Source organism: Rhizophagus irregularis, chromosome 11, assembly GCF_026210795.1.
Source record: "Rhizophagus irregularis chromosome 11, complete sequence".
In the NCBI taxonomy this organism is placed as follows: Eukaryota; Fungi; Glomeromycota; class Glomeromycetes; order Glomerales; family Glomeraceae; genus Rhizophagus; species Rhizophagus irregularis.
In genome coordinates this window covers 270534-509098 of record NC_089439.1, presented here as the reverse complement: position 1 = coordinate 509098, position 238565 = coordinate 270534, and the positions used below count along the sequence as shown (strand labels likewise).

Genomic DNA, 238565 nt, shown 5'->3' with positions numbered 1-238565 from the left:
GTTCAAGATTATATTACTCTAAGTGAAAATGAAGAGTCCAGTGATGAAGTTACAGAAATTGCTCTAATACTAAAAAGAGGATGACCTAAAAAATTATCTAGGACACTTGGAAAATAAAGGATGATAAGTGCTAGTAAAATAAGTTAACTGTACTTGAATTAACAAGTCAAATATCAAATAATCCAAATCCATTTAAACTAACTACTACAATGACTAAACCACAAACAAAAGTGAGTTGGGTATGGGAATATTTTGTTAGAAAACAAAGTGAAAATGGAGAAATACGCGCATATTGTCAGTTTATATCAGATAATGGAGAAAATGTACAAAAAGTTATAAATATGATGGATCTGTTGTTAAGCATGGAATAACACCACCCACAGAACACATTATATCTGAAAACAAATCAATAATAAATGCCGCGAATTTAATATATTAAATTCAAATTATGTGACAAATCTTGTGACATAACTTAAAATTTTTCCTTGTGGTTAACGAATAATTAAAACAATAAAAAAAAAATATTTAAAGTAATCATATATAATATTTTAACTCATCTGAAATATATGAAATGTTATGATTTAAATTTTTTTAAAATTTTTTTTTATTTTTTATCCGGATTCCGGGTCAATCTGACCATTTTTTATCCGGATATTTATCCGGGTAAAAACCATAATTATCCGGATACCTAAAAAAAAAAATTATCCAGGTTTATCCGGTTGAACCTGGCAACGGATCGAAACACTAATTATGTACATAATAAATAATTTCATGTAAAGTGTGGGAAAGTGAGTGTAAAAATTTACATGCAAAAAAAATAAGTAAACTCAATTAACTATTATGTTACTGATTTTTTATTCTTTTAGAAGGATTTTTTTTAAAAAAAAAATAGTAAAGTAGTACCAATATTTCATGCCAAAATTTAAATTCATCGGGGTTATTATTGTTCAGCAGGATTAATCTTTACAAATAATAAAATAGTCTGCTATTAGACTATCAAGTAATAATTAAATAGTATTAAGCTATTTTCTCAGTTTGTAGTATACATATATATAATAGTTATGTATAAGTCGTATTAAAATTTGATCTGGAATAAGAGGTACTAACTATTTAATCATGTGCTGCTCTCTGAATATTGACTTTTGTACGAGGTTGCTTTGCAGTATTAGTAGGTCATTTTTTAAGCAGTGGTCTTCTTATTATCTTGTTATTAGTAGAATATGGCTCAACATCATAAATGAATATGTATCTAGATTTTTTTATTTTGCATATACTGTATAGTTTCTATTATTGTTACTTTGTTAGTTATTGTTTCGATTACTATCTAATTTATGATTAATAAATTATATTTTATTGCCAATTAAAAATACTTTTTTATTTATTTGTCATAATTAACGTTATAGGTCGTCCTTATTCTATCATACGTATTTTAATTATAATGATTATGTGCACAGATTTTGCGAAAAGACGACTACTTCTACTTTAATTAATAACGTGACTAATTGGTTCATCTCAATAAGATCTTGGCCGAAAACAATATGACCTTTTTTGTCAAATTATGTAAAATTATACGTGGGATTTTTCATTGGTAGTCTTTTTTTAATGACTGCCATACAAAATATATTTTTTCAATGTCACATGGTAAGCTGAAATATTTATAAATACAATCTATTGTTTGTTCATTATACTTATCTATTACTAACATTTCAAAAAAATTTTATTCTAAAAAAATAAATTCTTGAATATTTAAAAATATTATATATTCGACGACGGATTTAGTTTGATGCATTTAATTTTAAATTCGAGAATGGGTAACTGAAGGAAAAATTTTTAATTTACGCAAAAAAAACAGCTCCAAATTTTGTATGTAATACTTTTATCGCTAAATGATTCACTTTATTTATTAACTTTTCATAATACAAGAAAGAAAGTAACTTAGATAAGTTTTTTTTAATTGAATTAAATTTATTCAATGTATTAGATATTCATGTTTTAATTTAATTCCAAATATACTAAAGTTTTATTAATATGGATACCTCGTACTAGGAAACGGAAACTGTTGTAAGTCTGGAACGAAAAAAGATAAACTAAAATTTGCGATTTATTGACGATCACGTGATGGACAGAGAAATTCACATGATCGATTTTTTTTTTCATGGCATCTGAAGGGATATCAATCAAGGAATTGCGCCGTAATCCATCGAAGTTTCATTTATCTCATAAAAATAATAAATAGTTATACAAGTCATTGTAACTTATTTCCTCAAGTATTTTATGCAGTAGACAAACGAATATCGTATTTATTAATCATTTGGTAATTATAAATGAAATTAGCAAATTATGCAGTTGATTAACATTTATTACATTTGTATTGTGAAATTTATATACAAGAGTTTTTTTGTTGAAATTATAAATTATTTACAGTCCCAAATCAGTCAAACATTAAGAACTAGTGCAATAATTACTAAGCAACTATATATAATTTTACCCTAAAGGATTATTTTTAGTTGATGGCACCTTGGTAAGACTTTATTAAACTTAGTTTCTTTTTTATCATCATCCATAGCTTCCACATAAATGTAAGGAGAATCTTATTAGGAATGAGTAGTGCATCTTAATAATGATTTAAGAAATTGAGAACCCTTCTCATAGGTTCTTTGAAGCTTATTAAATTCTCTGGAAATGATGTTTCAAACTTTTCTCTCACTTCTACCAGTTCTAGTCATTCTCCTTAATGAAACACTGCATTGCTTTTTCTCTTAAAAAAGGACTATCAACTCAATGTCTTCAATGGTCAAATTAAATTTCTTCAAAAAATTCTGTAACTTTGAAATAAATTCTTCTTAGGCTGCTCCAATTTGATTGTTTGTTTAACATCCAGAATTTATGAAGAGTTTGAGGGGGGAGGGGGTCTGCAATAAATAAACAAACATAATATAACTTTTGGGAAAATTTGGGAAATTCGGGAAATTCTGGAAAATCGTAATTCAAATTTAGGGGGATATTTAAACATATTTATTACTATATGTTTAATAGGATCCAGATTTTTGAAAAAATAGAGGGGGAGGGGTACATTAAACAAATAATTAAATTGGAGCGACCTTATTGATAGCAGATTCCACTTTATCCAAACCCAAGCACCCACACCTGCTCTAACATCAACAAAAAAAATCAGAAATAACATCTCTGTAGATGGACAAAGCTTCCATACTTTCCAACTTCTTTATAACCTTTTCCGACTCCTTTACAACCTCTTCTAAAAAAGACAGCACATCACTGTTCAACTTATTATACTATTCTATGGCTCTACTTACATTTTTTGCACTTTCACCTAGGGCCGCCAATTTTTATAAACAATCATAATTAATGTTATTGTCGTTCCACATCTCATTAATATTGACTCGTTGTGAAGAAAATGCCTCAACGAACAAACTCTTAAGTATTAAATCTCTATTTTTGAATTCGTTCAACTTTGAGGTATATGAGGTATACATATTTTAAAAAAAAATTATTTATTTATTTATTTAAAAAAATAATTTTTTAATTAAAAAAAAGTAAAAAAAAAAAATTTATCATCGGGGAAAAGCCCCTTATTTATATAAAATTATGTATCACATGTATCACGTGATAATCCGCAGTTTGATCAAACTTTTTTTTTTACTTTTTTTTCAAAACTTTTTTTTTATTCTTCCCTTTTCCTTCGTTCGCCCTTTCACTTCCCTTCATACCTTTCGCTCTCCCTCGTTCTTTCCTCTCCCTTCCCTTCCCTTTTCCCTTCCCTTTTACATTTCCCTTTTCTTTTTTTTCTCTTTTAGTTAGATGCGAACTTCGGTAAATTTGTCTTTTTTTTTAATTGCTTTATTTTTTAACAAATGATTTCTAATAGTTGTGTTTCTTACTTTTTTTAGACAACTTGGTTCTTCGGCTATTTTGACGCGCCAGAATTGAGCCACAAACATTTTTAATAGCCTCATACCATGTAAGCCAACGTATTTCATATAATCTCTTGATCTTAAAAATTGGATCATCCAAAATATTTTGAATTTCTTGTAATTTTTGAATGCGTAAACAAATGAATTTATTAAATAATTATAGATCTTTTTACTTTGAATTGGATTAGACAAAAACTCATAGTTACCTCTCCTATAATTGGTTCTACAACTGTTGAATCTTAAAGCACTTGAATTCAAGTGAATATTAAATTTAAATGTGTTTTTACATTTTAAATAAGTATATGTATAATTATCACAAAAATATTTTTGCAATTTTATAATTTAATAATAAAGTTTCGTTCTACTGTACGTCTCTATAGGTTATTCTTCTATATACAATATATCTAGAAAAAATCAGCTGTTCGTCCGATCCAAATTTATTTTTTAATACAAATACCTAAATTTACATATCTAACGGTGTGAAAACATAAATTTTTATAATTATTAGAAAAAATGACGAGAGGTAAAACATCAATGCTTACGAAATCCCGACAGGTACGAAATCCCGAACTAATGCTGGTCAAGCACATCACGTGACTCTGCATAATTCTGCATAACGCGGGTCATTTGTCACCATTCGGGATTTTGGACCGTCGGGATTTTGTACGGATCCCAATACCAAGGAATCCCAATATTACAAAAATAACCCTATGATATTAGAGTGAAAAGTACGATACGAATGTACGATCAATAATTTACAGGTATCATACGAATGAGTATAAATGTATAAAGTTACGATTGATTTATTCGCTGATCTCAATTCGATTGAATGAACCATATTCATTGTAAGAAAAATTTAAAAAATTGGGAAGAATGACTTTATTATTAAAAAAAAAATCTAAATTATCAAGTTTCATTAAAAAAAAATATAATATCAAATATATTTTTTTACAGTATATAGATTATATAGTACGTAATGTATAAATAAATGGAATTATTATTTTTTGAAATTTTAATCAATTGCTTTCTTGTCAGTTGGACGCAGTTTGAAAACCTTGTTAATAATCAGGCTTGTTTTATTACAAGTACGATTTTTATATATTTTGGTTTCGTACTGTACCTGTAAATTTAATAGTAGTATCGGTAAAACAGCAGGTACATACAGTATGATTAGTAAATTAATTATCATACCGGCGTAATAATTTAAATATCTTTTCCCACATTTCAAAAATATTTCTGTAATTTTTGTTTAATCTTTTATTAAACAATTTATAATTTTCTTTTTCATTGAGTTGGGAGCCGTTCAAAATCCTGACAATCAGAATTTCGCCACAACACAAACCCGACGCTCACAATCCCACAGAATCCCATAATCACATTATTCCCGACATTCATCGAAACTATCCTCCTAGCAATTGAAATATAATGACATATATAATATAGAAATTCTAAAAAATGATTTATTAAAATCTTTAATCAGTATATTAAAAAAATAAAAAAATCATTATATCTTTATGACGCAATAATTTAAATTTTTATTGAATTTAAAAGCAAGTTCTTTTTATAAAAAAAAAAAATTAATCAAAATAAATAAAATTTACAAAAATTTATAATTTGCATTTTTACAATAAATCATTAATATCTGCGAAGTGATTCTTAATTTTTGTATTATTAAATTCATTAAAATATTAATAAAAAAAAGGAAAAATATTAATTTTACAATAAAACATTAATATTTGCGCAGTGATTTTGCAAATCATATTTGCGAAGTGGTTTACAGATTAATAAAAACATTAATTGTTACTTAATTTTTGCGATGTATTATTAAATATTAATAAAAAAAAATAAAAATAAAAACATTTTATTTTTGCTAAAATTATTAAAAATTAAAAAAATTATTGATTTTTACAATAGAAGTTATAATTTTGCGATATTTTAAAAATTATTACATATTTATTACAAAATATTTACAATAATGTTACATCTATAAAAAAAGTAATAAAAAAAATAGAGTATCAGGATAATAAGTGCCGGGATAATGAATGTCGGGATAATAAATGTAATGTGGTTACGGGATTCTGAAGTTTCGGGATGAGCGTCAGTTTGTGTTGTAGCGGGAAGATTTCGTAGTAAATCCCATTGAGTTTCCTCAAACTTTGAAAATCTAATATTTCTTTTTACGATGATTTACAACTCTTTTCGATTTTTACGATCCATAACTATGAATAAACATTTTTACGTGATATCCGGCGCAAAAAAATCTAAAAACATGTAAATTGATGCTTGTTCTTGGCCAGATGTATGGTAAATTAACCTACAACTGTTTCTCCTGAACACCACGTAGAGGTGACAAGCTTCGTTCAGGTAAAAAAAAACCCACTTACCTCAAAACTTACAACCAGTTTATAATTAATAGAGTTAAAAAAAAAAATATTATTTGAGTTATTAAGAACAAAAATTTGAGCAGAGACGTTCGGACATATAGATATATAACAATATAACACAACTTGACCCTTTTTCTATATGTAAACTGTGTTTTTTTAGTTATGTTCTGGCCCCAGATACAACTACTTATGCGCAAGCACATCAAAATAACAAGAAAGAACAAGAAAGAAAATTATAAAAAAACGTAAAAATCAAAACAAATAAAAAAACAAATAAAAACAAATGCACAAGCGCATCAGAACAAGAAAGAAATTATTTTTGTAAAATCAAAAATAAGCTTTCTCATCCCCCCATCTAATTATTTGGTTTACATATATACACAATACGTACTATGTACATACATACATAAAATACGTACGTATATATACGTAATGTGGGAAAGTCGATCGAGCAATAAACACAGGTTTCTCTACTCAAATTTCATTAAAAATTTGTTTAAGTATGGTTTTTAACTTTTAACGATTTTTTCAGCTTTTTCAAACGTGGAGTTGGTCGGTTTTAAAACGTGACGCGTAGTTGGTTGTACCTTACCTTTACCATACTTAACAAAAAAAAAATAAAGAAAAAGAAAAGCGAAAAGAAATAAGAAAAGAAAGAGTGGTTAAAGAGAATAAAGAAAAAAAAGTAACTATTTTATGTATTACTTAAATCGTGATGACTGATGAGTCATGGATCATGATTAATTGACTATAATGAGTAAGATATAAATAATATAATAGACAAAATACAAATATTCCCACGTCATTATATTCATGACGACATGACGTCATATTTAGATAATATAATAATATTTCAGTATTTACATACTTTGAAAAATGGTTTATCAAACTACTATGTTGTGTCACGTGAAGGGTAAAATAACACAAATGGCGCAGTAATTTATTAATCAAAATAGTTTAACTACATATAACTACATATAATATTAAAACGTTATGCCATCCTTAGTATGTAAAAGTTCTTTAAAAGATAATCGATATAACTGAATAAAATATTAATTTATATATTCTTAAATTATTTCATAATTATTGAATAATCAAGAAAAAATAATACTTTTCTAAGTCAGTCATGGTTATAACTGATAACTTTTTTGAAGAAAAAATGAAATTTCTAAAGTACGATGGAAATATTCATATTCATCCAAATAAATGGATAAAATATTGTTTTCTTAAAATTGCAAAAATGATGATCGATCCTGACTAGACGAAAATAGACGAAAATTCATATGGCTTGACGTATCAAATTTTCGAACTTGTTAATGTATTAAAAAAATAAATTTCATTACTTTTATTGCGCTTACGAATTCTTTTAATTAACAGTACTTTTTATCTCCTTTGTTTACTCTTCTAATTTATTTAAAACATTATTAACTAAATTTATTAGAGGAAGTTAGTGACTTATTAACTGGCATTTCTGCTTTCATATCGTTATATATAGTACGTAAAAAAATCAAAACTTGAAAACACACAAGTGCATATGTACCAAGTTTATACGGCGAATGGCGTGATACTAAAAAAAGTTTATGTAACCATAAAGTTTCAAATACCTGCACGGCTGCACCCCTAAATAGAAAATAAAAGTTGTATGACAAACCAAAAGGCTATATCAAATTAACTGTAATTCTATTATTTATCGATAAATGCAACTTTCTCTTTAAATGCACCCTTGTGTTCGGTCTCAAAGGGCGGTGTTAGTTGTTCGTCGGTCACGTGATCATCGCCGTTTTCCGAACTTTGATTCTGTTGTTGTGAATAAAATTTGTCAGTTCATGTTCATTAGGTCGTAATTCAAGTTTCTTTGTTTCTGTTGAAGTATCCGAGTCTTTAGGAGCAGAAGTCCAATTTTCTGAGATATAATTTGCCAAATGGTGCTATATGTTTGTCTTGAGAGAACAAACTCCCTGTTGATATTTCCTTAAAGAAGTTTTCGAATGGAAAATTTATTTTCACCCGTTTTCTTCGCACGTCATACATCTGATTTTTTTTAAATATAATTAATATAATATAACAAGTATGTATCTGTCTGTATTGAAGGATTGTATACTTACGAAAAACGTTTAATTACTGAGGATAATCAACAATTCGTTAAGTAATATAACAAATTATTCAAAATTGACCATCTGCATAACATATACATAAATTTTATTCAACATTAATTTTTAAAAAATTTGTATTTGTACATTATTACCTAATTATTTACAATTATGTTATAATAAAACAAAAGAAACTATTATTATAAATCTGAAGCGAAAAATGCTATTATTTAATTATGTCAACCTGACAAGAATAAATATATTTTATAGTTAATTTTAAAATAATTTGACATGACCGGTGAGGTCATTGATCTTTCGTTTCGGTCAAAATTAGAGGGAGCGGTATTTATTTAGTTTACCTCTTGTTTTACGGGTCTTCATTTCACCGACAATCATTTCGCCATTTTACCGAAAGTTATTTCGCCGAAATTTTATCTTAACCTTATCCTAACTCTATTAACGATGATTCGGTGAAACATTTGTCCGCGAAATGACCCTGTCAATGAAACGTCTGTCAATGAGATAATTGTCGGAGAAGGGCCTGTTTCCCGATTGGCTAAACATAATCTACTTATGACATTTTTGGCAAATTAATACCGATAAATACAAATAATAATCGGGCGAATTTTTGATATAACGAATTTTTATGATACAACAAATCTTTAGTGTGGTACCGATTCTACATAGGCGCACCTGCCACAAAAATGTGGCACACTTTATGAAAAAATTCTCGTTATACGAGATAACCCGTTGATTTTCATGAAATTTTTCTCAAATAAGCAAATTTATTACTACTATAATCTATTTTATCAAAAGATGGATGATTCATGTTTCGCCTCATGACGTTTTACAAATATATAGATTTCCTATATTTTACCGCATTATACCAAATTTTCCCACTATAGTGATTTCATACCGAATTTTCTCGTAAAAAACTTTTAATATGTAGTGCAAAGTATGGCAGAGCATCATGTTTTTTTATTTATTTATTTTGACTTGACGCAATTATTAAGATTATCAAGCAAATATCTTTTTAGAGATTTCAAAACTTTTTACATTAATTATATAAGTAAAACAAAACATATAATAATTACAGGAATGAGATAATCTGTTTAATGACATAAATTACGAATTAAGATCATCTTTAAAATAGTCTAATAATGGCAAAAATTCCCATTCATGGCAGGTGGAGATGATCCATAAATCGATAGTATCTATATTAGGCAGCAGATCATCGGGTATCGGATTTTATTCATAACATTAACTCCCTGTAAGACATCCAATTAAAAAGAATTATTACAATTAACAAAAATAGATACCCATTTCTATAATATATGATTAAAAAAGGTTTAAAAAATGTAAATCCAATAATTTATAATACATTATGTCACAAGTTATGTCATATGTGATAAGAACCGGAATTCATGTTTAATAATCCAAATTTTTAATTTAATTGACTTCATTTTTCAAATACCTATTTTTTTTTTTAAAAAAATTATTAATTACAAATCATGCAGATCATTTCATTGTAAAAATAGGGGGAGTTTTTTATGATTAGTTTGTCTTTCATTTATACTAAAATTAGTCTGGTCTTTCGGTAAATACCAAAGGCACAAGATTCATCAAGGCTTCTACCGACATGCCGATGCGCTGATTACCGAAATTCCGAAATAATAATATAAATAATGAAGCATGACTCATTGTAACAAAACATTAGATGTAACTTTAATCAGTTACACGGGTTTTATAAACAAATCGGTTATACAAAGCACTATGTTTATCAACTATTAAAAATCAAACTTACAAATTATAAATTTTTTTAAATAATAATAAAAGGTAATAAATAGTAAAAAATTTTATATAAAAATCGAAAAAAAATCTTTCGAATTTTTTTTTACTTTCAAAAAAATAATTGAGAAAAAAAAAAATCAAACAAATTCAACTATTTAATGATTAATGACCCCTTTGATTCAAAATTTTTTTTTAAATTTCGCTTTTCGCCAATTAATTTCACGTAAAATTAACGTAAAATTGTATATAAAGTTACAAAAAAAAAATTTGATCAAAAAATTCACAAAATTAAAAAATATTTTTAATTAATAAACATTTTTGGACATTTTAAAATGAATTTTTAAGTCAATAATAAAATATATAATTTGTTAATTTCAAATATTGAAAAATTAATTAAAAATATTTACTGTTCCGTCTTCAATAGATGATCGACGAACCGTTTTGAAAAGGTTATTTAGAAATAACAACCTTTTAAACAAAAATCATTTAAAAATTTTCATTCAATTATTATCGTATATTTTATTTCCATTTTATACTCGGACGTTCAGGTAAAATGAACATTTTTAAAAATCATAAAATCATAATATTATAGTATTTTTGATAGTATTTTGATGCGCGTCATGTGTGTCCGAAGACGTAAACGAAAATGGAAATGATGACCCTTTCAAAACAAAACGGAACAATCTTTAAATAAAACAATAAATATTTGAATAATATGAATAATTCTATAATTTATAAGTAATTTGTTTTTATTATAAAATAATTATTATAAACATTATGAGAATATTAGATACAAGTATTATCAAAGTCGAAAGCTTCAAGAAAACATTATTTAAAAAATCCTTTTTTTCGCCATTGTTGAATAAAATTTTAGCTATAATCTGCCTATCTAAACTAAAAAAAGGTTACACAATTGATTTGATTGATTCTCCCTTTTTTGTGTACCCTATAAAAAGGTTTATCCGTGATTTCCGAAACATTTACGAATAAATAACTCAACTTGGATAAATTTCCATGTTTTGAGGTTATAAATTCCGGGAATATGATACATTTACGGAAATAACATGGAATAAAAAAAAACATGGAGTAAATTTTAGATACTTTGTCAATATTTATGAAAATTATAAAAACAATTGTCTCTAACTTTTATTAAACCTATTGTAACAAATATTTGAAAACTAAGAAAATACAAATATAAATTTATAAGATAAATATCTAACTATAGAAATTTGTGAATAAAAGCTTGTATTGTTGTAAAATTGTAGATTTGTATAATAAAAATTAATCATAAGAAATAAAAAATAAAAAAATAAAGTTAACCATAAAAAAAACTTATTCTTATACATAATTATGAAAGGTAAATAGTGATATTCAAAATCCAACTTAATCGGAAAATTGGAAAAGTAAATTATTAAAAGATTCCCCATAATCCATTCCTAAAGGCAATACCAAAGATTCAAAACTTTTATCATCACTAAAACTATCCCCATTATAAAATGAATTTCCGAAAGGGGTATTTGCCTTTTGAGGTCCATTTATTTGAAAAATTAAATTAAGGGTATCATAGTTACGGTATTCATTTATTCTATCCGCAAGTTTGATCAGATAATTTTTTTGTGACGTTTTTAAATGTGACCAAATTTCATTTGTTGTTGAATTAACAGAATCAACATCAATTATATCGCGTTTATTATCTAATAAATACTCCAAACTCGGCTTAAGTAAATCTTTTCCTTCTAAGATTTTACTAATGGTTCCGTTCTTCACTTTATCAACAGTTTCGTTTAATTGGTCATTACTAGGAAAAAAATTATCCATATTGCTACTATTATATATATATGTATGCATATATTTTTTACTGTTTTTTTTTTTGAGAATGATGGCTGTTCATAACCCCCCATATTTATAACTGTTTTTTTACAATAGGTTATTAAAATAATTATTTAATTATATAATGACCCAATAAATTTTCCATCGTTAATGTCCGTTTAATCGAAGGAAAAAACCGAACAAATATTTATCAATGAATCAATGAATTTGAGATTTGGTAGATAAATAAGGTTAATTATTTTGGGTCATGAGAAATGATTTATAATAAGTATTACAGTATTATGTAGGGGTTTATTGGTTTTTTAAAAATGGGAAGTATATTAGATCGTCAGAACGTGTTTGTGATAATATACACAATATCACATAACTTTATAGAGTGATGTTAGAGTGATTTAATAAGATCGGAGTTTTGTAACAAATTGCAAAAGGAATCTAACCATCGTTCACGAGTCATAATCAGTTATACGCATCATTATTATTGATCATCATAATTCGGACCAAATTAGGAATTAATGTTACTCGATGATTTCGTGTGTTAATTCTGGCCAAAATTATAACTTGGCCGGAATTACTGCTGATCAATTATGATCATGTGCGTATGACTGCGTATGATTGCGTTGGAGTTACTGTAATTTATGAAAATAATGTTTTCAGAGCGCCAAAAAATTTTAATATGCAAGAAAATGATGTAAATTATAAAGAAACAAATGTTGAAATTTTTATAATTATGAATTATCACAATAAAAAATTTTAATTCTAATATAAATCAAATTCGGTCATTTCTACACTAGTCCACGACAATTGAAACTGGGTTACTCATTTGGCGGATAAAAGCGCTCCCGAATTTTATTAATTAGAGAATTGGACGTATCATTACTATATGTTTTATATAATATCCCTATAAGAAATATGCATACGGAAAGGATACGTTTTGTATACATTTTATGTACGTTTCTATAGATTCCGTATACAAATTCCGTATATTTAATAAGAAATTCATTTTTGAACATTTTTTAAAAAAACTAATATATACGGATAAAATTAATCATGCGGAATGTATACGGAATTTTTAAACTTCATATTTTTAGAAGATAATTTTACAAAAATCCCATCATAACACGAGATCACGTGATTGTTTATATGATACGTTTGTAAACCCTTACTTTGATGAGTTTAATCTTCCGATCTTCCTTTCTGTCTTTCCTTTCCTTTCTCTTTTCTCTTGTCTTATTTTTGTTATTTTTTCTAAAATTTTCTTCTTTCTTCGTCACCCCCTTTTTTAAAAAAAAATTTTTTTTTCGTACCTCACTTTAAAAAAGTTTTTTTTTCGTTACTCTCCTTTAAAAGAAATTTTTTGATTTTATTCTTTTATTCCACTCTTCTTTTTTTTAAAAAAAGTTTTCTTCTTTCTATTTCTATTTCCTCTTTATAAAAAATTTTTTATTTTTCTAACTTTGACGTCCTCCCTTTAAAAAAAAAATTTTTTTAACTTTCCTAACTTCGTTATCCCTCTTTTTAAAAAAATATTTTTTTTTGATTTATTCTTTATTCCCCTTTCTTTTTTATTTATATTTATCCCTTTTTTTTTATTTCATAGGCCAGCAGATTTTTTTTTTGTGAGAAGATTCAGTTTTCTTTTTTCTTTTTTGTAGATCAGTTTGGAAGTCCTTTCCTTTTTTGTAGGATGGTATACTCTGATGACAATACATTATTTCCGGATGCCAATAATATTACCTTTATATCATGAATGAAAATATGAGAGAGTTGATCATTGATATAAGATACATTAATAAAAAAAAATCTTACATTGTAGCCTCTTTCAGCCAATATCGTAGCAATGTCTAGTATTGGTTTAACATGACTTCTTCTGCCCATAAAAGAACCAAACAAAATATTTTTAGGTGAGCAATCTACTGTATAACAACTCCTTTAGAAATATCGTTTTGTGCTGCAGTAATGAAATTGACACAAAAGACTAGGTTTAATAGGAAGGGTACCAATAATAATAAAATTGATTTTTTTTTTTAACCATTTTTTTTGATAAATTTACACTCACAAAAAAAATGATTTAACTCTTTATATATAATAATTCGAATTCCGGGGAGTTTATCCAATGGACATTTTCTTATTAAATTCACATGCAAGTTATTTGAATGTATGCATCTTTATTTGACTATTGATTTATTTACGATTGTTATTCCATTTAATTAAACATTTTTAGTTTAAAACCGGTTAATTAACGTGCACCTACTTAATTTATCAAATAAAAGCTTGGTGACACATATTGTTCAAAAAAAAAAATTTAGCTATAGTAATACTAGAATGTATGACCAGTAGATAGCTTTAACCGGTAAACATTTAACCGGTTCCGACCTTGACGAAGATCATGCGCAGTACTATCTGTATATATACCTCGTACACGTTCATATTTATGCTTTTGCGATACTTTTCTTGGATAGGAAATTTCCAACCAATTTGGAACCTCTCTTCAAAATAACTTATTTACACCACTAAAATATTTGTTGGCTGCCAAAGTTAGCATCTTAAAAAGGAAATAACTCAAAAACTAATCTTATGTTAACAAAAAAGTTAACGTTAACGTTAACATAAACGTAATGCTAACCTGTCATTTCATTGCAGAAAGATGACGTTAACGCATCACCTACCCACCCTAAGAGACACACTTTCTTTTGCTAAAAATTATAAAAATTTCAGAAAATCATATGAAAATTAAATAATAATAAAAGAATTATGTGGTCTAACGGTAAGTGGTAATGATTTTTTATTGGCATTAGGTTGATTTCTTTTAGGTTTAGTCAGTTCTGGGATTTTTCTTTTTCAGGATTGGTTCGTTGCTGCGATTACTGCTGCGGCATTATGTTAAATAACTTTGGCGTCAGGGATTAGTAATATTAAGTTATTAATTAATTTTTCTTTCTTTTTCAGTTCTGTCACTTTGGCTGAGAATCAGCTTATTCATTGATCGGCAATTAAATTATACTTAAATTAGTATGATTGAAGTCCTACTTTGTTTAAGTATGTATAAAAAATGCTAATATATTTATAGTTAGAAAATATTTATTATACAATTTCAGCCAATTCAGAATATACTATACGTAAATCATCATCAAATTTTTTCAAATCTTTATATAAACAGCCATTATTCGTAAGAAATTGATTTGCAATGGACATGATTTTGTTATAATGAACTGCAATGCAGTAAAATGCTATAAATGTACAACAGTGCAGTAAAACATAGCACATACAGTATTAAAAAAGGACCCTTCCTTTTTGGAATGCACCATTTAGGATTTAAATTTTTTAAATTGTTAACAAATAAAACTATTTATTAATAATGTCAACTTTTACTAATATCAAAAATTCAAGTGATAACATTAATTGGTTAGAAAAATCAGCAGAGAAGGGTAATGAAGGGTCAATGCACAGTCTTGCCTTACGTTACTACTATGGTGAAGGGATAGAGAAGGACTTGGAAATGACCTTTCACTGGTTTCAGAAAGCAGCAGAGAAGGGTTATGAAAGATCAATGCATGGTCTTGCCTATTGTTATAAAAATGGTGAAGGGACAGAGAAAGACATGGGAATGGCCTTTCACTGGTATCAGAAAGCGGCAGAGAAGGGTTACGAAAGGTCAATGCACAGTCTTGCCTTACATTATGAAAATGGTGAAGGGACAGAGAAGGACTTGGGAATGGCCTTTTACTGGTATCAGAAAGCAGCAGAGAAGGGTTATGAAAGGTCAATGCACTGTCTTGCCTATTGTTATAACAATGGTGAAGGGACAGAGAAGGACTTGGGAATGGCCTTTTACTGGTATCAGAAAGTGGCAGCGAAGGGTAACGAAGAGTCAATGAACAGTCTTGCCTTATGTTACTACAATGGTGAAGGAACAGAGAAGGACTTGGGAATGACCTTTCACTGGTATCAAAAAGCAGCAGAAAAGGGTTATGAAAGATCAATGTACAATCTTGCCTATTGTTATGAAAATGGTGAAGGAACAGAAAAGGACTTGAGAATGGCCTTTTACTGGTATCAAAAAGCGGCAGAGAAGGGTTATGAAGAGTCAATGCATCATTTTGCCTTATGTTACTATAAGGGTGAAGGGACAGAAAAGGACTTGGAAATGACCTTTTACTGGTTTCAGAAAGCAGCGAAGAAGGGCCATGAAAGGTCAATGCATAATCTTGCCTTATGTTACTATAAGGGTGAAGGGACAGAAAAGGACTTGAGAATGGCCTTTCACTGGTATCAAAAAGCAGCAGAAAAGGACCAGAAAATGTCAATACACAGTCTTGCCTCATGTTACTACTATGGTGAAGGGACAGAGAAGGATTTGGAAATGGCCTTTCACTGGTTTCAGAAAGCAGCAGAGAAGGGTCATGAAGGGTCAATGCTTTACCTTGCCTTATGTTATGAAAATGGTGAAGGGATAGAGAAGAATTTGGAAAAAGCCTTTTATTGGTATAAAATGACTCCTGATAATTTTAAAATTAACAACTTATGCAAGAAATGCAACCAACCATATATTGATTTCAAATGGTGCCAACAATGTAATATTAAACAATTTCAGCAAGATTTTTCAAAATGGACTAGTAAAAATAAATTTATTGATAAATTTATTCAAGAAGCACAACTAAATGCTAAAAGTAGTTATGAAGTTTTAGAATGGATACCTTATAATAAATTAAATAATATTAATTATTATGATAAAGGAGGATTTAGTGAAATTTATAGGGCTATCTGGTTAGATGGACCTATTGATAGTTGGAACTTTGATGAACAACAATGGAATAGATGGGCTGAGAATGAGGTTATTCTTAAAAATCTTAATAATTCATCAAGTTTAAGTGATGAATTTTTAGATGAGGTATAGTATTTTTATTTATTAGATACTAATTGTATATTTTATTTTATCTTATAAATTAATAATTTTAAATATTTACTATATATAGTGGAAACATCATTATAATTGTCAGAAAAAATCATTTTCAAAATTTATTCAATTCTTTGGAATTTCCCAAGATCCAAATAATTTAAATTATATGATAATAATGAGTTATGCAAAAAAAGGAAGTTTGAAAAAATGTTTATCTAATATAGGTAAATTTAAATGGCAAACTAAATTGCAATTATTGAAAAAAATTATTTTAGGACTTAAAGTAATACATGAATCAGAACTTACTCATTGTGATTTTCATGATGGTAATATCTTAATATCAGACGATTATAATGAAATATATATTATTGATTTAGGATTATGCAAACCTATACAACATTCTGATGATAAAATTGATAGTGTTTATGGAATTATACCTTATATGGCACCTGAAATATTAAGAAACAACCCTTATACTCCAGCAAGTGATATCTATAGTTTTTCAATGATAATGTGGGAATTTACATCAGGTATTCCTCCATTTAATAATAAAGCCCATGATGTTGAACTTATTTTAAGTATTTGTGAAGGAGATCGCCCTGAAATTATAAAAAATACTCCAGAATGTTATATAGATTTGATGAAAAAGTGCTGGGATTCAGATCCTTCCAAAAGACCAAATATAGTAATTATTGAAAATACTATATCTGAATGGCTTAGAAGTATTAATGAATATTATATATTAAATGGTGAAGATGAACCAAGATATGAAGTTCCTAATATTGATAATAAATTAAAAAGTGATATGTATAAATTTATAAAAGCAAATAGAGTTTTAACACAAGAACAAGCTAATATTTCTGTTTCACAAACTCATCCACAAGCATATTATACAAGCCGCTTGCTTACTGAAATTTTATATCAAAATAATTCTGAGTGTTTGGATTGTATTATTTAAATTTAAATATAAAAATTGTTTATTGTTCAAGTAAATTTATTTTTTATTTAAATAAAAGATTAAAAATGGATGCAAATTTGTTTAATAATAAAGTTAATCAAAATATTAAAGAAATAAATTACATAATCTGTAATGATGCAATGATATCAGGATTCCGATTTGTGACAGTTATCAAATTGTATAAAAAAATGAAAACAAAATAAACAATTAGAAAATGTATTTATTAAATATTCCAGATATACATTAAGTATACATTATTAAAATCATAAATAATGAACTTTAACCTTTTTTTACATCAAAATTAATTTAGTCACTTTTTTAGCAAAGATCTAAACATGTGATCAAAAATGACGATCAACCAATTTATACATACTCGCAAACCCGATGTAAAGCAATATGGCAAGCCGTTCAAGTCAAAAGTCCGCTGCTATTGCAGCAGGTACCTGCTAGATTTGCGGCAGGTACCTGCTGAATTTGCAGCAGGTACCTGCTAGAATTGCAGCAGATACCTGCTAGATTTATATGGCAAGCCATTCAAGTCAAAAGTCCGCCGCTATTGCAGCAGGTACCTGTTGCTTTCGCGGCAGGTACCTGCTAGATTTGCAGCAGGTACCTGCTGAATTTGCAGCAGGTACCTGCTGAATTTGCAGCAGGTATCTGCTGGATTCACGGCAGATACCTGCTAGAATTGCGGCAGGTACCTGCTAGATTTGCGGCAGGTACCTGCTGAATTAGCGGCAGGTACCTGCTGAACTTGCAGCAGGTACCTGACAGGTTACAAATATGGTATTTTATTTTTTCTGGGTCAAAAAGATTTTTTTGATTTCCATTTATAGTAATCTACCGAATTATTGGATCTAAGTTAGTTTATTTCTTTTTTCAGAAGTGATCTTCATCTCATAATTCGGCCCATTACTTTAAATTTTGCTAAAATTAATGATATATAAGGAATCTATATTTGATTAATTATAAATAAATTTTTGAAAAGATCGTTTAATTGAAAAAGATTACTGCAGAATACATTTTACAATAAGCTTAAAAATCAAACTATAAAATTTATATTATTTATTTTTTATATACTATTATTTTTATTGAAGTTTTGCTTTATATATCATTATTAGTTGAATTTATAAGAGTTATGACAATGGGATTGACATAAAATGAGTCTTTGTCATATTCACACATCTGCTCATAATTGTTTTAGATTTTCTGCCCAAATTCAAAATAAAAATAAATAGTTTATTTATGATTTTTAGCAAATCAACAGACATTTCTATAAAAAAAATATACATATAATGAGCTATCAATAAAGTTAAATTTACTGAAGTTGCTTTTTTTTAAAAAAAAAATATTCCCTATATGTAAATTTTTGTTCATTAGTTCTTTTAATGGTTTTGCAAAGATTTCATAATTTAAAATTTTTTTTCTAAATGATCAGAGATTTCCAGCCATAATCCACATATAAGAAAGGGTTTTGTGATATTGGTTTAAAATTAAAAGAATAATATTAATGATAGTGGCATCAATAAATTTAAACCAATATAGTTAAATTGGGTATATAAATAATAATATTCTGGTAGTGTATTTTGTTATACTAATCATTTAATCAAATTGTAAATTTTAAAATTATTTAAATTGATTTTTATATTGCTCATTTGAATTTAAAAATTTTATAATAATTTATTATTAATTCTTTCATTTATAATTTTTTTTATACTTAAAAGTTGAGTTTCAAGTTATTTTTTACATTAAACCTTATTTTAAAAAATACTTTGAATTTACAATATAAATTAAAACTATTAAAGATTTTAGTATTGATTATACGATTAATTCTAGCCAAATTTATAGTAATGGGCAGAATTATGAGATGAAAATCACTTCTGAAAAAAGAAATAAACTAACTTGGATCCAATAATTCGGTAGATTACTATAAATGGAAATCAAAAAGATTTTTTTGACCCAGAAAAAATAAAATACCATATTTGTAACCTGTCAGGTACCTGCTGCAAATTCAGCAGGTACCTGCCGCAATTCTAGCAGGTACTTGCTGCAAATCTAGCAGGTACCCGCCGCAATTCTAGCAGGTATCTGCTGCAATTCTAGCAGGTACCTGCTGCAAATTCAGCAGGTACCTGCCGCAAATCTAGCAGGTACCTGCCGCAATAGCAGCGGACTTTTGACTTGAACAGCTTGCCATAGATTTACGGCAGGTACCTGCTGATTTCCATTTATAGTAATCTACCGAATTATTGGATCCAAGTTGGTTTATTTCTTTTTTCAGAAGTGATTTTCATCTCATAATTCTGCCCATTACTATAAATTTGGCTAGAATTAATCGTATAATCAATACTAAAATCTTTAATAGTTTTAATTTATATTGTAAATTTAAAGTATTTTTTAAAATAAGGTTTAATGTAAAAAATAACTTGAAACTCAACTTTTAAGTATAAAAAAAATTATAAATGAAAGAATTAATAATAAATTATTATAAAATTTTTAAATTCAAATGAGCAATATAAAAATCAATTTAAATAATTTTAAAATTTACAATTTGATTAAATGATTAGTATAACAAAATACACTACCAGAATATTATTATTTATATACCCAATTTAACTATATTGGTTTAAATTTATTGATGCCACTATCATTAATATTATTCTTTTAATTTTAAACCAATATCACAAAACCCTTTCTTATATGTGGATTATGGCTGGAAATCTCTGATCATTTAGAAAAAAAATTTTAAATTATGAAATCTTTGCAAAACCATTAAAAGAACTAATGAACAAAAATTTACATATAGGGAATATTTTTTTTTTAAAAAAAGCAACTTCAGTAAATTTAACTTTATTGATAGCTCATTATATGTATATTTTTTTTATAGAAATGTCTGTTGATTTGCTAAAAATCATAAATAAACTATTTATTTTTATTTTGAATTTGGGCAGAAAATCTAAAACAATTATGAGCAGATGTGTGAATATGACAAAGACTCATTTTATGTCAATCCCATTGTCATAACTCTTATAAATTCAACTAATAATGATATATAAAGCAAAACTTCAATAAAAATAATAGTATATAAAAAATAAATAATATAAATTTTATAGTTTGATTTTTAAGCTTATTGTAAAATGTATTCTGCAGTACCGTATAGCGCTGCATACAGTACTCCCCTCAAATAGTACCCCCCCTAAATAGTACCCATGTATTATTCAAGTTTACATTCGGGTATTTCTGAATAGTACCCCGGTACTAATCAAAATCCGATTTTGAATAGTACCCGGTACTAATCAAATACCGGTATATAATTACTAATAAAAATTCTTCATACTAACTAGGAAAAGGAAACCGATCGCACATCATCACGTGCCAGATGTATAACAAACATTTGTGAAACCGATACGAATAGTATATAGTCCTTCGTTACACTTCGGACTAATAAAAAATGTTTACAAGCAAATTTTTATTCCATGTGTTTTAACCTTGATTTATAAATATACTGTATAGTTCAATGTATACAGTATATGTACACTTTCATATAATTAATTGTAATAAAAAAACAATTGCCGTAAAATGAAATTTTATTAACAAACCATCAATTAGCAATGGTTACACAATCAAAGCCACCCATTTTACTCATCCCATACATTAACGTAATTTGTTCCTTGTTCATCATAATAACCTGAATAGCCATCATCCTCCACCTCCTCATATTCACTCTCATCAGATTTATCCTCTTCATTTCCATGTTCCTCATCACTTTCATCATTTTCAGATTCCTCATCACTTTCATTATTTCCAAATTCTTCATCACTTCCGTCGGTTCCATGTTCCTCTTCACTTGTATCAGTTTCGTATCCCTCATCACTTGTATTTTCGTCCTCTTTATCTGATTGTGGTGCTACTTCATCATTAGGTTTGCTTGCTTGTTGTTCAAGACGATCATAATTAAAAATCCAGCCATCTTCAGTTCCATCACGATTGTTAGAAATGCCACAGCATTTAAAGGATCGCTGAATCAAATTAACATCAACAGCTTCCCACGAATCTTTGACCCAATGTGCTACAGTTTCATAAGTGGGTCTTTTGATGATGCCAGTTGGTGTTAAATCTTTTATAGTTTCCGCCATCCACTCATTGTATCTTCTTCGCATCTATAAGGTGAAAATAAAAATAAAATGTTTTTTAAAAAAAATAGAGTCGCCCTAGAAAATGGAGAGAAAATTAATAATTATTACCTTTGATTTAAATGATTTATTCACTGAAACATCCAAAGGTTGTAGGCGAGATGTCAACCCTCCAGGAATAACTGCAATATCAGTTTTTTTTTCGATGAAACGCCTTTTAACAGAATCCACGATGTGAGCAGAAAATGAATCTAAAACTAATAATGATTGTGGATTGGAAAGCCTTTCACGTTTAACCCATACATTTTCAATCCAAAAGAGCATCTCATTCTCATTCATCCATCCTTTTTGGTTTGTTCGAATAATAACTCCTGGGGGAAAATTTCCTCGTGGAATATTTTTGAGTTTGAAAATTATGAGTGGGGGAAGTTTTGTTCCATCTGCCATACAGGTTAATACAACTGTAAAATTTGTTCTTTCATGACCTGTAGTGCGGATGCTAACTGATCGTGCACCCAGTTCATCAACAGTTGTATTGGTGGGCAGATCAAATGATACTGGCGTTTCATCCATGTTTCCTATATATGCTAAGGGATAATCATGTTGTATGCGGCGGTACGTGACGAATGCCAAAAATGATTGCTGTTTTTCGATTAAATCTTCAGGTAAACGTTGTGCAATTGTAGTGCGACGACGATTACTCAATTTATTTCGGCTCATGAAACCATCTAACCACTTATTACTAAACCTAAAAGACCTGATACCAGAACACATAACTTGCCATTGACGTTGTTGTGCAAGGGTCTGGGCTTTTATTTGAATCATACTTCGTGTGACAGCATTTTGATTTTTTCTTTTTTCTTTAACCCAGGTAACTAGAGCAGTTTCTAAAGCTGGATATTTTGGTTTTACTCCTATATTTAAACATTTTACACCCAGCTGTACCTTTAATAACTGTGGTTTTTTAGATATCCAGTCACGAAGTTGCTTTGCTTGAATGTTGAACTTGTCTGCTGTCTTTCTTTTACTATGGCCGTTCTCATGATACATAATAATTGCAATTTTTTCACGCGCGTTCCATTGTCTTCGCTTTTTTTCTGTCATTGTTGAGCGGTTAATTCTTTTGTTTGCGCGGGGACCCATTTTATATGAAATAAAAGTTGCAGAATAAAAACACGAAAAATGTGATTGAATTTCATGATTTATTCTGATCTGAATTACGATCATCATTACAATAATTTCCGAATTTACAAAATTTTTACATTTTACATCTGAAGTTTTTTATTTTATTTTAAATTTTGCGGTTGAAAATTGTTAGAGTTCTTTTGATTACTTAACTGTTAATAATATTATCACATGATTAGTACCCCTTTACAATGTACCCCTTTTTATAGTACCCTCCTCCTCACATAATACCCCCCCGGGTACTATTTAATCTAGGCTGGTGTTTTTGAATAGTACCCCGGGTACTATATGCAGCGCTATACAGTAATCTTTTTCAATTAAACGATCTTTTCAAAAATTTATTTATAATTAATCAAATATAGATTCCTTATATATCATTAATTTTAACAAAATTTAAAGTAATGGGCCAAATTATGAGATGAAAATCACTTCTGAAAAAAGAAATAAACTAACTTGGATCCAATAATTCGGTAGATTACTATAAATGGAAATCAAAAAAATCTTTTTGACCCAGAAAAAATAAAATACCATATTTGTAACCTGTCAGGTACCTGCTGCAAATCTAGCAGGTACCTGCCGCGAAAGCAACAGGTACCTGCTGCAATAGCGGCGGACTTTTGACTTGAACGGCTTGCCATAAAGCAACGGCTACTGCTAGTTCGTTATTAAAAAAAAATTTAATTCTATATAAATAAACTATAAAATTTTAAGTAATAATATAAAAGGAAAAATTTTTTTTATATATTGTCACAGTATCACATGTGCAATCGAATCTAGTTGAATTTGGTCAAAAATCTATTACAAATTTTAATTAGAATATTCCCTTGTTAACTTGAAAAATTTTTCATTCTATTATTTTTGTACTAACTAACAAACTCGAAAATAAAGTTTATTATTATTCACCCAAATGCATTAGGTCTGGTGGCAAAGGATTATATCCTTGTGGGAAATTTTGTGGGACCAAGTGTTGCACCACTAAAAAAAAAGTTATTTAGAGATTGGCCTTCAGCCAACAATTTTTATTTATACTTTACCGTAAATTGATTTACGACTCTTTTTTACTTTTTCTTTCAAAATATATTAAAAAGAAAAATTATTACAGTTTTTCACTAGATTGAGTAATAATTATATTGAAATTTTAAATGATGATGAATATTATGATATAACGATTGAGATCCAGATGTAAAAATATTCCATGCGCACATGATTATCCTGTGTTACCGCTCTCCATTTTTACGATGAACTTTAACGTTAATTTCAAATAAAAAGAATAACAATGGTATTTTGGCTCATATTAAATTATCAGATATCTCACCAGAAATCTTTCAAATTATTTTAAAGTCAAATTTGTACTAACTTTTATTAATAATTAAATATTAAATATTTTATATTTAATAAAATTTTTATAATACTAGATATATTTATGGTGGCATAATTTTTTTTAATGAGCAAAAAACTTTAGAAATTTACAAAGTATTAGTTGCTGCTAATCAACTTCACCTAGTTGACTATTTACAGAAATATTTAATTGAAAATAAAGTTGAATTAAAAAAACAAAATTTTGGATTTGTTTATCAGCGGAAAAATGTAGAGGAGAATGAAAGGGTAAAGTCATTGAGTAATCTCGTGAAGGAATAGATAGGTGGATAGACGATAACTTCATGTATTACGGGTAGACCGAACTTTTGTATTTATTCCTTGCGTGTATCAAATAAAAAATTTTTAGTAGATGAGGAAATACCTCATGGTGTCTTGACATGAGATTACATGAAGATAAGTGTTCAGGTGGATGTGTGACCTGCTGAATACTCACGTAATTTTTGATCGTGAACGGTTGTACCTATGATGTGATAATGGCTGAGAAATAAATCTTTGATCATAGGGCGGAGTCGACTTTTCACATACTCGAAGTCAGTGAAAAAATATATATTTAGTATAGTAGCTTTATTTAGCATAGAATTTATTTTGCATGTATTAATAAACAATTTTTATTGCAAATTTTGCTAACGGGCCATTACAAACGGAATAATGTAATTTATTTACAACATCAATAAAGAATTCAGTTGAAAGGCTATACATTGCATCAAGCGTGGGATATACTGTATATGTAGAGATGTATGGTGAATAAAAAAAGTGAGACCTAAAGTCCCACTTGATAAAATAAATCACGTCCTATATGAAAGTTGTAATCTAATATGCTTGATAAATAAATGTGCGGTAACGTCAGTATCGCGGGAGCAAATTGTATTTAATTTATTCTCAAACTTTTCCATATATATTCAAAGTTTTACGTGTATTAATAACAATAAAAAGACCCCTTGTTGAATTTATAACGTCAAAGTTCTTATTTTGAGCTTTTTGAGCGAATCTGTTGATCAGATTTTCGTGATGAGATCAAGTTAACATATAAAAAGGTGAGACCCTAGTTAGTGATTCCTTTTATCCGCCTTCAAGTAATCAAAATCAAGCGAATTATTTAACTTACCTTGAATCATGAACTCAAACTGCTAAATGAGAATAATCTGAAAATAAAATTATTATACCCACTAGCCACTTCGAATTCTTACATATTCTTACATATATGCTTACAAATCTTCCAGTTTCATAGATGTTCATGAAATACTTCGGACATACTACTATTCTTATATTATATTGACATTTTGATATTTGCTGAGAAAATCGTAATAATCATAGCCATGTATTTAATCGGCGGAGGGTATAATGTAGATAGTTGAAAATTTTGTAAATACGAATGGGTGCGTAGTTAGCAACATTAGCAATATTAGCAATAGAAAAAAATTAGAGAGCAAAGAAATAGTATGATGCAGGGCCTCGCATCATATGACCTAGGTTTCGCGTACTCTCTCCCTTGAAAGCATGTCATATATTTGTTTAGTTATATTGTACTCTATTATATATATATATAGAGAGAGAGAGAAAGCGATTAATTGAACTTGGTACATTGGCACAAAACAAAGAAATTGAAGAAATGATGAATTCAGAATTTAAACATTAACTCTGATCCTTTCCTTTATTAATTATATGATTTGATTTATACAGTGCAAGTATGAAACTTATTTTGAAAAAATAAAGCATCATCTATATCAGAGTATCCTGCAAAGTTTTAAAATTATATTACATGAAATTACTAATCTACAATTAAAAAGCTAGCTACTAATTTGCTCCGTTCATATTATAATTCCTAATAATATTTTTTTACAACTTCGATCTTTGTTTTTGCTTCTGGTGGAATTCTTTTAACCCTATTATATAGATCATTTTCATCTTCAAATGCTCTTTCTTTTCTTTTAAGTGTTATTTCAAATGCAATTGCTTTTCCTATTCCTCTGATAGTTCTTAACTCATATTCCTTCGCAGTATTTGCATCCAATTTATCGTTGGCTGTGAAACAAGTAAAAAATAACTGAATATTTATTATTATAAAAAATAAATTATGCAAATAATAAATTTTATATATATTAGCTAATATTTTAGGGGGTGAAAATGTAAAAATTATGTAATGGTAAATGTGAGAATAAGTGAGATATCTTATAACATAAAGTTATCAACTCATACCTGTAGAGAATTCAGCATGGGATGAAAAATATAACCATAGAAGGCCTTAAAATTTCCACAATCTACCACGAAACAGTTTTCTGGTAAAGATTCAAAACAATCATTTGTACAAGATCCATTGGTGCATATAAAGAGAATCTAACGCTTAATGGGACATTTGCTTCCAAATGAATCCTCGAATTGTTTATATCCAATTTCAGCTTTTTCATGCTCAGCCTTAATCATACTTTTAGACAAAGTCTGAGGTTGTTCCGTTCACTGGTCGAAGTGGGATGATTTGCATGAAGTTTATGCCCATAAATAGCTTATAAATTTGGTGATCTCAATTACGATTAGGAAATCTCCATCAAATTTAATTTATAGATTGAAACAGTAAAATTTATTGTAAATTTTATGATTTTAAAATTAATTCGCTAATTTATAATGTATAAATTCTGAATAAATTTTAATTAAATTTAATATCAATGTATATTACACATATTATAGCTTGAAATTTACTTGAAATATGATATTTAATTTGCGACAAGCCATCTACTTAAATTTTGCTATTACTTAAACAAAGTTTTATATCATTGCAAAATAACAAAAATAGCAGAGATAAATCATAAACTTCGTAGCCACGCTCAATTAAGGCAATGTATTACTGGACCTACACTAAAGATGACTTTAGCAAGGCTTTCTTTATGAATTAAAAGAAATTTCATACACTTTGCCAGCTGGTGAGAAAGCTTATGAACTCTGATAATTTCAAGTCAATTATACTAAAAAACCCAGAATATAAATTTTTCTAGGATTTTTTTTTATATTAGATTGGTATAGTATAATGAATAGATATAAAAATTTTTTTGGAATTTTTTTAATAATAGATTGGTATAAATATATTTTGAGATTTTTTTTAACAATAGAGTCAATAGAATAATGGATAGATATAAAAAGTTTGCTGGAATTTTTTAATACAATAAGTTGTTTTGCAAGAAATAATAACTAATTTGTCTGTTTATTATTTTGAAGAGTATAAAAGAAAAAATGCAAAGAAATTAAAAAAAAATTGATTAAAAATAGTTAAAATAGTTTAACGGCTTTAACGCGTCCATCGCATCCTACATAAAATTAATGTCACGTGTATCACGTGATATAATGAAACTGATAGGCGCAGTTCAATGATAATCTTTAAAAAAAAGTTTACATTCTTGTCCTTCTTTCCCATAATTCCTTTCCCTCTTTCTCGTTCATTAATTTCTTTTTCACAACAGTAACATCAACAAGCTATTGATATAAACAACTGACAAAAAATTAAAGGAATGAACAATGTTCCCAATGGTTTGAAGTTGAGGTTCAATTGAGAACGAACTGAACATTTCCACAAGTTAGTGCTCTCTTAGGTGATTTCTGATTTCTTTTTTATTTTTATCGATTATTAGATTTTTTTTTTGTTTTATTAACTAATAAATTTTCTTTTTTTCTTTTTATTTTTCATAAAAATTTTTCCAAGCCTATGATAGCTGGACTTTGGAAATTAGTTTATAAACCATTGATTAGGCTACTGAAGAAAACAAAAGTAAAAATTATACTTTACAAAAAACAAGAATCGGAAAACTAAAATAAACAGTAAGTTATTAATTTTGTTTTAATAGTTTATCATTAAGTGTTAGGAATGAATTTTCTTTTTTATTTCCTTCTTTTTTTGGTAGGTAATATTCTCTGGAGGAACTTTTGGATGGTAAGTAAATTTTTTGGGGAAGAGTTTCGCCATTATCTATGAGGAATGTATTAAATTTTCCTTTTTTATTTTTTGTAGGTAATAACTTTCTCTGTGGAAGACTTTTGGATGGTGAGTTATTTCTTTTGAGAGGATTTCGTCATTTATCTATAAGAAATGTCTGACACTTCTTTTTTTAATCTTTATAGGTTCTGTATTTCCAGACTCCAGTAAGCTATTTGAGTTCGGAATTGACTTTAAGAAACCTACTTTAAAAGAATTTTATTAATGAAACTTTTCTTTTTTTTATTTTTTAGCCTTAGGTTAATGTATTCTTTTAGATGACTGATATGGTACTTCGGATCTTTGAAGCAGAATTTTGACAAGGGAAGACAAAGAAGTTTTTCACTTATTTTTAATGCTAGATTTTTTTGATACATGGACTTCTGGTAATTCTTTTTTAAAGTTCTTTTTTTTTAATTTAACGAAAGAAAAAGTGACTTTTAAATTATTCTAACAAAATTTTTTAAACTTTTTATTTTAACATAACATTAACTTAATGACTTCATTTTTCGTTATTATTTAGATAAATCTTCAGCTTGCTCTTTGGATGCTGGTTTTGGTAAGATATTTTTTACTTTAATGTTAACAAACAATTACTAACTTTTTTTTCTTTTATACTGTAGACAACTTGCTCTTTGGCTTCCAGGAATATCTTTGAACACAAATTTCGTAAGTTCAATTTTTTCTTTAATTTTTTCTTTTAACAACCGAATGATCACTAATATTCATCATCTTTCTTTTTTCAGATGGTTGGTTCTTTGACTCTTTAAATGCATGAAAAACTTAATAAGATTTTGTTTCTAATTATGCATTTCAATGAAATGTTTTTACTAATGTTTAATTTTCTCTTTTTTTAGATGGTCTAGAATGTTTAGGAATCTTGTAAAAAAAAGGGGTTTAAGGTTAGAGATCATAGGCTTTCTCACCAGCTGGCAAAGTGTATGAAATTTCTTTAATTCACAAAGAAAGCCTTACTAAAGTCATCTTTAGTGTAGGTCTAGTAATACATTGCCTTAATTGAGCGTGGCTACGAAGTTTATGATTCTTTAATAGGACTTTTGTCAAGTATCTTATTATACAACATTTTGTTTTATTAATTTTACAATGCATTTAAAGTGTTAGCGAAGTTTCTTTATAATATACATAAAATTTATATAGAATTTATAATAATTTATTGTATTTATTGTTAATATTTTAGCTATATATTTGCAAATATGAGCAGAATTTCTTTAACATTTCTTTATAATGCAAACAATTTCATTTTAATATGTTGTAAATTTAAATGATGTATAAATATGTTTTATTGCAATTTAAAATACATTTATATAATGGAAACTTGCAAATTTCAAAAGATATATACACTTCATGGAAATTGGACAAGTTTACAACTAATTTCTGTGACATACATTTTAATCGGATTCAATTGAAATTACTAGTAAATCAATATGAAATGTGACGTGTGCGTAAAATTTCTCTGATGTAAATATATTGCACATCACCCCACTTTGACCAGTGGTTGTAGCATCCAAAGATTTATACTGAATGAAAACAAGGAGATCATCTAGGAAAAAAAAGTGATCAGCACATGGGGCTCCTTTGCCATTCTTATACATGATGCCAGGTGATAAGTTCTCTATTTGCACATTGTCAGGGAATTGAGATTTAAGTATGATATAATATAAGTCTACAGTAGGTAGCTGAATCTCATAATTTAAATGAGGGCAATCAACAGCATGATATGCACCTTTTAAGAGAACTTGTATTTCTATTTTTTTCATATAACAATTTGAGAAGTTGAAGACGTAGAATCCAAAATCGCCACATTAAAGTCTTCAAATGCCTGCCACAAGATATGGGATTCTTGGTCAATCATCACATCCCAAAATTTACCTGCTCTGAATTCCTTGAGCGAAGTTAATATCCATACCCACATATATGGCATGCGGACATAGAACAATGTGTCATCAGGTACTGCCTACAAACTTATGATACCTTTTGATGGAAGATCAACATAATTCACAGGATTATCCTTATTCACAGGAATGTTAAGAATAGCACGCACAACTACTTGTTCCATAATTTTTGCATAACCTCTAAATGGATATTTTTCCTCAAGTTCAAATTTGACTAGATTCATTAAAAATACATAATTTACTGTATGTGTATATTTTTTGATTAAGTTTAATAATAAATTATAGAAATATTCCAAAGCCTTGACATGACCGCTGAGATCACTAATACAGCATTGAACAATTCTGCTATTTTTATTAATGTAATTCTTCAGTTCTTCATGAGTATTTATTGAATATACACTAATTGCATTCACTTCTTCATTTGAAAGAAGGTGAAGTGGCAAGCGTAGAAGTTTATATGTCGATTCTTGAATAAGTTTCTCAAGAGGACCTTGAATGGTTCCAGCCAAGATTGGTACATAGAGCATCTTTTTTGTAATACAACTTAAGCTTCCAACAGCATGTATGATGTCACGAACTGGTCTTTGATCACCCTTTGCTAGATTGTGCAGGACATTTAGCTCATCAATGCCAATGACAAAAAAATCTATATTTCCACCAACATCCTTAAGAACAACACCACACGCAGTTTCAATTTCAAAAGTTTTCCAATCTTTACCATTTTTACCACACATTCCCATAAATTGTTTAAAATCTAATGTTTTGCTACCAGAGATAAAATAATCATAAAGAATTCACAGTGCAACTGATGCTGGACCAGCAGATGCATCTTCATCTGATGCAGAAGTAACTGTATTAAATGTAATATTTATAACTAACATTTTTAAATTATCAATTTGACTTAGATGTTCATTGCGATATTGTTCTAGGAGAGTCAGAAGTTCTTGGAGAAACCGACTTTTCCCTGTGCCTGGCCCATTAGCCAGGATGGGAATATGATGGAGTTCATTGTCATATCTTATTGCATCATTATAAACAAGTCTTTGACGAATCTTATTTCGCGTTAGGTTTAATATTTGAAAAGTTTCGTCTCGCCCTTGTAAAGGAAATTCAGCGCCAAAGGAACTTACAAACTAACATGAAGTTAGTACGTGGCCAGAAAACTAAAGGAAATAGGTATGAAACAAAAAATACCTTGGGCTTCCGATTCTCATTGGGTTGTTTTAACTCTTTTATCCAGTTGTAAACTGAATCAATATTACTCCAATCAACCGTGTCTACATGTATTAGTAGTGGTGGGTTACCATCGGGAATGATGGTGATGATGGAATTTACAGGTATATAATCTTCATCACCATCTAATTTATCTAATTCATCTCGAAAATATGTACTAAATCGTTGATCTAGTTCCATATCTTTTCCTTGAAGTTTTTGTACGTCTTCTTTGGTAGAAATATTTTGCTCTTTAATATCTTTAATCGTAACACCACTAACTTTCCAAAGTTTCAAATTGCTTTTGTCGGAATCACCAACCTCTTTAATACTACAGACATGGTCCCTGAGGTGCTTAACGTAGAGTTTATTGAGTTCATTTAAGTGGGTCTTTTCATCATCAAAGTTGACGTACTTTTTTTTATCATTATCGTCTTTGTAAATATTAACCGTAAGAAAGTCACAACTGTCGCTTTGAAGTACGTAAAGTTTGAATATCGTTTCCATCGCTATAAAAAGTTATAAAGGGGATAAAATATTTAAGAGAAAGTTTAAAGAAAAGTTTAAGGTTGAAAAGATGAGGTATATATATACTTTTCTAAATACATCGTGATAGACTCTTGCATAAACTTTTTGTGGCTTATTGATGTAATTGATGTAATACAGCAAATAATATAGATAGAATTAATAAGCATAGTTAAAAATCAGTTAAGTCACTACACAAAAAAATGATTAATAGTTTAATACAGTTATATCATTACTCATTAGATTTTGATCCTCCGACGATTTCTCAGGTAATTTTAGGTCACATGATTGACCGTATTTGACTAATCAGTGTGGCTTTTTTAATAAGCGCAGTAATGCAACGGCGTTACAGTATTTATGTATGAACACGTGAAAATAAACAGTTAAGTTTTACCTAGACAAGTTTTCAATCTAATTCTTTATTAGAACTTCAACGATTTTGTATAGATTGTATGACTAAACATCCTCAAAAAATGTTCAAGTCACTTAATTTTACTTCACTTTCTGAAAAAGCTTTGGTTTCACTTATTAAAAGGGATGATTTACAAATGAAAGAAGTCGAAATTTGGGAACATGTTTTAAAATGGAGACTTACGTAAAATTCATCTCTTATTTCAGATCCTAATACTTGGACAGATGATGATTATGAAATAATGAAAAATACTTTACAATCTTGTTGTTTATCATCTGAAGAATTTGCGCAAAAAGTTCGTCCATACAAAAAACTCTTGTGACGCCAACATTTTGAGGAATTGTTAAATTCTAATTTTTTCTAATATTGAACCAAGCGATAATATTTACTTCCCAGATACAGGAATGTTGATGAAATTATTGATTCAAAAATTGTTAATTTAAATAGATTTCAAGATGGGTAGATAAAATAGATATTAAAAGCAAATTTGTTTATACAAGAGAACTATATTTACCATATAAATTTAAATTATTATTAAGAGGAAGTCAAGATGGATTCTCTCCTAAGATGTTTCATGAATTATGTAATAATATATTTCATACCATTACATTCATTAAAGTAATAGGAACAGAAGAAATTATTGGAGGATATAATCCTTTGATTTGAAAAGTTTGGATAATAAATATGGTGAAACAAAAGATAGTTTTATATTTTCTTTTAAAAGTAAGGATAACTTCAAAGATCCAATTTTGAGTCATGTAAATCTCAAGAATATAAATAGAGCTTTATTTTATCATACTAGAAGTGGCCCTGCATTTAATCGTGATCTTTATATAGGCGTAGAAGGACCAGCAGATAATTCAAAAGAATATGATTTTAGAATTTGTGTAAAAAATACTTAAAAAAAAGAGATAAGGAATACAAAAGATGTATTCTCAATAGAAGACTATGAAGTATTTCAAATTGTGAAAAGTTAAGCTATATAATTTGTATTTAATTTTGTTCTTAAAGTTGTTACAGAATTATATAAGATTTTTGTAAACGTACATTAAAATAAATTCTAGGCTTGGGTTATAATTACTCAAGTTCCAATTTATTCGAGAAGTTAATTTCAAATAATTTCAAGTGTCAAATGCAAAGAAGTTTATCGAACTGATTACAAAATGCAAGATTATATACTGTAGAATCAATCAAATTAAGGGCTTAAACTTATAAATAAATAATCATTGCCTATTTGGTAAAATATTTTTTTGCTTTGATTTAGAAAGTGATAAAAAAAAATAAAATAGTTGAAAAAACTTCAAAAGCAAAATTTCATCATTAGTACTAGTCGATTTCGTTAAAATGGTTTCAGAAAAATGTGATGTCAGCAAAATAACAAGTCGGCAAAATTACATTGGCAAATTTTATGTCGGTAAAACAGATATCGGTAAAATGGGTAAATACGTAAGTTCATCTACCAACTATCAATAATTTTAACTAGAATATGCGATTTGCTGGGGGACTTCGTCCCCCAAATATAACATTTATAATTAAAAAAATTCTTTGATATAAATAAATTGAATTGTTACCGAATAATAAAATTTTATTATAATTAGACCCTATAAAAAATCATGTTTTAATAAGATTTATACAATTTTTTCTTAAAAATAATGTATCTAAACTATATATAAGGATATAGGAAAATGCACAATTCCATATCACAAAAATGCACCATTTGTATGATTGACCATAATTTATACTGAATTTATATTGATTTGATCAAAGAAATTACATAATTTGAACATAAAATTTACAAGAATTGGTCAATGAATTTACTGCTTAAATTATAATTATTAATATTAATTGCATTTATATGAATTTAATTTTAAATAATAATATTTTATTAAATTATTAAATCAAATATCATGTGATTATAATTAGCCAATAATATAAATTAATTTTTATAATTTAAAATAATGACATAAGGAAAAAAAAAACTCTTTCCCCTTTTTTACGTTTTATTAATTTTCCGCAGTAAATATAGCAATTTTGCTTTGGTTATTTTTTCAGTTTTCTGTTGAAAACTAAAGGGGTAGAGGCCCAGAGAGGGTGCCTCGGGCATAAGGCGAGGTTTTTTGTTCGTATATACATTATATAAATATAGAATATGACCTCTTCTAACTTTATACACATAGACTTTAACGTCCCCAGTTCGTACCCACATTTTACAAATAGCAATACAGTCTCTACACCTATCAACCACAACAAAAGTGATAATAATATACGAAATAATACATTTCCGACTTCTACTCCTAATTACATACCCCCGTACTCGACTAACGGCCTTCGCAAAATTCCTTCCAAGACGCTTGAGAATAAAAAACCTTTGAAAATTTTTTTTTCAAAATTTCACGTGACTAACCCGAATCGGGCAGGATATAACAAGATCTATGAAATCAGACGATCAAGATGTTACTTTTTTGAGTTAAATGATCTTCCTCTTGACACCAATGAAATTAATTTAACGATTCACACAAATGATTACCATGTGAAAAGTTCTCCAATAAGTTATTATAACACAAGCACAACGCCGAATGACAAATACAGAATAAGCTGTATGCTCACGCATTTTTTTTCCTCACAAAGAGTAATTCCACGACGTATTCAACAAAAATATTTTAATTTTATTCGAGATAAATTATTGGCTCGAAAAGAAATCATCCGATCACGTGCTAATACTCACAAGTCACGAAATATTCATACTCGTACTTTTTTTAATTTTACATATAAGAAATATCATTTTTATTTAGGATTATATATTCCCTGTCATCAATTATTACCCACTCCTGGCATAGGTCCACGTCCAAGTTGTTGTGCGGTTCCTGCACCTTTAGTTATGTCAAAGTGTAGACGAGCATGCGTTATGCATCAACACACGTTCTTCAAATCAAATTTATATCACAATATTCGAACTGATAATAATAATACTAGAACAATCAAAGCTAGTGGTGTAGTAAACTCTAAACAATCACATGGAAACCTGTTACATCAACGATGGAATAATCGAGTAAAGAAGAAAATTTATTCAAATAGATTGGGCATTTCCTATGATTCCTCCTATCATGCTCGCAATGTCAGTTCAGTACTTAAACATAATAATACACATATGTATAGGAAACGTTTAGATAATTTCTCACCTAAATATAGTGATAATGACAAAACAAAAAAACGACAAGAAATCCAGTTTGCACGCCTTTGTAAACGTATCTTCAACAAACCTGAACATAATCGACGTAATACTACACGTCATCAATTAAACACAGCACGACGCTACAGATTCTTATTTCTTCCATCACAATATATTAACAAACCGATCAAACATTTGATATATACTCATGGTTTAGACCACCCAAACTACGGTTTTGTCACTCCTTACCGTATTGATCGAGAGGATAATGAAAAAAAGTTAATATCAAGTATGACGTTTACGAATAAGTACTCACCGGAAGTCTATCATACAGTTGCACCATATCGGCCATACCCAGATATGTTCATTCTGCACAAATATAGGAATATTATACCTAAAGATCCGATCTATGACAATACTGGGAATTTTATTATTCCAGGATCAAGAGAATGGTTCACTTATATGCACAATCTACATCGATCAGGTACTATACCGATACCTATTCTTACAGGTCAAGTAACTCAATATGAATATTATGCAGAACAAGCTGCAGAACAAGATCGCATCGCTAAAATCGAACGTGACAAGGAGGAATTTCGTATACACATCAAGAAAAATTTTGGAACAACATATTTACGACATATAGATCGTACTAGAGAAATTAATCGACTTTTCAACAAGTCTGAAGAATTTGATTTTAAGATGAGACATTTCACGTCTGATTTACGACAATTTGGATCTGATAGGGATCACCGTGCCTATATCAATCACGAACTCAAGGAATTTAATGAACGCTATAAAGCCAGTACTTACAGTAAAAGTTATGTACTAGAATCAGAACTTTCCGATAATACCAAAGAACTCGAACGACGCCCTAATAAACGTAATCCTACGATGGTTCCTAACAATTTCTTCACAAGTCAAGAGAATAGATACAAACGAAGGTTAAACCCACCTGCAGAAGCGGATGACTCACCAGAAGCAGGTCCTTCAGTGTTCAATAATTTACGTAGTTTACATGCCAAGTACCTTTTTTGAGTCAAAAATACCCCTTTATATAGTTTCTTTTCTTATAAATATATTGTACACATTTGTACCAGGTTATTTTAACAAACAAACAATTTAGAATAGTGTGAATCAATCCAACCATGACAGTATTTACGGTTGGCGACCTTCGGGTTGAAAGAAAAATACGGATCGTTTTTTTTAATGATTGTTTTTTTAGATAGCCGCTAGTCTCTCGGATGGTTTTTTTTATGGTTCCCATTTGATTTTTTAGCGTAGTCCTACTTTATCAAAGAGTACAGATCGAAGAGTGGGGTCCCGTAGGGGATGACGAACAAAGGTCTATACACATATATTAGCTTTAAGTATTTTCGAATTCTTTTTTTCTTCTATTTGTAATAGCCTGGGTTTTAACACTCTTTTAGTAATAAAATAAATAAATAAATAAATAAATAAAATAATGACATAAGCTGTAATAAGTGTTCTAAAGTTAATACAGCTACAAAAAAATGAAATCTTATGAAAACTAATATTCAAGTAGTTTCAACCTGCCTGAACAACTTTCAATTAATAAATAAAGTTGATTTCATTTGCCCAAAGTGGAAATATTACGCTCTAAGTTAAAACACAAAAAAAAGAGTTAATATCATCAAGAAAAATGCAATTTTCTCTAAGCACCACACCTACATTCATGAAAATTAATATTCAAGTTGTTTTAACCTGCCTGAACAACTTTCAATTAATAAATAAAGTTGATTTCATTTGTCTAAAGTGGAAATATTACGCTCTAAATTAAAAAAACAGAAAAGAGAGTTAATATCATCAAGAAAAATGCAATTTTCTCTAAGCACTACACCTACATTCATGAAAATTAATATTCAAATAGTTTCAACCTGCCTGAACAACTTTCAATTAATAAATAAAGTTGATTTCATTTGCCCAAAGTGGAAATATTACGCTCTAAGTTAAAAAAACAGAAAAGAAAGTTAATATCATCAAGAAAAATGCAATTTTCTCTAAGCACTACACCTACATTCATGAAAATTAATATTGAAGTTGTTTCAATCTACCTGAACAACTTTCAATTAATAAATAAAGTTGATTTCATTTGCCCAAAGTGGAAATATTACGCTCTAAATTAAAAAACAGAAAAGAGAGTTAATATCATCAAGAAAAATGCAATTTTCTCTGAGCACTACACCTACATTCATGAAAATTAATATTCAAGTGGTTTCAACCTGCCTGAACAACTTTCATTTAATAAATAAAGTTGATTTCATTTGCCCAAAGTGGAAATATTACGCTATAAATTAAAAAACAGAAAAGAGAGTTAATATCATCAAGAAAAATGCAATTTTCTCTAAGCACTACACCTACATTCATGAAAATTAATATTCAAATGGTTTCAACCTGCCTGAACAACTTTCAATTAATAAATAAAGTTGATTTCATTTGTCTAAAGTGGAAATATTACGCTCTAAGTTAAAAAACAGAAAAGAGAGTTAATATCATCAAGAAAAATGCAATTTTCTCTGAGCACTACACCTACATCCATGAAAATTAATATTCAAGTAGTTTCAACCTGCCTGAACAACTTTCAATTAATAAATAAAGTTGATTTCATTTGTCTAAAGTGGAAATATTACGCTCTAAATTAAAACACAAAAAAGAGAGTTAATATCATCAAGAAAAATGCAATTTTCTCTAAGCACTACATCTACATTCATGAAAATTAATATTCAAATGGTTTCAACCTGCCTGAACAACTTTCAATTAATAAATAAAGTTGATTTCATTTGTCTAAAGTGGAAATATTCCGCTCTAAGTTAAAAAACAGAAAAGAGAGTTAATATCATCAAGAAAAATGCAATTTTCTATGAGCACTACACCTACATTCATGAAAATTAATATTCAAGTAGTTTCAACCTGCCTGAACAACTTTCATTTAATAAATAAAGTTGATTTCATTTGCCCAAAGTGGAAATATTACGCTCTAAATTAAAAAACAGAAAAGAGAGTTAATATCATCAAGAAATGCAATTTTCTCTAAGCACTATACCTATATTCATGAAAATTAATATTCAAGTGGTTTCAACATGCCTGAACAACTTTTAATTAATAAATGAAGTTGATTTCATTTGGCCAAAGTGGATATTATAGTATATTTGGAAAAAGAAGTTTAATTTAAAAAAATTTTATATAAAAAATAAATGTAATATAAAAATTAAGAACTGAGATGATAAAAATTTGAAAATGACCTGACATAAATTTTTAATTAATTTTTTCATTAATTATAAATTCAAGTAGTTTAAAAATAAAAATAGTAAGAAAAAATATTTTTTATGAAATATCACATTATTTTCTAAAAAAAATACACTTAAATACACTTATAAATTTAATTTGTGATTATGTAATATCCAAATATTTAATCTTACAAATAGAAAAAAATGTAAAAAAATTTATAAAAAAAGAAAAATTTTTGAAAAAAATTTTCGTATAACACTTTTTTATTTTGATTATCACAAGATCTACATGATCATCTACACGTTTCAATTTTTTTAACGAAAAAGAAATATATTTGAATCTATTTTTATTGAAAATCAATAAAGATCAACAAAATCAAATACAAATATAAAACTTATTGTTTGATGCCTCAAGTTAATATGTAGCGAAAGTGGCACAAAAATGAATATTTTGTAATTTTATTCTAATGATATCAAAGAAGCAATATTGCAATAACAACGTCTATAGCTATATAGCTATTGCAATTGCAATTGCAATAGCAATAGCAATAGCAATAGCAATTGCAATTGCAATTAGCAATATATATAGCTATATAAAATTGAATCAAAAAAGTTCACATTGAGCATTTCCGAAATTATGAAAAAATGCATGTAGATCGTATGACAAACTACAAATTAAGCGAAAAAGTGAATAAATTTGGAAGATGATCGTCAGAAATTTATCATCCAAAAGCATACTATCGCTAATAAGTCAGGACCTTGTAAAATATTCAATTCAATATTTTCATATTTTCACAGTATATAAACCTAGTATAATTTACACAATAAATTTGACATTTCAAAATGATATTAAATAATTATGGTGAAATATTTGATTTTTCTAAAAATAAATTTTCCATCTCTTTTCTCTAGAAGATGCAGTACGAAAATATTGGGACAGCACACAAAATATTTTAATGAAACATGAATTTTCTTTAATACTTTGTTCTTCTCCAGCATAAATAATAACGTCATATCCAATTTCTGTTTAAATAAGTTTCATAGTCGCTAGATAGTAACTCTGCCCAAAATTTCGAAATCATTATTTACTTTATATAAATAATAAGAAAAGCAAAGTTTGGAGTTGTATTTTATATCAGAATTCTAAACTATATTAATTTAAGTTTATGTAAATTTTATAGATTGCAGATGAAAATTAAAAAAATAAAATAATTTATTAAACAGAAATAAAAGAATTTAATCTCACATGAATTATATTCTAATTAAATGCCGTGAGTAATATAAAATAATCAAATTGGAGCACGTAGAGGATGTGAAATTTAAGGAAAAATAAAGAGACCCTGAACAACCCATTAGGTAATATTAAAGATTGGAAACTTTCGTTTTCATAGAAGTTTGGTCCATTAAAAAAATTATCTTCGAAAGAACTGTTTGTAATTTGTGATGTATTAATTGTATAAATTCGAGAGATTTGATTAATGGTATCAGAGTCACGAGTGTTATTTATATTACCCACGAGATGCTCTTTCTTAAAATAATTTATACACAAAATTTATTTTTTAATTATTTGAAATACTTCATAATCTTCTACTATAAAGTCTTCTGGAATTCCTGTGTCATAATAAGAAATCCCAAAATGACGCTGTTTATTAGACCAATTATTCTTAAAGCAGTATAAATTACCCATAGTTGGTCCATTAGTATCATAACAATAAACAGCATACTTCTTATTATTAACATAACTTACTTTTGAAGTAGAAATATTTTTTCTATTTGTAAAATTAAAAATAAAGCTATCTTCTGTAGTTTTCCAAACGCAATTACCATTCCAATCAAGTGGATTATACCCTCCAATTATTTGTGTAGAATTTTTAATTTTTGCTACCCAAATAGTAGCTCCTTTATTGTCACAATTTTTATGAAAAGTATTAGTGTCAATTCCATCACGACTTGAACGATATAATAATTTAAAATCATATGGAATATTTTTCATATTATAATGTGAAGAATCTTTTCTATCAATCCATGAAGCAAAAAGATGAATATGTTTTGATTCAATCAAGGTTGAATCGAGATGATACTTTAAATTTGGTTTTCTTGAAGGTGGTAAATTAGTTTTAGTTTTTATATTAGGAACTATGTGAAATTCTAAAAGATTATGAATTAAATCTTGTGGTAAAACGTCTTTGTAACAATAAACTTTGTAAAAGAAATCTGTAGGTTCAATATCATAAAATCGAATTAAAGGAATAAATCTATATAATTCTCTTTCGACTCTTATAATATCTTCTTTACTCCATTTTGTTGAATCATTCTTTATATTTTGTTGAGCAAAACACCATTTTAATAAATTCTCCCAAACTTCAATTTCATCCATATATAAGTCATCCCTTTTTAATAATAATTCTACTAAAGGAGCTTTTAAATTAATGAAATTATCAGAGCTAAATAAAATTTTAGGTTCTTCACAAATTTTTTCAAGAAAAAAATTCCATAAATCCGTAAATGCTTCATGTTGATAAACGGTTTCAAGAATTCCAGTTGGATTTTTTTGCAAAAATTCAGTTTTATATTCAATTAAAAATTCTTGAATGTGGGAAACTAATGAATTGATATTTAGTTCATCCACAGCTATCAATAAATCCAATACATCAGGACCTTGTAAATTCTTTAATTCAATATTTCCACAATAAATGAACCTAATATATTTAATAGTTAGAAAAATTTAAATTATGTGAACAAAAAAATTTATCATAAATTATATAAATTATTAGATTATTACCTAAGAATAATATTAAATAATTGAGGTGAAATATTTGGTTTTTTGAAAATAAATTTTCCATCTCTTTTCTCAAACCATTCATTAGAAAATGCAGAACGGAAATATTGAGACCTAATACATAAAATATTTGAATGTGCATGAATTTCCTTCATATTTTGGCCTTCTCCAGCATAAATAATAACATCATATCCAATTTCTGTTTCAAAAAGTTTTTCATAGTCGCTAGATAATTCTGCTAAAAATTTTGAAGACATTATTTTTTTTAATGTAAAAGAAAAAAAAAATAAATAAATTTAAAGTTTAAAAGCCACAATTAATTTTATGTCGATTGTGTAGTTTGTGTACAGTGAATTTCTAGAAACAGTTACTGTGTTCACTTTTTCTAAAATCATGTGACAAATTATTACAAATGTCATAAATAAAAAGTCTAATGGTCTATTTTATTAAGTTATTGAATCTCTTTACTGATATTCAGTAAATAGACGAATCACATTTTTATCAGAAGTTTACATATCATAATTATCATATTGTAAATACCTAAAATCTTATGATGTAAAAAAGTGATTTTAGATATAGCAAATTGTTTATTAGCGACTTATGTATGATACATTTATTTTTTTTTTTGAGACTGGTAGGAAATGTGTGCGCAAAATTAGAGGCGAGCTTCAGAAAAAAAGAAGTATTCAAATGAATTAATTAATCGAGATAATTAACTTGAGTTCTTTATCTTGCGAACAATCATTTCAGTTTGTTAAAATAGATGGTTATTTAATGGATTAATTATTAAAAATTTCTCGCAAATTCTTTTTTTTAAAAAAAAAATTTCAAAAAAAATATAAAATTTTGATCTTATTGTGAGGTTGTCAAACGTAAATTCCAAATTTCATTCGTTGCTGGATCAATTATATCATTATTAAATTGCAACCTATGAACTTCATTCTTTACGAAAGTATATTATCAACATCCATGTGATTAAATACTTTTGAATATATATTTTAATAATACTGATTAAAAAATTTCTTATTTTATTTATTTACGTTAGCAAAATGAGAGAAAATATTTTATCGTAATTATACGTTACGATAAGATTTTGGAGCAATCGTCATCAATAAATATTTCTTATTGTGTAACGTAAAAACTAAAATGAAATTATAAATTTAGCAATGATGAGTACCCAGGTAACAATTTTTTTTGGTAAATTTTCTGCATTTGTCACACAATAATACAAACGTATCCCCTGTTTCACAAATATTTAAACAAAGTTATTTAAACCTGTAAACTTATGAACAAGTATCACAAATTGACAAAATATTCTTTTATACGTAAAAAGAATTTCTTTAAAAATTTAGCAGGTTATATTACCAATAATTTAAGAATTACGTATGAAGGTGTAACATTACTATATTTTTAAGAAAAAATAAATGTTCTCACGTATGAAATTTCCATTTTTATTTTGTCATAAGACTAACACGAATAGTTTTAATAAAGTAATCATTTGTCCAATGCTTATTTTAAAGGTGTATGCAGCATACAGTACATACGTTAGCATGTCTGAGTCTATTTTGTGGAACCTTTATTACCTGATCAAAACACCGTTTTAATACATACTCGTTTACCTGGTAAACACTCGAGTCCAAAATGGAGATAAAATTACGACAATAGTAATAATTAATAACGTTTTCAAAAAGGTTCGTCGATCATTCAATTATAGTACGAAATATTTTATACATATTTTTTGCTGCGACTTAATGAATAGTCATTCATAAAGTATTTTATATTATTATTTATTTTTTAACAAGTTTTAATTTTGAACTTTACGCAATTTTACAGTAGTGCGAGATTAAAAAATTTTGGACAAATTCATTAAGTTGATTTGAATTTGAATTTTTTCTTAATTATTTTTAATAAAGAATTTTTTCTGTTTTTTAAAAAAAATTTCGAAATAAATAATCTGGTATAATTATATCTCATTTACATTATTTTGTTTACACTTCAGGACTTTGGATGAACAGGCATGGGCGCTAATAAAAACTTCTAAATCGGCGGAGATTGATATCCAATATTTTGCAGTTCTTCGACTTAGGTTATTGCTACGGTATAAATACAATGGTCGTCATACTTGATTAATAAATAAATTTTCTGTATTAATTAAGTCCAAATTAACATTTCCAACCAGCGCATGGTCAGTTTTCCGAATGGGCGATACACTTGTTCCAATCTCCACTAAAATCATAAATACGGCTTAGATAGAAATAGATTTACCAAAGTTATCATATACTATAGTTTAAAACATAGATCATAGAATAAATATATGTATTCTTTAAGATTCTAAAAGCTTTATCGTGAGTAATTATTTATAGTTATGATAATTTTATTTTTAAATATTAAATTTTAAATTTACATTTAGCTTGGCGCGATCGCAAGTTGGATAATATTAAATTTTGTACTTGAGTAACTTCATTACGATCCGATTTTGGTCCATAACGAACTTTTTCTCAAATCGTCTATAATTAATTTTATCACTATTAATATACCTATTACATATGATGAAGCTTAATTATAAACCAGTCATCGCAGTAGATCACCTGACATTTATGAGTTTCAATAATTCAATTTCGGATTTCAATTGTATTGATACTATAAATATATATTAAAACGATAATGATAAAGTACGACTTTGTAATATATTTTTAGATATATTGAATTTTTATATTTTTTTAACATATTAAATCGGTATAATAAAAATATTATAACGACCAAAATCAATCTGACTGTATTTAGAATACAAGGTAGATGATAATTGATAATCTTTTTATGATCATTATAATGGCCTTAAAAAATGTGTAGATCCTTCCTTTTTTTAGATAATACCGGCTTGTTATCCATTTATATCATTTATATACTGCTCGTGTTCTGAAACTGTTAACCTCGATAATAAAAACTCGATATAACTATAAATCATTTACTTTTTCACCATATATGAATATCGGTATAATTTTGATATTTTTCATAGATTTCCATATAAATCCTGTCATATCGTTATATCGGAGTTTGTACACGAATAAAAAAAATGTAATTCCGGTATTCCGGTGATTATATGTCATACAACAAGAAATTTTATTTAAATTACTGTAGAAAATGTAGATCATTTAATTTGTTTTCCTAATAAATTAAATAAGGGGCTATTAAAGTGATTCAGCTTCACTTTCATCATATATCTCAATTAGTTAATCAAAGCTCACCATTGAAGTTCTGAAGTTCTATCGGCCGAGTGGCGAACGGGTATAAGTATAAGCGAAGCGCAAATGATGCAAATAATAAAACTGATAGAATCATTTGTCGTATAAATTTATTAATTGATGTAACGTAACTTTATATAGTTACAGATTAAATAGTAAAGGGCGTTATTATAATATGTTTAATATGCTTTTTAAAAAAGTAAATAGATTTTTAAAAAATTATATAAACTCCCATAAAGTTTTTATCTACCACTGTTATTAAAAAAAATAATTAGGATAAAATATCGATCTACTTACCTACTTAATGAATTATTTGACTCTAATCTTTTTTATTTCATCCAATTGTAAATTTCAAAAACTTTGACCGCTTATTTTATCTTCGTTTTAGCTTGTACAATCGCGTAAAATGAACATTATTTATTAAAAATCATATATATCATAAATTTAAATTATTTAAAAATTGCACCGCGGCGATACCCGTAATGTGAAAGAAAAACTCAAAATGGAAATGATTGCCCTTTCAAGCAAAATGATCGAATTTTAAAGGTCACAGAATTTAGCGATTCTGCAACTTGTATCTTCTGTAATTATTTTTAGAATAACTTGTAAAATAATTAAGAATATAAAAATAATTGTTTTCGAGACAAAAACTTCAAGTTATGGGTGAAAAAAGCTGTAATATTTTTAATACTGTATTTTTATTAATAAAATCATTTAAGTAAGTTACAATATGTTTATCCCAACTAAAAAAAGGTTACATAGTTGGTTTGTATTTTTTTTTGTGCACTAATTTATGATAGAGAAATCTTATGATAAAAAATTTGTAAAAATTGTCGAATTTTGTAAATTTATCCATATATATAATAATAAAAAGAATGAAAAAAATTTTAATTTAAATCTTAAAAAAAAAAAAGCTTAATTCCTAACGTGAAGCTTAAGGGTAATATTGAGTTTAAAACATACTGTAACGGAAAATTGAAATTTTACTGAAAAGGGTGAATCAAAAATTCAAAACCTTTGTCATCATGAAAACTCGTACCGTTTAAAATAGAATTTTCTAAAGGAGTTTTTGTAATTTGCGGTGTATTAATCCGAGCAATTAATTCGATAGTAGTAGCATTTCGAGCTTTATTTACATTATCTGCAAGGTTCTTAAACTGCCATTTTTGTGAAGCCGATAAACGTGAGTTCCAAATTTCATCCGTTACCGAATCAATATCAATTATATGACGTTGATTATCTGACCGTAACTTGAAATCTAAACAAATCTTGAGTAATTCTTTTCCGGTCGATATTTTAGGAATTGTTCCATCCCTTGCTTTAATTGCAAGCTTTTGTGCTTGTTCATTTACATTAAGAAATGTAAATATGTTGTTGTAATCTATGAGACTTAAGAATCTGTCCATATTTATGATATTTTTTTATTTTTATTTTTTTTTTTGTAATTTCTGATTTTCGCTCGTATATTTATATTATTTTTTTATATATATTGTATATACTATACTTTTCTTGCTTTTATGTATCAGATATGGTTAAAAAGTATATGATTTAACAATAAAATACGGTAATTAATGCGTGTAAGGACATGAATCATACTTGGCGCCTAATCAATAAATGAGCACTTTTATTATTTCGTTTATATATATAATACAAGTCGCCAGAAACCGAAATATTAAAACTTTTGTTTACCAAAATAATGGTTTATTTAATTATTTAGGGTTGCCATGTAAAGAAAGTTTAGAAAAGTACAATATTTGGGGTATGCTAGGGTATTATTTTACGCGTATATTAAAATAATGTTGCCATGTATATTATCACGTATACTAGGTTTAGGCTAGGCCGATATGGTATTATTTTATGCCATCTATTATCACGTGTATTAGGAGTCTACCGCGTGACTTTTGTCTGGAATTATCACTTCTCCGGCATCATCAAAATCTCACGTGATTATAGAGAAATATTTGTCACAATGTTTGTGTAACGTTACGTGATACAAGCGGGTAATTCAGGCCAAAATTGCGATGCAGGCCAGAATTAACGACTTAAACCGGTTACTGAAACCAGTTCTATCGGTTCGGCCACTCCGACCCACTCCGGTTCCCTGAACCGAGTCGTTTCCATGTCCCCTCGGTTTCCGATTTTACTATTTTATTGGAAGACTTGAGTATCATTGGCTGAATTTCATGTACCCGAGCTTCTTTTTGATTGTTACGCTGGGGAGTTCTGGAATTATGGCATTAACTGTAGCGTTTTGCGTAATATGTGATAAATGAACTTCAGCGAAACCAGATTTTAGATAAGTATGGGGAGAGTGTGTGTATACTTAATATTTAATTGTGAACGTTTCTAACGTTACTTTCTTGTTCATTTGATTGTAGTAGTGATCTAGTTTGAACTGATGAATTAATTTTAGCATTTCGGTAATGCAATACGGCATTTTGGCTATTATAAGTGCGGCGAAACTTGGTGGTGCAACTTTATTTTTGATTTGGGTGATGATCTTTGGTTAATTCTTAGTTTTTCTTGGGTGTTTTTTTATTGTGGTGAACTTTAGTAATAACTTTACTGTTGTAATTTTCATTTATATTTATTGTATCAAAGGTATAAATTTTATTTAATAAAATTCAGTGGCAGGTCGTTTTAAGCATTATACAGGGAGTCTAGATCTATATTTACCAAAAAAAAAGAAAAAATACTTGTTTACAGAGTTGGACTCGATTAAGTTGAATCATTAAATCATTCATAATTTTATGCAGCACGGACCAGGAATAATGCTAGTTAATTTTTTAATCGTCATATATGGATAATTACTCCGGAGCTAGATGTATCAAACTGAAAAAAGAATGAAATTTAAAGTAATAAAGATGCATTTAAATTTGAAGGGAAAAGGTTGGATTGAATAATTGAATATGTACAATTTTATTTATAAGTGTATAGAAATCATAGAGGAATACTGTTAACGTCAGTTCTTTAGTTGCTTAAAAAATATTAAGCAGTAAGTTTAATTAAAAATATATTAAGCAGAAGGGTCGGAGAGGTCAGGAATTAAGATGACTAACATAAATCTTATACAAAACAATCAATTCTAACAAATCCGACCAGATGCGAATAAAGTATAGCTTCCCAATTAGCCTATACGATCAGACGCAAATGAAGGATTTACAAACAGTCAAAAATAAACAATAAGAAATAAGAAATAAAGTGTATAAGACATAATTCAAGGACAAGGTGTATATTTAGAATATAGACTTTATTATCATCATTAAACTTTAGGACTTTTGACCCTTAATACATGGTATGAGTGCGCGCCTTTATTAAACCTTGCGAATACTATCTATTTATAATAAAATTTACACTATGTACTATATAAAATATATAAAATATATAAACTATATGAAATATATAAACTATATGGAATATATAAACTATATAAATTATATTTAATATATTGCATTTATCCATATATTCAACTAGTGCTTCGATCCGGATGAAATCCGTCATCCGGATTACACAAAAAAAAATCTGGATTATATCCGGTTTGATCCGGATTGAAATCCGGGTCAGAAATCCGGGTGAAATCCGGAATCCGGATCAGATTTCATATATAAAATTTTTTAGATTGCATATGACGATCCATATTAGAGATAATGGTACTTATTAATACAATTTGGTAGGTTTTTTTTAATTTTTGTAGCCTTTTTTCCGATTTGATTATTGAATTTGAATTAGCTTATTTTATCGTAATTCGGGCCGGCACTATTAATTTGGCCTGAGTTACAAATTTTATTCAAATTTTGATAAAATCAGGCTTAAAAAACAATATCGCGTCTTAAATTATGATTTTACTTAATAAGATTAATAAAAATGTAAAAATAATTTTCACTTTAATTATATTAAATAAATTAATAATAAATAAATAATTTTTTACTAATCATCAATTTATCATTGTTCATGACAAAATTTATATACAGTCGTCCCCCTCTATAGTCACACCTCTTGGGACCACACAATGCTGTGACTATAGAGAGGTGTGCTTATATGAGACTTTTACAATATAGTCACATATATATAAAATTTTTGTATTAGCGTGACTATAAATTTTTTTTTTATTTGTTATTTTTATATAATAATCTTTATTTTAAAATTAAATATAATTATATAACATGATAAAAATAAAGCACGTTGCCTTCTAATATGTATATCAAATCCGATTTTATTATTTTACGCTATTATAACTATTATAACTATTATAACTAATAAAAGTATTACATCTCGCAATTATTAAAAATTATATTAATGTTATTTACCTATCAAAAAAACCATCAAGTGTACTTTGCTTTTTTGCATTGATCTCTCTAACTCTAATTACTCGTAAGTATTTTCTAAAAATACGCAAATCACCAATATTAAACTCGGAATCTTCTTGTTGTTCAAAATAATTAACAAAAGTTTCCAACCCATTAATTGCTTTTTTCACTGATATCAGAGGAATTTCTTCATTTTCGTCATCATCTTCACTTTCTTCTACTTGATTTTCTTCATTTCGCACCATATCAATAATTTGCTCTTCAGTAAGGTGCTCTTCAGTTGGAATTTCACGATCAAGCAACTGAAAATATTCCAATACATCAGCAGTTTCTTCCGGCAAATTAATAAGAAGATTTTCAAGTTCATCATCATCTAAATCTTCTTCATCCGTATTATCATCATCACAAGATGGAAGTATACCTGTTTTGATCCAACAATTTTGAATTGTTGTTGGAGTGACATTATTCCATGATTCAGCAATATAATCAATTGCCTCCTTAATGTTTAACTTATTTCTAAATAAAATAATAAATTAATAACATTAATAGAAAAATAATGTTAATTTTTTAAACTTACTTAACATGATCAACTCCAGAATCAAACTGCCGAATTAAATGTCTACAAAATTCTTGTTTATATTTAGCTTTAAAACTATGGATAATACCTGCATCCATAGGTTGGAGATGAGCGGTTGTATTTGGTGGAAGATAAACAAGCTCAATATTAGTAAGATCAACAGCAGGTTTTTCTTTTTTCTTTTGTTTTTTAGATTCTTGTTCGTCATCAGATTCTGAAATTTCTTCATCATCCATATCATCATTTTTTTTAAATCTTTTTGGATTAAAGTGGGATCCTGCATTATCAATAAGAAGTAAAACTCTTCTATCCATTGTGCGAAAGTAATAGTCAAGGTGTTTAAGCCATTCAATGAAAATATCAGATCTCATCCATGCTTTTGAATTGGCTCGATAAATGACTGGAAGAGTTGACTTGTTGAGATTTTTAAAACATCGGGGATTTAATGATTTTCCAATTACCAAAGGACGAATTTTATGAGATCCTGTAGCATTAGCACAAAATAAAACAGAAACTCGGCTTTTGTCCTACAGAAAATAATTATTTTGTCAAAAAGTGATTACAGAAAAATAAAAAACATTTAAAGAGTTATTTTAACGAAAAATTATTACAATAAAAATTACCATTTTACGCCCCGCAACTGCACCAGTACTCAATGTTTGGTTTGGCTCCATTCGGAAAAAAAGCCCAGTTTCATCTGCATTATAAATATCTTCCTTGTCATACTTAGCTAAAAGTGCACGAAGACGTACACGTTCTTCTGGAAGAGTTTCTATAGGGGCACTATTAGCCTCACCTGAAAACTTAACTCTTTGAAGTCCATTCCGTTTTTTGAATCTGTACACCCAACCATTAGTAAATTTTATTTGATTTTCTCCAATATTTAACATTTGTGCAAGTTCTATTCCTTTTTGTTGTAAAATCATATCAGTTAAAGGAAGTCCAGCGGTCACTGCTTGTGCTGTCCAAATTTGCAAGGCCTTATCAAGTTCTGGATACTGAACTGAGCGATGACGAAATGTACATGCAGTCTGTGAAGTTGAAAGAACTGCCATCCACTTTTCACGATTTTGCCATATTTTTGATACAGTTGATCTATCAATGTTTAATTCATTATATTTTGTATTAAAGTAAAGTGCAACTTCTTCCTGTTTCACATTACTATTTGCCATTATATATTCACATATTTCTTTTTTTATTTCATTACTAATGGCAGAACGAATTCTCCTTGCTTTTTGTAAACGTATAGGTGGCATTATATTAGATATAAAAAAAAGTGAAAAAGATAGTTTTTGTAAAAGGATGAATTTATGTAATGAAAAAAGTTTGAAATCGAAAAATAAAACATTTTCAAATAAAAATTGTAAAGAAAAAGTTCGAAACATGTGGTGATTATCAACTTAAAAGGAAAATTCATTTTATGCACAAAACGTGCGATATATTTTCCGAATACATTGTTAATCACGTGATATGACTATATAAGGGGAAATTTTCATATGTTAATTATTATATCGGGACTAACTATTAGTGTGATAGTGACTATAATCGATTTGTGACTACAAAAGGGGCATTTTAATATTTAAAAAAACGGGACTTGACAATGATATGACTAAATAGGGGGTGTTCTTATATAGGGGGTGACTATAGAGGGGGACGACTGTATTACAAAATTATTTATCAGTTGCGAAACTAATAGACTATTTATTTATTACAAAATCTATAAAAAATATTAGAAAAAAATTTTTTTTTCTATCCGGATTCCGGATGAATCCGGATATTTTTCATCCGGATCAAAATCCGGATCAAAACCGGATATCCGGATGAAAAAAAATCCGGATTCATCCGGATTCATCCGGATGGACTAGAAACGGATCGAAGCACTATATTCAACATTCGCAACATAGATCGTCATCATGTGATCATGAACTTATTCTTGTGTAACAATACCATTAACATGGTGTGTTTTTTTTATTTATTTGTCATATTTAACATAAAATGAAAATAATATTAATCATTCCTTTGTCTCTATAAATAGACTATGTTCAATTTAAACAACTTCATCATCATGTCATTCAAGTTCCCTAAAATGACCATTCTAACGGAACTTGTTTCGAAAATTTCAAGTACAGTATAATTATTTTTTCAAAAAAAAGAAATGGAAAATTTGGTTAAATTAATTAAAAGGAATCGATAATATATTAAAATAGTCATCTATATTATTACTCTGCTATCCATTTTTTTTTATTTTTGCAGTCGAGCTCAATGCACTTATTATTACAATATATATATATATGGTATTGCGGTGTAGGGATGACATTAGTTTGGGTGAAACCGGTCAACAGGACCCAGAAATATATATATAAGGGTCGGGTTTGAGTTTGTGTACTTTGAACTAAAAAAATCATGAAAATCTTTCCTTTTTTAGATAATTTTTGATAATTCCAGTTAGAATTTTATTTCCTATTATAGTAACCGACTGACATTATCATAATTCTGGCCCTGAAAAAATGCGTACAGCTCATAGTAAAAAATTTTTTTTCGTCACCTGACCCCTATATATATATTTCTGGGTCCTCGGTCAACCGTGGTTTGGAATCGGACCGATGCAAGCGGGTTATTAAACCAAAAGTTTATACTAGTGGAGTAGTGGTTCAAAGCGATTAGCTATTTAATTTAAAATGTATAAACTGATCTTAAATATCATGAATGTACGGTCGTCGCCCAAATCGCTGGTTTATTGATCAACATCATGCATTCTTTGTAAGCAGAACCGGAGAGAGCGTCCCATTTCTATACGTTTGACTGCATCTTTAGCATTTTTTATTCAGTTAAATCAATATTCTTTGTTAATAAAATAAAATTTACCTTCACATAACACAAATGTGAATTGTGCATATGTCGGTTAGACCTCAGAGGCTTAAAAAAAAAGTTCAAAAGAAAGAAAGAAAAAGTAAAGTAAAATCTATAGTGAAGAAAATAAAAAAATTTAAAATAAAATCTAAATTGCATAAACAAAGTAAAAGTCTATTACAAATGAAACAAATAACGAAATTATCTTTAATGAAATAAATTTTCCTTTATTTTATCAGAAGTCAGAACTATTCGTTCCGTTAAGGAAATCATTTTCTAAAGGATTATTTGTTATTTATTGTTCGGGTATTTGAATAATAATATTTATATTATTTGTAAAGATTGCAAGATTTTCTTTGATTAAACGTAGCCAAGTACTAAGAAACGGAAACCGTTATCAAGTCCGAAGCGCAGTTATCATTGTACATAATCACGTGCCAACAGGACATTTGTGAAACCAATACGAATCTTTTTCGTTCCATTTCTTGCTTGATCGTCGCATTTGTCATCATGAGGAAGCGAACACATTATTTATTTGTAGACATAACTTTATGCATTTTAAAAGTAAAAAAAACGTTGAAAAAAAATGAGAAGAGAGAGTTATTTTTCAAATGATAAACTTTCAACCAAAGGTATTTTTTTTTTGCCATATCGAACTAGCTCATATAGGATTAATGCATTTTGTGATTAAATATTAAGCACATCACAGGAACAATCACCCCTGCCAAAAGATCGACATAGTTTCTGGGCATATAGCTTATAAACTACCCATGGGCCACGAGATCTGATTTTACTGCGACTTAATGAATAGACATTAAATCTAAAATAAGTTGCTAAGCATAAAGTATATTATATTTTTTAACAAATTTTATGATCAAATTTTTTGTAACTTTATGCAATTTTATAGTGGCGTAAAATTAAAAAATTTTGGTCAAATGTCATTGAGTAGGTTGGTTTAATTTGATTTTTTTTTCTTTTTTCTTTTATAATAAATTTTTACTTTGTAAAAAAAAAAAAAAATTTTAAATTTTTTTTTCTTAATTATTTTTTTCAATAAAGAATTTGTTCTGCCGTGGTTTTAAAATGACCTCGAGGTCCGGCTTGAGCAATATATGTATAGGTAACGACGATCATAGCGTCGCCTCCAAAAAATGGTAGCCAGATTTAGCATTTTAGGACTAGTGTTAGGATTAGGTAAGGAGATTAAGGTCAGTAATTTGTCACGTAGTGCCACATTCTAGCTGTTCTTCAATTTTATAATTATTCTGTGGACAAAATATGTAAAAACTCTAATTGTCGCTCACATCCATAATATTATACGTAACACAGCAAAATGAATCCGGCTACCATTTTTTGGAGGGTGGTTTATAGGTAACAAAAATATCATTTTGCTTAGTCACATGCTGTTTTGGTTGTTTTAGCCACAGTTAGAGATTGGGTTTGCGTAAAATTAATTGCTGTCTTATTTTTCATTTGCTTATTTTCGCAAAATTTTTAAAAGTTATATAATGCATTATTAGATAATACCAAAAAATAAGCAATTGTAATATGTAAACATTTAACATAGTTTATCATATTTAGAAGCAAAATTTTAATTGATGGTAATATGTAAAAGTTAATAAGGGATGAAAAGAATTATTATGATGGATATTTTAATTAGCAGGAAGATATTGAAAAATGAAATGTTGTAAATCGCAAAAGCAAGAAAATTGATTAAATTGTTTTTGTAAAAAAAAAAAAAAAAAAAAATTATTAAAAGGCCATACGGATAAATTGCTTATTTTCTGGGCAATTTGCGAGGTCATATGTTGAGTTTTCCTATTTATCTTAATAAAAACCTTGCGACGTAGGACTATTATAAAAATTTTGTCCTTTCTTGTTACCTATATATATATATGTATTGCTCGGGTGAGTCGGTCCTACCATCGATCCTGATACAATTATATTTCATTTACATTATTTTTGTCTACACTTCGGGACTTTGGATGAATAGGCATGGGCGCTAATAAGTACTTCTAAAACATAACTTTGCAGAAGCGGGTATGATGAAAACAAACTAATCATGATAATTGTATGAAATGATCTACCTTCAATTTTTTTGTGTTTGTCAAAAAAAAATAAATAAATAAATAAAAATAAAATAATAATAATAAATAAAATATAAATAGAATTTTTACTGTCATAAAATAATGATAAATGCTAAATATATTATTCTTTTTAAACATTATATTCGAAATTTCGATTTATTTGTTATTTGAACTTTCAAATAATAAACGAAAATGATCTGAGACATTTTATATTAATAAGATATCGTTTCCTCACCGGTTACTGAAAGTCCACAAATATTTCTTTTAATCGTATTCAATGAATTTTTTATGATAATTATATTTCTTTTTAAAAACAATGAAATATTGCAGGAAAATAATCTTGTTTGTAACATGTCAATTACTGTTGCGTAGTTTGGGTAATACAATGGACGTCATAGTCATCATACGTACAATTAAAGCCCAAAATTAAGCATTTCCGGCCAGCACATAGTCAGTGATCTGTATCACGTGATTTAGTGCCGGCCGACATTTCTGGATAAAATTACGGACGATGCAGTTCTAATTCTATTAACTTTTGTTCCAATCTATACTAAAATCAACTATTATTATCATAAATACAGCATAAATACGGTTTAGATGAATAAATCTTTAAAACAACATAAAATTATATAAATGAATGTACGATATGTATTAAATCTTTTTTATCGTGAGGCCACGATAATATTTTTTTTTTTTAGATATTAAATTTTAAATTTACATTTAGCTTTTCGCGATTATAAAAATATTAATTAGATAATTTTATTTAAATTAAAATTTGTACATGAATAACTTCATTATTTAGGAAAACAAGGAAGTAAATTAAGAGACGGGAAACGAACGATAGAACATTTTCAGATAATTGATCATCTCATACTTGATTATCTATTGTCTATATAAAATGTATAAATGTATAATTTAGTATAATAAATCATTGTCAAATGATTATCATTGTCAAAATAAAAATCATTATTCATAAGAAATTTTGTGAAATAATTATTATTTTTTCAAATACACGATTATAAAGGTTAAAATGTAATTCCAGTGATTTGTGTTATCATATCACAATTGTCACACATGAAATTGGAAATTTTTTAGTTTAAATTACTTTGAATGTAGATCATTTAAAGGGGCTTTGTGCGATTCAACTTAGCTTTCATCATTATCTAAATTTGTTGATCAAGACAACCATAAAAGTTCTATCGGCGAGTGGCGAACAGCAAATTATGAACCTGATAGAAACACTTGTTGTATAAATTAATAATTGATGTAACGTAAATTTAATAGTAATGGTGGTTAAAGGACCTGAGCAAGAGTTTGCGTAGAATGAACCAGAGCCAAAAATTACGGGTAGATCCTTCCTTTTTTTGACAATGCCAGACGGCATTATGTGATTCTGGCCCTGAAGAGACTCGTAGAGCTAATGGGTAAATGAGTGCCGACCTCTTGTTACCTATTAATGGTATAAACTGCTTGGGTCCTGTCGTTAATTCAATATTTTTATTAAAAAAAATAGTTGATTATATCTAATCTATCTTTAAAAATTTATATAAAAACACCAAAAAATTTTTCGACAAACCGTTATTAAAAAATTAATTAGAAAAAAAATCAAACCAAATCGATCTATTTTCCTACTTAATTAATTTATTGACTCCAAATTTTTTTTTTTTAAATTTCACGCGATTATAAATTACACAAATTCAAAAAAACTTTGATCAAAAAATTTATTAAAACAAAATGTAGTCTTAAAGATTCATTGTAGATATTCCAAATGTATATCAATCTTTTATCATTATATTAATTAAATTATAAATTGTAATAAAATATCGCATATTTTTATCTCCATTTTTGGCTTGGACAATGAACATTTTTATTAAAAAATCAAATATATCATAAATTCAAAATTACACCGCGGCGTTGTACGGGCGAAAAACTCAAAATGGAAATGATTGCCCTTTCATACAAGCAAAATGATCGAATTTTTAAAGGTCACAGAATTTAGTAATTCTGTAATTTGTATCTTCTGTAATTATTTTAGAATAACTTGTAAAATAATTAAGAATATAAAAATAATTATTTTCGAAGCGAAGGTTTAGCTTCAATTTATGTTGTTTAAGTGTGAAAAAAAATGCTTAATATTATTAATGATATCATTTAAGTAAGTTACAATGTGTTTATCCCAACTAAAAAAAGGTTACATAATTAGAAATTATAGGAAATATTAATAAATTGTAAATAATGATAATTTAGTTAATATTTATATGAAACTTATTTATTTAAAAAAAATAGGCTAATATTATTGGTAGAACAATTTCTCTAAATTTACTAAGCTTCATGTAACAAAAATATTTGAAATCTAAGAAAATACAAATACAAATTTATAAGATAGAGAAATTTTGTGAATAAAATTTGTAAGATTGTCGAATTTTGTAAATTTATCCATATATATATTATAATAAAAAAGAATGAATTTAAATCTTAAAAAAAAACTCAATTCTTAACATAAGCTTAAGTGTAAAAATTATTTAATGAAATGTATATTTTTTTACGAAAATGAGGACTTTCTTTAAAGAAATTAGAAAAGATAAATATCACTGTAACGGGAGGTGAAATTTTACCAAAAGGACCCACCATAAGCCACACCTAAAGGTAGAAAAGGTTCAAGACTTTTGTCATCATGAAAGCTCGCTCCGTTAAAAAAAGAACTCTCAAAAGCTGTTGTTGTAATTTGTGGTGTATTAATCAGAATGATTAATTCGATATTCTTGGCATTTCGAGCCTTGTTTAAATTATCTGCAAGATTCTTAAACTGCTTTTTTTGTGAGATCGTTAAACGTGAGTTCCAAATTTCATTCGTTGCCGAATCAATATCAATTATATCACGTTGATTATCTGATTGCAATTTGCAATTTAAACAAATCTTAAGCAATTCTTTACCAGCTAACATTTGAGAAATTGTACCATCCCTTGCTAGCTTATGCACTTGTTCATTTATATTAAGAAATGAAAATATGTCGTTGTAATCCATGTGATTTAAAAATCTGTCCATATTTTTTTTTTTTTTTGGAATTTATGATATTATTATCGCGTTTTTTTGCCTTCACTCTGTACTATTTATAAGCGTTTCGTCCTATAATTATGACGTGTACTGCATACCGTTCTTTTTAGCCATTTCTGATATATAAAATTTACATAAAAGTAAGAAAAGTATATCTGATATGATTATAACGCTAACATATGTCAACGATTCATGCATATACGGTAAAAGCCATTGAAGTAGATAGTATTACTTGGCTGAATAATATATGATATAATAAGTCTCCAATTCCGATAATTAAAACTTTAATATGAAACATTTTATTATGATATGAAGAGTTTCAGTTCATTGTCATTATATCTACTAGTTAGACTTACTAATTCGGTTATCAGGTTAAACCCCCGAATATACTTTTGTTTACCAAAATAGCTTATTAAATCATTTTGGTGATGCTGCTGTATAAAAAAAGTTACCAATATTTGGGTACCAATTAGGCAATTACTAGACTTTATTTTATTGTGATTACGCGTATATAATGAATTGTGATAAAATGTATATTATCACGTATATGACGATCCTTTCCGATGTTTCCGCGGAGTAGTATCACGTGATCATAATAAATATTTGTCATTTTTTAATTTCTTAGCCGTAATGCTACTCCACTTTAGACAACCATATATGGGTAATTTACTCCGGTATCAAACATGAAGTCGGTCATTGTCAATATCAAATAATAGCCGTCCTGGTTCGGACCAAAAGCCTAACAAATAAATCGAAAGGTATGCGAGTTTAATTCATCTAATGTATAATTTTAAATTATAGAATTCAAGTAAATTGAAATGAAGAAAGGATAAAATTTAAAGTATAAGACTAATTTTAACTCAGGGTGATTTAACCTGGGTGATTTAACCTACTAGTAAATTTTATATAATTATATAATTTTGCCCAAATTTTCAAAAAAGAAATGCAAATTATGGTCACAATCAAAAACAAGAAACATTGTCAAAATGTAAGAAAACTTGGTCATTATACTCTATATTCTATAATGTCCAAATAAATAAAATCTATATAATGTGAAATGAATAATATTAACACAAACAATTTTTTTTAAAAAAAAAAAATGGTTGATGTAAAATATAAATTTAGGGGGAGGATTTAACCCAGATAATTTAACCCAGGGGGCAAGTTAGCAAAATTCAAATTTAAAATATAACGATGCATTCAAATTTGATAAGTCCCAATTTTCGTTTATACGCTTAGATGGTTAGTAGTGTTCCGAAAAGGTCTAACTGGGTCGGATAAAAACCAAACTCGATAAATATTCGGATTTACATTTATGTAACTCAACCCCTGACCCGACCTTAACTCCCAAATAACCTGGGGATAAATTTCAGTTTATGATCAGCAAGACAATAAATAGGTCGCACAACTTTTACAAATAAATTCGATAATTTTAAAAATTTCTATTATAGTATAATTCTAAAATTTATAACTGTAATTATTTTTCATTACTTCCCCGCTTATTACTACCAAAATTTTTTTCAATTATCTTAAGTATCATTAAACAAATCAACAAACTCTTTACTTTTTTCCTTAATAGAGCGTGAAAAAAATTGAAACAATGGGTATTTTACTATAATCACGTGCCCGGGCTTTTTTTGATTGCACTGTGGTGTGCTGTTACACACTTACACCTGCATTGTCATACGTTAAAAATAATATAAAATCCACGTTTGTCCCCAAAAAAATCTTCGTGTTTTATATATCATATCACAAAAAAAAAAAATATTTTTGTCTATTATAAATTGTACCAAAATGAAATTGGTAATTACTACTTATTTCTATATCGGCGAATTAAATTAATTAAAATGATTATTATTACAATTTTTTAAAATAGCATCCTTTAAAGTCGTAATCAAATTAATGCAAATGAATTTCTTAATAGATTGTGGATTAGCTTCTTGTGATATTATAGGATCAAAAGCACGAACAACATGTATCAGTTTCTGTTGAGGTTTCTTCCAATATATCAGATCATTCAGATCATACGTCGATGCTATATCAGAAAATAAAGAACATGACAGGAAACATCGTAAATTGGATCATTTAATTGACTGGTAATGGTAGTGGAGTTGCAGGTGGTGGGTTCGTCATATGTTGGTTTTACCTTATATTATCGAATATACACCTACAATTTTATTTGGAAGGTAAAATAACTTTCAAATATTTAATAATTGAAGCTATTTTTATTTATTAATCGTATTTTTTTTTATATAAACAGACGATGAAGGAATTGGTGCATTTCTTTGGTGATAGTGTACTTAAAACTCGAACTCATTCACAACCTGGATCTACTATTATTTTTACCGCCGTCACTGACTCTGTAATATTTGAAGAACATCTGGTGAGTTTCGCTAATACATATTTTTTCAGTAATTGTTCGTTATATAACTTCTAACGTATTCAGTAGAATTTATATGAATTTGAAGCGTTTAGTTCAGGTTATTGTCTTGGTAGTGCTAATTGGATGATTGATTGTGGAGGTGAAAAGGTAACTTAACATTTAAAGTTATGGATATGTTACTTAATTAATTTTTTACTTATTATAAAAAAATTGAATCTTTTTTAATAGATTAGTATAGTGTCATCATCATACATCCTTTGCCTTTAATGAGACGGTATTCAATAATGCTGATGTTATCATTCTTAACGACTTGCGTGATAAGGGTGGAGCTAGATTTGAAACTATTCTTATTGAAATTGGAAATTGTGTATTGTGTTGATACGAATAAAATATAATTTAAGCTTAGCATAATTTAATTTAAATATTATAACTAATTAATTATATTTATTAGCCAACACTTTAAAAAATAAAGGAAATGTTTTATTCCCTTGTACGATGAATGGAATTATTTTTGATATAATAGGTTTTTTTAAGTCAACACTTAAGTGCCGTAGGATTACGTGGTATTCCCTTCTATGCAGTATATCCTATGGCTGAGGAATCCCTCAAATATTCTAATATATGTGGGGAATGGTACGTTAAATAATTGTTATTAATAATGAAACAAGAACCAGATATTTGTTAATACTATCTTTATGTCATTAGGATGTGTACCGAGAGACAGCAAAAAATGTACTTGACCAGATAATCCGATGCATCATCAAGACATGATTGAGCAATCGTTATTATATTATGCATCTAGGGCTGATAGTTCATTACAGGAAAAATATCAAGAACCATGTTTTGTCTTCGCTGGATATCCGTCATTACGGCCATTAATTTCATTAGAAAGTGGGGGGAAATAATTCAAACAATTCAATAATATTTACAGTGTAATAATTATTATTATATTACTTTTTAGCGTGACTAATTAATGAGAAATTTAAAAAAGAATCCGAGTATGATTGTGAGGAGGTGATGAAGGTTTACAAATAAAACCTATAAATCTTCCAATTGACATTCGATTAACAGTCAATGAGATAACAAATATGTTGAGAGAAAGGAAACCACCTCAGCATGTTTAGAATCGGGCAATATAAAGCCGAATTTACCGAACTCATTGATGAGTGTTTAGATATCGTTAATATTTTTATTAATTCGCAATTTGTTAGGACTGTTATGACAGAAAATGTAAGTTTATTAGAGAATTCAAACAAAACATGTAAATAATTATTAAACATCAAAGTTGTTTTATTATTATTTAAGCTTGCCTCAAATATTGAATTGGTTACTAATCTTGGAAAAGATTCGCTAATAGCATCATTGAATGGAACACTTAATATTCATAATACAAAAACATCGTTAACTTTAGCGGAAATCAATTAAATCAACAAAGATATGTTTGTGGGGAATTCAATGTCTCAAAACTTATTAATGAATTAACTGAACAAATAGTAAGTTTTAAACAAAATAATCTATTTTTAATAACGAAGTATATTAATAATTTTCATTAATTTTATTAGTATGGATATAGAATAGATGAATTTGAAGAAGATAAGAGGAGTTCAAGTTATAAAATTAGTTCAATATCACCAAAAAGCAATGATTTATTTGAATAATGAAAATTTTAAAATTATTACAACTGATAATCAAACTAGGATTAAATTGACAAAGATCTTGATCGAACAATTAATCGTATTATGAGATGGTGTATTCAAATAAATTGTATTAATAAAGTTATTAATATTGTGATTTGTTAAAAAAAAAGAACGATAAAAAACGTAAAATTTCTATATTTTACAAATTAAGCTGAAAATACAAAGTGATTTTTTACATGAAATTTATTTTGAAACACTTAAAAGTTTATTATAATAATAAAATAAATAATGAATAATTTCATTATTTTCGCGAGAAAAAGAATTTCTCATATCGTGGCATATTTTAAGGTTTTTGACCAACTCTGTAAAAATTTTATCCGTGAATATGATACGAAAAAAAACATGGAATAAATGTTTTATATGCCAGCCAAACTGGGGGACAAATTTTATTTCAAAGTCTTTTTCATCTAAAATCATATTTGTTTTTTTTAGAAATGTAAATTCATTTTATATACAAACTTGGATAAACTTTTTTTATTTCTTTATTTATTTTGATATTTTGTTTAGTTAACCCTACGAACTTTTTTTTTCTACTTCTCTTTATTTAATACTATTTTCTTTAAAAATGTCGACCACTTTTCACATTTTAAATAGCCTAATAAATAATATTATGGATTTCTATTCAAATCTGATATATTAGATCGCTAAAATGTTTTAATTATCTTAATTTTTTGTTCGCTTAACATACAGTAAATATAAGGTAAAAAACTTAATATTTTAATAATAAAATCTAATAAAATTTATCAGTTTTTGTTATAATTATGATTTAAATCTTTTCTTTCATCCATTTTATGGGGAATATAAAAATATCAAGTATTAAAAATTTAAAATCCCGCATATTTCCAATCGAAATGAAATTTTACCATAAGAGATAATCTGACATTCATTTTACATGAAAATTTTCATATATTATTTATTTTTATTATACTGTAATAAAATTAATAATGGATATGTTCATATTTCATGTTTCGTTCTTCTGTTTTATATTACATATATCAATGCAAAAAATAAACCCCCAAAAAAACTTGATGAAGTTGAAGACCCTAAAAAGTCAAAGATGAAGTCCCCCAAAAAAGAAAGTTTCTTACTGCTGTGCAAAAAAAAAAGAAATTTGTTTAAAAAAAAATAGCAACACTTTTTTTTAAAACAAAAAGACTTAGCTAATGAATATAGTAGTGTTAGCGAAAGAAGTGACATTTTAAAGCAAAAGATTATTAGCTTTCTGTGGATAGTGACTCGTTTAAGGCGTGAAAGAAAGATACCTTTTCCTATTATTGAAGAAGCTTTAACCCTACTTGTGTAAAGATAAATTTAAGGGATCAAATGGATAAGTTGATGATTTCAACAAACGCTACAATTTAAAGCAATATAATATTCGTGGGGAAGCGGCAAGTACGCCACTTCAGAATCTTGATTACCAAGTAATAAATTTACGTTGCGCAAAACATAATACGGCACTTAAATATGAATTCTATAATATTAATTAAATTTAAAAAATCAAACTTTAATAAAAAAAAAGGTTTTTTATACCAAAAAAAAAAAAAATTTTTTTTTATGTTATAATTGAATTTCGATTGAAAATTTTTTTTTTTAAATTTAATAAATGATCAATAATAAAATTAAATTCTACCAAAAACCTACAATTTGATGGTTAAATTAATATGACATAAAAGTACCACAGGAAGCTCTAAAAATACTCCCGGAAAAAATTTTCATACCAAATATAAATCCACTGACTACTATGATCAACAAGTTAAATTCCTTGTTTTTTCATTTAAACATTATGATAACGCCTTTATCTATAACCCGAAAATTTTTTTTTTATATAAAATATTACATGTCAAGGAAACTATGAGAATCAGATCATCAACTAGTATACCTAAAAAAAGTTAGGTTGAAATCACGTTAGAATGATCTAGACTCTAATCTTACCCAGTATCACCGACACTTTTTCCACCCCCACGTGATTTTGTAATATTCATCACTGCCATCACACCCCACCGCGTTTTCACTGTTTATATTTATCTGAGGGACTTAGTTTTTTTTGCCTCGCAAAATTATTATTTTCACATCCCTTTAAATGTCACCGGTCGGTCACGTGGGGGTGGAATTCTAATTATAAAAGTGTCGGTGATACTGGGGTAAATCTAGACTCCTAAAACAAACAAAAACAAAAGGATTTATCCGGAACCATATCACATGTACTGTGTATCACCTTAAATGCAGAAAAAAAATATATATATAATAACAAAATAACAAGGATGCTAAAGAGATTGAAAAATCAAAAAAAAAAAATTTTTCATGAAAAAATTCTTATTCCCGTATTTATCACATATTTATCGGACTTATCGAATATCGATAAAATCAAGAACTTATATTTTATCGGATTTATCGATCATAACTTATATCTAAATTTCGAAATTAAGAACTCTATTTTTCTATCTATATATATTTATTTAGAAATGCGATAATATTTCCAGGATTTTTTGAATAGGTTAAAAGGAAATTTTAATTTAATAGCATATTTTTACCTGAGTATACATACTGTATATCATACTACTGTATATATATTTAAAAACTAATTCGTTCTGAAAATTTGATACCTCATTTATTTTATATCAATATAACCCGATAGTCGAAAGAAAACTATGAATACTAATAATTCATCACCAAATAATTTTAGTAACAATGTCCACGAATCTAATTTGCAAACAACAACTACGCAAGCATACGATACATACGATACATATACATATAGTAATAATGTTAATAATGCGATTTTTGATCAACAATCCATGTCGGACAACACCGTTTCTCATCAACAATATCAGCAATCCAATGTCGCTTCACCTAATCATAATCATCAGCAACAATATCAATATATTCATCAACCCGGCATTCCCAACAACACTGTTACTATTACTCCTGATCACAATCGCCACCACAATAATCAACAACCCATGTCAAACAATAACGTTACTATTTCTACTGATAATAATCATCACGCTTCAAACAATATTCCTCATAATAACAATCAGCAGCAATCCACGTCCAATAACGTTTTACCTCCGCAACAAAATCAACCTAGCGATTCATCTCAATCTAATATCATTCCTCTACTTAATTCGTTTGGTATTAATATTAGTTCTCCTCAGGCGACTATTATTATTATGCCTACAACTAATTCGGATATTCAAAATCAGCTTCAGCAAGTTCTTACTTATTTGAATCGTTCTCAACAATAAATTCGTAATATTCAATGAATAGGATTTCATGTTTCATAATATTCTTTATCCTTTATTTATTTATTTATTTGTATTTAATGGATAGTAAAGTTACTACTGTCGCGGTATAAATATATAGTATAACTAAACCATTGTATCTTTTAACATTATTTAATAAATATTATTATCTTATAAAACCTTTAACGAGAACTATACATTTTTTGAAATTTTGATTACAAGAATTTATATCGCAGTACGATTCTCTGGTTAAATAACTAAAGTTTTTTTATTGAATGATAGCGATATATGCAATGATACAGTGAATGAACATAATGCAAACACACCACATTTCATTCATAAATTATCTTTATTTATTCAATTATAATAATTTAATTTATTACAATTCTTTCACTTATTCTTTCAAAAGGCAACGCCAACGAAAAATATCAAAAATTTTTCTGTAAATTCCCTAAACTACTTTTTAAGTCGAAATTAGCTTTTTATAAGTTAAAACCTTTTTTATGATGGATCGTGAGGAATCGTACCGGCAATATTATCCACCTTTAGTCAAATATTTAATACTTTTTAATTTATTATATGATATCCATCCTATTATATTATCCGGTGAAATTGTTTCCGTTTGACATTTTTGAATCAAGTTATCAATTTTTTCATTTCAAGATGTCCATTTTGAAAAATGGGTTTTTAAATAATTTCGGGCACAATGCTCACAGTATAATTTAGCTAAACATTCTTCTTGACTATTTTCACACTTTATTTTTGTTCCTTCATCATCAAGAATTTTAAATCCATTAAAATTCTTACTTATTATATTTATCGCTTCTAATTTTTTATCATGTGTAAGTGATTCGTCATTAAGAATGGTTTGTTTTACAGATTCATATTTTTTATCATAATCCATTAATAAATATGCTTTATTAATTGCATCACTAACTAATTCATTTCTAATAGAAGACATATTATATGTATATATTATTTTTTAGGAGCGATAACTTCCCACTCAAATATTTATTATTATTTGTTACACAATGTTAATGTTCTATTTACAACAGCCGATCGTGTTACGTACGGGAACAGAGTATTGTTGAACAGACCTATTTATATCAAATTTTTTAATTACTGTAATATAAATTCTAATTATTTAAACACCTTTATTTGTAAATTTCGAACATATTTATATAATATTTACAGTCCGGATTTTCCGATAAAATTCGGTCGGAAAATTTTCAATTTGGTCACATTTACAGCTGTTTTCATAAGACCTGGGACAAACTAAATTTTTGAACCCGATCCGCCGATCCGGTATTTTTAGCTGGGCACGTGATCCTGATTTGATAGTTTGATTTGTAAAATAAATAACATCTGAACCGGATCGGTGGGTCGGCGGTCAGGTTCAAAATTTAATTTGTCCCAGGTCTTATGAAAACAGCTGTAAAAAAATTAATTTCCGGAGTTTTAACGGAATTTCCCGAAAAGCATGACTAGGACATCATCATTTTATCACTTCAATTTTGCCGATCATTTGCCGATCATTCATTACTTTTGTCACGGGATATTTTTTTATTTCTATTTTTTTTATTTTTATTGTTTTTATTTTTATTTATTTCTATTTTTATTTTTTTGTTATTTTTAGTTATTTTTAGTTATATTACTTGTAGTTGTTTTTGGTTGTTTATAGATTAGATAAAAAGCGGAAGCTTAGCGATATAAAGTGGCTGAATACAAGTGGCTGTATAGACAAATGTGCCCAGATCGCCACAATTGGCCGGGAAACAATATTGGCCGGGAGACGATTATGTCCGAAGGACAGAATCGTCCTAAAAATTTAATGTTATATAAAGGACCGGTGTTGAAAGATAGATAGTTCAGTTTGAATTCGTATAGTTTTATTGTTATAAGATAGATATCGGGATATTACAGAGCGCCGGTTGAGGCAGTAATATTGTATTCTTTTTATTAATGAATAAACTTGTCGATTTGCTTCTGAATTATTGATACATATTTTATTACATTGTTTATTATCGTTTTATTATCATTTATTAACTTTCGTTATACATCGTTAATTTACTATACATATTTGCTAATTAATTGTTATATACACACACCACTTGATCCACCTTAATTTATCGCATCATTTATTATCAATCCTCGGTCATGTCACGAGAAGTGTTGATTACTAATTAAAATTTGTGCAATAAAAAATGATCTGCACAAACGCTTCTAATGTAACATGGTTTTCTCTCAAACAACCTTTATACAGACCTTAGAAAACTTTTGTTCTTTAGGCTTTTTTCTGCTTATTTTAACGTTTATTTTGACCGTACAATACTTGTATAAAAAACTTACATTAGGTTAACTTCTCCTATTTTTTTGACTTTAACCCAGAGATGCAAGTTTGTATGAAAACTAAACATCGTTTTAATAATGCGGATATATGTATTTTTTTATGTAGAATCAAAAAACATATTGCATAAAAGGCAAGTTAATTATTAATTTTTATAGAAAATTCAAGTTTTTTACTTTTTTATCCAATTAGCTTATATTAAACTTATCAAAATTACATAAATAAGTTCTATTTTAATAGCATAAAAAGAATATTTGGTGCAAATTACATCTTATAATCAATAACTATTATATATTTTTTTTAATTTAATAATTTTTTTTATTAGATAGAAGACTTTAAAAGTTGTTATTAATAAAAGTAATTCAATAATAGTTTAATTTTAATAAAAATTAATGTGGGATAATTTCAAGATATTGTAAAGATATGTTTAAAATTTCAAAGTATATTGTTATGTAAAATATTTCGTACGGGGCAAAAATTTACTGGAATTTACTGTTACACAAAATATGTTGATCATTTTATAATAAAAAGTCCCTATGCCGATCCGTGACATGACCAATGATTGTTATCGTTTATAATCGTTCATTATCGACTATTCATACATACACTTTTACCTTACCGATTGTTATATATCGCCATATTACCTTACCACTCACATACCGATCCTTATTCTTCTTTCTGTTACTACCTACCAAACGTCATAAATTGGTGGTAACACTTTCATATATCAGACGTTCACATAAACGTCCACTTGATTCTGTCAAACCAACCTTAAAATCATAAACTTCTCAATTAGTTTTACATTTTTGTGTTTATAATTAAAATTCCTTTTATATGGTACTTATTTGAAACGTCACAAATGTAAAACTTATTTAAAATTTTAGCAATCTGTAATAATAACAGCAGTGGATCTCAAAATGTAAGATCTGAAACAAAAAAAATAATTCACTATAATTGTACGCATTTATTCAGATTCGGAATTATGTTAATACTAATCAGCCTTATTAAGTAACAAATTTTCCGTTGCCATTATATTATAATAAAAGACGTGCATGATTATTTGCATCTGCTGATAACCTAAAAATTATATTGATCATTATTATTAACTGTGCTACATAATCAAGCTTAGTAATAAACAATAACAGATAATGCTGTATATCGTTGGTATTATCTGTTATCCATTAATTTTATTATCATTACCATCTTAGGAATTTATTAATACGTAGAAAATATATAAATAAATAAATGGGATCAAGAGATAATGCAGGAATGTAATTAGAATAATTTTGTTTGTACAATATTTACGATTAAAATTAATAATTTTAACCAAAATCATTAATATATTTTTACTAAGAATTTTTGGATTCTTGCTCATGATTGTTTATATTATGTGTTCAGGTCAAATACTAGCCATCTTCTGTTCAAATATTAATAATTTCTTCATATATAGTATGGGACGAAAAAGAGAAAATTGTCACACGAAAAAATGAACTACTTGACTGCAAATTGTACCCAGCTAAATATATGTATTTGACAACCTTTGTGTTTGTTAACGCCCTTTAGTCTTGCGCAACAAAAAAAATGGCGGTAATTGAGTTCTTATTACATTTGTGAGATAATTACCAAAGCACACAAACAAAAACTTATTAAGTGAACATGAAAACTCAATAACTAATACAATAAAACTATTTTTACTGGCTTTTCAACCCTTTTGAATTACTCTGAAATGTTGGTGTAAAGAGATATGCGGAATGGGATAGTTTAAGATCGTAATCACGTGATTATAATTACTAGTTTTAGCCAGAATTATTGATATGTTGATCACGTTATCAAATTTAATGTCATTTGTTTGCTCCTAATACGGTAAGATTTTTCGTGATTAATTTGGCTTTCATCAATGGAATTAAGGTCCCTAATAAATTAAAGAAGGAAAGTTTTGTGTAATGATTTGCTTTTTAACATATTAAATTAGTTAGGTTGGGCTTTGCGAACGGGCATAAAAAATTTTTAAGTTTAAAATAGATAATTTTCATGTCAAATGAAATCATCACAAATTATCAGGAACCTCTTTTATAATAATTTATTAGCGGTTTTATAAAAATTCTATAAAAATATAAAATTAACCAGTTAAATTCTCATCATCAGCCGGATCAGAGAAAAGAAAAAAAAAAATAATTGGTAATGTGATTTCAATCACAAGTGTAAAAATAAGTTTTTGAAATTTTATTATTCGTTTATAAGTCGACCGAACGGCTAGTATCTCTCATATGCAGATATTTAAACTTATCTTTTTTAAATTCATTTATTTCCAACCCAATTTATTTATTTATTTTTCTAAAAATAAATCATTGTAAGAATCAAATATGTTCTCATTCAAATTAATTTGAATCGTCGAAAACTTCGTAAACATGTAACATAACACAGCTTGTGTGTAACTATGTAACTAATTATAATTCAATGTTATATTAATTAATTATTAAAGGCTAATGGTCGCTATTGTTCTTTACATACAATATTTTTAAAATTCGTGTGTAAAAGCGCCACAAAGCTTTTACGATCATCTTATTAATAATTATTTTATTGACACAAAAAAATTTTTTTTTGTTTGACATATCAAGTTAACCGAAAGCTTAAATTGCATTGATATATTTATTTATATTTAACCCACAATATGTAGTTTATCTCGACTAAAAAAAGATTTCTAGAAATTTTCTATTTAAATAAAGTTTTATTCGTCATGATTATATAATGGTACAATTTTTTTTTGTAATACATAATTTTTTGGATAAAAATACGATGATAATTAATTTAAAATAATTTATTTATATATTATATGTTATAATAAAAAAGAATGAAATAAATATTAGATTAATCTTAAAAAATACTTATAACCCTTAATATAAACTTAAGATATTTGTAAGATAAATCACGTAACGCGTAAGTTGAATTTTTATTGAAAAGAATCAAAAGACCCTCTATAAACCACACCTAAAGGCAAGATCGAAGATTCGAGACTTTTGTCATCATGAAAGCTTGTTCCATTAAAAAAGAGATTTTCAAATTCAGAATTTGTAATTTGTGGCGTATTAATTCGAGCGATTAATTCGATGGTATTAGAATTTCGAGTTTTGTTCACATTATCCGCAAATCTCGTAAGCAGCTTTTTTTGTGAAATCGTTAATTTTGAGTTCCAAATTTCATTCGTAGTCGAATCAAGATCAATTATGTCCCGTTGATTATCTGATCGCAATTTATTTTCTAAGCTTTGCTTAAGCAATTCTTTCTTGGTTAACATTTGCGAAATTGTTCCATCCCTTACTTTATTTGCAAGTTTTTGTACTTGTTCATTTATATTAAGAAATGAACATAAGTTATTATAATCTATTTGATTTGTGAAATTATTCATATTTCGTTATTTTTTTTTTTTTTTTTAAAAAAATGATTTTTTGATATCGTTATCCCATAAATTTTTTTCACCGTTTTATATGTTTTCGCTCTACTATACATACTATATATCTTTCTTTTTGAATGCTTGTCTGACTAGGTCGCGTTGTGCCGACAGACCCATAACTAAAAAACTAAAAAAGTGATAATTGTCGGATTTTGTTTTGATAATTGTCGGAGTTTTGTTTTATCATATTATAATTATATATTTATAATTTTTCATCTTCCTTTTTTGGCTGATAAATTACTATTTCGACTGACCTATAAAACTCATTATCTTATAGTAAGAAAGTATCCCGAAAATTACGTTTTATTCGATTACTAAAAATATCATGTATTTTATTATGTATGAATAAATTTATTTACGTACGCGTAATTACAATCAATTGTATAGAAAATAATGCCAAAAATTTCATTACATGTGGCGTGGCAATACTTTATCCATAAAAAGGTTCTTGTTTGTTATCTTAAAATGGCATAAACCACATTGTTAAACGCTGTCTTGATTACAGAGTTTCAGAGCTCGGGCATTGCTCGGGCATTGCTCGGTTGAGTTAAGTCAGGATTTTCATGAAACCGTCCATAATTTTTTCCCAGGATTACCATATGTGGAATTATATAATTTACCAACCACTTATATTGCCTAAATATCATGGGCATCCTTACCCTTATCGTAAACCAGGGTGTACAATAAGATATATATAATATATAATTTCTTTTGATTCTTTGATGTTTTTCACTCCGTTTGCTTACAGATTTATTAGTTTATTATAATAGCAGATAGTAAAAGATATATTTTGCATAACATTTATTAGACTGTATAGCTCAAATTTTGAAGAAACATGTTCATTTATTATTTTTAACATTAAAATTTTTTTTTATATACGTATTTTTGTAATCAAAAAACAATAAATAAAATAAATTGTTAAAATTATTCTAGATAAACGCTTCTTTAGTTCATCTTTGCTCTTTTTATTATGTAAAACACTGAAGAATTTTTAAATAATATTTTAATGCTTTTATTTTGAAAACCATCGCATAATTTTTCTAAGATAAATGCAGATTAAAAAAAGAGAACGTGTAAAACAAATTTCAATAGTAACAAAATTACGTCACTTTAATTATAATATTATACTAATGCTCTTGATTCACTCATCTTATTATCTAGAGTTTGGGCTCAAAATCAGTCGGATTGAGAAATTTCATGAAAACCGTTTGCCCAGGATTACCATATGCGGCGGGTAGACCAGGGCTACGTATAATTTAACAATCAATAACTAAATTGTTTATACTATATTAACCAAATATCATACTGTACGTGTGTCTGTAAAAACCCTTTCTCCTCTAAAATTTTTTCCAAAAAATACTGCGGAAATATAAAATAAAGAGAAAATGGGTAACAATAAGAATAAGTCTAAGTCTAAGACACTAAGTTCATACATACCCATTCAAGAGTTTGTAGATAACTTCACTACTTCTGGGTGTGGCTCCTGTACTTGGAATGTGCAAGTAGGTTAGCTGGTGAATTTTTTTAATACATAGAAGAAACATACTAACATTTCTTCTATTTTCTTTTTTTTCTTTAGGTTGCCAGACTCTTTAGAGTGCAAGTAGATTAGCAAGTAGCAACTTAGCGGGAAGTGAGGGTGAATTTTTTTAATATATAAAAAAGAAATGTACTAATGTTACTGAGACACTTCTTATTACAAGTGGATAAACACTCTACAGAACATGAATATACAACGCTGGTTACAAAGACTCTTGTATAGGAGGAAACATTGTTAACCCTCATACATAATTATGCTGATACTTATCCAACAGGTCCTCTTTCTAGTATGGTTATGTATGGCATAATATTAAGAGCCCGTTTTAAAGCTTACCAACAGTTGAACTCATTGAGCTCTAGATACCAGAATGCTCTTCCAAAGTGGTCTAAGGTACAGCAGCCACAGCTGCAGAAAAAGGGAAAGTAACTATCCAATCACAGGCGTATATGTCTAAAGATACAAACATCAATCTACTGATCGATGAATCCATGAACGCAGATGGAGATGAAGATCTGAATTTCACCACATCTCAGTCAAATCAGAAAGGTGATCTCAATGATCAACAAATTTCACTATCTATATCAAAGCCCATTGGTACATCAATTCCAGCTGAATAATGCAAAAATAAAGGTAAAATCACAAGATTAACTATGAACAAAGAGCTTTTGTTTGGTTTTTTTGTGATTCATTTGCAAAATTAAGAGATTTCATCTAGGGTCTAAGAGTGTGGCTATTATCCTTTCATTTTGAGATACAATCCAATAATGGTTTATTTATTGCTGTATATAAAGCCAGTTTAACCTTCTCAGTTAAATCTTTACAGTCTCGTGAAATGTTTGTTGAAATTTTTTGCCATTTTGGATGATCATCAACTTCATCATCATCAGAGTCCTCAATACCAACATCATCAAAGACTGTAGTAGGATAAGTGAAATCAATATTAGGCTCTGCATTTTAAGTACTTTGAACTCCATTCTTAATTGCTGTAATTACATCATTCATAAAATTATTGTTGCATATTTACTTCCCTCAAGAAGTTTAGTTGCTGATGCAAAAGGCTCTAGTATATCCATCAATTGTTTGATTGCAGTCTATTCAACATTACTAAGATTAATTTTACTAAGTCTTTGACCATCTTTTCATGTCATAGGATCTGAATCTCTAGACATAGTTATTGTCATTATATCAATATAATCATGGATTTTTTCTAGTCGCTTTGGCACTTCCACACAAGGAAAGTTGAGTTCCATTATGTGCTTATGTCTGAAATAACCTGAAGGTAATGATCATTCTCACTTAAATCCTAAATTAATAAATTTAACAAATTAAATTAAAAAACAATGAAAAAATCCAATAGGTACAATAATATTATTGCCGTTTTCAAAATTACTGACAAATTCCGATTTGCGAGGTTTGATATATGATTTTTCGTATAACAAAAGTGAATCACATTTTTACACGAATTTTTAATATTTTCATGTCAAATTTTTTTGTGAATCATCAAATTCAAGATAAAATGTGTATCAACGCAAAATTTCAGCATATATTTAATATAAAAATTTTGGACTTTTACTATGAAGATATCATTTATTATAGTCATTTATATATAAAAATAAAATGAATCACATTTCTGCATGAATTTTTAATATTTTTGTGTCAAATTTTTTTTGTGAATCATCAAATTCAAGCCAAAATGTGTATCAACGCAAAATTTCAGTATATATTTCATATAAAAATTTTGGACTTTTATTATTTATTACAGTTATTTATATATAAAAATAAAGTGAATCACATTTCTGCATGAATTTTTAATATATTTATATTAAAATTTTTTTGTGAATCATCAAATTCAAGACATTATGTATATCAAGGCAAAAGTTCAATATATATTTCATTTAAAATTTGAACTTTTCTATGTCACTATTTTTATATGTAAATAATTGCAATAAATAATATTAACATAGTAAAAGTCCAAAATTTTTATATGAAATATATGCTGAAATTTTGCACTGATACTCATTTTGTCTCGAATTTAATGATTCACAAAAAAAATTTGACATGAAAATATTAAATATTCATGTAGAAATGTGATTCACTTTATTTTTATATATAAATAACTGTAATAAATGATATCTGCATAATAAAAGTCCAAAATTTTTATAAGAAATATATACTGAAATTTTGCATTGATACACATTTTGACTTGAATTTGATGATTCACAAAAATAATTTGGCACAAAAATATTAAAAATTCATGCAGAAATGTGATTCACTTTATTTTTATATATAAATGACTATAATAAATGATATCTGCATAATAAAAGTCCAAAATTTTTATATTAAATATATGCTAAAATTTTGCGTTGATACACATTTTATCTTAAATTTGATGATTCACAAAAAAAAATTTGACATGAAAATATTAAAAATTCGCGTAAAAATGTGATTCACTTTTGTTATACGAAAAATCATATATCAAACCTCGCAAATCGGAATTTGTCAGTAATTTTGAAAATGGCAATAATCTAAACTTTACCTCTTGTTGGATATTTCTCATATTTTTTTGAGCTTCAATTAATCTTTCAGTTTGTTTTGGTGTAGTAAAAAAACTAATTAGACATTTTTCTCTTGCAACTAATCTTTCAGCCAGAAGAAGGCCTTTTTCAACAACAAGTTGTAGTGTATGGGCTGTGCAAGGAATACATGTAATATTATTATAATCTTTAAATATTTTCCAGCTTTCACAACATTACTTCCATTATCGGTAGTAATGGTGAAAACATTTTCATTTAGATTCCATTCCTGGATTATTTGAGTGAGGCAATCAACAATAATATTGCTAGTATGTGAATATTTTAGATATTTAATTGACAAAATAGTTTCATGGAGTTCAAATTGGATATTTACAAATGAACAAGTTACACCCAGATAACCATCTTGACTTCTTGATGTCCAGAGGTCTAAGGTTAGGGAACACTTGCTTGCAATAATTATAGCCTTTTACTGATAGTTCCTTCACTTTTTTGTCACTTGGTAATTCATAAAAAGGGTTTAATTCTTCTACAAATTCCTGAAACCCTTCATCATCTCAAATGCTTATGGTTGATTATCTTTTATGATAATTCTAACATATTTTTTATCCAATCAAAATCTAAGTCAAGCACTGTTCACTCGCGTTGACCAAAATTATTATGACTCATTTACCAGCAACAGGTCCTATGACAATGCGAATGTGTTTTTTGGATGGGTTTGCTTGATGATAAGAAGCAGGAAAGAAAAGCACAAGATTAATTAAGTATTTGGTATTATTGGCAAATATGACAGAAAGCATCATTATTTTATGCTTAATAAAATCTGTGACAGAACATACCAAGCTGTAAGACATTTTTCAAACAAGTAAACACCTCATCTTCATCATTACAGGTAGAAAGGAAAAGCTCTGCTTCCTTTTTTTTAACTGGATTATTAACGAAGAAAACGCATAGGGCAGTTCTTTCATCTTCTGTAAAATCGGGAGTTCCGATTGCCTTATAGATGATAAATACAATTACTTCTTGATAAAAGAAATTGTTGGATGATATACTGTATGAGAAATAGATTGTCGCACAGATAGATCTGATTAATTAGTTGATCATTTACGCAATTGGCTGATTTCAAAGTCACATGACTCTGAAGGATAGTGTCATGTGATCATCATGTGCCACTCCGGAATTGATCGATGTTGCAAATGTTTAACATGATTAACATGTCGAACATAATTAATATGCCGAACATGATTAACATGACGAACCTAACTAACATGTTGGATCTGATCAACATATTGAACATGTTAGTCATATTATACATAGTGAATATATTGAATATGTTAGATTTCTTAATATATGTATAATTTATTATAAATATAGGACAATTTTCTTGTTGTAATGTTAGGGAATAAATAAAGTTTTATTTTATGTTATAAAAATTGTCTTTGTTATATTTTGAATAATTTTTCATTGTGTAAAATCCTTTATTCGTGTTTGGAAGTATATGCCGACGTACAGCGCTATACAACACGTCTGATCGGATAATTTTTGATACATTGTTTAATTATACACTAATAAACCTTCTGCTACCTAACCATATAAATTGCTTAACAATTTTAAGCGTAAAGAACTGATACAACAAATTGGTGCCTTCTGCCAGAATCCCGATTTCCCATTTTAGTCCCCTTTTATGTTCCAAAACCATTTTCAACGCAATAACATACACGACGCTATACATAGACAATTAGGACTAAATAATATAGCCGCTTATCATCGTGATTCATCGTGTAATAACTGTTATCCATCTGAAATTCCCTTAACCCCACCTTTCAACACTTTTTGGATTGGATTTCTTCTAACTACCCAGTTATAGAATACACCCGATACACTCAACAATACTTTGAAGAGGTTGCTTATTCAATTACTAATGCGGATATTGACAACGCCATACATAACCTATTGTTCAGTATCCGATATACTGACATAGAACCAATAGATTATACGCTTCTGCGTCAAGACCTTATCAACGCCTATAACTTAACTAACGGATTTCAACAGGACCCTAACAAAGTCCTTTATCAAGTCAGTGAGACTACCACCTCACCAGAACCTGAAGTTTTAAGTGACACCGAAACTGAAAATTCCGAGGAAGATATTCCCCGATTTCACATTCCATTACCACCTATATACGATACACCAAATAACCCAGCTCCAGTAGCCCTACCGGTGATTAACATGGCACAACCTAACCAACAGGACTTTCAGCAATTACGCGCAGCAATTGCTGCATTGACCCAAGCATTACCTAACACCAACAATGCTTTGGCCGGAAACACACAGGCCATTGCCAACCCACCTAGACGAGAAGAAAAGGTGGCCGAGTTGCCATATTTCTATGGTGGCAACCAGGACCCAGTCACGTGGTTAGAGGATTTCACCAGATCCTGTAATGCAAATGGTATTGCAAATGTACGAAAATTAGAAGTCGTACCAGCATACCCAAAAGGAGCTGCCTCTACTTGGTGGAATGCCAATCAAGCATTACCAAATAATAATCTGAATAAGATTGTTGCGTGGACTGGCAACAATAATAATACGGATTTTATATTTAATTTCCCGGCTGCCTTCAGAACGCAAACCTTGATCGAAATCTGGACCACAGAATTGGAATTAAGGAGACAACAGCCCGGCGAAGACGTAAATACATACGCCGCTGCTCTCCAGGAATTGTATAGAAGGGTAGAGACTAACGCCTTTGCATATCCAGAAGCTATTAAAGCTCGTAAATTTGTAAACGGGTTGTTGCCTGACTTGTACGTCACCGTAAAACTACATAACGATCAAACCTGGAACGCCACAGTAGACAGAGCGAAGGCCTATGAGTTAACCCATCAAGACCAACATGCGGTAAACGCCTATCTTAATAAATTCGCTCCTGCAGGCACTAATACTCAAATGGAAGACCTATACAAAGCCATTCAAGATTTGACTAGACAGGTACAACAGTTGAGTACCAGAAGTAAGGGATACAGGGGAAACAATTATCGAAATCCGCAGCAAGTGATGCCGCAGCCGCAACAATCATTAAATAGAAGGATTGTTTGTTACTCTTGTGGACAGCCTGGGCACATAGTAAGGAATTGCCCTGACCGAAATAATAACAATACGACCTCAGTCGCAAACAATGGTGAAGGAAGATCTAATCCTCAACCAACTAGTGTGGGCAATTCCAATAATAATCAACTCGCCCAAATTCAACAATTACTAGCCCAATTAGTCCCACAATAAACTGATAAGGATCAGTCTTTAAACTAAAAGGCGTACTCATGAGGGTGAGAGTACAAGCCAACATACAATTCCCTCGAATCTTACATTATTAGAAACTTATCCCACCACTAGAACTACGAGGAGCAAGACCAGGTTAAATCCTCTGGAAGGAATAGCAAAGGATAAAACGGTCGAAGAGGACGAAGCTCAGATACGGGCTACACAATTTTATCCGAAGAAGAAACAACCCGTAAAAACTGCAGAGCCCAGAAAAACGGTATTACAAAAGAATACCAAGAAAAAGCCCACCACTACCGCTCCTATCAATAAGATGGTTGAGCCTTATACTCCTCAATAGTTCTTTGATCAGGTAGCCAACATCACGAATGGACAACTTTTGGCGATGAATCCCAAGTTCGGTTTAACGGTAGCTAAGCAGCTAAGAAAACTGGTTATACGAAAAAAAGATGAGGATTCTGAGAAAATTCAAACCAAGAACACTGTTAATAACGAGACACCAGAAAATGGAGGTATAGCCGAACTGCAAGATTTGATGCAGGCGAATACATCAAGTGATAGCAAGTCCTCCGCCTTGTATTGTGATGCCTCGATCAAACATATACAATTTCTGTTGATCTTGGATTCTGGATCCGCCGGTAATATTATCTCCCTGTCTTTGTTAAAAGATCTAGATATGGAGATAACTAGAGCATCAAAAACGGTGATGGTAAACGTAAATGGTGAACGGCGAAGACCACTAGGAGCCGTATCAGATATTCCTTTAAAAATACATGATCAGATCATCCCTATGGACGCTATCGTGACTGATGCTGATTCTTACACAGCAATAGTCGGTAATGACTGGTTGCGAAAAACTAAGGCCATCTTGGATTATGATAATGATACTATGACAATTAAATGGAAAGGTGATGTAATTAAAGTATCAACCGAATGTCGGGAGACGCCACATCACATCATCAGTATTGAAGTACCGGATATAGAACCCGATAAGGAACCAGACGAAGAACTGGATGATGAAGCTATAGAAGATTCTGATGAAGAATACGAGAGTGAAGATGAAACCACTCAAGAGCAGCTATACTGTCATACGCAGTTCATCACCCAAAAGGAAGCTCAGGAAATCGAAGATGGATTAAGAGGAACGGCTCTAATCAAAAATGATTATTATTACCAGTATAAGGAAACTGAGATCGGAAAGTTCCATACCGGAAATCTGGATGAAGACCAGCAACAGAAGTTTGATGAATTTATAAAAAAATATAATAATCTGTTTGCGTGGAATTCAAATGATTTTGGTCGGACATCGGTGGTCACACACAATATCGATACCGGAAGTGCGACCCCTATTAAGCAAAGGTTTTACCGGACGTCACATCAGAATCAGTTGTTCATCAAAGAGGAAATACAACGACTCTTGGAGGCCGGTTTAATTGTGCCATCAAGTAGTCAATAGACTTCTCCCGTGGTTGTAGTAGAAAAGAAGAACGGGAAGAAGCGCCTTTGTGTGGACTATCGGAAGCTCAACAAGATCACCAAAAAGGATTGCTATCCTTTACCACGAATAGACGATATGTTGGAAACTTTATCAGGGTCTCGATGGTTCTCATCCTTAGACCTTGCCAGTGGCTTTTGGCAGGTCGAACTGGACCCAAAAGACCGAGAAAAATCAACGTTCATCACCAGGTTCGGGACGTATGAGTTTACCGTGATGCCTTTTGGCCTCTGTAACGCTCCCGCAACCTTTTAACGTCTAATGGATATGGTGTTACAAGACATCCTGTGGCAGTTCACTGTAGTATACATCGACGACATTAATGTAGGATCAAAAACCTTCGAAGAGCATTTGGTGCATCTGGAACAGGTTTTCTCATGTCTAGAGAAGGCCGGTTTAAAATTAAGTCCTGAGAAGTGTTTCTTTTTTAAAGAAGAACTTCCTTTCCTAGGACATGTGGTGAGCCGAAAAGGCATTCATACCGATCCTGAAAAATTACGCACCATCAACGAATTTCCTATTCCGAAAGACTTAACGCAATTAAGGGGATTCATTGTGCTGGCCTCATATTGCCAAAAGTTTGTGAAGAACTTCTCGTCTATCGTTGAACCGTTGAATAGGTTATTAAAGAAAAACATCCTGTATATTTGGGATAAAGATCAACAAGCCGCGTTTGAAAAATTGAAGACTTGTTTAACAACGCCACCTATATTGGCGTATTCTAACTTCGAAAAACCGTTCTTATTATATACCGACGCCTCTACTTTTGCGTTGGGCGCAATATTATCCCAAAAAGATGACGATAAAAAAGAACGCGTTATTGCTTATGCGAGCCAGACTCTAAATAAGCATGAACGGAACTATAGTGTTACGGAATTGGAGTGTCTTGCGGTTATTTGGGCCGTCAAGCACTTCCATCATTACTTGCATGGACAACGATTTACCGTTGTAACTGATTACGCTGCTTTAAGATACTTAATGAACATGTCTAATCCTGTTGGTAAGCTCGGAAGATGGTTGATGACTCTTAACGGATATGATTTGGAAATAATTAATCACCCCGGAAAACAACACACCAACGTCGATACACTAAGCCGAATAAGAGTTTAATACAACCCATATTTTAATTTTTTTTTTTATACACCGGATTACGCCTTTTTTGACGCCACTTTACGGATTTTCCATTATTGACTTAACGGAATGGATACCACCACATATTATTCACTAATACGATTTTTGACGGATTTATCATTACCAACAGACATGACGAAAAAACAACAAGATGCAATAAGACGAAAAGCCTGATACTTTATTGTATTGAATGATCAGTTATACAAAAGGAATAAAAACAACCCAAATAGACCTATTAAGGTTGTGAAAGAAAATGAAATTGGAGAAATTTTACATTTTATCCATTCGGATCCGCTGGCCAGACACTTTTCATTGGATGAAACCTATAGGCGAGTAAAGGTTCGCTATTACTGGCCGCAGATGTACGAAGACGTTCGTAGATATGTACGAACTTGCGACGAGTGCCAAAGAAGGGGGAAAAATTGGCGTGTAGAACCTCTACACCCGATCAAAGTTGGAATGCCTTTTGATAGAATAGGCATAGATATCGTAGGACCCCTTCCCATAACAAAGAAAGGCAACAAGTATATAGTTGTTGCCACTGAGTATCTTACCAAATGGCCCGAGGCACGAGCCCTTCCTGATGCAAAAGCCTCTTCGGTTGTGTCTTTTTTCTATGAAGACATAATCTGTCATCACGGGTGCCCAAAAGAAATACTAACCGATCATGGGTCCCACTTTGTTAATGAAATGCTAAATTCATTATGTAATGAGCTTGGGGTAAAACATCGATTATCAACTGCCTATCACCCCCAAACAAATGGTCTTGTGGAGCGTTTTAATAGGACATTGTGTGAGGCGTTGGCGAAATTTTCAAATGAAAATCATGATGATTGGGACATGTATGTGTCCTCTGCCCTGTTTGCATATCGTGTAAGAAAGCAAAGCACCACGCGTCATGAACCATTTTATCTCATGTATGGAAGAGATGCTGTTCTACCTGTGGATTTTGCAGTAAAGACTATGCAAGCTGAACTGCATGAAGGAGATTCACAAGATGATTTATTGGCTAGAATACGTATGCTTACTGGAAGAGTCACAGAAGACAGATTGATGACTCAAGACGCCATATATGAAGCACAACAGCAGCAGAAGCAGCGTCATGATGAAAATCTTGTGAGAATATATTACTAGATTGGTGATCTTGTATTATTATATAAAAGTCAGCTGAGGGGGAAGCAAAAGCTGCAAGACCGTTGGAAGGGTCCTTATTACATTCACGAGGATTTGGGGAACGGAGTTTACAAATTAAGAACATTAGAAGGAGATATTTTGAAAACCCCAGTAAATTCAGAACGTTTGAAACTTTACAATCAACGGTGATAACGTAATGCATATATGTACATAATGTATTACAAATAATTATGACCGAAGATCATTTTTTTTTTGGGGATTAATATGTTTAATGAAAATATATATATATCTATATACATTTTTTTTTATTTTATTATTTTTTTTTATTGTTATTATTAGTATGGAACCCTATCAAAGCATTTTAGAAGATTTACTACAAACAACCCCAGTTGAAGTAACACCTTTCCCACTTCCCTATGAACCTAATATGAAGCCTGAAAGAAAATTTGAGATTCTTTGTGAGGCTTTGAACCGGATTAAGCATTTTAACAATCGACTTTTGTTGCTTGTTCACTTATATTATTTGGGTCGATTTTTGGAAAAAGAGACAGAATCTAGTGTGCAGCGCAGTTATTTTGTGCGACAGTTAACTGCACATTACAGGACCTCCGCTACTAGGATTTTCTATATTTTTGAAATTCCAGGAGCTAGACAAATTATGAGAACTAAGAAAACCAACGTAACATTGTTAAGAGAACTCAACACTCAAGAATATCAAGGTTTAGTTCTACGAGCTTCGGAAATTTTCAACGGAGTTGAAAATTCGAGAGGGAATGATGTCATGTGATCATCATGTGCCACTCCGGAATTGATCGATGTTGCAAATGTTTAACATGAATAACATGTCGAACATAATTAATATGCCGAACATGATTAACATGACGAACCTAACTAACATGTTGGATCTGATCAACATATTGAACATGTTAGTCATATTATACATAGTGAATATATTGAATATGTTAGATTTCTTAATATATGTAGTCGTCGGTCTGGATGTGTGTCTCGCTACCGCTCCACCCACCTCGGACTCACGTCCTCGCAGTACCTACTTGGGCCTTAATGGCCCTGGAATCCCCATATATCCGCCACAATCTGGGACAACATATGGAACAAATATATATACCAAATAACTAGAAAACAATAGAAAAGGAAGGAATAACGGATATAATGAGAGGGTTGTCCCGGATGTGGCAGATGTGGCAGATGTTTCAGAAAAAATATGAGAGGACATCCCCCCAGAAAAAGTTTTATTTTTACCCCCCCAGATCCGCCACATCCGGAACATCTGGAACAAGTCAGGATTCCGTCTAATAATCTATTGGAAGCAGTGAGACAGCAAACCAGGTAAATTAGTAGGTAAGCCCCTAGAAGGTCTATAGAGCCAGTAAGACCAACCCCGTTCTGCCCCCGTCAGAAAAAATAAGTAATTGAACAATGGGTATTGAGAATAGAGCATAACAAGATAAGTTTAGAAGACAGTACTAATCCGTCTTCCTCTTTTTTGCCTCCTTAAGGCATTTATCAATACACTGTTTACACGCATCATCAGAATCTAAGATTTTCTGTCCAAGTTTTTTGCATTGCCGATTGTAAGCCGTCTGCTGTCTCTTAGCAGCGGTTTCTTTCTTTTTCTCCTTAGTCTTCTTCTTGATCATCCAGTCTATTCCAGTAAAAGTATTCTTATGCATACCACAAATTGTGCAGTCACCATGCAGCCGGTAACGCCCATTTGTAGTCATATCTTGTATTTCACTAGCCGTTTCAGTTTCCTTCTTGCACTTTAGGCAGTAAAAACGTGTCATTTTAAGATTTGAAGTCTAAAACCATTCCTTTAATTTGTTGTAATATGTCACACTTAGAGAATTACTATAAGTACTACAATCTCTCCGGAGTACCAGCACGAATTCTAAAAGGTGAAGAGCACTACAACCTATACAAAAAGCCCCTAAAGGAAAAGTCAACAGAACGCCCAAAGGTAATTGTATGGAAACCAAATGCAACACATCAGGCAGATCTTGCAGAAATGCCAGTTGACCCCAAAGGATTCCACTATTTTCTCGTAGTGGTGGAAGTTGCAGGAAAGAGAGTTGATGCAGAACCCCTAAAGGATAAGACTGCAAATAGAGTTCTAAACGGGTTTGTCAAAATCTACAGAAGAAATCGTATTAAGCCACCAACACACAGACTGGAGACAGACTCCGGATCAGAATTCACTAACGACCAGGTACGTGATTTTTTCCTGAACAGCCTAGGGGTAATGATGAGGTTCGGAGAGCCAGGAAGGCATAAACAGCAATCTTATGCTGAAAGAGCTATCCAAGCCATCCAAGAACCCCTTCTTAAACGAATGGTAGCACAGGAGTTGAAAACCGGGGTGACATCCGTGGAATGGTCAGAAGATTTCCATAATATAGTGAGTAAAGTAAATGAACTCTGGCAGAGAAATCCCCCAGACATTCCGACAGGATCACCCAAAGTGTCAAAAAAGACGGATCTCCTCTCTGAAGGAGCACGTGTCAGAGTCAAGTTAGATGAACCTATCTCAGTACTCGGTAATAAACTTCACGGAAAATTCCGTACAGGAGACATAAGATGGAACCCAAACATTCGTGTAATCAAAAAAATGATACTCTCACCCGAACAGCCTCCTACATATCTCCTTAATGGACCACATGGTCGATTAGGTGTATCCAGATGTGCATATACCCGAAAGGAATTGCAAGTAGTTCCTATTAATGAAAAGCCTCCACCTGACTCTGTGATAAGAGGACAACCTGAAAGATTTATTCCTGAGCAGATACTTCGGCATCGCATTAGAAAAGGTCAAGACCAGTATTTGGTTAAGTGGGAGCGCTATCCAGACACTGAGGCTACTTGGGAACCTGCTGACCGGTTGAAGGAGGATGTCCCTGACTTAATTCGCAAATTTTGGGAATAAAAAAAATAGAAGAATTAAAGGGTCTTATTTTTTATCCCCTCGATTAGCATCAGGAACTATCGGGATAAAAACATTCTTCCCATCACAGGTAAAGGCTATATGTTCACGTGATTCATGGACATCATAATTGTAACGTTTCAGACACGTTCGGCTTAACCCAATTTCCCTATGCTTGTAACCACTTAAGACTGCAAGGTCCTCAGTGATAGCATAATCAGGGGTAAGTTTGATTGTCACTCCCTTTACCATGCCGAATGTCCTACCTGTTCCTGAAGCACCAGATATGTTATATGTAATACTCTTGTCAATATCCAACCCTAATTCCTCAGCAGCTTCTCTCTGAATAAAAGACGCATTAGCACAAGTGTCTGCTAAACACTGAATTGCTATTCCATTAACCTCCCCATCCAGTGCTAAAAGATCTTTAGTATTCTCTAAACGAGCTATGTCAATATCCATAGGATCATCTACCCTGATATCCTCTTCTTGTTCCTCCTCAACTAGGTCCTCCGGAATCTCTGTGACTTTTCTAGCAGACAATAACTCCTCCTGAAGAATCTCACGGAGTAATTTCCTAAAGTCTGCAGACCTTAACAGGCTTAATAAGTCATTCTTAGTAACAGCTTTTGCAGGTGTAGACTTGCTACCAGTAACTTTCACAGGAATCTTAACAGGGGTTGCTTTGCCTTTCAATGGCACACTAGAAGAGCTAACTGCTGTCTTATTTGGGGACGACTTAAGAAGTTTTGAGATACTCGAACCTACTTTTTTTTTGACCCAACACGAACCATATAGACATCACCATCTTTTTCTCTCAATTCTACCTTTTCACCAAAACTCGCAGTATCAATGTCCATAGCATCATCATTAAGATCGAGGTTTCTCATTGCTCGGGCCAAATCCAGATCATCATGTCTATCTTTAGCCTTCTGAAGTTGTTTTGTAAGTATTTTAGACGTCCCACGTTTATATCCCATAATAAGATCAATAGCATTTTGATGATCATCCAAAGTCCACTCAGGAGCATCAGGGTCATCACCAACATCATGATCTACATAACCATCATCCCAATCAGGATCCTGAGGATCCTGAACAACACGTCTCTGTGGTTTTGGTCGAACAGGTTTAATCTGCTGTCTATAGACTGGTGGATTACGAACTGGCCGAGCCTGTAATTGTTTAAATTGCACCTGAAAATTCTTGGTAAGTTCCTCAGCTTGAGCCTTAAGTAACTCTTGTAATTGTTCTTGAGTAACCCCAGATGACTTTGATGTCAGTACGACAGGTTCCTGTTTTCCTAACGGAGGTTGAGTTACATCACTGTAATCTGCTTGAAGTCGTCGATTTCTATCTTGTAACCCCAAGCGCATTTCAGCCCTTCTCCGTTCTAAATTTCTCAGATGTTTAACCAAGTCATCAGGATTAAGATTACTAAACCTTTCTGCTTCAAAAATATTATCAGCCGAAAGACCTCTAAAGAACTGGTCGATAATAAGATCATCAGTTAGTTTTAATAATTTTCCAGCCCTCTTTACAGTTCTATAAAATACATCGACTGGCTCATTTTCCTGATAAAGACTGTTAAAACGGATACGTTTCTTTTCATCTAAAATAGTTGGGAATTGTGTTCTAAGCCAATAAAGTGCCTGATTAGGTTTAATACCTGGAAAAACTATAGAACGATTATTATTAGCAGCAACACCAGCATCTGCAGTAGCTAGAGCAACTCTATCTGTCAGACGAGCACCAGCTCTTCCCCAAGCTTTATCTCCACCTATTAAATCATGGGTAGGAATAAATGCTGCTCTAATAGTTACTAATGCATTAGCTGCATCTGTAGCATAAACATGTGCTTCAGACCCATTTACATAGGTACCTACATTCGGTCCTCCTGCACCTTCTGGTATCACTAATGCTACAAAAGCAGCTAAATTAGCTCCACCAGCTGAAGTGATACCAGAAAGTTCCCAATTTTTTCCTGTAATTTCTCGATCAAACCATTCAGCTGCTTCACCGGCCATGCAGCTTCTAAGTATACCCATAGCTCTTTTCCAAGACTCTGGTGGCCCTCCAGCAGCATATGGGTTAAGATTAATAGTATCAAGATAACCCATATAAAGCCTAACAAATGTATCAATATCATCAGTAGCTTTACCCTCAAAAATTGGCAATCCTATCGCAGTGGTAGCCATATCGTCTCTAGTGGATTGTTTAAAAGAGGTGGAGGAGGGTTCAATTGTCTAATTCAAAACCATTGTACCTGAATTCTAAGAGCAGCTATCTGTTGGAAAAGTCTATTCCTAAGTCTCCCTAATGTCTGAATCCCAAAACGCACCCTATTATTAGCATGTGCTAGCTGTACATTAACCTGTCCAAGTTGTGCATTAGCCAATACAAGTTGTCCTCCAGTCCGAGTAGCCCTCAGCCGCCAATGATTTAAAAGGATATTACCACGATTCACAGCATTTTGAGCCTCATTACGATCCCTTACTGCTTGAGTATAATCTGCTTGTAATACATTACGTTCATGTCGTGCCTGATTACGTTCACCTATAGCCCGTCGACGAAGCTCTACCATAGTATCATAATCTCTTTGCAGGTTATGGTTTTCTTCTATAAAATTATCATTGGCAGCACGTATAATAACTAATTGACGTTCTAAATTAGTAAACGTTTCATCAAATGCATTTATCTTACCTTGTGCAAAAACTAACAAATCTTTTGTAATACCAAGTTCTTCATGTTTTGCTTTACAGCGATACATTAATATATTAATAATATGTTTGATTTGATTATTTGCCTCCTGTATCTCTGAATCAACAGTTAAACGACCCCTGGTAGTCAATAAATTTGCATGAGCCTTTAGTATTCTAACTAATTCATCATCGTCTTCTTCATTAGCCAAGTGTGCAGGAGGCGGTCCAGTAGGTTCTGAAGGAGTATAAACTGGAATTGGTGTTGATGTCGACATAGTATTTAAACTAAGTTAGAATAAAATTCAAATGGATCTTTATGTATACAATTTGGATGAGTACACGACCGACTCAAGACAAGGCAATGAGTTTGCTCCATCATGGCCCTTTCGATTAGCCGTAGCAGGTAGCTCAGACTCAGGTAAGACAACTATGATCATTAATTTGTTAATGGGTGACAAGAAAGCAAAGGAGAATGGTAATCGGTATGTACTATGTGATGCAGTACTTTTAGTTGGCAGATATCTTGACGAGCCAAAGTGGGCAGTTGTACATGATTTTTTCGAAGAGGAGAAGATCCCATTCACTGCAGTAACCCATAGTGAGATTCCAGAGATTGACTCCTTCGACCCTACTCAAGCTACTGTGGTAATCTTCGAGGATCTGATGGATGCACCTAAAAAAATCCAGGATCTTATCACTGGTTACTTTACACATGGACGACACAAAAATATTTCATGTATTTATGTAGCTCAAAGATTCTTTGCCATTCCTAAGGCTATTCGAGAAAATGTTAACTACATCTCACTGCATGGAGGTCATGGGAGCCTTACAGATACTAAGAGAATCATTCGCCTATATACAGAAGAATCAGAGTCATTAGCACCAGTAATTGATGATCTTACTTTGCAACGTGAATTTGTAGTGTTTGATCTTAGACGGTCTAAAAGTGATCCACTGTCCATTCGAGTAAGATGGGATACTAGTCTCAGTTCGATCACAGAGCAATCTCAGTTCAATCCTAGTTCAATCTCAGTTCAATCTCAGTTTGATCCAAGTTTGAACCCAGTTCGATCTCAGTCTGAACCCAGTTCAATCACAGTTCGATCCAAGTTTAGTCCCTATGGTCAGAAAGCTGTATCTGAAGCAAAAAAAGGTGGACACTTGATTGAATTTGCTCGGGTATTTCCATCCCCTAAAGAGCGTCAACATTTACTTGTACCTGGTGTCTTAGCCAAGAATACAGATACCTGGATTAAATTTGTCTTTCGGGAAGCTTATGGACTCTCTGGTAAGACCCTAGGAGCTGACTTTCAGGACTTCTTAGCAAAAGTACAGGGTAGGACTGCAAAGACTGAAACTCTGAAAACTGAGAATGTGAAGGAGTTATTCTCCCGATATGAAGCCCTGAAGTCTAGTCGCCCTCTGGATAATAAAAAAATAATAGAAGGTATTGAAGTCCTTCTACAGATCTTTTCTAAGAGCCACATGGACCGTCGAGCATTACAAGTAGGGATTAATAGTATCTTGTGAGAATATCAAGTAATTCGTCTGCAGAAGCTCTAAGAATCATAGCACTTTTTTTACGGCCTTCAAAGTCAATCCTTAACATCTTAGCCTTCAACCCTATTGCTCCTAAAGCACGAGAAGCAAAGTTCTTAGTCATTGGATTACTTATATGATTTACATAGTTCTCATAGAATGTAGTGAAAGGCTCGTCAATACCATCTGGATATGTATCTCTTAGAAATTGATATAAAGCAATTTCTCCACTGTCACAACCTATGGCTATAAGCTGTTCGAGAAGCCACTTCCTAATATCTTCATATGGCTCTCCATCCATAATTTTCATATCCAGTCTTTGTGTAAACAATTGTGTAAAGTCCACATTACTTCCCCGACGAATGATCTGAACTAACTTATTCCTAGCAAGTCCCAAGGCTTGTAGAGGGTCATTCTCATTACTAATCTTCTTTATAATCTGTCTGTATAACACGCTGGATAATCCTCTATGTGCTGTTTTTGGAGTGATTACTCCACAGTTTTGGCACTGGTTTATTACGATTGATGTTGACATGGCTATCTTTCTTTATGTAAAAAAGAATTATTCAAAATTAAGTAACTATTCGGAGCAGTCCTTGCACAACTTGTCCGTTAAGTCACTTGGGCTTACAGGCATGAGACATTCCCTACACAACTCAATATTAAGCTCTGCAAGTCTCGGGGTATGGTCCTCCAAAGTTCGTGGATGACCGGAAGGACCAGAGGAAGGTGTTCCGTTAGTCGTATCTTGCTGTAAGATAAAATCATCATATTCATCTTGGTCAGCCTGAATAGCGGCCCTGATTTGTTGTATATCATTGAAAGTTAACCGCTGCCCATCAAGATTTTCCTCATTATAGCGTGTTTCATTGATGATTTCCTCTATAAGCGCCTCTTCTTCATAATGGACAAGGTAGTAATCCTCAACTACCTCATAGTCACTCTCAATCAGTCTATGATATGTTCTAGTACCACGTCGAACATAACGTCCTGTATCTGTATTTAAATATACAGGTTGCTCTTCAGGTGGAGGTGCAGTTTGTCTACGGACAAGCCTTCCATCAATATAATCATGGGATTCCATAACTATTCGATTAAAGGTATCTCCACCGATAATAATTGGACGTCCAGTTATAGGGTTAGCTATATAAGGGTAAGACATGTCTTTTTTCTGTATGTGTCTACATACCTAATAGTTTTCTTCAATTTACAATAACCAAGTGACATGGTCATCAGTCCTTGTCGAAAAAAAATGCAAGGATACCTGATGATAAAGTTACATGGTCATCAATCCTTGTCAAAAAAATGCAAGGATACCTGATGATAAGGTTACATGGTCATCAATCCTTGTCGAAAAAATTCAAGGATACCTGATGATAAGGTTACATGGTCATCAGTCCTTGTCAAGAAATATGAGGATACCCGATAAATAAGCTACTCCTGTTGAGTCCATTCATTCCACTTCCAGTCCAGTCTCCAAGGATCGCCTCCCCATCTTTGTTCACTTAATGCATGCTCTATGGTTTCCCTCTCTTGGGGGTCCACGACCATCCCATTCCTAAGCATTTTCTCCATAATATAAAGCTGATCCTCGGTGAGGCGGTCTATCCATCTTTTATAGAAGTCGTTTACATCTTCAAATGATATCCAGTCAATATTCCCTTTTTCAAACGGCTTTCCAAGAGCTTGGACATGCCCAATTGTAGTAGCGTAATTTTTCCATCTCTTATATGCTTCTTGACGAACTTCCTGCCACCACACACTATCTACTTTACTCGCTGCAATAAGGTCAGTATCTGGGATCTTTGCAACAATGCGTTCGACTATTTCTACTGGTAATCGGTCCAACATGATGTTATGTTACTTATACTATAGCCATCTTCAATTACTGTATGCCCATTACAAATGGATAAAAAATATAAACTAAATTCGTACAGGAGCCGCTTATGCAAGAAGTTCTGCTAAGGTTTTCTCAGCCTCGTTTTTAGTAATAGCTCGCTTTGGGGGACCGGTTGATGAGTCCTTAGTCGCATTATAATACAATTCGAAGAGGGCCTCAAGTTTGTCTAAAAGAGCTTGTTTATTCTTGTATGATTCACGAATCTTTGCTATCTTAGCAGTATATGCTGCATTATCTGGGAAGAGTTTTCTGGCCACGAACTTCACATATGATACAGGAGAATTTGCCGTCTGGATTCGCTTGATATACTTCACATGATCCTGGACAAGGTAGCTGGTTTTGCTAAACCCAGATACTAATGCGACTACTATAGTGTCTTTCAATGCACGGATAATCTTGAGGACAGTTTCATCAGAGACAATGGTGAACTGATTGTGTGATGCATCATAAATAACTTTATCACTAATGCTGTCAGTGCTGTTAATAATGCTTGCTAATTCGGTATATGTTGACATGATTCCTTATACTTTTTTGTACTTTGTAATAAATAGGAATCTTCAAATTGACTTTACATTCAAGCAAGAAAAAATATATATACCTACTGTAAATCCAACCGCATTCTTGGCAATCATGTCCAGATAACCTTGTTTGCATTTTTCACATGGCAGTATCCTGCGGTTTCAAACTTGAGAGCTTTCAATGCTTTGGATGCATTTTCTGGACAAGTGATAAGTGTAGGACTACTCGGCTGTTCCTCTAGAATAAATCCATCTGTATGGATGCGTCGTACTTTATCCTTATATAGTTCTAATAACTCTGAAGTCGTCTTCCGTCCATGTGCTAATAAGAATGGAGCGATCCTAGGATACTCACCCTTGAAGGGACTACCTGGGTTTGTGAACTGGAATCGCCACTGGTCAGATCCTACTGGTACGATGGAGTCAAGTGTGTGGCCTTCTGGAAACTTGAATGGATCTGTTTGATCTGTGGTGAGTGTCTTGTAATTGCGTTTCCTCTGGCAGAGTGCTCCCCATAGTGTATTGAGAACTCTCTTTGCAACACGACCGGCCACGCCACCCTGGTTCTTTATATTGAAGAGAAAGTGGACATACTCACCAAATATTACAGTCCCAGGAATTCTTGCTTCTCTGTCATATATCAAGGCATTTGGCTTTCCATCCTGGATTAACTGTATATCGAGTCCAAGTTTCTTTGCTCGTTGTAAGTCAATGAATGTATAGACTCCCCTCTTATTCTGTCGGAAGAGAATGTCATTACCACTTACCTTGCCCTTGGGCGCTCCCTGGGAGCTAGCACGAAATAATCCATACAAGGCATAACCTCTATGGTCTACAAAGTCTTTGAGTATTTGAAACTTACCTTGTCGGATTGGAAAGTTTGCATTTGATTGCTGAATACTTGGATACAAACTTGTCACGTCGTATTGCCTTCCATAGCCCTTCCATTCATTGTCTGCCCAGATAAGACCTCCCATCATTGCATCACTTATCCACTCTGCTTCGACTGGGTCAAGAGGATCATTGGCTGGAACCCCTACACTAAACCGTTCAAAAAGCCAGAGTGCAGTTCTCTTGTACGACCAGTTGTGGTAAGATAAGTCGATTCCTAGACCGAACTTCTTTGTAGCCTGTAGGAAGGAATCCCGCTCTTCATGGATCCTCTGGTATGTTTCCTCAAGTGTTTCATATATTCCAGTTTTACAATTCTTCTCGATAGGGATGAAGGAGTAACTATCAGAGTTCTTACCTTTCTGAAACTGTCCAACTGTAAGAGACTTAACTGTCTTACCATTGTATATTGTTACTACATTATTAACCCCATCTTCACGATAAACAAAGGGAGACTTTTGTTTTCTATCTAATTTGCTAGGGTGGAGTCTTCCGGGATTCAGTGCAAGAGAGTAGTGGCCTTCAGACAGGATAAGTGTTGCACGTCTGTCAGATTTGCTCTTGGAAATTCGAGTGGAATCCCCTACAATATTAAGTGCAAGGCTTCCTGCAAGTTGTTCAACCTTATCCATATATGAGACTGGAACTGGAGCATCACGATTGAGACCTAATGCCTTTTTGATATACTCGGGCTTTTTGATTGACTTTGGCATTTTAGAGAATGTGCCGTAGATATATTTCAGGCATTCATACAGGCAATCATTTAGCTCCCCGTTGCAACCCCCTGCAACCGGTGGGGCATCTCTCACATAAATTATGAATCGTTCAAAATAATCAGGGTCTGCATCATCCGGTAGTTGTGCTTCGTCGTAGTGGTCCAAGAGTGAGAAGAGGCTGGCTGGTTGGTTTCCTGATGTCCATCCACCGGGTTTCCAGTTTTCATAGGGAAGCAGAATCTGAAATTTATGTGTCGGATACCGGGATTGGAGTTGCTGTCCAAGTCTGGCAATAGCTCCTCTAGAAAATCTTGCGCCTGAATACTGTAGTTCTTTGATATCTGGTCTTGTAGGCAAAGCACGTGCAATTTTTGAATAGGCCATTTGATATAACTATGAATTGTATTCAATTGTAATATAGGTTTTTTATATAAAAAATATAAGATAACTAAGAGGCGCTTATCTTATTAAAAGGAGTCAATCATATCACAGGCCTCATCAATATCCAGCTCGTCTACAAATCCATTAGCGGCTTCCCATTCACGTTCCATATCAGTTTTTGGACGTTCCTCTGGGATTTCTCGTGCCTTACCCTTATTCATCTTCATAGTTTCATAACCGGAGGTGGTAGGGATAATCTCGGCATCATGATCCTCCTTATATGCTCTTATTAGATCTGCGAGTTCTTTACGGCTAGGTGTTTTAGGTAAGTACCCATTATATTCTATCCAGTCCTTGAAGCGGTCTACTACCTCCCTAAGGTAGTACTGGTACTCGTCCTCAATACGTGTTGTGGGACATTCCTCTACTTCAAACGCGAGTATTTCCCAGTCATAGTTGTCTGACACGTCTTGGTACTTAGCCCATAAATCCTTACCTGTATTGTGGAGATCATTGAAGACCTGGTCCTTTGAATTCTTGACCCATGGCTTACGATCCCATCGGTGCCTTTCATGCCAAGCCCAGTGTGCTCGAGTACCTTCCTTTGGTTCAGGGTCCCAGTCAACTTCTAGTTCTGTGTCGGGTTCTGGGATAGGTTGCTCTTTAGGAGCCGGTTCTGGGTCAGGCTTAGTGACAGATGCAGAAAATTCTGCGGGAGACTCGGGTTGTTCTTCAGGAGCCGGTTCTGGGTCAGGCTTAGTGACAGATGCAGAAAATTCTGCGGGAGACTCGGGTTGTTGTTCAGGAGCTGGGTTCACAGTTGTAAAATCTGAGTCAGATAGCAAGTCATCTAAGACGTTATAGTCATCAACAGCTTTAAGTGCAGGTTCTTCAGCAGGCGGCTCATCTTCTTGATCAGGTTCCTCATCAGATAGATAACAGTCTGAGAAGCTATCTATAGGTTCATCAGTATCTGACTTTATAGGAGCTGGAGATTCCTCAGGAATAGGATCCTCATTGATGACAGGTGCGGGTTTTACCTTCAAGCAATCGGGCTTAAGTGGTACTGGTGGTGGAGTCTTTTTGGTCTCTTCAGTAGGCTTCTTCTTGACAGGAGCGGGTTTTTCCTCAGCAGGTTTCTCTTGTACGTCTTGTGGATTATTAGCAGGAATGCTATATATATTTGCCAAGAACTTTTCTAAGGCTTTGGGATCAGATGCGGGCTTCTCGGGAGTTTCTACATCTATTCCTTCTATATTGATTTCATCTGTTTCGTGGATCCATTTTTTGGTGAGAAACTTTTTGTAAAGGTCCTCCCTAGATATGCTGTAAACTCGTGGTGTTGTCTTACCTACACGTATTTTTCTGCTATTTATACCCAACTCATTTGATAGGATTCTAGAAGCGTTTATCTTTGATAGGGGTGTAATGCAATGAGTTTCACAGTATGAAGTATATACCCTATAAAATTCTTGAACAGGTAGGTCGGTTATATGATTTTTTACTATGAGGTAAATGTCCTTTATGAATTGAAATAGGGGTGGGAGAGTTGATATGATGTGATCCTGCTTAGATGTTGTCATAGGTGGTGGATTCCCATTGAAGTCTGGGTAAGCGTCTGCAATGGCTCTCAAGTAAGCATAGAATGCCTCACTGGCACCTGGGTATTTCATAGCGTCACTGAGTTTTTTAAAGTAGTTGAGGTCTCCCTTGCGGGATGGTGACACATCCAAGAACACTGTGCGCCTATCATCATTATCCACTCTGAGAGCATTTTCGTTGGTTAGGACGATAGTAGACATAAAGTTTTTATAATGTGTTGGTGTCTTGTATTTTTCATGGATTTCCATTATGTCACTCGTTACCTTATCCTTTAAAGAGCGATACAGATTATTCCACTGGCTTTTTTCCGTGGGCATTTCCTCGAGAAGAAGAAGAATCTTACCCTGTAATTGCCCATTGAAACTTCCACGAATCGTCTCAGGATCGCTGGTCTTATAAACGAGTTGAGTGCCTAGGACGCTGCGCTGAATGAAATCTGTTATAATGCCTTTGCCCCAACCCTGTCCAGATTTCAGGTAAAGGATCGAATACATTTTCCTTCCAGCTGCCACACCGGCCAACCACTTTATGATATACTCAGTAAGATTCCAATCGCCTGAACACCAGATATCCTGAATGTGGGAGAAGATAAATTTAACCGCGAGGTGGGTTGTAGATTCAAAAGTGGATATCGGACGCAGGATATGGAGGAATCCTGGAAAGATATTGAGATAAAGTTGGCCACCTAGTTTAAAGATACGGGATTTTTGAGGGTCACAGGTAGCTACACATACAGTACTATATTCGATCATAAACCATTTGTTGATATTAAATTCAACCTTTTGTGAAGGACCCTGTTCAGATTGTGTGTAAAAGACTTTGGTAATTGGACGGATAAGTTTATTAATATTTTTATCAGGGATGTGCTCGAGGTTTTTGATTTCTGATCGCCACATGAAGACTCCATGTGGGTTGGAGCAGGGGATAAAGTAACTGCAAAGATAACCTTTAGCTTGATTGAGATCCCTCATATTCTTTGCAGCGTTAATGAGCCGTTTAAGCTCATCAATACTAAAAGCCTTCTTCTGTTCACCGAACTTGGGGATAACTTGAGCTTGAGTGCTAGTTTGGGCAGTCATTTTTTGTTCTATCAAATCGAGTACTAATTTATAGTTACCTAATCTTCAATTGCCGAATATTTTTCCAAAGATCTGCACTCCTACCAATTTACCCTCCTGTAGTCCTATGGTCCTGCGATTCTGCGGTCCTCTGGTTATATCTGGTTATCTTCTAGGGGTAAAAAAAAAAACTATAAACCACGAACCTTTACGACTGCTCTAAATCTTCCCTTCCCCTTTTTCAAACTACATATATCTGAAATCCAAACCGCTCAAGAGCTCCTTTTACTATAGTTAGCTTTTTTCTAGTGTCCGTTAACTCTTTACAAGCCTTTTGATACGCCTTCCATTCAAGTTCACGGAGGGTACCCTCCTCCTCCAATGATTGGCCAAGAGCATCGTTTGCTTTTTCCTTCTTTTCTACTGCCCTGTCGTATGCCTCCTCGGCTTTTTTATGCCGCTTCCAGAGTACTCGTTCAGCTTCGGCTTTCCAGATTGGGCTGACTTCTAAAAGACGTGGCCCGAAATTGCTACTTGGAATGTGTTCCAGGATATGGCCTACAAGTTCAGGAATTACTGATACTGCGTGCGGGGTATACATGTTATCTGTCCTTATAGGTTACTTATGGTATACCCATTGTTCAATTACTTATTTTTTCTGACGGGGGCAGAACGGGGTTGGTCTTACTGGCTCTATAGACCTTCTAGGGGCTTACCTACTAATTTACCTGGTTTGCTGTCTCACTGCTTCCAATAGATTATTAGACGGAATCCTGACTTGTTCCAGATGTTCCGGATGTGGCGGATCTGGGGGGGTAAAAATAAAACTTTTTCTGGGGGGATGTCCTCTCATATTTTTTCTGAAACATCTGCCACATCTGCCACATCCGGGACAACCCTCTCATTATATCCGTTATTCCTTCCTTTTCTATTGTTTTCTAGTTATTTGGTATATATATTTGTTCCATATGTTGTCCCAGATTGTGGCGGATATATGGGGATTCCAGGGCCATTAAGGCCCAAGTAGGTACTGCGAGGACGTGAGTCCGAGGTGGGTGGAGCGGTAGCGAGACACACATCCAGACCGACGACATGTATAATTTATTATAAATATAGGACAATTTTCTTGTTGTAATGTTAGGGAATAAATAAAGTTTTATTTTATGTTATAAAAATTGTCTTTGTTATATTTTGAATAATTTTTCATTGTGTAAAATTCTTTATTCGTGTTTGGAAGTATATGCCAACGTACAGCGCTATACAACACGTCTGATCGGATAATTTTTGATACATTGTTTAATTATACACTAATAAACCTTCTGCTACCTAACCATATAAATTGCTTAACAATTTTAAGCGTAAAGAACTGATACAACAATAGGGATAGGAATCAATTCTAATTTTGAGATCGATTATAGAATCGACTAATCACGATTAATCGAATCTCAAGATTCGATTTAAAAATTTGATTTTCAGTTTCGATTAATCGATTCTAATTGATATTATGTACATAAAAATCATGACATTTGGGATGTCACAATTTGGATGATCATGGTTTTTACGTAAAATTGAATTTTTTTTATTCTTTTAATATTTACATCATGATTGTCACTCTTGAAAATGGTTAATTTGGCCTTGAAGTAGCTAATAATCATGAATTTTCATTCAATAGGCCAAATCGACCACTTTCTAAGTCAAATTGACCACTTTTAACTATTAGAGATAGTTTCGTTTAAGCAAAAGCCTTTGTGCAGTAACATTACACAAAATTTGGCTATAGCTACTTGTAAACGCGTGTATTCCCTATTAATTTGTATAAGTTTTGTACCACCTTGTAACCAAAAAATTCTAAGTTACACGAAGTTAATTCCGGCCAAGCTTTAATGCCGGCCAGAATTAAAATTTTATTTAATCGTTAAAACACAAATTTTTTAGGGTATTGCTAAATCTCACCGGTGGTGATTCTCACCGGCGGTGATTTTCACCGTTATTAATGTTGGCAGAAATTATAATTTAGCCAGAATTATAAAAAATTTTTTTGCAAATTTTTACCGAGAAAAAAAATTAAATGTAAGTAGTTTTTTTAAATATTGAACATGTTTTACTTAATAAAAAAACTTAATTTATTTGACCAAAGTAAGGAAATTACACTTTAAATTTAATAGACAGAAAAAAAAAATTTGAAAGTTAATACTATTATGAGAAATGCAATTTTTTCCAAAAGTAATACATTTACACTCATGAAATTTGATACACAACTAGTTTTAATCTTGCTGAACAACGATTTCATTTGACCAAAGTGGTGAAAGTACACTCTGAAATTAACAAATAAAAAAGAAAAATTCGAAAGTTAGTATCATTATGAAAAATGCGATTTTCTTCACAAGTATTACACTTACATCCATGAAATTTTATATACAACTAGTTTCGACCACGCTGAACAACTTTCACTTAATAAAGAAAGACGATTTCATTTGACTAAAGTGGTGAAATTACGCTCTGAAGTTCACAAACGGAAAAAAAAAATTCGAAAGTTAGTACCGTTATGAAAATGTGATTTTTTCCACAAGTATTATACTTACATCCATGAAATTTTATATACAACTAGTTTCGACCTCGCTGAATAACTTTCAATTAATGAAGAAAGACGATTTCATTTGACTAAAGTGGTAAAATTACGCTCTGAAGTTCACAAACGGAAAAAAAAAAATTTGAAAGTTAGTACCGTTATGAAAAACGTGATTTTCTCCACAAGTATTAAACTTACACTCATGAAATTTGATATACAACTAGTTTCAACCTCGCTGAACAACTTTCACTTAATAAAGAAAGCTGATTTCATTTGACTAAAGTGTTGAAATTACGCTCTGAAGTTTACAAACGGAAAAAAAAATTCGAAAGTTAGTACCGTTATGAAAAACGTGATTTTCTCTACAAGTATTAAACTTACACTCATGAAATTTGATATACAACTAGTTTCAACCTCGCTGAACAACTTTCACTTAATAAAGAAAGCTGATTTCATTTGACTAAAGTGTTGAAATTACGCTTTGAAGTTGGTAAACAGAAAAACAAATATTTAAATGTGTTTTTTTTTTCATAAATATTATATCTAACTTTATGAAATTGAAATATACTCCTATGGGTTTAATAGTGTAACAAAAGTAATATTTTTTGTATTAAAAACACGTAAAATATTAAAAGAAAAGCAAAGCAAGCAAAGCAAAAACAAATTCCATAAATATGATAAATATATGTTATGTTGTGTAACATAAGTAATCACATGATCACATGACCGGTGAAAATCACCACCGGTGAAAATCACCACCGGTGAAAATTTGACAATTCCAATTTTTTATATTATTTTAGGCCAAACATCAATGGAAACAATTGAATAAGATCATAAAAGGTCATAAGAATGAAAAAATTGTTTAGGCGTCAGATTCGATTTTTTCATGCGATTTTTGATTAATCGATTCAGAAACGATTTTCAATTAATTCGACTATCACAGAATCGATTCCAATCTCTACTGAAGGGAACAAAGAAAAAAAAATTCGATCTGTATAATACAATAATCCCACTATAAAGTGAACACTTTTACATATGAAAAAATTGCATATAAACATGATTTATTTTTTTTTGTGTACTGTGAATTAATTTTCAGTAAAAATGTTAGAGAAGTGAATGAAATGTATGATACTATCAAAGAGGAGTACGCCATTTAATGCGAGTTCCAGCATCAAGTTATTTCTTTGCTCTCTCAAATTTCAGATAAATTTCTATAGCTGTTTTTGTTTCTATCGCTACTAACTAAAAGATTCTCATCCCACACTCTTTTTCTATACTAGATTTCTGAAATAAATTGTCCCACTCATATTTACAGAATTTTTGACTATCTATATCTCTTCCAAACATACAGATTATGTAAATAGTAATATTCTCCACAATGAAACTTCTCCAAGATTAAGTAATTTCGAATCTACGGTATAAATTCTGGAGATTAGCAACTGGGTTAAAAAAAATATTTCCGATTCACACTTACCATTACTATTAATTTTTGCAACATTCCACCCGAAATTTATTACATAATGCATTACAGTAAAGGTAATTCGACATTTTTTTGCCGATACGATACTGCGCCAAAAACCAAGAATTTGGCACATGAAGATGTTATAAATGTAAAAAACATTAAAATAAAAAAAGTTTTAATCATCATGTGATTCCAAAAATCCGCGGATATGACCTCTATTGCATCTATGTAGAGATTTTGATCACGTGTAACCAATCATTTATCTTATAAAACGTGTAACCTGAGACTTTTCCTCTTATGTCATACGTGACCATCCAAATTACTTCTAAGTTCTAACTCAAATGTCATCATTGGCTCTTAATAAATTGGTTTTGTGTGATTAATTTGGCTAAATTAGTTGAACAAAACAACAATGGAATTGAATTCATCTTTCTTAAAATTAATTCTAACCTAATTCTTTCTAGTCATTTGTAGATCATTTCGTTTCTCGCCCCTAATAAATTAAAGAAGGAAAGTTTTGTGTGATGATTTGGCTTTTATATCTACTAAATTAGTTCATTGTCAATGAGGTATCAGGAAGGGCGTAAATTTTTAAGTGTAAACGTAAAATAGTGAATTTTAATGCCAAATGAAATCACAAATTACCAAAAACACTGATTAACCTTTTAATGCACTTTTACTACGGATTTATATAAATTCTATAAAAATATAAAATTAAACGGTTAATTCATCATCATCCGGGGTATGCTTTTGTCGCGAAAAGAAAAAAAATAATTGGCAATGTTGATTGCCAATCATAAATAATTTTTTTTTTTGGAAATTTTCTTATTAAATCATTCGAACGGTCAGGATTTATCATATGCCGATAATCATTTTAAATTCATTTCTAACCAAATTTATTTGTGTTTTTTTAAAAAAAAAAAAATTATAAGAATCAAATATGTTCTCATTCAATTGTTTGTTCCAATTTAATTGAAAAAGGATGTTTTTATGGGGTTGGTTTGGCTTTGACTTTCATTTATCTAAATTAGTAATAGTTTGAACTGTCGGTAAATGTTGAACGAACAAAATAAACTTCGAAAACGTGTAACATAAATAGTGTAAATAATGAAATCACAGCCGATAATTATTTGAAAATTATGTGTAACTAATTGTAATTCAATGTTATATCAATTAATTATTAAAGGTTAATGATGGTCGCTATTGTTCTTTATATCTAATATTTTTTTAACAAAAGTATGCTGTACTACTGTAATCGTGTGTAAAATACGCCACAAAGCTTTTACGATTCTTAATTATTTATTGACCCCAAATTTTTTTTTAAATTTAACATATTAAGTTAATAAAAAATTTGAAAAACAATATGTACAATAAAATGATTTATTGTTGATATCCATTTAATCGGTACCAATAAGTTATAATAAATTCAATAAATTGTATTGTATTTTATTCGTTTTGGGATTCGAATGATAAATGTTCTTGTTAAAAAAATTAAAAAAATTGCATGATATATAATTGAAAGGATTAATGAGTCAAAATTACAGTAGTATGCAATTTAATGGACCAAGATGATGACACTTACAAACAAACAAATAATACTGTAATTTATGCTAATTGCAAAATAATTTATATATTATTAAAAAAATTAAAAAATAGATAATTAAACAATATGCTAAAAAAGGGTTTTTAGAGATTTCTAATTAAGTAAAGTTTATTCGCCATGATTATATAATACAGCACCACTTTTTTAGCCTTTTTTTTTTTTTTTTTTTTTTTATAATACATAATTTTTTGGATAAATACGTGAATACGATAATCTTTCATGGTGGTAATTTACTTATTCATAAAAATTTAAATTTGTAAAATTGTCGAATTTATTCTATATTTTAAAACTCAAAATATTAATTTGAAGGTAATAATGAGATAAATGAATTTAAAATCTATATGTAACGCGAAAGTGAAATTTTTATCGAAAAGACCCTCTATAAACAAACCTATTAAACGACACCTAAAGGTAAGATCGAAGAATCGAGACTTTTGTCATCATAAAAGCTTGTTCCATTAAAAAAGAAATTTTCAAATTCAGATTTTGTATTTTGTGGCGTATTAATTCGAGCGATTGATTCAATGGTATCAGAATTTCGATTTTTGTTCACATTATCCGCAAAGCTCGTAAACATTTTTTTTTGTGAAATAGTTAAGCGTGAGTTCCAAATTTCATTCGTAGTCGAATCAAGATCAATTATATCCCGTTGATTATCTGATCGCAATTTATTTTCTAAGCAAAACTTAAGAAATTCTTTCCCGGTTAACATTTGCGAAATTGTTCCGTCCCTAACTTTATTTGCAAGTATTCGTGCTTGTTCATTTATATTAAGGAATGAGCGTAGGTCATTAAAATTTATTTGATTTACGAAATTATTCATACTTCGTTATTTTGTTTTTTTTAAAAAAAAAACGAAAGAATTTTTGCGATATCGATATTGTTATTTCTTCGCCGATTTTATATATTTTCATCCTACTATAAATACTATATACCTTACTTTTTGTATACTTGTCTGCTAAGGTCGCGTTTTGCCGACCGACCTATAACTAAAAAACTAAAAGTGATGATTTTCGGAATTTTTGCTTTGTCATATTATATAATTCTTTATCGCATGTTTGGGCTGATAAATTACTATTTCGAATATATATGAATTACTATTTCGAATATATATGTATGAAACCTAAAAAAAATCATAATTATCGGAGTTTCCCATAAATTTTTACGAGAATTCTTACGAGGAAAGTTTAGCATTATAAATGAAAGTAAGTGGGCTAAAACTCATTATCTCATAGTAAGTATCAAAATTTACTAATTTGGTTAAATAGTTTTAGGAAATATCCGAAAATTACGTTGTAATGTAATGTATTTTATTACGAATAAATTTATTTAGTACGCGTAATTACAATCAATTGTATGAAAATAATGCCAGAAATTTCTATAAATATTATCACATGTGACATTGTGACATGGTTAAATATTTTATCCAAAAAAAGTTTCTTATTTGTTACTTTAAACCAAATCTTAAAAATTTTAAACGTTGCCTTTTCACTAATCCTTGTCTAGAGCTCGGGCATTGCGCAGGCTCGAAATCAGTCGGGGAGTCAGGATTTTCATGAAATCATCCATAATTTTGCCCAAGATTACCAAATGCGGTTAATTTGGGCAAAGTACAAACTACCAATCACGTGAAAAATTGTTTATTCCATAATGTGTACGTTGTACGATACTTAGTATTGTACCGACACACTGTACCGTACTAGTAATACTGTACCAGTACAATTCACAACCTAATTTAATTGGTTGAACTCCTTGAATTATATCTAATATCAACTCGTTTCAAAATTGTTTTTTGAAATCAAATTTAAGACCTCGAAATTGTTAAAAAGTTACTATAAGTCTATAACAAATTTTATGGTTTAAAACCAAAACCATTCCTATTAGAAATTATGTATTTTCGGAATAAATTTTTTCCATTAACTGTTAAGATTTTTATAAGGAAATATGATTGGCTATTATCAAAATATTTTATTTTGACAATAAAAATGTAGTCCAAAACTCCAAATAATTTCGACACAGACAAAAAAGAGAGAACGTGTAAAAAAAAAAATTCGATAGTAAAAGAATTACGTTACTTTACACTATATTATATACTATTATTGGAAAATAGAAACAATTCGGAGAAAAAAAAAAAATATTATCGTTCATGAAATTTGAACCGCGGAAAATATTGTGAATTGAAATTTTCAATCTTTTTTTTTTGAAAATGAGCGAAATAAATAATTTTAAAGTCTTAAAAAAAAATTATTTATTTCTTTATTAATAAATTAAAATTGTATTACAGTAGAAATCATTTATCGAGTTCAATACATTTATTATAACAAAATATATATATAATATTGCGGTGTCAACAGTAAACCGTGGTTTGGAGCCATACCGGTTCAAGTGGTTCAAAACGATTAACTATTTAATTTTAAATATATTTGATTAAGTGATGAAGCTGCGGTCAGTTCAATTTGTTCCTTAGTTCGGAGAACCCGATTCTAAATTTAGCAGATTCTGAATTTGTATTAGCCTGAAGCCATTTAACTGTTTCTAGAAATTGAACTTTGGCGCGCATAAGAGTCTCGAATTTGCCTGATAACCAATAAAAAAATTTAAATTTGATCAACATCATGCATTCTTTTGAAAGCAGAACCGGAGAGAGCGTCCCATTTCTATACGCATGACTTTATAGATAATTGTTGAGATACATGTAAATACAAAATTTAAATTGCCTATTTAGCTATTTTTATTCAATTAAAGTAATATCCTATCATAAAACTTCTTAAAATTTACATTGAAAGAACTTCACATAACACAAATGTGAATTGTGTTAGACCGTCAGAGGCTTAAAAAAAAAAAAGTTCGAAAGAAAGAAAAAGAAATAAAGGTAAAATAAAATTTACAATAAAGTTAAAGAAAATAATAAAAAAAAAATTAAAAATACAATCTAAATCGTATGTATAAACAAAATAATAAACAGTCTATTACAAATGAAAAAACAAAAATAACGAAATTATTTTTTTAAAAGAACGAATTCTGATAAAATAAAGGATCGAGATTATTATTATTTTTATGAAAGTTTGTTCCATTAAAGAAATCATTCCCTAAAGGATTATCTGTTATTTCTTGTTCGGGTATTTGAATAATAATATTTATATTATTTGCAATGATTGCAAGATTTTCGAATTGTCGTCTTTTGCATTGTGTTAAATGTGACCAAATTTCATTTGTTGCTAAATCAATTAAAAGTGCATTATATTTTAATTTTAAACGATGAACTTCGCGTATCACATTTTGCTTTAATAAATCTTTTCCGCTCAACATTTGAAAACTTGTTCCATTTCTTGCTTGATCTGCAAGTGTCTTCGCATTGTTTACATGAGGGGGCGAACATATCATTCTTCTATTTCTTAATTGTTTTAGAAATTTGTTTAAGGTTGATCGAGATTGAACAGATTTAACTTTATGCATTTTAAAGGAATTTTTTTTTTTTAAAAAAAAAACGATTTTTTAAAAAAAAAGAGGAGGGAAAAAAATTATTTTTCAATGATAAATTTTTTTAAACCAAGGGTATATTTCTGCCTATATATATAAGATTTTTCCGCTAGTTACTATCGGAAAATTTACAGTATAAAAAAAAATTTTGTGGCACACCATTCTCAATTGACAATGTTGTCAATGTAATTTTATAATAAAAAAAAATTTTTTGTAACATAAAAAACCGGTATATGCGGTATATGAAGTATTTTGTAATATTTTTTGATTACATATTTCCTGTATTTCGGAAAATATGATAAGCATATTCAATAATGTATAAATTGTTTCATACCAGGGAAGCGTGAATTTTTTTTTTTAATCAGGCTAAATAGAGTATTTTGAAATGTGATGTGTATTGGAACGTGATATTTTGTCACACAAAAAATACAAACATTATTATTTCTTTTCCAAATTTCTTGTTTCCCTTATATAAATAAATGTTTGTATCAAGTGATGATTATCTTTTTAAATAAACAATGCTAAGCCATGTCATTGTTTTAAATTTTATAAATATATTGGACAAGAACCACTGATATGTAAATTCTTTCTAAAAATTTCAAAAATATTTGTTTTTGAACAAAAAAAAAAAAAAAAAAAAATCTCACATGACCTTTCTTTATTATGGCTTGGTTATATTACAAAGGAATTGAAATTAGTAAATAATAAATAAATAAACACATATATATATAAGCCCGGTATTATTTATTTATTGATAAGGAATTTTTTATGGGTATTAATTAATAAAGTAAAAGGTTTCCATACTAGTACAACCGGTTTCAACCAGTATAAGAAATTATGTGTGTCGATATAAAGGTGTAACATTTTTACTCCGAAGAAATTTTCTAATGTTTTTTTCGCATATGACATCGTGATAAAGACTTTTGCTCTTTTTATTTTTATTTTTAGAAAATACCGTGAATAAACTAAGTAAAAGTTTATAAATATTTTCCTCCCATGACAAAATACATGTAATTCGATTGTTTCGTTCCTAAAAAAAAATTAGTACGATTAATTTCGATTGGTCAAAAAAATTTCGAATATCATCGTAATTTCACATGTAATATACCAAAGAAAGGTTTCCATTTGTTTTTGTCAGCAGACGAAGTCTTAAAATTTTTTTTTTACATCAATATTTGTAAATGACCAAGTACCAATTAAAAATTATATTTTGAAACATTTATTTTCTCGATAATCAACAACCTGGATTCTTTTTTTTTTTTATTTATCCAAAATTGTTACCGTTAAGTAACGTTAATTCTAATTTAAAAAAAAAGTTTTTATTTTAGCGCGAAAAATCTTACATAATATAGTTAATATTTTGAACGATATTTTGCAAAAAAAATCTAAAAAACTCGTTTAATTTTCGTTTATTTCTTAAATATAACAGGGGGTTTCTTTTTTAATCGCGAATCCCGCTGATTGAACATATATCAATCGTTAAACAAAGAAAATATGTTTGTAATAAAGTTTTGAAAACTATGATCACGAGAATATGTTGATATTTTCTTTTTATAGTAGAGATTATTATTAGGCACAGGAAATGATTTTAAAAGTTCTCCTTGTTACCTTTTATCTTCTCAATTGAGAGTAATTTTTATAATTTATCACATGATTGCATTCTTACATTCTCGAATAAGAAATTCATCATTTATAATTATTTACGTTCAAACCTAAAACAGGATCATTGGCGGATATCCCGTGTTTCGGAAATTTATCCGATATTCCGGGGAAGTATCCAAAAAAGTTTATATTACTTTACGTAAACTCTCTTGTTTATTTATTTATTTATTTATTTATTTTGCAAAAAAATTTTTTTTTACGAAACGTTATCTAGTAAAATTATTCATGGTTAGATTGTTTCCCCCTCTAAAATGGGGTTCCTGAATTTTTCTGAAATTTCCCGAATTTTCCCAAAATTTTCAAAAGTTTTATTATTATGTTTATTTCATTTCGTTTGTTTAATGAAAACACGCACTCTCTCAAACTTTTCATAAAATCTGTATGTTAAATAAACAACCAAGTTGGAAAGGCTTTATTTGCAGTAACAAGTCGCTATGTTTTTTTTTTCAGAATATTAGTGCGGTACCCTGCATAATATATCACATGATTTACGTCGTTTGTCATACATACATATCATAAGAAATTTCTATTACTTTCGCGAAGAAATAATCCACGTGTGTCTTAAAAAGAAAATTATGGAAACTTATGGAAAATTTATTTTTCTTTGCCATTTCGTTTGGAAAAAAAAAGAAACATACTGTATAAATTTTTATTTGTTCCCATTTATTTATTTGTAGATTTTTTTTCGTACACGTCCTATGCGTATTTTTACCTGCTCTACAACTTTACTTGTAAGACTGAAAAAGGGTTTAGAATACTAATTTTGACTTTCAAATATAGTGTATTTTCTTAATTAAAATATAATAATTTTAAATACGTATACTAATATATTGTAAGAAAACGGGTCCAACTTTGCTTAAAAACACGATTACATGATTTCTGGCCCCAAAACAATTGATTGGTCTAGGTCTAGGATTTCGTTAATCTCGTAACTCATGTGATGTAGTAGATATGATATATTTCGACTTCGATATATTACTCGACTTTGATATATTACTCGACTTTGATATATTACCCGACTTCGATATATTACTCGACTTTGATATATTACCCGACTTCGATATATTACTCGACTTTGGTATATTACTCGACTTTGGTATATTACTCGACTTTGATATATTACTCGACTTTGATATATTTTACGTCGAAAAAGAAAAACTCATAATACCCACGTACCCAGGACGGAAAGTCGTATAAGAGCAGTATTCGTGATTTTTCATCAGGGACTGTACTAAGATTCCTTTTAGTACAGACAATATTTACTTCTTATATTATTTGTGGTATCTACATTGGCTGTATTTTTACTATCGTACAATACGTGATTCTTTCGGTACAGTGCGTGTTTGAGTCCGTGTTTTTTCGTTACATAAAAATAAAATGAAAATGAAAATGAAAATAAAAAATGAAAGCAAAAATGAAATTCATTCACGTCTCAAATCTACACTCATATTATTGTCCTCTTATCTAATTAATAAATAAAATAAAATCAAAAATCAAAAATGATAATAATTCAATGCGATAAGATAAAATAAGAATCCAATATAATTCAATGCGATAAATAAAATAAGAATTCAATTCATACCTCAAGATCATTCGAACAAAACTTAATATATCCCTAACAAGCAAGATATTTTTGATATTTTTGATATTTATAATGATTTAATGAAGTAAATGACACGTTAACCTGTTACTTTGATTAAATATCGAATTAATATTGTTAATATCGTTTGAAAATGAAAAAAAAAAAAAAATTTTCAAAGAAATAAAATATATAAGTAAAAAATTAAAATGTTATCTTTTATTATCTTTTTTTATGCATCGGAAAATTAAAATTCTTGATTTTCTGAATTCTAAATATTCAGGATATTCATATTTTTTTTGTTAGACAAAAAAAAAAATTTTGGCGCTTTTTTTGGTCAAATGACAATTACTAAAGGATCACTTTGTTAATTACGTGAGACGTGAGAATTTGAATTTTTAATTTTTTTTTCTCTTTCAAAAGATTTTTTTGATTCTTTTCAATTATTATAATTAATATTTTAGTGAAATGAATGTTTATAAAAATATTTTGTTATCTTTCGCATCTTTTTGTTACCTTTCATGATTATTTAATCGTTATCAGTCATATCAGCTTATCAGAATATCAGTTTTAGCAATAAAGAACACATTTTACCATTACCAATGAAAATTAATTAATAAAATTTTTAGTGTCGGAAGAAAGAAAAATAGAAGGGATCAATGAAAAAGTTAAAATATTATCACGTAACTGGGTAATCCCATTTAAAATATTACAAAGATGATATTTATTGATTTTCTTAAAATACGTTAAACATTGTGGTTACTTCTTAATACCAAAATTAATTATTTCATTTAAAAAAAGAGAACTTCCTTAAATAAGTCTTATATATTGTAACAATAAATAATAAACAAATTAGCACCTGATGTAATGGTAATTTTTTATGAAATTATTAAATGTTTGATTTTATTATAAAAGTTTTTTTTTAAATATAACGAAAAAGATAAAAAAAATTCCATTTTTCATTTTGAATATGAATTAAAAATTCCCACGGGGTCATTTTTTATTTATTTATATAATTATATAATATTATAAGCATTTGTTATTGTGATATTATTTCGATGAATTACAGACTAGCTCATACAGGATAAGTAACATTTTTGTTGGTAAATGAATACCTATATAAAGGCATTTTATAATAAGATTTTGTGCATGAATTGACAAATAAGTATAACAAGGAAACCAGATTATACAAGTTAATATGAAATCATATATATACATAAAAGGAAACTATGGAAAACTATGAAACACCAATTAAAATTAGGGATCAACAATTCGTGACGTGATGTCTGCGCATCGTCGATTAGAATGCGCAGTTTGAAATCTCTAGTTCATTTCTCGTAGAGAATATCTGATATTATGATCAATCGTTATACAAATTGTTCGTCAAGGAATTATTGAAGACGTCAACTAATTTGGTACTTAAGGAAATATCGAAGAGCTAAAACAACCATTAGGTAAAATTAAAGATTGGAAACTTTCCTCTTCATAAAAGTTTGTTCCATAACCATTAAAAAAATTATCTTCAAAAGAACTATTTGTAATTTGTGGTATATTAATCTGAGACATTCGATAAATGGTCTCAGAGTTACGATTGTTACTTATATTATCCGCGAGACGCATTAGCCACTCTCTCTGCGAGTTTGTTAAATATGAATTCCAAATTATATTCGTTGCCGAATCAATATCAATTATATCATTATTAGATCGCACCCTGTGAACTTCATGTTCTACGTTTCTTCTTATTAAATCTTTTCCAGTTAATACTAAAGTATTTTTCAATTGAGATTTAAGCATTTGTATCATATCGTCGTTATTTTGAAGAGGTGAAAGAATGTTATCAATATTTATGCGATTTAAAAAATCTCTCATATTATTTTTGGAACAAAAGGAAATAAAATATGTGATTTTACCTCGATCAAACTCAAGAAAATTTCGCTGGTTTTTATAAGGAAAAATTTAATTTATATATCTAATCTATATTAAAACGGCCTTATCACTTTGTCAACGATGATATCAAACCGGAACAAATCCGAAAGAATCCGTAAAAATCATCTAAAATAAAAATCATCGAACAATCGTGATGGATATAATGATTAATGATGAATGTAAAGGAATTCATTATGAATTATTCGACAATCATTTTTTTATGTGTACAAAAAAAACAAAGCTTTGTGGATCAATTTGATATAACATTGTTAATCATGAAAGAACGATGATCCGATTAGTATATATATAGCTAAAGATTTCTCAAAAAAATTAAAAAAAATGAAAAAAATGAAAAAACAAAAAAGTATAAATATATAAGGATTAAGTATGGTTCCTAGCATGACGATAATTTTTTTTTAACATTTTACTTACTTACATTACTTTAAATGTTTTGATTTAATTTTAATTAAACAAAAAAGTCTAAATAATATTGGTAATTAATTAAACAGTGGCGCTTATTTAAATTTCATTCTCCACTATATATTAAAGTATTTATGGTATAGTCAGTCATAATTTAAAGCAAAAAATCGTGTTATTTTTTAAAAATTTTTTCTTTTTTAAAGTTAAACGATCGTCGCGCATTATTAATTTAATTGTTTAATATCTCCACTATATTAAAGCGTTTATGGTATAGTCAGTAATACTATAGTCATAATTTGAAGCAAAGAATCGTGTTATTTTTTAAAAAAAATTTCTTTTTTAGAATTAAACGATCATCGCGCATTATAAATTTTATCTTATTTAATATCTCCACTATATTAAAGCATTTATGGTATAGTCAGTAATGCTATAGTCATAATTTGAAGCAAAGAATCGTGTTATTTTTTAAAAAATTTTTCTTTTTTAGAATTAAACGATCGTCGCGCATTATTATTTTTTCATTATTTAATAAAGGAAAGAAGTTTAGAAATTTCATTTTTGAACTTTCTCAATCCACATGGTTATACATGTGCCGTAATATTGTAATATTGTAATATTGTAATATGTTATTAAGAATATGTATGCACTTTCACCACTTCACGAAAAGGTTGGATTTTACATGTTTTTAAAGTTTTAATTAATATAAATGAAACCTTTTGATTTTTTTAATATAAATTATATTAAAAAAAAAAATATTTTTTATTTAAAATATCATAAAAAAAAAGAATCTTAAAAATAATCTTATAGAAGTCATATATAAAGAAAAATTGTGATTAATAAAATAACCGAATAAATTAATTTATCAACCATTTAAAAAAAATCGAATATATAATCGGAAAAAAAAAAATTGAGAATAAAAGAATAAAAATATGTGTAACGAAAGTTTACAAAATCATTAATTTTTACAACTCAAAATTGCAATAATAATAAAAAAAATGAAATAAAATTTCAACAATAATAAATATCCATCTTCTATTATTTCTAATAAAATTAATAATAAATGAAAAAAATTTTTTTTTTTTTAGCGCATAATTTATTGGGCGCAGAATTTAATGGTTTTTTTTTTTTAAAAAAAAACTCTTTAAAAAAAATGGTAAAATCATGAAACAAACATTTTGAATATATCTGGCAAAAACTTGTTCAAAATGGATCATACAACATCCAATGATATGCATACTTGGCATCATGTACATCATATGGAACCAGAGTTTTATCTTAATCTGTCCATTGTGTTTGTCACACGTTATTAAAAAAGATGCATTGTCACATCTATCTCATCGCCAAAACGCCAAACCGTGTCTTTATATGTAAAACTTTTAACAATATTTAGCCCCAGTGTAATATGTAAGGCTGAATAAATATATTCAGGGTTAGTCAGGGTCAACAACCCCTTTTATTATATTTAAATCTAGTAAGCGATTAAAAATTTTTTTAATCCTTATTGATTTTGTTGGAAGAAATAGAAAATTAACATTCATTATTATTGAAACAATTTTTGTTAGTGTTATTGCTATTTTGTGTTATAAAAACGATCAATTTTGTAAATTTTCTTTTCTTTGAGCGAAATTATTCTCTAGTTCATAAAGAATTTATTCAGTAAATTTTAGGATGTTCGGAATAGCTTAACACAAGGATTCAGGGATTGAGGATTTAGGATTCAGGGATTTATGATTTAGGGATTTAGGGATTGAGGAATTTAAGGATTTAGGGATTTATGGTTTAGGGAAAGGATTTTTTTGTTTGTCAAGGTTAAGAGGGTTCAGGATTCAGGGATTGAGGAATTTAGGGATTTAGGGATTTAGGATTTAGGGATTTAGGATTTAGGGATTTAGGGTTTAGGGAAAGGATTTTTTTGTTTGTCAAGGTTAGGAGGGTTCAGGATTCAGGAATTTGGGATTTAGGATTCGGGGATTGATGATTTAGGATTTAGGATTTAGAACAAAATATTTATAAAGATAATTCTCCTGATAATATTTTGATTTTTGAAATAAATGAATGGATTTTATTTTGCGCTCTTTTTTTTTTAACAAAAAAAAAATTATTTTACGCGAATAAAATGAAGGAATGATTAAATGTTTATTTTTTTTTGATTTTTTTTTTTTTTATAACAAGCGAACTCGTTATGAATTCTTCAACTTGGAAAAATCTTCCACGTATTTATATATAAAACTTCAACCTTTAAAAAATGATAAAATTACTAAAGAATAGTATTAAAAGACAACGCGTCTTTGTTTCGAGTGTTACAAGAAAAACAAGATTTTACCGAAACCATTAAAAAAAAAAAAAAAAATCTTGAAAACTCTCAAACATTGTCGATCATCGTTAAGAAACAATCAAAAATGCATAATTTTGTATGATTGTTTAGAAATAAAAAGAATATAAAACAAACATTAGAATAAACAAATGAATAATATTGGAAATATTTACAACCATGTGGAATACCCAGATATTATTCTTTCAAAACTTCATCGATGTAATTATTAACCAATAATATTATAGTAACTCAAAAGAGGTGGAGCCCTTGTAATAGATAGATTGAGTTTTATAAGTTTAAATATTGTCTACCGGTTAACTCCGGGGACTCCGATGATTCCGGTGATGATCGGCCTAAATTAAAAAATTATAAAAAATTATAAAAAATTAAATGAAAAAATTACATATATACATATATATATACATACATACATACAAATATATATTATAAGACTTTTTTAGAATTTTTTATTATAAAATGATAATTATTATATAATAAACTTTCATATTTTCCTTTTAATAAGGATCTTTGAGTTTAGTATATAACCTTTTCAACTTTTGTCGTTATTTCATCGAATAAAGAAGGGACACTAAACATTTCATTATAGATTTTCTTTTTTTAGCATAGGTTCCAAAGTTTCATTCCATGTTTCAGATAAAAAAAATTTATGAGATAATATTTATTTTAAAGTTTTGCTTCAACTATAAGATAATGTCCATTGAGAACCAATTAGGAAATTGATAAACGCACAACTGTACTACATTGCTGTGATCATATGAATCAAGTATTGCCATAACACCATATATGATGAAATTATACAACTAGTACAACTTACACAACATGACTAGTCGTTTCAACAAATTCCATTAGTATTAACATCCCTTCTAAAAATATAATAATTTTTAAAAAGTCAAATGTGTCCAAATAAGGGTAATAATGAAAAGTCAATAAAAAGTTATAGTGATAATCAATTCGGCCGTAATCCGTAACATGTCTTTTACGACAGGAGAAAAAAAAAATTGATCGATCCCAATTAGATTATGGAAGATCATATAGATTTTATTGATAGCAACAAATTTAAATTATGCCAAATATTTTAATATTTAAATTCGGAATATTCGGAAATTTGGTCATGTAGTATTTGTAGTATATTTCAGCCTATTGCTATATTTGAATTTGAAATAATTACTTAATTGAATTTTTTAAATCATAAGAATAATTATTTAATATCCAAGTGGATAACAGGGATAATCTCTATTAGATGAATAAAATATCGATGATTGGTTATTATAAACAATAATGGGCTCAATATATAAAGTAATGAATTTCTTTATTTGAAACTAGTGAAAGACGATGTCATTATTTTCATTGTTAAAATGATTACTTTATATACTTTTATGTTTAATAAAATAAAATATTCTATTTAAATTATATTGTAAATAATTGAACGTATCCAAATATTTATTAAAAATGTTAAAATTTGAAAATAAAATCTTTCATCATTTTTAGTACACTAAAAAGATTTTTCTATCGGTGATAAGATTCCGAAATATCCATCACGCGTATTCGTTTCTTAATATATACAAAAATTACTTTATATATATTACTTTTATTACTTTTATTACTTTTATTACTTTGACGATAATTCACACACTATCCATACTTTCATTTTTCAAGTAATATATCCGAAAGTCCGAAATTGTCATAAGACATTGCATTAAACAATAGAGAGGAAAATGAACTCCGTAACATATTAAAAATATTAAAATATATGTAATATATGTACGCGTAATATATTACTATAAAAATATAATAACAGGGATTTATACCAGTTAATATTTAATTCTGAAATGGTAAAATGAACTTACCAACTCAAGATTAAATTATTAAATATCGAATTAAATCAAGCCACGCGTTACTTTTTAACGTGGAAAAGAAATTCCGTAATATATATTTTTATACTGTAAAAGATGCACATGTTTATCAAATGAAATAATAGCCGAATAATCTAAACAACTATAAATATAATATATAATAATATAAATTTATTCAATGTTAATGGACACAATATATATATATATATATATATATATATATATATATATCAAAGCGTGCAGAATTGATTTGTAATACAATTTTTTATCTACGCGCATTCGCTCCTTATTATTTTACCAATTACGACTCAAGTTGCCAAACATGTTCGTTTACTTCAGCCTTGGGAGAAAATCTAATAGAGATGATAGATAACTATACTTTATTTATCACTTTAAAGCCAATATGAAATACATGAAATTATATACTTTTATTTTATGTATTTTACTTGAACTATTTAATATTTAGAACTATTTAATATTTATGCACATATTCCCTATCATCCCCCTAATGTATATTAGTAATATTACTGATTATATTTACAATTTAAGTAACATGACTCAATTAAACATCGTTAAACGTCTGATTAACTGTTAACTTTATATTATTAATAAACTATTCTTCATTTGAAAATATATTATTTAATGAATAATGACCATCCTGTTCAAATGTATTACATTCTTTCTTTCTTTTTTTCTTTTTATCTTTTTTTTTTTTACGCCTTGATAATCAATAATTATTAATTTGATCATTTCGTTACATTTAATTATTTATAATATTTATTTATAATTTTTATTCATATGTTATTTTATACAGTTGGCATATTATCTCCCTAATTCGTTGGTTGATCATAATCATTCATAATGAAGAAAAAAAAAATTTCAGAATTTTCTAATCTTCTGAGATTGTGGATCCAACGATATATAAAGCGTCATGTTTTAGCCCACTTGCAAATTGCGTTTATTCGTTTTTTCGTTAAAAAAAAATAAAAAAAAATAAAAAAAAACCAAAAAAAAAAACCAAAATATTATTATATATATATATATCCCTTTTACATTCGTATTGTAAATAAAAAAAACGCAATTTTAATTTTCGTAACTATCGCTCGCATATAAAATGTCGATTACAGGAAATCCTTACGTCTTCATCGGTTTCGTAAACATGGTCAGTTTAATTATTTCTTTTCAATAATATTTACAATATTTACAATATTTGAACTTTGAACAAACTCACCAAAAGAAAATTAGTTGTTTAATTTTACTAACATATTTTTGTTTTTCAGGTTGGTCTTCATAATTTTGTAAAGTCGGTCCTCCTATATCGCGCTGGGCGTGAAAAGTACTTGACCATGTTAAAGGTTATCTTTAACGCTAGCATCACTGCATATTATTTGATTGAATTACTTTACGTCACAAATGACTTGTCTTTGGACGAATGCAAGAAAATTAGTTACGCGCAGATCATATTTGGCTATCTTATGGTGCAATCATTGGCCGCTTACATGTTTAATCTTATTAAGCAATATGAATATAACAAATTTGATACGTGGATGAGTATTGGATTGCTTGTACTTAGAGCAGGATTTCATGTAAGCAATTTTTTTTAAAAAAAAAGATTCTAATTATTCTAATTGTGATAATTATATTTAATAATAAAATTCTTTTTTTTTTCAGATTGCGTACATTTTTTCTATTAATCCACATATCAACGCACTTTTTAATAGTAATGGTCAAATCATCAATCTAACTTTTTGTAATAACGGGATAGAAAGTGGAAGAAATCAATCGATGAACTTAGTAATGGTTGATTTATTCATCGATGCTTACGTTATGGTTCGTTTGATGCAAATTTTACACAAGAGTTCAAGCTTTAAAAATCGATCGTTCAATATTTTTACCTTGGTCACTTATTGGAACTTGATGACCGTTTTGGTTGCGTTATGGTATCACATGCTTATGGGATTAAACAACTTCGAATATTCTCAAAGCTATGATGTGATTGCTAAACAAGCATCACTTATCATTCTCTCTTATCTCGTTACGATCGAAACCGAAAAAAGAAGATGAACCAATTTTATCAATTTTATTAAAAAAAAAAAAGAAAAGAAAGATATAAAATTCGAGAAAATTCAGTTTTTTATTTTTTTTATTTTTTTTTACTTTTTTATTATTTTTTTTTCTATTCTTTATTGAAGAATTTCGTTTATACTTTTTATAAGTGATGGTTACATAAAAAATATGAGAAAAAAAAATACTTTAAGGTAAGATATAGTATGAATATATATACGCTTTTCATATATATATATGTTTTTTATTTTAAGTTTCTATCTCGAGGTAAATTACTTTTGTATATGTTATATCGGACAAAATATCGAGTAAATAAAATAAAGTTTATATATTTATATATATATATATATTAACGTGAAACAAATAAATTCAGTAAATTGTAGTTTAAAGTGATATTCTCCGCGAATAGCGAATATGTAAGTAGTTGATAAGTTGATATGTCAATCGAGTTAGGTAGGACAGTAGGACACTCACGTGATTAATTTTTCACGTGATTAAAATTTTCCAATGTTAGTATTTAAATAATGAAAACAATATTTAATTTTATTACAATATAAGCATAAAATATTGTTTCTTTTATTTCTGCATGATATCCCTTAAACAGTTTACGATAAAATTTTTTTTAGAAAAAAAAAAATTTTAACGTATACTTGAATATAATTATTATTTTTAGATTTGGTAAATTTTTAAAACTTGTGGAATTTTTTTTCTCGTAAAAAAATCATAATATGATCAAACATATGAAACATATGTCAACAATATTATTGTCCATTGATGTGTGTCTTAAAAAAATTTTCGTTAGAGGATCTGCAGATTGGTTAAAAGATTTGATGTGTTACGATAGGATGATCATCATTCTCCACTCAAAACTCCACTTTATTTTTGTTTTTTTAAATATTATTCCATTTATTGATAATAACTTAAAAAAAAGAAAATTTTTACCGCCTTTTATTTTATGTGTTGTTATTTTTGGTTAACCATGGTATATTAAAACACAAAGCATGATATTTTGAAACTCGAAAACAACGTGAAACATTGTGAAACCAATTTTAAACGTTAATTGTAAGAGAATTACATACTCCTTTAACGATTGTCTTACATGTCTTACAGACTTACACCCGAAAAAAAAAAAAAATTTTTTTTAATTTCGTCATTTTTTTTCAAATAATAATATCCTTAAATGAAAAAATTTAAAACATTATCATTATCCGGAAACATTTTGATTGAACTAATAATAGTAAAGTAACTAATACATAAAAGTTTCACTCATACACAGTATGCAGTTATAAGTTATAACCCCACAAAATGTTACTGTAAAAAAACACAACATCCTTGCTTTTCACATACAATAAAGTTTAAAGTAGATGTATTTTATAAAGAGCTCGAAATTGAACGCTAAATAAATAATTTTTATTTTCAACTTGTTATAATTTTAATCGTCCAAAATATTATTTTTTTATTGACTGTGTCATTTCTTATTATTTTTTTTTAGAATTATTAAACGTACAAATAAAATTTGGCGAATTATCTATGTAGATATAAAAAAAAAAAGATATTCTTGAGATTGAGAATTATTACTCGGTAGATTATAAGACACAAGAAAATAATTTCTGGCCTCGTTAATCTTTCATAGTTAAATCGTTGGCTGATGTAATAATGTAATAATGATATATTATTACAGCAAATTTTTATAAGTTGCGGTTGATGTCGTGATAATAAACATGTGACATTTAGCCAATCACTTGGTGAAACGGCACGGTCGTACACGTCATCAAAATCCATCCAGTCACGTGATTAATATACATTCTATCTCGACATAAAAAATTGTTTGTAATAAACTTGTAAAAAAAAAAAATTTGTATATATCTGATATATTTTGCGAGAAGTTAGACTAGCAAATGTATAATCTAACAATTAATAACCTATTTGATTTTATCTTTATTAAAACACACCATTTCATTAATTGATAGTGTTACAAATTCCGAAATTTCTGCGTCAAAGATTTTATGTAAATTCAAAAATTATGTTAACTTATTATTCATTTTTATTATTAATTCCTCGCATTTTTCTTTAAAAAAACTTCCTATCCTTTTTCTTTGGTAGAGTTTTTCGGCAAGTTTACAAATGACAAACTCTATTACTACACTATAAAAAGTGTCGATCGCGCGATGAAATGAAAAGATGGCTCAACCTTCATCGAGCAAACGTGAATTTTTCGTGGTTACGCAGAATAATTATCAGAATAAATGTATTTTTGGTATTTTGGTTTTATTGTGTTTGCATTTTTTTTTTATTTTGTAATACATAAATCTTTGTTTTTTTTTCAAAAAAAAAAAAATCGACAAATATTGGACGTTGAGCGAATAGTAATAAAAAAGAAGCAGTTTTTGTCTCATGTTTATTTAATATGTTAAAAGAGAAATTAAATAACTTGACGAGCGACAATTCGAAAATTACTTTCACCTACCTACTTCATTTTCACATTTTTTTTAATTATTTTTTAGAATTAAATTATTTTCAATATCATTACATCTAATATTTTATTCGGTTTATAGGCTGGTTCATATTACAGTATTCTATTAAAATAAATAAATTAAAGTCGGATTGCTAATTTAATTATAAAAATTAAGATGTGTATTATAATTGTCCGGAGCGAAGCGAAGGACAATGTATGTCTACGCACTATGAAAAAAAATCGATCACGTGAATTTCTCTGTCCTACACGTGATCGTAACCCAATGAAATCGCAAATTTTAGTTTTTCGCTTCGGTTCCCGTTTCCTAGTTTTATACTTACGTTGATAAAGTAGTAGATTTAACATTTGCGTTTGGATAACCTCTTCTCTTGCGTCAACTATAAATATAATAGAGGCGGGATCGTTTCTTGTTTAAAAATGACAAACAATTAGTCATTAGAATAATACTCCTAAAAATATGAGTCAGATTAAACTATATGAAAAGTTAAAATAAAGAATGCACTGTATTAATTATTATCGCTATTACATTAATAATTTAATATAAAGATAAATTGTAGGATAGTATAATTATTCAAACTTATAATATCTCATGTAAAATATTAGATTTGCATTCGCGATTTCTTTGCAGATATAAGTTGAATTTCCCATTTAAGAGTTATAGCCTCGTCTAAATATATTTCACCATCTGCTTACGTGAACGATTTGTTTATTTAAAGGTAAAAAATATATGTGAGCAAATGCTTGAATAAACGAATTTAAAATGTATATTATTAATCTTTTTTTATGGAGCGCATTTATTTCACCGAAAATCGTCTCACTAATAATCAACTTACAGTATTTCATGCTCGCCAACGATCAAAGACATGTGACAGGCAGAATCATATTTCGCCGAAGGTCATTTCACCGACAGGATGACAAGGTCATTTCACCGATAGGATGACAAGGTTATTTCACTGACAAATACTAAATTAATAACTTTTTGTAATAAAATGATTCATTGAACTCTAAAAAGTATTTCTCCATTATATTAGACAATTCTTTTGTTGGTATTTCATTTTTATATTCATTATTAACAATTACTCTTTTTGATTGATTATCAAATTATTTTTGTAATTTTTATGAATATTGATTACCCAATTATTTCATAAGAAAATTAAATGTTAAATACAAATATCTAATTTATTTGACGTATAACGTGTAATTTCATATTTATAAATACTAAATGTTTGATATATTTATAAAAAAAAGGAATATTTAGTGTATTTAACATATAAATAGATAAATGGTTAGCGTTAAAAATTTTGTTATAAAAAATATTAATACTGAAATGAAAAAAAAAATATTTCGACGAAGTGATTTTAGATAAAATGATTTTCGGTGAACTCTATCGAGTTGACTGTCGGTGAAATAATTGTGAAATAACCGAACCCACTTTTTATAACTCCTCAGGATATAATTATTTTAGTGAAGTTTAACTCTATTCATTAAATAAAGAAATAAAATATTGTATTACAAAACTATTATTTTTTTAAAAAAAATCAAGAAACATGATTAAGGTTTTTCAATTAAATTGAATGCTGGATAAATAGTTTGATTTTCAAATTCATAAAAACCAAAAAAAATTCAATATTTTTACAATATTTTATAATTGAAGAAATTGATGATTTAATAATAGATTATTATAACAGGACCCCGAAATATATATAAAAAGGTAAGGTGACCTTTGAACTTTTTACTAATAGCTGTACGCAAGGGTTTTCTGTAAGTTTAGTACGCAAAATTACCTCCTTACTTTGGATAATTGGAAAAAATACGCAAATTAATTTCCTAATCACTGATAACTAATCATGTGATTTACACATTGTTTTGTTGATTAAACTTCTCGTTTATCGAAGAATTATTTTTTAAAAAAAATTTAATAACTTTATATGTCACATAATTATATAAATGTATTTATTAATGCACAAGCATTACACATTTTTTTACACTAAATAAAGTTTTTTTGCACTAATAGTCATTTATATTTATTTTTATTTATTTCAATGAAATATATACATATATATATGATCAGTCAAATTACTAAAAATACGCAAAATAAACCCTTACTTAAACAAAAAACTTGTTAAAAATACGCATTTTAATAGTCTGACCATGGCTAAAAAATCCTCAGGTTGTACGCAAATCAATACCTAACCCCATAAAATTTCTCTATGCTGGCGACGCAATTATGTACCTTACCCCTACATATATATTTCGGGGTCCTATTATAACTGATAACCAAATCCATCCGAAATTCTCTAAATAAAGATTTTAATTCAAATGGTTTAGTTAAATTAATAATTTATCAATTAAAATGAGTAAAATGAATATCAAAAGAACAATAATAAATGAAATTAACAGATTCTAATACATTTAATTCTTCAAATATTTTTCCTAACTGCAATATTAAAGTTTTTTCGAAAATACTTCTAAAAAGTTAATCAATTTTTATTGATAATTATTTTTTAACAATTCCTTAACTGTTAATTAATAATACGAATTTAATTCTACACTTAAACGTCAAATCATTAATATAAATAACTACATATTGTAAATATAATTGGGAATTGCTAAACGTCACCTGGGCGATTGTCACCTGGCTTTTTTTTAAATATGACACATGATGTACAATATATAAAGAGTAAATTTATTAATCAGCTGACGGCTGATTTTTGCTAATTTTTGATCGGCAAAGATCTATTTTAAAAAAAAAATTTTTTGCAAACATATTTATCCAAAATAATCTTATCTAATGAAATTTTATTTGCAAATATTAAAATTTAAATATCACATTTACGATTTTAAAGAAAAATCACTGTATTTATTTTTTTAATGAAGTGATACAAATAAAAGAAAAGATAAGTAAATTACAATGATCAAGAAAAAAGATGCTAATAAAAAATGAATAACAATGGAGTAATGAGAAGTAATAGAAGATTAAAGGGAGTAAAAAAGAGTAATGAGAAGTGATAGGAAGCAAAAAGGAGAAATAGGACAGGAATGATGGAATAGGAGTAATAGGAAGATGAAGAGGAGTGATGGGAGACGAAAAGGAACGATGGGAAGATGAAGAGGAATAATGAGAAGGTGAAGAGGAGTGATGGGAGACGAAAAGGAGTGATGGGAGACAAGTGATGGGAGATGAAGACTTAATTTTAATTGCAGAACCGAAAGGACTAAAAGACCTAAAAATAATGAAATAGAGTTAGTAAGAAACAAAGTGTAAGGATGTAAGTTAGAAATAAAAAAAAGAAAAATACCTCGAGGCTGAAATAACTGAGAAAACGAACCTTGAACCTATAATGAAAATGAGATTCGATAAACAAATAAATATGACGCGATCATGTGGCCGATCTGGCCAATCAAAAATATTAAATCTGCCGCATGATCGAAGACCCAGGCGATTCCCAATATAATTTATATCATTCTAATATTATAATTATAATTTAGTACATTATTATTTTATTAATTTATGTTAACTAATTATTACCTATATTAAATTCCTAATTATAAACAAAAAACTGCTGTAACCATCTTTAATTTAATTATAATACTAAAATTTTCTATTTAAACGGTCCCGGTGCGGAGAACTGCTAGTTTATAAATAAAAAAAAGAATATTTGGTGTATTAAACACTCTATCGGCAAGTTGATTGTCGGTGAAATAATTGTCAGTGAAATAAACCGAACCCACTTTTTATACTAACTCCTCAGGATAATTATTTAAATGAAATTTATTAAAAGCCAAACTAATCTTATTCCGTAGAAAATTTAGTAATTTTCAATTAGGCGATATAAAGTTAAAAAATTGGTTCTCATATCAAAATTTGTTTTAATTTAACCCGGCCGCACGGCTTTTTATTTTTTTTTAGAACAAAATTTTTTTTTCATCCAATCATATAATAACGGAAGATATCATATGTAATATTTACTTTAATATAGTTAATTCAATAAAAAGCCATAGATATCAAGTTAATTACAAGTTTTGTTTCTTATGTTTAATTGTGATTTTTTAAAAAATTTTTTTTTATTGTTCGTTAAATGTTAGGCATTTAGCAGATAGTTAATTTATCATGTGATATAGTTTAGAGCAATTTGATTGGTTAAAAAAAAAAAAAATTTAAGATTCCCGCTCTGGTGACCTGAGAACCAATTTTTTAACTTTATGTCGCCTTACTGTAAATTTGATGCTTATAACTAAAAACTTTATAGTTGCACGATAGATACCATTTTATTTATTTATAATTTTAATATTTATTTATAGTTTTTTTTAAAAATATTTATTTTATAATTTTTTTAGTATTGTTTATTTTTAATTTTTTTTTAGTATTGTTCATCTTTTTTTTTAGTATTGTTTATTTTTAATTTAAGTTAGGGAGGCCTCGTTGTACCTTTTTGGGCGATCGGGAATCCTTTTCCTTTTTAGAGAGTACAATTTCACAAACTCTTTTTAGATATTACACAAATTAAATAAATCTGACGTTAATTGGATAAATACGTTACATAATTCTCCATTACGCCATATTTCTTTTTAAACCATTTAAATCAAGCTTTATCGTCCCAAAAATTTTAACATTCAATGGAAGAAAATTCTCTAGACTTGGGCAGTGTAAAGGAAATTATCATAAAAAATTTTGAAAATTGGACCAGTGGAAATAAAAAAATTGATAATTTCATTCAAGAAAAGCAATTAAAATTCAATGAAACTGCCGAAGTATTCGAATGGATACCACATAGTGAGATTATTGATATTAAAGAAATAGGAGATAAGTGTTTGACTACAGCAATATGGAAAGAAGGTCCATTACATGATTATGACAAAGATGAAGATAAGTTTATAAGAAAATCGAATAAAAAAGTTGTATTAAGGTATCTGCATAATTCACATGATGCTACAATTGGAGAAATTGCAAATAAGGTATTAAATTTTTTTGTGAATTTAGTTTGAATATAAATATATTATTTATTATTTTGTTTTTGTAGGTTGAATCATATTTGAAAGATTTTCAAGTCTATGGATTGCCTCAAAATCCATATCAAAACTATGGATTGTCTCAAAATTTACGTCGTGACTATATTTTACGTCGAGGCTATGGATTATCTCAAAATCCAGACACAAATGATCATATTTTGATTTTTAGTAATAATTATCTTGATTATTATTGTGAAAAATGTGGTAATAAATATAGAAAAGATACGGATGATGAACATTGTATACCATGTCAGGTAAACCAATTAAAAAATAATTGGACTTGTGGAAATGAAATAATCGATAATTTTATTCAAGAAAAGCAGTCAGAATACAATGAATTTGATGCAGTATTTGTATGGATATCATATAGTGAGTTCATTGATATTAAAGAAATAGAAGATAAGTGTTTGACTACAGCAATATGGAAAGAAGGTCCATTACATTATGACAAAGATGATAATGAATTGATAAGAAACTTAAATGAAAAAGTTGTATTAAGATATCTGCATAATTCACGAGATATTAAAGAAATTATAAATAAGGTATTTCTTTATGTATTTAGTTTGAGCATTATTAATATATTATTAATTAGTTTGTTTCTGTAGGTTGAATCATATTTAAATAATAAATTATTATCTTTAATTCTACATAAAAGCTATGGATTATCTCGAAATCCAGTCACAAATGATTATATTTTGATTTTTAGTAATAATTATCTTGATTATTATTGTGAAAAATGTGGTAATAAATATGAAAAAAATACGGATGATAAACAGTGTATACCATGTCAGGTAAACCATTTAAAAAATAATTGGACTAGTGGAAATGAAATAATCGATAATTTCATTCAAGAAAAGCAATCAGTATGCAATGAAAATGATGCAGTATTTGAATGGATATCATATAATGAGTTTATTGATATTGAAGAAATAGAAGATAAGTGTTTGACTACAGCAATATGGAAAGAAGGTCCATTACATTATGACAAAGATGAAAATAAATTGATAAGAAAATCAAACAAAAGAGTTGTATTAAAATATCTGCATAATTCACAATATACTAAAGAAATTATAAATAAGGTATTTCTTTGTAAATTTAGTTTGAATATTAATATATTGTTAATTCATTTTGTTTTTGTAGGTTGAATCATATTTGAAAGATTTTCAAGTCTATGGATTGCCTCAAAATCCATATCAAAACTATGGATTATCTCAACATTTACTTCAAGATTATAATTCACACCAAAGCTATGGATTATCTCAAAATCCTGTTACAAATGATTGTATTTTGATTTATAGTGATAATTATCTTAATTATTATTGTGAAAAATGTGGTAATAAATATAGAAAAAATATAGATAGTAATAAACAGTGTTTACCATGTCAGGTAAACCATTTAAAAAATAATTGGACTAGTGGAAATGAAATAATCGATAATTTTATTCAAGAAAAGCAATCAGAATACAATAAAAATTATATGATACCATATAATATGTTTGTTGAAGAAAAGCAATCAAAATACAATGAAAATAATACAGTATTTGAATGGATATCATATAGTGAGTTTATTGATATTAAAGAATTAGGAAATAAGTGTTTAACTACAGCAATGTGGAAAGAAGGCCCATTACATTATGACAAAGATGAAAGTGAATTGATAAGAAAATCAAACAAAAGAGTTGTATTAAGATATCTGCATAATTCGCAAGATACTAGAGAAATTATAAATAAGGTATTTCTTTGTGAATTTAGTTTGAATATTAATATATTGTTAATTTATTTTATTTTTGTAGGTTGAATCATATACTCAAGCCTATATGTTCGGAATAGACTTTCAAAATCCATATCAAGACTATGGATTATCTCAAAATCCAGATACAAATAATTATATTTTAGTTTTTAATAATAATTATCTCGATTATTATTGTGAAAAATGTGGTAATAAATATAGAAAAGATACGGATGATAAATGTATACCATGTCATATAAACCATTTAGATTGGACTAGTGGAAATGAAGCAATTGATAACTTTATTCAAGAAAAGCAATCAAAATACAATGAAAATAATGTAGTATTTGAATGGATATCATATAGTGAGTTTATTGATATTAAAGAAATAGAAGATAAGTGTTTGATTACAGCAATAGTGAAGGAAAGTCCATTACATTATGACAAAGATGAAAATAAATTTATAAAAAAATCAAATGAAAAAGTTGTATTAAGATATCTGCATAATTCACAAGATACTAAAGAAATTATAAATAAGGTATTTCTTTATGAATTTTAGTTTGAATATTATATTAATATGTGGTTAATTTATTTTGTTTTCATAGGTTGAATCATATTCTCAAGTCTATAGACATCAATGCTATGGATTATCTCAAAATCCAGATACAAATGATTATATATTGATTTTTAGTAATCATTATCTTGATTATTATTGTGAAAAATGTGGTAATGAATATAGAAAAAATACAGATGGTAAACAGTGTATAACATGTCAGGTAAACCATTTAAAAAATAATTGGACTAGTGGAAATAAAATAATTGATAATTTTATTCAAGAAAAGCAATCAAAATGCAATGAAAATGATACAGTATTTGAATGGATATCATATAGTGAGTTTATTAATATTAAAGAAATAGAAGATAAGTGTTTGACTACAGCAATATGGAAAGAAGGTCCATTACATTATGACAAAGATGAAAATAAATTGATAAGAAAATCAAATGAAAGAGTTGTATTAAATTATCTGTATAATTCACGAGATACTGAAGAAATTATAAATAAGGTATTTTTTTGTGAATTTAGTTTGAATGTTAATATATTGTTAATTCATTTTGTTTTTGTAGGTTGAATCATATTCTCAAGCCTATTACGGATTTGGATTACCATATCAAGACTATGATGAATTATCTCAAAATTTACTTCAAGATTATAATTCACACCAAAGCTACGGATTATCTCAAAATCCAGATACAAATGATTATATTTTGATTTTTAGTGATAATTATCTTAATTATTATTGTGAAAAATGTGGCAATAATTATAGAAATTATATGATTGATATACAGTGTATACCATGTCAGATAAACCATTTAAAAAATAATTGGACTAGTGGAAATGAAATAATTGATAATTTCATTCAAAAAAAGCAATTAAAATGCAATGAAAATGATGCATTATTTGAATGGATACCATACAGTGAGATTATTGATATTAGAGAAATAGGAGATAAGTGTTTAACTACAGCAATATGGAAAGAAGGTCCATTATATAATGATAGAGATGAAAATAAATTGATAAGAAAATCGTATGATAAAATTGTTTTAAGATATCTGTATAATTCACAAGATACTAGAGAAATTATAAATAAGGTATTTCTTTGTCAAATTTCGTTTGAATATGAATATTAATACTATATGGTTAATTTATTTTGTTTTTGTAGGTTAAATCATACTTAAAAGATGGATTATCTCAAATTCCCTATCAAGGCTATGGATTAGCTCAAATTCCACATCAAGGCTATGGATTATCTCAAAACCCAGACACAAATGATTATATCTTGATTTTTGGTAACATTTATCTTAATTATTATTGTGAAAAATGTGGTAATCAATATAATAAATATACAGATGGTAAATGGTGTAAATTATGTCAGATAAACCATTTAAAAAATAATTTTACAAATTGGACTAGTAAAAATGAAATAATTGATGATTTCATTCAAGAAAGGCAATTAAATCATGATAAAAATGATGTAGTATTTGAATGGATACCATATAGTGAGCTTATTGATATTAAAGAAATAGGAGATAAGTATTTGACTGCTGCAATATGGAAAGAAGGTCCATTATATTATAATAAAGATGAAAATAAATTGATAAGGAAATTATATGAAAAAGTTGTACTAAGATATCTGCATGATTCACGAGATACTAGAGAAATTATAAATAAGGTATTTCTTTGATGAATTTAGTTTGAATGTTAATAACTGAATATATGGTTGATTTATTTTGCTTTTATAGGTTAAATCATATTTAAAAGACGTATTATCTCAAATTCCACATCAAGATTATGGATTATCTCAAATTACATGTCAAGGCTATGGATTATCTCAAAATCCAGACACAAATGACTATATTTTGATCTTTAATAATATTTATCTTAATCATTATTGTGAAAAATGTGGTAATAAATATGAAAAAAGCATGGACGATAAATGGTGTAAACCATGTCAGATAAACCACTTAAAAAATAATTTTATAATTAGAACTAATGAGAATGAAATAATCAATAACTTTATTCAAGAAAAGCAATTAAATATTAATAAAAATGATACAGTATTTGAGTGGATATCATATAGTGATTTTATTAATATTAAAGAAATAGGAGATAGTAAGGATTTAACTACAGCAATATGGAAAGAAGGACCATTACATTATGACAAAGATGAAAATAAATTTGTAAGAATATCATATGAAAATGTTGTACTAAGATATCTGCATAATTCACGGGATGCTATTACTGGAGAAATTATAAATAAGGTATTAAAATTCCTTCCTAAATTTAGTTATAATATTATAATATTATTAATTATTTTACTTTGTAGGTTGAATCATATTTAAAAGATTTTCAAGTCTATGAATTATCTCGAAATTCACGTCCAGGCTATAATTCACATCAAAGCTATGGATTATCTCAAAATCTAGATACAAATGTTTATATTTTGGTTTTTAGTAATATTTATCTTAATTATTATTGCGAAAAATGTGGTAATAAATATGAAAAAAATACAAATGATAAACGGTGTAATTCGTGTAAACCTTGTCAGATGAACCTTTTAAAAAATAATTTTACAAATTGGACTAGTAAAAATGAAATAGTTGACAATTTCATTCAAGAAAGGCAATTAAATTATAATAAAAATGGTGCATTATTTGAATGGATACCATATAATGAGCTTATTGATATTAAAGAAATAGGAGATAAGTGTTTAACTAGAGCAATATGGAAAAATGGTCCATTACATTATGACAAAGATGAAAATAAATTGATAAGAAAATCATATGAAAAAGTTGTACTAAGATATTTATATAATCTACAAGATGTTATTACCGGAGAAATTATAGATGAGGTATTAAATTTCTTTGTAAATTTAGTTTGAATGTTAATATATGGTTAATGTATTTTATTGTTGCAGATTAAATCATATTTAAGAGATGATTTGTCTCATCAAGGCCGATTATCTTCTCAAATTACACATCAAGGCTATGGATTATCTCAAAATCCAGATACAAATGATTATATTTTGATTTTTAGTAATAATCATCTTCAATATTATTGTGAAAAGTGTGGTGGTGAGTATATAAAGTGTAAGTATAGTAAATGGTGTAAACTATGTCAAATAAATTATTTAAAAAGCAATTTTACTAACTGGACTAGCGGAAATGAAAGAATTGACGACTTCATTCAAAAGAAGCAATTAAAATACAATGATATGGTCAATAGAAACGATATATTTGGATACAATGGAAATGTTGAATACAATGGAAATGATATTATATTTGAATGGATACCTTTTGATAGACTTATTGATGTTAAAGAAATAAGAATAGGTGACTTTGCCATGGCAAAATGGATAGATGGTCCATTATATTATAGTAATCAAAAATTGAAAAGAATGTCAAGTGAAAAGGTTTTATTAAAATATCTATATAGTTCACAAAACATTAATAATGAATTTTTAAACAAGGTATGAATTCTCCTTTGCTTCAATTATTAATAAATAATGTAATAATTTTATTGCATTTTAACAGATTATGTATTTAATGGAAAATAGTTACGGAATATCTCAAAATCCAAATACAGATAATTATATATTAGTTTATAAAGTTGGTTATAACTGTGAAAACTGTGGTGAAAAATACAACAATAAGTTTGAAATAGATAATAAAAGCTGCATGAGGTGTCAAACAAATCATGAAAATAAAAAAATCAATGATTTAATTCAAGAAATGAAATTAAATATTGATCATAACTCTGGTTTTTTTAATATTATGTTTGAATGGATACCATATAATCAATTTTATGATATTAAAAAAATAGGTGAAGGTGGTTTCTCTACAATATATTCAGCAATATGGAAAGATGGCTTATTAGTATATGATTTAGTAAATTGGAAAAGAAAATCATATACATATGTCGCTTTAAAGTGTTTACATAATTCACAAAATTTTATTGATGAGTTTATAAATGAGGTATAAATTCTTTTATAACTTTTTTTAATAAAATTAATTTACACATGTTTATTAATTAGTATCATTTTAATAGGTTAAAGCATATCCAAAACAAAAAATAGATAATATTCTTAAAATATACGGAATATCTCAAAATCCAAACACAAAAGATTACATTATGGTTCTTGAATATGCAGAAGGTGGAAATTTCAACAATTATTTAGATAATAATTATGAAAGTTTTGATTGGCTTAATGGGCTGAAAGTATTAACTAATATTATTAGTGGTCTTAGTAAAATTCATCAAAACCAGATGGTTCATCGTGATTTCCATATAGGAAATATATTGTTTGTAATTGATGGATATTGTTACAATGATTATAATGCATGTATTTCTGATATGGGATTATGTAGAAAAATTGATGATATTGATGAAACAAGTATATATGGAGTTATACCTTATGTAGCTCCAGAGGTATTAAGAGGAAAACCATATTCTCAAGCAGCAGATATATATAGTTTTGGTATGATTATGTATTTTGTAGCAACAGGGAGACAACCTTTTTCTAATTTTTCTCATGATGAGATTTTAGTATTAAATATATGTAATGGGATTAAACCTGAAATAAATGAAAAAATTGCACCAAAATGTTATGTTGATTTAATGAAAACGTGTTGGGATTTAGATGCAGACAATAGGCCAAATTCTATTGAAATAAAAGAATTTATTGAATTATTTTATAATTCATTAGATCAAAATTTCAAAGTAAAGAAGAAACAACACCATGAAATCGAAGAACAATTTAAAGAAACACAAGAGTCTAGAAAAGAAAACCTTTTAACAATTAAAAACAACAAATCAACTACCCATGCAAAAGCTATTTATACTTCTCGATTACTTAATCCCTTTACAAAAATTCTTTCAGAATATGATGATAATATTAATAATAATACTGTAGAAATTACTGATTTTGCAAAGTAAGTCATATCTTATGTTTTATTACCTGTTTCTTTTTTATCTTGTCTCACATTCCTATTTTACATTATAGTTTTTAAGCTATAACCATATTTGTGAATAACAATTTAAATGTTTAAGGTAAAGAGTAATTTTAAATAAATGTTATGAAATATTCTTTTTTTTTGAAGAGGAATTATTTTAACTAAGTTTACTTGTGACGGCTTGTCAACCAAAAAATACTTTAGGAAAACTTATTATTCTTTCTTATTTTTCATTAAATATTTATTATTAAATGATAGTATTCTATTTACTAGCTTTTGTTTAACACTGATTGTAGAGTAGACTGTAAACCTTTTTTACATAATAAAATCAGTTTGTAATTGAACCGAAGTTTAAATTTGATCTAAATTCCTATACGAATTCACATGATATCCTGTAAAGTTATTGTAGAATAACCACACGTGCAATTTCTTAAGCAAGTTTCGACTGAATTTTTTTTAATATTTCCCAGTAAAAATGTTAACAAATCTAGTACAATTATGAGTGATAAACTTGCAATATTTTCGTATAATATTTAAAATAAATTTGTTATAAACTTGTAAATTTATACTTTATAGTTTTTTACTTTACCATAATGAATTTAAAATTTTAAAATGTAATCTATTTAATTTAAAAATATTGATAAAAAGAATCTTGAATTTGTATATCCTAAAGAAAAAAAATGATAATATGTAAATATACAAGTATTTGAATGAATACCATATAATGAACTTATTGATATTAAAGAAACGGGAAATATTTGTTTAACTACAGTAGTATGGAAGAACGGTCCATTAATTTATGAAAAAAAAAATAGATAAGAACATCATATGAAATAGTTTAAAATATCTGCATAGTTCACGAGAAATTACTGATGAACATATATATAAGTAAGGTATTAGTAAATTTATTTATTTATTTATAATTATTAAATGTTAATAGATTGAATCACATCTATTAGATTATTATAAAAAAAGATTGCGAAAATAACCAAAAATCCTGATAAAAAAGATTGAAAATTTTGAAGATTATTGTGAAAGTGTGGTAATAAATATGAAGGTACGAAATGGTGCAGGCCATGTCAAATAAATTATCTAAAAAGTAATTTTACAAATTGGACTAGTGGAAATGGAAAAATTAATATTTTAATTCAAAAGATGCAATTAAAAATTAATAATTATAATGATATAATATTTAAACGGAGGATATTAAAGAAATAACAGAAAAAGACTTAGTTACAGCAATATGGAAAGGTGGTCCATTATGTTATAATGATAGAAAATATAAAAGAAAATTAAATGAAATAATCTTATTAAAATATTTATATAATAATTTACAGAATAGCATATTGAATTTTTAAGGTATAAAATTTTCTTATAAATTCAACTTTAATTAATAATAAATGTTGATATAATTTTTTATTTAACAGATTATATATTTAATAGAATAATAGTTATGGAATATCTCAAAGATTTTTTCAAAACGATGTAGTGACCTAGATATAAGATATTTGTGTTTCAATTAAAAACTTTTTTTTGAATTTCTGAGTGTTATAAATCACTTATTAAAATTTTAAAACAAAAAATAGGGCGGAATTAAGGCACAATCACTAACAATTCATTTATAAGAAAAATTGGTATCACTAAATGAACTATACAAATTGTTAGGGTGAATTTTGCTAGTACAGTATTTACCGTAAAGTCCCGATTATAAGCACCCCCGAATATAAGCACCCCCAGATTTTTATATTACCCGAAAGTAAGCACCCTTTACCAACACTATGATAATTTTGGCCAATACTACAATATACCAAATATATAAATTTACCAAATATAAGCACCCTATAACAAAAAAAGGTTGCTTATATTCGGGACTTTACGGTATTATTTATTTATTTGGAAAATAGAAACTTAAATATTTAATTTTATAAAAACTGAAAAAATTTGTATGAGTGTTATTAAATTAAAATGAAATAAATAAAATCAATAAAATCTATTTTTTTTTTGTAAAGAAATAATTTGGCATAATTATTATAAAAATTTCTATTGACATATTTAACAATTTTTTTTATATATTTGTCAATAAACAATTATGTTCATCCGTCCATACCTTTTATTTATTAAAACAACTTTAAACGGGAAAGCTTTTTTGTGTAATCATGTGATGATCAATGAATTTGCATAATGGCAAAAAATTCCAGATTTATTTTTAAAAGAAAGTATTATTGGAGATATATTATTCTTGAAATAATTTTTTAATTCATATAATTTCAGATAATCTTTTAAAAGAAAAATAATAATAATTTAAAGAAATCTCATAATGAACATCAAATTATTATACTTCATTTTGTTTCATTTTTTATAGTTTTTATAGTAATTTTTCATATTGAAAACTTAGAAGCATTGAAACATTTGATAGCAGTTGATGAACTTAATATTCAACACTTGCATTAATTACGTATAGATGAGATATTAACGATCTGACTATCGACCCTATAAGACTGAATACTACAATGATAATTTTGTTTATTTGGTAAATGTCAATATATTTACCAAATTTATATTTTAATAAATTTCTTCCCAAAACACAAATATTCCAAGGTGTATATTAAATGATAATTGATTGTAATTTATAATAATTATCGCCGTTTTCAATTTAGTGCGATCAGCCTGATCGTGTAACCATATAGAAATCGAATTTGATTTCTCCGATTTCCACTATATTTTTACAAACACTTCTGATAAAACTTTTTTGTTAGGTCTGATCTCTTGCGATTTACTCAGGATTTCACAAACATTTTAGAACAAAGTACAGTCAGACCCCCATACAGTCACACCCTATACAGTCACACCTCTTTATAAGAACTCGATTTTGAGAAACGGTTTTAAATACTATCAAATTACCCCTCTATAATCACAATTTGACTATAATCACTATCACCGCATAATCCCAAACGGATATATCATTTCTATTAGTGATTAGACCTCTATTAATCACATCATAATTTCGGCCAAAAGCAATTTCGCCCAGAATTACAAAACATATAATTTTTTCTTTCCTTTTTAGGAATTAATGTTACATGACATTCCAACACAAAATCGGCAAAAAAATTTTTGTGGAACGGCTATCACCAAAAAAGGAAATATCCGTAGTGATCACATAATTTTATAAATTATAATTTACTAATTTCGGCCAAAATTAAGATATAGTACCTGTATATAAGCACACCCCTATACAATCACTGATTTTATGGGAACCAATTAGGTGACTATATGGGGGTCTGACTGTATATATATTCGTAGTCTATAATTCTGAGTTTTTTATGTGTGTTAAACTAAAAGGAATTATTCTATGTATTACTTCAATAAAGTTTGACTTGAATAAATAAAGATGAAAATTTTTGAAAATATTTTTCAAAATAATTGATTCTTATCAATGCTTGTCTTCTAAAAGTTCTAAACTCTCTGATAAATCAAATTTAATGGGAGAAACAAGAAATACAGGAATAAAAGAAACGGGAAAAACAGGAAGGATAGATACCACAAAAGTAATTGATCTTGAAGTTACGTCCTCTGAAGTCTCTACAACAATAATTCAACGTGAATCAAGATATAATGATAATTCAGAAACTGAAAATGATGATGGTGAATTAGAACTAGAAGTAAATTACAAACTTGTTATTAAACAAGCAGATGGTACTGTTCTTCCAGCTAAAAACTATTCAGTTACAGTTTCTGAATTGGATGAATTTTTACTTGCAATTCAGAATAATATCGTGACTCTTCTTAAAGACGAAGAGATCAATGCTAATGACTATAATGTTTCTTTTAAATCAGAAAAAGCTCAAGGAGCTGGTACTTTATTGGTAGATATGTGTGATTTTAGGAATTTTCAGTCAGAATATATTAAACTTGCTGCAACAAAGAAGATTATACTTATTCTTATTACCATGAAAAAAAAAGAAAAGACAGTTAAACGGAAAAAAAAGGTGAATTTATTATTTATCATATTTTAATTTCTATAAAAAGTTAATCATACATTGTATTTTAATTAGGAATCTAATTCAGATAATGAAGAAACAATTTGTTCCAAAAACTAACAACAATAATAAAATTCCAAAAATATCAGATATTTCCATACTCGATCAAAGAATAGCAAAAAATGTTACATAATTACGAAAAGAGACCTGATGTTCTATACATAATAGACATTGCTTAAAGGATCGTTAACCTCATGTTGAAATAAGTAATATGATGTTTTCAACATGGGCCACAGAAATGGTTAGTAATTTAAGTTATAATTAAACAAAAACACTTTATTAATTTTTAACAAACTTATTTTTTAGCTCAATGGACTTGTGACAGTTAAAGAACCACCAACACATCCTTCATTTGCATATACTCGTCCACCAAAAAATAGAACACAATTTACTATGCCTCAATTTTCTAATGATATACAAAATTCCATTAATCCTTTTTTTTCTAATCTTTTGCAAGCACTAGTTACGCCACAATTTTTTCAACAATCACCATCACAATTATTACCTCAACAACCGTCATTACAACCATTTCATCAGCAACCATCTTTATCTCAACAACCTTTACCTTCAATGGCTGAATTTTTGCAACAAATAGATAAAACAGAAGGAACAGAGGATTATTTTTTCAAATTTTTAGAGGGATTTGAAAAACAAAGAATTAGAGTGAAGCATTTAAGTAAATTGAATGATACACAATTTGAAACTTGCGGAGTAACTGCAATTGGAGATATTGAAACTATTAGAGAAGCAGTTCAAAAATATAACAAATAAAATCTGAACATTTATTGTTTTATCAATAAATTTTATAAAAAATTCTATTTTTTTTTTTGTTATTACAAAAAATATTATTCTATTCTAATATTATACGATTTTTTTTTATTTTCTAAAAATACCCACATCCTCTAAAATAACCCTTTGCCATTTGAGATGTAATTTGAGAACAAGCTATAAGTAAAGGATAAATAGGATTGTAGCTAACTTCTACAAAATATCTATTTCTTTGTAAAAATTGTTTGATTGTAGAAAAAGCAGTTTCAATAGGGTTAAGATCTGGTGAATAAGGGGGTAAAAATTCAACTTTTACCCCAAATGCACTTAAATAATCAAGAAGTTCTTGATCATGATGTATTTTAGCATTATCAAGAACTAAAACACTATTTGTACTTGGAAAAGGATTCATTTGTGGCAGCTAAAATTTAATAAATTATTAAACATAAATATTATTATAAAATGTTATTATGTAAAATAATATACTTACTACTTGTGAAATTACAAATTCTTTAAATCTTTATTTGGTACAACTACTTTCCATAATATCTACAGCAATTATACCTTGTTCTGTTAATGCAGGTAAAAGAGTATACCTTTTACCTCGAACAAAAACCACTTTTTTTATTGCCCTTGAATTTATTTCAGAATAACCATATAAACGCATCAAAGTACGTTCATCATTTGATGATTTATCCATAAATACCAATTGATCAGTTCTATAACGACCTATAGTTGCAATAAATGCACTTCTTAACAATTCATTTCTCTCAGAAGCAGCCTTATGCAACTAAAATAATAATGAATTGAATGATTAGTATTTTTATATTATTTATTATTAAAAATAAAAAAATTTACCTTTTTACGAGTTATACCACAATAAGCCAATGATCTCCATAGAGTTGGAATAGAAACACGTTTTCCAGTTCGTGCTTGCATTTCTCAATATATTCATCAAGATAATAATCAACATGATCATGAACAATTTCATGCAATATCTAATATATGATTTGGTATTAATGTATATTCTGATGCAAATAAGTTTTACTATTACAAATTATTCTCACATTCATATCACTTCTAGCTATTGAAAACCTTTTTCTTTCCTGATAGACGCCTCCATGGGTTTACAACACATCCCCACTTTGCGTACGTATTTATAACTTTGTTAACTAATGTTTCCCCAATATAAAGTAATTTTGCAATTTGTTTTCTTGAATATCCATCACTATACAAGAATATTACACGCCATTTGAGATCCTCAGCTACAGTTTTGGCCATTAAAAATCTATAAAAAAAAAAACAAACGAAATTAGAGGAAATCTTCAAAAAAACACGTAACTTTATAGCTTGAAAACTTGTTTTTACGTGGTGAATATTATACCTAATACTTTGTAGATATGTACAGTCAGACCCCCATATAGTCACCTAATTGGTTCCCATAAAATTAGTGATTGTATAGGGGTGTGCTTATATACAGGTACTATATCTTAATTTTGGCCAAAATTAGTAAATTATAATTTATAAAATTATGTGATCACTATGGATATTTCCTTTTTTGGTGATAGCCGTTCCACAAAAAATTTTTTTGCCGATTTTGTGTTGTAACATTAATTCCTAAAAAGGAAAGAAAAAATTATATGTTTTGTAATTCTGGGCGAAATTGCTTTTGGCCGAAATTATGATGTGATTAATAGAGGTCTAATCACTAATAGAAATGATATATCCGTTTGGGATTATGCGGTGATAGTGATTATAGTCAAATTGTGATTATAGAGGGGTAATTTGATAGTATTTAAAACCGTTTCTCAAAATCGAGTTCTTATAAAGAGGTGTGACTGTATAGGGTGTGACTGTATGGGGTCTGACTGTATAGGCTTTTCAGAGATTTCAAAATTGTGTTTCTGAATCACCTGTTTTTAGTTACGGTAACTGCTAGTATCATTTGATGGCAACGTGATACGTTGCTGTCAGCTAATAACGGCGAAAAGAAATTAGCGATCATTTTCACAAATCAACAAGAAATGTCCAAACTTCAAAGAATACCCTTCTAACAATTGTTTGTCATGGTGTTGTTGTGTTGTTGGTGGACCAAATTAAAATTCTAGCAAATAACCCAACCATTGAATCTTCACAATCACTACCATCGACTTTGGACATTTATACCAATCAGATAATGGTGATAACAATGATTATAACCACCAAGTCTACTATATGTAAAAAAACTGAGTCAAAAAATCAAAATTTATCGTAATCCATATATCTAACATACTTTTATTACTGATATTTTCCATCTTAAGGTTATACGTAGTACTAATTGCTATTCTATCATATCCATCTATTAAATGAATATTCATTTCAGTATTTTCAGTCATAATTATATCGAAGATATTTTAAGAATTTCTAGAATAAAATTGTATAAAGTCATCTCAGTTGTGGAAAAATCATTGAAGCAAATAATGGTTTGACAAATATGATTTCGTACACAGTAAAAACTATATGGCAAGCTGTATTGGTCAAAATTGTATAGTACTATATAGCGCGTACACGTTAAATTATGTACACAGGGTGACAAATATTTTACTATAATCAGAAAAGTGTCTCAGATCACATGCCCATAGACAATTATGACTCAATTGACTCATCATGATTAACCATTTTATAACAGTCATTCAATACATCAGATGAGTAGGTTGATTGCATAATAAACCAAATAACACATTTTGACTCATACCATATATGATGAAAAAGTTATATAAAGATAAAATCATATACAAATTTTATTGCTACTTTCTTTTTGGTCTCCTCTCTTTTCTTTAGCCTAATTATCTATAATAATCCATAATAATCTATCATCTTTTTAAATTATTTTTCGGAAAAATTTACGATTTATGGTATTACTATAACTTTTGGAACTTCTCAGTCCATGTCTGGAAAACGTGGATGTCTGGGATTTCCCTCACTTCTTTGGAATTTTTCTTTTTTCTTTGTGATTTCTCTTTTTTTCACTCTTTTCTTTGGTCTTTTGGGTAGGGTAAGTATCATTTTATGTTCTTACAAGAGAAAGGAATTCATGTGTACATGGCTCTGTTTGCTAGGCAAATTATATTTTGCTAATGACCAGCTGTAGCCTGAGAGAAACTGAGGTTCTGTAGTTGTTTTATGATGAATATTTGTGGCAGTGTTCAGAGTGAAGTTTTTTTATTTATTTTTTTAGAATTTTAGTTTATTAGTTTATTTTTATTGTGTTAGATTTGATATTGGATTTAGAATTTTAATTTATTTTATTGTTTTTAAGATTTTTAAGATTTTTAGATTAAGATTTTTAGATTAATTTGTAGGTGTTTCATTATAAAGATTTCATTTAGGTTTTTAGATTTATTTTATCATTTATTTATCGTATTTAGAACTATTTGTTATGTTTAGTGTGGATATTTCACAACTATAGCACGTGACTGTAGGAGGTACCTCTATGCACCTTGCTCTCTTGCATGATAGTACTTTCTCATAGGGTTTATATGTTTGCCATATTACTAATCCTTTGTATTTTTTAGTTTTTTTTTTTTAGTATCACCAACCAAAAATTTACAATCATCCCTATTTTATTTATTATATTTAATATCTAATAAATAAATTCTTTTATATATTTAATAATAATAAATAAAAATTTCATCTAACAATTTGCAGATTAGTTTTAATACATCTAATTATAATAAAAAAAAGATTCAATTTTAGATTCAATTTGATTTAAATTTAATCTCTTATTAAAAAAAAATTGCAAAAAAAAATAATGAAAAAATGAAAAAGATGCAATTAATGTTAATTATTTTTTATATTAATACTTTTAATAAATTGTATTAAATTCTATATAAAGAAAATGTTAACTGTTTCATATGATTCAATAATAAAATATTTTATTTAATAAAAGATTAAATTACATTTCTCGAACTTAAATATTGCCACTATATATTTGCAGTATCACAGGTTTTTAGGATTTCAATTATATTATTAATTTAAAAAAAAAAAGATTAGTAAGTTGTAAAATGTTTTTATTATTTTTGGTATTGGTAGCTTGTTTTAGATTTTTAGATATTTAGCATGTTGAAGTATTTACATTTCTGTACGGAAACCATTGTTGTCTGGAGGCGGAAGATCTAAGCTTATAAGATCAACGGATGCAACAAGGTAATCGAAGTCAAAATAACTTTGGTAGTAGATTAGCAGAATTTTATCATATGCAATATTTTTGAATAAAATATTGTATAATAAAATTTTACCTAATTATAATTGACTAATTTTAATTATATTTACGTTGAACGTTCGTAGTAACTCATTACACAAAATAAAAAATCATTTTCTTTGTTAACTAGATTTAGTTTATTGTACATGTTTTAGGCTATTTATTTAAGTTGAGCAAATATTTTTCATTCATAATTAATATTCAAATGGAATTTGACTTTGTAGATTTCGGCGATTTGACTACTGGGAAGAAAATTATTGCAGAAAATTTTGCAAATTGGACCATTGAAATAAAATAATTGATAATTTCATTCAAGAAAATGAATGGATATCGTATAATAAGTTTATTGATATTAAAGAAATAGGAGATAATTGTTGACTACAGCAATATTGAAGAATGATTCATTATTTTATGATAAAAAAGAAAATGAATGGATAAAAACATCCTATGAAAAAGTTGGATTAAGATTTTTATGACTTACAAAATATTACAATTGAATTTGCAAATAAGGTATTAAATTTCTATATTAATTTAATTAAATGTTAAATAAGTACTAATTTTTTTGATTTAATCATATTTATTAAATATGAATGGAATATCCTATAATTATGGAATTATGGAATATCTCAAAGTCCAGACTAGTGCTCCTACCGGGTCGGATTCGGTCGGGCTTGGAGAATATATCCGACTCGACCCGGCAAAAATAGAAATGATCCAATTTTGACCTGACCTGAATATATTTAATTCAAATAACCCGGGTTAAACCTGAAATTTTAGTAATTTTCAATATATATATTGGATAATATACTGTACTCTTAGTAATATGTCAGAAATATTTTTTTCAAATATAATTTTTTCATTAATGCAAGGCAATTGATCTACAAGATAATCATATAGGTCTCACAACTTTTTCTTATTAAAATTAATGCTAAGCACGAATTTAACGATATCTTCAATTCCTATTTATATTTGAACTATAAAATCACTTGCTTTAACAGAAATTTGACTATATTTTGCGTCTGCCAGGATTTAAAGCAGATACAATTAGAACATGCATGTGTTTAAAGACTACATCTTTTTGCAGCTATCAAATCGGTTCCACTGGAAAATACTCTTTCTAATGGGCTTTATTAATCATCAAAATCAACTTATTAGTTAATATAATGTTAATAATTAATAACAATAATTCATATACATACCTGTAATTGCAAGGTAGTCTCTAGCCATTTTTGCTAAGTGGGGATATACTACCTCATTCGTCTAACAATATTATATAAACGTAGTCAATATTAACGCGTAATCAATATGTGATCAGTGATTTTAATTATCATCCGGGTCTAATTCGGGTCAAAACCCGAGTCAAGGAAATGAATGACCCGACCCGACGGGTCGGGTCATGCAGGTCACGGGTTATTAAAATTGTTAATACCAACCCGATTTAAAATTCACTCGGGTTGAATTATCCGGGTTAGACCCGAATTTTGCGGAGCACTAGTCCAGACACAAAGGTTCATATTCTGGTTTTTAGTAATATTTATTTACACTATTTTTGTAAAAATGTGGTAAAAATATAAATAATTAATATGGTATGTTAAATGAAAACTTGTGTAAACCATGTCAAATAGATTATTTAAAAAATGATGTTAAAAAACTGGATTAGAGCTAATTAAATGATTAAAAGAAAGGCAATTAAAGTACGAAAGAAACAATATTTGAATGGATACCGTATAATGAGTTTATTTATATTAAAGAAATAGGAAATAATTGTTTGATTACAACAATATGGAAGGTTGGTCCATTACATCATAATGAAGTAAGAAATTAATGGATAAGGACTATTGTACGCATGAAAAAGTTACATAAAGATTTTATGTGACTTACAAAATATAACTGACGAATTTACAAATAAGGTATTGAAGTCTTCTATACACATATCCGTAATATTTGTATATTAATATTTTTTTTTTTGTATTTTTGTAGATTGAATCATATTTAATAGAGTTTCAAGGATAATAGACTAGCTCAAAATCCAGATACAAAAGATTTTATTCTGGTTTTTAATAATATTTATAGCATCATCAATTCATCATTGCGATAAATGTGGTAATAATCACGAAAATACTTATTAAAATAGGAAATAATTGTTTGACTACAGCAATATGGAGGGATAGTCCATTATATTATAATAAAGTTTAAAGTAAATGGATGAGAACATCACATGAAAAAGTTCCACTATAATTTTTATATGACTTACAAGACGAATTTACGAATAAGATATTAAATCTTCCTATGAATTTAATTATAATGAATTTTTTTTTTTTAGGTCGAATTATACTTAATAGATTATGAAAATTATAAAAGAAAATATCATTATAAAATATGAAAGTTATGGAATATCTTATAATCAAAATGCCAAAGTTTTTATTTTGGCTTTTGATAATAAATAATCTGACTATTATTGTGATGTATGAAGCAATAAATACGAAGAACGTTTCAATAGGTATTGTAAACTATGTCAAATAAGTCAATCAAAAAAAATCAAAAAAGAATTTTACATATTGGACTAGTGGAAATGAAAAAATTGATAATTACATTCAAAAAAAGCAGTTAATTATCGTGATACAGTATTTAAATGGATACTATATAATAATCTCATTGAGATTAAAGAGATAGATAGAGAATGTGAACTTGCTAGTTGCTACAACAATATTGAAAGATGATCCTTTAACTTACACAAATAAAAATATAATAATGAGAAAATCATATATAAAAGTTGGTTTAAAATATTTGCATAATTCGTAAAGTATTACTGATGAGGTATTTAAATTTTTTACGAATTTAAATCGAATATTAAGATTAGATTAATTTCTTTCTATTTTGATAGGTTGAATCATATCTGAAAGATATTCAATGCTATGGATTATCTCAAAATCCAAACACAAACTATTTTATTTTAGTTCTTCAACTTAAATATTATTGTGGAAAATGTGGTGAAAAATACAGTAATCAATTTGAAATAAATAATAAAAATTGTATATCGTGCAAACAAAACATAAGTATTAATTATGATTTCCTTGAATCTTATACGATGTTTGAATGGATACCATATGATCAGTTTTATGATATTGAAGAAATAGGTAAAGGTGGTTTTTCTACAGTATATTCATCATTATGGGAAAAAGGTTTATTATATAATAACGACTTTGACTACAAAGGTTGGAAAAGAAAGCCGAATACAAGAGTTGCTTTAAAATGATTACATAATTCACAAAATTTTCTTGATAAGTTTATAAATGAGGTATGAAATTTTTTTATTATTTAAATATTTTTACAAAAAAAGACCATGTAAACTTAATATTTCGGTACTCATAACATAACAATTTTGAAAATGACCAGGCAACTCGGCTTTTAATTTTTTATTCAAAAAATTTTGTGTGTAAAATTCATATGAAATTTTTTTTTTAAACTTTTAAAATTTACCCGGTATATTAAATAATGATATAAAAAAAAATTTTTTTTCAACAAAAACTGACCCGACCGTGATATGAGAAGCGAAAAATTAAGTTTGCCTAATATAAAAATACATAAATATATATTAATACATTATTCAAATCAAAAAATATATAATATTCTTAAAATATATGGAATTTCTCAAAATCCAAGTACAAAAGAGTACATTATGGTTCTTGAATATGCAGAAGGTGGAAATTTTTATACAAAAATTTTGGTTGGTATAATGGATTAAAAGCATTAACTGATATTATTAAAGGTCTTATTGAAATTCAAGGACAAATGGTTAATCGAGATTCTCATGTAGGAAATATTATTATTTACAAAAGAGAGTATTTGGGACTATGTAGAAAAATCGATATTGACGAAAAAAATATTTATGCTGATCATGCTCAAAACTAAACATATAGACCTGCCAAAATGTTATATTGATTTAATGAAAAAAATGTTGGATACAAATCAAAAATGATAGACCGAATTATATTAAAATAAAAGAATCAATTGAAAAAATTATATTATAATAAGCAATTTGAAGAGACATAAGAATATAGAAAGGCAAAACATTTACCAATCAGAATTGGCAAATCATTTACTTTTCATGCACAAGCTATTTATACATTTCGATTACTTAATCCTTTTATAAAAAACTTAAAATATGATGATAATGTTAATAATAATTCAGTAGAGATTACTGATTTTACAAAGTTGTAATATAATGCTTTGTTACTTTATTTGTCACATCACTCATTCTTATTTTTTCAATATAGATTATAAGTTATGATCATTTTCTGCGAATTATAATTTAAAAGTCTAAAGAGTATATTAAATAATAAACATAAGATTATTTTATCTTATAACATATTTCGGACTTATAGGGAAATATTATATTTGATTTTTCATTGAAATATTTTATCATTATCTATTTACTAGTTTTTATTTATTAGTAAACTTTTCTTTATATAATTAAATCAGTTTGTAATTAAACAAAATTTTATGAATTAATAAACCAATTCATATATCACATAAAATTTGGTTGGATAAAATCAAAATAAATAAAAGAATAAATTTAATTTTCATAATTGCTATTTGACACTAGTAGGAACTTTTTGTAATTTTGAATATTCAAGCTTAAATAGAGTTTTGTAAATTTAAATATAAGTTTATAAAGTTTACTATACTCCTTTACAAATTATTGGGGTGTCTCCGATCACAAACATAGGAATTGCTCCATAGTAAAAATCATTAGTGAAGATTTTTCTATAGAAATTTCAATTACTATTTAAAAGTGCACCGCGAAAAATTTAATTTCTCGCGATATATCAATTGAAAATGATTCTTTGGGCCATTAAGTTTACAACCGCAAATTTGAATATTTACTAAGAATTTTTACAATAAGTCAGATTCAAAATGGCTTGATTTTTCTGTACAGCTGATCGGACTGATTGTAGACATCTCAACAAATTATTAAACTTTAGAATACCAATAATTCATGCTCCTCTTTTTCCTATTCAATTTACTAATACATAGCTTGTTTCCACAAATTATAAAGAGTAATGAAAAGTTATGATTTTGCAATATAACATTAAAAGTAAATTTCACATAGCAGCATATTACATAATTTTATTTTGCATCACTAAAATTGATATAATGAAGATTTATAGTAGAAAATAGGGTACAGACGGAATTAAATTACTTACCAATTACCATAAAGTAGATAGAAAGCTTGAAAATACAATAATCCAGAACAAAATGTAACAGCTATACTGATTAAATACAGTAATATTTATTATCATATAATTAGTATATAATTCATTTATGAATTTTAATTTTTAATACCATAAATATTAACCTAATTTATATTACTCTTTCATTTTTTATTTGTTTAAATTTAAATGTTATATAGAAAATATCTTTAATAATTCAGTGCATATACAAAAATCAAAATAATCATATCACTATATATAAGAATAGTTAATCATATATACTAATAATTAATACAAAACTCTGGTTTGATCTATAAACAATATCATACTATGCTAAGTTAATCAGCAACCTGACTTTCATATTTCACTAATCTCGCACCTTTAAATTCAAGTGTAATATTTAAATAATGCTTATTTTTTGAGACATTTGATTTTATAATATTTTGAATTGATTTCAAATAATCTTGAATATTATTTTCTTCTAAATTCATATTTTTAAATTCTTTACCATCTTTATCATCATCATCATTATCCATAACAATATGATCAATATAATCTATCAACTTTTTTCCTTTAAATTTAAGAGTAATTGATATCTGACCCTTATTTTTTAATAGACTAAAATTAATTCTCTCTGAAATTGAATTATATGTACCATTTTCTATTGAATTTGTAATCTTGCATGTTATAAGATCTAAAAGATCTGGATGAATAATTGGCTTATAAGGACTATCTTTATATGTATCACTACTATTTATTTCATTCAACTTTCTTTGCAATTCATCAACATTTACATAATAATAACTAAAGAAAAATAAAGATAGATTTTAACATGTGTTATAAGATAAATATTAATGAATTTGCAAAAATTAACTTACATATGATCAGGAAACCAAGATTTCAATCTTCTTTGAGAAGGAAACAAATTAAATAATTCAATTTCAGCAAGTATCTATTTGAAAAAAAGTTTAAAAAAGTGAGTTTAAATAAAAAAAAATTTCAAATTAATACATTTTATTATATAAAAATTCAATACCTCAGCTCTTTGATGTAAAAACAAAGTTTTTTTATCAATTTTTTGAATTTCTTCATTTAATAATCCAATAAACAAATTTAAAAGGTAAATAACTGTGAAAACTGAAAATGAAATCCAAATAACAATAAGCTCTGGATTCTTTTGAAATTCTAAATTTGTAGTATCTCCTACATTTGTATAAAGAAAAAAAAATTAAATCCGTATCAAATAAATATTTTTTTTTTTAGTATAAAAAAGATATACAAATACCTGTCATTAATTTATATATAGCCAAAAAAGAATCAAAAAAATTATTATGATTACTAAGTACAATAAATGCATGAGTGTACACAATAATGATAAAGGCTAGAATAACAAAAAAAGAGATAGTATTTCTTGCAACGCCAATGATTATTGCAAAATAAATACAAAATTGTTCAAATACTCTTAAATAAAATATAAATCTCAATTCTAAAAAGAAAATTGAAACGGATGAAACCCAAGCAGGTAAGGGATGATTCATTAACCATCGAATTGAAATTACAATTGGCAAAATATACGCAATTAGATCTAAAAGAAATATAATAAATTAAGTAAATAAATGAATGCATATATATAATTTAAAATTTTTAAAGTCATTACACTTTACCAAACCAATTCCATATACTAAAAAAATATTTCTTCATATTCCACAAAAATTGGCGAACTTCAAAAAATAGTAATTGAAAAAATCCCAGAATAGCAGAAATTATAAAAAAGACTTTTTGAAAATTTCCATGTATCGCCAGGGAAAATGTTATGAGAAAGGCAATGTACACAAGCCAGTTTATATAATAATAAAATCTTCCAAACTTTTTCCATTTAAAATTAAGCAGAGCTTCTCCATTCCAATCTGAATAAAAATGAGAATCTTTTAACTTTAAAAATTCATTTTTTTCGGGTCCCAAAAAGAATTCTTTGACAGGATTATAATTTGTATTGTAAGATGCAAATTGTGGTAAAGGAATATATAATTTAATAGCTGATCGTTTTTTAGAAAATGGCTTTAATAAATAATTGTATAAAGAATATGAATTATCTCTTAATGAACGAATAATATTTAGAAAAAATGTTGATTTAAGCAAATAAGAATTAGCATCAGTATCATGAGTAAATCCATAAAGATGATGATATTCGAAAAGTATAAATATAGGTAAAAAAAATTTTCTTTGTCCAGTAACTTCTTCGCATTGAATTTTTTGAGGAGCCTTAATTAAAGTAGTATAATTGAAAAACTTTTTTACATAATAATGATTATATTTTCGAATTTCTGAAATATGGTTAGTTACAATTTTGAATAAATGAATATTTTCTGGATTTTTATTATAATGATCTATACATTTTTCAATGATGTGATCAATTATATCACCTTTGCGACATTTAATTGCAGCTTGCAAAATATATGAAGCGTATAAGGTAAATTTTGTGATATCGTCGAGGTAATTTACAATCATTTCTATGATAATAGGTTGATTCGTAAATTTATTGAAAATTATTTCAAATGAATCATTCTCATAACTATAATGGTGCTCGTCATCAATAGAAAGTTGAGAAAAAAATAATAGTTCTATTTTATTTTGATTATTAAGAGTAAAAATTATCCCATAATGATTTGTATGTATAACTATATCATCATTTGGCAACATATAAAAGTAAAAGATATTAGAAAGTCTCTCATCAAGGATTATGCAATCGATCTCTTGAGAATTTATATTTGCGGAAAGTTTTCTTTCACTTTTATAAATTTTCCATGTTAATAATGTTGAAGAGACTTCGACATACTCATCACACTCATTACACTTGCTAAATTCTTTGGTTTCACCCTTACAACCACGAATAATTGATGCGCTATTGGTCATAGATAACAAAAGGTGAGTGGACATCTCTCTGTATAGTTGTTCCTTTGTATTTTCGAATATATTTTCAATCTGCACACTATTATCAACAATGCTAATCACATTTTCATGTATTATCAACTGTTTGTGTTTACTTTTGATTGGCTGTGTATAAAGTATATTTCCAAAATAAGGATCTATGAAATGGTAATTGAACCCGTCTATATTACTTTCATTATCTTCTTGAACAATTAACAAATCAGATTCTTTACAAAAGCCAATATCCTTTATCTTAACTTGAAGACGCTGAAAAAAGGCCATACCAGTTTTTTTGGAGTATATTATGAGAGAATTATTCAACTTTCTAACCGCCAATAAACTTTCATTAAAACAAACTTGAACCGATTTTGAGCAACCCAAATAATATTGATGATCAAAATCTTCACTACCATTAATTACATTCCATTGTCGTAAATATTTTGATCCATGCATAAGTTGTCCTTGTGAAAACAAATAAGAATTATCGTAATAATTAGTCAAGATGAAATATGATCTTTTTAATTTGAATGATCCATTTTCAATAAAGTATAGTTCAATCTTCAAGCGTGATTTATTACTATGCTCATGATGCATCGTTAACAAATTTCCATTTTCCAAAAATTTCCATTTTACAAATATATGAGGTGTGTATTTATGTATTAGGGACCGTTGATAATTCAAGTCATACACAACTAATGAAAAAGATGTGTTAGCGTAACAGGAAAGAGAAAGGTTTAAATAATAACCTTCTATCAACTATAGGGATCAATTTTGAATTACTAACCTCTGTATGGATTACAATCATCACTCTCTAATTCAAGAATCAATAATTTTTCATCAGAGATGTCAACTAACTCGACCAATTTGTGAAAATTAATATTTGTGATAGATGACAATTTCTCAATTAACACGTTTAATTCTATATCTTCATTGGCCGATGATGATTTCTGCCAAATACTAATCTTTTCATCTTTTCCGTTCCAAGTTGCAACACATTTCAAACTTAAAGAGCAAATCATTTGTTCACCTTTTACTCCACTTTCCGGAGTAGAAATGTCGATTATAATATCATCACTCATTATAATATAACGTTACAATAAAATAAAAAAATTTTAGATGTGCACGTTATGAGAAAGACTTAAAAGCTAAAAAGGTCTACAAAACCCCAATTTATAGCTGCTATAGGTAGGACTAAAAGCCTTTCAGACTAAAATTAGAAATGATTGAGGGCCGATCGCACTTTTCTTGGTTTCATTGCGCGTGATTAAAATGGTTAAAATAAATTAATTGTGTGATTACCAAATTTAGCATGTACGATTATTAATGACCCTATAAAAAAAGAATGTCCGGAAATTGTAGCTGAAAACGTCCGGAAAATGTTTATTTGTCTGGAATATGTCCGGAATATTGCAATATTCCGGACGTTGGAAAATTTCCATTTTCCGGAAAATGTCCAGAAAATGTCCAGGAGGGTTCAGACCCAGCGTCCAGAAAGTGTCCGGAATATTGCAATTTTCTGGACGTTTTCCGGACACACGGACATTTTCCGGATGTTTTTAGCTACAATTTCCGGACATTTTTTTTTTACAGGGTGAAGATTCATCAAAGTGACCTGACTCCCTATTCCCTACAATCAAGAGATCACTGATCAAAATAACTATAGTAGAGCTCATAGAAAAAAGTGAGCTCTCAGAATACGAAAAAAGACTTTAGCAAATGTAAAATCATTGAAGGTTGAATACATTTTTTTTATTTTTTTTATTTAATTTTTTTTTATAATATATATTAGTAACACGCATTTCTTTATTGAGCTTTGTAAAATAAGAAGTTTGGAATAGAATGAATATATATCTCTCGATCTACTAACATGATTTGTCTAACGTCGTGGCACTATCTAAAGTACTCTAAAAGATTGAATACATATTTGAAATTGCAAGGAGAACAAAGTAACAATACAAACGATCGTACATAATCGAACTTCATTATGACTATACAATATATTAACGGATTACGAAAATTTGGGATGATCCTGTTGATTAATGACGTTAATTGTTTGGAAATAAAACCGTGAAGCATTAAATAAATATTCATTGGTAAGCAAGGTCCAGTTAAGAATATCTGAAGCATTAAGAAATGCGTTGAATTGATATGGCAAGCATTTAGAGACGTCCTTAAGTTTGTCTATGAGGAGTTGTTATAGAAATAAAATACACCAAATACTACTCACATATATGTGCAATACATATATATTAATGTTCATTGGATTCTGCAAAAGTAACATTTGTGTTTGTATATAATGTTGGATTTTATAGGCTGGCACAATTGAAGATTGTTTTTGATTTGTGGGAGATTATTTTGGAGGTACTAATTCGATCAAAGCAAGTTAATTGATCCATTAAATAATCTGTTATGGCAGGGTGTAAACTTTTGAGGTTAATTAACTTGTTAGTTAAATGATTATGTCTGTAGGTATTTTGAGAAAATTTCGTAAGTTTTAGTCAATAGGAATATTATTTTTCCATGTACAAACGTTAGGTAAGTGTTTTAGAGAGGCGTTTTTAATTGTAACCCTCGCGCCCTCTTTAACCAAGGTATGATATCTGCTACATCATTGTTCGGACCATACAGTATGTATGTGCTTTAATTTTGTGTATATGGATTTTCAAATTGGAAACGTTAGATAATTCTTGATTTTCAATTGGCGTCGATAGTGTAGAAAATTTGTTGAATGCATGAACGCAATTCACGCTATCCGTGCACAATATGTAGGGACTCTGGTTCCGAACTGATGCTATTGAAAAAACCAAGTTGAGCCGTCAAAGTGAAAAACCGGATCGGTGAAATTTATTAAAACCGATTTGGACCAAACCGAATGGAATGAAACGACTCAAATCGCTCTACCCGAACTTTTCCTTCCCTAACCGTATGTCTGATATAAAATCGAAGATATTATATTATTATTATATTATTATATTGAAGACGAAAGAGTAAATGAATATGATGAGATGCAGAAAATAGAAAAATGTATATATCTATTATTATATCGATTTTAATACTTTTTTTTTTGTGTACATATTATTTTAATGTTTATTATATTAATACAGGTAATATATGTATAAGTCTAAAAGTTTCTCTAAATATTGAAAATTAAATTTCAGTTAGTTTCAATGTTTTACCAATTAATTTCTTTAAGAAAGCTTCCAAATCATAAAAAATTAGAATATAAATACCAACAATGTAAGGATTTTTATAAATATACAGCGTAAATCTTGTTTCCATTTTGTATTGATAAATTATTTATTTCATCTTCAGAATTTGTCAACCCAATTATTACCTATTAATAATAATAGATGATTGTTTAGTAATAAAGTTTTAAAATAAATTTAAAAAAAAAAGTAAATAATACCGACCGATCCGACCTTCATGGTTTGTTTGAAAATACGCATGTTGTAGATTATCTGATTCATGTAATCTTGGTTGAGAAATATTATTTTCATTATTGCATTTTAAATATTTAATTTTAATCCCATTAATTTTTTGTTTTAGAAAAATCGGACTACACTTATTTTCTCCCGAAGAATATATACTAATAAATTTCGGCTTCTTATTTATCGAAATTTTAGGCCAATTGCTTATCTTCTTTTTAAAAGGCACCATCCCGTAATTACAGGAAGTATTATTACATTTTATTATAAACATATGAAAAGTAAATTCAGGTAGATTGACATTTTGTTTTTGTTTTAAACAATAAGAAAATGTGCACAATCCAGTCTTTTTATTTTTTTGATCGTCAAAAAAATGATGACCGACAGTAAATGACTCATTTGTGCGATCCAACTTGCTTAATTTGGGTATTCCAAAACAAAGTACTGAAGGATCACTTTTCAATTCTAGAAAACGCTTATAAATGTGATCATCACAATTTTGTACTTTAAATTTTTCCAATTGAACGTCAAAATCTGAAGAATTAAGTCCAAAATTTACATCATAACCAATAACCATCCATCTAATTTTTAATTTACATTCACGTATTTTGAATTTTTTTTGAATACAATGTATTATAAGTTTTGGATCTTCACCATCTTGATGAGAGATTCGACAGTTAAAAAAATCTTTCTCTTTTACATCAATAACTGCTACAAAAATCTCACATTCAGAATCTTCATTTTGAAATATCGTTAAAACATCTTGTGGAATATTTTCTACACGCTTTCTGGATTCTTTTAAATCATATTTACAATCTTCAGTTTTAGTATAAATGATTTTTACACCGATTGAAGATAAGACGCCTTTACGTAATTCATCAGGCAAAAGTTGAAAAATACTAATGGGTTTTATTAATTTTATGCAATGCAAATTGTTTAAATTGTTCAAATGTTTTGACCATTCGACTTCATTAAAGGATGAGTAATCACGCTTTTCTCCTCCAACAAATAATTTATATTTATTTTTACTTGAATCTTCAAAATAGACTTGTCCACCTAAAATAATTTCTTCTGAGATGAATTCTCCATAATCTTTAACTATTTCCCTTAATTTCTGAAGTATATTATCAGATTCTAAGGCTTTTCTTACTCTTATAATAAATTCTTCAGTTGGTTTTAATTTGAAACTTAAAGATACTTTTGAATATTCAATAAAGTCCTCTTTTTTAGTTTTTGGATTATCTTCTGTACGTTTTCCCACAATTTTTTTAATTTCGCAATTCGTTATTGTAAACGCCTTCTTATTAGCTTTTATAAGTACATTATTATTAGTTATGGTGTATCCATGTTCTAATTTATGGTCTTCGTTAAAATTTTCCCATGGATACTTTTGTAAATATAAAACTTTTTTTTTTGTATCCATGATTTCTTCTAACGTTCTCTTATTTTCATCATCTCTGTCTATTACTTCTAAACGCTCACCTTCATCTTTTGATGTTGAAATTTTTACGAATAATGATAATTCCATATCAATTATACTATTATTCTCTTCAAGTTCTGAACGAATCTGTGACAAATTCTTTTTCCAACTTAAAATTTTAGAAAATTTTATAGAGTCATTTATTACTTTGACTGTAACAGGCGGATCTGAATTATTATTTTTACACATATTGCAGATGCAATTAAGTAATTAAGTAAGAAGAAAAGTTGCAGTTTATGAGGGAGGTGTTGAAAATAATGTGCGTTAAAATCGAAGTTGGGTACAGTGTATAAAATTTTTATTTACCAAGTAAATTAATACTTAAAATTTTATAACTGAACATATAATATATTTATCAACAGTAAAATGTTGCCAAATCAAGGAAGACTTATACCGGATTTTTTATATATATATGTTTAAAAGAATTGAAAAGAATAAAAAAAAAAATGGTTTATAATATTTATAATAAAAAAAAATATATTAAATATTTACAATGAAAAATTATATATATCCTTCAAAAATTTACAATTTTGGAAATAATTGAAAGCTAATGGAATTTTTTTTTTCTCGCTAAACTTTTTTTAGAATAAAATGTTTTTAATATAAAAATTCCGGAAACTATTTAGTAATCAACCTTTTTAATCAAATCGTGTAACATTTGTAACATTTGGTTAACGTTACTTTTTCCTTGTGGAAATATTCCCAACAAATAAAAATTGTTTTATTCCCATATAAGGAAAGGATTTGTAATCGAAAAAAATGAATGAATATAATATCGATTATTATATGTATTAATTGTTTTATTTATTTAATTAGTATACACACTATAGCATCTAAAAATAGTGTACCAAGACTCCGTAAATTTGTTACACGATAGGTAAAGTCCGAAACAACGATAATTATGACAACTTTTATTTACATGAAACTCAAGGAGGTCTTTATTTAAAAGGAAATATAAACAAAGTTAATTTTTCTTTTAATTCCACATTTAGAATATTTTTAATAATTGTTGAAGTTTGGAATTTTCTAGAATTTTGTAAGGTATAATTTTTTTTTCGGATTTTGAATTTAATTTAAATAATGATTTTATTATAAAAGTACATGGATATCGATAATTTTCTCATTATTACCAAGAATTCTAAAAATTCGTTATTAATTCTTCAAATCCGGATGATATATTTGATATATTAAATCTTTAAAATTTCAAAGTTAAAATATTTTCTTTCGGACAAAATAGTAGTAAACCTGATTTACAGGAACTATAGAAAACAACAATTAATCTAATTATAATTCTTCGTGAAATGAATTCCATCATTTCCATGGAACTAATAGATTTCTAAAGAAAAACGTACTGTAATACAATTACGTACTACAGAACTTTCTTTTTATTTAAAAGGTAGAAAAGGACTTTCAACTGTACGACATGCATAGCGTTGATCATTTAATCGGCGTAGTTTTAGCCCCATACGATTGAGACATGCGTGGCGTTGATCATTTGATGAGAGTACTTTTAGCCCCACTACGATTGATAAATATATGTGTGACAAAAAATTCAAAGAATTTCTTTAATAACTATATAAAGTATATTGAATACCTGGCGAAATCACAATAAAAGGGTTAAAGATTTTTCTAGGCCGGAAATTAAATTTGAAGATTGAATGTTACCGTGTTTAGAAATTGTAAAATCAAATGTCAATATCAATTTGTTTTATAATTTTCTATAATTAAGATTACCGCTGGTGCGTTGATGCGTGGAATATGAAAACTATTATTCACAAGACATTAATTAGATGTATTAAATTTTTTTAAAAAAAATTATCAAAGAAACACAATGTTTTTGTGAGATTCCGCGAATTAGCAATTTTTTAATAAACATTTGTTTGAATTTTATTTATTTATTTATTTTGAAATATTGAAGTAAAATACCTTTAAATCATGTTTGCACGGCTAAATATACGGTGACTTTTAAATAAAGATGAACTACTTAGATATCAAATTATTATCAAATTTGATTATTTATGAAGAATAATAATTTCGCATGAAAATATTGTACACTTGTCCTTTTCACTTCACCGTAGAATAATTCAGTACTTTAACTAAATGAAACAGGTCTGAAAGATTAAGTCAACTAATTTTATCAAACGAGTTTGAACTTTTAGGGGTACGATCATTATTACATACTCCCCTTTTTCTTACCCTTTTTTCCTTAAGAAAAAGGAAATAAAAATAACTAAAAAACGGAGTAAGTTAAAAATAAAACATAAAATATGTATTGTACCGTGCGCGTTTTTTTCTTTATTCTGTTTTATAATTTAGGAGATTAAATAAAACTTTTTTAATCTTTATATGTATGGAATAATACCATTATCCATAAGGATATTTCTGAAATTGTCAATTTGAAAATTAATTTTTTGTTTGTTTAAATTAATAAAATAAAAAAGAGTTATTTATTAATGTAAATTTAAAATACAATTTTTGTTTCATGTTAATTCTTTTTAAATGGCGTCTTTGTAAAGAAAAAAAATAAACAAATTTAGTAGGACATACATCATAATGTGAAATTTTATGATTTAATTGTATTATTTCCTTATTTTTTTATTTTTTTTGTAAATAAATCTAGCCCTGAAAGTTATGTACTTTCTTTATTTAGGTTTGGCTGATTTTGTGTAATAATATCAGCATAAAAAAAGACCATTCAGATTTTATTTTAGTTATGTATCATATTATAGGTGCAACGATGTGATTTGGTATCGCATAATTTCGTATCCCCAATTCCGGAACTTTAACGGAGGAGATTTTGAATATTTATTGATTCGCCAATATTGTCAAAATCCTTTAATCCCATCCCCGCCTTATACGTAAATTCTTTCTCTATTTAAAATTGTAAAGATGTCAAATAATAACGTAAAATATCAATCGTGCGACCCACATTTATATTACAACTATAGCGATTTTAGTAATATTAAAGAAATTGGCGAAGGAAAATTTGGAAAAGTCTACCGTGCAGAAAGGAGAAATTCTGAGCAATATTTCGTGTTAAAATCTCTTAATTTTGACAAAGATATTTTTGAAGAAATTGTTCGCGAGGAGGTAATTTAATAAAAATATATTTTATATTCTTTATATTTACCTACTAATAAAATATTTTAATCTTTATTTATATTTTAAGATTAATCTTCAACGAGCAGTAGATGTTCATGACAAAATTATTCGTTTCCTTGGTATTACAAATTCTAATTCAGGTAACGTCTGAGATTTTCCTTTTTATACAAAACTAAATAATCAAATGAAATTTAATGAATACTTCTTTTATTCATTTAGAAAAATTACTCGTAATGGAATATGCCGATAACGGTTCCCTTCAAGATTATCTAAAGCAAACATTTAATAAATTAACTTGGAATAACAAATACGAATTAGCATTTCAGTTGGCTTACGCTGTATCATTTTTGCATAATAAAAAAATTGTACATCGTGACTTGGTAAAATTTCATTTATTTTTTTTTTTGTATTTTTTGAATCAAATAATTGAAAAGTTAAAAATAATCTTTCATTTATTTTGTAATATAATAGAATTCTAGTAATGTGTTGGTTCATCAAAATAATATTAAATTGGCAAATTTTGGATTATTAAAAAGAATCAAAATGGTATCTGAATCGCAATTATTTGACGCAATTCCTTATATTGATCCACAAAAACTTATTGACAAGAATTTCTCTTTAAATGAAAGAAGTGATGTTTACAGTATTGGTGTACTTTTATGGGAAATCTCAAGTGGTAAAAGACCGTTCTGTGATGTATCATATGATTGCAATTTAGCTAAAAAAATTTCACAAGGCCGTAGAGAAGAAATTGTTTCAGGTACTCCAATTGAATATTCTAATCTATATACAAGTAGGTAATCATGACTTTTTACTTTCATTCCCTTTAATCATTTATTTAATAATTCTTTATTTAGAATGTTGGAATAATAAACAAAATAATCGACCAACTATTAAACAAGTAGTTGAAAAATTAAAAGAAATTAAAGAGAATCCAATCTTCATTAACGTGAATAAAAATTTAGAAAATATTACAAAAGAATCAAACAAACATGACGATTATGAGGGTTGCAATGTAATGTTTCAAATAAAAATCATGAAACATGCATCGCACGAATTAATTCTAGAAAGACTATCATCATTGGAACTTAATTTACATGACAAATTATCAAATATTCGTGAAAAACTCAAAAAGGATAATGATATAATGAATGATACATTATCATTTGCAAATAGTTCAATGACTGAAATAGCAAGAGAAGATGAGAAAGAGATTATTTTAAAAGAAATTATTGATGCAGAAAATAATACTTTATATTTAATTGAACCTGATTACGATTTTTTAATAAACAAATTAAAATTAGAGTACGGCCATACTATATCTTTAGATAGAGCTAATAAGAAAGCATTTAAAATAACGGGTTACGATATAACTGAAATTGCTGATGCACCCAAATGTACTGAAATTAATTTAAAGGAAGGGCAATTTATGGAAAAAGATATCTTTTTATTTGAAGATATTGATACAAATAAAAGAACTAATAATTCAACTTGTACTGTCATTGAATATAGTAAAGTATCCTTAAAATTCAAAACGGAACCCAATCCAGAATTCATCAAAGCTGTAAAAGATGCTATAGAGTCTAAAGATCCTAGAAAATTTAGAAAGATTACAGAAGAATTTGGTAAATTCGTTCCAAAAGAAGAAGTTATTCTAGGAGCAAGGGCTTATTTTGTTAATACAAATTCAAGCAATTCCAGTAAAAATTGTACAAAGTATACAAATCTTAAATTAATTGGAGGAAAGAAATTTATTTCTAAAGATTTTAATAAAAAGGAATGGCTTAATTCATTAGAAGAATTTAGAAATTGGGATTGCATAAAAATTAAAAATCCAATTAGCATTTTCAAACTTTTACCTGAAGATTTGCGCAAGGAAATCTTTTTATTAGTTGGAAAAAAAATTCTTTATTTAAGCACTGAAATTTATGAATTTAAATTAAACAAACCCGGAAATCATGAAAATTTAAAACTAAAAAACATACCAAAAGATATTTTAGAAACTCTTAAAGATGAAGTTGCAGAATGTAGTATCTTTGCAACGGTTGTTGATAAAAACAGAATGAATAATGATATTTTTAATTGTCAGATCTTTTGGCCACCAAATCAAGAACCAAAACTTATAATACATTGTATTCAAAAAAAATTTAAAGAACGTAAATGTAAATTGAAAATTATGATCATGATTACCGGTTATGATATGAATTTTAATTTTGATCGCCCAGATTTTAATATTCAATTTAAAGTTGAAAGTCACAATTTTAATGCATCAGATAATCAAACTCAGGAACGTCTATTAGCAGCAGACTCATCTCATTGTTTTGGAATTCCTGTATTAAGAAAATTGGATGATTCAGCTAACTCTCTTATAATTGGCCATCATTTTTATAACTTTGGAAATGAAAGAACTGGATTGTACACATATTCTTATTGTTCGAAAAATAATTGTTATGATCATTTACCCGATTTTACTTTTCATACATTCGTCATCCTGGATTATAGTTCTAATTGTTCTGAGATGTCATCTTTTAATCATAGTAAATTTATAAAAAATATCTTAACTAAGCATGATTCCTTAAAACCAAAATTTATAAGTTTGTATTCTACTACAAAAGAAAATGATTGGAATAAATATGGACCAATTTTTCTAAAACAAAAATCTAATGGACTTAATGGGGTTATAATAAAATATTTCGCAAGTAAAAATAAGATATCAAAAGATAATTTTAAATATGCATATTTTGATCCAAGTCAAGGTTGGTATTTTTTTTTTCAATTATTTTGCTTTGTTAATTTTATTATACTAATATTGTAAATATTATTAAATATTATTATTATTATTATTATTAGAAAAAGATTTAATATCCTATATGGAAAATTTGAAAACTAAATAACATTTAGTGTTTGATAGGAAAATTTGTATAATAAAATTTATTATTAATTGTAAATATAATAAATTAATGTACTATTATTAAAATTAATGTACTATATGTACTGTATTTGTGATAAATATGTAAAATTCTGCTAAATGTTGCACAAAAGCTTGGCGGATACCATGAGTTATCGAAACCGCTTTAGTACAGTTACTTTTAAGTTTATAAATTCAGACGTGAACGCTATCGCCATTTTCAAAATGGTTGAAATTAATGTCGATCACGTAACACAGAAAAAAAATATATACAAAAAAATTTTCGTCTCTCGATACTTGGAGTCTAAATTTTTTTATAGTTCTATTATACTTTTTTTCTTTAATATTTCAATAAGTGCATATATATGCTATGTATTTGTAAAGTTTTGTCAAATAATGGACCAATATTTTTACTCTTTAACTTCAAGATCTCGCTTAAATCACACTGAATTCATACATAGATCGCATTGAATAACAAAGGCACTACATTAGAATCCTACACTAACTAAAGTATTCTTATACTTTGGGAAGCAATAAAACGGTATTTTAAGACACTACATTATATATTTATATAAAAATATTTATATAATTTTTTTATTAGGCTTATTAATTCATTAATAATTAAATTTTTACGTTTATAGCTTTTAAAATGGAAAGGGAAGAAAAGAAATATTTTTAATAGGTTGTTATAAAGTTTATTTATTTATCGTTATGATCATATTATGGTTTTTTTTTATAAAATCTATCTAATTAATTTAATCTTTTTTAGATTTTGGACGCTATTTTAATCGAAATTTAGTTAAATACTATACGAAGGTTATAGTAGTTATGTGTTGTAATTGGGCGTGAATTTTGCCTGTGTGTTGTTTGCGTTTAGTTGATCGACGGATTTTTTTGTTGTTGTCGATAATAGTTTTCTCATGTTTTGAATTTATCAGAGCGAGACTTCTAAATGGTTTGATGTAAATCTTTGGTGAATTCCTTAATAAATTTGGTGAATAATTGATGGCGGATATGAGTTTGCCAATATAATTATAACATAGATATGTGAGGACAGTGAGGTTTATCTTGAGGAATGAGGTTATGAGCGAGTTAAGAAATTGGGTGATTATTTGTAAGCGAAATATGATGCGTGAGTGAATTGAAAATGTTAAATGTTGCGTTCGCGTGATGGATATCAAAAGTGAAAGCTAAGTCACTATTTGCCTAGAGGAGGGCCTAGAGGAGGTGTCTTTACATTTGGATATTTTATTAATCAAACTGGAGGATTGATCTTCGCGTGTGCATTTGTATCTGGTGAAGAGGAGCATTTCGGGCACAGTATTGGCCATGATGGATATAATCTTGGATAATTTACGGTTGGATATGTGTAATTATTTTTCTTGTCCGAGCGCTTAGATAGTTTAATCCTAATTTGGGTGAAATGTCAGTATATGCGACCTGATTTGATGGAGTCGTGGATTGGATGTAATGCAGAATTATTGACGAGACTTGTTGAAAATTTTGGCTTGAATTGGTATTTGCCCATTTTCTGATATTTTGGTCGATTATGTTGATGTGATTTCATGCAACAAATCCTAAAGAAGACGAAAAGAGTCTGTGATTGACGTCCTTGTTTAGATAATTTACAGCCGCGTCGCTGTATTCATTGTTGGAGCGATCTTTAACCTTGCGTAAAGTAAAGTAATAAATTCTTTTCTGTAACTAGATAGTAGATTAAATCCCAGTTCAGAAAGTTCTTTTTAAATTTTCTTCGTATGCTGAGCATTGGTGAATTAATAGTATTGTAGAATATTGTACGGGACCGTTAATAGTGTTGGACATACAGTATATCCGTAGTTTCCGCCTTGGTTGATGATGGTAGAAAATTGCCGTGCCTTTAATATTTCTTTTGGTGCTTGGATACCAGTTGAATTTAACCGAAACACATTCTACATTCATTGGTACTTAGAGCTTGTACTGAGCCATCAGTATAAAAATAAATTGATCATATGCAGCAAAACGTTTACCTATGGTTATTAAATTATTAATATATTGAAGAATTTGGAATCTATTGAGATGAGAGTCATAGTTATGTGATTTGTAGGAATGTTAATGTAGATAAACGTTGTAACTAAGGTGTTTTAATCTACAGAAAGGTTTTTTTTCCTAAGTAAAAGGGTGAAGTCAAGTCACTTGGAGGTATGTTGTAATGTTCTCTATATGTAATAGGATTGATGATGACGATTCCTGAGCTATGATTTTTCCGATTTTTTCGATTTGTGGTTTAAATTTTGGACAGGGTAATCTTTTTGTTTAAGAGTACGGAACCAGTCGTAGCCTTTCCTTTGAAGTTGTTGTTTTAATTTCTTGCCAAGTCAATAAGTATAAAAAATGTACCAAATTATCACGTGATTTTCTGTCATTGGAGGATTTCATTAAAAAAGTTTGATTTATGTAAGCCCTTTTATTATCACAAAAAACATAATACAACTCACTAATATTAACGACTCAAATGGGCTTTGGATGGGTAATAGATTAACTACCAACTCCAACTTTAACTTTTGATGCTTCTTCGAGACAATTTCCATCTTCTACCAAAGCGGAAGCGTTGGCAATTTGTATAGCCTTTGCAGTATGCCCTAAACACTGAGATCGACATATATACTGATTCACAATGTTGTATCAACTAATTTAATTCATTTAACTCTACAAATGACGCCTCGGAGCTCCTTAAAAATCAAACAATTGTTTAATTTGGTGCGCGATCTCGTACCTTATCAAAACTCAAACGTTATCGGAACCCTACATAAAGAAGGTTAAAGCGCACTCCGGTTTCGTCTTAACGAAGCGGGTGATGAACAAGCAAAAATTGGACTCTCTTTCCAAAATTACCTTAACATCAACTCACGTAACAGCACATTGATTACCACGAACATCACTTGGGCCCAACCCATTCTAATTGACCGCGATGTTCGCAAAACGGTCAGAAAAATCTTCCAAAACATTCGATTTAACAAGTTCCTGCAACATTCCAAAATATCAAGGACGAAATCAACTGGAGATGGATCAAAGAATAGATCAACTTTAACCCATATTCACGTCGTTTTTCACTCAAATTATTCAAATTGATTAGTTATCACATTAAATCATTAACAGAACTTTTACCTATTACTGACATTATACATAGAAATTATCCGTCCCTCATTCCAGAAGGTCTAAAATATTTCACTGCAATGAACTCATAGATACCAACAAATATCCATGGACTTGTCCCAAGATAGTTGGTTAAAAAACATTTGCATCAAACACATAACATTCTCACTGCAACTCTTACTCAAACTGCGACAAATTGCAATCGATCGTTAAAGATTCAGTAGAACGCACTTTTCAACTGGACTCGAGATCATACCTCTGATACAACTACAACTAACGAACAACACCCATTATTCCGCCTGTTTCACAATTTGGTCCCGTAAGAGGAAGAGGGAAGTCCTTATTGGAATTTTCACCATGCATATAAACTCGTCACTCAATATACTCTTACCTTTCTTATTGACATTCACGGCGAATTTATACCAACAAAATTTGAAACTTCACTGTGATATGTTCAATGAACACGACTATACAACCTAACAAACAAGGATTTCGAATCACACTCTACCTCTCGTATCTCTCAACGAACGTCACTACGTAATATTTCACGTAATCGCATTCGCCACAATTTCGTATCTGGTATACTATTCTCCCGAAAGTCCGAAACAACGCTATTGCATCATCTTTTGCGCATTTTCAATTTTGGATACGTGGTTCCTTTTTATTTTTATTTTTCTTCTTCCAATTCTTTTCAGCCCCATAGTTTAGTTCATCATTCGTAAATAGATTTATAGCAGCGACATAGTTCTCTGTTTATAGGTCGCCCATTTCATTTATTTCCGAAGGATGGTTTGCTCTAGGGTGAATGGCAGTATAGTGTCCGTAGTTTTGGTTTTTCCTTTATTCTTGGATATAAAATAATTAAAATAAATAAAGCGCTGATTTCATTTTTTTGTCATTATCTTACGTGATCAAATCATTAAAAGTTTAAATATTTATATCATTTATTAAGGAACAATCTATTTTTATTTAAAAAGAAAATAACATATAAATTTTTTTTTTCCTAGTAATACGCATTTCTTTATTAGAAAATGTTATATACGTAAATTTTAAATTATAAATGTATTGCAACTTATTGAATTGGGAAGGGCCATCATTTAATTTTCAAAAGTTTGAGACCCTGTTATTATCTATTTTAAGGAAAAGATTTTAGTTTTATAATTGATAAATCAAGTCTTATGCAGATTAACAAAAAGATTTAGAATACATCTTTAAAATTGGCAATAAGAAATATTAGTCAGTCGCATCCTTTAGCAAAATACAAATTATTTTCACCTATTAAATTTAATTTGGTATCGAGTAACCCACCGACCTACCCGTAGGACACTTCAATAACTTAACAACTCGTTAAACCATTCTATGTTACATTATTACACTAACTATTGCAGGAAATAAATATTTGAAATAGTTTTTTACATAGTACAATTTGTTACAGTAGTACATTTTTAGTATCTTTTCATAATTCACATAATTTTATGTAATGTTTTCCTTTGTTAAACGAATTTTATGTATAAAAAGGTAAACTCTTTTTGACCAAAGTTATTCCCGATGCAACGCTATACGGTAATATTCGCTCATACTTTTCGTTAGTGTTATTAAGTAACCGTGCAACTCAAAAAAAGTATAATTTGATACTACATTTCAATAACAGCAGTATGCGATCTATGCAAAAAATATACTGATCTAACTCATCTAACGCGTTGCCTAATTATTCTAAAATTTTTATTAAATCCTTTCCTCCTATTTTAAATCTTTCTGTATATTATTAACTTGAATCAAAATTTGTGGATCAACTGAAATTCTTTTCAAAACCTATGGGATCGTTACTAACGCTTCTCCTTTACGTCCTTCGTCATCAGTCATCACGCCAATCGATTTAGCCTGTAATCATCACAAATACCATCTTGTTTGATGGATATTTATCTAGGTTCCCGGAATATATATAGAGAGGTAGGGTACATTATTGCTCGTCGTCATAGCAATTTTTTACGAGGTAATTTTGATTTGCGTACAATCTATGAATTTTTTAACTAAAGTCATGTTATTTATTTGCGTATTTTAATTGGGTATTTTAATACAGATGATCTCTGCGATATTTCCAACTTATCATCATTTTTGTCGTTGAAAAATGTCAATGTCTTTTTTTGCATTTTATTAATTTTACTAATAGTATAATTTACGATAATAAAACAATTAATGTTTGCGGTCTATAAGTTCGACGAATTCAAAACGGAATTAACAGTTAAGGAAAAAGGTTTCATCGATACAAGAAAAAGTGAACGGAAAAGAGTAGAGAATATAATTATGGTGAAGATCACACATCCAAGTGAAGATGAAGAAAATCAAACCAGTACAAGAAGTAAATACGATGAACGCATCTTTTAACAGTAGATTACAAAAACCTGTTAAAGCAGAAGTTAATCAAAAAGATAGTAAGAAACGCGTTAACAGGAAAGTGATAGAGACAATAGAGAACAGTTTCAACACGTAATATAAAAAAAATTAAGGTAATCAGCAAAAGATCAAAAATATATAGATACAGTATAACTAAAAAAAAGTCACATTCTCCCTCAATACCACGCCTTCATACTTTCCAATGAACCCCGGTTTTACTTTATTATATGATTAATAAAGTATTGCGTTTTATCACCAAAGGACTATACTAATTTTGGCCCCTAGTTCCATTGATGAACCGGGTTCGATTGATCAACATCTGGAATAATCATCCGGACCCATGTCTTCTGCCGTCATTACATGGAACCCGAGCTAATTCCACATCGGATCCAATGGGAACCTGGGGCGAAAATTAGTATAGCCGATATTAAAGTCGGGGAATTTATCGCCATTTTCGAATTATTGTATAATTGTAAAATAAAAAAATAAATTTTTTCAAAAACCTGCAAAAACAGTAAATTTTATTGCTTATTATAAAATTTTGCCATCCCCTGACCTCTATATAAATATTTAGAGTTCCTATTTATCTTCATCAATATCTATTTATTAATAAGCTCTGTCCATTAAATTATTAAATATCCTTATGATTTTACAGAATACACCCTATATTTTTTTGCTTCTATCATTCTATCTGTTTCTCCTTCTTTTGTAGAAGGACCTTTACTTCCTTGGTTAACTTCCACGTATACTGCTGACGCATTCGCGCGGAGCTAGATGAATATGAGATCCATCTTACTAAAAATATACGTTCATTTTCTGTGAGTACTATGTTGAAATTCCTTTTTGAAATAATTCATCACTTTTGGTATTAGATACAGATGCATATCTGCCCTAATCGACTGAGATTTGAATAAACGGTTATTAATTTTTCTGGAATTAATTATCTAACAATCGTAATTATAGACTTGATTTGTTTTAATTTTCGAAGATTTTTGTTTGTTGGCAAGTACATGATTGATCAAGCCTTCTTTGTTTGCTCGTTTTACCTGATAGGCTTTTAGCTTATGTGGAGATTCTTGAGAAGACCAATTTCCATAATTCTGTCTTTATCTGTGAACTTCGTTATAATTTCCATTTGAGGTCAGCACCTTGCATTTTTTCATCTGAGTTGAACAATATTTGTATGATGAAAGTATATGTTCGTGTAATAACTTCTGCTTCTAAGTAAAAAAGTGAACATCTTAAAGGTTTTTATTAACATACCTACTATGACCGATGTGAAAGACTTACATAATGTTTTAGGTCACGTTTATCCACAGAACTTCCGGAATGATGCTAAGTTGGAAAAAGTTTTCCAATTGAATTATATGATAATTCTTTATAAAATTCTTATTTTTTGACAGACTGTATGTAAAAATTATGTTCTTTATTTTTGCAAGAAGCAAATTTTCTGGGTAGGACCATATTATTGCCAAAAATAGAATAATATTAATCGTGATAGTTTGAACTCTATAACTCCAAGGAATGAGAAATGTCAGGAAAACCTGGCCACCTAGGATCTCAAGGATAATTCAACTCTCCCGGCGTAACTATCGAAAAAAACTCGAACAAGCGATTTATAAAATTTATGATAGTTGAATTCCAGTTATTTCATTTATCACCCTAAACATTCCATTCCTTATCTAACCCTAAGCAACTCCAATATAACGTTAACTTTAAGGTTAATCTTTCAGCTCAAACCAACCTTCCTAATCCTTATCCTAATCCTATGCTTACCCTAATCCTAAGCAACCCTAAAACGTCATTATATAGATTTTTTAACTTATAAAACAATTAATTTAAACTGAAACTATTAAACAGAAACTAAGTTATTATTTTATTAAAATAAAATGTAATGTTGATTTAAATAATAAATTAATTCAATCTGTATTAAAAACTAAAGAAGATAATTTACAATGGTATATATAATAAGTGTTATTAGTAAAAAAAGTTCATCAAAATTGAACTACTAGATGCTGAAAAAATCACAAAATGGTTATTTGTAGTGTGCAATTTTCTGCAGGTTTTCATATTTCCTGCAAGTTTTGAATTATACATTTTGTTCTGTAAATTCAAATAATGTTTTTAAGGCGTCTTTCAAATAGAATTCCGTTATAAAGAAAACAAGCCAACTTTCATTTTAAAAATAATTTTATATTCCTTGATTGGACTTCTTGATCACGGGCTTCAATGCGGGGAGGCGTACTAGAACCGAAGGAGATTTCAGATCGGGGTAGGGGAGGAGGCATGAAAAGAAAGTTTAAATAACAGAAATAATAGATTAAAATGTATTTATCTATAACTGCGCCGTATATAACAAAATCACATGCTCAAAAATCACATGCCCAAGCTTTTACGCTGTGGATAATTCAAAAATGTTCATAATTTTGATTTACAGTATAATATTGGAAACAAATGAAATTTCTGATGTAATATAGAGTAAATCTAGTACCCAGGATGATATTAATAATTATAGGTGAAATATCTGATATAGTAACATAATATTTTTTTTTAAAAAAAACCCCAGGATAATAGTCTACGTTAATACAAATAAACCTAAACATTTATTATCTATCCCGAGACAAAATTATCATTGTAAATCTATATATAACCTATATCCCAAAACAACTAAAATAAAATATGAATAACTAAACTAACTAGACAAATGTATTAATATTTTTGATTTGGAAAAAAATTTTTTTTTCGTGAATTCACGTGACTCATTTACCTATAACTAACCCATTCCTCATTTCCTTTCAACTCTCCGTTTTTTCTTCACTACCTTATTCGTTAGACTACTCTGTAATCTTCTTTCACTCTCACTTATTAAAACCTCTCTTCGGTTCTAAACCTTTTGGTGAAATTCTAGTATACTTTTGTATAACTTCATGTTTTTCTGCTATACCAATTAATTTATAATTTTCTTGCGTCTTTTCTAACGCTCCTGGACTCGTATCTGACACGCTAACGCCTAGCTTTTTACACACTTTATTTGCCGCAGCAACTACCAAAACTTCCTATTCCATTTTATCACCTGTTTCTACAAAAATTCGTTCCAATTCATCAATTTTTTTCGTCTAGCTTTGATTTTTTGTAGCTGAAAAATTATCCTGTGTAAGGAATTTTATCTGTTAATTTAATATTAATTTAAGCGTGAAATCTCAAGCTCCCTTTTTTTATGCCTTTTATAAATTAATTTTACTAAAAAGGCATATATAGTATCCCCCCTATCTACTTTATTCTCATCTAGTGTTGTGGCACTATGTCTCAGGTGATTATTTTGAAGTCGTGCATTTGACGTAATTTTCACGGACTGTATATAAACTTATTTGGTGGTATTTTATGTAAAGGTGTAATCGCCGATCATTGTGCAGATTATTAAACTACTTCAGGAATAAATAAAAAATTAAATGTTTCCAATTATGCAGATCGGCGTGTTTCAAATTTATTAAAAGAAATATATTTATTATAATAGTAATATTTCAAAATTTTTTTTTTAAAAAAATTAGCCATAGAAAACTTCATATATTTACTGTATATATGATTCAGAAGAGAAATGGAGAAATTTGGGCGTAACTTTGTTATTCGCACTTAAAATTCTGTACGACGTTAAATTAGCAATTGTTTATCGGATGAAATAAAATTTTCATAATGTTACACTGAATATTGATTGCATGATCATATGATCTCAAAGATATAAGCCATATAATTTTTTTTTTCCTTCAAGCATTTTAAACATGGCTGAAAATCATTTGATTCAAATAAGCGACCTTTCATTATATAATATTGAAAAAGTTATTAAAGAGGAACATTTAAATTATTATGATTATAAAAAATTTAGTCATATTGAACAAATTGGTATAGGAGGATTTGGAAAAGTTTATCGTGCAGATTGGAAAAATGGTTTAGAACAACGTTTAGCATTGAAATCTTTTTATAATCTTAACAATGATATTTTAAAAGAAATTATTCATGAAGTAAATATAAATTATAAATTACTAATTAATATTTACCTTTTATGTTTCTTATTCACATTTTATATTTTCTATTTAAGATTAAACTTGAACGAGATCATAAAAATGTTATTCGTTGCTATGGGATTACAAAATTTCCATCAGGTACAAATAAATTAATTATTTTTGTTGTTTATGTTATTTTGTCTCTTATAATAATGAAAAAATTTCAGAGAATCCGGGGCCATCAGAAAATATTTTGCTTGTAATGGAATATGCCAATGGCGGTACACTTCAGGATTATTTGAAGAAAGAATTCAATAAGCTTACTTGGAATAGTAAATACGATTTAGCATATCAGTTGGCTTGCGGCGTATCATTTTTACATGAAGAAGAAATTGTACATTGTGGTTTGGTAATTTGTATAATATATAACTATTTATTGATTTTAACATTTATAAGAATACATTTTCAACTTGTTATTTATTATTAATAGCATTCTGGAAATGTATTAGTACACCAAAATAAAATTAAACTAGCTGATTTTGGATTATCAAAAAAAATGGAAACAATATCTAAATCTCAATCAAAAAGTGTAATTCCTTATATTGATCCACAATCTATTATTAAACAACAATACACTTTAAATGAAAAGAGTGATGTTTACAGTATTGGTGTGCTTTTGTGGGAGATATCCAGTGGTCAAAAACCGTTTTCTAATTTATCATATGACTTTAGTTTGGCTCTGCAAATCTCGCAAGGTCTTAGAGAAAATATTGTTCCGGATACCCCAAATTATTATTCTAATCTATATACTGGTAATTATAACTTTTCTTTTTTTAGAATAACATATATACTTTATTTCTCTAATTATATATTTGATATTAACTAAATAATTCTTTAGAATGTTGGGATAATGATCCAAGTAATCGACCAACTACAAAACAAGTAGTGGAAAGATTGAGAAAAATTATTAATAGTACCAATCCAAACTCAAATGATATTAATTTCATAAATGACCAATCATCACTTGAACATGCCGAAATTATTCAAAACTCAAAAACGAATATAAATTCAGGAAACAGCTTTACAATAAAATCAGGTTGCGATGAACTCAAGGATAGTTCTCAAAATAGGACCGTATCTATACGAGATGATATTGACATAACAGTTCAAATAGGTGATGATAATTCACAACAATTAGTTCATTTAAATCTTAAGGATAAATTATCAAGTATTCGGGGAAAACTTGAACATCACAGTATGATTAAAATGGATGATGCATTATTATTTGCTAAAAGCAACAACCAAAATTATGCGCTCATAGCAAGAGAAGAAGAAGATAAGATAATTTTGGCAGAAATTATGGATACAGAAAATAAAATTTTATATTTAAGAAAAAATTCAGTAAGGTCAGACATAACAGTTAAGATTGTATCACTACCTAACTTAAATGATTATTCTTCATCAAATGTAAATTTTAATCTTAAAGATAAGTTATCAAGTATTCGTGAAAAACTCAAACAAAGTAATGTCAAAATGAATGATACATTATCATTTGCAAACAGTTCAATGGCTGAAATATCAAGAGAGGACGAAGAGAAGATTATTTTAAAAGAAATTATTGATACAAAAAGTAATACTTTATATTTAATAAAACCTGATTACCAATTTTTGATAAACAAACTAAAACTTGAGTATGGACGTACTATATCTTTAGACAGAGCTAATAAGAAAGCATTTAAAATAAAGGATTACGATATAACTGAAATTGCTGATGAACACAAATATACTAAAATTGATTTAAAGGAAGGGCAATTTATGGAAAAAGATATCTTTTTATTTGAAGATATTGATACAAATAAAAGAACTAGTAATTCAACTTGTACTGTCATTGAATATAGCAAAGTATCCTTAAAATTCAAAATAGAACCTGATCCAGAATTCGTCAAAGCTGTAGTAGATGCTATAGAGTCTAAAGATCCTAGAAAATTTAGAAAGATTACAGAAGAATTTGGTAAATTCGTTCCAAAAGAAGAAGTTATTCTGGGGGCAAGAGCTTATTTTGTTGATACAAATACAGGTGATTCTAGTAAAAATTGTACAAGATATACAAACTTTAAATTAATTGGAGGAAAGAAATTTATATCTAAAGATTTTAATGAAACAGAATGGCGTGAATCTTTGGAAGAATTTAGAAATTGGGATTGCATAAAAATTAAAAATCCAACTAGCATTTTTTATCATTTACCTGAAAATTTACGTGAGGAAATCTTATCATTGGTTGGAAAGAAAATTCTTTATTTAAGTACAGAAAGTTATGAATATAAATTACTTAAACCTGGAAGTCATAAAATTTTAGAATTAAAAAACGTATCAAAAGATATTTTAGAAATTCTTCAAGATAAAAATGCAGATTGTAGTATTTTTGCAACGGTTGTTGATAAAAAGAAAGCGAATAATGATATTTTTAACTGTCAGATCTTTTGGCCACCAAATCAAGAACCAAAACTTATAATTCATTGTATTCAAAAAAAATTTAAAGAACGTAAATGTAATTTGAAAATCATGTTAATGATTATTGGTTATGATTTAAATTTTAACTTTGATCGCCCAGATTTTAATATTCAAATTAAGGTTGAAAGACACGATTATAGTGCATCAAAGAATCAAACTCAAAAGTATCCATTAGAATCAGATTCAACTCATTGTTTTGGAATTCCTGTATTAAGAAAATTGGATGATTCAAATAACTCTCTTGTAATAGGACATCAATTTTATAATTTTGGAAATGATGAAAATAAAAGAACTGGATTATACACATTTTCTTATTGTTTGAAAAAAAATCATTTCGTTTATTTACCTGATTTTACTTTTTACACATTTGTCATCATGAATTATAGTTCTAATTATACTGGGATGTCATCTTTAAATCATACTAAATTTATTAATAAGTTCTTAACTAAGCGTGATTCCTTAAAACCAAAATTTATTAGTTTGTATTCTACAAAAGAAAATAATTGCGACCCAGTTTTACTAAAACAAAAATCTAATGAACTTGATGGAATTAAAATAAAATACTTTAAAATCACTAATTGCAGAAATAATGATTGTATTTGTAAAAATAAGATATCAAAAGGTAATTTCAAATATGCATATTTTGATCCAAATCAAGGTCAGTATTTTTCTTAAAAAAAATTATTTTGTTGGCTAATTTTTATTATTTAATAAGCAATTTCTTTTATTATCACTATACTGTAGATAAAAATTTAATTTCTTATATGGAAAATTTGAAATTAAATAATTAGTTATTGATATTTTACCTAAAATGTATAGTTTAAATTAAATGTATTTATTCATTTATTTCTATTATTTATATATTTTTATTTATTTGTATTTCTATCTATTTGTGTATTTCTATTTATTTGTACAATATTGGTCGTGTACTCTGTGTATCTTAATAAATTAAATATATCATTCTTTATAAATAATAAAGAACGTGTATCAGATTTATTGAATTGACTGAATTATCTGAATATCCACGAATATTGAAATTGATAATAATGTATGGCGTTCACACTAGGGTTGGATCGTTTGGATCGGTCACATCCGGTCCAGTTTAGTCCTAAAAAGAACGGTCTTCCAGATAGATGAACCGGTCTTTTAACCAAACTTTTAATTATGGTCCTTAATGATTTCAAATTTTATAATGTCGTATATTGTTGGGATAATGATCATTGATCAGCAAGACAATGAAATACAGGTCGCACTAAAATTTTGACATTAATTATTATTTATTACCTTTGTTTTCATTGTAATCAAAGTATGCCCTGTAAAAAATCTGATCCGTGTTTTATCTTTCCATGTTTTTTCCGTGAATGTATCATTTTCATGGAATTAATAGCCTTAAATCATGGAAATTTTCATCTCGCTAACACAGATATCCGTGAATGTATCATTTTCACGGAATTTTTACGGAAGACACGGAGAAATAATGGAAATATTCGGATAAAAATTTTTTATAGGGATGATTCAAGTGAAATCTCAAAATTTAAGAATAAAATTGCTGGTCGTTTTTTTGCAAAATTTAAAACCTCATATATTTATTGAAATATTAAAAAGAATTGTAAAACTATCGTAACGATAATAAAACTAACACTAGGAAACGGGAACCGTTGTAAGTCCAGAGCGAAAAACTAAATTTACGATTTCATTGGCGATGATCACGTGGCGGACAGAGAAATTCACGGGGTCGATTTTTTTTCATAGTGCGTTGTTGACCCCTATTTTTACAACCCGGACTAGCCCGTACTTGGAAATTAACCTAAAGTGCCCGCCCGACCCAGCCCGGACTATTATAATATTAATTTATTGCAAAGCAAAAATCGGCCAACTTAATTTTGGTTAGTTTAATTTCGGCTGGAATTAAGACGGTTTTGGCCAGAATTACGAAAATCCGGGTTTAAACGAAAAATCATGTGCCAGTCCAAACCCGGATCCGGGTCCCGTTTGCAGCCTCTAAGGGTGCATGAAATTGATTTAAAGCATGTAAGGAATTGAATGATATTGAAATTACAAATATCAAAAATAGTAATTTGCTTATCATTTTATTTGATGAAAAATTTTGTATAATCGGTTCCAACCCGGACTGGTAATAGAACAATTAAATGATTATTACGCTGTATCCTGGACCGAAGATCAGGGATTTCTTGAAAATATTGTAAGTTTCTTAATTGCATTTCCGGTACGCAGCATAAAATGAAGCGAACCAATCACAGCAAATCTCGATGGCGATATTCTTGAGTTACGTGATGGCATATTCCAAAATTGGGTTTATTTTTAATGCAATCTGGCGAAAGGGTAAGAAGGTCTTGCATTGCATAAGGTTCATTATTCTTTTGGAATAAACTATTGGAAAAAATAATAAGGCAATTACAATTGAACTTCTAGAAGTAGAATTCCTTTTTCTAAGCTATTTTTCTTTGTGTAGCTGATTTTCTTTGCGCCTTTCACAAAGAAATAAAAAAAAAAATCAATAAATTTGATTACATAACTGGGTAAAACCAACTTTTTGATTCGCGCCTTTCACAAAGAAATAAAAAAAAAATCAATAAATTTGATTACATAACTGGGTAAAACCAACTTTTTGTTTCGCGCAATCTAATTTAAATAAAATATATCACGTGGTATATTTATTAGGTTTAAAGTTTGTAGCTTTAGTCTACTTAATGTATTACTGTAGAATTTCTGATGTTTATTATAAAAATAAAAATAAAAATAATATGATTTTATTTTTTGTTATGCAACGAGTCTTAATGACTAGTAAATAAAGAATAATGACTCTTGTCAATGTGAAACAATAACAACAATTTTTTTTTTCTTTAACGTATTTGGTAACTTAAATAAAAATAATCTAACGTTTATTGGGATGATCGAGGCGTCAAAATATTTTTTTTTCTTCATTTTTGGATAATGGTGCAGCTAGCCGAAAAACGGAGCAGAATTCCTGATTACCGATCATCCGGACCCGGTTCAATCGCAGAAAATCCCCTGGAATTCCACGACGATCTACACCTGAGCCACTTTTGAGCCGGTCCGGATCACGTTGCGGCAAATTATTTTTCGGCCAACTACACCATTATATTTTTAAATTGGTAACTTTGAATAAAAATAATCTAACGTTAATTGGAATGATCGGTCAATAAAAGATTTATGTGGTATCAACATTCATTACGTCATATTTTCTTTGTTAACCAAATTTAGTTTTATTGTACTATTTTTTACGACCCAAAAGATTTCAATTTTCAATGGAATTAGACTTTGCAGATTGTGGAGGTTTGACTATCGGGAAAGAAATTATTGAAGGAAATTTTATAAATTGGACCAGCGGGAATAAAGTAATTGATGATTACATTCAAGAAAATTTCTATTATTAATATATTTCTATTTATTTGTATTCCTATCTATTTATGTATTTCTATTTATTTGTACAATATTGGTCGTGTTCTCTGTGTAACTTAATAAATTAAATGTATCATTCTTTATAAATAATAAAGAACGTGTATCAGATTTATTGAATTAATTGAATTATCTGAATATCCACGAATATTGAAATTGATAACAATGTATGGCGTTCATACTAGGGTTGGATCGGTTGGATCGGTCCCGTCCGGTCCAGTTCGGTCCTAAAAAGACCGGTCTTTCGGATAGATGGACCGGTCTATTAACCAAACTTTTAACTATGGTCCTTAATGATTTCAAATTTTATAATGTCGTATATTGTTGGGATAATGATAATTGATCAGCAACACAACGAAATACAGGTCGCACTAAAATTTTGACATTAATTATTATTTATTACCTTTGTTTTCATTGTAATCAAAGTATGATTCAAGTGAAATCTCAAAATTTAAGAATAAAATTGCTGGTCGTTTTTTGCAAAATTTAAAACCTCATATATTTATTGAAATATTAAAAAGAATTGTAAAACTATCGTAACGATAATAAAACTAACACTAGGAAACGGGAACTGTAAGTCCAGAGCGAAAAACTAAAATTTACAATTTCATTGGGCGACGATCACGTGGCGGACAGAGAAATTCTACAAGATCGATTTTTTTTTTCATAGTGCGTAATGGAGATCTGCCCGCACTTGGAAATTAACCTAAAGTGCCCGCCCGCCGGCCCGGACTATTATTATATTAATTTGTTGTAAAACAAAAAAAATCGGCCAACTTAATTTTGGTCAGTTTAATTTCGGCCGGAATTAAGACGATTTAGGCCAGAATTACGAAAATCAACGAAAAATCATGTGCCCGGTCGAGTGAATTTTGAAGGAAAGTTTGCCGGATCCGGGTTTTCAGGTTCCGGGCCCTGTTCGCAAGCCACTAGTTCGTAGACATATATTGTCGCTCCGGATAAATCAATTTTAATTGATTGACATCAATTTTTTTATTTCTCGTACTTGAAAACTTTATTAATAATAGGTAATTTGTTTATCATTTTATTTGATGAAAAATTTTGTATAATCGGTCCCAGCCCGGACTGGTAGTAAAATAATTAAAATAATTATTACGATGTATCCTGGACCGATTTCTTAAAATATTGTAATTTTCTTAATTGCATTTTCAGTACGCAGCATGAAACGAAGTGAACCAATTACAGCAAATCTCGATTGATGATATTTTGGAGTTACATGACAGCATATTATTCCCAAAATTGGATTCATTTTTAATGCAAGTTGGCGAAAGGGCTGAGGAGACCTTGTATTGCATAAGGTTCGTTATTCTTTTTGGAATAAACTATTGGAAAAAATAATAAGGCAATTACAATTGGAAAGATCTTCTAGAAGTAAAATTCCTTTTTCTAAGCTATTTTTCTTTTGTGCAGCTGATTTTCTTTGCGCGAGAAATTATAAAAAAAAATTAATAATTTGTTTACATAACTGGGTAAAACCAATTTTTTTTTGATTCGCGCAAACTAATTTAAAAAAAAAATAAGATGAAATATATCACGTGGTATATTTATTAGGTTTAAAGTTTGTAGCTTTAGTCTACTGTAGAATTTCTGATGTTTATTATAAAAATAAAAATAAAAATAATGTTTTTATTCTTTGTTATGCGACGAATCTTAATGACTAGTAAATAATGAATAACGACTCTTGTCAATGTGAAACAATAACAACAATTCTTTTTTTCTTTAACGTATTTGGTAACTTAAATAAAAAAATAATCTAACGTTTATTGGGTTGATCGGTAAACTGATACTGTGATTGGCGTCAAAAAAAAAAAAATATTTTTTTTTTCACCATTTTTTGGTAACTTTGAATAAAAGTAATCTAACGTTAATTGGAATGATCGGTCAATAAAAGATTTATGTGGTAATGTGGTATCAACATTCATTACGTCATATCTTCTTTGTTAACCAAATTTAATTTTATTGTACTATTTTTTACGACCACTTTTAAATCGAGGAATTTTTTTTTTTTCGTCCAAAAAATTTCAATTTTCAATGGATTTAGACTTCGCAGATTGTGGAGATTTGACTATCGGGAAAGAAATTATTGAGGGAAATTTTATAAATTGGACCAGCGGGAATGAAATAATTGATGATTACATTCAAGAAAACCAATCAGAATACGATGGACATGGCGCAGTATTTGGATGGATACCATATAATGAGCTTATTGACATTAAAGAAATAGAAGATAATCGTTTAACTACAGCAATATTGAAGAATGGTTCATTATATTATAGTAAAGATGAAAAGAAATGGATAAGAGAATCACATGTAAATGTCGTGTTAAGATTTTTATGTAATCCATATAATACTGACGAATTTAAAAAAAAGGTATTGAAATTTTCTATTATTGATTAATTTAGTTGAACATTAATGTAGTTTTAATTATTTTGTATTTTTGTAGGTTGAATCACGTTTAACATATAATTGTTATGGAATATCTCAAAATCCAGATACAGAAGATTATATTTTAGTTTATAATATTAATTATTATGATCATTGTGAAAAATGTAATAATTACATTAGATGGTGCGGACAATGTGAAGTAAATTTTTTAAAAGCTAATTTTATAAATTGGACCAGTGGAAATGAAATAATTGATAATTACATTCAAGAAAAGCAATTAAAATGCGAATATCGTAAAACAATATTTGAATGGATACCATATAGGGAATTTATTTATATTGAAGAAAGAGGAGATAATTGTTTGACTACAGCAATATGGAAGAATGGTCCATCAAGTTATGACAAATACTTTGAAAAGAAATTGAAAAAAGAATCATCATATGAAAAAGTTGTATTAAGATTTTTATATGATTTAGAGATTATTACTGACGAATTTTCAAATAAGGTATGTAATTTTTCTATAAATTTAGTTTAAATATTTATAATAAAATGTTGATTTTTTTATATTTAATAGGCTAAATCATATTTATCAGAAGATGAATATGGAAACTCTCTAAATTATGGAATATCTCAAAATCCAGATACAAATGTTTATATTTTTGTTTCCAGGGGTGATTGTTTAAAATATTATTGTGAAAAATGTGGTAATGGATATTACGCAAAAAAGTGGTGTAAACAATGTCAAATAAATCAATTAAAAAGTAATTTTGCAAACTGGACAAGTGGAAATGAAAAAATTGATGAATTTATCCAAAAAATGCAATCAGAAATTAATAAATATGATGATGTTATATTTGAGTGGATACCATATAATGAGTTTATTGAAATTAAAGAAATAGAGGATAATTATTTGACTTTTGCAATATGGAAGAAAGGTCAATTATCATATAATACGTATGAAAAGAAATGGATAAGAAAATCTTGTGAAAAAAAAGTTTATTTAAAGTATTTACATAATTCACAAGATATTACTGACACACTTTTAAATATGGTATTAGAATTTTCCTATGAATTTAGATTGAATATTAATATCCATTAATATTGACTTTTTTTTTGCAAATTGATAGGCTGATAAACTTGGAATATCTCAAAATCCGGATACGAAAGTTTATATTTTGGTTTGTGATAGTTATTATTATTGTGAAAAATGTGGTAATAAATACGAAGATAGTTCCTATAAATGGTGCAAACAATGTCTAATAAATCAATTAAAAAATGAAATTACAAGCTGGACTAGTGGAAATGAGAAAATTGATGATTTCATTCAAAAAATGCAATTAAAAGTTAATAAATATGATGATGTGATATTTGAGTGGATACCATACAATGTGTTGATTGGAATTAAAGAGATAAATAATGGAGATAATGATTTTGCTACAGCAATATGGAAGGATGGTCACTTATATCATGACACTAATATAAAGGAATGGATAAGAAAATCATATGAAAAAGTTGTATTAAAATTTCTATATGACTTACAAAATTTTACTGATGAATTTTTAAATAAGGTATTTAATTTCTATAAATTTAATTTAATTATTAATGTAGTGCTAATTTTTTTTGCATTTGACAGGTTGAATCCTACTTGGCAAATAAATTAGTCTTTGGAATATCACAAAATCCAGATACAAAAATTTATATTTTGGTTTTCAGTTATAATTATTTAGAATATTATTGTGAAAAATGTGGCAATAAATATGAGCATGTATGGTGTAAACAGTGGTGTGAACAATGTCAAATAAATCTATTAAAAAATAATTTTATAAACTGGACTAGCAGAAATGAGAAAATTGATAATTTCATTCAAAAAATGCAATTAAAAATTAAGGATCATGATAATGTAATAATTGAATGGATTCCATATAATGAGTTAATTGAAATTAAAAAGATAAATGGAAGTGATAAATTTTCTACAGCAATATGGAAGAATGGACCATTATATTACAGAAGATTACATAAAAAATATAAAAGAAAATTAAATGAAAATGTTTTATTAAAATATCTAAATAATAATACATTTTTAAAAGAGGTATGAAATATTTCCGAAATGTAATTTATTTAGATATTAATAATATTAACATAATATCTTGTCAAATTTCAACAGATTGAATATTCAATTGAGGAAAGTTATGGAGTATCTCAAAATCCAAATACAAATGATTTTATTTTGGTTCTTCAACCTAAATATTATTGTGAACACTGTGGGAAAAAATATAATCATCAATTTGAAATAGTTAATAAAAGCTGTGTATTATGTCAAACAAATCATGAAAACAAAAAAATTAATGAATTAATCCAAGAAATAAAATTAAGTATTGATCATAATTCTAGTAAATCTAATTTAATATTTGAGTGGATACCATATGATCAGTTTGATAATATTAAGGAAATAGGTAAAGGTGGATTCTCTACAGTATATTCAGCAATATGGAAAAATGGTTTATTGTATTATGATGATGATCTTTTCGATGATGAGAAATGGATAAGAAACTCAAATACAAAAGTTGCTTTAAAATGCTTACATAATTCACAAAATGCTCTTGATGAATTTATAAATGAGGTATGAATTCCCTTATCATTTAAGCCTTTTTTTAACAAGTTAATTTATATATTTTAATATTATATTATTTTATAGGTTAAAGCATATCCAAGACAAAAAATAAATAATATTCTTAAAATATATGGAATATCCCAAAATCCAAGTACAAAGGAGTATATTATGGTACTTGAATATGCAGAAGGTGGAAATTTCAATGATTATTTTAATAAAAATTATGAAAATTTTAATTGGTTTAATGGATTAAAAATTTTAACTAATATTATTGAAGGTCTTAGTAAAATTCATCAAAAGCAAATGGTTCATCGTGATTTTCATATAGGAAATATATTGTTTATTGATAATAATTATAATGCATGTATTTCTGACCTGGGATTATCTAAAAAAATTGATGATATTAATGAAACAAGTATCTATGGAGTTATGCCTTATGTAGCACCTGAGGTATTAAAAGGAAAACCTTATACTTATACAGCAGATATATATAGCTTTGGTATGATTATGTATGTTATGGCAACTGGAAGACAACCTTTCATTAATTATGCTCATGATGAGGTTTTAGTACTAAATATATGCAATGGGATTAGACCTGAAATAAATGAAAAAATTACACCAAAATGTTATATTGATTTAATGAAAATGTGTTGGGATTCAAATCCAGATAATAGACCAAATTCCCTTGAAATAAAAGAAATGATTGAATTATTCTGTAATTCATTAGATCAAGAATTTGAGAAAAAGGAACAGCAACACTATAAAATTGAAGAGCAATTTAAAGAAACACAGGATAATAGAAAAGAAAATCTTTCATCAATTAAAATCAACCAATTACCTTCTCATAAGCAAGCTATTTATACATCTCGATTACTTAATCCTTTTACAAAAAGTCTTCCAAAACATGATGATAATATTAATAACAATACAGTAGAAATTATTGATTTTACAAAGTAAGTAGTATTTTTTAATTTTGTATTTTTTATTTACTTTTATCTTATTCTTATTATTTTATATTTTAGCTTATAACAATTTTCTATGGCTAAAAAGTTTAAATAATATAATAGTAAAGATATCCAAATAGTAAAAATATTTAGTTAAATTTCTGCCAAATATTTGCAGCTTATAATTAATAAAAAATACTTCCCAAGGCTAGGCTAAGAAATCCTATCACTTTTACTTTTAAACAATAGAATTTTTATTACTACTTTTGTTTAACACTGATTATAAATTAAAATGTAAATCTTTCTTTATATTAAAATCAGGTTGTAATTAACAAATTTATGTAATAACTGCAAACTAAATAAATGAATAAATTTATTTTCATATTTATATATTTTTTAAAGTTTTGAATAGTTCTGATTAAAATTATACATGAAGTTGAAATTTTAAAGCCAAAGTCGAAATATTTTGGTTTTGGATGCTTAAAGTCAAAATAAAGTTAAATTGGCCAAAATTATATCATTAACATAATTTCAAATAGTTGCAAAACAATAAAAATTTTTAAATTGCAATATCTTCGTCAATATCAAAACTACAATCATAAAGCATTTTATTATTTGAATCTTCTCAATGAGACTAATATAATGGTGTAAAGATCATTGGAATCTGATTGACCACTAGTACCGAGATTGTAAGCAAAGCCTCTAAATATTTAAATAAAAATAGAATGGTTTTGACTAAAGCATCCAAATGAGCTATAGATCATCAGATTCTGGTCACTAATTAAACCATTTTGACTTTTGGGAGAATAAACATTATACTTGAGTATCAATGAATACATCTCTCCTAAATTTAAATTTAATTGTATCTCAGGATCAAAATAAGCGAAGAATCCTTTTTCCATATAGAACTAAAATATCTAAAATGGCCTTAACAGATTAAAAAGAACTTAATCCATCTTGATTATTATTATTACCATTATTACTAAAAGATTCAAGATCTTCTACATTATTACCTTTCTTTACTTTTTTTGATTGATTTAAAAATGATAAGGTAAATTTCATGTATAGGGATTAGAGAATTCATAATTTCATTAATATAATCTTTACAATATTCCAATTCTTGGACTAACCATTGCAAGACGTCAATATCCATCCTGTGAAATTAAGCACTTATTATTCCTCTATTAATTTCAGTTCAATTAATCTTGATTGAATATTATAATATCTAAGTTTTTAAATCCTTAGCCAATAAATTTAAATGCTTATTTTATAGTGATATGGAAATTTCAGTATATAGACGTTTCCTATTTATAATAGAAGTATTGGTAACATTTTCTCTCACTTTAGTATGTTAAAACCAAATAATAAAATTCCTGAATCTTTTGAGCTTTCTTTTATTCCGATTTACATTGAGAAAAAAACAAAGACTCTATTACTCGACCAAAGTGCTGAGGAAAAAAATGATATTTTAGTACCTTGTTTCATACGTAGACGTTCGATATACTACGTGCTTGACATAAAACATAACCACCACAAAAAGTAGAGAGTTTAAAATTAAAAGTAACCTACTAGTCGGATACTAAAGACAAAGAATATATGATTTACATAGCGTTAAATAGACCTGAAACTCTTTTCTCGTGCCTGACAACAATTTTCATTTCAGAATTTTTAAAACGGAAAGTACAATGATGCTTCCCAAATGCGCAGCTGGCAGTGGAGACACAGCAAAAACAACTGATTCAACAAAAAGATTTAATTATTTTGAAATGATGAAAAAGATAAAGGAAACTATGACTAAATTAGAAGAGGATAAAGCAGAAAGATGAGGAGATAGCGGAATTATCAAAAAAGTTGGATGAAAATAAGACTGGAGACAAAAATAGTAATTCACCACCAAAAAATGAGATGTTGAAACAAAGAAAATCAAAAAATGCGGAACTTTATCAAAAAAGCAAAAGATCGTTAGATCAATTGAGAAAGTTCCGTGGATAAAATTTGAGATCTATGCAGTTAAGTCACGTGATTTTTTATTTTATGATATTCCTAAGGGATGGGACGAACGAAGCACTGTCCAGAATCAGAATTATAGAATCGCTTAGTGTTAAAGTAGCTTACAAATATAAATCAGTTAAAGCGAAAATTAGATTAATACGAGCGGCTGACGAAAATTTCGTGAACGGGGGTGTTAAAAGGAAATTCCAAGATTTTCGTGATGGTTTAATGGGAGAATGCCGGCTAACAAAATTAGAAATCGATTTTCTTGGCAAGCAACGTTAAAATTAAAGGAAAAGTTCCAGTAGACCAGGATATCGATCGTATAGTCAAGTACATCAAACTTTACAAAGCTCATGTTTATTTGGAAAGATTATTACAGTAGATCGTATGGGTCAACGTATATATTGTTATACTTCAACTACGAAATGAAAATGATGGAAGCGATTTATAAATCAACGATGGAGGAAAAATTGGGACAAGGATTACAAATGAAGAGTCAACAGGAATTATTTGGAAAGAACAATAATTACAAATTTAAAAGGCCGTTCATTTCGAACCAACAACAAATACTTCATCTACGCAACAGTGGGACAATGTTCCAGTGGATAAAGAGTTATATTTTGACGCGACGGACCAATCAGAAATTGAACCAACATCAACACATATTGGAAATAGTAAAGAGGTTGTTGAAGAATTTACAAATTTGAATGGAGATTTCAGCAAGAGATTACCAATGAAGCCACTACTGTCTACAAAACCAAAAGAGGATAATGTAAGTTCGGATGACTCAGATGAGACGAAAGAAAGTAATAAGAAAAAACGTAAAATAAGAAATTAATAGAGTTAATATAAAATATACAAAAATTAGTAACATTTTATAATTAGACAAAAACTTTATTAACATTTTTAGTGATTTTTGAATTTTATAGTATTTTTATTTTATTTTCTTATTTACGTTATAAGTAAAGTATTTAGCATAGTATTCGTCAGTTTAGGATAGACTGGTTAGTTATAGGGTTATTCAATTTTTGTAATTGTTTACCTCTAAGTATTTCTAAATTTTGTAATCTATGTTTCATATGATGCTTAATAAAGAAATGCGTTATTAAAAAAAAAAAAGCTTTCTTTCATTTCAACGACCTGATTTTACTAATGTAGGTCAGTAATAGTGATTATTAAATATTAAAAAGAAATCTCTTAATAAATATCAGACAAATTTACAGAATACAATCTAAGAAAATTAAAGCTTCTAACCTCAGTCTAAAATAAAAACTGCTCTATAAAAATCATTTGCTACACCTAAAGATGAATAACTGTTTCTACTTTATATTTATTTTATTTATAGACAACAGAAATTTTTTACAAATACTGGGTATACTTAACATTCGAAGAATATTTACCTAATGATAAAATATTTTCGGTAAACTTTGTAATTTATTGAAATAAATATATATAGCTTTAATTCTTATAATAAAACATCAATATTTTGTTATTTAATATTATATAAATAATTTAATAGTATTATAATAGTACAAATAACTAAATATTTTAAAGTTTAAAAATTTTAGTTTTACTTTACAACACACCAAAATAATTTTGTATTAAGTACTATCACGTGTACCTAAACCCAATTCCCAACAGTTCCCGTCTTATTAAGAGTCAAATTTCGCGTTCTAATTCGCCGATCACTATTTATATGTTTATTATTGAAATTTCGTCCATATGATATTAATTTCATTTGGTTTGTTTATTTATCAGAATAATATGTAGTAACAAACTATTAACAACTTACTTGAAGTATATGATTTATCAAATTATCAGCTTAATTAAAAAATTTCCCTAGATACAACACCTCTTTACAGTAACTTCTTGAATTCTATGGAATGAATGGAATGAAAATAAAAGAGCTTAAATTATAAGGAGTATTTACATTCATTAAGAAATGTTCTAATGATTTTTTATCTTTTAAATAATGTGGCTCGTAGACTTCATGGGACGGTTTTTGGCAAGTTATAAATAGGTGTTTGGGTTATTTTCTTAATTGCAAAATTTGAATGTAGTTTTTTCCAGCAGCATAAACCAAAGAAAACTATCTCGATGGACATAATTTATATGACGAATGTGATAGCATATTCCAAAATTGGATTCTTTTTTTCTTATACAAGATGATCTGACGGACAAATTTTGGGTATTTCATAAATCCGCCATGATCATGTAATGCTTATTTAAACTATTCATCAACAATTGTCTTTAAAGTTTCTCCCCTTTGTCAGAATTTTTGACGATCCTAACTCTTTTTCCTATTAGTCATTTTAAAAGATTAGCGACATCATTATCCAATAGAACGCATAAAATGTTTAAGTTTATATAAAAAATGTATGAAATGTTATATAAGAACTCTAAGATGTCTTAACGATTCGCAAATCTTTAAAAAGTTTATTCTCAAAAAAGAACAAAATATTCTGTAAACGATGTATATAAGGATTTATAACCCTTTGATTCCTTCTGCCTATAAATTATACGGCGGATGCTTCTATGAATTTTTTTTTTTAAAAAAAATGATTTGTGATAGGCAATAAAGATTTATGCGTACATCATTACGCAAAAAAATTTATTACGTCATATTTTCTTTGTTGACCAAATTTGGTTTTATTGTACTGTTTTTTACAACCATTTTATAAATCGAGGAATTATTTATTTTCGCTCAAAAAATTTTAATATTCAATGGAATTAGACTTTGCAGATTGTTGGGATTTTGCCAGCGGGAAGGAAATTATTGTAAAAAATTTTACAAATTGGACAAGTGGAAATGAAATAATTGATAATTTCATTCAAGAAAAGCAATTAAAATATGATGGAAGCGGTAGAGTATTTGAATGGATACCATATAACGAACTTCTTGATATTAAAGAAATAGGAGATAATTGTTTGAATATAGCAATATTTAAGAATGGTCCATTATGGTATGATGAAGATGAAAAGGAATGGATAAGATCCATGTGTGAAAAAGTTTGTTTAAGATATTTACATAATCCACAAGATCTTACCGATGAATTTATAAATAAGGTATTTAATTTTCTATGAATTTAAGTTAATTATACGATATTAATTTTTTCGTATTTTGATAGATTGAATCATATTCATTATATGAAACAGAATATTCAACAGAACATTGTTATGGAATAACTCAAAATCCAGATACAAGGGATTATATTTTAACTTTCAGTAAAAATTATTTGGAATATTTTTGTGAAAAATGTGGTAATAAATATGAAAATACTATACGCCTTAAATGGTGTAAATGTCAAATAAAACATATAGAAAATAATTTTACAAACTGGACAAGTGGAAATAAAATAATAGATAATTTTATTAAAGAAAAGCAATTAAAATTCAATGGACGTGGTACAGTATTTGAATGGATTCCATATAATGAGCTAATTGATATTAATGTAATAGAAAAAAGTGTTTTTGTTACAGCAATACGGAAAGATGGTCAATTATATTATGACTTTGGTAAAAAGGAATGGACAAGAAAATTAAATAAAAAAGTTATATTAAGATTTTTATACGACTTACAGAATATTAATGAATATGAATTTTTAAATAAGGTATTTAAATTTTTATTTACTATAAATTTAGTTTTAATATTAACATAATTTTAAACTTTTTGTATTTTAATAGGTTGAGCCATATTTATTAGATAATGAATACTTAAATGGAATATCTCAAAATCCGGATACAAATGTTTATATTTTGGTTTTCAGTGAGGATTTTTTTGAATATTATTGTGAAAATTGTGGTGAAAAATACCGTAGGATATGTAACCAATGTCAATTTAAAAATAATTTTACAAACTGGTCTAGCGGAAATAAAATAATTGATAATTTCATTCAAGAAAAGCAATTAAAATACAATGGATATGGTAGCGTATTTGAATGGATACCATTTAATGAGCTCATTATTATTAAGGAAATAGAAGATAGTTGTTCTACTACAGCAATATTGAAGAATGGGTTATTATGTTATAGTTTATATTATAGTGAAAATAGATTGATAAGAAAACCATGTGAAAAAGTTTGTTTAAAATATCTACATAATTTACATGATATTACTGACGAATTTTTAATTGAGGTATTGGAATTTTCTACAAATTTAGATTGAAAATTAATATAATATTAATTATTTTTGTATTTTGGTAGATTACTAAATCTTACTTAACGGATGATTGCTATGGATTTTCTCAAAATCCAGATACAAAGGAATATATTTTGGTTTTTAGTTACTATCACTTTGATAATTACTGTATAAAATGTGGTAATGAATATGTTAAAGATGAATATAGTGATAAATATATTAAATGGTGTAAACAATGTCAAATAAATCAATTAAAGAGTAATTTTACAAACTGGACTAGTGGAAATAAGAAAATTGATGAATTTATTCAAAAAAGCCAATCAAGAATTAGTGAATATAGTGATACAGTGTTCGAATGGATACCATACAATAAGTTTATTAATATTAATGAAATAGGAAAAAGTGGCTTTACTATAGCAATCTGGAAAGATGGACCATTATATTACAGTTCATCAAATGGTAACTATAAAAGGAAATTAAATAGAAAAGTTTTATTAAAACATTGGTATAATTTACAAAATATTAATGTATTTTTTAATGAGGTATGAAATTTTCTAAAAAATTTAATTTAATTATTAATATTTATTAATAGTGATGTTATATTTTAACAGATTATACATTTAATTAATGAGAGTTATGGAATATCTCGAATACAAAATACAAATGATTTTATTTTAGTTCTTCAACCTAAATATTATTGTGAAAACTGTTGGGGGAAATACAACAATAAGTTTGAAATAGATAATAAAAGCTGTATATCGTGTCAAACAAATCATGAAAATAAAAAAATTGGAGATTTAATTCAAGAAATGAAATTAAATATTAATCAAAATTTTGGGAACTCTGATAAAATATTTGAATGGATACCATATGATCAGTTTAGTAACATTGAAGAAATAGGTAAAGGTGGGTTCTCTACAGTATATTCAGCAATATGGAAAGATGGTTTATTATTATATAAATACTCAAGTCAAAGTTGGAAAAGAATACCGAATAGAAAAGTTGCTTTAAAATGTTTACATAATTCACAAAATTCTCTTGATGAGTTTATAAATAAGGTACAAATTTCCTTATAATTTAAGCATTTTTTGACAAATTAATTTATACATGTTTTTAATATTATATTATTTCATAGATTAAAGTATATCCAAGACAAATGATGGATTATATTATTAACTTATATGGAATATCTCAAGATCCAAATACAAAAGATTATATCATGGTTCTTGAATATGCAAAAGGTGGAAATTTTAATAATTATTTAGATAAAAATTATGAAAGTTTTGATTGGCTTAATGGATTAAAAGTATTAACTAATATTATTGGTAACCTTAGTAAAATCCATCAAGAACAGATGGTTCATCATGATTTTCATATAGGAAATATATTATTTATAGATAATAATTATAAAGTAAGAATCTCTGATGTGGGATTATATAGAAAAATTGATGATGTTGATGAAACAAGTATTTATGGAGTTATGCCTTATGTAGCTCCTGAAGTATTAAAAGGAAAACCTTATACTGAAGAAGCAGATATATATAGCTTTGGTATGATTATGTATATTATAGCAACTGGAAGACAACCTTTCATTGATTATGCTCATGATGAGGTTTTAGTACTAAATATATGCAATGGGATTAGACCTGAAATAAATGAAAAAATTACACCAAAATGTTATATTGATTTAATGAAAAGATGTTGGGATTTAGATCCAGAAAATAGACCAAATTCTAATGAAATAAAAGAAATGGTTGAATCATTCCGTAATTCATTAAATCAAATATTTGAAGAAAAGGAACAGCAACACTATGAAATGGAAGGGCAATTTAAAGAAACAGAAGAATTTAGAAAAGCAAGGTTTTTATCAATTAAAAATGATCAATCAACTACTCATACACAAGCTATTTATACATCTCGATTACTTAATCCTTTTACAAAAAATCTTTTAAAATGATAATATTAGTAATTACATGGTTAAATTACTTGATTTTAGTAAGAACATTTTTTATTTTTATATATATATTTTTATTTATTTCATCTCTTTTTTACTTATATATTATAATAGCTTATGATCATAGCTCAAGAGTAAAGAAGAGTGTATTAAATTCATTTAAATGAAATGATAATAAGATATTTTAAACTTGTAGTGCATCTTTTATATAAAAAATTACCTCTTTAAAATTTAAACTAGAACAATTTATTATACTTTGATCTTTTTATTAAACATTTTATATCATTAGTTTTTGTTTAACACTGATTATAGAGTAATATGTATACTTTCTTTACATAATAAAAATCAGTTTGTAATTGAACAAAATTTTAAAAATTTAAATTGATATACTAAATAATACATAGTACATTTGAAATGTAAATATTTATATTGCAATATTTATAACAAATCTAATACTTTTGATATATAATTAATTAATAAAATATTTAAATCTAAAAAAAAAAAATTGAATACTTTTCTGTGTATGTACATTTATTGAAATATTAAAAAAAAAAGATTTAATTACGTGATACAAAAAAATCTTTTCGTGTATCTGTATATAAACATCAATTTTTAAAATTATTCTGGAAATGAAAAACAAAATTCTGATACCGTAGTAACAGAAAGTTCAGAACTTCATTTTTAAGAGTTTATCCTATTAAAATCAGCCAATTATCTGCCTCAATAATTTTCAGTCATAATTTTCGTTCATCTTATGAAATTTTAAGAGTCAAGAAGATATAAAATTGTTAGATAAATATTTTTTCTGTTTTACTAATTAAATGTTCAAATTGTATTATAAATTATCCAAACTGAACCTATACTTCGTATTTAATGTATGAAGCGTCAGTAAATTTGACATTCGCATTTCTTTTTTTAAGAAACAAAAATATATTTTACTGTTTTTTCCTTTCTTTAAAAATCATTATATGAAAAATTACTTCAAAGAAAACATTATTGTTATAACTAATTAATATGAATGGTGAAACTAACTTTTTTAATTCTAGTTTGAAAAATATTATTTAACGTGATAAAATTACGTGAGAATCAAACTTTTCTTTTTAGCCAATATGGCAAATGCCTGAATGGTAGTATAAAAGAATCAATATCTTGGCTAGTATACTAAGTTATATGCACGTATTTTATATTCTCTGTAATTATTCTTCTCAATAAAAATATCATGTAAGCTACGGCACGTGCAAGTACTTTCATTTTAAATGAAATTCTTTTATTTTAATATAGTGAGTTACTTAATACTACAAGTTTACAAATTAATTTATGGGTATTATGGGTGTTATACTATTGTATGGTATTTATTGTCCGATGTCTACGCATTATGAAAAATTTTATCTGCCCCTCACGTGACGTCATCCAATGAAATTGCAAATTTTAGGTTTATCTTTTTTCGCTCCAAGGGCTTCTGTTTCCTAGTAGTATTACATTGTTAACGTTAACTAATGTATCAATGTCATTATCGTATAATTATATATTAGTCTGTCTGAGCCGTTCATGAATAAACTCCTGCTGTTACTATCCAATAATTTTATTATTATGCTAATACATAGTAATGAGATAATCGACCAAATGACAATTAAAAAATCTGCTGAGGATAACTGATAACATCTTTATTTTCTTATTATTCATCGTACCACTAGTGGTACGATGAGATGATATGAAAATTTTACACTGCAGATACAACTAAATCTCGAAAAAAAAGAACCATATACACAACTAACCGCAAAAGCTACAGAAAATGATGGTATACTTAAGGAATAGAGATGGAATAGTGTTCTGAAGGCTGAAGCCAAATGTCAATTATCTTCAAGCCAAACCAAGCAGCTTAAATGGAGAAGTTAATTCTAAGAGAATTGGTTTCTTGTATTTATTCACGTAACATTGTTTCAAAATAATAAAGAATATACAATTTCCATATTAATTGAATACAATTAAAATTTAGAATTAATATAAGGTCGGGCAAAAAAAATTTTTGCCTTCTTACGTCATAATTTGTTAAGTGATGATATAGGAAAAATGTTTATTAATGAAGTTGTTAATTGTTTTATCATTCAAGCAGGTTATTCAAGGATATTATTTTCAGCGTGAAAAATGCCAGAAAATGAGTGTAATGAATCCAATAAAGTTAGTATAAACGAAGGATATTAATACTATTGTGACGAATGCTATGCAACAACTTCGGTTAAAAGAAAAACGCATATCGATAATACATTGTTTATGTGAGTCATATACAAATATATAATACGAAAAAAATATTCAATAAAAAAATCTATATTTTTGAAAAATTGATGGGATAGGTTACGAGAATCATATAAAATAATACATTGTTTATGAGTTATATACAAAAATAAATGCGACAAAAAAATTTAGTATAAAAAAATCCAGATTTTTGAAAAATCGATGGGGACGGTTACGAGAATCAAAAAATAAGTAGATAGAATTTTATCAATCCTTCCTTATAAAAAAAGTAGATACGTTTTAGATACGTCTAGATACGTGTTTAGAGATATGGAAAGATGCATAATTCCGTATCTCTAAACATATCTAGACGTATCTAGACGTATCTTTCACTTTTTTTATAGGGCTAAATATTCGTCTTGCCGAGCCGATTATATTTGATGCTGGGTAGCATAATTAAAGTTCACCAATGATTGGCCAGTTTAGTTGGCTCATGATCCATTACGACACTTTTATTGTTATTTTTACTTTAGTAACTTATATAACCCCGCAAAATTTGTTATTTTATAAAGATCCCAAAAAAGAGTTTTAAGATCCCAAAATAGAATAAACTTCTATTAATCAGAATAGATATAAAAGACTGTGTGTGATTTGTAGTAAGGATGATATTAATGAAACTTCTGAAATCACAAAATCTATTTTAAAAAAGTTTTAAAAAGCTCTGAATTATAAAATTCATGAAAATTCAGAGCTGTAGAACTCAAACTACAGTATGTGACTAACTTTGTGAAAGCACTATATTTGTTTGATAAAAATAATTTTAAAAAGCTGACATATGAAGTAGACTCAGCATATAATAGGGTGAAATGGGTTGTTTATTGCAAGATACATATGAAATTTTATTAAATAGTGCTTTAAGAACAGAATAACTTAAACGAGAAGTATCAGAATTAAGATCGAAGGTTGGAGACTACAGAGAAAAATAATGGTTATTTAATTTATTTATGTTATTTAAATATATATGATACACTAATTGCGTTATTTTATTCATTAATATTGACTTCAAATGATTTTAATGATCAAATAGTAAAAAAATGATGGGTTTTTTACCAAGATCAGCAAAGAAAATTATTTAGAAAGTCATTTTCCTAAATTTCAAGGATTATTTAACATTTTATTCAAGGCAATGAATCCTAAAGAAAAAAACAAAAAGGACACAAGCAAAAATACTTGAAACAAGAGTTATGGTAGGTACCATATCGGCGGTCAGGCCGGTCGGCAGATTTGATAATTTACGTTAAATGCTAAATTTGAATGATTTCAATAATTTCCGTTGCCCCAATTAAAAAAAGAGTGGAATGTAATAGTAAATATTGATTCTGATTTTTTATTCAGGACGGACATGCTTTTATCTCCTGCCGATTTATTGCTCATTTATTGGTTCAAACTACTTGTAAAATTTGGTCAATAACGGTTGGATTTGGATAAAAATAAAATAAATTTATAGTATCTGGAATTCTCAATTGAAGTAAAATTAATAGATATATAGTTTGTGATAAAATTGAATAATCCCATAAAAAACTGATGGCAGAAGACAAATATGCATTGCAGAAGTTTAAAACTTTGTATAGATGTTCTTTTCATCAAACGTAATCTATGAAAATTTAATATAATCCACTATTTACGCTCATAGTATAGGTTTTTTATTTGTAGAGAATTCAGCTAATTATGATTTTTACCTATTTAAAATTAAAAGGTTGTTACTAATCAAAGTTGGCCAATAATGATTTGATTTGGATAAAAAATCTATATGAAATTTGATATGTTAATATATATGAAATTTTTTATAAATATACTTGAAGATGTCCGTATAGTAGTCTATCAGGTGATTTTTTGGTATCACAAAACAGTTTTCATGTACAAAACAGTGTTTGGAAAAACTAAGAAGCTGACAGCAAAACCTAAACCATGAAGAATTAATTTTATTATATTTAGCACATGAAGGTTTGCTTTTAATAGAAAAAAATTGTATGAAAAATTTGAAAATTTTAAAGTTACTACAAATATTACCTTTCTTAAGTTTTAACCTTATTGGACAATTTAATATCAACAACTTTGGACGTATATGTAATCCATTTAGTCAGTAAGATCATTTCGAAAATTATAGTAAAATGTGAATATGTGATATACAAATACCTTCTCTCTTTTTCTCTCTTCACTTATAATATGTCATGTTCAAAATTATTTTCAGGAGACTTGCCCGAATTAACTTATGAAGTTATAAAATATTTACAGAATGATCATTCAACTTTACATTCATGTATTTTAGTTAACAGATTATGTTGTCGTTTAGTTTAAAGATTCCATTATTATGAGAAAATCCATTTTCAATTTCTACCAGAAACTATAATTTTATTGACATAATTCTAAAACAAAATTAAATGAATATAAAATTATTAATAATTCATTACCTTCAAATACACTGTTCAATTATCTTAGTTTTTTAAAATACTTGAATACATATAAATTTATTTCTTCTGTTAAGAAATGGAAAACATCAACTTCCAAAAATAAATATTTAAAAAGTTCAATAATTGATATATGTTTATTACTATTTAAAATATTTATTAAAAATAAAGTAAATTTACATATCCTTGAAATTGATATCCCATGTATTATTAGCGTTAGTGTATTATTAAAGATTCTATATGTATTGATAGTATTCTTGAGTTAATTTTACAAAATCCAAATTTCATTTACAACATTAGAAATTTAAAACTTTATAGTATATATTATGATGAAATTTATATAATCAAAGATCGTATATCACAAATAATTAATTCAACATCAAAATCTAAAAAAAATTTCACTTGTTTATGATTTAGTACCTTTATATCAATCATTATTATTATAATTGTTCTACAAATACCACACATACTTGCTTTAAATTTTTTAGTCACAATATTTTTAAAAAAATTTATTTACTGTATTTTCGATTTTGTAATATTGTTGATACATTATAAAGTTGATCTCTTCGGACGCTCTTCTTTCGTCTAATATTATATGAGAAAATTAATATTTGATCCATCTGAATTTAGTAGTATACTTCTTACCCGAGATTAAAGGCTTCCTCAAGTACTTATGGATCGGAAGAAAATTTTTATTAGTGAAATTGGTTAGCTACGGACCACCCTCGTGTTTATTAAACTTCAAGGTTATTTATTTACACAACAAATTTATGATTTTTTTCCAAGGAAAAATATATCAAAATGTTCAAATAGTTTTATTAAATTAAGGATTTAACTTTGAAAAACGTGATATTTGTTTCACAACCCCTAATTTCAAATTGTATCTGCGTAGCGGCCGTAGCATTCTAAGGGGTTTATGGTACGGACAAGACTTTATTTCATATTATTTGTATATTAAACATAGTAAGTAATTACTGTATTTTTATTTGTTTTTAAGCCCATAAAAAATTTTGTTCGTTGTTTCTGCAAAAACTCCATAAAAATGAGTCTTTCACGGATCCATTCATGAAAAATTTAAATAATTTGATAAATTCCGTGATATAAGGTTATTAATTCCGGAAATACGAGCCTTTTACGGAAAAAAAGATGGAAAATAAAAACGGATCGACCTTTTATACAGAGTAAAAGTTTTACATGTATTTAAGGTTGAAAAATCGTAAAAGCTTAGAACTTTAAGCAAAATTTGATTTGTTTATTTATGTTTAAGAATTTAAAATTTTATCATTATTATTTTAAAGTTAGGTAAATTTTATTATTCCAAATCTGAGAGGGAACTGAAAGTATGTGACTTTTTTAACTCCTTGTCAATAATATTTTATTTTTAATATCATTAAAATTATCTTAGTTGAAACTTTATTTTGGTATAATTTTACTTGATTTAAATCATAAGTTACAAAAAAAAAAAAAAAAAAAATTTAAAATGAGTACAATATAGATATTACAACCCATTTTTATTCTTTTGCCTATTCTCAAATATAAATTTAATTATAAATTTTTTGACAATGCTTTTCATAAATAATTAATCTACAGTTACAACATATTAGAGAGTGCATTTTTTCATTTTTTTAAAATTTGTGATATATCTTAGCATCGCTTTTTTAAATCAATTGCATTTCGAGATATCGAATTGATGTTATTACAGTACTAAATTATTAGCGATGATAATCTGTTAAAAATTAATTTTAGATATAATTTCAAAATCTATCATGCATTGAAGCTTTTCAATTAACTAAAGAATTTGTTTACGATCGAACACATAAAAACCTTACGTAGACTTAGCACTTTATGCACTTTATGTAGATTTGTAAATATTTAAATAAAAAAGCACCCAAGTTTTGTGGGCGCGGTTTGTGTCGATCTTCACCATATAAGGAACAAGTGAAATTTAAGTGTCGCCTGATCACGTGCAGCCACGAGTTCAAAAACATTAAGTATCTGAGGGACTTGGTTTTTTTTTTAGTGTCAAAAATTTATTTGTCACCCCCGTGATACAAAAAACCACGCCCACAAAACCGGGGTGCAATAAAAATAGAAGTGATGAAGTTTCTGTGTTACATTTCACAATGCTTGTCAACGTCATGTCACGTTAAAATTATTTATTGATTTTGAAAAAGTGGGACGGTGGGATGGCATGATTTACAAATTACACAAATGTATCTTATTTCGTAACACCAAATTTCTATAAATAGTACAAAAATATTTTTTCCTTCTCTTTTTTAAATTTTTTTCAACGTAAAATTAACTCCCACAGTAAAAACTAACTACCGCAATAATAACAATGACTGAATTTAAAATGACTGATAATTCAAATGAGTGGATTAATTGGATTGAAGAATCTGTTGCGAAAAAACAAATTAAATATTATGACTATAATCATTTTAATGATATACAAGAAATTGGTTTTGGAAGTTTTGGAAAAGTCTATCGTGCGAATTGGAAAAGTTCTCATAGTTATTTAGCATTGAAATCTTTTTTTAATTTCAATGTCACGGCTAAAGAAGTTGTTAATGAAGTAACTATTATATATTGTTCTTTATGATATGTTGACGTAAATTATGTTCTAATTTATCAATTTAATGTTTTGGTTTAGCTTAAACTTCAGCATGAAATTGATTTTCATGAAAATATAATTCGCTTTTATGGAATTACAACGGGTATTATAAATATTTTAATCATTATTTTAATAAAATGAAAAATCTAAATGAATTTTTTTTTTTTTTACAAAAGAAATCCAGAGCAACAATTCAAAAAAATATTTTTTAGTGATGGAATATGCCAATAATGGTACCCTTCGAAACTATTTAAATAGATATTTTAAAAATCTTACTTGGAATGACAAATTAAATCTAGCATTTCAGTTAGCTAATGCTATATCATTCTTGCATGATGAAGGGATTATACATCGTGATTTGGTAGGTTATTTACTTTTGATATTTCATTAAATTATAGAGTTTGTAACATTATTTACCTAATATTATCATTATTATCATAATAGCACTCCAATAACGTATTAGTTCATAAGGATACCATTAAATTAGCTGATTTTGGATTATCAAAAAGGATTGATGAATCATCCAATATTCAACCAAAATTATTTGGAATGATTACTTACATTGATCCACAAGTATTTAATAGAAAAAGAGATAGCAATAACCAAATACAATTATATTCGTTAAATAAAAAGAGCGATGTTTACAGTATTGGCATACTCTTATGGGAAATATCTAGTGGTCGGCCACCTTTTTGCAATGAACCATGTGATGTTGGTTTGGCTATGGAAATATTACATGGTCTTAGAGAGAAACCCATTCCCAATACACCCGAAGATTATATAAAGATATATACTGGTAAATAAAAATAAATTTTAATTATGTTCATAATAATTACATTTATTAATTGCAAGTCTATTTTATACTTAGATTGCTGGAATAATGAACCAGATAATCGTCCAAATATCAACCAAGTTGTTGCAAAATTAGATGCAATTATTTTAAAAGGAGACATCGAATTATTATCAAATGAACAGCAGAATATTGTTGAAACTCCTATAAATATTAATAATAATTCATTACATGGAGAAATGTCTCAACTTATTCAAAATTTTAATAATATGAATACAGAAGAAATGGATACTTCAATATCATCAGAGAATAATTTTGATATTATGATTAATGAAATAATTCTTCTTCTTGGAAATACAGAAATGGAAAGGAAAAAACATGAAATTGTTAATTATCTCAATAATCATAATATAACTTCACAAAAAATTTATAATTGGTTATTGAATAATCAGAATAACTCAAATTCTGTTTTTTTACTTGGAATATTTAATCATTTTGGAATTGAAATTAATGTTGATGAACAAAAAGCATTTGAATTATATCAAAATGCAGCAAATTCAGAAAATACATCTGGAATAATTAGTTTAGGATACTGTTATAGCCAGGGAGTTGGAACCAATGTTGATAAACAAAAAGCATTTGAATTATTTCAAAAGGCTGCAAATTTAGGAAATGCATGTGGAGTACATAATTTAGGATATTGTTATGAAAATGGAGTTGGAACCAGTATTGATAAACAAAAAGCATTTGAATTATATCAAAAGGTAGCAAATTCAGAAAATACACCTGGAATAGTTAGTTTAGGACACTGTTATAAAAAGGGAATTGGAACCAATGTTGATGAACAAAAGGCATTTGAATTATATCAAAAGGCAGCAAATTTAGGAAATGCACGTGGAATGAATAATTTGGGAACTTGTTATTATCTTGGAACTGGAACTAGTATTGACTATCAAAAGGCATTTGAATTATATCAAAAGGCTGCAAATTTAGGAAATGCACATGGAGTATGTAATCTAGGATATTCTTATGAAAAAGGAATTGGAACTAGTATTAACAATCAAAAGGCATTTGAACTATATCAAAAGGCTGCAAATTTAGGAAATGCACGTGGAGTATGTAATCTAGGATATTTTTATGAAAAAGGAATTGGAACTAGTATTGACAATCAAAAAGCATTTGAACTATATCAAAAATCTGCAAATTTAGGAAATTCTGATGCTCAATATAATCTTGCTATTATGTATGAAAATGGAAATGGAGTTAATGGAGTTGAACAGAACATAAATCAAGCAATTTATTGGTATACAAAGTCTGCTGAACAAGGATGTCAAGAAGCTCAAAATCAATTAAATAAATTAATCAATTAAAAGAATATATGATAATAAAAATTTTATTGCGTATTATATATTTTTTTATGTACAGTACATAGGTAATATATAACCTCATCAAATATTAATTTAGCAGATTCATTGAAAAAATAATGGAATATACATTAAATATACTGTATAATTTAAAACTTTGTTTGCAATACTATGTCAAATAAAATGTAATTAATAGGTTTAAATAATTTAGCATTCTAATTTTATTGCACTTTATAAATTAAAAAGGGAAAAGGAATTTATTTATTTTAGAAATCTTGCAGAATGCATAAATAACAAATTTCAATAAAAATATTACTTATTTGTACTATGTATTATAATTCTTGAATGAATTATTAAAGTAACTGTAAAAAAATAACAGATCAGTCAAAATTAATTAACTGTTAAAATTAAACCATGAATAATTATACCCGATAACTATATAAAATAGATAAGATTTACACCAAGGTGTAGTAATTTTAATATTTAACAATTATAAAATAAAGTTATTGATTATAAAAACTATTCCTTTTTTATATTGAACTTTTCGGCATGACGAAAGAATTAATTTAATTTACATATACAGATACGGTCACATTAACTGGATTATTTAATTAATTTAATCGTAGTAGAAAATAAATAACTGATAATATACAACCATTATAAGATGTTTTGATATTTCTGAAATGCAAATTTGTTATTATAATCTATAAATCTCCATAACAGGAAATTTGTATAATCTATTCGATTATTTAATACAAATAATTTAGATTTGTTTTACGTTTGTATTTGATAATTTAACCTGAGAAATATCATCATCAGTTCATATTATGCTAGAAAAATAATAACTAATAATGTATTCAGTAGCTAGGAATTGATATTTAGGTTATATGTTTTTTTTTACCAATTGCTTACAAAGAATTTTCAACAAAAATAGGCTCGCCTTGTTACGCTATTGGCTTTAATTAACAATTTCAAGTATATATTGACATTTTCCATCTTTCATCGTATGACAAAATAGATTATTTAATAATTGACATATTAATATTCCTTTTCTGAATATATTATTATAGTTAACTAGATTTTGAGATTTGAAATTATGTCTGAACTAGGTTATGAGTTTGAAGTCTTTACTATAACGCTTGGCGCGTGACAACTTGGAAGAATTTGGAAAAAAGGATAACAGGACTAGAATATGAAGCTGGAAATTGGAAATGGTGTTAATGATAATGAATGTCATTTTTCTTTTCTCAAAGTCAATTACCTACCTGAATACTAATTTCCCGAACCCTTTCTTGAAACATACAATTTTCCTAATCTTTATTACTTAAACTCCAATTTTCTGAAATCCTATTTCCCAAATCCTGAATCTCAATAGGACCCGAATAATACTGGTATAAGTGATAGGAGACAGCGCATCACAAACTTAGTTAAAAATGCGTATAATTGGTCAAAATTTTTGATATAGTTAGATTTTAATTTTGCGTAATTTTAGTTAGGTTTTAAAATAGCAGATATTTGGTTTGCTTGTTTTGAAAATGATTTGTGCAAGTAGATATGCGGGTAGAAAGAATAATAGGGTCCGTTACATATACCACGATAATCGATAAAAATAAAATTTTTTCTTTTGAGAATTCTTACTTTATTGCAAAATATTTCGTTGGAAATATTATAAGGAGTGATTGGCTAAGTATGAATATGTTACCCACAATTGTTCATTCAAGAAAAGTAGCGTGTATATGTGAAAAATTAAATCGCAAATATAAAGATGATTGTTTAAATAGACATATGGCACGTTCAGGGTGAAGTAAAGGACAAAGATCTATTTATAGTTTTTCAAACTAGTTACAGATTCAAATATATACAGTAATAATATGGATGAAGATGATTTTACGGTTGATGATAAAAGTGACTAATAAATCAATTAAATTTTAAATTGATTTAAGGTTATTAGAGGATTATAAATTTATAGTGCATATTTTGTAAAAATTTATGAGTACTGACCATAGTCGAAAGTGTTACGTACGGCTAATAGTAATTTTTTTTTTTGCTGGATCTTACCTATATTAGTATTGTTCAGGTCCTATCCTAATATCCCAAATTCCAATATTCCATATTTCCACGTAAAATTATTTTTAACCTTTTTGCCAAATAATAATATTTATATAAAAATTATATGCAATAATTATAAATTATAGTGCTTGTAGCGATTAATATTACAATTATTAACCAATGCTAGCAGATGATTGGTAAGGATTTGGCCACGTAGTGGCCAAATCTGTCCAATCAGAATGCAGCATTGGTTAATAATTGTATATTTATCAACGCAAGCACAATAATGATATTATCGTGTGACATTATGATGTTTTATTTAAACTTTTATTAAACTCGAATTAAACTCATAAATTAAGCTTTTATCATTTTTTTCTTTATCCAATTTCATTTCTCTCCATTTCTGACTCTCTTTTTTACACAAAACCTTTCTATTAATATTTTAAAGATGCAAGATAATAAAGATAAACGACCTTGTAAGAAATTAAAGGTGAACTTTACTTATAAAAAGCCCACTGATGATGAGCTTCGCAATCTTATTGATAGTAGCCGATGTAAAAATACTGATTATTCAACTTCAAATTGGATACGAGCTTTGGAAAAATTTAGAACAGATGTTAATTATCAAGGATTGATTGAGGAAGTTGATACAAAAGAAGAATTAGAGGATCAGCTTTGTAGATTTGTTCATGCAATGAGAAAAAAAGATGGTTCTGAATATCATGTTTCTTCAGTTAATAGTTGCATGTTTGCAATAAATAGACATTTGAATAATAAGTCTGTCCTTTCAAAACCTATCAACATTATGGATAAAGATCAATATTACAAATTATGGCAGATTTTGAATGGTAAAGTTAAGAGTCTTGTGAGTCAAGGTCGTGGGGAGCGTAACGGTGCTGATGGATTTACTGAAGATGATCTTCTTCAGATTCTTGATCATCCAGCAATGTCTGGCAATGATCCTGCCAGTTTATTATATAGGATCTTTTTTTTTAATGCTATTTTTTTAGGGTTAAGGGGAGGAGAACATTTCAATTTGCAGCTTCAAAATTTTATACGAAGAAAAGACAAATATGGTGGATTTGATGTTATCATTTACAAATCAAAAACTAATCAACGCGGTGCCAATAATATTGAATCTCAAGGTGATAAGTTATACATTCCCGAAATACCTAGTATCATTGAAATGTATGAAAATTATTTTACCAAACGTCCAACCCAAGCTGATCCACATTTTTATTTAAAGCCATGCAATATTAGTGAAGGTAAATATTAAAATTTTTTTTTTTTTTGACAAATCTAATGTCAAAATTTTTATTATTTTTTATTTCATATTATACAGTTGAATTTAATGGACAATGGTATCATAAGCAACATGTGTCTGAAAAAGAAATTAAATCCTTTATGAAAAAAATTGTTACCTTAACCGGAATTAACGTGGATGATCGCAAAATTAGTAACCATTCAGGTCGGAAAACGCTAGTACAAATATTAAAGCGACGAGGATTTTCAAATTCTGAATGTATGGCAAGTACACGACATAAGTCTGAGCAAGGGCTTGCTAGATATGAGCGTCCAGAAACTGAAATTCAACGAAATAATGCTTTTAACCTTGTTGAAGCATTTGGTTTTAATAAAAATAATATTCGATCAGGTAAAAATTTGAAATTTTTAATCATTAATAAATGACCTGCATTCTAATTTTCTTCTATAGAAGAATCAATGGAACAATCAACTTTATCAACAGACAATTTCGTTGTTGCAAAATCATTGCTTAATGGTAATATTCTAAAATTTTATTCTATTTTTTGATAATCAATTTAACAAAATTGAACTTTTTCTAGATAATCGTGAAGTTATTAATTCGGCAAACAGTAATATTAAAGTTACAAGAAGGCCATTAAAAGATTTAAATGAAATTCAAGAAAATAAAAGTCAAAATTTGGAAGAATTAGTTTCGAAATTAACAGCTGATAAAGTTTTTATCAATTCTGTTATTATTTTCAATAATAATCCTAATAGCCATAATTAATAATTATAACACATGTATTGTTTATAGCTTAAATATAGTTTATTGTAATTATTAAACTTACGCATAAAAAATAATTAAATTACAAATCATCAACATCATACAGCGGAGCACGATAATGATAATTATTAAATTTAGAAATTTCGGTATAATTATAGATAGTAATTATCAATATGTAAAATTATATTTTAGAATATCTTATAAAATGTTTTGTTAGTAATTTTCCTATGTATATTGCGAGATTAAGTATTAACAAATGTCTAGTAATAGTTAACTTCAATTTCCAATAAATGTTACGGTACCTTTAAAATTTTTTTAATTATATCATCGTCATCTGATCTCCTTGAATAGATAGATATATTGAATTATGATGTAATATTTATAAACAATTATGTAATAAAATTTAGAAAAAAAATACAAATTATTGTTATATGTTTCAGAAATTGTCCATTCAGGATATTAGGATTTAGAATATTGGATTCGGGATATTGGGATTCTGGATTCAGGAAATAGTAGGATTTCAGGAAATTGGAACTCGTGAAATAAGAATTCGGTAATTTTATATTCCAGGAAAATGTCCAGTTCAAGAAATTAGTATTCGGGTAATTGACTTCGGGAGGGAAAAGGTATATTCAGGAAAATATCATTTTGATATGCAAATACAAGAAAGCAAAAGAATATATATAGAAAAGCAAATTTTTCATCCATTAAAAATTACCAAATAAATACCAATCCACAAGCTATTTCAATTTTATACATCTCGATTAGTTAATCCTTTTACAGATGATCTTCCAAAATATGAAGAAGATAATTCTCAATGATTAGATCAAGTAATCTGAAATCCAAATAAAGCGTATTATGATGAAATCTTGATTAACAAAGATATGCTAAAAATTATTTACTTGATATATATGGCATTTGTACAGCTGTTATTATTTTATAGAAATTTGCAATTAAATATATTATATATATAGATATGTAGGATTTCTTTAATATTGAACATATTAAAAATATAATATTTTTTCTGATGTAATAAAAAAAATACTGGTGATCTTAACACTTAATAAAATGATTCTTTATACAAATTATATATGTGGATTTTTTTGATATATAGCAAAATAAAACTTTTCCCTTCCTTATATTCATAAATATATTAAGCAAAACAACACAATATTTCAAAAATATTAAAATATTTCATGTGAACTGAGTTTTAGGAACAAACTGAGATTTTATTAGCATAATTTTATTATCAAGTTAAGGTATAAACTGGCTTGAACAACTAAAAAGTTTAAACTCAATCAGGATATGCAATAGTATTTAACAAAAAATAAATCAACTGAAATAATATTCTAATAGAAGTTTATTTTATAGTTTCCATCAAAGACTTTTAGATTTTTTATTTAAAAAATTTTGAGAAAACTCAGTATGAAGTATTAAAACTTCGTAAACCTTCGCGAATGTCTTATTGTTTTTGGCGAATGTGAAATAAAGAATATTATTGGTTCTTAATTTTGGTTTAGTTTTGAGCCGACGTTGTAACAAATATTTTAAAGGCTTAATTAAACATAAAATTTAATACAGTATATTTTTTTCAATTTTTTTTTTTTATAAAGTTTTTACATGTTATCATAACTGTTAATTTTTTATTTCATGGAAAAAGTCTGTGAAAATTAAAGGTATAAAATTTATAAGCCATTCAAGAATATTTCGTTATTTTGTATTTTCTATAATGATCTAACTGTGTACATTTTTTTTTCATGAAATGTTTTAGAATTTAACACGTATTATCACTTATTTTATTTATTAAAATTAATAAAAAAATAAATAAATCACTTTAAAGTATAGAATTTTAAATACTATTGAAATAAAATAAATATATTTGTTTTCATTGTTTTTATCGATCCAGACGTTTCATGGCATTCGCTCTGGTTTTTTAGATGTTACACGAATTTTATTAACGTGACCTCATCTTTCGGTAAATTATTTAGCCAGTTGTTATGATCCAAATCCTGGTGAACATTTCCTATAATAAAAATTAATTAGGAAGATTACTCTACCCTTAAGTTTCAGGAGCGGATTCAATGTGATTGTAAATCTACTAAGAATTTTGAAATGAAGAGGACAAATGTCAAAACAAAGAATAATTTTACATGAATTAATTTTCCATTTATATAAAAAAATTCAAAAGATTTCAACCCAATTTTTGTGATTTTCAATTAATTTAATGCTTGATTTAATTTTACTATAAAAGCGATTTTTTTTTTTAAAAAAAAAAAGATTAATAAAATTTTCACATATTATAAGAAATTTTTCATATTGATATTTCTCCTGCAAAATGTATAATAGATTGAAGAATATGTTGAGATTTTCTTTATGGAAAAATAAATGAAGTTATATTTTTTTTTGAAAATAATAGATTAAGAATGATTGTTACCGATAAGTTTGTAATACTGTAGCAACCATCATCATTACATCATATAATCATTTTTTATTATAAACTTTTATGATTAACTAACATATTTCATTCTCATTTCTATTGGTTACAATAATGAATTAGTGGAAATATTTCTTTTTAAATAAAAAATTCAGATTTTATTAAATTATTACTTAAAAAATTTGAATAATTTTGATTATTATTATAGGTATTTTTTTAAATTTTGATGTTATTCATAAGTCATAACATTTCTTGTATAAAATATTGTCCTTATTAATGATGATAATGCTGCAGGTATTTAAGATATAGGTACCATATGAAAAATATTAGAGAAAAAAAAAAGCCAACGTCTAAGGAAAAACGGTTAACCGGTTAAAGCAATTCAAAAATCGGCTAACTTAACCGGTTGAATATGAAACTCATTCAATTTTAGATAATTTTTTTTTTTTAAATTTAAAATATGGTTACATCTTAACCAACAATTTTTTTAGAAAATTCTTTATTAAAAGGAATTCAAAATTTAATTTTTCAAATAGTTTAGTTTATAAATTAAATTCAATTTTTCAATACGATTTTCTCAAAATAGCTAAGCCTGCTTTAACGATCTCTTTTTCTTAGTATGATATGTCATCATAGGATATGATTGGTAAAATGAATTTTTGACTGTAAAGTCACGTTAAAAGTTTCATTTCAAAAGAAATATTCTTGTGTAAAAATATGTGTACTCTTATCAAAGATTTAGTGTAATTAAAATTATCGTTAAACATTTTCATTTTGGTTGCGTTGCGTGAAATTAACCAATTCGGAACGTTCTCAAATAATTTGATTATTAAAAAAAAATATACTAATTATTCTCCCTTACTCGTAAAGTCGATATTGAAAAACAAATGAAATGATTTTAAATATAAATAAGAAAAAACTATACAAGCAAATACTGAAATAAAACATTTTTTTATTTTATTTTTATTATTTGTCATTACTCTTGGAAAATTTTGTTATACTTTTATATGTAATTAATGTTAATTAACGTTAATTCGCGAAAACTAATAAATATTTACATAAAAAAATAAGATGTTTCAAATAGTAGTAATAATATTTAATCTAAAGTATTGTACTTTATTTTTCATGAAATGTTTTTATCTTATTTTTATTACTAGTTTTGTTTAACGCTGATTATAAAGAGTAATATGTAAAACTTTCTTTATATATAATAAAAATCAGTTTGTAATTAAACAAAATTTAATTTACAAATAACAACCAAATTTACAAATAACCATTTGGAATACATAAATTATTAAATTATGTTTTTAATTTAGCATGAAACATTGTGAAATAAATTTCAAACATGAATTATACTAACAAATGTTGTCACCTAGAGTTTAGCTAAATCATTAAACATTTTTTAATTCCATGCAAATTTCTATAGAAATTGAATAAATACTGTATATATCCCTCGTAAGACCATCTACTTGAAGTATATAATTTATCAAATTGTCAACTTAATTATTGATCCCTAGATACAACATCTCTTTTACAGTAACTTCTTGGATTTATGAAATGACAACAACAGAGCTTTTAAAAAATGTAAATTAAAGGGGGTATGTTTAAATACTAGTTATTTAGTTCTTTATTTATCTTTAGAAATAAACTTTATTGATGTTTTTTTAAGATTTTGTAATTTTCTTAATTGCAAATTTTGATGTAGTTTTTCTGGTGCAAAGCATGAACCAAAGAAAATCATCTTGATGGTCATACTTTTACATGACGAATGTGTTCTTTTTGGAGTAAAAAATTGTACTGTAGCAAGAAATGACAATTGCATTGTAAAATCTTCTAGAAGCAGAATCCCTTTCTTATTTTTTTTTTAGTTTTTACGCTAAAATTCTGATTATTCTTTTGGTCAATTTTACATAGTTGGTTTACTTGTATTTTTTTTTATTAGAAAAAATTTAATTTTTAAGAAATTTTTAACAACTTCAACATATTTTTAAAAGATCAGAAACCTCATTATTCAAAATCCGGAATTTGAGAATATGTAACTCATAATAGAAGTATATAACACATAAAAATGTTTTAAATTTCATTAAAATGCATGAAATATAGTTTATTCTAAAAAGAAAAATTGAATAAAAAAATTTTTGTAAACGAAGTATAAAAGGATTTGTAGCATTTTTAAATTAACTAAATTATTGGATTTCTTCTGCCTGTAAAACATGGCATAGATGTTATTTTACCCGTTTTATAGATTTTTGACGTTTTAAATAAAAATATTTTAACGTTAATTGGAAATGACCGATGAAGTGATACTATGATAGGAAATACCTGTGTAGCAAAAGATTCAAAAAAAAAATCATTACGTCATAATTTCTTTGTTAATCAAATTTAGTTTTATTGATATTGTTTTTTACGTCATTTAAAACCAGTTATTTTTTTCGTTCAAAAATTTTAATATTCAATGGAATTTCTTACAAAATATTATGTAGATTTTACCAATGGGAAGGAAATTATTTAAAATAATTTTTACAAATTGGACAAGCAGAAATAAAATAATTGATAATTTCATCAAACAACAACAATTAAAATACAATCGAGGTTAGAATATTTGAATGAATACCATATAACGAACTTCTTGATATTAAAATAATGGGAGATAACTGTTTAATTACAGCAATATTTAAGAATGGCCCACTATATTATAAAGAACGTGAAAAGTGATGGATAAGAGAATCATTTGAAAAAGTTTGTTCAAGATATTTATATAATCCACAAGATCTTACCGATGAATTTATAAATAAGGTAAATTAATTAAATATTAATTCTTTCGTATTTTGATAGATTGAATCAAGTTTATTATATGGAATATCTCAAAATCCTGATACAAAGGATTATATTTATATTTTAGTTTTCAGTGATGGATAGTTCTGTGAAAAATGTGGTAATAAATACGAAAATGAATGGTGTAAATATCAAAAACAAATCATTTAGAAAATGATTTTACAAACTGGACTAGTAGAAATAAATAATAGATAATTTTATTAAAGAAAAACAATTAAAATTCAATGGACGTGGTGCAATATTTGAATAGATTCCATATAATGAGCTATTTGATATCAGTGAAATAGAAAAAAGTGTTTTTGCTACAGCAATACGGAAAGATAGTCACTTATTGATAAAAAGGAATGGATAAGAAACTCAGGAAAAAATTGTATTATGACTTACAGAATATTATTAGTGAATGTGAATTTTTAATTAAGGTATTTGGATTATCTATTTTCTATTAATTTAGTTTTGGTATTAACGTAATTACGTAATTTTTAATTTTTTTTTGTATTTTGATTAGTCGAATCATATTTATTAGATAAAGAATGCTCGAATGGAATATCTCAAAATCCAGATACGAAAGGTTTATATTTTAGTTTTTAATGGAGATATTTTTTAATATTATTGTGAAAATTGTGGTAAATATGTTAAAAATCTACATTAGAGTAATTAGAATATGTAACCAAAAGTCAATTTAAAAACAATCTTACAAACTGGACTAGTAAAAATAAAATAATTGATAATTTCGTTCAAGAGAAAAATTGATGTGGAAGTGTGTTTGAATGGATACCATTTAATGAGCTTATTATTATTAAAGAAATAGAAGATAGCTGTTCTACTACAGCAATATTGAAGAATGGTTCATTAGGATATATAGATGGATAAGAAAATCATGTAAAAAAGTTTGTTTGAAATATTTACAAGATATTACCGACGAATTTTTAACTGAGGTATTAGAATTTCCTGCAAATTTAGATTGATAAAATTAATACAATATTAATTATTTTTATATTTTGATAGGTTAAATTTTACTTAATAAATATTTATGACCTTGATTCTAATAATGGTAATGGAGGTTATGGATTATTTCAAAACCCAGATACAAAAGTTTATATTCTTGGTTCATAGTACATTTTATTAATTAGATTCATGGAATTATCTCAAAAACCAAAAACAGATGATTTATTACATCTTTTTTACATATTTTTTTATTATTATTAATAAAAAATGATTACGTTCCTTTGTTATTATTCATTTGATCATAATATAATGCTGCTGACAAATCAAATCACACATTACATTTCTTATTTGAATTACTACTAACCAACCCACTTATCTATTTTAAGTAAGGAACTGATCAAAATGGAATATTTTTTTTATTTTTTTTTTCCATTTTATAAATTACTAATCGACCCATTTTTTTCTTCATTGAGCTTCGGAACGGAAGGTATCCATTTTGAATACTACTAATCAATTGTTTTTTAATTTTTTTTATTTTTTTTCCATTTCAAACATTACTAATTCCCCTGTATTCTCTTTATTTCTATTTTAGATTCAGATTTGGAGTTTCAGAACGGAAGGTACTGATCAAAATGAAATAATGTGAGTGCGCTCTTTCAAATTTGAATATTACTAATCAACTTTTTTTTTGCTATTTTTTTCATTTTGAACTAATTTCCCATCTTTTTTCTTCATTTTTATTTTAGGTTCAGTCTTGGAGCTTCGGAACGGAAGGTACTGATCGAAATGATCGAAATGGAACAATACAGGTAGATTACAAATGTTCCATTTAATAATTATTTTTTTCCTCCTTTTCGATTATTACTAATCGACCCATTTCTTTCTTCATTGCTATGATTGCTATTTTAGGTTCGGACTTGAAGCTTCAGAACAGAAAGTACCGATCGTAATGGAATAATACGGGTAGGTGACAAATGTTCTGTTTAACCTTTTTATTTTTTATTTTGAATATTATTAATCAATCGATACCCTCCTTTTCTTTATCTGCTATTTTAGGTTTGGACTTGAAGAAGGTACTGATTGAACGGGAAGAATCTTATTTTAGTAAATGACGTAATTATTTATTTAATTATTAATGAAATATTTATTTATCTAGCTAAATAAGAACTTGGATAAGAACACTTATCTCAAAATGGATAGTTCACAACAGATAGATGTTATACTTGCGGCAATTTGGTTAATAACAAAATTATTGTTTATTGAATTATAAACTAATTTATTATTAATTGATAGTTCAGACATATAGACTATTATTGCTAACCAATAGCAATTTTATCCGAATTTTACTCAGCTTTGGGTGGATTTTACCAATTTTACTTAAACAATCCAACTTTTCCCGATTTTTAAAAGTCAGACGGATTTTACCATTTTACCGGATTTTTTTTGAATAACCAACTTTTTCAATAATTTTGTATCAATTTTATAAATAAAATAAACTTATTATTGTTCAACAATTTTTTGTTGTAATTTTTTTAGATTACTGATTAATAAATTACTATTAATTAGCTTAAATCATCCAATAATAATATTATCAATTTGACTCCCATTACTATCCAATAATTTTATTATTATGCCAATATGAGATAACCGACAAAAATAACAATTATGTAAAATCTGCTGAGGATAACTGATACTCTATTTTCGTATTTCCTATTTTTTTTTGATTTCTAATTATAAGAAATAAATTCTAATAATATCAACTTTAAAATTCACACTCACTGCTAAGAAAATTATATTCTAATCTGTCTCATTCAAGAAATTTTACAAATATGGCCGTGTCACATGGTATGTATAATCGTGAAGATATAAATATAAATAACACTTTTTGATAAATAATGTATTGGCACGGTAAAATGATTTGAAAATTTTACTCTGCAGATACAACTGAATCTCCTTAAAAAGTAAATAATGGATGAACAAAATAAAAAAGAAACCTCCAGATATATCCTTTTATATACACAGCCAACCGTAAAAGCTACAGAAAAATGATGACATACTTAGGGACTGAAGCCAAATGTCATTTTATGCAGCTCAAGTGAAGCAGTTAATTCTAAGAGAATTGTTTTTCTTGATTTTGTTTCCGTTCATGTAACATTATTTCTAAATAAATAAAGAATATATAATTTCAAATTTATAAATAAATTGAATACTATTAAATTTTAGGATTGTTCCACGGACAAAAAAAATTTTTAGTTTCTTGTGAGTTGTGACATATTTAAAAATGATAGGCTTTTTTTTTTATACAATTTTTATATTTATTTTTTATTGTGTATAATTTGTAAAGTGATGACATAGGAGAAATGTTTAATAAAGTTGCTAATTGTCTTTATTATTCAATCGGGTTATTTGAGGTCATTATTTTCAGTGTGAAAAAATGCCAGAAGTTAGATAAATGAAGGATATTAATATTATTGTGACGAATGTTAATGTTATGTAACAACTTCGAGCAAAAAAAATACACCAAAATTACTAAATTTCAATATATAAAATAATACATTGTTTATATATGTGAGTCATATGTATGTAAAAATAATGCAAAAAAAAAATATTTAGTAAAAAAGTAAAAAAACCCAGACTTTTGAAAATTTAATGTACGAATATCATATATAATGCTGAAGAAAAAAATTTAGTATAAAAAAAAAATTCAGATTTTGAAAAATCAATGGGGACAGTTACGAGAATCTAAATCTTTTTTTCCGGTTAAATAATCAAGTGGTTCAAATATATTTGGTGCTGCGGTGATTCACAATGAATGACTTATATAACTCACGCAAAGTTTGTGTCAAACCTTATTTTTAAGATCCCAAAAATAAAGGACCGTGTGTGATTTGTGGTAAGGACGATACTAATGAAAAATTCTAAAAACACCAAATCTATTTTAAAAAGCTATAAGAAGCTCTGAATTTCAAAATTCAGCTGTAAAAGTCAAGTTACAGTATATGAATAGCTTTGTGAAAAACACTAAATTTGTTTGATAAAAATTTTTTTTTTAAAAAAAAAAATTAGCATTTTTTATACTTAAGTACAGGACTAAATAAAATACATAGAGGTAACGTCGGACAACGCCAACCCTATTGCTAACCAGTCTATCTAATATATAAACTACGCTACAAAACACCAGACGTCATCTAAATTATCTAACAAAAAAAACTAAACAATACTGTCACTAAATCTAAAAACACTCTACTTCATGTATCGATTTTCCATATGATTTAATATTATTTTTATAAAGCAGACTCAGCATATAATGATAGGATAAGAGGACGAAGTGGGTTGTTTATTGCAAGAAACATGAAAATTTATTAAACAGTCGGTCCTTCAAAAACGGAACAGCTTGAACGAGGAGTATCAGAATTAAGATCAAAGGTTGATGAATACATGTGTAAGAAAATAATGGAATTTAATTCGTGATTCGCATATAAAGTAGAGAAAACTATTCCGATTTGAGGCGCCGATCATATATAAATATCAAAAATCGTTCATAATTCATCTTTTTCGGACTAAGCTAAAAACCACCATTTTGTACAACCTAATCGTTATATTTTATATAGAATACCTTGTGCATATATTTCTGCATTTTCATACAAAATTGTAAATAAAAAAAAAACTTTTACTTGATGCGACGTCAGATTCCTAACTATAAATATAATATATAAATTCGTAATTTCAATAATTTTTATACAATTTATGACAACATTTTAAATAAATGTATTTTATTTATATTTACAAAATTTTATTCCAAAATTTTCGTTTCCTAAGATCATTTAACTAGATATCGAGCAATCCAGTTACTAATTGTGAAAATTTTTGGAATTTCTTCTTTTTCTAAAATTCCTCCTTCTACTAATCCTTTTAGTTCATTATGCATTTCTGCATTTCTTGAGCCGTATATTTTTTCGCTTTTATTTATATCTCCAGCCAAGAAATATGCCTCAAGGTATGAAACAACATTTTTGCTCATTCGTTTACCTCCTCCCTTTTTACCAAATCTCTGATTTTCTTTTAAAGCCCATCCACTTGATAATAAAAAATCTAATTTATACTCTGAAACTTGCCTTGAATCCAAATCAGTGTCAATAGTTTCGTTATATAGCATGTCTATTATTTGGAAAAAAAAGAAATAAGTTTCGAGATAGTAATATGACAATTTATGGTAAGAAATAATTTACCTGAGACTTGTTTTGATGTTTCATCATTCGATATATTTTGTAAAATTTCTGCCAATACAACTCTATTATCACTTATTATATCTGTATCAATTCCATAATCACTCAACTTTTTCTTCAATTCTTCAATAGTGAGACGATTAGGATTGATTTCTATTACAAAAAAAAATTCCATAAAAAAAAAATTTGAAAAAATTCTTGATTTTAGATCAATTCATTACATACTAGGTAACGGTATGTTCGTTCCAATTGGAAGTTGGAGTTTAGTGATCTGAAACTTGTAGATTAGGTTTTTCAAGAGGACTTTTTTTCAAATTGTGCTATTTTAGCTGGCTCAAAATTTTTCCATGTTCCAATATTAGGCATTGCACGAGCCTGAATAAATCCTGTATATTCGCCTTCTGTGGGCCAGGACCACTTATATCAATTTGAATTTCCAGGTATTAAATTTTTCTTTTTTCGTCCCGGTTCTATATACCATAGAAATTATTTTTAGGTAGGAGTAATATTACTAATTTTCAAATTGTATTCTCACACATACCTCTTTTTCTTTCTGGTTCTAAATGTGCCACTGAAGTCCCACAAATTCCTTGAATAGCATTTTTCTTAAATTATTTGAACAACCAATACATACTTGGGCATGGTGAAAATCGATAGAAGTTTGAGCATCCCATGCTTCTAAGAAAACCCATTTTTTACCGTAATATTATACCATTCATTCCAATGTCCTAGAATTAGCATTAGGTCTGCATTATGGTAGTGTGGTCCATTATCGGAAGAAAAGTAACCCGGCCCGGTTTGACTTCAAGTGACTCTATAACTGCATGGAAGAGGCTGAAACCATGCGTCTTGCGTCTTGGCAGGTATCAGATGACCAATGGTCAAATGCTCGAATATCCAATTGCTGACTTCCAGTTTTCGCGTATATACAAGAATTGAATGCAAAGCCCACCCTTTTTTTCCGAAAAAAAAGCACTTTTTGTTTCTCTTGCACTTTTGGGTAAGATTTCCGTATCTTATAATCAACTATAATTATAGCACCTTTTCATCTAAATCTAACAGATTTGCATTAATTGGAGAATTTAGAAATACCTTACGCGTCTGATGGCTCAAATAATAGAAAATTTTATTGCGTAATTCACAAATTTCTTCATGAATATTGTTTGGGGTATTTTTTTCAACATCAATAAAGAATTGAAAAAGTGTATCACAGTCTGGAACGTGTGAGTATGTTATTTATTACACGTACCAAATGCAAAAGGAGGGCAGTGATTTATACATGGATTATGTTCTGTCGTGCCATTAGAATTTGCGGTTAAATGTGATCATATTCCCTTTTAATGTATCGTTTAACTTCTCCCCTTGATCTAATAATTGATTCTAAAAAGAAAATTAACAGAAATTAATATTTACATAAATATTATCATTTTTTGTCAATTGTAGAAATGGAATTATTACCTGGATATGAAGATTATTAACGTGATTCTGAATGAGCTTGGTAAGTTCGTCAAAGTTTCATAACCATATGTATTGCATATTGAACATAAACCACCAATGTTCTCATGATAAATATATCTATTGCCTTGTAGATATTTATAAAAAGTTGCGTTTCACTCCATTTGGATTTGGATACTTTTCATGAAACTTTTCCCATAGTTCTTGTTTTGCATTTTTGAGGTAAAGGACTGGTTTTTGTGTAATAGCATCTGCTTTATATGAACTCATTATTACATTAACCTTATCAAAAAAAAATTGTTCTAAATATTCTTTTTTTTCCTGCCTTAATTTGCCTTACAATAATAGGCTGTTGTATTTGAGGCGCGGTCAATTAATACGTGCATATTGCCGGGCTCTTGATACTGTGTTTGCAGCAACCTGTAAGATTATATTTTTCAATTAATTCAATGATTTTAACAGCATAATATTTGCAGTATATACTAACTCCTAATTTTGATTTGAGTTCTTGGTAGGTAAATTTTGTGACAATAATCGAAAGAATTCGCCTTTAACCACTATTAGTATTTTCCAATGCATCATGAAATGCTTGCCAAATGTAAGAGATTGATTTTCTGAGTAATGTGGATTTTGCTGGGGAATCCAGATTTATAGAGCATTTGTAATGTTATTATCTTTTTGTGGATAATATGCTTTCATCCAAAATTCAAACTAAATCAAATATATAATAAAAAATTATTTGTCAAATAATAAAATTATTTTTTTTGCATTGTTACTAACCTTAGATTCTTCTTTTTTGAAAGGAGTAATATTGGTGCATCATGCATTTCGAACAAATGCTTTCCAAGCATGCCATTCTCGATCATTAATCTCATGATCAGGTGGACATAAATCTAAAATAGCTTTTCGTAATTCTAAAATATCACTCTCCCGATCAACCACTTATCAAATAAATCACGCCATTTGATTTCATATGAAATCCTTTTTTTCAAATGATATTTATAAAGACTTTCTAATATACCCTCAAAAGTCCAATCTAATCCTGTACAAGAAGGTATTTGTGTTTGTTGAATACAAATTTGTGTATACGAATTTTTTAATCCAAAAAGATTTCCCAGAATAATTTGAAAGCCTATCAATACATATCCAAACTTCGTCAGGGTCAATAGCGCTGAATGTCTTTACCAAATCATCGTTAGTATATATTTGAACTACATATTCATTATCTTCTATCTCTTGAACGAAAGCCGATTTTATACCATTGAAATTGGATTGTAAAATGGACTTATATTCTTCTTCTGCATAATTCCATTCCGGTTTCTTGATTTTTCCATTCCCAACACAATTACGTGACTAATCATATATGGACGAAACGCAATTACCACTAAGTAATTGTTGTATAATATTTGAATTGTCAAACCCCATAACATGCGGACCAGGAAACTTTGCATTTGAACGAAAAACTTTTTCATAGCAAGTATTAATAGCTTCTGTTGGTGAACTGCATACACCCAACTGATTTTCTTTAGAATCACACAAAAATCCAGGAGAGTTTTGATGTTCAGCATCGTTTACAACGGTAATTATAAAGTTACATTTATTTAAAACTGTATGGGATTTCATTCCTAAACGAATCGGAACGAGTAAAGTATGTGTAGAGCTTTTATTTACGAGTCGCGCAAACCACCAATTATGACAAAATGGCCCAAAATTCTACAATTTCACCCGCAGAAATAAGTGTTGTAACATATTCTTTGCTTTTGCCCATACGTTTGACTTTAAAAAAGAAGTTGTGTATATAAAAAACGCGAGATTCTAAAAGTCGTAAAATTATATAGGCGTATTGGCGTCCCAAATTTTATATATGACGATCACTACTTTATACGCGATCCCGAATTAATTTATTATAGACTTCAGATGATTTTAATAATCAAATAGCCAAGATCAGTAAAAGAAAATTCTTTAGAAAGTCAAGGATTTTTTGATATTTTATTCAAGGTAATGAATCTTAAAGAAACAACAAAAGGACACAAAATCCCGAAATAAAAGTTATGGTATCATATCGGCGGTCGGTGGATTTATTTATTTTTTTTTTTTGTACTTCAGTTTACTTATTTAACACGAATAAGCAAAGAACTTGACGTTTACACTTGATACAACAAATGTATAATAACCTATCTATTTTAACTAAAAAATTATCCTAGTAACCTCTTTGATGCTATAAAAATAACAAAATTTATGTATCTAAAATTCTAAATAATGACTACATTACGTTAATTTCCTAATATGTTGAAATTTTTTCTATTACTCCTATCAGTCTTTTATCTCCTACGGTTCTTTTTATCTTCATTGACAGGTTTAACTTATTCTTGCACCGCTTCTTTAATATTTTGTCTTGGCGGAGTTGCTTGATGTCCCAAAACATTCTAATATCGGCCTGAACCGCTTGTTCTCTTTTCATTCTCCTCTCTTTTTCTTTTCGACCTTATAGAAAGTTTTATCTTTAATTCCGTAAAAACTCCGAGAATATGATGCACTTACGAGAATAACATAGAATAAAAAAACACGGAATAAATTTTTTAAAGGGCGATATGCTTCATCTCGTTCAGTTTGTAATCTAATCAACTCGTAAAGACTCGCCTCTTCCTCCGGTAAATGTCTTAACTCTTCTTCTTCCCTTGACTTTACTTCGTTTCTTTCTCTTTTTCTGTCTGTTTAACTTCGTTGATTATATTAACTACCATTTCAGTCGACGAATAGTCCTTTATCAACGATGATTGAACATTAGGAGTTGGCCCATGCAACAAATTTTTTCTATATTTGTTCAACGTCGTTACTTCTTCCTCTTCTGAAACCTTCGGCCTTGTCTTCCTTCGTCATTTCGTCACCCTTGTACTCTTCAGTATGTTCATTGCTAGGTTGTAATGGTTATATTGGTTGAATTCCTTTCTCTAACTCTAAATTTGGATAATACATGTTAGCATTGCGATATTTGGTGGAATGATCCAAACCTTGTCGACACCTTTTCAATCGACCCTGTTATCGCATCTCCGTCTCCAAAATACGCGAATAAAACCATTTCCCCTTCAAATTGTACTATTTTCACGAAAATCCAGTTGTAATGTTTATATCTACTATCTAAGATCGATTCCCATCTTCGATAAATTTTTTTCCTCTACGTGTAATTCTTTATACGCTGACCATTTGTAACGTTCTCGTATATCTTATAACTCCATCGATGCTGGAAACATCTAAAAATGACTTGACCAACTACATTTAAATTATAATACAACTTCGTCTCCATGGTTTATCTTTCTTTCTGCTCCACTTTAAGATTCAAATTCGGCTTTGCCAGATTTATATTTGAATTGCTTTTTGACGCTGATACGTCTTGCTAGTCCAAGACTCTTCAGCCCATATCGGCGGATTTGATTACCCTATAATTAACATGTTGATTTTTAATATTTTTGGGCGTAGTAAGATTGGGGACGAACATTAAAAAAAATTTTTATTTAATTTTACTACACAATAATTTGATAAATACTTCTTTTAAGCCAAAAATATAATAAATATGATTCTGATAATATTGATAATATCCGTTATGGGATCTCACTTTGCGCAATAATTTCTGGAATATTCTTTTTATTGTAAAATTGAAAGTAACAATCAGTTTGAGAGCAAAGTTCCTAAAACGTGTACAATAAAATAAATGTGAATGATGACTTAAAAAATATAAAAAATAGATAATTTTATAAAAATTATTATAAAAAAAAATTTTTTTAAACAATATTCATTGAGTTTTAAAATATTTTTAAAATATTCGTAGCTATTGTGACTATATAAATTTTCTATTTTACATTTTGTTTTATTAAAGCATACTTACTTTCTAATAATACACACTAAAATTACTATACAGGTGAGAAATGAGTTTTTTGTTAGTGAAATGGGGTTTTTTTTGCGTCTACTTTATGTTGAAATAATTTAAGTTTCGCAAATGTAGATTTTTACTCAACTTATTATTTAGTCAAATGATAGTCTATCAGGTGATTTAGGTGATTTATGGTATTACAAACATAATTTTAATTATGAAAATCTTTCAGATTTAGCATTTAACGCAAAGTAACCAAGTCCGCCGATATCGATATGCAAAACCAGAATAATCTTATTATCGTCATTGCATCTTGCTGAAAAGTCATCAAATAAAACATTCATGATTTCTTTGTCAAATATCGATCTCTGTGTCATATTTTTCCCGTTTATTCGATTCTGCGTTGATTAATTTGAAATAATTTCTGATCATTTTCGTTGATTAAATAATGAGTGAAAAATCAGAATAAATATATATTACATTCCATTCTTTTTTTAATTGCATGTACAAAAAAGTGTTTGAAAAAACCAAAAAACCAAGAAGCTGATATCATTATATTTAGCAATGAAGGTTTACTTTTAATAAAAAAAAATATAAAAAAATTGAAAATCTAAAGTTACTTCAAATATTAGTTACTTTTCTTGGGAATAAGGCTATTTGCAATCCATTTAGTAATAGGTTGAAGAATATATTAATACAATTTTTCAATTATGAACCACAACGCGCTGATTTCAAATTTTGCTGACATTTGTGTCAGACATTTGCTATTGGAAAAAATCAACATCCAATAATAAATACTTTAAAGTTTAAACGCGTTTAACTGTTTTTGATGAATATCCAGTTGAAATTTCATAATTATTACGTCATCATACAAGTGCAAAAGAATCAACCAGAAAATCATTGACATTATTTTTAGATCGTTGTCGCCATTAAAACTCATTTGTAAAATCTTTTGAGCTAAAAAATGTAATTACCCTATAAGATTTGAAGATTTAATTAAATTATCAGTTATGCTTCATCTAGAGTTTTTTATAACTTAGGGAAAAGTCCTAATACAGCTGAATTAAAAAAGGAAGTGAAAAGAATTTAAAAGGATTATTATTTACTTTCCTGGTATTAAAGCACGATTTTCTTTTGGTGCCTTGCCATTAAGATACCATTCAAATCACCGACCAGCAATTAATAAACTACAGTATATGATCGTCCAGAATGCATGGATCTTTCATGGGATAATGATCGGGTGTTAATGTGATTGTGAGCAAGGATGTTGACTTTCATTACTACCTTTTATACCTAATTGAGGAATTATCACAGTCTTACAATAATTATATTACAAATAAGTGAGGATCACACACTAGTTCAACCAGTCTTAGAAAGACCGGTCTTTCAGCCAGAACTGGTTTTTTGAGATCATACTTTTATATATTTCACCAAGCTATGATGTACAAATTCATTTCCTTTATTTCCTTTATTCTTTCCTTCATTAATAAATTTAATAAAAGTATTTTCCATTTGCCTTTAATGATTTCAAAAAAATTTATAACGTTGGATGATCATTGACAATGTCACAAAAAATTTTGTTATTTATTACCTTTGTTTTCATTGTAATTTAATGAAATCTCAAATCAAGTTAAAGAATAAAGATACTGGTTCACTTTTTGCAAAATTTAAAACATTATACATTTATTGAAATATTAATAAATATCAAAATAGATGTCGATCATGTACTGTAATTGAAAGGATTTTTATTTCTTGTACTTTTAACTTTTTAACTTTTTAAAACATTAATAAGCGATCGAATGATATTAATATTACAAATACCAAAAAAATGAAAACTTTATCAATACTAGGTAATTTGTTATCATTTTATTCGATGAAAAATTTTATATAATCGATCCCAGTCCGGACCGGTCCTCGAATTCTGGACCGAATACTAAGATCGGTCTGAAGACCGGCCATATGATCGCACTTACAATTTTCTACATCAAATATATCAAATTTCAATTAAATTCTTTATTTAAGTGTTAAAGCATCATTTAAATATTTTTCCAATATTTCATCATCATGCATATTCAAGAACAAGCAATAATTTATTTCATCTAAATTATATAAATATAATATGTAAATACTTGAATAAATTATTATACGAAATATATATAATTACCCTATATTTATCTTAATGAAAATTAACTCTTTTCATAAAATAATTTAAATAAATAATTTAAATAAATAAATCTCGTCAAAGATTTCTTAAAAAAATATTAATTGCATTTCCAGTACGTAGCATGAAACGAAGCGAGCCAATCACAGCAAATTTTGATAGCGATATTCTTGAGTTACATGACAGCATATTCCAAAATTGGATTCAAGCTAATGAAGGGCTGAGGAGGCCTTGCATTGCATAAAATTTTGTTGTTCAAGTGAAAAAATAATAAGGCAATCGCAATTGGAAAGATTTTCGAGGAGCAGAATTCCTTTTTCTAAGATTTTACGGCTATTTTTCTTTAGTGTAGCTGATTTTCTTTGCGCCTTTTGTAAAAAGAATTATAAAAAAAAAAATTAATAAACAATTTGTTTACGTAACTGGATAAACCCAATTTTTTGTTTCGCAGCAAACTAATTTAAAAAAAAAATATGAAATATCACAAATTTATATGTTTATTATAAAAATAAAAATAAAAAATGATGTAGTAATAAAAGAATAACGAAAGAAAAAAAAAATTGTTATTGTTTCACATTGACGTATTTGGTAACTTAAACAAAATGAATCTAACGTTTATTGGGATGATCGGTAGATACTGTGATTGGCGTCAAAAAAAAAAAAAAAAAAAATATCTTTTTCTTTAACGTTTTTTGGTAACTTTAAATAAAAATAATCTAACGTTAATTGGGATGATCGGTCAATAAAAGATTTATGCGTTTATGTAGTGTATCAACATTCATTACGTCATATTTTCTTTGTTAACCAAATTTAGTTTTATTGTACTATTTTTTACGACCACTTTAAATCGAGGAGTTTTTTTTTGGTCCAAAAAATTTCAATTTTCAATGGAATTGGACTTTGCAGATTGTGGAGATTTGACTATCGGGAAAGAAATTATTGAGGGAAATGTTATAAATTGGACTAGCGGGAATGAAGCAGTTGATTATTACATTCAAGAAAAGCAATCAGGATACAATGGGCATGGCGCAGTATTTGGATGGATACCCTATAGTGAGCTTATTGACATTAAAGAAATAGAAGATAATCGTTTAACTACAGCAATATTGAAGAATGGTTCATTATATTATAGTAAAGATGAAAAGAAATGGATAAGAGAATCACATGAAAATGTTGTGTTAAGATTTTTATGTGGCCTACATGAATCTGGCAGTACACACTATTTTAGAAGAAAGGTATTAAAATTTCAATTATTGATTAATTTAGTTGAGCATTAATGTAGTTTTAATTATTTTGTATTTTTGTAGGTTTATACAAGTTTAACATATAATTGTTATGGAATATCTCAAAATCCAGATACAAAAGATTATATTTTAGTTTATAATATTAATTATTATGATCATTGTGAAAAATGTAATAATTACACTAGTGATAAATTTAGATGGTGCGAACAATGTGGAGTAAATTTTTTAAAAGCTAATTTTATAAATTGGACCAGTGGAAATGAAATAATTGATAATTACATTCAAGAAAAGCAATTAAAATACAATGGAGGTAGAATATTTGAATGGATACCATATAGTGAATTTATTTATATTGAAGAAAGAGGAGATAATTGTTTGACTACAGCAATATGGAAGGATGGTCCATCAAGTTATGACAAATACTTTAAAAAGAAATTGGCTAAAAGTTCATATGAAAAAGTTGTATTAAGATTTTTATTTGATTTAGAGAATATTACTGACGAATTTTCAAATAAGGTATGTAATTTTTCTATAAATTTAGTTTAAATATTAATATAATACTAATTTTTTGCATTTTAATAGGTTAAACCATATTTATTAAACCGTATTGCAAATAATCATGGAATATCTCAAAATCCAGATACAAATGTTTATATTTTGGTTTTCATTGATGATTATTTAGAATATTATTGTGAAAAATGTGGTAATAAATATGAAGGAAATGAAGAGTGGTGTAAAAAATGCCAAATGGATCAATTAAAAAGTAATTTTGCAAACTGGACAAGCGGAAATGAAAAAATTGATGAATTCATCCAAAAAATGCAATCAGAAATTAATAAATATGATGATGTGATATTTGAGTGGATACCATATAATGAGTTTATTGAAATTAAAGAAATAGAGGATAATTATTTGACTTTTGCAATATGGAAGAAAGGTCAATTATCATATAATACGTATGAAAAGAAATGGATAAGAAAATCATGTGAAAAAAAAGTTTATTTAAAGTATTTACATAATTCACAAGATAATATTACTGACACACTTTTAAATATGGTATTAGAATTTTCCTATGAATTTAGGTTAAATATTAATATTCATTAATATTGACTTTTTTTTGCAAATTGGTAGGCTGATAAACTTAACTTTGGAATATCTCAAAATCCGGATACGAAAGTTTATATTTTGGTTTGTGATAGTGATTGTTATTGTGAAAAATGTGGTAATAAATACGAAGATAGTGATAATAAATGGTGCAAACAATGTCAAATAAATCAATTAAAAAGTAATTTTGCAAACTGGACAAGTGGAAATGAGAAAATTGATGATTTCATTCAAAAAATGCAGTTAAAAATTTGTAAACAACATGATGTGATATTTGAATGGATATCATATAAAGAGTTAATTGGAATTAATGAGATAAATAAAGATGATGGATTTACTGCAGCGATATGGAAGAAAGGTCAATTATCATATAGTATATATGGAAAGAAATTGGTAAGAAGATCAAAAGAAGTTGTATTAAGATTTTTATATGATTTACAGAATATTAACGAAGAATTTTTGAATAAGGTATTTTAATTTTCTATAAATTTAGTTTAAGTATTAATGTAGTATTAAATTTTTTTATATTTTGATAGGTTGAATCCTATTTGGCAAATAAACTAGTCTTTGGAATATCACAAAATCCAGATACAAAAGTTTATATTTTGGTCTTTAATTTTTTTACTGATTGCTGTATAAAATGTGGTAATAAATATGGTAATTGGTGTAAACAATGTCAAATAAATCAATTAAAGAGTAATTTTGCAAACTGGGCTAGTGGAAATGAAAAAATTGATGAATTTATTCAGAAAAGCCAATTAAAAATTGGTGATCATAATGATACAGTATTTGAATGGATACCATACAATGAACTTGTTGATATTGAACAAATAGCAGATAATTGTTTAACTGCAGCAATATGGAAGAATGGTCCATTATGTTACAGTAATTCATACAGGAAATATAGAAGGAAATTAAATGAAAAGGTTTTATTAAAGTATTTAAATAATAATACATTTTTAAATGAGGTATGAAATATTTCTAAAATGTAATTTATTTATGTATTAATTATATCAATATAATTAATATCTTTATATATTTTAACAGATTACATATTTAGTTAAGGAAAGTTATGGAGTAACTCTAAATCCAAATACAAATGATTTTATTTTGGTTCTCCAATCTAAATATTATTGTGAAAACTGTAGAAAAAAATACAATAATAAATTTGAAATAGATAATAAAAGCTGTGTATCATGTCAAACAAATCATGAAAATAAAAAAATTAATGACTTAATTCAAGAAATAAAATTAAGTATTGATCATAGTTCTAGTAAATCTAATCTAATATTTGAGTGGATACCATATGATCAGTTTGATAATATTAAGGAAATAGGTAAAGGTGGATTCTCTACAGTATATTCAGCAATATGGAAAAATGGTTTATTATTACATGAATATTCAAGTTGGAAAAGAAAACCAAATACAAAAGTTGCTTTAAAACGCTTACATAATTCACAAAATTTTCTTGATGAATTTATAAATGAGGTATGATTTCCTTATCATTTAAGCATTTGTTTTTAACTAATTAGTTTATACATTTTTAATATTATATTATTTATAGGTTAAAGCATATCCGAGACAAAAAATAAATAATATTCTTAAAATATATGGAATATCCCGATATCCAACTACTAAGGAGTATATTATGGTACTTGAATATGCAGAAGGTGGAAATTTCAATAATTATTTTAATAAAAATTATGAAAATTTTAATTGGTTTAACGGATTAAAAATATTAACTAATATTATCGAAGGTCTTAGTAAAATTCATCAAAAACAAATGGTTCATCGTGATTTTCATATAGGAAATATATTGTTTATTGATAATAATTATAATGCATGTATTTCTGACCTGGGATTATCTAAAAAAATTGATGATATTAATGAAACAAGTATTTATGGAGTTATGCCTTATGTGGCTCCTGAAGTATTAAGAGGAAAACCTTATACTCGAGCAGCAGATATATATAGCTTTGGTATGATCATGTATGTTATAGCAACTGGAAGACAACCTTATACTGATTGTGCACATGATGAAGTTTTAGCATTTAGTATATGTGATGGGATTAGACCTGAAATAAATGAAAAAATTGCACCAAAATGTTATATTGACTTAATGAAAAGGTGTTGGGATTCAAGTCCAACCAATAGACCAAATTCTATTGAAATAAAAGAAATTATTGAATTATTTTGTAATTCATTAGATCAAAAATTTAAGAAAAAGGAACAGCAACACTATAAAATTGAAGAGCAATTTAAGGAAACACAAGATAATAGAAAAGAAAATCTTTCATCAATTAAAATCAACCAATTACCCACTCATAAGCAAGCCATTTATACGTCTCGATTACTTAATCCTTTTACAAAAAGTCTTTCAAAATATGATAATATTGATAACAATACAGTAGAAATTATTGATTTTACAAAGTAAGTGACATTTTTTATTTTATATTTTATATTTATTTACTTACTTCAACTTATTCTTGTTATTTCACATTCTAGCTTGTGATTATTTTTTATGGCTTAAGAGTTTAAGATAAAGGAATGTATTAATTTCATATAAATAAATAATAGAAATATTCAATTAAACTTCTGCCAAATCTTAAAAATACTCCCTAGGTTTAAGGAAGTCTATTTATACTTTATTTTTTATAAAATACTTTTATCTTTATATTTATTACTAGCTTTTTGTTTAACACTGATTATAAGTAATATGTAGAATCTTACTTTATTTAATAAAAATCAGTTTGTAATTAAACAAAATTTAATGTACAATTAATAAACTTCGTCATACATTAAAACTTCATAAAATTAGGAGATTGAGGCGTCTTCATTGCATTGACAAGATATGATGCACTAATTTTTTTCTTCATTTTGTTAATAAAAAACTAATATAAATTTTTTACTTAGAAGAATCAAATGCTAATATATTTGATAATACAAAAATAAATAAGGGATTTTTTATGCTAAAGAAAGTTAGAAATAATATTAGAATTTCTTATTTTCATTTATTACACTTTTTAATAAATTTTTTTAATTTAAGTTGTGTCCTTTAATATGAATTTAAAAATACTTGATGATCCTTTAACCTGAAAAATAATTTTACAAGCCCTTGGAAAATGTTAAAGAGAACATTTATAACAATTTAATGAAATTAGTAAGTATAGAAGAATTATACGAAGCGATCAAAAACACGAAAAATAACAAGGCACCAGGTATTAGCGGTATCCCATATGACTTTTGGAAATAAAGCAAAGAGTTGTCAAAAGGTTTACTCTAAGGAATTATAAACAATTGTATAGAAAAAGGAGTGTTCCCAATTAAAAAACGTGTAGATTGGAATCAGGATTTAAAATCAACTCGCCCGATTACATTGATTGAAACAGCAAGAAAATTGATGATAAAAGTGCTCACAAATAGATTAAGTATAATTTTAACAAAAGAAAAAATAATCACAGGGACCAATTATGCAGCTTTAAGAAATGAGAACACATTCGAACCATTAAAAATAATACAAGGAATAATAGAAGATGCGAACAAATATGATAAAGAAGTATGGATTTTATTAATGGATATTTCAAAGGCATATGATTCAGTTAGTACCACTATGTTAGAAAAATGTTTAAGTTATATCTTTATCGATATAGTAATGGACGTGAGTCTTAACCGATTTAATAGGGTAATAGTAAATAATTCAACAACCGATGAATACTTTGTACAAGATGGAATTGACCAATGCAAGGGGAAATATAGCCGCCGATACTGTGGAGAATTTTTTATGATACTCTGTTGACAAGGTTGAAAGAGATCAAAGAAGAAGTAGGATATAAAGTAGAAGCTACAAAAATAATAGATATAGTGAAAGGGACGAGTGAAAAAAGATCAATCACTTTCAATGTGACAGCGTTCATGGATGATACGACTTTAATAGGGAAGAATAGAGAAAACGTGGACAGAATGGTAAAGATTTGTCACGAATTCTTTAAAATTAATGACATCAAAGCTAACGTGAATAAATACGATCAATCAAAATAAATAAGAAAAAGATCAATTGGAAATAGAAGGAATGAAGGTAAATAAAGTTAATGATAAAGAAGGTAATAGGTATTTAGGGATATATTTTAGGAAAGATAATAGAAGAAAGACATACAAGAAAAAGATAAAAGATATCGTAGACAAAGCATGTAATATATTCACGTGGAAAAAATTGAATGATAAACAAATAATAACTTGGAATATGGTAATTATACCAAGGATCGAATACCAATTGCAAGCGATAGTGTTGACAAAAAATGAGTGTATACAGTTAATGACCAGAATAAATTGCTTAGTTAAGAACAGTGCTCAGATATCAAGATCATCTCCCAATTTTATATTATACGAAAAAGGTCTATATGGCCTCAAACATGACTTACAGATAGAAATGTTGTGCAAGAACATTATATATCAAGCAAATGGGAACGAAAAACTAAGTTTACTATTTGAATCAAGATGATACAGCTTCAAGAAAGATCATGGATGGCAAGTTGTATGGGGATAATGAGGTTAACATAGTAAAAGGGAAAAATTATTATATTGCTGACGCTATCGAAGTATTAAGATCAGAGGATATAAGAATATGTAATCATGAAAATAATGGATAGAAATACTGGGCACAGAATTAATGGAGGTAATATAGGAATAATAAGTCTGTTTAAGTCTGTTTCCAGAAAAAGATATAATCAAGAGTGTAAATTTGAGAAGTAAGGAAATATTATTTTTGGAGCTGTTAGAAGTGGATCAAACGAATTATGAAGTGGAAACATATTTGTGCAGAAAATGGTACTAATTTTAAAGGAAAAATACCAGAATGGTTTAAAATCATAGAAAAAGAAGTGACAATCGAAGGATGTAAGGGCATCAAACAAGAATATTTAAATAAAAATTTACAAATAGATAATATTAGCTTTAGAGCATTCAATGAAGACGAAAGAACTTCAATTATAACGTGGAATGAAAATGATGTAAAGTATTCGGCGAATATAAAAAGAAAGAATTGGTTACCATTTGATAGTGAAAGACAATAATTTGAACAAGGATGAGTCGCCCGTGCTAGTTAAGTGCGAAAGGGGTGAGAAGAATATTAGTAATATAAAGAGAACAATAAAGGAAAATAATGACAAAAAAAGAATGCTTAATATATCTGAATAATAGTGAAAGTAGAATCATAAAAAAAATGACGGTAAGACAAGATGTAAAACCGTACGAAACTTTAGGAAATATATGGAAAAAAAATGATGTCTTGGTTACATGTACTCAACATGAAAAAAGAGACGTAGAATATGATTTAAGAATCGATATGATTGAAAAAATAGTCGAGGCTAATTGATATATTAAAAAATAGTTTAATTGATAACGAAAATTTAAATAACTTGAAGAAAAAGATGTTTATTATAATAGATTGCATGAAGTTAAAAAGTTCAATGAAAGATAAAGGGAAAATAGAGTTGTTATATTTATTAATAAGATAAAACATGGACGATGACAAGAACGAAATAAAAATAAGTATAAGGTTCCGAGCGGAAAACGAAAACGAATTTAGAGTAACATTAAAGTGTATAATCATGGTGTTGTTATTGATAGATAGTAATAGCGAAATATATATGGGAGTAAATGATAAAAGTCTGGCAATGATACAGGAGTTTTTGGAAATTTCTTCCCACCAAAAGTCTGAAAGAAATTAGATGATGAGTATTATATAGAATTATGTTTATTGAATATTGGTTAAACACGATGAACAATCATATTGGCATATGTAGTAACAGTGAGCTAAGATACTTAGACAAGACTAGAAAGGAGTCAAGAAAGTTTAATTTAGAAAGAAAAAACATAACGATGAACAGTTACGAGGTATCTTTGGCAGTTGAAGCGTTAATAGTAAATAATTTTAATTTATATTGGAAGAATAATTTAATCGTAGGAAATCTTAGAGGTTGGGCAAAAAAGCGTACAGAAGCGATATGGAAGAACGAGATTTTTAACTGCGCCAAAATAGAAGACCTATTTTATTATAATTTCAAGAATGAATTTGATTGGGTCAAATCTCTAGATTTCATTAATAATAATTATTATTATAGCAAATTTCAATGCAATGACGCTGATACGAAAGAAAGATCATACAAGATCAAAATTTTGCTCAAAGATTTACCTATATATAGTTTATTACAGTCTAACCTCGATATACCGATATTCGATATACCGATATATTATTAAAAACTTGATATACCGATAAAATTTATTTTCCTATATACAGTATATATATATCCCACTATATGTGAGGATATATAAATATCGGTATAACTTCGATATAACGATATTTCCATATATGTCCTGATATATCGTTATATAAAGGTTTGACCGTATATGAAATAGGGGTGAATGTATTGACAGTAATATATGCCCTAGGTGCGAAAAAGATATCGATGCTTGGGAGCACGTGTGGACCTGTGAATGTAACGAATTCACGAATCACAATAAGAGAAATTAATGTGCATTCAATTTTCGAATACGAAGAAAAATTACAAGAAAAAGGGGATCTCGACGAGATAGAAATTTTACATATACCATTTATTCAATTATACGAAAATTCACAGGTGCTATTGGGATTTACGAGAGAATGGGAAATGTTAAGGGGAATATACAATAACGCTTTTAATGATATATTGAAAAGTAAAGAAACAAAGATGATGATTTTTGATTTGTAGTTATATTGTTACTATGACCAGCTGAAAATTAAAATTTGGAAGAAAAGATGCGAAGAAGTAGCTGAAATGGAACAAAAGAAAGGGATTAGTACTTAGTAGAATAGATAAAAGAAAACGTAAAATGTTGATGGAAGGTGATGAAAAGGAGGTTGATGTAGGAAATTTAGTGACGAAAGACAAAGCAATACAAAATACCATAGATAATAGGTCGGTTAAGAAATCATGGTACAATTGGTACATGGTAAATAGAGTTTTGTAGTTTTGTAAGATAATATGATGCCATAGCAGCGAAAGTATACATAGTTATTAATGATCAATGCTTAGAGCTGGTTAATTATTTTTAGTATAGTTTTATTCTAACACTTATAGATAGTTAATGTTTAGTTATAGAGAATTTATTGATTAATTTAATAATTTTCTAGGTATTTTAATAATTATGTAATCTTTGATTCTTAATAAATAATAAATACGTTACTAAATTTTTTTAAAAAAAAATTTTATTTAATAAATGATCGACAAATTTTTACCCAAAATTTAAAGTAATTTGACTTAAGAAGAAAAGAAAAAGTTCTAATAAAAAATCAGTCAAGATAAAAAAAATGAGGAAAAAATAAAAATCTATATATAAACATGATGAAGGAAATTGGAAGAAGCAAAAAATGATTCAATAATCCATTTTGTTGGTAGAAGTGAAAGTTGGAGTCGTTAGAAAATTCCTTTCTTTTTTAGTTTTTACCGTTACAGCTAAAATTCTGGTTGTTCTTTTGGTAAATTTAGCGTAACTGGTTTTTTTTTTAGTAGAAATTAAATTTTTAGAAAATTTTTAACGACTTTAATTGATCGGTATTCCTATTTTTTTTTAGGAAATGATAAATGAACTATTTATCATCAAGTGTCTGTTTCCTTTTTTGAGAATAAACTTTTATAAGAATTGCGAAATTGTTAATTTCAGGTACCTTAATATTCCAATATAATATTTCATGTATTTTTTTATGTATAAAACTTAAAAATTTTATGCGATCGTTTGATTTGACGTTTTAAATAAAAATAATCTAACGTTAATTGGAAATGATCGATGAAGTGATACTATGATACTGTGATAGAAAATATTTATGTAATAAAAGATCATGCGTTTATGTAGCACAACATTATGCAAAAAAAAATCATTCTATACTTTTTTTGTTAATCAAATTCCGCCATATTTTTTTTGTTAACCAAATTTAGTTTTATTATACTATTTTTTTACGCCCATTTAAATCGAGTTGACTTTTTCGTTCAAAAATTTTAATATTCAATGGAATCTCTTACAAAATATTGTATAGATTTTACCAGTGGGAAGGAAATTATTAAAAATAATTTTACAAATTGGACAAGTGGAAATGAAATAATTGATAATTTCATTCAAGAAAAGCAATTAAAATACGATGGAGATGATAACGTATTTGAATGGATACCATATAGTGAGCTTATTGATATTGAAGACATAGGGGCTAATTGTTTGGCTACAGCAATATTGAAGAATGGTTCATTATATTATATTGAAGATGAAAAGGGATGGATAAGAAGACCATGTGAACAAGTTTGTTTAAGATATTTATATAATTCACAAGATATTACTGACGTTATAAATAAGGTATTTAGATTTTCTATGAATTTAAGTTAATTATTTACACGATATTAATTTTTTCGTATTTTGATAGATTGAATCATATTCATTACGTAAAACAAAATATTTAATGGAATGTTGTTATGGAATAACTCAAAATCCAGATACAAGGGATTATATTTTGGTTTTTAATGTATATTATCCCTATTCACTTTGTGAAAAATGTGGTAATAAATACGAAGATAAAAACCATGAATGGTGTAAATGTCAAATAAAACATATAGAAAATAATTTTACAAACTGGACAAGTGGAAATAAAATAATAGATAATTTTATTAAAGAAAAGCAATTAAAATTCAATGGACTTGGTGCAGTATTTGAATGGGTTCCATATAATGAGCTAGTTTTTATTAATGAAGTAGAAAAAAGTGTTATTGTTACAGCAATACGGAAAGACGGTCAATTATATTATGACATTAATAAAAATGATTGGACAAGAAAATTAAATGAAAAAGTTGTATTAAGATTTTTATATGACTTACAGAATATTAATGAATATGAATTTTTAAATAAGGTATTTAAATTTTCTATTTTCTATAAATTTAGTTTTAATATTAACATAATTTTAAACTTTTTGTATTTTGATAGGTCGAATCATATTTATTATTAGAAAATGAAGATGAAAATGAAAACTCTTTAAATTATGGAATATCTCAAAATCCAAATACAAATGTTTATATTTTGGTTTTCAGTGAGAAATTTGTTGAATATTATTGTGAAAATTGTGGTAATAAATATGTTAACAAATACTGTAGGATATGTAACCAATGTCATTTTAAAAATAATTTTACAAACTGGTCTAGTGGAAATAAAATAATTGATAATTTCATTCAAGAAAAGCAATTAAAATACAATGGACGTGAAAGTGTGTTTGAATGGATACCATTTAATGAGCTTATTATTATTAAGGAAATAGAAGATAGTTGTTCTACTACAGCAATATTGAAGAATGGTTCATTATATTATAATGAACGTGAATATAGATGGGTAAGAAACCCATGTGAAAAAGTTTGTTTAAAATATCTACACAATTCACATAATATTACCGACGAATTTATAACTGAGGTATTAGAATTTTATACAAATTTATTTAGATTGACAAAATTAATATATTAATTATTTTTGTATTTTGGTAGATTAAACCTTACACGGATAATTGCTATGGATTTTCTCAAAATCCGGATACAAAGGAACATATTTTGGTTTTTAGTTATAAACACTTTGATAATTACTGTATAAAATGTGGTAATCAATATGTAGGTTATGGATGGTGTAAACAATGTCAAATAAATCAATTAAAAAACAATTTTACAAACTGGACTAGTGGAAATGAAAAAATTGATGAATTTATTCAGAAAAGCCAATTAAAAATTAATGATAATAGAGGTACAGTATTTGAATGGATACCATACAATAAGTTTATCAACATTAATGAAACAGGAAAAAGTGGCCTTGTTATAGCAATATGGAAAGATGGACCATTATTTTACAATTTATTAAACAGAAAATATAAAAGGAAATTAAATAAAAAAGTTTTTTTAAAATATTCGTATAATTTACAAGATATTAATGTATTTTTGAATGAGGTATGAAATTTTCTAAAAATTTATTTTAATTATTAATCTTTATTAATATAGTATTTTGTTATATCTTAACAGACTGTATATTTAATTAATGAGAGTTATGGAATATCTCAAAATCCAAATACAAATGATTTTATTTTAGTTCTTCAACCTAAATATTATTGTGAAAACTGTGGAAAAAAATACAACAATGAATTTGAAATAGATAATAAAAGCTGTATTTCATGTCAAACAAATCATGAAAATCAAAAAATTAATGATTTAATTCAAGAAATGAGATTAAATATTGATCATAATATTAGTAAATCTGATGTAATAGTTGAATGGATACCATATGATCAGTTCAGTAACATTGAAGAAATAGGTAAAGGTGGTTTCTCTACAGTATATTCAGCAATATGGAAAGATGGTTTATTGTATTATAATGGTAATTATTGGAGAAGAGACCCAAATACAAGAGTTGCTCTAAAATGTTTACATAATTCACAAAATTCTCAAGATGAGTTTATAAATAAGGTACAAATTTCCTTATAATTTAAGTATTTGTTTTTAACTAATTAGTTTATACATTTTAATATTATATTATTTTATAGATTAAAGTATATCCAAATCAAATATTGAATTACTATATTATTAAATTATATGGGATATCTCAAGATTCAAATACAAAGGATTATATCATGGTATTTGAATATGCAGATAGTGGAAATTTCAATAATTATGTAGATAAAAACTATGAAAGTTTTAATTGGTTTAATGTAATAGAAGCATTAACTAATATTATCGGGGGTCTTAGCGAAATTCATCAAAAACAAATGGTTCATCGTGATTTTCATTTAGGAAATATATTATTTGCAAGCAAAAATAGTTATAGTAAAAAAATGGCACATATTTCTGATATAGGATTATATAGAAAAATTGATGATGTCAATGAAACAAGTATTTATGGAGTTATGCCTTATGTAGCTCCTGAAGTATTAAAAGGAAAACCTTATACTCAAGCAGCAGATATATATAGCTTTGGTATGATCATGTATTTTGTAGCAACCGGAAGACAACCTTTTGCTGATTGTGCCCATGATGAAGTTTTAGTACTAAATATATGTGATGGGATTAGACCTGAAATAGATGAAAAAATTGCACCAAAATGTTATATTGATTTAATGAAAAGGTGTTGGGATTTAGATCCAGAAAATAGACCAAATTCTATTATAATAGAGGAATTAATTACCTTATTTTATGATTCATTCGCATCATATCAACATAGTAAGAAAGAAAAACATTTTGAAATTGAAAAGCAATTTAATGAAACACAAGAAAATAGAAAAGAAAACCTCTTATCAATTAAAAATAACCAATTTACTACTCATACTCAAGCTATTTATACATCCCGATTACTTAATCCTTTTATAAAAAATCTTTTAAAATGATAATATTAGTAATTACATAGTTAAAATTACTTGATTTTAGTAAGTAGCATTTTTTTTGTTTATATATATATATTTATTATTTATTTCATCTCTTTCTTACTTATATATTATAATAGCTTATAACCATGGCTCAAGAGTTTAAGGTAAAGAAGAGACTCGTATTAAATTCATTTAAATGAAATAAGAGTAAAAATATTTTTAAAATAGCAGAATTATTTTATTAAACTTGTAGCGAAAAAATTACTTTTTCCATTAAACATTTTCTATCATTATCTTATTTATTAGTTTTTGTTTAACACTGATTATAGAGTAATATGTAAACCTTCTTTATATAATAAAAATCAGTTTGTAATTGAACAAAATTTAATTTAAATTGATATACTAATAATAATACATTTGGAATATAAATATTAATATATTGTAACATTTATTATATTTATAACAAATCTACTTTTGATATATATTCAATTAATGAAATGGTTGAGAAATACCTAAAAAAGAATTAAGTATACTGCTAAATAAGGTCTATTTTTTCGTATACTGTAAGTTTATAAAGTGGCTTTCGTAAAAATTCCGTGAAAATGATACATTCACGGAAAAAACATGGAAATATAAATAATTCTTTTCATGTATATAACCATTAATTTCTAAATCATTCTGAAAATGGAAAAACAAATTCTGATACTGAAGTAACAGAAAGTTCATAATTAGAGTTTATTATATTAAGATCTGCCCTCCAATTAATATAATAATTGCGACCATCTGATGAAATCTTACTAACTAAATGTTCGTTCAAATTGTAAATTGTCCAATATTGAAACTATACCTCGCATTTAAGCCCATTCGCATTTCTTTTATAAGAAACAAAAAATATTTTACTGTTTTTTTTCCTTTTCTTAAAAATTATTATATTAAAAATTACTTTAAAGAAACATTATTATTAAAGCTTATTGATACAAATGGACGTTAATTTGAAGATTTTCTTCAAAAAAAAGAGTAAAGAAATAAAATTTACCTATATAACCGGGGCAAACTAACTTTTTTAATTCGAATAACCCAGTTTTAAAAAGTGATAAATATTGTTCACATGACAAGTTACATAAGAATTTTATTCTAAAATATATTATTTAAGCTTACGAATTGCCAATATGGTGAATGGCAGCATAAAAAAATAGATTTCAACATGTTAAATATCTTAGCTAGTATAATAAGTTATAGACATGTTTTTATATTCTCTGTAATTATCATAAAATAAATTATATAAGCCACTCTTTTATTTTAAACACTGTAGTTTACAGTGCGATTTACTTTTTAAATATAATACTAGTACAAATTTACAAATGGTTACGAGATAATTAATTAATAGATGTTGTTACATTGTCGACGTTAACTAATGTACCGATGTTACTATGTCATCGTATTATTATCATATTGTTAGTGTTCGTTTAACAATAAACTTTATTTTTCCTATTTTTTTTTTACCATAAATTCAAATAACACTTTTAGTTAAATAATGTAACGGTATGATGAAATGATTTGAAATTACACTGCAGATACAACTGAATCTCCTTAAGAGTAAATAATGGGTGAACAAAAGAAAAATAAACCTTCAGATATTTTTATCATTTAAACAACCAATCGTAAAAGCTACAGAAAGTGACGGTATACTTTATAAGGAATAGAGATGGGAATGTTACAGATGGAGTTCTAAAGCCAAACGTCAATCTACTTTTCAAGCCAAATCAAGCAGCTCAAGTTGTGGTTACCGAATATCTTATTTTGTAAGTCGACAACATGTAAACATTGATTCTAAATAAATAAAGAATATATGATATCAATATACTTATAAATTAATTGAATACAATTAAATTTTTAGAATTGGAATTATTCCTAAATATAAAGCTAGACAAAAACATCTTTAGTTTCTTGTGACACCATATTTTAAAATGATATGAGAGGACGGCTTTTTTATTATATAAAATTTTTTTATATGTAGTTTTTTATTGTAAAATTTGTAAAGTGATAATGTAGAAGAAATGTTCAATAAAGTTATTGATTGTTCCTATAATTCAAACGGATTATTTAAGGATACTTATTTTCAACGTAGAAAAGAGCCTGAAAGCGAACGTGATGAATCCAATAAAGTTAATATAAATGCAAGATATTACTATTATTGTAATGAATGTTAAGTAACAATTTTGGGCAAAAAAAGCAAGCATCAAATTACTAAATATCAAAACAATAAATTGTTTAATATAAAAAAAAATAGTATAAAAAAAAATTCCAGACTTTTGAAAGTTGATGGGCGAGTTACGAGAATCTAAAAAATTTTTTGCCCATCTAAATAATAAAATGGAACAAATTTTCCTTTTTTATAAAAAATGAATTTCGTCTTGCGATTATATTTGGTGCATAGTTAAAATTCACGATGAATCGATGATTGATTACTTTAAAAATAACTCACGCGACTTTTCAACATTTATTGAAAATTTATATTCTTTAAACCTTATTTTATAAAGATCCCAAAAGATCTTTTAATAGAATAAACTTCTATTACAGTATTAATAAGAATAGATTTCGTACAAATATAGGGCCGTGTGTGATTTGTGGTAAGAACGATTTTAATGAAAAATTCTAACAACTAACAACAAATCTAATTTAAAAAGCTCCAAGAAGCTCTTGTAGAACTCATGTAGTATATAATGATAAAGGTAGGAAGTGAAATGGGTTTGTTTATAGCAAGAAATACATAAAATTTATTAAATGCTAGTACTTTAAGCATCAGAATTACATACGTAACTCTGAGAAAATATAATGATATTTAATTTATTTTATATTATTTAAAATATATATAATAAACTAATTGCGTTATTATACTCATCATACTCATTAATATAGACTTCAGGTGATTTTCAGAATGCTTTAATGATCAAATAGCGCGAATGACGAGAATTTTTTACCAAGATCAGCAAAGGAAAACTTACCAAATTTAGATGCAACGGACTTTGTAAAATTTCTAAAAGTCATGATCCTAAATTTCAAGGATTTTATTCAAGGCGACGAACCCTCCAGAAAAAAAACAAAGACAAAATCTTTGGAACAAAAGTTATGATATCATATCAACAGTTGGCGGATTTGATTACTTTGCGTTAAATGAGGTTGTAGGCTATTCAGTACTAGTACGAATTTGCAAACCTGGGCGGTACAGAATTTTTGCAACAGTACCGCCCAGGTTTTCAAATCGTGCCGTACTGAATAACTATATAACCATGAATAACTATATAATCCGTTTCTAAATTTGTTAAATTCCATTGGCCAACACTAGCATTGGATGATGTAGTGCGTTCAACAATTCGAGCAGAACGTCTGGTAGTGTTACCGGTTATATCGGTAAATAAGGAGTCGCAAACTATTTATATTATATCGTAATTCTACACGATTACCAACGGGATTCTTACTCAATACTACCTATCCTGGTATTCCGGTATTGTTCGTTAAGAATCAACGAGGCAAACAACTACAAAAACACGATAAACAATAATACGCAATAGTTATAAGATGAATTTCACAGAAACAACAAGTCAAATAAATGAAGTATAACAATTTATTAAATAATCGCAGGATTTGAGTGTAC

At 27.8% G+C, this 238565-nt stretch overlaps 40 protein-coding genes across 41 annotated transcripts; 19 read left to right on the top strand and 21 right to left on the bottom strand.

The window, feature by feature from the left end:
• Nucleotides 1-11580: 11580 nt before the first annotated feature.
• OCT59_002662 (uncharacterized protein) lies at nucleotides 11581-12015 on the bottom strand (the record flags this gene model as incomplete). The annotated part of the gene is made up of 1 exon (XM_025320156.2): nucleotides 11581-12015. One exon carries the CDS (start codon nucleotides 12013-12015, stop codon nucleotides 11581-11583), a length of 435 nt encoding a protein of 144 aa, XP_025172019.1.
• A 1025-nt stretch (nucleotides 12016-13040) lies between these two features.
• Nucleotides 13041-13902, bottom strand: OCT59_002661 (uncharacterized protein; the record flags this gene model as incomplete). The annotated part of the gene is made up of 4 exons (XM_066145069.1): nucleotides 13041-13049; nucleotides 13191-13301; nucleotides 13735-13761; nucleotides 13834-13902. The coding sequence occupies 4 exons, from the start codon at nucleotides 13900-13902 to the stop codon at nucleotides 13041-13043; spliced, it is 216 nt and encodes a 71-aa protein (XP_065995823.1).
• Nucleotides 13903-26402: 12500 nt separating this feature from the next.
• On the bottom strand, nucleotides 26403-27001 carry OCT59_002660 (uncharacterized protein; the record flags this gene model as incomplete). Its single annotated transcript, XM_066145068.1, has 3 exons — nucleotides 26403-26624; nucleotides 26777-26856; nucleotides 26920-27001. The coding sequence occupies 3 exons, from the start codon at nucleotides 26999-27001 to the stop codon at nucleotides 26403-26405; spliced, it is 384 nt and encodes a 127-aa protein (XP_065995822.1).
• Nucleotides 27002-29947: 2946 nt separating this feature from the next.
• Nucleotides 29948-31191, bottom strand: OCT59_002659 (uncharacterized protein; the record flags this gene model as incomplete). Its single annotated transcript, XM_025311401.2, has 2 exons — nucleotides 29948-30303; nucleotides 30531-31191. 2 exons carry the CDS (start codon nucleotides 31189-31191, stop codon nucleotides 29948-29950), a joined length of 1017 nt encoding a protein of 338 aa, XP_025172014.2.
• Nucleotides 31192-31245: 54 nt separating this feature from the next.
• Nucleotides 31246-32170, bottom strand: OCT59_002658 (uncharacterized protein; the record flags this gene model as incomplete). Its single annotated transcript, XM_066145066.1, has 2 exons — nucleotides 31246-31584; nucleotides 31646-32170. 2 exons carry the CDS (start codon nucleotides 32168-32170, stop codon nucleotides 31246-31248), a joined length of 864 nt encoding a protein of 287 aa, XP_065995821.1.
• Nucleotides 32171-35478: 3308 nt separating this feature from the next.
• Nucleotides 35479-36807, top strand: OCT59_002657 (uncharacterized protein; the record flags this gene model as incomplete). The annotated part of the gene is made up of 1 exon (XM_066145065.1): nucleotides 35479-36807. One exon carries the CDS (start codon nucleotides 35479-35481, stop codon nucleotides 36805-36807), a length of 1329 nt encoding a protein of 442 aa, XP_065995820.1.
• A 9214-nt stretch (nucleotides 36808-46021) lies between these two features.
• Nucleotides 46022-46444, bottom strand: OCT59_002656 (uncharacterized protein; the record flags this gene model as incomplete). The annotated part of the gene is made up of 1 exon (XM_025311400.1): nucleotides 46022-46444. One exon carries the CDS (start codon nucleotides 46442-46444, stop codon nucleotides 46022-46024), a length of 423 nt encoding a protein of 140 aa, XP_025172009.1.
• A 3067-nt stretch (nucleotides 46445-49511) lies between these two features.
• OCT59_002655 (uncharacterized protein) lies at nucleotides 49512-50596 on the bottom strand (the record flags this gene model as incomplete). Its single annotated transcript, XM_066145064.1, has 5 exons — nucleotides 49512-49514; nucleotides 49588-49861; nucleotides 49923-49948; nucleotides 50384-50449; nucleotides 50546-50596. 5 exons carry the CDS (start codon nucleotides 50594-50596, stop codon nucleotides 49512-49514), a joined length of 420 nt encoding a protein of 139 aa, XP_065995819.1.
• A 6874-nt stretch (nucleotides 50597-57470) lies between these two features.
• OCT59_002654 (uncharacterized protein) lies at nucleotides 57471-57905 on the bottom strand (the record flags this gene model as incomplete). Its single annotated transcript, XM_025327293.1, has 1 exon — nucleotides 57471-57905. The coding sequence occupies one exon, from the start codon at nucleotides 57903-57905 to the stop codon at nucleotides 57471-57473; it is 435 nt and encodes a 144-aa protein (XP_025172008.1).
• Nucleotides 57906-60013: 2108 nt separating this feature from the next.
• On the top strand, nucleotides 60014-61202 carry OCT59_002653 (uncharacterized protein; the record flags this gene model as incomplete). The annotated part of the gene is made up of 7 exons (XM_066145063.1): nucleotides 60014-60100; nucleotides 60175-60297; nucleotides 60364-60444; nucleotides 60526-60534; nucleotides 60821-60930; nucleotides 61003-61029; nucleotides 61100-61202. 7 exons carry the CDS (start codon nucleotides 60014-60016, stop codon nucleotides 61200-61202), a joined length of 540 nt encoding a protein of 179 aa, XP_065995818.1.
• A 211-nt stretch (nucleotides 61203-61413) lies between these two features.
• OCT59_002652 (uncharacterized protein) lies at nucleotides 61414-61722 on the top strand (the record flags this gene model as incomplete). Its single annotated transcript, XM_066145062.1, has 2 exons — nucleotides 61414-61527; nucleotides 61603-61722. 2 exons carry the CDS (start codon nucleotides 61414-61416, stop codon nucleotides 61720-61722), a joined length of 234 nt encoding a protein of 77 aa, XP_065995817.1.
• Nucleotides 61723-64642: 2920 nt separating this feature from the next.
• On the top strand, nucleotides 64643-65239 carry OCT59_002651 (uncharacterized protein; the record flags this gene model as incomplete). Its single annotated transcript, XM_025332434.2, has 1 exon — nucleotides 64643-65239. One exon carries the CDS (start codon nucleotides 64643-64645, stop codon nucleotides 65237-65239), a length of 597 nt encoding a protein of 198 aa, XP_025172006.1.
• Nucleotides 65240-70533: 5294 nt separating this feature from the next.
• On the bottom strand, nucleotides 70534-70989 carry OCT59_002650 (uncharacterized protein; the record flags this gene model as incomplete). The annotated part of the gene is made up of 1 exon (XM_025327292.1): nucleotides 70534-70989. One exon carries the CDS (start codon nucleotides 70987-70989, stop codon nucleotides 70534-70536), a length of 456 nt encoding a protein of 151 aa, XP_025172004.1.
• Nucleotides 70990-72419: 1430 nt separating this feature from the next.
• On the top strand, nucleotides 72420-73191 carry OCT59_002649 (uncharacterized protein; the record flags this gene model as incomplete). Its single annotated transcript, XM_066145061.1, has 4 exons — nucleotides 72420-72536; nucleotides 72614-72637; nucleotides 72797-72964; nucleotides 73015-73191. 4 exons carry the CDS (start codon nucleotides 72420-72422, stop codon nucleotides 73189-73191), a joined length of 486 nt encoding a protein of 161 aa, XP_065995816.1.
• A 6082-nt stretch (nucleotides 73192-79273) lies between these two features.
• OCT59_002648 (uncharacterized protein) lies at nucleotides 79274-79840 on the top strand (the record flags this gene model as incomplete). Its single annotated transcript, XM_066145060.1, has 1 exon — nucleotides 79274-79840. One exon carries the CDS (start codon nucleotides 79274-79276, stop codon nucleotides 79838-79840), a length of 567 nt encoding a protein of 188 aa, XP_065995815.1.
• Nucleotides 79841-90754: 10914 nt separating this feature from the next.
• Nucleotides 90755-91171, bottom strand: OCT59_002647 (uncharacterized protein; the record flags this gene model as incomplete). Its single annotated transcript, XM_025332305.2, has 1 exon — nucleotides 90755-91171. One exon carries the CDS (start codon nucleotides 91169-91171, stop codon nucleotides 90755-90757), a length of 417 nt encoding a protein of 138 aa, XP_025173998.2.
• Nucleotides 91172-91264: 93 nt separating this feature from the next.
• Nucleotides 91265-91735, bottom strand: OCT59_002646 (uncharacterized protein; the record flags this gene model as incomplete). The annotated part of the gene is made up of 1 exon (XM_066145059.1): nucleotides 91265-91735. The coding sequence occupies one exon, from the start codon at nucleotides 91733-91735 to the stop codon at nucleotides 91265-91267; it is 471 nt and encodes a 156-aa protein (XP_065995814.1).
• A 113-nt stretch (nucleotides 91736-91848) lies between these two features.
• OCT59_002645 (uncharacterized protein) lies at nucleotides 91849-93729 on the bottom strand (the record flags this gene model as incomplete). The annotated part of the gene is made up of 1 exon (XM_066145058.1): nucleotides 91849-93729. One exon carries the CDS (start codon nucleotides 93727-93729, stop codon nucleotides 91849-91851), a length of 1881 nt encoding a protein of 626 aa, XP_065995813.1.
• Nucleotides 93730-96627: 2898 nt separating this feature from the next.
• On the bottom strand, nucleotides 96628-96987 carry OCT59_002644 (uncharacterized protein; the record flags this gene model as incomplete). Its single annotated transcript, XM_066145057.1, has 1 exon — nucleotides 96628-96987. One exon carries the CDS (start codon nucleotides 96985-96987, stop codon nucleotides 96628-96630), a length of 360 nt encoding a protein of 119 aa, XP_065995812.1.
• Nucleotides 96988-105026: 8039 nt separating this feature from the next.
• OCT59_002643 (uncharacterized protein) lies at nucleotides 105027-105476 on the bottom strand (the record flags this gene model as incomplete). Its single annotated transcript, XM_025316928.2, has 1 exon — nucleotides 105027-105476. The coding sequence occupies one exon, from the start codon at nucleotides 105474-105476 to the stop codon at nucleotides 105027-105029; it is 450 nt and encodes a 149-aa protein (XP_025179457.1).
• A 4684-nt stretch (nucleotides 105477-110160) lies between these two features.
• OCT59_002642 (uncharacterized protein) lies at nucleotides 110161-110610 on the bottom strand (the record flags this gene model as incomplete). Its single annotated transcript, XM_025325817.1, has 1 exon — nucleotides 110161-110610. The coding sequence occupies one exon, from the start codon at nucleotides 110608-110610 to the stop codon at nucleotides 110161-110163; it is 450 nt and encodes a 149-aa protein (XP_025179455.1).
• A 5779-nt stretch (nucleotides 110611-116389) lies between these two features.
• On the top strand, nucleotides 116390-117339 carry OCT59_002641 (uncharacterized protein; the record flags this gene model as incomplete). The annotated part of the gene is made up of 3 exons (XM_025330337.2): nucleotides 116390-116437; nucleotides 116556-116861; nucleotides 116947-117339. The coding sequence occupies 3 exons, from the start codon at nucleotides 116390-116392 to the stop codon at nucleotides 117337-117339; spliced, it is 747 nt and encodes a 248-aa protein (XP_025179454.1).
• A 7093-nt stretch (nucleotides 117340-124432) lies between these two features.
• Nucleotides 124433-132121, top strand: OCT59_002640 (uncharacterized protein; the record flags this gene model as incomplete). Its single annotated transcript, XM_066145056.1, has 18 exons — nucleotides 124433-124771; nucleotides 124837-125367; nucleotides 125431-125904; nucleotides 125966-126556; nucleotides 126618-126643; nucleotides 126920-127091; nucleotides 127159-127617; nucleotides 127679-128203; nucleotides 128275-128464; nucleotides 128591-128784; nucleotides 128855-129373; nucleotides 129439-129963; nucleotides 130030-130581; nucleotides 130646-130720; nucleotides 131042-131086; nucleotides 131160-131589; nucleotides 131752-132043; nucleotides 132115-132121. 18 exons carry the CDS (start codon nucleotides 124433-124435, stop codon nucleotides 132119-132121), a joined length of 5946 nt encoding a protein of 1981 aa, XP_065995811.1.
• Nucleotides 132122-135543: 3422 nt separating this feature from the next.
• On the top strand, nucleotides 135544-136161 carry OCT59_002639 (uncharacterized protein; the record flags this gene model as incomplete). Its single annotated transcript, XM_066145055.1, has 2 exons — nucleotides 135544-136050; nucleotides 136117-136161. The coding sequence occupies 2 exons, from the start codon at nucleotides 135544-135546 to the stop codon at nucleotides 136159-136161; spliced, it is 552 nt and encodes a 183-aa protein (XP_065995810.1).
• Nucleotides 136162-136312: 151 nt separating this feature from the next.
• OCT59_002638 (uncharacterized protein) lies at nucleotides 136313-136872 on the top strand (the record flags this gene model as incomplete). Its single annotated transcript, XM_066145054.1, has 2 exons — nucleotides 136313-136342; nucleotides 136408-136872. 2 exons carry the CDS (start codon nucleotides 136313-136315, stop codon nucleotides 136870-136872), a joined length of 495 nt encoding a protein of 164 aa, XP_065995809.1.
• A 517-nt stretch (nucleotides 136873-137389) lies between these two features.
• Nucleotides 137390-137808, bottom strand: OCT59_002637 (uncharacterized protein; the record flags this gene model as incomplete). Its single annotated transcript, XM_066145053.1, has 2 exons — nucleotides 137390-137659; nucleotides 137728-137808. 2 exons carry the CDS (start codon nucleotides 137806-137808, stop codon nucleotides 137390-137392), a joined length of 351 nt encoding a protein of 116 aa, XP_065995808.1.
• Nucleotides 137809-143860: 6052 nt separating this feature from the next.
• On the top strand, nucleotides 143861-144365 carry OCT59_002636 (uncharacterized protein; the record flags this gene model as incomplete). The annotated part of the gene is made up of 2 exons (XM_066145052.1): nucleotides 143861-143881; nucleotides 143994-144365. 2 exons carry the CDS (start codon nucleotides 143861-143863, stop codon nucleotides 144363-144365), a joined length of 393 nt encoding a protein of 130 aa, XP_065995807.1.
• A 2100-nt stretch (nucleotides 144366-146465) lies between these two features.
• OCT59_002635 (uncharacterized protein) lies at nucleotides 146466-150329 on the bottom strand (the record flags this gene model as incomplete). Its single annotated transcript, XM_066145051.1, has 7 exons — nucleotides 146466-147126; nucleotides 147201-147274; nucleotides 147359-147525; nucleotides 147608-147907; nucleotides 147987-148003; nucleotides 148190-149942; nucleotides 150035-150329. The coding sequence occupies 7 exons, from the start codon at nucleotides 150327-150329 to the stop codon at nucleotides 146661-146663; spliced, it is 3072 nt and encodes a 1023-aa protein (XP_065995806.1). The 3' UTR covers nucleotides 146466-146660.
• A 2229-nt stretch (nucleotides 150330-152558) lies between these two features.
• Nucleotides 152559-154344, bottom strand: OCT59_002634 (uncharacterized protein; the record flags this gene model as incomplete). Its single annotated transcript, XM_066145050.1, has 3 exons — nucleotides 152559-152584; nucleotides 152661-152836; nucleotides 153089-154344. The coding sequence occupies 3 exons, from the start codon at nucleotides 154342-154344 to the stop codon at nucleotides 152559-152561; spliced, it is 1458 nt and encodes a 485-aa protein (XP_065995805.1).
• Nucleotides 154345-157044: 2700 nt separating this feature from the next.
• Nucleotides 157045-160151, top strand: OCT59_002633 (uncharacterized protein; the record flags this gene model as incomplete). The annotated part of the gene is made up of 6 exons (XM_066145049.1): nucleotides 157045-157245; nucleotides 157325-157397; nucleotides 157477-157637; nucleotides 157729-158017; nucleotides 158115-160013; nucleotides 160108-160151. The coding sequence occupies 6 exons, from the start codon at nucleotides 157045-157047 to the stop codon at nucleotides 160149-160151; spliced, it is 2667 nt and encodes an 888-aa protein (XP_065995804.1).
• Nucleotides 160152-169470: 9319 nt separating this feature from the next.
• OCT59_002632 (uncharacterized protein) lies at nucleotides 169471-172878 on the top strand (the record flags this gene model as incomplete). Its single annotated transcript, XM_066145048.1, has 6 exons — nucleotides 169471-169710; nucleotides 169788-169851; nucleotides 169920-170101; nucleotides 170183-170504; nucleotides 170591-172446; nucleotides 172642-172878. 6 exons carry the CDS (start codon nucleotides 169471-169473, stop codon nucleotides 172876-172878), a joined length of 2901 nt encoding a protein of 966 aa, XP_065995803.1.
• A 5318-nt stretch (nucleotides 172879-178196) lies between these two features.
• Nucleotides 178197-181994, top strand: OCT59_002631 (uncharacterized protein; the record flags this gene model as incomplete). Its single annotated transcript, XM_025308505.2, has 9 exons — nucleotides 178197-178249; nucleotides 178375-178555; nucleotides 178625-179101; nucleotides 179178-179618; nucleotides 179684-179815; nucleotides 179939-180139; nucleotides 180215-180670; nucleotides 180746-181614; nucleotides 181684-181994. 9 exons carry the CDS (start codon nucleotides 178197-178199, stop codon nucleotides 181688-181690), a joined length of 2817 nt encoding a protein of 938 aa, XP_025179445.2. The 3' UTR covers nucleotides 181691-181994.
• A 2031-nt stretch (nucleotides 181995-184025) lies between these two features.
• On the top strand, nucleotides 184026-184438 carry OCT59_002630 (uncharacterized protein; the record flags this gene model as incomplete). The annotated part of the gene is made up of 2 exons (XM_066145046.1): nucleotides 184026-184185; nucleotides 184242-184438. 2 exons carry the CDS (start codon nucleotides 184026-184028, stop codon nucleotides 184436-184438), a joined length of 357 nt encoding a protein of 118 aa, XP_065995802.1.
• Nucleotides 184439-186324: 1886 nt separating this feature from the next.
• On the top strand, nucleotides 186325-189694 carry OCT59_002629 (uncharacterized protein; the record flags this gene model as incomplete). Its single annotated transcript, XM_066145045.1, has 8 exons — nucleotides 186325-186378; nucleotides 186729-187211; nucleotides 187285-187347; nucleotides 187573-187734; nucleotides 187803-187995; nucleotides 188134-188279; nucleotides 188349-188795; nucleotides 188873-189694. 8 exons carry the CDS (start codon nucleotides 186325-186327, stop codon nucleotides 189692-189694), a joined length of 2370 nt encoding a protein of 789 aa, XP_065995801.1.
• A 7035-nt stretch (nucleotides 189695-196729) lies between these two features.
• Nucleotides 196730-199492, top strand: OCT59_002628 (uncharacterized protein; the record flags this gene model as incomplete). The annotated part of the gene is made up of 5 exons (XM_066145044.1): nucleotides 196730-196963; nucleotides 197042-197105; nucleotides 197215-197363; nucleotides 197447-197798; nucleotides 197871-199492. 5 exons carry the CDS (start codon nucleotides 196730-196732, stop codon nucleotides 199160-199162), a joined length of 2091 nt encoding a protein of 696 aa, XP_065995800.1. The 3' UTR covers nucleotides 199163-199492.
• Nucleotides 199493-209033: 9541 nt separating this feature from the next.
• On the top strand, nucleotides 209034-210406 carry OCT59_002627 (uncharacterized protein; the record flags this gene model as incomplete). The annotated part of the gene is made up of 6 exons (XM_066145043.1): nucleotides 209034-209071; nucleotides 209333-209438; nucleotides 209509-209608; nucleotides 210041-210068; nucleotides 210195-210257; nucleotides 210358-210406. 6 exons carry the CDS (start codon nucleotides 209034-209036, stop codon nucleotides 210404-210406), a joined length of 384 nt encoding a protein of 127 aa, XP_065995799.1.
• Nucleotides 210407-213268: 2862 nt separating this feature from the next.
• OCT59_002626 (uncharacterized protein) lies at nucleotides 213269-214415 on the bottom strand (the record flags this gene model as incomplete). The annotated part of the gene is made up of 5 exons (XM_025310730.2): nucleotides 213269-213606; nucleotides 213678-213827; nucleotides 213900-213977; nucleotides 214216-214279; nucleotides 214374-214415. 5 exons carry the CDS (start codon nucleotides 214413-214415, stop codon nucleotides 213269-213271), a joined length of 672 nt encoding a protein of 223 aa, XP_025179442.2.
• A 198-nt stretch (nucleotides 214416-214613) lies between these two features.
• Nucleotides 214614-215882, top strand: OCT59_002625 (uncharacterized protein; the record flags this gene model as incomplete). Of its 2 annotated transcripts, none has more annotated exons than XM_066145042.1 (8): nucleotides 214614-214674; nucleotides 214761-214842; nucleotides 214888-214897; nucleotides 215118-215172; nucleotides 215264-215276; nucleotides 215331-215351; nucleotides 215478-215551; nucleotides 215645-215882. In XM_066145042.1, 8 exons carry the CDS (start codon nucleotides 214614-214616, stop codon nucleotides 215737-215739), a joined length of 411 nt encoding a protein of 136 aa, XP_065995798.1. In that variant the 3' UTR covers nucleotides 215740-215882. The 2 variants fall into 2 exon arrangements, with proteins under 2 accessions (XP_065995798.1, XP_065995797.1); XM_066145041.1 differs by having other exon boundaries at nucleotides 215635-215882.
• A 66-nt stretch (nucleotides 215883-215948) lies between these two features.
• OCT59_002624 (uncharacterized protein) lies at nucleotides 215949-216752 on the bottom strand (the record flags this gene model as incomplete). The annotated part of the gene is made up of 3 exons (XM_066145040.1): nucleotides 215949-216070; nucleotides 216151-216261; nucleotides 216512-216752. 3 exons carry the CDS (start codon nucleotides 216750-216752, stop codon nucleotides 215949-215951), a joined length of 474 nt encoding a protein of 157 aa, XP_065995796.1.
• A 740-nt stretch (nucleotides 216753-217492) lies between these two features.
• OCT59_002623 (uncharacterized protein) lies at nucleotides 217493-218208 on the bottom strand (the record flags this gene model as incomplete). The annotated part of the gene is made up of 4 exons (XM_066145039.1): nucleotides 217493-217555; nucleotides 217671-217840; nucleotides 217967-218043; nucleotides 218141-218208. The coding sequence occupies 4 exons, from the start codon at nucleotides 218206-218208 to the stop codon at nucleotides 217493-217495; spliced, it is 378 nt and encodes a 125-aa protein (XP_065995795.1).
• Nucleotides 218209-238565: the final 20357 nt, after the last annotated feature.